The 288,358-nt window shown below is 29.0% G+C and overlaps 3 protein-coding genes across 3 annotated transcripts; 1 reads left to right on the top strand and 2 right to left on the bottom strand.

Moving 5' to 3' along the window:
• Positions 1–67,331: 67,331 nt before the first annotated feature.
• On the bottom strand, positions 67,332–67,796 carry LOC129971964 (uncharacterized). The gene has a single exon (XM_056085944.1). It carries the CDS (start codon positions 67,794–67,796, stop codon positions 67,332–67,334), a length of 465 nt encoding a protein of 154 aa, XP_055941919.1.
• Positions 67,797–71,054: 3,258 nt separating this feature from the next.
• Positions 71,055–241,809, top strand: LOC129972381 (uncharacterized). The gene is made up of 5 exons (XM_056086505.1): positions 71,055–71,219; positions 224,927–225,059; positions 228,779–228,924; positions 233,049–233,178; positions 239,241–241,809. Exons 1-5 carry the CDS (start codon positions 71,171–71,173, stop codon positions 239,533–239,535), a joined length of 753 nt encoding a protein of 250 aa, XP_055942480.1. The 5' UTR covers positions 71,055–71,170; the 3' UTR covers positions 239,536–241,809.
• A 26,849-nt stretch (positions 241,810–268,658) lies between these two features.
• On the bottom strand, positions 268,659–270,191 carry LOC129971963 (zinc finger protein 271-like). The gene has a single exon (XM_056085943.1). The coding sequence runs from the start codon at positions 270,189–270,191 to the stop codon at positions 268,659–268,661; it is 1,533 nt and encodes a 510-aa protein (XP_055941918.1).
• Between the last annotated feature and the right edge of the window lie 18,167 nt (positions 270,192–288,358).

The raw sequence follows: 288,358 nt of genomic DNA, 5'->3' as shown, positions 1-288,358 counted from the left end.
GGTCCATTCACCATTTTGACGTTTCAAGGTATGCATGGGATAATGGTGAGATATCCTCTGTTCTCATTGTAATTCCTTCCAAATCCAAAATATCAATGTTATAGAACAGTACTGTTCCAACCACACATCTGAACCACATACGTGCACCAGTAACACCAAGACAGAAACAGCATCCATCTGAAATCACAACTCCAGCTAACTATGTACTCTACTTTAGCGATATTGAAGATGCAAATGGTGGTGATTTTGAGTTAGGGACATGGAAAAAAACCCGACTCAGAGCTTTTCTCACTCGACTTTCTTTGCCTTGTCATTCAGATACAAACAGAAATTCTAACTCCTGCTGTAGATGCAGTACGATGTGCTACAATCATGTGGCGAATACGTCTGCCTTTGCTTTTAACAGTGCTTCCGTATGATCCTCAATTCTCTTGGGACAATACATCCTATGACAAACCTTACTAAAAATCATGCATAATGGATAAAATTTCGTTAAGTCTTTCTGGAATCTAACGAAAAGAAAATCCATCTTTTCTCAGTAGGTTGTTGGTATAGCTTTCTTCATCTCCATAGGTAAATTCTTGTCTCTAATCTAGCTCACAATGCTCAGTCGAGAAGATAAAAGATGCTCACGGAGTTTATATTTTTATTTAAAACAAATGGGATATGTATTTTAATATAGGCATTAATGGAGCCATTCCTATTTATCTCGTATTTAAGGGAGCTCACAAGACCCGATGAGGAAGATAAAAGATGTTCACAAAGTTTTATATTTAAAGCAAACGGAATTTGAAAATCCATAATGGCACTACTTAAAATCTATTTTCATCAGCAAACCAAATAAATCATTTACAAAACGTTGAGAATGCCGGTTCTCACATGTGCTACTGTGATATGGCAATGACTAAGAAAGCTGAAGAGCCATATTTGAAAGAGGAATTTTAAAAAGCATTTGTTGGAATTAAATTTGGTAATTATTGGTAAAGAGAAACCAACCTGGAAATTTACAAACTATTTAAAGAGTCAGATATTATTAAATTTATAGCAATACAGAGGATTAAATAGGCAGGACATCTAACAAGACAGAAGGTGTGGATGGATTTCTGAATTCTAGTACACTGCTGCCATCAAAGTTTTAAATCCTATTTTAAGACCTCTGTATAGACATTTTTCACATATAAATGAACTGCATCTGCTTATTCATAAAATTGATACGCATGATTCATTTTGAAAGATTATACATGATAAAATATTTCACTGAAGGAGCAATTTTTACATCTCATAAGAGAAAAACAGGCAAAGTTTAAACAAACTGAAATCAATAAATAATGGTTATTACAGTTATTTTTCATTTAAATTTAGCTTGATTAAAACAAAACACAATTATGTTTTTAATGTTTCTAATGCATACACTGTTTGTTTATTTTTAACTAGTCATAACCCCATGAGTAATGAAATTCTTTTATAAACTATGAATATGGGAGGTATATAATACGATATTTCCATCCTTTTCAATTCCCAATTTTTTCAAAAGATGAATGGTTGTGAAAAGATTTCAGAATGTGCATTAATGACCGATGAAGAGCATCGTCTCCTAAATATTTGACCATTTCTTTGACTTGATGGAGCAGTTTCACCTTTGGAATTCAAACTCTAAAATAAGATCCGAGACTTGGTGCGATCAAAAATTATTTTGGCGAGAACCTATTGCATGCCAACTGAATCGCAATCATATGTATTTTTATCGATGATTTTTGGAAAAATGGTGAGGAATCGGATGTTTCCTTGTCATCTGACCTTGGAGACCATTCAAAAACAGCTTTTTTTTGCAGAATATTAAAATTATAAAAAATCGAGGTATTAAGGCAAATGAATTAAAAATTAAAATTCCTAGATATGAAACTGGATTACGTTGTCGAGATGGAAATATATCATTTACATCTAAGCGATGGTGCATCCCATTTGTGCATCAAAATAAGTGTGAGTGGATTACCTTTTTCGCATACTCTCTAATCTTTTCCCTGCGTTTCTACATAAAATTGTAGAACTTGCGTGAAGCTTCGAATACCTTTCAAAGCACTAGTGAACAACAGTAACGAAATATAGATATTTGACTTGAATCTTAATGTTTACTGATCCTATCGCAAGAATATATATTTTAGAAACCTTTTCACCAGCCAATTGACATAAAAATTTGTTATGTTCTAACTACTACTGAAACTATTGTTCTAATCACAACGTAACATATCGGATTTTATTGATTTCAGTCATTGTATATGAATTATTGCGTTTTTAAGCATTAGAAAGTACAGACCGATAGACAGTCAACTGTTTGACGGATTTAGTTCAAAATTTGAAAATATCTGTATTTTTGAATGCTAAAACCGTGTACAAAATATTATAAACCTAGCTCTTTGAGGTTTTTTTAGTTATAGAGCTTATTTTCCTCAAAGACCCTGATAGACTAGATTTCCTGTGAACAGATTTCGTTCAAAATATGATAGCATTCTACAGAAGGCGTCTTGGTCTAGGGGTAGCACGTCTTCCCCATCATATGGGCGTTCCGGGTTCAGGCATGGCTGCTTTTCTCCTTGTGTTTTATCTGTAATTTGTTTGAAAGTGCCCCATTGTAAAAAGAGGTTGTGCAAGCGAGTGTGTGATTGTCATCTTCATATGAGTTAGAAGTCAGACTTCCGTACTCGGGGGCTCAGGGGTCTTTATCATCAGAAGCTACTGCAACCCTCTTTCCGCTGTAACGCGGACTCAACATCATCACAGCAATCTACAATTTTAGTCGTCACTTCATGCATCAAATTTCAGCTACGTAACTTAAAGCATTTTTGATTTATTGTGTTCACAGACAGACATAATACCAACAATGGGTTTTTGGACTCAAGGAAGTCTGGAACGTGAAGAATTGTTGAAATCTCGAGTTCCAATTTTTTGGCCATTACGATACTTCGTCATACGAGGAAGTGAAAAATATAAATAAATTACTCAATTAAATGTACCAGTAAGAAACAACAAAGAGGTTACGTCGAGAAGCGTTCGTCTATCCAGCTAATGGTTGCAAAGCAATTTATTAATTGTCCAGGATGGCCGAGTGGTTATGGTATCAGACTTCAACACCTAGATGACGACACGCACCGCTCTCAGGGACTCAGTAGAGGGAAATCAATTGTTCTTAAACATAAAATGAAAAAAAAAGTTATATGGGGTTTTGCGAAAGATCGTAATTCGAGCGACAATTGTCTAACCCACCTCATGATGGTAATCTTCATTAGGTTAAAAATGGCGGTTGTCTGAAAGGCTTGTGGTTATCTGATTCGCTGTTGCGATTGCAGGTTCAAATCCTGCTCCTGGACTTTTTATTTAACCTCTTATTATTTGTTTTATATAAGAGCTGTAAAACGTTTAAGCATTTGTCAATTATAATACATAAATGCAATTTATGGATATTACTGTTCTATTGTATTTAATTATAAGACAAAAGTTTTCAAAGAACTATCATGTAAATGTTTATACATTTTTATTACAATAATCTGTTGGGTTTTTTTTGTTAATATGGAAGTGTACAATTGACTTTTCCTTAATTTCCTGTTGTAATAGGGTTTTTGAAGAAATATGAAGAAAATCACCTCCTACTTATAATAGAATCGTACTTTGATATGGAAAAAAATACATAACATCAATTTTATTGGCTCAAATTATTAAGTAGACTATCCAAAAGAAATATTTAAGTTATTACCCAAAAATATTGGTGAATAAGGGATGGAAGTCTAAACATAGTTTCTTCGTGTTTAAATAAAAATCTATTAATCGGAGAGGAAAAATGCAAATTAAAACATTTTAAGTCTTAGAACCAGCTATAAAATAACTGTCGAACAATATGATAGATTAATTACTAGGATTTACCTTTACTCCTGGCTTAATTTTCCAATTATGACAATAGTAAATTTTTAAAAAGTGCAATTTTAGAAAATATTTATTATATTTAAAAAAAATTAAGTGAAATTTCTGTATTTTTTAAAAGTATATATTATATAAAAAAGGGAATTACTGAGGAAAATTTCCTACCGATACCTGCAATAATTTCTGCAAAATTCTATTTTGTGAAATGGAAACTGGGTCGACAAAACATCCGTTTTATGCATCAACCCGAGAATCGAAAAATAATACTATTCTAAAATAATCATAAATAATTACAAACGTTAAAACGATTTCAAATGATATCAAAATGGCCGATTCTTTAAAATGTCTAAAAATTAAATCCGAAGACATTTTTTCTTAATTATTAAGCCTAAACACATTTTTTAACGACTACTATGCTCACGGACGCTTTAAACAAAACAAAAGAAAAATCTTCCTAGAAACAGTCGCTACGAAGAGACTCATAAAACTACAGTGAGGATCTAAATGTTTACTCATGATACCTAGTATTGTACTATTTAGTGGTTTTAGTTAAAGAATCAAATAGGAAATGTTAGTTTGAAATACGGTTATATTTAATTAGCAAATAATTTCATTACTTTGAATAATGTAATTAAGTTATTATCTTTTGTAACTAGCTATAGTAAAATTTCTACTATGAAAATTATTAATCTTATTTAACATATACATTTTCATTCATTTGGTTAAAAATAAAATAAAAAAGGAATTAATTTTGCATATTTGTTTCAATTTTGCTATGATCTAAGACAACTTAAATTATCACAATGACAGTACAAGAAGAATTACTCGATTTTCATTACGACTAGTTAAATATTCAAGAACATTGTTTATTCGAAATTATCTAATACAGTTTTATAGAATTTATTGTTAAGTACCAAAATTTTGTTTAATAAGACTCCATTTTTAAAATCAAATTCATAGATTCAATTTCATAGAACACTTTTTAGAATTTAGGACACTTATAGGCTGACCTTATGTTATTCGCTGATAAAAAAAAACTCTATATATATCACATTTTCAGTGAGTGGTTCCTAATGCCATATATTAAAATGATAAATATATTCTATATGAATTATTTGTTTATTTTTAAAACTTTTTTCTGTTCAAAATTTGTAGTTCTAAATATCTCTTTTTGAATATGTTCATTTTGCATTTGTTTTTAATAACACATAAATATTAATGTAAGCATGGAATATTTTTGTGATGAATGTAATGTTTCAATACAATTTTTGTTAAGAAATTGGAAAATCCCAATATAGATTCCAAAAGGGTGCAAGCTGCATTGTTTATACATTTTGTCCTCCCGTCATTTATCAAATGGAGATATCGCTGCAAAAAATATGAATAAACAAACACTATCTTTTTACAGATGACATTTATTTTTTTCGTCGGTAGATGGCGCTCAAAGAGAGTTATTTCATTTTTAAGGAATGATTAAGAGGAAGTTTATCAATGGATGGCGCCACTGAAACTTAAATCATAATCTTCGGAATGCTTCAGAGATTCTAAAGAAATCTTTTTCCGATATTTTTAAAATGCTATAATAATGATTAAAAAATGTTATAAAAGATTGATTTTTAAATATTTTTCGATGAAACTTCTTCAGAGTTCCTGTAAAGGTTTAATATTATGGCCATAGGACAAATAAAAGAAGGATAAGCATTTTTTGTTGATATATAGTTGCTAAAATCTTTAAAATATGTGTAGAAAAAGAGAAGATTTGTAACAATTTTTTTTTGATAAAAAAGAATAATGTTACTGAGAATTGCAATGACGTTAAATTCATGTCATTCCATTTTGATCTGAATCATCAGTTCATTTGATTTTCATCAATAATATGTTTTATATTTAAAATTCAATAATATCTTTTCTAAATAAACACTTGTTTTTCTCGTCAGATATTTACTTTGTTCCAGACTAATGAGGAAATAAGTTAAATTGTTTTAATTATCGGTGATAAAATTTTTTGAAATACCAATTGTAAAACTAAGGAACTCATTGAATTAAACGAAATGAATGTTTTTTTATGTAATGGAATACGTTGTTGACATTAAAACACGATGCGAAAGCATATCATTGTTATAGAAAACAATAAATTTTGAACATATTCAAAATTAAATGTGAATTAAATTTGTGTTTGAAACGAGAGGCCGTATGGTATGTATCGTTTTCTGGAAGGATCCAGAGAAATTGTCCAGCAGAAGAGGGAAAAATTCAGAATTATTGATCATTCAAAAAGTTTTTTCGTACATGGAAACTTTATATAAGAACTTTATTGGTGAATGAATAATGATGATTTTTTGAAATCATCTGTTTTGAATTTTGACAGAATGATAAATAATAGAATTTTCTAAAACACTGAGACATATTTTGATGCAAGAAATAAAATAAAAATGATAAATAAATAAAAATGAAAAAAAAAATATTAGAAAGCATGAAAGATTATAAGCATGTGTCGAGATGCAAGAGATGCAAGATATTTAATGAGCTCAGTATGTCTAATCTAAAAGAAACTAGAGACATTTTAAAAGAGCTGTAAATTTTTGGAAGAAGTGAAACAAAATGAGCGAATTTTAAAAGCTATTTTATAATTAAAAAAAAAAGATTTTTGTAACGAGAAATTCGCACTACCTTAAAAAATTGAAATTATTTAGCACTATGGTTAGTAAAAGATTGATGAAACACTAAATTTACAGTATTCTGCTTATTGAAACTCAGAAAATAGTTTGAATATTGGGTAGAATAGAGTTTACTAGATGTTTACAATAAAGTCTTTGCTCATATTTTTAGAAATTCTATTTAAATAAATGAGTGTGTAAAAATGGCAGCAAAACTTCGATAAACAATGTTGTAAATGTTGCTATTTTAAAATTTTTATAAAGAAAAATTTCTGAGATAAATTAAGAATAAAAAAATGTGTAATTTTCATTCTTTAGAACGAACACACACACACACACACACACACACACACACACACACACACACACACACACACACACACACACACACACACACACACACACACACACACACACACACGTATATAGAGAATGTTAAACATAATAAACTGGATGTAAAATTATTGGTGATTATTCATAAGACAACAAATTATCTTCAAAAATGAATGCTTTCTTTTCATTCGTTACTGCAACATATGCAATATTTTGGAGACAGTTTTATTTCACCAAGAAACAATGAATATCATTAACAATGAATTGCACAGATTCATTTTCCATGCATTGATTAAGAAATTCATCTTAGTTTTGGATAAAATTTTTTATTATTATTTCAAAATAAATTCGAGCTGGAAGCTGAAAAGAAGGTGAAAGAAATATCAGAAAGATATTTTAATAAAGAGTTTTATTATATGGAGATTTGTCTCTTTGGAATGTGAACGTTTTGATCTACGAGCAATTAAGAATAACGACTTTTCTCAACTGATTAAATTAGTTGATGAATTGATGAAGGATTCTAAAGTTGCAGCTTACAAAATGTTGACTCGATAATATAAAATTGTACCTGAGCAGCTTTCTCAGTATGATGGAGAAAAATAATTAGGCACAAAGTTAAGTTTTTTCCGCTATAAGTTTAATTCCATCATCACAAAAATTATTTATTGCATTTTTACTTGATATCCCAGAAAAAAAATTAAGGTTTGTCTGAAATACCAAAAATTGGCTGACTGCCGTTTCAAAAAAAAGAAAAAAAAATTAAAAGACACAAAACAATGAATCCTTTATATTTTTATTTATTTATTTACTTAAATAATATTTGAAGATTGTTTATTTGATTGACAAAAAGTTGCATATATTGTTTCCAAATATCGGCCATTTATCACATTTTAAGTCTGTACATTTTTATTAATGCTCTGCAAGGCGTTGTCTGGGATAATACCTTTATTAAAGAGCATGCGAGAAAGTTTTGGGGAAACCACTTCCACTGATTTTTCTTCCAGAAATTTGCTAATATGTTGTGGAAATAGTAATTTCTATGCATTCTTGCTCTTTAGCAATAAAAAATATTGTTACATAGAGTGTTTAAAATCAATTTTGAAAAATTCCTTAATTTGATAGAAACAAATTTATGGAACTCAAAACTATATTGCTTCAAAACCAAATTAAAAAAAAATTAATATGCCACATTTAATATTTACGATCTATATCGTGCCTGAAACCTTGTTAAATTTTTAATTAACTGAAATTTTTAGATGTCAGGAGATTTTACAGTAATAATTTTTAATTAATCAATTTGAGAATTCATTAAAAACAATAAAAACACAATGTCAAAAAGTATTTAAAAATAAATGAGAACTATTAAAAAAAATAAGGGTAGAGGGATCAAAATCTTACTGTTGCCTGATTACGAAGTATCTATTATTTTCTCATTTAATGAAATATTATATTTATTTAGATTTATTAATAGTTACAAAATGCGTTCAAAATGGATTTTGAAGCATTGTTTGAAAACAGAGGGAAAAAGTGCTCCTCAATTAAGGTCATGAAAAAGATAATTTGTTGCTTTTTAAGATGGCATAAAAATTATTTTTGTGTAATAAATAATTTTGAAATTATAGCCACAAACCACTAAGGTGACATTACTTTCCATTATTTAATTAAAATTGACAAAAATTAATTAATTTAGAAACTTGTAAATAGCACAGTTGATCTAGAAATAAGGGCAGAAGGTTCAAAGTCTCATCCTTGCTTAACAACGAAGTATCTATTATTTTCTCATTTACTGAAATAATATATTTGTTTAAATTTAATTATTACAAAATAGTTCAAAATGAATTTTGAAGGATTTTTTTTATAAGCAGATAATTTTTTAGCAACTAAATTAGAATCATAAAAAAATAATTTATTGCTTTTTAAGATGGCATAAAAATCATTTTTGCACAATAAATAATTTTGAAGTTATGGTGACAAACAGCTAAAGTAATATTACTTCCCGTGAGTTAATTTAATATTTCAAAAAATAATTAATTTTGAAATTCGTAAATAGCAAAATGGATCTAGAAATATTCCCCTCAATATGATGTATAAATATCAGGTTTCTATATGTCACCATTTTTTAGATTTTGAGATTGGCAGCAGACACATGCGTGCATTCTTCTGCTTTTTACTAAACAATGACTCCTCAAAAAGAAAATTTCTTGTCGCATTCGATTATTTCTATCGTGTTTTATTATATTATTGTAATACAATCAATAATGCTGCATTGACTTTATGAATATGACAGTTTATTCTCATTTTTAATACAATAAAAAGTTTCGAAATGTATCACAGACATTGACTTGAAGAATTCAAACCTTTATTCTACAATACCACTTTTAATAAATCTAAAAGTTTCAAATCCATGCCAACCATTCCTTTTGAAATTTTTTAATTAAACAAACGAAATATTGGAAAATATGTTCAGCAGTCCAAAGAAAAATTCTTTGAAGTATGTATCCATTAGTTTTACGGTTCAGTACGATTTTCGGAATTCTCAAATATTCCCCGATAAAACACACTTTTGAATGAAAACCGTCTTTTCAACCCCTTTTCAATAGTATCAAAGGGAAAGTAAACAGAATTTTTTTCTGCAAACCTTTCAAAGCTTTTGGATTGAAAGAAGCATTTTGTTCGAAGCCTTCGGGATATTTCTATCTGAATACATCAAGAATTTTGATTATATAACGACTCGCACATAATACATTGTCTGGTTTTCAATTTATGTTAATATAAAGTTTTTGAATAATAATATTCAATCTTTTAAAAAGCATTAATTTTTTTTATTTACTTCCATGTCATTTCAAGGATTATTCATTTGTGAGACGATTGTCTGTCATTTGTTCTTTTAAATATCGTTCAGTTTTGAACACGGTTAGTGAAAAAAAAATTTTTTTTTTATTTAATGTGGCTTATAATGATATATAAGCCACATTAAATATGTCTTAGAGAATTAATATTTTTTTACATGTAAATGGCTCTCGTGCCGTTAGTAGATTTTTGTCGCTTTTGGAAATTAAAAATTTCTCGAACAAAATCTTAAAAATGTATTTAGCTCATTTCATTGAAAATATTATTAGGAATCTGTAATATTGCTTCCAAGCACAGTTAGTTCTATCGTAAGAAAGACAGTTTTACGTAGACTATTGGATGCTGAATGGATGTCGGATCAATAATCTCCGGGCTTCGCGACAAACTTGGCGACTTAGCGAAATATATGGATACAAAATAGATGATGCTAGACTCTTCAGAAAGTTTAGCAATAGGACCAATAGAAGGCAGATTCTTCGAGGAGCTTCTGTGCCCTGCTCCAGAAGCAATAAAAGGCCGGCAGACAGAGCTGGAGTCAGCGTGTAATGAGTCGCATAGATAGACAGCGACGAATAGTTGGATGAGTAAAGCGGAACTCAAGAGCTGAATGGAGCTCTAGCAATTAGTGAATTGAGGACTGAGCCATGTGCTGAGTCTTGGAGTCTAGTATTGAAGCAGCATTGAATTGTGCACCGAGTAACCAGTCGTATAGTAGTAAGTCAGAAGTTGAGAACAGCTAAAAAGAAGAGAGTAGAGAATAGCAGACGTTTGGAGAGGTCTTAGTGAATAGCTATGTGAACTCTCTCTTCCTGCTGAGTTCTTTTAGGTTGCTTTGTGTGATGCTATGGTTGTACTACCGATTTGTACTTGTCATTTTTTTTTGTTCTAAATGCTGCTATATATTGATTGTGTACGTCTTGGTTGTATTTCGTGGTCTACCAGACTTTGCCATTTCTCTCCATTCCCTACATAATATATCGTTCAGGATATGTCAGAAGGCCGACAACAACAAAAAGGTGTCATATTAGTTTAATTATATTTTTAATAAATCTGGATAATACTTTACTTAAAAGTTAATTATTTCTTTTAATTAAATGAACCATTTTGAGTCAATCGTATTAAAAGTTCATATGAATTTCAAGTTTTACAAAACATTATTTTTAATAATCTGCATGAAATCAAGATATGAAATAGATCAAATAAGTTTTGATGAATAGCAAGAGTCTCTATGTATTAATTTATGCAATTTCCTCAAAAATTAAAAAAAAGTATGGTGTGCTTCAAAAACACATAAAAATATTTTGAAGAAAAAAATGATATAAAATTTATGAGGCCTCTTAACCATTCATCAAGTATTGTTTCCCTATTAACTATTTATTATATTTAGCAACTCCTAGTTTTATGCTACTTTAGTTAACCAAGTCTCATCAGACCACCATCCCAAAAATATCTCCCTTCTTTTAATGTTTGGAAGCGTTTTTCTACGTACATTTTACAGTATTGATAAACTGTCTCTTAACTACTTTCGGAAAGAGTTTTATTTTTTATTATGAGTGAAAAACAAATAAGACATTTATCATATTTTCTATCACAATATTCAAGTCATTGTTTACTTGCTTAATTTATGTCATTTGTTATCATTTCTTCAAAAAATTATTCTTATGATTCACTTTTTTAAGAAAGAGAAAGAAATTAAAGATTTTGCTGCTAAACCAGTGATTATGCATTCTGATAGATTAAAAACCAATTAATCCAAGAATGAAAACATTCTTTACTTTCTTCATGCAAATTTTCTTAATCTAAATTTTAAAAACTATAAAAGCTTTATAAAAATACTTTTTTTTGTAGTCGGAAAAAATCAATCAATAAACGTCTTCATTCACCGAAAGACATTAAAAAATAGTCTTATCTTTTATTTCAGGAGAAGATTTATTATCCGAAAACAAGATTTATTAATGCAGTGAAATAATTTCTTATCTAAGTGTTTTTTTATAAACTTCTGCAATGAATTACCATAAATAAATGAAAAAAACACCTCAATTTTTGTTTCATGTCTCAATTATTCTCCGCTTAAATCAGAATTTTTCTTTGATCAATATTTCATTTTATTTCCAAAGCTTTGTTATTTTAATCGAAAGCTCTAGAAGTTTAATTCAGATTTAAACAAATCAGATAGGTTTGTAGAGATTGTAGTTTTGAATGATAAATAATAGGAACTCAATTATTCAATGTTATTCATTACTATTCATTTAACCTCTTCTTCAATTAATATATTTATGAATAGATTAAGGGACATAAAAACATTATGAATTTAATTTGCGATGAAAATGCGAGTAATCTGAGTAAAAGAAAAATATGGATAGTGAAAGAAATTTCAAAACAAACATGAATCTAATGATTTTGAAAATTTTGCTATTATGAATTCGAAAGGATTTCGGATTCGAGTTCATTTGATTACTTTAATATCAGCAATGTTCAATACTGATTTTATTGCCAATGGTATATTTCAGAGTTTCTAAAGGCTATTGATGTTATCAGTATTTGATAAAATATTGTTACAGAAAGAATCCAAATCTCTCTGATGGGTAAATGATGAAAAAGGTCCAAATAGCTCAATAACAAATAAAGCCGGCGTTCTGGCATAGGGGTAGCGCGTCTTCCCTGAGATCTGGGTGTCCCGGTTTGAGCATGGTTGTTCTATCTGTGAGATGTGTGAATGTGCCTACCTGTAAAAAGGGGTTGTGCAAGCGAATGTGTGATGCGTGAGTAGCAAAGTCGTACTCTTGGCCCTAATTGGTGCTACTATAAAAACAAGAGACACTCCCCCACTGGCTTAAATCGCTCTCTTCGTAACAGAGGGCTTGTCCAAATGGCAAGTGCCATAAGGAACAACAACATAGCAAATAAAGACGCTTTATTTCATACGAAAACACGATACAAATGAAGCGTACAGAAAGCAGCACTTGCAGTAAATAGCAGCACACTAGCAACAAATCAGTAATAAAAACTGTAACAGAACAAAGTGTTTAGAACTTATAAGAGACAAATGCTGTAAAGGGACACTTGACTCAATTACTTGTTTGCATTCAATTCATCTCTCTCTCTCTGCTCCATTAACTGATCCTTCAATTCTGTCTTTTCATAGTTTCCATAATAGATCAAGAAACTTCTAGAACAAACGTTAAAATTCGATTCTTAACAGAGATATCCCCAGCATTTTAGAATATTCTGAGTTCTTTAGTTTTGTCATCAAAATCTTCAAATTTGCCGCCAAATGGTGTTTAAGGCGGAGGATCGTTGACTCGGAATTCAAACAGTATCCTTTATTGATATCTGCAAATCCCTTTTTCTTTATCATGTGACTTTCTGCACGTGGTCCGAAATCGTCATAATAAATACAGTCATAGAATAAAATCAAACTTCATGAAAAAGTAAAAATGCTTGGAAAAAATTAATGGATAATATAAACATATATTTCTTGGATGAAACAGCAAAATATTTCAAACAAGGCAATGGAAATGGTATATCCATAGAATGGTTTGTTCTCAATCTCGACGACAGTATTTTTTCTTTTACTGGCCATCCTTTTTCAAATTCTGAAAAGGTTTCTACTAAGAGTAAAAATGGATAAACAAAACTCCTGAACCTTGTATAATACAAAAGGAAGGCTTTCAACGGTTCCATGTAGTCATCCCTGCATTTTTACACAGGCTTTTCACCTTTTGCTTTATACTATTAGTATTTCCAACACAGTGAGAAAAAGCTCGGATTCTCTTCATTCCGAAAAGCAATCAATCAATCAAAGGTGCCACATGTTGACAATATAAGATGCATTAGTTTACTGAGCACTCTAGAAAACTGCCTCGAGGGATTATTCATCAACAGAATAAACTGGTTCCTTAGAAAACAGGCTTTTTATAGTGATTAATATGGGTTTGCTCTCTAAAACTCTAGACGAGATATTCTAATTAAATTTTACGTTGTTTTTAATCTCATAATATAGAAAGATCTTGCAACAACTCTCAACTTTTTTTAAATATTAAGGGAGCCTTTAATAACTCTTCATGAATATATATTTTGAGAATATTCAGATAAACTATCATTTTTGAAAATATGCATAATTTGATGAAAAATTTATTGTTTTTAAAAAATCAACAGCAGCAAAATTTGAGTTAGGGGCTTCCAATCAAACACTCTCGCTGGAGAAACGCTATTCACAAGGAGCGATTTCCTGCCTTCTCCGTGAAATATTATATTAATCATAAACTGAAGACTCCGACCCGCCCGAAGGTACATGGATGAAAGTGAATGACAGGACCACCACGACAGCAACATTAACAGGAACTATGGTTGAGCCCTAAGGCTATCACCAACCCTTCCCTTAGGAAGCACGTCTCATCATTGACGGGAGGTAGTTGACCCCCACCTCTTTCTGCACCCACCAGAGCGGTAAGAACCAACCACCATACCGAAAACGTTTCATCTTCATTTTTGAAGTGCCCCCAGTGGGAGGGAATATTATATTAAAGTCTTTATTCTCATATTAGAAGTTAAAAATTGATTCTGTGAATGACATTCATATTATTCCCTTGGCAAGAAAAAAATTGCTTACACAATGATGTACATCTCATTTTCTCAACTTTCTTGGACAATGGGTTGAATGTCGCAAACTTTCTTTCACTTCAGCAATGAGCAAGGTGAAGGTACTTACTGGCTTACCTTATTGGCCTGTAGAGCTTTAGTTTTGAGCAAAATGTCACCTTTTATATTTGATTTGGTCACTGAATATAAATAATTAGGAGTAATTATTGATCAAAGAATAAAATAGAAAGGCTAAACCAATTATATGTCCCCAAAATGTGACGGAAGTTTCCTTGTCTATGCTTTATGTCAAAAAAAAAAATCTTCAAGCTAATCTGTAAATAAGGATTGGGCCATACATCAGTTTTAGGTCTTAATTTGAGATACACCAATAATTGTAACGAGAGATAATTGAGAAAAATATTGAAAATGCTTCGTACATTTAAAAGGTAGATATTAAACTGCTTTCATTTTTGGTGGCGCTGCACTCATCTATATAGTGTTCAGTACAAGAACGATGCCAGCTTTTATTCCTGCATTTCAACCAACAAGACCAATGGGCGATTATCACTCTAAAATATTCTCTATTCTTCTTTCCAATTCAGATCAAAATATGCGATACTCACACCTAAAAATATTTCTAAAAAACTTTCTTTAAAAATGGAAATGAAACGAATTCCAAAGTTGGCTTAGCTTTAGTTGTCTTTGGGCAGAAGCAATAAATCAGAGTAGACATCATGCAGTCTGACATTAGCATTGTTTTTTAAGCAGGATTTCTGTACCTTAATCACGCAAATAAGTGATTTCAAGTATATAAAGCAGATTAATGCAATTATTTAATCTGTTCTGATTCTTTTACTTCTCTGTTTTCACCAAAACATTAAGAGTAAAGAAAAGGATGCTGTGATAATCTTCTCAATTCTTCGAACTTTCTAAAAAAATCGTTTCATTCATGAGAGAATAACACTGTGATGTCTTTGGAAAGTAAAGAGTAGACCTCTTTGGAGAACAATCATGGAGAATGAAGGGGATTCCAGTGTCTATATCATAATTGATAGAAGTAAGAATTCCCGATGTGAGAGTCACTGGAGCCAGCGGGTGTGGTCTTCCCGAAACTTTTTCGCTTTCTCTCCAATAATCCCTTTCCTCAGAATAAAATTGGGGAACTTGGGTAACCTGCGAGTAAATTGTATAGTATTTGCGAAAGGTAGTAATGAAAAACAGATCTTTGGCATAAATCTAGCATGTTTACTGAGTCTATCGAGACAATACATAATATTTTGGATGTTTTTTTTCCAGTCGCCAAATTGTGATACCAAAATTGAAAATTCGGCATATTATCTTGTGACTACAAGTATAGTTTAGTAACTATACTTGTAGTCACAAGATAACATGCCGAATTTTATTGATTGAAGTCATTGCTTTTATGAGTTACAGAAATTAGACGTATGCGAAAATCATCCGTTTGATAGATATGATTCAAAATCTGATATCTATATTGTAAATGCAGAACATGTGTACCAAATTTTATCGAACTCATTCTTTGATTTTTAAATTTATGTAATTAACTTGTGCTCGTACAGCCAGACAAAAAGAATTTTAGTGAATGAATTTAATTTAAGATTTGACAAAAATCTGCAAATGTGGCTGCAATTTTATATACAAAATTTCAGCTATTTAGCTTAAAGCATTAGACTGAAAGATAAAAGGTCGAATTTCTGACTCATATAGCTTTGGAGAGAGAAGTGGAGATTCTTCAAAATTTCGATTGCTAATTTTTGAATATCATAAATTTCTATCTCTATTTCTATTTCTATCTCTATAAATTTCGATTTCTAATTTTTGATAATTAGAATACTTTCTCTGTACTTCGTACATGAGAAAATGAAAAAGTCAGTTACTAAATGTTCTTTAGCCGGTGGGAAGAAGAGTATGACTCTAAATCGCAAAATAATGATTCAAAAATGTTCCCCTAGTCAGAGATATACTGGCTTGATCGAAAATCATTCACTTTTTAGCTCTTTTAAAGTTACTTAATTTCGTACTGATCTTAATGAATTTGAAGAATATTTAAAGAAGTATCCTCATCGGAGCTGTAAAATGCGTTACTTTCTCTTAAATGAAATTCAGGATATCAAGTACTATATTTGGATTCCTGCATGCACGCTATTGGCGAAAAATTCATCAACAAAGACTTAGAATTTTCTTAAAGAACTTATTAGTCGTTTTATTCCTTAATATTAAATCCTTTTTCTTATCTTTTTTCAGAATTCGCTAAATTTTGTAAATATAAAGACAGCCATTTCTAAATTATAATCTAAAAATTAAAAAAAAAACTTAATACAAAATTGTTTTGTTCAGTATTAGTATTACTTTCACCTTACTATTTTTGTTTGCTTCTACCTTTTTTCTTTATATTTCGGTATGCAAAGTATACAAAAGAAAAATATTGTAATCACTCAAACAGCTCTAATTCGAAATTTAAACGAATCTTAGAGTTTCAGGTTTCCATGAGGAAGAAACGCAAATTTTTGATTTGTCTGCCTGTTATGCGAACGAAATGAATCAAAACGTTTTGAATGAAATTTGATATATAGAAATTTCACCCCATTCGTAGGCTTCTATGAAATGTTCATCTAAATTCGTTTTGAAGGAGTCTGTCCATCCGGCTGTCTTAATGTACAAAAGCATGATAATAAAAAAATGGCAAAACGTAAGTTTTGTCAAAGATTGACCTTCTGTATTGTCTTGTGCATGTGAAAACAATAACAAAAAACCGAAATGGATTAAATGTATGAAATTTGTTATTTGATCATATGATTACAATTGTAGTTCTTTGCCTAATTTTAGCTATAACCAGAAAGGAGGTGTCTAAAATACAAATTAGAATTTCGGGTACCTGTGTATTTACTGCGTACCAGAGATTAATCGCCAAAGAACGCACGATAGATTGAGTAAAAGTATTAAATTTCGTGCCAAAAGTCATGAATTTTATTCGCAGATGCCTAAAAGGCATTGAAACCTTACTTAAGACCCACAATTCTGTGTTGTGAGAGGGCCATAACACTATATAATAGTGCATATTATATAAGGGAATTTGCTATATAATATGCGAGAAAGTTTTAATGATTATATTCTATTTTCTTTTCTATTATTCTCGCTGATTATTTTATTAATTTTCTTCCTCTATTCATATGCATACATCTTTATGCTACTCTTTTTACATTATAAGATTTTTTTCTCTCTTACATCGAAATTTACACATGTATAATGTTTATGTTAAAATGGAAGATTTTGCTTGATCAAACTTCGTTATGTAGAAGTTCATGTGTATATTTTCTATGGATAAATACGCGTCCATATATCTATAGATCTGTTTATGTACATATATGTGCATATATATATATAATTCATTCTGCTTTACACTTTTACAATTATTATTATTATTATTTTACTTTTTTCACTTTTTTAGGAATTGTTTTGTGCAAAGATTGAGCAGCATAATATACTTACTGCATTGCTGCTCGATGAGCAAGAGCAGTTAATGTTGAATTATAAATAATGGCAATTCAATTATTTTTTGGGTAATTTGGTGATGCTCTTTCCGAATCTGGTGTTACTTGTATCTTTAATCCCCTTTTTTGAGATGAAATAAAAATTAAATTTCTTTTCTGACATTTAGGCAGTATTTAAATCTCTCCGAAACTATCTCAAATGTATACAAATGACATGATTGCATTAATGCAATTAATCAATTTAATCCTGTGTAATTAGTATATATACCAGTAGATGAATTAATACGAAATTGTAGAAAATCTGTGTCAAATATAAATCAAAGAATACAATTTCAAATAATATTAATAAATGAAAGTAAGAAATAAATTTCGTTAAAACTAAATATATCAATAATACTATAATACTAAAATGAAAATAAATCAATAATTAAATAAAGAGTAATGGTATGTTAGAAATATATCATGAAGTTGTATTTATTCTAATAAAATAAAAAAAAGTTGATTAAGTTAATTAATATAAAAGTAGTTACCTTATCTCACGGGGACCTACTTTAGAATTGGAATGGAAGTTGCTGTATAAGTAAGCCGGTTCTCGCTTTCCTGAAGGGTTCAGTAATAATGAGGGGTGGAACTGCTTCCATACCGATGCCGATCATACGTTTTAGTGGACGTATGGGTTGCACTATAATGGGGGCTATTTTGAGTTCATCTCAGTATCTGACAATGTGGTCGCTGTTGCTTGATCATTTGTTATTCCCCAGATGACTCAGCAGGGCTGAAATGGTTTCGCTTGTGTTTATGTTATTACAGTTTACGCGCAATAGAATTGCCACATTCGAGGCTGCAGTATTAATTTATCATCATGTGTGTTTAACTTATTTAGATTGATGCGAAGTTAAAAAATTATTTCAGAATAGAATTAGTAATTTTGAATCATGTTCAGATGGCAAGCATGATAACCAGGTGCTGTCTCTATTCCAAATTTCTGCGCCACACCAACGCGAATGCGTTTGACCTCTAACGAACTTAATAAGCTCCAGTTCCAAATACAGATTGGATTTTCCTCGAAGTCAGGCCTCAAATTTATAGAAAGGAAAAGGCTAATAGTGAAGAATTTGACGCTATTCCTAGTTCTTGAAAAATGTAGCTAAATGAAAGAATTACATCTTTTGTTCTATTTTCATCTGTTTTGCATAAGCGTTTAACAAGTTGAAAGGAATCGATTACATTTAGTTGTTTTATTTGATTCACTTTCAGTTTTCGTGTTTTCCGTTTCATTTGCAAAGAAAACTATTTCCTGCATGATTGAGGTTAATTGAACCACAAGTGATATTTTTACTTGAGGATTTTTTAGAGAGCAGTTTCCGGCTAGTAAATGTTGTTTCTCACGATTGACTCTATATTTCTCTTAAGTACGCGTGTGATTCATTTCCTTACTACTGAACTTGAACTCATTCTAATGTTATTTTCGGAAGCACGAATGATTAATTCTAAAATTTTTTTTTACGATAGGTGTGTTCCTATTTTTACATGCATTATTTTAGTGCGTTTAATCCAATTAGAAAAGCCCCACATTTGTGTAAATAGAACTTTTTAAACCATTTTCCACTTTTCAGATTTTTCGGAAATCCCAATTTGTATATTATTATAATGCTATTATTTTTCAATTATAACATAAAAATAGAATTTGACAGAAAAAATATCAGTTGATAGACAATTTTTAATTTTTAAATCTTTAGCAAAGGCATCACCTGGTAGCGAATTTGAGAAAGATAAAATGGATTGGATGATTCAATAACATTTATGGTATTGAATTATAGGATGTATTAAACTATAGCTAGTGGAAAAAAGTCTAAAATATTCTTGTGAATAAAAACAAACTTTGTAATAAAAGTACCATTTCTTCCCCAGCATAAATCTGTGAACTTATGGTAAAATCGCGAAGGCATTTAGCAAACGATAGTTAAAAAAATCCATTTAAGCCATTATGTTTTTGAGATATTTCGTTTAGTTGTATGTGAAAATACCGATTGACAGACGATAAATCTTCTGAAAGACTTAAATAAAAAATTTGAAAATCTGCATTTTAGGTACTAAATTTCTTTTACTAAATCTTCTTCCTAATAAAGGTACTTCTAATACAGGCTTTTTCATTTTAAGAGTTTATTATTCTTTAACCATTTCTTAAATTGTTCTTGACTAGTTCCAACAAGTAACTTCAGAGTTTGAGCAGTATGTTTAAACACTTAATCACCATATCTATGCTTCAAATTTATAATCTGAATTTAAATCATTTAAATTTTATTTCATCATGCAATTTGATAAAAAAATATAATACGCATTCCAAAAAAACACCTCACGTATTTTATGGATTTTTAAATAAATCAATAAGAGAGTATATTACCAAAATGGGGCGGGTGATTTAATTATATTTTGAAAAAGTAAAACAGTTAAGAAACAAAGTGGTCATTTAGAATTCAATGACAATTTTGTCTCACTTGGAGTCTATTCATATACGGGTATGAGATGTTTATGGCATGGCAGTTGGTTTTCTTTAATGAGAACAATAAAGATGCAATGTCGAATAGCTTTCATATACATACGTCGCGCCATAATGGGGGCTCTAATGTTTTCGCTATATTTCCCGCTTGAATTTTCGCTTCGATTTGTTAATTTCGATTACCTGGAATGCTAAGAAGGCAACTTCTTTGTAGTTATTCTAGCATTTTGTATTTTGTAGTTAAAAATTAATGAAAACCAGCTTTGTGATCACAAATTAACATGTTAATTAGAATCATTTTGGCGTATTAATTAGAATTATTTTCCAATTTTTATTCTTAAAATGAATTTCTTACCGATTTTTTTTAACAAATAGCGTTAATACGGAACGAAAATTTATATGTATAACACGTTAAAGCATGTAGCTCAGAAACTGCTTTTATTACTTATATTATCGAATGGCAAAAGTTAAATGTAAACAAACCATCTTAAGAAATTCAGACTGTTTCATTCAATAATTTTACAAATGCAGTGATTTGATAGTGCAGTACAAACGATTAGTTTAACTAATTAATGGAGCTGCAAAAATATTATTAAATACTCTGGAGAGGAATGTCGTGTCATCAAAAATTCCATCCAATAGTGAAAGGAGATCTAAAATAAGTAGATAATTGAATTAAGAGTCAAACAAAAGGTTGCATCAAGTGCGAAAATAAGTTTAGACGTCGTCGACTGGATAAACGTTGCGAAAACCGACTTGCTATTGGGAACTTTCAAAAACTCGTATCGCTTAAAAAGGTAGTTAAGTTATCTTTAAACTGGAAAACTTATTATTTTAATGAAATCAGTTTCATTTCTCTGCATTTTTTCTTTATATTTAATAATTAAAAAAACCTTTTTTGATATACAATCTATAATAATGTTTTAAATGTTACGGTGAAATTCAAACTCGACCATCAAAATATTCAATCATATTCTTTTTTCAATCATGAACTATAAAATAGGATCTCAACTTAATATTTTATTTTGTATTATACAAGTATTATTTTTGTATTATATTTTGAAATTGTACACACTGTAATTTGTAACAGGTTGATTAAATTAAATTCAAGGTTTTCTGTCCTATGAAATATCAAGTTAAAATTTTTTAAATAACAAAATGCATTGGAAATCGATCGTTTAACAAGTTAAAAAGTCATCAAGATTAATAAACTGGCCATTAAAGGGGGCTTGTTCAATTTTGCTTATTATTAATTTATAATTATGTTCTGAAAATATTAATGTAATGAGTTGTTCCTGAGAAAGACAATTGTTAAAAACTTCGTAATTATTCCCAAGAAATCTGTTAAGATTTTGTTACTAAAAATACCTTCTTTACCAACATTAAATATGTCAAATTATATAATACACGGAATATAACACACTAAATTGAACTAAATAGGTAGCTTCAATGATTGAATTTGGCTAATTGGGATATTTTTAATTCGAATTAAAACGAGGGACACTCTGTAAACGAATTACAACGCCGCTAATATAATTATTTTATCATATTTTATCTTTATCATAATTATATTATCTTTTAATAAGAAAATAACATTTGCATCTTATACAACAATTCCGGTAATATTCAAGCTTTCGAAAATCTAATAACTGACTAGAGGAATTTGAGAAGGCAGGCAGAAGATTTAGTTCAGATAGAATCGTAATGGCTGCCAAACAGCGAATTCCGATTAAGATATCGATCTCCAGCAAGACATATGATGAATTGTGGCTCCGGTGACAACCTAATCTCTTCTAATCATCGATTAATGCACCGCCTCAGCTATTTAAACATCACCGAAAAGCAACTATTCGGGTTATCCATCTGACATCTACCTTTTGTCTCGTTATCGTCTTGTTACACGTTATTTGATAGCGTGGGATTATGGATTGTGTTAGCGAGTTACTGGAATTTACTTCCATAATCAATAAAAGAGTTAAGGGACGATTAGATATTAATGAAGTCTTTCGAATTCACGGAACGGAATTAATAGAAATTGTTTCTTTTTTATTTGATCACGAACACATTAGTTTATAGAATATTCATACAGTTTCTGAATACGTTTGAGAATTTCGGGACTTTTTTTTCATTTTCATTATATACTTTCTCCGAATTATCGTAACAGTGTTTGAAGTTATTTTTATTAATTAGGATAGAAAATTTATTTCTATTAGTAATGAAAGAATTAAGGATCGATTAGATATAAAGGAATTCTTTCGAATTCGTAGAACAGAATTAATAGAAATTGTTTCTTTTTCATTTGATCACGATCACATCAGTTTATAGAATTCTTGCAGTTTCTAAATGTATTCTGAGATATTAGTGAATTCTTTCCAATTCATGGAATAAAATTAACAGAAATGGTTTTTTCTCCATTTGATCACGAACACATTAGTTTATAGAATATTTATACAGTTTCTGAATACGTATGAGAATTTCAAGCTTTTTTTTCATTTTTATTACATACTTTCTCCGAATTATCTTAAAAATTTTTGAAGTTATTTTATTAATTAGAATAGAAAATTTATTTCCATTAGTAATAAAAGAATTAAGGAGCGATTAGATATAAAGGAGTTCTTTCGAATTCGTAGAAAAGAATTAATTGAAACTGATTCTATTCCATTTGATTACGATCACATTAGATTCTAGAATTCATACAGTCTGTGAATATGTAAGGAATTATGGAACCTTTTTTTTTATTTTCATTATATACTTTCTACGAATTATCGTGAAAGCATTTGAAGTTATTGAACTCTTTCGAATTTACGGAACAGAATTAATACAAATTGTTTCTTTTCCATTTGATCACGAACACATATAATTTATAGAATTCATACAGTTTCTTAATATGTATGGGAATTTCGAAATTTTTTCTTTTCATTTTCATTATATACTTTCTCCGAATTATCATAAAAATATTTCAAATATTTGAAGTTATTGTATTAATTGGGATACGAAATATATTTCCTCAATCAATAAAAGAGTTAAGGAACGATTAGATATTAATGAACTCTTTCGAATTTACGGAACAGAGTTAATAGAAATGGTTTCTTTTTCCATTTGATCACGAACACATTAATCTATAGAATTCAAATAGATTCTGAATATATATGAGAATTTTGAAACAACTTTTTTTAATTTCCATTATATACTTTCTCCGAATTATGGTAAAAATATTTCAAATGTTTGAAGTTATTGTACTAATTAGAATAGAAAATTTATTTACACAATCAATAAAAGAGTTAATGTACGATTAGATATTCAGGAACTCTTTCGAATTCATGGATGAGAAATTGCTTTTTTTATTTGATCAAAAACACAATAATTTATTTAATTCATATAGTTTCTGAAAATGTGCAAGAATTTCAGATTTTTTTTCTTTTCATTTTCATTATATACTTTCTCCGAATTATTGTAAAAATATTCGAAATATTTGAAGTTATTGTACTAATTAGAATATAAATTTGAATCTCATATGTAAAGCTTTTAATTTTTTTATTTGTGAAACTTGATATTGACATATTGTTATCAATTGTCTTAAAATAATCCAGATGATCAAATTATTGGCATTATTGGAATAATTGCGCATTAATGAGTTTATATGAATTCATGGAAAAGAATTACCGGGTATTGCTTCTTTTCTGTTTGATCAAGAATATATCAAATTGCTCACTGTATTACTTATTTATTAGTGTCTGAAAATCTGTATTTTCATTTGGTTGGAATATAATAAACACTCTTTTTGAAATACTTAATGTTTTATTATTGAGGTAATTTGGATAGGAAAAATCATTCCCTAACGGAAGTTTATAAATTTAGATATTTTCTTAGAAGTTCTTGAAATTTTATATAATTATAAAGCCATCTAAAAATATGTAATCAAATTTTTTATAATAATTCAGTTGCAAAAACTGATTGCAAATATGATTGCCTTTTACTTTCTCAAATATGAAGTACATTAAGACAAATGATTGTAATTGTCAAACAATTTGAACCCGAGATTTTGTCGGATCTCCATATTTCAGACATCCTTGAGTTCGAAAAATACATTTTTGGAATTGTATCTGTCTGTGAATTAGACAGCTAAAAAACGTTTTGAATTAAATGGATGAAATTCTTTAATGGACTTACTACCAAATTTGTAATTTTCTATCAAATTTTGAATAAATCCATTCAGAAAAAGTCTCTCGGTTCGTCTAACTAAATAAAAGTTAACACAATAAAGTTTGGTACACAAGTTTAGCATTGAAAATGTAGATTTTTATTGACTTTCGAACAAAACATGTTAAAAGGTGAATCGATTGCCAATCTATACTTCCGTATATATGTAATTGCGATGATTTAAATCAATGAAATTTGGTACGTGATCTTGTGACTACAACTGTAGCTCTTTTTCAAATGATGGTTTTAATTAATCGGAAGAAATGTATCGAAAATACATATTCTATTTTGTGCACTATAGATGTAGACTTGTGCAGAGAATAATCATATAAAAATTTTCCAAAGATTGCACTTCTAATTGGTTTTTTCGTAATTATTGTTCGTTAGTGGCATATGATTAATAGTACTCAAATTTCTATTAGAGAGTACGTGAGAATGTTTCAGGAGACCAATGTCTCCGATTATCTGAAAGATTTTAAACCTTGAAGTAGGAATACAATTTTATCCGCGAATTTCAGCTACATTCCTTTCTAATAATTCTAATGCATTCATGTTTTACTTATGAAATTTTAACAAATTAATATTATATGTTTTATCTATGCCCTTTATATTCCTTATTTTTGAAAAACAACTTTTTATACTAAAAAAATACATTAATTTTTTTCGTTTGGTTTCAGTGTTTAATACTTTACTTCATCGAATGTTTTGTTTTAAAATGTTCCTTTTTTTGTATAAGCAGTTTTGATAAAAATTATTTTTGAAGACTTGGAAAAAAAAGAATTTTTATTTAAATTCTATTTTTAATTGATATAAAAATTATAATATTTTAAAATCATTTTATTTTTAATTTAACTATTAGGTGGCACCACTGTTATAATAGCAAAATTTAATTAAATGGATAATATCTTACCATTAAATTATGAAAATATTGAAATAATGTAAATATAAAAGTAAAATTGATTTTTATACACCTGAAATGTGTTAAATAAAAGAGTGTAGTAAAAGATAATTATATTTCCCGATTTATTGCATTTTCTGGGCATGTTCTTCCCGTGATATGCTCAACTATGGGATAAGAAATCGTTTGAGAAGTAAGCCGGTTATAGTTTCTGTAAAGAGTACAACAATGATGGTGTGAATATGTTGGCCACATTTCTGCTGACGGGGCATACCTCCTTCTAATTAGATTAACAAATCGATGATTGCTATTTTTTTAAGTAGCCACAGTACTAATACTAGTATCTATTTTCAATTTGAATGTTCATAGGTATTAGGATGAAGGGATATGATTTATATTTATTTTCTTTACCCAGAGAGTTACAGCCCTCAACTCATTTGAAATTCCTTAAAAAGAAATTTAAATTTACTATTTTTTTCAATTATGAGTTAATTTTGAAAAGTGCCCAAAATACTGCGGGAAGCTTCATTTAAAATATACATATGCTAATAAAGAAATATTATTTGGAATCATTTCTTATTTTCATCATTTCCATTTTACAAATTTATTCTTATAATCTTTTTAAAAGCCCCGAATACCTTTTAGCACACTTGCATAGTTTAAAAGCTTTCAACAAAAGGAATATACTATGCAATACATTGTATGAATACTGTAGAAAATAGCACTTCTGTGAGTAAAAGCAATACATCTTCATTCTTTTAAAAATAATGAGACCGAGCGTGTCATTTCATCCAAAACAATCCATCTACGTCAAGAATAGCAGTCTGCAAGCGCGTTTACAGATTAGAAGTGACGTCATATAATGAATGTATTCTTGTTCCCCAGCATGCAGAGCATATCTTTTGGGACTTTATTTCGTAACTGAATTAATTTGAATACAAAGAAACGGAATGGTCTTAAGATTCTTGTTAATCATAGTTTGAAAAAGGGACGAGATTTGCTAACTTTCCATGCAGTATTACTCCTTATTGAAAGCCTTATCTGGTTTGGATTCGCAAAAGAATTTTTAAATGCATCAAATTGAATTTTATATTTATTCTCTTTATATGAAAAAATAAAGAGAAAATTTTGTAATTATCAAAAAATTGAAATTCGAGATTTTGGCAAATTTGGATTTTGGAATAATGTCTATTTGTGAACGCGATAATTCAAAAACGACTTTTAGCTAGACTGATGAAATTTGGTTTATAGTCTTTGCATCAAATTTGTAGATTTCCACTAAATTCTGAACGAAATCCATTCAAGGGAAGTCTGTCCATTTGTCTGAATATAAGTTAAATGGATAATTTCAAAGAAGAGAAAGTAATATGGATAATATTTGACACACAGATTGAATAGAAGAATTTATCTAAATGATGGATTGAATAGAATCCGTAGAATTCTTATCAAATTTCAGACCAAATTTGGCCAAGGGAACCAAATTTGACCCTTTGACAGTATGTGCTTTCACAAGAATTCAAATGCGATAGTTTAAAAACGCAGTGACATAAGTATCTAAAATTTGGTATGGGATCTTACGATTAAAACTGTAGTTCTATGCAAAGTATGGTTTCAGTTCAATCAGAAGAAAGGGGTTCAAAATGTACATTTTTCTTCCTTTGTATTAACCGCATCCCAGAGATTAATCTTTTCAAAAATAATTGCTAAAAATTTCATACTGTAGAGCTCTTTCTTAACGATTGGAAAAATGCAATTCGCTTTGTCAGTGGCAAGCGGTTAATATTACACTTTTATTGGAGCATATGCGAGAAATTTTCGGATAGACCACAACCGTTGGTTTTATTTTATTGTCACTATGTATTTGAATTTATAATTTTTTTACTATAATATCGTTATTATTATATTTTTACTTCTTTGTAGGGATGGTAGATAAGCTGATTAAAATTGCTAAATTCAATGAAATAAAAATGCCAAATCTATTAAAATATCTCACGAATTAAAAACCCGGAAAGCATGCAAATGGGTCAAGTTGTTTAAAACTGGCAGTTTAAACTTGAAAATTAGAGAGGTTTTTCATTCTTATCTTTGAAGATATAGCGCCAAATTGACACATAAGATTTAAAAGCATCCAATTATTCATTTAGAAAATAAAATCTCAAAATCATAGTAAAGTGGGCAATACAAATTTAAAATGCAAATAAAAAGTTTAGACGAACAGAATAAAATATCTATGAAATTATTTTGTAGCAGAAGATTTTAATTTAATTTCAATTAGAGATAAAAATAGGTTGCATAAATACATCTCAGAGATAAATAGGTTTTGTATGTATTGGCGAGAATTTGGTGTTTGGAAAGGTTCTCATTACTGAGAGAGTATTATGTACATCGATTTTCTTCCCGAAAGACGGACTCTTGCACCTCTTTGGAGAAGATTAAAGCAACGTAGATACAAAAATGTTCCATTCTAATTCGTAACTCTTTTCTTTAGGGCAATACAAAACCTCCCATAAGTGGTGCAACAAAAGGGTTAAAAAAAGTGCTTTCTTGGAACAACGATTATATTACTTATGAAACAGATTTAGCACCATCGAATTAACTGTTATTTGTTCTGACTTCTCCACCATTTGTTCTATCAGGAGGAAAAAGATTTTCATTGGAAAAAGAAATAATAACTTATGGATTATATTTCTTTTTGTTATCCAGGAATAAAATAAAAAAAGCATGCATTAGAGTAAGCATGAAAGCATGTCTTTGGTAAAAGAAGGTACTTACAAAAATTACATTGGAATTATTTTAGTAAATAATATTTCAGACAGCAACTTTTCAATAGATATATATTTGGTTCACCTCATATTCCTAAATAATAAAGATATCTTCAGGAACGACTGATAAGGGTGAAACAATCAGTTTATTATATTTATAGTAACGGATAGAGATAATGCCTCCTAAACGATCCTTTTAAGGACGTAAATCATGGCCTAGATTCGAGGAAAGTGCCTATAAACAAGATTTTCTTGAGTGGAAATGACTATAATAGAAAAAAAATCGATATGTCATTATCTGTGGAAAACATAACATTGATTTTAGTGTTGTTATCTTTTTTATTTAAAAAAAAGAAACTTGCATCTCTTTAAAAATAATATATCTTTCTTCAGCTTAGCATCAACTTTAATCTCGTTTAATTATGCTTTAACTTACATCAAGTGTGTTTGCTCTACAGACACACACACACAAAAGCTTTTTACTTCGTTTAAAAAAATACTTTAGATTATTTTTTTTATTTGTAGTATTCTTAAAAGTTTGATAAAAAGAATTCCGAAGAAAAGCGAAACAACCATTGTTGACGTTTAATTGACGCTTCACTTTTTCTCCGCTGCTATATTTCCTGATCCTATTTTTCTTCTTTCTTTTTAATGAATCGGAGCTTAATAATCTAGCTTCTAGAAATAAATAGCGCTGAATTAGAATTATAAGTGACTGAATTATAGGTACTCAGATAAAGGCCTTTTTGGCTTGAACTTATTAAAATTCTTATTTTATTCCATTACAGAGTAGCATAATAATTATATGTTAAATTTTCAAGATTTTAGTTCAATACGGCCATTATTATAAACACATCAATTAGAAAATTAACACACAAAAGATAATGGCAACCATTAATGTTTCATACTAAAATTAATAAATGCAAATTTTTAAAATTTTATCGAATATTCCAAAATAATATTTGTTTTTACCCAATAGCTATTGTTATTCTCAATGCAATCACTCTGCGTCTGTTCTAAGCTAATCTATTATATTATCCAAATCACTAGTCAGATGGCATCACAAAAAGAAAATCGTGAGGTGTGAGATCTAGTAAACGTAGAAATATTCAATATTTTGGTCTACTTTCATTAATAAGTCTTTATTTAATTTATAAATCAAATTAACTGAGCATTAATTATATAAATGATTATTATATAAATAAATATTAGTTATGAAAGCTTTGAGATTTTTTATTAATTATTTATGAAACAGTAATTTGGAAAGTATGCTATCTATGCTTTTAGAAAATATTTTAAATGCAAAGTCCTGTTTATATTTTAAGTATATGCAGGGGGCTTTAAATATAATAAGTATTTACAGTATATATTTTTGTATGCAACTTAATTGCCCGAAACGGAAATAAGATGCAGTTCTATTTTTTTTTGCTGTTGTACTTGAAATAATGTACTACGTCTCGTTCATACATATCCAATTAAAAATGTAATCAGTGATATCTTCATTCCGGACATTGAATAGTGAATTACTTTATTAAAGTAATTCAGAACATAATTGCAGAACTAAAAATAAAATCAACTAATATGTAAAAAAAAAAAGGTGGAAATTATTTTTCATGAAACTTGCAACGAAATAATTAAAAAAAGTTGAGTGAAGGAAAACATTTTAAGAATCAAAGACGGTAAGAAAGGCGAAAAAAATAATTGGCTTCACGCCAGTTTGTGATTTTCCCTGTAATGAATTTCTCTCTCTCTCTCTCTCTCTCTCTCTATATATATATATATATATATATATATATATAATAGTGAATAGGGCCGTTTTATATTTATAAGGAATTAATTAAGAATTTTAAATGACTTTTGAAAGATTCTAAAACCAATTTCATTAATTATTTGAAGCAATAAAAGTTTATATACACAAAAAATGGTGAAATTTATTTTATGGTGAAATTTATTTATGATAAAACTATTGACTTCCACAAAGTGTTAACAGATTTATCTTTCTGGATTCTTTTGAATGTTTTAATTCAACCGTGATTACTTCCAATTTCCAACATGAAGTCTTTTGCATTACATTCTTAGTTCCCAAACCATTTCCGTACCGTTTATTCTACATAAAGTATTTTATTCTTTTTATTTTCTACCAAGAACAGTTCTGAACATGATGGAATGCTGCCAGAAATAAAAAAGATTCTTCTTAATTGAGATAAATTCCTCTTCTTTAACATAATGAAAATAACCGATTTCTTGTGTTTAAGAGGTTAAAGAATTCAAAACAAAAGAACCAAGAATTTGAACAATAAAACAAACTTCTATTTCTTTGACCACAGAAGTTAACGCTTGTCTTCGAAATGAGTTAGCTTTTACCAGCTATTACACAAAAAATCCGTTTTATTGAAAAGTTAATTTCACATTTGCAATTAAAATTCTTTAAGAGTTTAACAAATCTAATTCAATTTATTTCAGAAACTTATGTCACCACTTACTTCTGATTAATTTGTTTGCCCCCAAGACTGACTTTCATCAATGATTTCTTTAAATTGAATTTCGGATTGAATTTTCAATTTGGTGCAGTTTCTCCAATAATTGAAATTCATTATCCTAGGTTGATATCGAATTAATAATATTTTTTTATATCCTTACTTAGAATTGTCAGTTTCATATGTTTATTAAAGTACTTTCAGAATTTTTGAATAGATGAAATGAAAAAAAATTAAGTATAAAATGAGAAAAAAATATTTAAATAGTGTTTTAAAACTGCTAAGCAAAAGTTGTTTTTCTCCAAAATAGAGAATCAGAACTTTCATATTGTTTATTCATGATGATTTCGAATTAAATCTGTAAGTGGAGATATAGGATATCTTCATTTGAAGAACATTTATAAAAATAATTTATAGAAACGTATTTCGATTTAGTACAGAAAGAAGAAAATATTTTTTTTTTTCAATAATTTTGTACCTTTTATTCTTTGATTCGTAATATTCTCTTTAATATAGTCAATAGCATTTTTCTTTATGGCAAGGATGATAGAAATCCTTTTTATTACTTTGTATGTGAAAATTAAAAAGTTTTTAGAACTTCAATTTGAAGCAATGCTTTTTTGTTTTGTTTCGGATCTTAAAAATAGAAAAATGTAGAAATTTGAAATCGCTGATTTGTTAATGAAGTATAAAAATATAAAAAACATAAAAATTGTGGATATATCGTTTGCTGAGAATTATTATAGTGAAAATTATGAATTTCATAATTTGGAAAGGTAATATTTGTGAGATAATATTTTTTTATATTGAAAACGATTAGAAAAATTCTTTCGCTTCTTTTGCTCGCAGAAAATTATCCACTTATGTGTTATTTGATTGTCTTGACTCGAATATGAATAATTAAAGAGTAAATAATTAGTATTTGATTCATAATAAATTCTATAATATTGTAATTACCATGGAATATTGAAATTAAATTTTTTATGAAAATAGATGAAATGAAAATTAAATTACTTTTCAGTTAAATTCTGAAAATATTTTTTAAACAATGGAAAAGGCACAATTCGAAAAAAAAAACACTCTTCGAAAAGACACAATTGTGCAAAATTTCAAAACTACAGCATCAAACTCTACAGCATCAGAAATTGAGTGAAAAAAAATATCCGCCTTTACAAGTCTGACTTTATATTTATACTTTTTCTATAAATAACCCAAAACATTTTATTGTAGTTTTAATGTGTATAATGTTACTAATCTGTGATATTATTTCCCAGAATAGTTATCTCCATCGTAAGAAACATATTTTTGCGAACCGCTATGATAGTTGCCGAATGGACGCCGGATCAATGAACAATGGACTTGACGGCGAAATAGAAGGTGGCAAAATGGAAGATAATGGAGTTTTCAGGAATTTTGGCGATAGTACTAATAAGAGGCAAATTATGCTGATCCTTTGAGAACTCTCTGCGTCCTATCTCGGAAGCTATAAAAGGCCGCCAGACCAAGCTGAAGTCAGTCGTAGAGTTAGTCAGACCAGTCTAGTGAAGTGCAGGCAGAGCTTGGAGTTCAAGCGATTAGACAATTGAGGCGTGCGCCGAGGCTTAGAATTTATTGTAGTAACATCGAGTTGTGTGTTGAGTGGATAGTCGTATAATAGTGATTCGACAGTTAAATGCAACTTGTTTTTTTGTTGCAAGTGTTGCTGTTTATTGCTTGCTCATGTACACCTTGGCTATATTTTTTTTTGTCTGTGTATTCGTGTTAATTAACATCAATATTTGTTATCATGGACTGTTGACTGTATCACCATACAGCCACTACAGCCGAACCCATTGATTCTGTGAGAAATTTTCCGTAGCAATTTGATGTCAGAATTGGGATAGCGAATTTTTGCAGGCGGTATTCTGTAACAAAATTTAATTTGCATTGTAATGCCTATTTAACTTGTACATTTAATTAGATATCTGGTTAAAATATCCCAATTCACTTCTCTGTAGTGTACATATTAAAACCCTATACTTTTGCTTGAAACGGCGCAGGCGTTAATTTAGAAAGTTTATCGCATTTATCTAATATCTTAACTACTGCAATTCCGTTACTTGTTCACATTCATTTCTCATGTATCTTGTAATTTTATAAACATGAAATGTATCGAATGAAATAAAAAATCATAGTAAAAATTAATAAAAATAAATAAGATATTACATTTTAAATATTTCTTGAATATGAAGTATACACGAAGAGAAAATATTACAATCATCGAAAAATTTCTCAGAAAAGCACATGTTTTGAATTATTTTGTCTGTTTGTCATTTTGCCTGCCTATAAACAGAATAACTTAGAAACACATTGAATTAGAAAGATGTAACATGGTGTGCGGTTCCAATACCAAATTTGTATTTCTCTAAAAGATGGAATCAATCAAGTCTGCCTCTTTGACCAAATGCATGTGAATATGATAAATGAGAAATGCATAGAGTACAAAAATTTAGTACACAATTGTTTTTTTCTAATGGCACTTGTCATAGGTAATCCCACTGACTTTAGAAGTCAGTGATTTTAAGCCAAGGGTGCGTTTCTTGTTTTTTCAGTACCACCATCTAGGGCCAAGAGTACGAATTAGCTACACACACGTCACAACGCTTTTTACAGGGAGGACTTCATCGTGCAATTCATTCATTCAACCACATATCGTAGTTCAGACCTGAATCAGAGAACGATCACCTCTGATCCAATACCCCAAGTGGTATTACCCTCGACATGGAGGACTTTGTGACAACGACAGACTTTTACGTGCGTCAGCCACCACACACACACACACGGAGAATCTTCGGCCGTCGGGTTCAAACTCGCATGTCAAGGGACGGGAATCCAGTGCCCTACCAACCAACGCTATCCCGGCCCATGCCTCTTGTAATTGATATTTCTTATATTGTCTTAATGTTTATCTAAAAGGAGAAATATGCGGAAAAAAAATTAACATCAGAAAATTCAGAGGATATTTCAGATTGAACTAAATTAATTTTCATGCAAAATTGAACATAATTCCAAGAATTGCAATAGCTTCATAATTATTTTTGAAATATCATTTTTTACACCTTTTAGGTAACTTACTATATAATATAACTATTTCAGAATGTCATTGAAAACCTTTTATCGAATTAGAAAATCTGAAATTTCATATTTATTCCATTTTATACAGACACGTGCTCACACTCTTCTAGAGTTAATTTGCAACTATAGTTAACTTATATTTTTAATTTGAGCTCTTGTCAATGTAATGGCAACACGTTGATAAAAGATAATGTTTTTTCATGCACGCGTAACGTGCTCGTGCAGGTTAAATTTTATTTTGATTTTGCGAGAAATAAATTGTTGAAAAATATGGCTAAAACTTTAAAAAAATCATTAAAAATAGGAGCTTAATTTATAGGTTAAAAAATTTGGAATCATTATAAAGATAATTTTTTAAACTTAATGTAAAAATCAATTTTGTGTTGTAATATTTTTTGAAGTTGTCGGAAGTTTGACGAAAAATAGCCAAAATTTCGCTTAATTTTTAATTAATTGAAATTCTAATCAAAAATTCTCCTAGGTGCACATTTTCGACTCCCAAGGTATACATATGTGAAATTTGGTTGCTGTAGGTCAAACAATTTGGCCTATAGAGCGACAACACGCAAGCATGCACACACACACGCACGAACACGCACACACATTCAGCTTTATTATAAGAAGAGATAGATCATATTTGTTATACGTATTATATTTTTGTATATTTTAAAATATATTTAGCTTTGTTAAATTTTAAACCCTTCAAAATCTGCTTTCCTTAACTTCCATTCAGAAACTTTATTATGCTTTCAATATTGTAAATTTATCATTGTATTTCAATTTTAAACTTCGGTGTTTCTTCTGATCTTCTTCGTGCCAAAGTATTTTTCTCCTGGAAGACGAATGAATGCTTTAAACTCGAAAATTGAGCTTGATCTCTGAGTGTTGAATAAATGCATCCATTTTTAATTGAAAAGGAATTTTATTTTATCCACCTTTAAGGGAAGCGGATTTAATTTATTTACTCCTGTATTATCAGAACTCCACTTTGTGCGGAAGATAATTTCCATGCAAAAATTATTTTTTTCTACATTTCCGTGAATAAAATTTAAGAAAACGGTTTTAACAAAATAATTCTGTTTATTTTTAAAGGTAAAAGAAAAGGGGAAAACAGAAAGAAACTCTTATAATGTCGCTTTTAGAACAAGCTTAAATATAAGCTTCATGAAACTTCTTCAATCTCTACATGGTATTGCAAATGAAAGTTATTGTTTCTTTTTTGTTCATTCATCCGACCACCTTTTTAGCTTCAGGCATTATAGCTCAGTCCCTATGCGTTTAATAATTTTTGAAATAATAAGTTATATAATTTATTTCGTAGAAGTTCCATTATTGACTGAAAGTTTAAATACAATATTAGAATTTAAGTTTTCGCGGTCCTTGTCAGTACACCTCTTCTTTTATCAATTTAGTTCGCGTTTCAACTCATTTTTAAGTGAATTAAAATTCAATAATTTATTTTTTGTTATTTTTTATTTTAATAACTTTACGAACATACATATGCTTTATTTAATTACTAGTCGTCTTTAGTGCTAGTTGATTTGCCTTGGATATTAGTTATATTTAATTTCAGTTAAATCATTTAGAAATAAATTCATATCTATGATACCTTAAATTGTTAGACATTAAGTTGTATTAGTTAAATTGTCTTACTTTTTCTCCGCTCACTGTACACATGAATCTTTCTAATGAAGACCAGTCCCATGACATCAAGGCGCTATTAAACTATAAATGCATGGTTTTTATATTCCATGAATTTTATAATAATGAAATTTTACTTTTGTATTTATTACACAGTATTTATTTTGTACAAATTACACAGATATTAAACAGAATCCTTATTTTTTAGCTTTCAACAGTTGAATAAAATCACAAACCTAAGTTTTTCATGAAACAAGGAAAACGGTTTGTAACGGCAAAGATGTAATCTTTCGTTTGTAATATGGAAAAAAAAATCGCACGACTATTAAATTGTTTGTGAATTTTTTTAAATTCATTTTTTTCGATTGTTATCTTTAAAAATAAGTTTTAAAATGGTATAAAATTTATTTTTGTGTCATAATGTTTTGGTGGTTATTGTGGGAAAATGCCAAGGTTCAGATGAATTTTTAATTAGTAAAATTCTAATGAAATTTTTAAAAAATCACTCAGATGTGCAAATTTTTACTCACCAAGTATATATGTGCCAAATTTGGTAGCCGCAGGTCAAACTGACCTGTATAACGCCGAACGAACACACACACATACACAAATGCAGCGCGAGGGCACACACACGCACACGCACATCTTTATTATTAATGAAGATTATGATTCATGGCACCCACATTTTTTACCCAGTATTATTTAAGCATATGATATTCTACATTAAATGCTGTCCTAAGTGAACGAAATAAAATAGTCTGATACCTTGCTAATTATGTAAAGCTGATATTATGCTTTACGATTCATAGAATTTATATTCCTAAAGTTTTGTGAATTTTACAAATTTATTTATTTGGTCAGTATGTTAATTTTTTAAAATCGAACGGCATGTAGCCCCCCTTCCCCATCAACAAAGGGCCTTAGGCAGTTGTCTAGTCTGCTTTGATGAAAATCTGACATTGAAAAACATACATTTCAAATTTTTCTTATAAAAATATAGAACTTTCTCTGAAATATTTGTAAAAGTTCGAAGTCGAAATATTCTGAATCCGCTAAAGTAAAAATTCCTCTAGTATTTTTTGAGAAAAAATTACATCAGCATTGAAAGCAGAGAAAATGTGATATTTCTAAGAAGGTTGGACTTTATAGGAAATTTATAAGAAACACGGTTTGAATTTTTCAAAAAAGACATTTTTCACTGGGAAGGAGTTCCCTTTTCGGCACTCCTACTACATATTCTCATGAAGAAATATTTACTTCAAATGTGTTATTTTAGTACTGCAAGTAGCAAAATAACATGTCTAAAATCTGAAGGAGATTTATAGAACATATACTTCTGTTTTTATATCACGACTGTGTTATATTTTTGGAAAAAACTTATGAACTTTTTCATCTAAAGGAAAGGAAACTAGTAGTATAATTTTTATGATTCTATTTCTCTTTTTTGCTTTATTTTAAAATGTTTTATTTCCTCTGATTAATTAAAGAGCTTAACATTTAATAACAATGTACATTCCTGTATTTTTGATCTTATGCAGTAAAAGAACTTTTATTCGAAATTGTAGCAAATGAAGTATGTATTCGGCAATTTAAAGTTGCGCCAAAATCGCTTGCTGAGAATCATTGTAACTGAAGTTAGGAATTTCATCATCTGAGAAATTCGAAACTTTTGCTATTTCTTAATTTTCCCACTGGGATTATAGAAATTCTTTCTTCTTTTTCTCAAGTGGGAAAGTATTAATTTAGGTGCTATTTGATGGTTTTAACTCAAAAATTTATTTTTTTTGTAGTTTTTCTTTTACGAATCTTAACGATTGATATGTCAATAAAATTACAGATTTAGTGAATTAACACATATTTACATTATACTTTAAAAGATTAAAAATCCTTCTTTATCGATTAAATAATTGATTATAAAGTCATAGAAATAGATCTTTCCGTAATATATTTATATTATATCATTCTTGGATCTATCATATTTATTTCATTTATATTGGCTACGAATCCGGATGTAATTATACGATATTTATGCGGATATTTTTTTCATTTATGTTTGCTAATTATTATCACATTTAAATTCAGCATTATTATTTTAAGCTTCCACAAGGTTTTTTTCTCCTTTCTATTATAGTGGCTGAAAATGAACTATAAAAAGATTAATTGATAGGTACAATAAAACATACTTTAGAATTACAATATTTAACGATCAAACATAAAGTAATGTTTCTACATTAAGCAAGGAATAAATGGAGTAAGAAAAATTATTTTCCATACCTGTATGCTACCAGATTTGTGACATTAATAGTTCTCTTCAGAAATGTATACATGACTAATTACTTTTCAGAAATTTGTGCATTTGTACATGTTATGTTACTGATCAAACATAAAGTAATGACGTTTCAACATAAAACAAGAAATAAATAAAGGAAGAAAATTTATTTTTTCATACGTATATATATTACCCGATTTGGTTGGATTAATAACTCTTTTCAGAAATTTGTACATGAACTATAATTACATGAATTATAGTGTACATGTTATGTTACTGATCAAACATAAAGTAATGACGTTTCAACATAAAACAAGAAATAAATAAAGGAAGAAAATTTATTTTTTCATACGTATATATATTACCCGATATGGTTACATTAATAGCTCTTTTCAGAAATTTGTACATGAATTATAATTGCATGAAATATAATGTACATGTTATGTTACTGATCAAACATAAAATAATGTCATTTCAACATAAAAAAAAGAATAAATACAGCGCGAAAAATTATTTTTTCATACGTATGTATTACCATAATTGGCGACATTGACAGTTCTTGTCAGAAATTTTTGCAGGAATAATATATCTGAATGAATAATATTTTCTATATATAACATGAATAATATTTTCGAAAAACGAAATATCAAGGTTTTACTACAATTACTTTCAAATCACATTTCAAATTTTATCGATGAAATTTATAAGGACAAAATGTATGACGATGAGTTTAAAACTGTGAGTACCTGCATCTGTTCATGAAAAGAAAATTTAAAAAGAAACTGGAATCAAGATCATATTAATTAATCACATCCTTAGTAGTTTTAGAGAAACAAGCTCTCATGAATTGCAGTACTCACAAGTTAAGTGATTAGATTCCGACATTAAATGACATTAAATTTATCATTGTGAACCAGACATTCTCACAATGATGATAAACATAAATATTTCCAATCTCGTCGTCATTTTATCAGAGATTTTATCAACGATCTTCCTTCGGAAAGAGCCCTCATGTAACTCCATAAAACAGGATAATCCAACTAAGCTATTGCAAAGTAATCCGACTATTAGAAATACCGATACTGGTCCAACAAATACTCTGAATGAGCTGGTTTATGTGAAAGAAAGGCTAAAGTATTATTTCCTTTATAAAAATGTCCTTTTACTTCAGAATAATATTTTAGTTAGTTCTCAAAGAACAAATTATAAAATGCATCAGAAAACAATTTACTTGCTTTACAAATTTTTATATTGTTATTGAAGGCAAATAAGATATATATACTATGCACTTATGCATTGAAGATATATATCCTATGCATTGAGGAATAAGACTTTCTGTTCGCAATTACGGGAGAGTGCAAGACCACGCCTACTGCAGCACTTCAGGTTCTCCTTGGTTTACCTCCACTTCATCTGCAGTTTCAGATGATGGCAGGAATGACTGAACTGTACAGACTCCGTGGAATTGTGCATGATATGCCATATATCAACCATATGAGTATGAATACAGAGCTTCGGACTGGACGTCATATCCTTCGAAACATCTCCAGACATCAAATTTGGTTGGAAGACGGTGGGTCTCAGAATTTAGGACTCAGGATCTATACAGATGGATCAAAATCCTCAGCAGGAGTTGGGGCAGCATTTTGTGTCATGCAGGATGCAATCATTATACACCAGTGGTCAACCAGCCTATTGAAAGAAAACACGGTCTTCCAAGCTGAATTACTAGCACTCAATAGAGCAGTCAAATGCGCAACCTCTCTTCCTACATCAGATCCGGTCACTATTTATGTCGACAATAAAGCAAGTATACAAGCCTCAAGTTCTCCAAAATCCAGTAGCCAATTAGCAAGAGATACATTCATCTTTCTTCTTGTAAACCCTCACATTAAAATTTCATGGATCAAGGCACATGTAGGCTATGATGGGAATGAAGCGGCGGACAAACTAGCCAAAATAACGGCTAGTACTAATCAAGATCTTAATGTAATGAAGCTTCCAAGATCTTCTGAAGAACATCCTCCAAACCGATTAGATGGCAGTCGGAATGGGATGAAGGCGAAACAGGCCGATCCACATTCAACATAATACCGAAAGTTTCTCTCTACGCTGCCAACTGGAACAGAGCGGATGTTCTTTCTTCACTGGACACGGCCCATTCCCGACATACTTACATAGATTCCATCTGGCCAACTCTCCTTGCTGTAGCTGTGGGGAGATAGGATCCCCAATTCACTATGCCACCGAATGCCTACTGACTCTCTCATGGCACTTGAGAAACTCAGAAACAAGTCTCGAGAATACCCTTTCACGCGGCAAGATCCACTCCATAGTAAACCATATTCATAAATACCAAGACCTCTTCAAGACTACACAATAGCTGAGACCACTTCTTCAAAAGTGTTCAAAAGTCCCTCAAAAGTGCAGTTTTCTCACAAAGGAAATCAAATCCACAGGATACAGACGGACACTACAGATTTCTGATTCTGCAGTGATTGTTTAGACATGGCATACAGATGTACTCAATGTCATTTATCATTTTTTTCCTTTGCAGTTAGTAGTCTCATTTTCCTGTAAGTTCAACTCATAGTCATCATTTGTTTAAGTATTCTTGTCTCCTCCATCTAGTTATTATTTCACCAAAAAAATTGAATATAGCCGTGTCGGATTTGACACCGATAGGATTCTCTCTGGAGAACCCTGGATGGTCTGCCGTCTCTTTCTTTCTTTTAGCAATTTTTCTTTCGTTCTTTGTTTCTTTTTTTTTCTTCCTTCCATCTTGTGCTCATCCAACTGGTTATATAACTTAGTGTTATAAGCACCGGGGTCACAGGATGGCGTTATGTTATGCATTGAGGAATTTCCATTTTCTGTCTATTAATATAACTTTTTGAATCAAATAATGCAAAAATCGCACATTTCAAAATAAAGATTACTATTATCTGCCTCACGTTTCCTTTCTTAGTAGAGTTTTTCACATCTGTTCTTTAGAGAAATTACAGGTATCGTGGGATGAAATCATGTATAGTTCTTAAATGTATCCTGGGATAGAATTAAGAATATATATATAAAGAATATATCTATATAAATAATATATATATATAAAGAATATATCTATATAAATAATATATATATATAAAGAATATATCTATATAAATAATATATATATATAAAGAATATATATATATAAGAATGTATTTATATATCAATATATAAAGAAATAAAATCATCTAAAATAATAAAAACGTTACATTGGTTTCATATAAAATTTTAATAGTGTAATATGAAATTCTATAAAGCCCATTTTTATCATCGAAAAATCCCTATCACGATTTTAAATTAAGATAGCAATCCTCAAATAATTTTATACAGCTTCCAAATGTGAAAGCACTGTAATTTAGTCTAATTTTACAACACGGTGAAATTTCTGACAAAAACTGTAGCAATTTTAAGTCATATTAAAATAATTAAAGATAACCTTTGTTAGAAAGATTTCAACTGTCAAATATTAAAATGAATCCAAGAGATATTCACTGACGCTTTTATTATTTCACTCATTTTCTATTTGTTTGACTTCTGTTTCTACATTTTTGTTATAGACACTTTGCACTTTTTAAACTGTTTTATTAGTCACTAAAATAGTTGATTTGCATTTTGGACGATGTATTGCTTATAGATTATCTTTTTTAGTTGTACTTTGAAGTGGTGTACCGACTTATAATGATGTAATGCAAAGAATTACTCTCTGCGATTGGATTAAATGATATTTTGATATTTTGCTGATTGATATTTAATAATGATTATTATGATATTAATTTGACTGATATATTTATAATGATTGATATTTTTTTATTAACTGTTTATCAGTTTCTCCGGAAACTTTTACAGAAAAATCAATCTGTTTACTATATAATCGATAATCCAGATTGATTTCTCAAATGTTATCCAAGTGATCCAACATTTTTTTTGACCAACGGAATGTACCAGATAACTTTTTCACTCATCGATTTAACCAAACAGGCGTGAGCTCTTCAGATTAAAGCTGCCATCATTATGTATACTTTTATGATTATAGTGCGTGGGTATTAAAGATTGCAATATCGGACCAAAATTTCAATACTGGTATTCGGTATTTTTTAGATCGTAATACCGGGATACCGGTTTTAATACCGGTATTAAAAATTTTAGAAAAGGATAGAAAACACAGGAGTTTCTTTGTTTTATTTGCCAGTTTTATTAGCGAGTGTAAATATCACAAAAAATAATTCGTAACCTATAAATTGTAACAGTATATAAAGAATCACAAAAAAAAAAAAAAATAAAGGAACATCTTATTTATTTAAATCACAAAAAAAGTATATATATCACTATTCAGTCTGCTGTAGTATTACAAATTTTTGAAAAGTGGTCTTAAAAATCATAATGCATCAATTGTACTGTCATTAAGCCTGAAAAGTAATTTTGTGCAAAAATTACCAGCTGTCGAAAACGCTCTTTCGGCATCAACGCTAGTGGGTGGTACTATTAGCAGTACTTACTTGTAAATCCTTCATCTTCAAGTAAATCGATTTCTCGTCGGATGGCTTTGGATATAGCTGATTTCTGTATTGTATTTTGGCTCGTTGAGGTTTTTTTATTTATTGCGAATTCTATTTTTTGTTCAAGAGACAATTCATTTTCACTATCGACAGGAGTGACATCATAATCTTCGATAACTGAACCGAATTCTTCCGATGGTTTCTGTGGATAGGTTTGTAGGTAAAAAATTGTAAGAAAATTTACTATAAACTTAATCAGATTTGAATTGGTTATTTTCTTTTCTTCTTTTTCATTTTCATTTTTAAAATCATTATAATTATGTAAAAACCATAATACATTTTCTATTTTGGTATGCCTTTCTTCTGTGCTATTTTTCATTGTAATATATAATTCTTCAGAGTGTGATGTGTGCTGCTATTTCAATGACTGCAACATGAAATTTATTGTTGCATTAGTTGTTAATAAATTAGAATCTCTCCGATATAATGCCTGAATAGTCAGTTTTATTGGAAGTAGAGCTGATACGGTTCTGGATATTAAGTCGAATTCAATATCTGAAAAATTAATTTACAGATTTAAGTCGATTATTGCTTTTTGGATTGGATTTCTCAGTTTCAAAAATCGTTCCATCATTAGGAGTAAACTGTTACAACGGGTTTTAGAATCTAATATTAACACATATTCTATTTTATTTTCAGGTAGTATATATTTTAGTAATATGTCATTTTTTATAGGGGAACGTTTAAATGTCTTAACAATTTTTCGAACTTTATAAATTATAGGAACCAATTCTTGATGGGTTAATATTTCATCCTCATTAGCAATATCTTCTTCAACAATTATATTGTCATAATCTTCATTGTCAATATCATTCACATTTTTGCTCTCTTCAAAGTTGGAATCCGAAGTTTCTATATCCACTGTATTTGTATTCTTCTGTTCTTTATTTTTTTGGTATAATGCATCTATTACTCCTAATTGAATTCCATAAGTACAGCACAATTGCTGATTTGCACCAATCAACTTTCCAACTTTTTTCATAACTGTTGCTCCGTCAGTCGCTATGGATACAATATCTTTCAGGGATAATACATGTTTTGCTAATTTATATTTAAGCAATTAATTAAGCCATTAATTAGCTAATTAATTTCGCCCGTTAGGGAGACATAAAAACAAAAACGAATAGTATTTTGCTATGTTGGGATCCATCAACATATAGTGGGGACAATGTTAAAAAAATTCTAGTAAATACCGGAAAAACGGTATTTAAACTTGTGAATACCGGTATTACAAAATTGTACAAATGGCTGAAATACCGGTATCCCGGTATTGCAATCCCTAGTGGGTACAGTATGATCTTCTGAAAGGAAGTTTAGTTTTCCTTTATTGATAGTCATTCAAATGGAAATTAAATTTAGGTAAGGATCTATATAGTAACAAAGCAATATGAAGTCAAAGATTTGTGGAAACAAAAATTATGATTATATTCTTTTATATTTTTCTTTATATTCTTTTATGTTTTGCTTAATTTGTAGTCTTTTATTAAATAGATTTAGAAAATTTTATAAAGAAAAGGATAGTGATGCATGCAGTATTATGTTATGGCTTATAGAATTAATCAAAAAGATTTTAAAACTTATTTTATTACGGAAGTATGAGAATACATTAAATCGCTTTATTGGGTTTTTTTCTTGGAAGTAACTATCTTACATAAATAGGCATTTTAGTTACGTTTCATACAAAGATGCAAATAATGTTTGCACATTTCTTTCTGGCACTTTATCCAAAGTCTTTTGTCGGTACTTGCTGCACTTCTTTAGAACTTGAGAAACGTTGGCAAATTTAGAAAATTCTTCCTGAGAGGAAAGCAAAAGACATAGAAATGTCTAGAATGTGACGTTTCTATGGCAAGTTGATATCAGCTGCATTTCAATAATGGAACTCTCTGAAATGGCGTTCTAAGGATTTAGTCTCTTACGTCTAACGGTATCTTGAAAACTTTTAACGATATAAGCTCTACAATCATTCGATAGTTTTTAGCGGACATTTTTCGTAATGTATTTGACAATACTATTTATTCATCCATTGAGAATACTGATGATTACTCTATTTTTTGATCATTTTCGATTCAATTTAGACCTCTTTTAAACAACAAGGTTCACTCATAAACTATAATTTGGTCCTTTATTACTTCATGATGAATTTATTGAATAATTTTATAAATTTTAATAAAGATTTTAGTCATAACACACAAGCTATGACACTTCATTAATGTTCGATATTTGACTTATTTTACTGCAATGGGAAGTTTTGAATGTCAAAACCACTAATTACCTAAATGCTGCTTATTTAATTTGTATGAAATCATATTTAAATAATTGAGCAGATGATATCTTTCTCTTTTCAGTGAGAGAAAATAAAATTCATTAATAATTCAAAAATATTTAAATAATTACCCAAATTAGAACTAATTTGTTATTTTATAATAATTCACGAATGCGATAAGATATGAATATCTTGGGAGTCTTAAAATAATCATAAAATAAAATAATATTCCTCCCTAAAGGAGAGAATTCTTTCAAAAATTTGAAATTTAATATAATTTACAATGCTTTCTATATTCCTGAAAACGCGAAATATGAGGCCGTCTCTTAGGTAAAACCTTTTACCTTAGTGTCCCTGGAAAAAACTAATTCTTTTTCTTAATCCCTAAGAACATAATCGGATCTAAGTTTGTCTTTCCTTTTCGCGAAAGACGTTTTTTGTCTTGTTTGCAGGTTCTGTTTCGCTTGTCTCTTTTCCGCGACATTACTTTTTTTTTTTGCGTCCTGTTTCTTTATCAGTCTGGTTTATTTATTTTCTTCTGGGCTTTCAAAGCTCAAAAAATGTGTTAGAAATATTATTTAATGAAACAGGGTTACCACTACAAACATAAATATAAAATATTCGCTAACATTGTTTTATTCTAATTCTTTGCTACGTGGTTTTCTTATTAGCTTAAGCCATCGCGTATTTGGTTTTAATATTTATTTATTAATAGAATAGAAATAGTTCTATTTTAAAAATATGTACATACAGTCACAAATATAAAAATAATTTAATTTTCTTCAATTCTGAAGTTGTTAACCATGCGAATTTGAGAGATATATTAGAGAAGAATTCCGTTTCCTAACTTTTTACTACAGGGCGTTCATAAAACATGACTTTGGCTATTTTTGTCTCTTCTCTTGACGAACCTTTTTGAGGTTTGATATAATTTTACGAATTCCCTATTTATATTTTTGAAGTATGTGCGATCGTTGAGGTAAGAGTTTGTCGTATCTTCTTTTCTTTGCTGTTTTAAAAAATAATGAAACTGCAGTCAAAAGCAACATTATTGATTTCCTAAAATCAAAAAAATAATGTATCTGCAATTAACAACTATATTATTGATATCTCAACAACAAAATAATAATATATCTGCAGTCATTAGCTACATTATTGATACTACTACAACAAAAAATAATGTATCTGAAATCAACAGTTGCATTATTCATTCTACAAACAACAACAACAACAACAAAAATCGCTACTTCGAATAAAAATATGTACAACAACTGCAAATGCTTTTATGAAAGAAATATTGAGTGAATAGTATTTACCTCTTTACAAAACAAACTAAAAGTGTTGAAAAGAAAAGAATAACAAGATTTTAAAGAAATGAGTGACATGTCTATCATTAGGTATAAAAAGATGCAAATCTTCCAAAATAACAAGAATTGTAGAATTACAAGGCTTTGTCGAGACAATTTATATGTCTGGAACATTTTAAGCATATTTGCTCAGAATGAGACGATTCAAAGAAGTGAATAAGAAACTGACTGGACTTTTATATCATAATTTAAATTGTTTTTTTTATTTCCATAATGTTTATACAATTTCGTTTTACAAACTTAAATACTTTAATTGAAATAATACAATTTCATTCATTTTACTTTCAGTCATTTAGCAAAGTCCGCGGTCTTTTTATATTTCTTTAGTGTTTTAGAATTACATTATTTTCATCCTTTATTAAATAAAATTTGTTTGAAATAAATGCACTTATTAAGCTTTATCCGATCAGCAATTTATAATTTTACTAATTAAATCGTAAAAAAATTGTTTTTTATAGTGTTTTATCTCAGAAATATGCGTGATCTTTCATGTTGGTGATGAGGTCATGAGGGCGCATTCGCTGTAAAGTTATTACCTGATCAATAAACCATCAGATAAGAGCAATTGTTTATCTTATGTTTTTGAGTTTAATAATTAATTTTTGATTGGATAGAGGCACTTCGTTTGATGATTTTGAACTCACCAATTAATACTGCTGTTCGGTTCTATTTATCATGCGAATTTCTCCCATCAGGGGTCACCTCCGATATGAGGATAGAAGCTTTCAGTATAGTGGTTGGTCTCGCCACCCGGGTAGGTACAGAAATGGTAGGGGTCGGCTACTTCTTACCGATGACGGAATGTTCTTCACACGGGAAGGGTTGTACCGTGGCCGGTGATGGCCCTTAGGACTCAACCTTCGTTCGCGCCAGTGTTGATGTCGTGGTTATCTAGTCATTCAAAAATATCCATATACTTCAAAGCGGGCCGGAATAGTCAATTTGTGATTATCATGAGAATTTAACATTCGAATCAACACAAAATCGGAACATTAAATTCTATCTCCAGAAGCCAATATTCGCCATTTTTCAGAAAAATATTATGTCTAGAGATGAATAAGAATTATTTTAATAGAATAAACCGAACTTGGCATAAAAAATAATGCTATAAATTACTAAATATTATTCAAAAGGACAAATACTACTTCATAAACTGCTTATGAATACTGGAATTGTGAAAAATACTGAAATAATAAAATTCAATGACGAATATTAATTTATTTTTTATTGTTTTAATATTTTTTACTTTGGTTATTCACTTTTTGTTTTATGCATTATCTAAAAAAAAAACAAAAGAAAAGTCTATAGAAATCCTATAGAATTTCAATCTTTATATCTCGCAAGATAGTCAAATATGTAACACTTTTTTTTAAATTTAAATGATAAATATCGAAGTGAAACAATCTTTTATAGGATTTCTATCTAATATAGGCCAAAATGGTTCTATAGGGAATCCTAAAATTAATGCAATATATGAATTTGTTATTATACGTGCAGTAAAGTGTTGGCAACCCAATTAAAAAAACATTTGACATCTGATAGTTTAGAGTTAGTAAAAATTTAGCGTAACATTCTAGAACAATATGTTTTCATTGTTGAACAATATTTCAAAAATAAGGAAAGTTTGGTGGCCACTATTCGAAAATTTGAGAATTGGCCCACTAAGTCGTGAGATTTAACATCACCACCTTTCTATGGGGTTATTTGAAGTCAAAGGTTTATCCAAAAAGCCCACAAGCAAGAGTGCATTGAAGGAATAAATTCATAGCTTCATCGACGAAATTCAGCCACATCTATGCAAACTGGTCATGGAAAAGAAGGCGTATGTGCCAGCAAAGCCGTGGATGCCATTTGCCCTATTTGTTATTCCATACATAACCCGTATTCTGTGAATTTTACAATTCAATAAAAATATAACAAATTAAAGGATAAAAACTGTGTTTTTTATTTAATTTTAATCTTGTGTTAACACATTTTTCTATCCTGTAATGTTCAATTTTTACTAACCCTAAACTATCAGCTGTCAAATAGTTTTTTAATAGGACTGCCAACACTTTATTACACGAATGGTGACAAATTTAAATTTTGCGTTAATTTTGGGACACCCTTTATATATTTCAATATAAAAGTAACATTTTATTATATCTAAAGTTATTGTTTTCCTCTATTTGCCAAAAATCAAATATATATCTAAACAAAAAAAAAAAAATCAAGTATATTTTAATCATCTTAAACTTAATAAAACTTACTCTCTTCTCAAGTCACATATTCGTAAGATATTGTTTAAAATGTAAATATGCTATATAACAATGTTAAAAAAAAGTGTAATGTATTGTATGACGTATCACAATTCTCGGGTAAAAACATATATGTGAATTCCAGAAAATCGTAGAAAGAACCTGAGCTTTCTTCGATACATTATCGAAAAAGTATCTCGAGCAGAAAGATCGGAGAAAAAAACCAAAGACCAAAGAACCGAATAAACATTCGAAATAAATACAATTCTTTCCAAGAGACAGCTCAGAAGTTTAATTTTGGAAAGAGGTTGCCATGTATTGAGTTTTTATCGATTCTTCGTATTTCTTTATTATTATTCTTCGTATTATAATGCCACTTTTTATACACCATGCATAAGGTTTTTTTAAATATCTTTTCATATTTTTTTTGCATAGGAAGTATACAAAAATAAGTTTTGAAATCTTCAAAAAATTCACATCAGGATTTCGAGGAATTTTGAGACTTAGAACTGTATGTGTAAGAAGAAAGAGAGATTTTTTTGAGACTTAATATTTTAGAATTTTGCTTTCTTTTCATGTGTTTGGGAACATGATAGTTCAGAGAGTGGAACTCTTCCCCCCTTGACATTTTACATATTTCAACAATATACAGGGATTTGAATTTCATTTCTTCACATTGTAAAAAAAATTCATTGAGTATGCAATTCAGTTTGAAACTTCAGTCTTTCCAGAAGACCTATTTGTTCTAGACCAGGGATGGGCAAACTTTTTCGGTCGCGACGAAAAAACGAAAAAAAAAAAAAAAATGGTGGGTCAAGATAAATTTTTGAAAATGAGAAAAACAATATACAAATACTACAATTTAAATATGTTAATGAGATGAATGAAATTGTGATCGCATTTTTAAAAGTTCCTTATATTGAAGTTCGAAGTGAGATGTACTGATTCTAAGGAACGAGGCTAAATGCTCATTTGTCAGTCTACTTCTGAATTATTCTTTCTAAGGTTCATAGATGAAAACACTTGTTCACATATGTAAGATGAAGCAAACTTAGCACTGATTTTCTTGGCGTGAGACATTAAATTTGGAAAACTTACTTTCGATAAACATTTGTAAAACTCTAACTTTTGAATATTTAGAAACAACTGCTTGAGATGATTGTTAGATTTCAATTCAATTAATTCCAGCTGCAAAGCTGAGCTCACTGCTTCACAATTTATGTTAAAAGACATGGTAAAAATATCCAATTCTGTTTGAATGGCACTGAAATCTTGAAATCTGCGTTCGAACTAAAAATGCAGTTTTTTTAAAGTAATCTTCATAATTCTTAAGCTCCTCTTTATTTACTGAGGGTATTGAATTTAACCTTGAGAAATAATAAAAGTCGTTCTTAGCTAGTTGCCCAGCAAACAGATTAAGTTTTAGTTTAAAAGCTTTGATATGGGCCCAGATATCGTCGATAAATTGATTTTCCCTTGCATCTTGACATTGAAGTTGTTCATATGACAAAGAAGATCTGTGAAAAATGCAAAGTCCGAAAGCCATTCTGTATCTTCTGACATTTTGTACTCCGCAGAACACTGTTTCTCATGGAAGAACGATACAATTTCGTCTTTCAGCTGCCAAACTCACTCGGAAACACGTCCTGCACTAAGAAACCTTACTTTCGTGTAATACAATACATCAGAGTATTCAGATTGCACGGACTGAAGAAAATCTCGAAATTGCCTGTGAGTAAGCCCACGAGATCGAATATTGTTCGACTCGTGGAATACTTCACGACTGCATCAAGCACTGGTTTCATATTCAATGCAGATTTACACAGAGCATCTTGATGTATAACACAATGGAGAAAAACAACATTGTTCCCGGGATAGTTTTGATTAAAAAGTCCAAGAAATCCAGATTTTCCCCCTGTTATATTTGGTGCCCCATCGGTCTTAATATTACCTATATTTGTTATAGGCACTTTCAAAGTTAAAAGCCCTTCCTGAAATTCACGAAAAATGTCACGTACCGTTGTAGTTCCCTTTAAAGAACGCATGCGCGCCAGTTCCTCGGTAATTTCAAAGTTCTCATCAATACCTCTTATAAACAATACTAATTGAGCCGTATCATTTATATCAGTACTTTCAACCATAGCCATAGATCAAATTTTAAAATAGTCAATCTTTGACTCTAATTGCGATGTCAAATTTTTATCGATGGCTTCGATTCTAGAAGTCACCGTTTTTCGAGATAAGCTTACAGTCTCAAAATTATTTTTCTTGTCTGGACATAAAACATCATAAACTTGGAGCATGTATTGTTTAACAAACTCTCTATCACTCAGAACTTTATTATTTTTAGCAATATTGTATGCTACAATATAATTTGCATGTGTAGCTGCTTCTTGGATAGTGTTTACCTTCTTGAAAACATTTTGTTGGCCTGATAATCTTTTACAAAGACTTTCTACATTTTTTTCTTTCTGATTCGGACATTTCATCGTAAATATAATTTTTATGCTTAGATGTAAAATGACGGATGCAAAAATGTTTTTCCTGGGATTACAATAATAACCGATGAGTGGCGTGTTTATAGAAGCGCTTTCTCTAATAACGAAGATTTTGGTCACCAACAAATTAACCATTCCAAAAATTTTGTAAGCCCAAACGATGTAAATATTCATACGCATAATATCGAGGGTTTTCGGTCCTTAACAAAAAGGTTTCTGCGTAACAAACAAGGAATACATCAGGATCAGCATTTTGACTACTTGATGCAATTTATTTGGGAATTTAGGATAAGTAAAAACGAAAGATTTAATATGTTACTTAATTTGCTAAAAATAAATCGTTAATGTTTGTGCACTGTTTCTTGCTATGTCGTTTTTTAACACATTTTTTGGGCAAATTTTTTTCCCAATGCGGGCTTAAAACGGCCACATACCAATTAAAATTCTATCCGCGGGCCGGATAAAACCTTCTGGCGGGCCGTAGTTTGCTCATTCCTGTTCTAGACCTATAATATTTCTATAAATCTGCTTACGAAATTTTATCTATTTAGCTTATTGTATTTTTGAATTATCATGTTCACATACATAAGAATTGAGATAGAGAACACGTGACGATTTTATAATAGCATTTGAATGATCCTTTCCGTTTACCAATAAGACTCAAATTATTTGACAAATATAAAATTTTCCATATTTGTCCTAAATTGAAAAATGTTCCAGGGATTCATGTTAAGAATTCCTTGTGAAATTTCATTTTTCTAATCCGTTCTGTTTTTAAGTAGTAATATCTTCATGTAGGTACTGTTCGTTCTCCCATTCGATTTGGGCGTTTACGTATGCATCAGCATGTGTTTGTTTAGTAAAAATAGATGTAAGAAGGAAAAATGAAAGGAGAAGATATTTACATTTAACAGTAAAGTGAACTCAGATTATTCCTGGATTTAGGAGCCTTAAAAACAACGGTTAACGGGTAATATTGTCGATAAAAAATATTATTCCCAATAAAGAGCATTATTCGCAGTAAGGGGCTTAAACATTAAATTATGAAGAATAAAAGGAATATTTCATTTCATTTCCTTTTGCATAATAATAATTTTTTTAATTATTTTAAAACATTTTTTATTTGTTATTTAAACATTTTTAAATTAACATCGGTAGATGATTTCTGCTGCATTTAGTGATATTATATAAAATATTCTTCGAGCTAATCCCGAAAGCGACTTGAACTACCCTTTAAAGTGCAATCAAATCGGAAAGTTTGAATTAAAATAAAGTAGCATTGTCAGAAACGACACAACATTAACGTGTAGGAAAAAAAATCAACAAAAAAAGTATTTTAAGAGGCGAAAATTAAGGTCAATGAATAACGAAGAATTCTTTGTATTATTTTGGATTCTCACTTCTTTCAAATGACCTATCAAATAGTATTCTATCTGATGATGAATTTGGTCAAAATTTGATAGAGATTTAAAATTCTAGTGTCCAAACCATTTTCAGATTGTATTAATCTAATGTTATGCTTTTTGATTTATAATAATCATATACATACTTCCCTTTATGATTCGTTATCAGAAACTTGATATAAATATATTGTTTCGGTAAAAAACATAAATAACAAGTTTATATCGACTAGCTCATTCTTTTCCTTAATAATAGCATTCATAAACAAACAGAAAACCAGATACACAAAGTGAGTAAAAAATTCTCGGGTCTGAAAATGTATAAACATTAAGATTCTGCAAAATTTCAAATCTTGACTGTAACAACAATTATATGTCTCGTTATATCCTGACTGTAAAAATAATTATCAATGTCGATATATCCTGACTGTAACAATAATTATCTATCTCGATATATCCTGACTGTAACAATAATTATCCATCTCGATATATCCTGACTGTAACAATAATTATCTATCTCGATATATCCTGACTGTAACAATAATTATCCATCTCGATATATCCTGACTGTAACAACATATTTTTTCTTTATACATGAAAATAAGGAAAAAATAATCGAAAATCTCCAAGTAAGTGCTAGTGATCCATTTATTAGAAAAATAAAGGACACCAATTTCGGACTCTTTTCCATATTTTTAACACCCATTGTATTCATAACACTAGAGACTGACACCGCTTTTCATAGAAATGCTGTATTTTGTGGTCGACAGTTTGGTGCATAAAGGATTTTCCTTAATAAAGGTTTTTAACGGCTCACTGCTCACAACTCGTGACACCTCATTCGGCGAGAGTGAAAAACGAGGCCTTTTGTGTCCCGATGATCAGCCAGGTGGCGCAATGACACGTGAACACATGGTCGTGGAGGTAACAGATGCTAGCCAGCTTTAATCACTATCTTAAACGCCGAGCTAAACAATGGTTTAGTACACATTCGATGCTAAGTCTCGTAGAGAGTGCATCTGATAAAATAATTCGGAGTTAAACGAAATACAGTATAGATTGTTCAATTGTACGTTTTAATTTTCCATCTTGTTCTTTGAAGTTCTCAGTAAAATAATTTTAAAATATTTTAATTTATTATAATAGGATATTCACTTTCTCAAAAATTTATCAGAAATTCTTTTCTTGTGTTTGTATTAAATTTTTTTATTTGTTCCTTATATATATTGAGAATGAAAAAGAATAATTTCGTAAGGATTTAATTTCAATCAATGAATTTGTTTTATAATGTACTACAACCTCTCGGGGGGGGGTCCCTCGAAATGAGGATGACATGCTTCCAGCATGGTGGTTGGATCTCGCCATCTTGGAGGGTACATGGAAAGGTGGGGTCTGTCTATTTCCATCGATGACGGGACGTGTTTCCGTAGTGAAGGGTTGTACCGTGGCCGGTGATAGCCCTTAGCTTACAACCTCTCGCCAGTGTTGCTGTTGCGGCGGTCTGGTCATTCAAGTGTTCCCGTGTGCTTTCGGGCAGGTTGGAGTAGTAAGTTGTGTATAATGTACTATAAACTTTTCAAAAATTTCTTTAAAATATTTCAATATATCAGATTTGAATAATTCAGTTTATTTTGAAGTTTTAATTATACAGTAGTGTTATATTTAACCTTATACATAATATTTTTTCATTAAAATGATTAGAATGTTGATATTATTATTTATTAAATAATTATATTTTTTATGATAATTGCTAATTTTTCTTGTTACATTAAATTTATTTATTTTTTTGCTTAAACTATGCAGTATATCTCATAAAAGATAAGCCTTTAGTGCCATTTTTGGATCTAGCAATTTAAATTTTTCTTTTAAAATTTTCTTTTGTTCTACCAACATTTAGACCTTTTTTTATTTGTATTTTCCGAAAAATCGAATTTTCATTGCGACCCTAACAACTTCAAATTTACTAATTCCTACTGTAATATACTTTTTTTTTTAAATTTTTAAGCTAAATGTAATGATCCCTTTCATTAGGAATTTGTACTTGTTCTGAATTCGTGTTAGTATAATAATTCAAATTTTAATTTACTAATTCCTACTGTAATATACTTTTTTTAATTTTGGTTCCAATCATACCAAATGTAAAGATTTCTTTCTTAGGAAATTTTATTAGTTATGAATTCATATTGGGATAATAATTCAAATTTCTGGTCGTTTCGAAACTTATTAAGTATTTAGAAAATCATATTTGAAATTTAAAAAAGAATATTTCGCAGACATGAATTGATTGAAATTGCTTTTCATGTTCCCATTCTCCGGTTTGAAAAACTAATAAAGCAGAACTTGATGATTTTATTGATTATTTCCCAAAACAAGAAAATCCAATATTTAAAAAAAAAGACTATTCCTAGGAAAATACAAATAAATCTCAGCATCATTTAATTGAAAAAGTACCCCCCCCCCCGAGCAGAATCATGGTTTTTGAGAAGGAAATCAAGAAACTAAATTTAAATTTAATAACCACTTTTTTTGAAACTAAATCATTGAAATTCCAATACAATATAAATGGTAAATTAATACGTATATCTCTTTGAAATAAAATAAATGTTTTGATTTTTGTAGGACTTAATTGAAAATCAGATTACAAAAAAAAGTGAGTGCAAATAGTCGATTAACCGTTTCCCTCTTTCGAAAATACCAATCGTTTTTACATTAGCTAAAACCTTAACTGTTACGAGTAAATAAACTTACAATCGAAATCCAATTAGCATCGGAAACTGGAGAACGAAATTTTCACGTCTTTCAGAAACTCATTTCCCATTTTCCTCCCACTTGTGACGTAGAGTGCGAAGCTTCCATTAGAACAACTCATTTCAGTTTATTTGTACAATTCTCAGAAAAGGTAATTGCTTTTCTTTACTTTTCCCCAGAAATCTAGCTAATTGATTTTAAACATATTTAAAGTGATTTGTAATTGTTTCTCTTGCAGTCAGTTTAACCTTTACATTTCATTTCTATTTATATAAATAAAACTTTATTATTTTTTTACAGCATCTATGCCAAATGACAAAGGAAATTTTTATGTATCTTGGTATACATGCATGCATACTATAAGGTTAAATCAATCTTAGTTCTCCCTCTCTCCCTTCTGAGTAGGGGGATTCAACTCATCGAGATAATAATGCGGTGTGATAAGATTTTCTGTAATTTCTCTCTCTCTCTCTCTCTCCCCCTTCATTTTGCCATATACAGGGTGTTTATTAATTATTGTCGGGGTTTCCGTACCTCATAACTTTCGAATAAAAAATATTACGCAAAAACCGATTACGTATTCGTGAATTACAACTCAAAGAATTTTATTAATGATATTAAAGTGTAAAGCGTGCACAATTTGCACTTTGTAGGCATTCAGCTGAAGGCGATTATGTATTCGTAAATTCGCTGAACAAATTTTGACTTTTGATAATCGTGCGGGTTCTCCGAGCCCCATATTCTACGGTTATGTTTATTCACTTTTTCTGACACATGAAAAGTGGATTCGTCACTGAAGAACCATTTCCGAAGGTAATTTTCATCATTCTCAATTCGAGTCGTAAATTACAACTCAAAGAATTATGTATTCGTAAATTACAACTCAAAGAATTATGTATTCGTAAAGTACAACTCAAAGAATCGCCTTCAGCTGAATGCCTACAAAGTGCAAATTGTGCAAGCTTTACACTTTAATATCATTAATAAAATTCTTTGAGTTGTAATTTACGAATACGTAATCGGTTTTTGCATAATATTTTTTATTCGAAAGTTATGAGGTACTGAAACCCCGACAATAATTAATGAACACCTGTATATATATGCTAAAATGTTCTCTTAATTCTTGATCCAATTCCTACAATTTTTTTTTAAATTTATGCTGCATGCACTCTATAAAAATGTTTATTTCTACATTTTCTCACTCTCTGAGTGAAGAATAAAAATCCTTAATGCTTAGCACATTTAACAAATAAACGAATAAATATAAACACGTTTTTCAATGACCGATATAAGCAAAAATATATCTTTTTTACAAAGTTTAAAAAGGAGTTAATTTGTAAACAAATTTAATCAATATTCACAAAATATTACATCATTAAATAAATACTAATAAAACACCATGTCATTTTATTTAAAAATTTATTTTATTAGTCTTTTATACAAAATTTTGATAAAAAAAAGACGGCAATTCTGAGAACTTTAATAAATATATATAAATTTCAAAATCGTTTTTTAATATATGAATTGCTCGGATATTACGCTTTTTAATAACAGCATCATCAGACCTTATTTAAATAACTAAAGACTCGAGAAAAAGCGTCTAATGAAGTTGTTAAATTGTTTAATATTGCCGCATTGAAGAAAGACTGTCGAATCCCCATGGCCGAATGGTCATGGCATTGGTCTCATGATCAAGAGACTTGGGTTTGAATCCCGCTAGAGGCAATGCGATTAATAGTATATGTAAATACTTAATTCCTCGATTTTATGTTTTCCTTTATTTCATGTACCAGAAGATACTGGGCATTTCTTTAGTTTACCAGACAAGTGTTCTGGACTTTTCTTACTGTCTCCAGAAGAGTATTCTGGAACTTTCTCTGCTTGTATAAAAGCAGAAGATTTGTCAGTCACTGTATTCTGAGTTCAGTTAATAAATTGGTTTATCTCTACCTCTTGTATGTGTCATTGAGTTCTATACTATAGTTCTACGTGACAATATTACAAATATCAAATTTTATAATATTTCTATCAAAATATTAATAATTCAGTAAATTTATGAAATTTGTGAATTTTTGAATTCTTGCGTCATTACTTTATTGGCTTTTATTAAATATATTTTTCTAATTATTTTATAAGAGAAATATCAATTTTATTTCGAACAAATTTATTTGTATATTTGTTACAACCTTTCAACTATCTATTTACCTTTCATATGTTCAAATTTTATTTATTAAATTGTTCTAAACATGGAGACACTAAAAGTTTTATTTCACTTAAATTACTCTCTTTGTTTATATGTTGTTTTCATACGTTCCATGTATTTTTATATGTTAAAGCATGTGATTATGTTCGGATTGAATTTTTTAGGCCTTATAAAATAGTGATATTTTCAATTTTTAGCACAAAGCAGATTTGAAAAACTGATATGAGTTTAAAATATATAAGATAAAAGTCAAAAGCGTTCTGAAGATTGGAAAAATTATGCTTTTGATTATAAAGATATATAAAGAAAAGATCTTTTAACTCGAAAATTAACAAAAAAAAAAAAAAAAAAAGGTTTGTTTAAATTTTTACAGATAATTTACAAAAATCTTTTAAACAGTCCAGAAATAAATAAATAGGCAACATTTTTATACAACATTCAAATATTGAGATTTGATGGATAAACAACATGGAATTTTAAATATTTTTAATATTATGAAGAATTAAAAGAATTGTAAAATCTCTTTAAATCAATAGATTCTGTAGTTCAGAACATACTGGGAAATAATTATAAGAAATTTAAAGACAAATTATAGATTATAGACTGCATTTAAGTTTGTAAAATTTTTTCCTAGAAAATTGTACTAAAATTTATAATTTGAAAAAAAATGACTTTTTTAAAATGTAAATATAGCATTAAAATGTTACTTATGAAAACATAAAAATTAGTATAACTTCTCAGAGATTGAATGCAGAAACAAAACGCAAACGATTTTATAACGAAAGCTTTTCAGACAAATATGGCGACTGAATAAAAATATCTTCGATATCTTCATCAAAATTTTATTTTTCAACATAATCATCTACCTTTAATGAAAGAACTATATTTTCTGCATTTGATTCGCAACTTTGTAATGTTTTATTTCAGTATATTTTCGATTTTATTTTGATTTTGCCTTTTCCTGAATTCAAGATTTATTGCTAAATTTAAAAGAAAACTATTTATCTGGCTTGAAAATAGTGTAAAAATTGTTTTTGAGTAACATTTTTTTTAGGATTTATAGAGAGAGAAATTAAAAATTTTATCCAATTTTCATCTTATTAAAAAGCAAATTAAAAGCTTAATAATTTTTATTGAGAAGAATATTTTCTCCCTCTCTATTTATTATGATTGCACTGAACTTGATGGTTTTTGGATCAATAAATTGCTATATTAAAGATAAGAATTATTGATCTTGAAAACTTTTCTAGTTAAAATTAATGCAATTTCATGACTGTCGGCGCTGCCAAGCTTTTTCAATTTTTATTTCTCATCAGAAAAATTAATAAGGCAAAGACTGCCATTTTAGTAAGTAAATGTAAACGAAAATAATTGATATGACACCATATTTAAATTTTTTTTGACAACATTTAATTGACGTAGGACGAAACATAACATACAAGAACACTATAACCAAATTTAGTACGAGAACATCATCATTTAGTACGAGAGCTCCGAACATCCATCTTTATTCTCTCGGCACCGTCTTTCTCGCGGTTCTACTCCTCCACACTCTTGCCTTCAGTTCGTTTTCTGATTCTAATCATCAGCAGCGCCCTCACAATGACGAAATTTAATCTTTAATTTCTTGTAAATGTAAAAAACTCAAAAATTTTAAATTCTGTGGTTCTGTTCATTTAGATCGATGAATCATAGAATGTACATAGTTTTATTTTTCATTTAACAAACAGAATTTCTTATACAAACATATTATCAAACGATTTTTTAATTCCCAACAATTTATTATTTTTGTATAAGAAATTATATAACTGCTATTTTGATAATAAAAAAAAAATATCATCTTTACATTCTTATGAAAAATTTGAGGGGAAAAAAACATACCAATGGTACTGACGAACAGAATAGCCATTTTAAAGAACAAAAAAATCATGAAATTCGGAATAGAATTTTACTCGGCAGTTTCTTTACTCTGTTGTACAATTTTCTATAAACATATTTAAACACTAATTGTTAACCCAGGAACTATTTATTGTACGTTAAAAAAATTCTTTCGTTTTAGAAAAATGAGCTTTAAAAGTGGATGTCATTTAAGTTTATACAGTGATCCTTTTCATAATCTTCCATTAATTTTAATTTTTCAAATGGCAATATTCAATTTCGAATCCAATTTAGCTGATTAAATGAACTCGAACTCATGTAAAATTGTGTCAATTAAAAGAAATGATTAATTAATCATGAATGGTTCTTTCTAATATCTTCAAGTATTTAATGAAAATTGCCGCTTTTCCACCATATATGTCAATATAATGAATCGATAACAATAATTCTTTCTTTACATTAAATTGACATCAAAGCAAAACTAATCATTTTCCCCAATTTAACACAGTATCACATCCCTTCAAATAATTATTTTTAATTAACTAAAGGGTTTGTTTAATTATTTTCAATTAATTTAATTAAACAATGCTAAATAGAAAGGCAAGGAATAGAAAATTTGAAGTTTCTCATTGAACGTGATAACTGAAATATTACAGCGCCAAATTTCAGCCATTTCTGTTTTATAGTTCCAAAGATACACTGCAAAATTTACAGCGTTCTAAATAATGCAATTTTCACTCATTTCGGAAATCGCCACAATTTAACAATTTAATTATTTGGGAGAAAACGATTGCTTAAATGACACAGAAAATAAAGAAGATCTTTCTGTTTCATTTTTAATTAATAATTGGATTAATTAAACATTTTTTCAAAGATAATTATCATGCTAAAAGCGGAAAAAAAGTTCGGATAATTACTTTTGTAATAAAAGTCTGTTTAAATAGAATTCAAATGAACTTTTTCCTTGCTCATAACAAAGATGAAAAAAAATAAAAATAATAATAATTCATTAGGATTTTGAAAATTCTTGTGAAATCCTTGATGTATAAAATAATATTAGAAATTGATTTAATGAACACTTGAGAACAAGTGCAATGGATGTAGTTAGAAAAATGTTTTAAAAATATATTTTAAGTAGATTATTCTTTTTTTTTATTCATGATTCTTCCGAGAAAAACAGCAAGGAAATGTAAATATCATATCAAAACTTTCAGAATAAATCTGAATTAAATATTATTTATACTGAAATTTATGCCATTGTACAAATAATATTTGCATTTACCAAATACCATTTATTAAACATAATTAATGCCATATCAAAACATTTAAACAAAACAATCAAATTTCATAGTTGAAGGAGTTTTCAAATAATGCATAACTTTCGTCAAAGTTTCAATAAGAGTTTCCAAACAATATCTATCAATTATTTCAAAAAAAGTAATTATTAGCTGAGGAACTTTGCTCTCTCCGTCCCCGCCCCGAAATTTTAGACTTTTTCCTTTAAAAAATGATTGCTCTTTCATGATTAAAGCTATTACTTTCCCCCATCTTTTTAGCAATTGCCGGATACCATTTCGAATAAACGATGTGCCTTTAGAGGCTTTTTAGACTTCTTCATAAAAGCAGAAGTGCTGATCACTCAGACAATGTGCCATCGATCTAAATAAATGGTAGTTGGAAGGAGCAATGTCTGGAGGGTACAGTGAGTGGAGTAGACCTCCCATTTTAGCATTTCTAAATATATCTTGGCTGATCTTGAGACATGTGACCAATCACTGTTATGTTCGAGGAGAAGTTTGTTAAGTTTGTTATACCTCTGTTGGTATTGCCGCCTTTTCTCCTTGAATCCTCTGCTTAAATGCATAAATCGTTTTGCATGCTGGTCTCCTGTGATGGTTTCACTCGGTGTTAGATATCATAATATGTGATATCGAGCTGGTTTCACAAAATTCAGAGCATAAATTTATCGATATGAACAGTCGATCTGAAGCATTAAAATCATTCACGTCGTGTTGTGCCATTAAGTGCAGACTCAGAGTAAGTACAGAGAGCATTCGATGAAGCTCAGCCGCAGTTTTATTAAAATAGAAGAAAAAAATATATAAAAATTCCCGTAAATGGCGGGAATTTGGCATGAAAATCGATATTTTCGATCAAAAATAAATTTATGATATAAGCACAAATTCAAATGTGGTACTGTCGTTATGTCGACAGATGTCAAAGTTTATTGTATGATAATTTCGATATGCTTATTTTAACCAATATTTACTGTTATAATCATCTATTGAAAAACGGCGGAAGCAAAGTTGCACACGTAATACAAAGAATTATTTAAAAAAAATGCAAGATGTTCGATAATTTTTATAATCTGAGCATTATATTGAGAACGAATTATTATATATTGCATTTGTTATATATTGTAATGAGAATCTTAGTATAAGTTATGGATTACAATATAAAAATTTAAATTGCAACATGTAAAATTAATGAACTCCGAAAAACAATGCGCACTTAACAAATAATGTAATTTGATGCATGATAGTTAACTTTAATTGACTAGAAGAAAATAAAAAATTAGAACTTTAAATGTATAAAAAGAAAGGAAGAAATTTCTTTTGTCAATATATTAAAAATAAAAAAAATTAAATGTTATAAAAAATCTTGTGGAAACAAAAACACTTAATCGACATGATGCTAGTTAATTTGATTTGCATTTCAATTCCTTCGAGATAATGTTAGAATTTTTTTCCTTATTATTCATTTTGTGTTTCTATAAGCTCTGTAATTATTTTTTATGGTTTTATAGTTTTTGAATTTTGGACCTCTAGATTCATTATGAAAATAAGATGTCTTATTAGATACCTTAGAGTTTTATGATTTTTGCTTTGACCTCCAAATTTTCGATATTCCATATTTGATTTATAATAAATAATGATGAAATTCACCTTTTTCGAGATACCTGCTGGCAGAAATCGAACGCTTACGCTTAATAAACACTCAAATCAAAATTTCACAGTTTAGTTATTTTTATAAAAATTCACTTGCATTTTTTCAAGTAACAGAAACTTTAATCTTACTTTAATCTCTTAATAATTAATCTTTTTTTATTATTATACACAAATCAATCTTTTCGTTCTTAGAAAACCATTCGATTAGAATAAAAGTAAGCGAAACAATGATTGTTAGATTTAACCTGTTATTTATAAAAATGTTTAAAAATTTATTTTTTTAGTGAACATTTCACTTTTGTTTTTCACAAAATAATTGAATCAAATTTACTAAATAAAGATGATGGTTAAATTCCAATGCAATAAAGCTATAAATTTATCATCAGAGCTTTTGAATTCCATTTTGTCATTCGACAGCATAGCTTTTAAAAGATAATAAAAACGCTAATAGTATCTTTTATCTGCTATTTTTAATGCTATAAATTTTTCATTACTATAAACAAATCTTTCGAATCGTTTTCATAAAATCAATCTTTAATATAATCAACCGTGCATTAATTAATTTTCCAAAAAATAAGAGAAATGATGATTATTAGATTTAATCCGTTATTTGTTAAATCTTTAAGAAAGTTTTTACTTTTAGCGATCGTTTCAGTATCCCTTTTAGCAAATTAATTGAATCAATTGTTGCTAAATAATGATCATGGATGTATTCCAGTGCATTAAAATCATAAATTTATAATCATAGCCTTTGAATTCGATTTTGTCATTCGATAGCTTAGCTTTTAAAAGATAATAAAAACATCAATCATATCTTTAATCTTTTAATTTTAATGCATCTTTCCATTACTACAAAAAAATTTTCGATTCATTTTCATAAAATCATCGAATCAGTCTTTAATATAACCAATAGTACATGAATTAATTTTTCGAACAACAAGAGAAATGACTATTATAAAAATTAATTAATTATTTATAAAAACGTCAAGAAAGTTATTTATTTTTAATGGCCATTTCCTTTTCGTTTTTCGCAAAATAATTGAATCAACTGTTGCTAAATAATGATCATGGATGTATTCCAATGCATTAAAGTCATAAATTTATAATCATAGCCTTTGAATTCGATTTTGTCATTCGATAGCTTAGTTTTTAAAAGATAATAAAAACACCAATCATATCTTCTTAATAATCTGTTATTTTTAATGCATCTTTTCATTACTATAAACAAATTTTTCGATTCGTTTTCAGAAAATCATCGATATTATTCCGTCTTCAATATAACGAACCGTGCATGAACTAATTTTCTGAAAGTTCATGCACGGTTAAGCATATTATTAAAATTAAGCCGTTATTTACGAAAACGTTAAGATACTTAATTCTTTTTAAAGATCGTTTCATTTTCGTTTTTTTAACAAATAAGTGAATCAATCATCACTACAAAAGGATCATGGATAATTTACAGTGCTCTAGAGCTATAAATTTATCAACGCATTATTAGAATTCCGTTTTGTCATTTGATAGCTTATCCTTTCAAAGAACTTCTCTCTCTCTCAATATGACAGAATATTTTGCGAGAAATTTATTCATTTCACGTTCACGGAAATTCTGGGCACACTTTTATCGATCGTTACCCGCGAAGAAGTCATTTTAAATTCAAAACAGTTTTTGCTATGCAAATATTCATATTGGTATAATGTCAGATTTAAAGACGAAACATTTTAATCTTACGTTATGCGTTATATTATAAAATACTCTCCGTTTTCAGCTTAAATGGATTGATCCCCACGTTTGGAAAAGATACTGACGGAATTTTTTTCTTAATAGAAGTAAAGGAATTTATTTTATAAAAATCTAATTTCATATCTATTTTTAGAGACTTTTATGGAAAGGAAATAACATTTGTAATTTTATCCTTCGAATTTATTAACAAGTTGCCGACGTTTTTAAAATCAAATTTTAAATAGTAGAAAAATGCGTAGATGAAACTTTTTAGTTAATGAAGTAAATAATTGTTAATAATTTTTCTTACGAATATTCTACTATACGCAGTGAATCCAATCTACTTTAAAAAGGAATTGTGAGCCAACAATTTATTGGGAATGTATCCTGATAAGTTTTTTTTTTATTTGAAAAAGAAAAAAAAAATAATTCAAGAAATTTCCAGAAAATAAAATAATTTTTTTTGAATTCATAAGAAATTCTTTAAAAAAATGGTATTCATCTTAAATATTTTTTTAAATGTCAAAAATAGAACCAATTTTTGAATTGAAATTTCAGTATTTAATTCAGTTTTAAAAATGGAACTAAGAATTATAATAAAAAATATTCCATTTGCTAAATAAAATTTAACTTTTGAACCTTTATGCCAATAATTTATTCCCAAATATGTTTTTATGAATTTCTGCATGCTTTATTGTTTAAATCTCAGAGATTTAAGTAAATTACTTGAAAAATTGCCCCAAGAAAATGCAATATATTTTTTTGAAGTTAATTCTTGGCACTTTAGCAATATAGTTACAATTTTAGAAGATGTTTAGAACTTGAATATTTGTCGCATGATTAAAAAAAATATTCTATTTTTATTTATTCCAGAAACATCATTTTTATGCTAATACGTTTTAACAAGATTTTAAACTGATAAATCATTTAAAACTTAGCTAATTGAATTCTTAAAATAAGTGAGAAAATGTGCTTTAAATTAAAATGACAGTTTGATGGCATTTTTGAAACTGACAAAGATAATTCATTTTAAATAAGTTTATGGCAATCGAAAATCGTTTTCCTTTTTTTCGTAAATAAATTTTCATGTACTCAACTTTTATTAATATCTCATTTAATTTTAAATAAGCAGAACGGAGCATTTGAAAATAAAATCAATTGTTTATAATGTTGCAAGCCTGTAAAGTACTTCCCAGCAAGGTTAGTTCTATCACCAGAAAGACTGATTTACAATCATCTGTATTGGATGCTGCTCGGGTGCCGAGCCAGTGATCCCAGAGTTTGGCGACTTGACCACGAATTTGGCGATTTTGGCTACAAAATAGATAATGCTGGAAAATTCGAGAATTTTAACAATCCGTCCATTAGGAACCGTTGTCATTAATTAGCCGGTATCAAATTTAAATATATTTGATATAGTCTCATTTCCTACATCCTACCCACCCTGTTCAACCTCTAGAGGGATGACCAGCGATACCGGGAGGGTTACTTTTCGATCATTAGCTCTCAATTCGCAGGATCTGGATCATTCTGGCCTTCTTCCACATGTGCTGTGGTCGGACGTCTTCTTGCAGGAGCACGACATCGCTAACTCGGACGTTAACGAGATTGTCCTGGTTACGAACTTGATGGAAAGATCGCAGTTGAAGTAAATATTCCTTTGACCATTTTTTCCAAAAACAGTCAAGTAAGTCCTGCTGCAGTTTGTAGTTCTCTTAAGCCTTGTGTCATTATCCGGGCTGGATGGAATAGCCATTAGTTTTCATCCTGCCAAGAAGCTGGTGTTAAGGCTGCGGAGCTGTCATCTTTTCCCTCTTCGTAGACTAATGGTCGGCTGTTGAGAGCTGCTTCCATTCCAATAAGGGCAGTTGCCAGACTTTCTTCGTCTAAAAGTGCTCTTCCGAGTACCTTTCGCAGACATTCCTATCAGGCGTTCCCACCAGCCTCCCCACCAAGCCGCTCGTGGGGCGATAAATTTCCAAGTTGAACCATTTTGGCCATAATATTGTTGAATCTTAGCTGATGACAAAGCTTGCAATAACAGGACCAGTTCCTTATTTGTTTCATGAAAATTAGTAGCGTTGTTAGTATAGATTGTATGTGGCAGTCCTCTGCGGCCAACAAATCGTTGAAGAACTAGGAGAAATTTGTCAGTGGTAAGATCTGACACGAGTTCAATGTGTAATGCACGTGTTTTTGCACAAGTAAATAGTCCTATGTAGGCTGTGTCTCTTGATTTCAAACAGCGGATATTCACAGGTCCAGCAAAATCAATTCCTGTGGTAGTAAATGGAGCAGACGGCACAACTCTTTCAGAAGGCAGAGGAGGTTCAATTTGTTTTGTTTATTTCGCCTTGGACAGCTTGCAAGGTAGGCATTTGTGAACAACCTGCTTTATAGCTTGACGCCCTTTTAGTATCCAAAAGGTAGAGCGTAACTCGGAGAGGACTATAAGTACACCTAAAAGGGTGGAGACGTATGTGGGTATGCTGGATCAAAAGATGGATAAAGGGGTGGTTTCCATCAAATAATAAAGGGTGTTGAGTATCAGAAGGAATGTCAGAAAATTGAAGTCTTCCTCCAAGGCTCAAGTAGCCATCTTTGAGAAAGGGATTGAAACAGGAAATTTTTGATTTTGTTGGCAAGGGGCGTCCACCTTTTAAGGCATCTATTTCAGCTGGGAAGCATTGATACTGTGCAGTTTGAATGCAATATTCCTTTGCTTTTTCTATTTCATTACAATTCAATTCCTGAGTAATATGTGGCTGTCACTTGCAGTTTCGTACAAAACGTACAATCCAGGCAACCATACGAAGAAGTTTTGTGTAAGAACTATAACGAGATATTTCTAGAATGGGTTTTAAAGTTGCAACGTAGAAAAATTGAAACTCGGTTTTTTGTAATTCCACTTCGACTAACGGCTGTGTATATAATGACAAATCGTTGGTAGGCCGAATTTCCGGATTCTGTGTCAGCCATTTCAGGCAGTGCCACCAAGACTCCGAAGCCGATAGTTGCGATGGGAAATTAACACGGGTTAGATGATCCGCAGGATTGTCTGTACCGGGGCAGTGGCTCCACTGTCCTGCAGTAGTGTATTGAACAACTTCCATTGTTCTGTTGCGAACGAATGTTTTCCAACGGTTGGGATCTCCCTTTATTCAGCTTAAAGCTACAGTAGAGTCACTCCATAGTATGGCTTTGTTAGAATTCATGTTCTTTTCTCTGCAAAAGTATTGAAGTAAGCAAGCTCCTAGTAGTGCTTGTAAATCCTAGTAGTAATTCATGTCGCGGAAGAGTGACCTTTTCGACTGGAGCCAATTTATTTCGACTACAAATGAGATTGATCTCTGTAGAGTTGTCAACTGTGTGACGAGCGTACAAACAAGCACCATATGCATGGACAGAAGTGCCGCAAAACACATGTATAGTAACGGCATGTGAAGGACTAATCCATCTTAGGATGTGTATATCATTTAGACATTGTAACTCATTTTGCTACCTGTGCCACTGTTGTGCTACAGCTGGCGGTAATAATTCCACGTAACCACTAAGCCACGTATCTTGGAATAATATCTTCACAATAACTGTAACGGGAGCGAATATGCCTAGAGGATTATAAAACTTTGAAATTAACTTCAGTAGTAAACGATTTGTTACTGGTTCTTTAGATGCTCGAACAATCTTTTCCTGCAGATCAATTCCAAAAATATCTCTGTCAATATCCAATTTAACCCCTAAGACCTGCGTAATATTTTTAAATGGACCGTTTTCTTGTTTCACAACTCTTGCAAAATCTATAATTTGAAGTCCATTTGGCTAATGGTAGGCTAATTTGTGATGTAAGTTGCTGCATTTCTTGATATAGAATTGTAGCTTCAGTATCTGTAGATGCTCCCATGACAAAGTAATCCATATAGATGGTATTCTTAATGTGTTTAGTTGCAGTAGGATACGCTTGCTCGTACATTGTAGCCAATTCACAAAGAGAAGCTGATAATAAAAAGGGACTTGAAGTGAGTCCGAAGAGAAGACGCTTGAAACGGTAAATTACAATTTCATCTTCTATGCAGAGTTTTCCATCAGGAGTATACTTTGTCTTGTACCAAATAAATCGTGTTGCGTCTCTGCCTTTGTCTGATAGTATCAGCTGTAGAAATGCTTGGCTTCCGCCACAAGCAATTGCTACTTTTGAAAGGCGAAATCTCAATAACGTAGCCATGATATTGGGAAGTAGATTTGATCCATTTCAAGAACATCGTTTAAAGATGGATGACCTGGTGAATGGGAAGATGGGTCGAAAACTATACGACATTTGGTTCCTTCATTTGTAATTTTCTTTACTGTATGATGGGGTAACTAAAATAAACAGAAGAGACGAAACGACATTGACTTGCACCATCCAAAATGCAACATGTAAGTTTTTGTAATCCCAGTTAGACCTGTTATGAAAACTCGCGCAGTTTACAAATGAACAAAATTGGTATGATATATCTCTTTTGTATATATCGTTTGTTGATATTGGTTTGATATAGTCTCGTTTCCTACACGCCTGATTGACCTAGAAGATTCTCGGCCCGTCTCCTGGGAGCTATAAAAGGCCGACAATCTCAAGCTGATAGTGAAGCAACGGCGGAGTGCCAGCGTTGTGTGGAGCCCAAGTTATTGCTGAACTGCTTACCGAGTCTTGTTATCTATTGTGAAAGCAGCATTAAGTTGTGTGTGGAGTAGCCAGTCATGTGATAATGAGTCGGCAGTTGGATACAGCTAAAACGAGAAGAGACAGCGAGAAGTTCAGCCGTTGGAGAGACCGTAGAGCGAAGCTCCGAGGATCCCCTCTCCTGCTGGATTCTTATGACCGCTTTGTGTGCTGCGGTCGATTACTACTTGTGGACCACTGTCTGCTGTAGAGTGCTGCCGTGTGCTGTCCTGTGTGTTCGTCTGGGCTGTATATAGTTGTCGTCTTTGTATTTGTTTTGTCTGTGTACTCGTGTTCTTTGTTTAAATAAACGTCGTCATTGATTTCTACTGTGGCCTGCTGATTGTGTTTTCACACTATATACCCACCACAAACGAACTCGGTGAAATCCGTAACAATAATCTAATATAAAAATGCATTGAAAATGCTTTCCAGAAATTAGGGAAACTACTTGAAATTGCTTCTTTTTCACATATATTGATGTTTATGTAATAAAGCTTATTTTTCATAAATTAAATTAAGCATTTAAATTTAAACTCTTAGTATAATTAATTATTTTTATACCGCTATTACTGTTATTTTGTTGAATGTCTTAAAAAATCAATTAAAACATTCTTCATAATTGAAGATATTATTACAAACGTTTATCCACAAATGTTTATTTTTATTTTTCTATAAAATAAAGGAGAAATAAATGAATATAACCAAAACTAATCTATTTCGCTGTGCATAATCATACAATGAGAAATTATTATAATTTTCCAATGTAAGCCATCAATACTTAGTATCTTCGTCAAATGATTTCATAGAATGACAAAGCTGAAACTTCTTATTACATCTGAAGTGTGGTTTTCTGTTTTTTAAAAACTTTTCAAATGTTATTCTTAGTAAATAAATCTGCCCACTGTAAAAAAAGAATCAAGCAAATTATTTATTTCACACTAAACATTTTCAGAAATTTTTAGTAAGTTTTGTTCAGTTGTAATAATATCCAATTTTGAAGTAATACTAGGACGGATCTTGTAATTTCGAAAACGAGGGTATCTTCTTTTTTTTTCCAAATTTCTACCCCAAATTAGAAGCGGATTAAAAATGAGATGAGTTAAGAACTCTGAGCAGAGATCTAAGATTGATAAAAGGATAAAGAAAAGAGAAAAATTTTAAAAATAAAAAGTACTTAAATTCATTAATTTTCTTAATTATCGCAAGGAATTTCAAATTCCCTAACTTCTCTATGCAATTTTAAGTTCCATCAGTTGTCTATAAATTCAAATGAACGGGGCAATACCAAACTAGCCCCTTTCCATATCTTTAGCAGGAATTTCAACCACTTACTAAATAATCGCATTGCCATGCCATTATTCTATTCACCTGTTATGTCCGGAGGTTAAGAACTTTTATCTCAAGCACTCTTTGATACTCTCCTCAAATTAGCCATTAGCAAGAATATTTCTCAATAAAAATATTTTCTTATGAAATTGTAATATTATAGCTCAGGGTGGATGATGGGCTTCCACCTTCAATGTATCATTCAATTCAAAATTCTTAACAATAATATATAAATTCATTATTATACTAACTTATATGCAAATAGACTCTGCGCATTCAATTACCTATTTCGTATAATCGCGATTTCAGGAATGGGAAGTCATCCACTCGAGATTTCTATTTTTTTTTCTTCCTAAAACTCGATTGAAAGACTCGTTTGAAAGTGCCATTTGAGAATACTTTTCGACATTGTTTCATATTTTTTGTAATCATAATTAGTTTATCAAAGAAAAACATGATAAATTATAGTCTAAAGAAATTTCTTAATTTTTTTCGATTGTGTGAAAGTAGAAAAGTTTACAATTCTTATCAATCATTCGATCTCGAAGAAGTGTCATTACTTTAGGACAAAGATATATTTTCTTGAAAAATATTTACATTTTACATTTAATTTTTTAAAATAAAATTACTAAATGAAATTAAAAAATATTGAAGAAAAATCCTTAATTAAAATATTTTTTTCCTTAAGAGAAAATTGTAATAAATAAGGAATTTCTATAATTAATTCAGAAATTACTCACAATTAATAGAAAAAAATACAAATATGATAGCAAAGCAAATATGAATCATTGACCAACAATTAGCTAATAAAAAGCCGTATTAAACATTTTACTTAAAAAATTTGTACATTACTAGTAATACACATCATATACTAGAATGAATTTATTCAAAACTATTCTCACTAACTTAACTGTAACAGCTTAAATTAGAATGACCAAAATTCAGGAGTTGGGTAAATCCATAATGAACACCGGGAAAACCACCGGCCTGTTCGGAAAGGTCAACTTTCAGAAATTGAAACTTATTTCGAGAGGGCGGACCGCATCTCTTAGCACTGTCAAAAGAGGTAGCGGGTGCTTAAAAAATTTGTACATTACTAGTAATATACATATACTAGAATGAATTTATTCAAAACTATTCTCACTAACTTAACTGTAACAGCTTAAATTAGAATGACCAAAATTCAGGAGTTGGGTAAATCCATAATGAACACCGGGAAAACCACCGGCCTGTTCGGAAAGGTCAACTTTCAGAAATTGAAACTTATTTCGAGAGGGCGGACCGCATCTCTTAGCACTGTCAAAAGAGGTAGCGGGTGCGTCGTCATGCGGCGATTTCGTCCCGTTCGGATTCGCCCACACCCCCTAACCGTTACGTCACGCGATCGATCGTTTGCATCCTCCCTTTCGCTAGAGAGCATCGTTTGCTCAGATCAGATATCGTCTGCCCAAGCGAAAACGCGCGTGCGGGAGAAGAGTTTAGTTATTTCAGTGCTGGAGATGAGAATATTGTTGTGCTCTTTCTGTTTCTGATTTCTCTGCGCGCTTTGTATCTTGAACTACGACGTGATGCACCGGTGGATTATCTTTATCATCTGTGGGGTGGCAGCGGTGGAAGGTGAGGGAATTATCGTTTGTGTATTTTCTTATGTCAATTTTATGAAAAAGATGGTCTTTTTTTTCTTCTTTTTGTACCGAGAAAGTGTTGGTAAAAGTAGCCAATAATTTTACTACTACGTAAGATTTATGAAAAATACTTATTTTTGAAAATGAATTTAATTACGTAAGATTTATGAAAAATACTTATTTTTGAAAATGAATTTAATCACGCAGTTTTAAATTACGTAAGATTTATAAAAAAATACTTATTTTTGAAAATGAATTATTCTCTTCAAATTAATGGATAAACTTAAACTTCTTCGCAGACAGGATAAAGCTTTGGCCATTTTATTGAAGTTACATTTTTTCTATCTATTTTAAAATAAAATAAAATTTAAATATACTTACAAAATAGTTGTATAATTCTTGAAAAAAGATGATTTATTAATTTCAAACTTTTCTTTGTAATGTTATTAACCATATGTTTGTTAAACTATTCTATAATTTATTTCTTTATTCCTATTTGTAGTAATAAAATAAGCCTATTATCATAATAAAAAGAAATTTTCTACATGAAGTTATTTTATATTACATAATTAGGGCTATAATATAATTTAAATTCAATATTTAAGAATATGATAATACTGTAATTCAAAATATTTGGTTTGGAAATTTAAATTTCGGAAAAAATAATTTATTTGACTTTAAGAAAATTCATTCCTTTTTCTCTACCAAATAATTATGAAAATATTAAAAAAAATTATTTTTGTTTGAAGGAATTGTTTATTTTATTATAATATGTAAGGAATTTTGAATAAATTAAATTTTATTTCTAAATTCACGATGAAAACATAAAAATCGCTCGGTAATACTTGAAGATGGGAAGACAAAGTTCTTAATAGTATTATTTACAAATTTTGGTAAATTTGTATAAAGCAAACAACTGCAATTATAAACAGAAAGAAAAATAATGTTTATAATTAACTATTTTAAATAAATGGACTAATTTAAAGAAAATAGATCAATACATAAATAAATTGATATTATTTTATGTATTCATGTCACAGAAAATAAAATATATGATTTTATTTCTAAATATATTGAATAATGCATCAATATTAACTTCAGGTAGTTTAATTACATATTTAAAGAAACCTTAAATATATAATTAAAATATATAAAATGTTTGAAGAATTAGTTTTAATTAAGTTTGGAGAAAATTAAATTATAACACCATGGAATTAAGTATAAAATCATACATCATTATGTTATCAATTTATATAATTTTGCATTTTATTTATGATTTTCGTAATTAGTTATTGTAATGTTGCAAAAGTAATTGAACAAATTAGTTATATTTTTGCTGTAATAAAGTATTTTTGTATTTCATTTCACAATAAGTGTCAAAACTTAAAAAAAAAAAACTAATTGCTTCCTTTTGTCAAATTGCTATTAATTATCAACAATTGCATTATCATTCAATTCTGAAAAAAAGTTTTTAGAAATAAATTCATATTAATAAATTTTTTTAAAGGATATGGTAATATTTCTCTCAGTTCACAGTAGATACTTCAAATTCATCATGAAGGAAACAAATGTCATGTTAATTAATACATATTTTTTATATAAAGAGTAGCAAATATATTCAAACTAAAAATTTATGTTCTTTCTCTTAAAAATAAAAATTTGAAAACTGAAAATTGACTGTACATTTTGATTTCCCTTATGATTAGATTTTTTTTATCTTAAGATAAAAACTTTACAATTTTACTTATTACCTATACTATATATTTTTTAAAAATATGCTTTTATTTATCTGATTTTTCATTGTTTGCAAAGATAACATTTTGAACTTAATTTTCACTCACTTTCCTAAATTCTAAAATTATAAAACTATTTTCATTTATATGTATTTGGTGGCAATGCACAGTTTTTATATTTTCATAACTTATTTATTAAATGATCGTCTTATTTTCATTAAATTTTAATTATATACCATTGAGAATATGTCATTGAATTTGATTCCATAGTAATTATTATAATATTTTTTAAAAGTAACAGTAATCATAAATTTAGTGATTAAAGCAATAGTAAACCATAGTAATTGTAATATTTTTTTAAACTCCTTTCTAAAAGGAAGAAAAATTATTAATTTTTTAATTAGAAATCTAGAGATGAAAATAAAAGTATAATACTGTGGGCAACTGAAGACAATTTTATGAGCCATTAAACCACGTTGAAAATAAAAAAATAATAATAAAACTCCGAAACATTTATTAAAAATAAAAATGTATCCGAATTTGGTCAATATTCCAATTTTATAAAACATTTCTGTTAATACTTTACTTTTTGTTTTAAAGGCAAGATTTTTCGATAAAAAATGTTATTATGCTTTTTATATTGAGAACGCTAAAAAAAAATAAAATAAAGGAGTGAAATAAAAGCATGTGTTTTTAAAAAAGTATTTTTTTCTTTCTTTTCAAATTTAACTACAATCATCAGGGGCAAGTTTTCATTCAAAGTTGTTTTTATTTGAAAGTAATGAACTGAAAACCGCATAATCGAGATCATTAATAATAATAAAAAGAAGAAGAAAAAATAGCACCTTGCTTTGCGCTTGAGTGAGCACACGTGGTTATTCGACAGTGGCCGTTTACGCTTTTTTTAATATTTAATAACACGAAAAGTGTGTCAATGTGCCTCCTTCGTTTGTTATTTATAGATATTCATCAGAATATTTTGTTTAGCTGAAAGCAATTAACATCGGAAAAATCATATATTAACGTTGTGTATTAATAGATTGCTGTGATTAACAGTTATTGGAAATGATTCATTCAAAACACGCAGATGTTTTGAATGGAAAGTTTTGCAGAAGTTGGGACGACCTTCATTGGCATCTGGCAACAATCCGTATTTTCAATTTGCCATAATCGTTTTTCGAATGAATTAATTTTTAATGAGTAGAGAAGTTTATTTCTGGCGATTTCCCAAAATGGAGTAATTTTTCGGGTTGAGAATTGTGTTTTAATGTTTAGATTTGGAATTAATTTATACTGCAAAATCGTCAGAAATATTGCTAGAAAACTTTTAATGAAAGAAATATTGCGAGAAGCTATTTGAATTTAAATGTGGAATTTAAGAATCAAGATATTCAGAAATTTTTAAAGCTTGTAATAAAGAATATTCTATTTTCTAATTTCTCCATGTGCGAGTGGATATTAAATGACTTTTTATGACGAAATGAAACATACTTTCCTTCCAAAATGGTATGACTTCATTCATGTTATTAGATATTGCCTCATATGCTTATGGCGTCGTAACTATTTTTAAATTTTTATTTTATCGTCTTTGAAGTAAAGAGAAAGTATTGTAATCGCCAAGAAATTCGAACTCGAGATTTTGACAAATCACCACGTTTCAGGCTTCTTCGAAAAATACATTTTTTGCATTATGTCTGTTTATGTATGACAAATATGACTAGAAAAGGTTTTGAGCTAGACGGATAATATTTGTCACACGGGTTTTACACCAAATTCGTAGACATTTATCAAATTTTGTTAAAAATCAGTTCAGAGGAAGCCTATCTGTCCGGCTGTTCGAATATAAGTTAACACGATAGCTACACAAAGAAAAGAGCTAGATTTAACTGTAGATAGATTTAACAGTTTTTGTATAAACACATATTAAAATTTGATTTGAATCCAATAAGGGGTTGATCTTCTATTTTACTGTACTTTCAAAAACATGTAAAAACGATAGTTCAATGATTTAAATATATTGAATTTAGAGTGGCATTTTGGTGAATACAAGTGTTGTTTCGTATTAATTTTTTCCAATCTCTTGATAAAAACGTGTCTAAAACATTAATTCAATTTTCGGATACTATTAACCGCATTTCAGGTATTAATCGCCAAATAACTCGCCAATGATGGCACAATAGATTCAGTAAAAATGCTAATTTCTGACAAAGGTTAATTTTTCGTGACTATTGTACAACTCCATGCAAGGCATTCTCTGGGATAAAACCTTTATCAGAGAATTGCGAGAAAGTTTTTCGGAGCCCACTTCTAAATTTTTTTTTCAATATTTATCTCAACATCAATTTTGCTTATTCAATATTAGATGTATACTAAAAAAGAAAATTGATGTAGAAATATACATTGCTTAGATTTTAGTTTTATATTGCATTTTTATTTACAGACAAGAGTTTGGAAATGGATAAGTATTTATTGCAGGACATTTTCAACCAGTCAATGGAGATGTATTTAGAAACAATTTTCCAAAGAATTCAAACACATTTTTCTAAAGCTTTAATTTTTTAAATATAGAAATAACGATTCCGTGAATAGCAAAATATTTTTAATTATATTTCATAACTCAGCATTAAAATGGAAAAATATTCAACGAAATGCTTTAAATTTATGTAATTTAAAATTGCTCTTTAGGTTGATTGTGTGGTTTATTAGTGCAAGAAAAGATTATTCTTTAAAAATTAGTTCTGCTGTACCAATTTTACAAATTTTTTTAAATGTTTGTTTTATACCAAATTTTTAAAAGTAATTAAAAATTAATTTGAAAATTAAAGTAATTCTTTCCCCTAACAGATTTTAGTTTCCTCACCAATATCCTAATCGAAATATGTATCGATAACGTCCCAAGTTGTCGGTATTTTTTATTAACTGAGCAAACATTTTTCTGTTGTTTGACAACGGATTCTAAAACTTTTGCACAGGCTTTAAAATTAGTTTAATTCGTCAAAATAGGGATGACAGAAAAAATGAAAGGAGGGGATGTTTACATTTAACAATAAAATAAACTCAAATTACTCGCAGACTGCATTAAAATAGTGCGATCAGAAACGACATGATACTCGTAAACACGTGAAAAAAAATCTTGCAAACGGCAAAAATCAAGGTCAAAGAATGACGAAGAGTTCCGGAAATGCATTCATCCTCCCGCGTCTCTCCCCTCAATGAGATAGAATCGTTTAAAAGTGAACTCAGAATATTGAAACGAACAGTATTCAGATTTTTCTAGTAATAAATATCTATGAAACTTGAAAACTTTGTTGCTAATTTAAGATTTTCTATAAACAGATAAAATATAATTAATCTCCTCAATATAACTAATTAACTGATTATATATATGATATTATGGAGAATTATTTTGTTATCCAAGTATTGGTAAAATTTTATATTAATAAATGATTTCTATATATTTTAAACAGCGATTTATTAAAACTATTAAAAGTAATAATATCATTCTATAGTCATAAAGTCAAACGTTTTATATTTACCTTCAGCTAATCAAAAGCTACCGGCAGCAGATATCTTAATAAGCCATTGAATGATATTTGCCAATGATTAAGTAATAATCTCATACCCTTAGTTTATTTAAGATATTCCCAATTATACGAAACCTTTAATCAAATTTCAATGGAATTACTTTAAATCAAGCATACTTTGCAACAGTTTAATATTTGTTTGGATTCAGTTTTATAATCCAATCAAATCAACAGTTTAATAATTGATTGGAGAAAGATTTACAAATTTTATATAGCTAGAAAACCAGCTTATTTTCTTGACAAACAAAATATTTTTATGAATTCCATTCCAGATTGAATGATTGAAATTCTATTTGAAGACAGGATTTTACAAAGCTCGATTATAAGCGGAAGACAGGATTGCGTGAATTATACAAATATTTGCCATCATCGATGGAAACGCTCAATTATTCGTATAGGAAATTATTCTTCTAGTTTAGAATGCTCACCGCTACAAGATATTGCCCTCACTTGTATGATATAATATTGACTCTCATCTTGGACGAATGTTTAAAGTCGATGCAGCAGCCATGTTTACGAAATAACGAAGTCAATCGCAGGGGTTTTGTTTTTAGTGTATTAGAGCGTTCTTTTATCTTATTAAATTATGTTTAGGGATGAATTTACATTTGTTTAAATTAAAATTGAAACAAAATGATTGAGAAAATTTAAAAGATTAGTCGGAAATAACCAAGAAATCGAATGGTATATGAAGTAAATTCATGGGAAATGTGTGCGAAAGTTTTTTAAATTAGAGATAAAAGCTACGAATTTTAAAAATTTGTTTGTGGTTTATTTTACCCTTAATGAGTTTAATATAAATGTGGTTTATTTTACCCTTAATGAGTTTGATTTAAATGTGGTTTATTTTATTTTTCAGAACTCTGATGCATTTTTTAGTTTCATTGTCCTATGTTATATATATATATATATATATATATATATATATATATATATATATATATATATATATATATATATATATATATATATATATATATATATATATATATATATAATTTCCTAATTTTAAATTTTAATATTAATGTAGCCTGTAGTAATTTTATTCTAAAATGTTTTCTTATTTCCCTGATCCAATTCCCACTTTTGTATTTAATTAATTCTACATTCGCCCTATAAAACTGTTGATTTCAACATTTTCTCACCCTCCAAGCGAAGGGATAAAAATCCTTAATATTTGCAACATTCTTTTAAAGATGCCTAAGATTCCCTTTCCTAAATGGATACATGGCAAAGAAATCACTATTAAATTCTCATATTAAAAACACTGAAGGGAAATTTTTTTGCCTCTTTTGGTCTTGTGTCACGATGTTGACTGGCACATCTTTTATGATCACTTATTCTTTGTAGATAAATTATGCCTCCCGTGGTCAAATAAAGAGAGTTTAAAATTTAAAAAGTTTCTTTTATTTTGCCATGTAACTGCAAATCTATATATATATCTATCTATCTATACATATACATTAAAAACACATGTAAAGGAAGAATGCTACAAGACTTTACCAAATCATTAACCAATTGATATTTCTTAAACGGTACACTTCTAAACAAGCCTACTTTCTATAAAAAGAATTATTCTTCCTTTGAAGTATCAAAAATTTCAGAGCTAATATACATACTTTTGTTCTTATTCACTGTTGAAAATTTAAGTTTAATAGGGTAGCACTCAAAGATTTCACAATCCTCTTGTACTGAAAGCTGTAAAGCCCAATTCCTTCAAACTTTGCGTGCAAAGACGAGAAAAAGAGGTCAGAAAACGGTTCAATTATCTTCCTGTGGTGCGGTCCTTTACTCGCCTAAGTGTGTTGAAGGCCCCCCCCCCCCCTCACATCTCTTGCAGCCCAATCCGTTGCACAACACTTCACGCTATCTCGCGTGCCGGTTGTTCGTCACATTCCGCTTTCCGCAAATTTGTACAATTCCTGTATTTCGTCTCTTAATGGTAGAGTGATACTTTGCCGTCTATCTGTTTACTAAGAGGCGCTATCTATTACCATGCTGGTTGCTGTCTATTATTCCCGTGCCAAAGTCAGTGACCTGTCTGTGGCCTTATATCTTGTTTAAATCCTCTTAGCAAATAAAGAAGGGAACATGCTTCCATCTAGTAATTAGTAAAAGGGGATTTAGAACTAAGCTAATGTACCCGCAGTTAATTTAAAAAGCATTTGCGGGCGTCCATGAATTCCCCGCTTTCTCGTTTCTGTCGCAGTTAAATATCTTTAAATCTTTACGTTACAGCAGACTTTAAGCTTTCGTTTATAGATTTAGGTAAATAGGAATTATCTTCTTAGAGAAAATTTGAAAAGCACTTTTCAATATTTCAATCCATTAAAAGATCAGTTTGCTTCTTTCTTTTATTTTTTCGGATATGGAGCTTAGCGAAAGTATTGTAAATCGACAAAAAATTCGAAGATAAAATTTTGACGAATATTCATGTTTCAGGTCTCTTTGTGTCTGAAAAACACGTTTTTAGCTTTATGTCTGTCTGTCTGTTTGTCTGTTAGTCTGTCTTTCTGTAAACACAATAACTTAAATTCAATTTGAGCTAGACAGCTGAAATTTGATACATGGACATAGGACAGAATTTGCAGATTTTTTTGAGATTTTGAGCAAAGTCTGTCTGTCCGGCCCTTCAATTGCAAATGAACTCGATAACTGCAAAACGGAAGGAACTAGGTATATAAAATTCAATGGACTGATTTATCGTCTTAAATACTGATATCAACTTTTGAACCAAATCTGTCAAACTGTTGACTGTCAATCGGTCTGTTCTTTCACATGCATGTGGAAGCGATAGCTCATCAATACAATGACTTAAATCGATGAAATATAGTATATTAGCTTGTGACTTCAATTATAGTGTTATGGTAAATTTTGGGGGCAATAGGCCCACATTCGCTATGCACAAAATTCACGGTCTTATCCAAGTTCCATGATATACGAAGGAAGGCAGTAAGACTTTTATTTTAAAGCATATGAGAATGTTTCAAAGAAATAATTTCCGTTGCTTATTTCGTTGTATACGAAATAAAAAAAAGGAAAGATATGTCTGTTTATTAATAAATCTTCCATTCAATTTCCATGTAAAAGAGAAACTAAAAAACTGCCAATAAAAACTAGATAGATGAAATCTATCACATAGTTTCATTACCAGAATTGTAGATTTGTATCAGATTTTAAATTAATTCCATTTCAGAATTGTATGCTTGTTGGTATGTATATTGTTACAGAAAAATCCTCTAGGTGGGTGTTCTTAAGGAATATGACTTTTTATTCAACTACAACAGCAACCCCACGGACAAGCAACAAAGCACAGATGAAGCGTATGTAAAACAAATTATATACAACGTCAAATCCGTAATAGACAAAGCGTCCAAAGAGAACTCGCTAAAGATGAACGCCCCAAACAGTATAGTTTAGTTATATTAACGTCCCGTTGTAAAGCAACACTAGGGCTATTTTGGGACTGACCTTGTAATTTTGAACAGCTATCAGATGACAAGGGCGACACCTGAGCTGCCATCCCCCAATCCACACCGCACCACACCAGCACGAGGACGTTTGACCCTGACAGATTTAACGTGCAACAGGCCCCCTTACACGATGGTTCTTCTGTGGAATCGGGTCTGAAACCCTACAGCTCACGAGCCGAGACCTTACCACCAGGCCTCCACGGCCCTCACCCCAAAGAGGGACTTTGCTGGAATACTCATATTTATTGACTCAACAGATGACTCCTAAATCGACTAGATTATAGTTCCTATGATTGAATGTTCTAAAACACAGCGCTGTAATTCGAATCTTAAGGCAGCTATTGAAAAATTCTCGAATATTTTGGATTCATCATTTTTATTGCCGAAGTTGAGAATCTCTAATCCTATATTCTTTTAGCAAATATTAGAGGTATCTGTAAAACTCTCTTCCTTATCAAGAAGAGGCCAAGGAACCAATATTAATAATTTATAACATGCACGAAGTCTGATAACTGAAAAAACCCATGATCAAAAGAAATGTTTTGTCAGTAAAATTGTAGATTCATATCGAACATTACACTCAATCAATGGAATGGGAGGCATCCAAAATATATACTGTATGTTCTTTACTATATTATGAAGCAGAAAAGGCACTGTATTGTGTTAGTGGATGAAAAAGGCGAGAGGAGATGACTCGCTGATTAATGTCTCGCATAAAAAAAATCTAAAATTAAAATACTAAAATTGCAAAACAAAAAATAAAAATAAATAAATGAATAAAATTTAAAAAAAATCGTCATTCAGTTTTGGAAATCATTAAAATCAGCAATTCAACTGCCGATTTTAATGAATATCCATGCTCAGATTACCTTCATTCTGAGAAAAGAAATTAAAATCATATCTAGAATTCAGAGAAAATGATAATTAAAAAAATAAGTGCGAAAGTATTTGATTTGAAATATCTCTGCATAAATCTACAGTAATTTTTTTTTATTTCTGTGTCATTTTGTTCTCTTTTTTTATGCTTTTTAATTTTCCATTTAATTAAAACTCCATCCTTTCAAAGTATAAAAAAATAGTTAAAATGAAAATTCTAAGAACCGTTTTTTCACCGAATAATCACTCAGAATACTATGTATCAAATAAAAATGTAGTTGTTATTTACTCGCTTATTTTAGAAATCAATTGTTCTCAAAACAAATTAATAAATAACAAATTAAAAAATAATTTAAAAATAATAAAATTTGAATCGAATGTTTAAAAAAAGAAGTTTAAGAAATTCGTGGAATATTTTTTGTAAAAAATATATGTTAAAATAGCAATTTAAATTCTTTTTATCTGAAGGGCAATTCATTTCTTTAAGGAATATAAAACCCTCATTTTAAACACTGTAGAATCAAATTTTATTCTTTATTTTCTCATTAAATGAAGAGAAATTAAAACGGAAGAAGTTCTTTTAAGCTGATAGGTAAATAGGACCCAGTTAAAAATTAAAAAAAAACATTTCAGGTAACAAAAGGATCTGATAAAATGAGCTAAACAACTTAAAGAGAAGATCTACTGTATTTTTAAAGATGAAAATAAAACTGGTATAAGCAGTGTCATTGATAGACTGGTATACAAATGTAGCCATTAAAAATTTATAGAATCCTGTATTTGAAATTGATGAAGCGTAAATTTAATTGAAAGCGAAATTGATGTGCTTAGATTTGAATATTTCCAATTTTCTAAGAAAAATCCCATATTGGTTAAAATGACAAATGATAATAGAAATCAGTTTTTAAATTGATATATATGCCACATAAGTGAATAGTATTCATTTCTATTTGTCTTAAATAAAAGATGAGTTTTTCTGTTATTTAACATTCACAAAGATTCTAAACTTTCAGTACCCGTTTCCTACTGTGTGTCGTTTATTTCATTCAAAAATTTATCAAGGAAAGAACAGTTTTTTTTGTTTGTTCTGAGGATAGTTTTTGATTGGGCTTCATCTCTGCAAGCGATTTTTAAAATGCTAATAAATTACACATTCCTATTTATCTTTGCTAATAATAAAAGGGAATGTATGTGTGCTGATGCTATACAGGACATACCGTTAGAACTAGAAAAACGAAGCTTGGCACAAATATATTTATGAAAGTGGGAATGTGCATTTTGGAGCAATAGTTATGAAATTTAAGTGAAGATTTTTAATTATAAGTAAAATGAAAGGCTAACATTTTTTCACAATAACTTCCGAAAATTTTGCAGTACAAAAATAATTTTTATATCATCTTAAAATTTAAAAAAATGAATGATATTAATTTCTGTAGCCAATTTTTTAATTTTAATTTTAATTAATGTTTATAAAATATATCGGATTTATATTTCAAAAATATATTTCATTGTTGAAATGAAAATAAAATCGTTTTTATTAATCCTGATAATAATTCCTCCTGGCTTTTATACAATTGTTATTGATAAGAAGAATCGGTTTATTTTTCGAATTTTAATAAATTTCAGCAAACAGTATACTTTTAATAATTTTTTAAAATTTTTTGTTGTTGTTCTTGCAAATTTTGTTTAGCTTTAGAGTCAAACGTTAATGGAAAATTTTTGCTAAGAAAGTCCTTAAGAGCAAATTATTGAAATTGTTTGTTCTTATTAATACTAATAAGTCAATTATTTATCAAACTGACTAGAAGATAATAATTTGTAATAAATCATAAATAAATTTGTAATAAAATTCCCTTAGTTATTTGTATTCACTTCCCACTCCATTGTTTTAATTGTAAAAAAGAGGAAAAAAAGTGCTCAATGAGTTCATTATAATAAAGTCAACTTCAAAACTTTTCCGAGTTGGCAAGTTTCCATCAAAAGGCTTTGAGTGAAGTGTGAGTGCAAATGGAGTCATTTGACATTCCTTTAACGTAGTTCTAAATCAATAGCGCTCATTTCATTGTAGTATAAGAGGGTTTAGAAACTTTTGCTAGAGTATTTCAGCCCTTTTATGCCTTTAAAGTAAAATTAGTCTTTTATTTTTAAAAAAATAAGGCATTGAGAGTCATTGAAACAGGAATGCTTCCTTTTGAGATTTGTAATAAGAGCGCCAAAAAGATGTGACGTCATTATAATTAGATAATTAAAAGAAAAAAATGATTATAAACTATTATTTTTGGAACTGTTTTTTATGTCCTATTAGTATGATCAATAAACGAAAAACTGATTTCTACACTAATTAGTTGAAAATTATTTATCTTCATAAAGCACTTTTAACACAAAATAGATTTGCTATTTTGAGTGAACTAAATTTAGTAATTTCCTTTACGCAAACTGATTATTTGCAAATTTTAAAAAACCATAAGAAATCGTTTTGTAATGTAATATATTATATATTCAAAATATGCTAATATTTTAGCATTTAAAATTGATTTTATAAAAACCAAAATCTATTGATAAATAAAGTCAAACTTTGGAAATTAGAATTTCAATATTTTCAGTATGTGATATTATTAATATAAATAATTTCGAATTTTTAACGATTTTCTTTAATATTATGAAATCGAACATATTTAAAGCTTCAGCGTTGATATTTTGCTGTTTCCAAAGTCCAAAATATGTTAAAATAAAAAAAAAAAACTATTAAATGATCATTTCAAATTTTCATCATTTGGAAAAAAAAATTTTAATAAATTTCTGTCATATTCTATATGGATCGTTTCAGAAAAACAGGTATAAACATTTGGAAAACATAGATTGCTCAAACAGTTATCGGAATCACATAGAAAATATTAGAATCACATAGAAATAGTAAAGAAATATTTTCACACAACATATAGCAATAATGGAATATGGAAAACTCTACATACTGCAATGCCCTTTACTCACCGATATTAGTTCGACATTTAAGGCGCTTATACAAAGTGCCTGTTCATCTACAAAAAGAGGATTGCTGAATACTGATAGAAGCTTTGCAACAGTTTTTATTAAATGACAGAACCGGCTCTTTCTCTGCTTATGAAGTACGACTATGTGAGATCATTCGTACTTTGTGGCAAATTTTAAACCGTCATTTATGAACAAGGGTGAAAGGATGCTGATGCTGTCATACATCAATTCACAAAGACATTTCACCTATTCTATCTTAATTACTGTTTCGGGATCATCCAAGACTGTGAGGTACGAAACTTTACGGACATAGATGAACTTCTTGTTTTTCTCTCCATAGCTGTCATAAATTTTAGTAAACGATAGATCTGGCATTATTTGTACTAAAAATGTTATAGTTGGAACATGGGGACTGTCCCATTTCAGCTATACCTTTCAAGATCTCTAAATATCAATTGGCATTAATAAGCTTATATATCAATTGGCATTAATAAGCTTATATATCAATTGCCATTAATAAGCTTATATATCAATTGGCATTAATAAGCTTATATATCAATTGGCATTAATAAGCTTATATATCAATTGGCATTAATAAGCTTATATATCAATTGGCATTAATAAGCTTATATATCAATTGGCATTAATAAGCTTATATATCAATTGACAAAATCATTGTAACAATTCTGCCTTGATTATTTTTCTGGAATTATCTGAAGTTTTCCCAAATGTTCCTGGTTGCCTAAGACAAGGACAGGTATCCAAAATTACCCGAATAATTTAGAATATTTCATGAGCTTTCTACTCATATTACTAAAGATTTATTGCCATTAATAAAATGCATTTTTTTAATTCCACACATTTCTTCCAATTTCTTTTTTTAATGTGTTTTCTGCATTTTAACACTCTTTAAATCCTATTTTTTGCATATAATGCTGATAAATAATTGAACATCTTAGAAGATTATAAGAGTGAGTATCGATGAATAACGCATATAATTTTGAATTTATTAATTAAAATGTCATAAAGGACAGTATGAAACGGAAATGGAAGTATCATCAATTTACTGTTTTACGACATTACTGTCATTCGGGTTGAGGCATTTGCAGTAACGCTGGATCAGTTTGAAAATCCAGATCTTATAGATACGTCATCTGTTGCTTATCTGTTTCATGTCTCTTTTGAGATCGGCGTCAGAGTCGAGCTTCTCACCATCCAGGAACTATATCATTGGCCCAAACAGATGAAAGCCAAGAGTTCCCTGTTCTGAAGGCTTTCTATCAAAATTCGGGAATAGTCCCCCCTCCCCATTCTCGCAAAATTGCGAAGAGTCGGTTTGGAGCACCCACCATACAGACTAGACCTGCAATCCTCCGGTTTTCTATTTGGAATTGACATCAATGACGGTTAGGTACTTAAATCTGATGATGACTTTTAGCCGGCTCTGTTTAACGACTGATCTCTAACAGCGTCTTTTTCTTGTGCACAGTAGATTACTCCTCCATCACTGAACATAGCAGCATTGACAGGATTTGTTGCGGCGGATTGCTATCTTTAACATAATGCGTCCATAACACTGACCGATTCATAAAACTGACAATTGATCCCTAGCCTCTAGTCACTCCAATGGCATTCTATGAGATATGGATTTTCAAACTGATCCAGAGGAGAAAAAAATATCACAACACTCATTGAATGACAGTTCTGCCAAAAAATAGCAAACTGATTTATTTCAGTTTAGTTATATTTACGTCCTGTTTGAAAGCAACACTAGGGCTACTTTGGGACGGACCTCGTAATTTTGAGCCACTACCAGATAACGAGGACGGCACCTACTCTGGCATCTCCTATCCAAACTTCTAACGGATTTAGCGTGCACCGGACCCGCTTGCACGATGGTTCATCGGTAGAATCAGGTCTGGAACCTGAAGATCTCCGTCTCCGAGGCCCACGCCTTACCACCAGGTCACCACGGCCCCAGAGAAAATTGGCAGTACTTTCATTTCCATTTCATATTATCACTCGATGCATTTTTATTATTATCATGCTCACCATTATGTGCGTTATTTACTGATACACTTTCGTACACATTATTTTGCAACACCCAGCCTGTACGGTTAAATAAACACTCCCATAATTGGATTCTCTTCGTATCTCTTCACTCCATTTTGTCTTTATGCTTCAGAAATGCTGAAAACATTTAATATTTGTTTTATCAGCGATTTCATTTAAGTACCTTTAAAACAGCGAGTTTTCTAACAATTCACAAGCGCATTTTTCACCTATCTTCTGCTTCCTAAACAAATTCTAATCTTCGCTTGGAAAAAGATAAAGGTTTCAATGAGATATTAATAAATTATTTATAAAAAGGGAAAAAAAAAACTGGCATCTCTTTTGCGGATGTCGCGATAATACAGAGATGGCTCATAAAATTTTTATGAGATTCATTTATCAATTTTATCAGCTGTAATAGTGCGCTGAGATTTATTTATTCATTTTTAGGAGCCAGTTTATATTTTTAGCGCTTTATCATTGCATTATGAATTAAATAAGTTAGGGAAAGGAAACAATCTATTAACTTTTCATTCTTTTTACATTCAATATACAGGGTGTTTATTAATTATTGTCGGGGTTTCCGTACCTCATAACTTTCGAATAAAAAATATTACGCAAAAACCGATTACGTATTCGTAAATTACAACTCAAAGAATTTTATTAATGATATTAAAGTGTAAAACTTGCACAATTTGCACTTTGTAGGCATTCAGCTGAAGGCGATTCTTTGAGTTGTACTTTACGAATACATAATTCTTTGAGTTGTAATTTACGAATACATAATTCTTTGAGTTGTAATTTACGTATTCATAATTCTTTGAGTTGTAATTTACAAATACATAATTCTTTGAGTTGTAATTTACGAATACATCATCACCTTCAGCTGAATGCCTACAAAGTGTAAGCTTTACACTTTAATATCATTAATAAAATTCTTTGAGTTGTAATTTACGAATACGTAATCGGTTTTTGCTTAATACTTTTTATTCGAAAGTTATGAGGTATGCAAACCCCGACAATAATTAATGAACACCCTGTATATTATTTATATTTTACGCAATCTTTTTACTTTTATTTATTTAATTTAAATAAACATTCATTAGATTTATCAGTTTTTATTTCAGGAGGTTTCAAAAGTTTGGGATCTACTGAGCTAGTGAACCGCACTTCATATGCATCTCAAAGTCATATTTTTAAAAATTATTATAGATACTCCAATTTAAATAAACGAGGAAGAAAAAAATAACAAATTATTTCCAACTTCTGTTGTAAATAATTTGTTTATTTCTCGGGATTTTAAAGTTTTGGATGTTTTTTTAGGTACGATCTAATTAATTCGGTTATTAATTAAAGTATTAATAGAGAATATGAAATACAAGATTTCTGTTATAGGGATCTAGTAATAGCGGAATTTTGGACTGAATAATTGGACATATAAAACTAGATATCACTATATATATATATTTATCTGATACATGTTAAATTTGTCATTTCCGATCAAGCATGACCTTGTTGGTGCGGCATAGAAGTTAGGAAAGTAGGGAGCTTACACAGGCGAATTGGTTTGTTAATAAGGAATAGACAAACACAGCAACCTGCCAACCTTATTAGATAATTTAAAATAATGAAATTTATTTTATCATAATTATTCATTACCTTCAAAATAAATTGGGAATTTTAAACTATTTTTCCTGCAATTTGTAATTTTAATCTCAAATTCAATAAGGCATTATATAAGATAAATTAGTATATATTTCTTGCATATAAGCACGGTGTTTTGTATTTCTAATCGGAAAATAAAAGACGTCTGAAAAAACTAACTATTTCAAGTACTAATCTTGGTTTTTTTTTCTCTATTTACTTGAATCGCATTAAAACAATTGGATAAATAGGTTCTTATTTTTCAATAACTAACTAAGAAGAAAATTCTATTAAAAAACTATTCACAAGATGGCTATTTAGTAAAAAATATATTTACCTTGTAAAAAAAAGAAAAAGCAACATGAATGCGTATACTTTCCTACAAAACTTAGGTAAAAAGAAATTTAATTTTCCTTTCTTTTTACTTCAAAGATATGGCTTCATTCCCTTTTTTTCATATTGATGCATAGCGAAGCCATAAAAGCAGCTCCTGTGAATTTGTTAATGGATCTTTATGTCAGAAGATTCTTCTCTGTAAGAAACCATAGAAATTTAAGCTGAGATCTGGTATTTTGAATTAATTGTAGATAAATATTTCAAAATATATATTATCTCAGAATATTTATCTAGAATTTCAAAAAATTCTAGAATAAGATTATTGGTGTCAAGTTTTTTGTTCTCTTGTCTTGTAGTTAATTATTTTACTTCCTTAATATCATTAATACAATGACTTTTACGATTCTTTGTATTTTCTTGACATTATTCGAGCAACATATATATATTATTATTATCATTTTATTTATATAGTTGCTAAAATTTTCTGAAATCTGTGTTTGGGTTGTAAGTCGAAAAATTTATCAGTTGCAATAACAAATAACTAAAATCAGCATTTGTAGTAAATACAAGTATATACAAGCAGTAAATCGTAGCAAATAACCGTAATAGCATAAAGCTCTGAGATAGAACTTGCAGGAAAGAGACTTCGCACGACTATTCAGACATCTGGACTTTTCTGCTACTCTCTCTGATTCAGTATTCCCTTCTTCAGCTCTGTCTTTCAACTTTTTAGTTTTTGATATGAGACACAGAAGATTCTTGAACAAACGGCATGATTCGAGTATTATTAAATCTATCGCCAAGATTCTGGTGATTCCTGAAATCTTTGTCGCCAAATAGTTGCCAAGTTTGTCATTAAGACCAAGAGCATTGACTTAGCAATAAATTAGCGCCTATCCAGAAATAAATTCATAACTACCTTTTAAATTAAGAGCACTTACTTCATTGAGAAGCAGTACTACAAATTCATAATAGTATAAACATTTTAAAATCTATTATGGCTTTCTTCTTTGTGCTTTATTCTCTTTTAATGTGCTTTATGACTCTATGCTCTTTTGATACGAGTAGTTTCAAGCTAAAAAAAAGGATTCCTATATTATATTAAGTTCCACCAATCTTGTCTCTGTAATAATATATGTAAGTAATGTAAGAATATGTAAATAATGTAAGAATATGTAATATGTAAGTAATATAAGTAATGTAAGAATATGTAAGTAAAATATGTTCATATTTCCCCTTAGTGATATAAACTTTGCTTTAGAACTTTTGCATTTAATACAAAATTTTAAAAATTACTAAGCATTATTTTATTGGTCCCATTTCATGAGGGATAACTCGATGAATTTTGTTTATTAAAATAACTCACTTTTTATTATTGACATAATTTAGATCTTAATCCTTTATAATCAGAAAAAAATAAATAAACGCATCTTTTGATATCAAAATAATAATTCAGAAAACCTATCATTTTTATCCTTAGATCTATGTTTCTCGATTTGTTGATCATATATCTTTAACATGGCATTAAGAAAATAAAAATATTTGAAAAAATTTATTACTGGAAATAAATTTATTAAAAGAAAAATGAACGTGATTTTCCCAAAATTATAGATATTTAGAAACAAATTGTACTTGTGTTAACCAAAAGTAACATCAAACTTTTTTCTGACATCAGTCTTCCTGAAATTTCATAATTCAATGGCTGAAATTTAAAATTCATTTGAAAATGAATAGAATATACGAAGAACTTGAAAACTAATGATTCCAATGCATTACAAAAATTAATGTTCTTCATGAAATCAATCGGATTTTCTTTAAAAAAAATGATCCGTCAAATTTCGTTGTTACCCTCTAATTATTATTCAACTAATTTTTTCGTGTACCTAATGACTATTAGTGATACTATCTGTAACTTGTTAATATTCTATCTACCCAATTTTCCTATTCGCTAAATTAGTAGTTGATTTGAGTAAAAGGGAAATTGTTAAAAATATTGTTTATGTAGACTTATAACCTATTATCGATGCACATTTAAGTCCTGCAGGTAACAAGGCATTCATGGATTTTTGTGCTAATTTTGTTGGATGTTGTATAGTTTATTTTTTCGTACACTGTTAGATTCTTATTCATGCTTTAAGAAATTTTACAAATGAATTTAATTTTACCATTTTTAGAAGATATATATATAAATTCTATTAAAAATTTAATATGATCTTAAGATAGAATTTTTTGACTAATTCTTGGGTACTATTAGCACAAGATATCTCGCAACGTTGTTTGATAATGTAAAAGCCGTATGTGAAGATATCGAAACAGAAATCACAAACTAGCTACTTCCGTCCCATCGTTTGACATACAGAATATTTGAAAGATCCGACTGCTACTATATCATAGGCGCAAAATGACATCGTGATATTTTGAATATTTACAATATAATAAAGGTACCATACAATATATTTGTGTTAATTCAGCTTTGAAGATAAGTTTAAGCTTATGTTGAAAATGATATCAAAGCAAGTATCCACATAGCATCAGTCAAATACTAGAAAGCAGAGATAAAAGACAATAGAAAGACAAAGACAAAAAACAATTACAATAAAATTAATTTATTAAAGTGAATCACGTATCTGATTGATGAAATTCAAAAGCATCTGCAAAGTCACTGAGAAAGCAGAATTTTCTCACAGATAGAGAGAGAATTGATCCAAGATATTTAAGTAATTTTTGATAAAAGTAAATTGAAAGAAACCAAATGTATTCTTCAAAAATGATGCATCAATCATACTGCATTATTATTAAAGTTAATAAACTTATTAAATAAATAAATACAATAATAATAACATTCCATCGAAGACTATTCAATTTTGATAATGAGTTCGGAGAGCGTGAATTTTGTGCACACCTAAGCTGATAAAAGGAAAGATAAATTATCGATTATCGATTCTGGGATAAACTTTCTCTATATTAAATCTGCAAGCATTCAAGGGAATCGTGTTTTCGGATTTTGGGATGGCACAGGAATTCTAATGAATGTTTGTCTGTTTTCGTTAGAATCATTAGAATATTTTAAAGGAATCGGTATTGCTCTTAGGCCGATTCTAAACAGGATTAACGTATGTTATAAAATTTTTGAAAGAGAAAATATAAGGATTATTTTCAAATATTCAATCGGTTTATTTATCACAAGGTAACAAATTGTGTCTTTTCTTTACGGCTAATATATTACTATTATTACTTTTGATTAAGATTTCAAAAAAGATAATAACTCTCTCTTAGTCGGATTTTTATGCACTTATTGATACAAAAATAAGGTATTTTTAGACTAAAAAGGAAATTCAATATTGAGAATTAAAATTTTATATATATATATATATATATATATATATATATATATATATATATATATATATATATATATATATATATATATATATATATATAACCCCATTTGGTATAAAGGCCAAAAAATATTTCTTTTAAATACAAGTTAAAAATTATAGAAACGCTTTACAAGATCCATTAACATTAATTTGAAACATCTTCAAACATCTACTTGTTTCAATTCTCCCCAATAGCATGAAGAATAAAATATTTAATATAAATCTCAAATTAAAAACGAAGAATTTAATAAAAATACGCTGAATAATCTGCAGTTATAAAAACTGGAATAGAGATTGGAAATTCTGTACTTATCGATAAAATATAGAATATTTTAATATTATATTTATTAATAAAAAATTAATTAATTTTGATGAATTTATACAAATTTATTGCTGCATTTATTTATTTATAGATATTTAATTGTATTATATTTATTTATTAGACATTTACATTAATGAAAAAAAAATACTAGTACAATTAAATTGTTTTATTCATGATATGAAACATTAATTTAATTAAACTGTTTTTGTTTTTGAGATTTTATATTTATTTATTAAATGTATAATTGAATTTGAAGAACTTTTACTGAAAATTGCCAATGAATTGCAAATTATGAGTGTAATTTTCAGATAATTTCAAGATAATAAGTTGCACATTTACTCTAGTATAGTATTTTTAATCTGAACTAAGTCAGCTGAAAAATTATAATCTTTATACTAATACAAGGCATTAAGAAAGATTTTATTTTATTTATTGACTCATAAACAAATAATTCAGGATTCATTAATAAAAATTATTTAATTTTTATTGAATTATTCTTTGGAGTGCGAAATTCCAATCCAATTTAGTAATCATTTCTCTGATCCATTCAAAATTTTATTTGATTAACATAATTGAACTTTATCTTTAATTGAAAAAAATATTAATACCTCCCGTAAGCTCCTTTACCAAAGATTAATTTCGGTGCTAAGAAATTTTCTCCAATTAGATAAAAAGCAATTTCGCAAAAGTAGTTGCGCTTTTAAAATTCTTTTTTTTTTTTTTTAATTTTCTGTTTGGTTTCCGACTTGCATTAAAAAAGAAAACTCTGCTTTCTTTGCAATCTTTGCCGAGACTAGAAAGTCCCTCAGGGATATTTGCTTAATTCACGCTTAAATCTCATCAACATGGTCTGAAAATTCCGTTTTTCGATTGCGGAATTTCGTTTCTGAAAGAAGAAGTTATTTCGTTTTATTCCTAAATTACACAGCTTTAACCTGCAGATGTATAGGTCAAATTGCACGAGGTTTTTTTTCTTGGCTGTATTTTTTATTGGCATATTAAATAGGAGATAAATAGGAGAAGGAGTTTAAAGAGATATTTATACATACTAAAATCTATTTTAATCTCCTATTTTAGAAAAGATATCATCTGCTTTTTTAAGTGGACAAAAGCAGCTTAGAAAAGTATTTTTAAGTACTGAAGGCTATTATATGCTCCCATTTTTGCAAATTTTGATATGCTCTTTTTATTCTTTTCGGTAGCATGTGGTGGATAAAGAAATATTCGCTACAATTATGCAAATTTTGAATAAATCATTCTTTGAATTTTAAATAAATCATTCTTTCTCGGTATCATATCTATTTTAATCTCCCATTTTAGAAAAGATAACATTTGCTTTTTTAAGTGAAAGAAAAGTAGCTTATGAAGGTATTTATAAGTACTGATGGCTATTTTTGTAAATGCTACTATCCTCTTTTTTCCCCTTTCGAATGCATGTGGTGGGTAAAGAAAAATATTAAATACAATTATGCAAATTTCGAATAAATTTTCTTTGATTTTCTGGAATAATTTCCCTGCGAGACAGTGTTTGATATTTTAACTTTTCAAAACCTGCTTAAGTTAATAAAGGTTATTTTTTGCTTTAGTGCATTAGCTTATTAAAAAAACTCAAAACCGCTGAAAAAAAAACCACGTAAAAGAATTAAAAAAAAAAAAAATCAATTTCGCTAAAAAAGCTTTTGGAATCTAACCATAGCTTTATTTTGATGCTTAAAAACTTTCTTAAGACTGAATTTCATTCAAACGATTTATTTGGAATCTTACAAATTAATTTAAAAGTTTTAGCCGCTGATAAATTTTGTTTTTAATAAGTTGGAAATGTTTAAAATTACATTGTATAGCGAAGTGCTGATGTGCGTTTCGTTCGAAGATTCTCAGAAATCGTCAAAAATGAAACGTGAATTGTTTAAATCATTAAAAATTTATTTAACTAAATCAAAGAAGGAAAAAAAAAGTTCGCCAAAAAAGCTTTTGGAATCTAATCGTAGGTTCAATTTGACGCTTAAATAATATCTTAAGAGATTTTTATACAAGAGAATTATGTGTAATTTTAAAATTTTATTTAAATGTTTTTGTCGCTGATAAAGTTCGATTTCAATAAGTGGAAATCCGTGAACTACATATTATAAGGAGATGTCAATTTGCGTTTTATTCAAAACTTTCCAGAAATCGTCAAAAATTAGAAGTGTACTGTTCAAAACATCAGCATTTCTTTAATGGCTAAAAGAATCAGTAGTAGAAAGTATAAGATAAATCTTTTGATTTCTTTTCAGTAACAAACATTTTGATAGCTATACAACAATATGCTATAATAACTTCATACAGATTCGTTATCATTAATTAAACGCATAGAAAAGCGGGATAGGCACATAAGGTGTTTTTTTTTTAATTTGCAATAACAGAAAAATAATTTTAATAAAAGAAAAATATCGCATTTTTTTGGGGGGGGGGGATTTAATTATCTGTAAATCATTGATACTATCTTTCGAAGAAATCATTTTGAAGTAAAAAAAAAAAAGAATAAAGGCATTCATACCTCTAATTAAAGAAAATGTTTTCCTAAATTAAACCAAGAATTTCCTTACGCAAATTTTTTGCTTCTAAAATTACATACTGTCTAAGTATATGAAGTATATAAAATTAGTATGTCTAAAATTAATACTAAAATCATTACATACTGTATGAAACCGTGAATTATATCTCAAATGCACTTTATTATTCATTTCTCTTCTTTTGTTGTAATGGTATATGATACAAAAATCTCGTAGTAGTATCTTCTTTATGAATCCCCATTTAATGCCTTTAATATTCCTTTTTTTGGCTGATTTCACTTCGTATTGATAGGAACTGCTTTTTGTTATACTCTCATATTTATTTTGTTGTTTGTAATTTGAGCAATATTTGCAAAACAGATAAAACTTAATTAACCTTATATTTAATTTATTTCATAAAAAATATTTGAATAAATTGAAGTAAAAAAATTTGTTTCTGAGGATATAACAAAGTATTGAATTAATAATATCTGTGTATAAATATTTGATCGTTTACCACTATGCCAAAGAAGCCGCCAAAAATTTTTTTATAGGTTTTTCTGATTTTTGATTGGTTGTGTGATATTTATTGGCGCCATGTAAGTTTTTCAGGGAATTCTGCTCTTTTTATTTTCTCATATACGAATTATAGAGAAAGTATAGTAATTATAAAAAAATATCTCGAAAAAAATATCTGTCAATATCTCGAACTCGAGATATTGACAGATCTTCCTGCTTTAGACTTTCCTAAGTTCGAAGAACACATTTTCGGAAAATGTCCATCTGTCTGTGGCTGTGTCTTTGAGCTAGGTGGTTGAAATTTGGGGCATGATCTTTATACCCTATTAGCAGATTTCTATCAAATTTTGAGTGAAATCTGCTCAGAGGAAGTCCGGTTATTCAAATATAAATTAACATGACAATTAATAAACAAAGAGAGTATGATAAATAAAATTCCGTACTCACATTTAACAACTATATTGTAGACACCTGCCAAATTTTGAGCCAAATCCAAATAAAGTTGACTGTCTGTCGGTATGTAGTTTCAAAAACATGTAAATGAGGTAATTCTAAAACGAAATGACTTAAATATATGAAATTTGGTATGGCATTTTTTGATCACAAGTGCAGTTTTGCGTCAAATTCTTGTTTTAATCGATTGAGATTACTTGTCTAAAACACAAATTAGATTTTTGGAAACTATTAACGAATGTCAGGGATTAATCACCAAATAACTCGCCAAGGAGACATGTCAGATTAAGTAAAAATACTAAATTCACGCCAAAAGTTATTATTTTGTAAATATTGTAACCGGACGCCATGTAAGACGTTCTCTGGCATAACAAATTTATTAGAGAGTAAGCGAGAAAGTTTTGGGATGATCACTAGGGTGGAACGAACGAATCAATTTTTGATTTTTAATTTGTAATAGTACGGAAAAGTTGCATTTTGTTGTAGATAAAACAAATTATAGATATGAAAAATATTTGAGTAGGTCTTGAGGTGCCGCAAGGACGTTAAAGTTTCATAAAATTGTAATTTTTGTTATAATTTGAAGTTTTTACCAAATAATCAACTTTTGTTTTTTAATTTGTAATAGAGCGGAAAAGTGCCTTTTGGTATAGATAAGATAAATAAAAATTATAAAAAATATCAGAGTACATCTTGAGGTGCCGCAAGGACGTTAAAGTTTCATAAAGGCACACTTTTTCAATTTTTTAAGGATTTTTGCGTGTTTCGATTATGAAATAAAAAGCTTTCCTTAGGCATTGTCATATGAATAAAAGTACAAAAACAGTTTTACTATTGCACTAGCATTGCACTGAGTTGTCTCCGGAGAGGTTGTTATTGAGGCAAGGCAGAGATTTGTCTGCATCTTGTGACAAGGACATAGCTGGTTTTAAATCAGTAGCTTTGCAGAGTTCAGTTGAGTTGGCATCTCTCCTCCGTCTATTGTGTAACTGATTAACGTAACTGATTTGTTATTTTGTGCTTTTGTGCTTTGCTGTGAGTAAAAATGGCTCAGTCTAAATTAGTGAAGACAAGATAAATATCGGAGTGTTATATGTTGGGGAAATTTAGTGATTTGCTTGAAGTTGAACACACACTACTGACGAATCTAGTGCTACTGTTCTATTAAACATAACCTCAAAATTGTTTCAGAGAAGGATCCTTCTGTAAGCGAAATACGTGACTCTTTAGTTCCCAAAATAGAACAAATATGGCCAAGAGCTTCTATTCCTGTTGCTTTTAGCAAAAGAATTTCACAAATGATTAAACTTATCACGCTAAATACAGGAATTTATTAAAGTCTAAAAGAAGAAGATGTTCAGATAAGTTTAATTTCAACCTCACAGAATTTAGTGAAGAAGCTTGATGTTTATTTAATATTGCTGACTTGTTTAAAAGACGTTCCATTAATGGAATAAAAGGTTCTAAACATGCTCTAACAGGAAAATTGTTATAGGTAATATTGATATTGCTACCACAAGCGCTTTGTGGAAGAAAGAAGCAAGAAAGAGTACAGAACTACAGAGAATAGTTAAGTTTAATTAAGAAAGGGCAAAACAATATTAGTGCATCAGAAACGATTTCTGGCGACAATGGCAATGTTGAAGAGCAACAGTGTTATTTAAATAATGAGGCAAGCAAACCAGATCCATCAAATAGACAAGAAGCGGTAAAATTATCAAGTGCCTGTGTGGTTTAATATTAAGTTAAAACTTTATACAGAAGGCATCTGAAGCTGATCCAAATAGTATAGGGAACTCGGTTATCGACTTTCCCTGGCTTTTTTGCCACATGCAAGCAGTGGTAAGAGTTGTAAGACTGGTGGCCGAATCGGTTCAAAATGTCTGTGGTTCAATTGCAAGAGAAGGATACCTAAGAGCAAAAAATTGACTCACATGTGAATTTGCCAAAATTTAATTTAAAAAAACTGTTTAATGTGGCAATGAAGTAGAAAAAAACATTTTGCAGCTGTAACATTTGTAATGATTAAGGATACAGAAGTAAAAAACGTAATATTGGACATAAAAATATTTTTTTATTATTATACTTTGTAATTAATAATTTTTTTCTATTTGTAATGCTTATATATGTATTTAAAATCATCTTTTGTAACATTATATGAAGAAAAATTCATAAAAATATTTTATCAAAGTTTTTTTCAATTTTTTTATAAACTTTAAGTTTTTTTCGGCACCTTGAAATATGGTTGCAATGCAACCAGAATTTTTAAAAATTCTTTTTGAACCTAAAAGCTAACTTTTCACCACTATTGCCAAACTAAAATCTAAGAAAAATTTTAAAGGCCCTCTTTAAAAATTTTCATTTTTTTCACTTTTTTTTTTACAAATTTTAAGCTCTTTGGAGCAGCTCAAGATTATGTAATATTGCAACCAAGTTTGTAAATATTGTTTTTGAACCTAAAAGGCAACGTTTCCACATTACCAAATCTAAAAAAATGTTTTAAAAGCCCTTTCTAAGAAATTTCCATTTTTTCATTTTTTTACCAATTTCAAGCTTTTTGCGGCACCACAAGATAATGTAATATTGCAATCAAATTTTTTAATATTGTTTTTGACCCTAAAAGGCAACTTTTCCGCTCTATTATCAAATTAAAATCTAAAAAAAAAAATTAAGGCCATTTTCGTTCTATCCTAATGATCACCCCTGCTGGTTTGCTCCTGCTTTTTCTGAAGGATAGAATTACAGGAGCTCCATGGCTACTTTCACGTCTCAAGATAAAGGTGGCTTATCTTAGGGCTGTGGTTGATTGATCCTACGGTTGCCAAATAAGTGCTGTATTCTAAGTACATTGTAGGTTAAAGGCATCGCCGTTGATGAGGTGTATAAATTTTGAGATGAACTGCTGTCCTAGATATCATGTTTAGCTGTATTAGTTTAGAATGAAGAGGTTCGTACCAAAATAACCCTATTGTTGCATTTCAACTTGTATCCTTAAAGTACGTAAATTAAATAACTATATATAAAGAGAATATACAGATTAATTCTATTTCATTTTAAACCACACTCAGATGTGTCCTATAAAATAAATCTGGCTATTTTTGTTGTTTATCTCAGAGTATTAGGATGATTTATCTTAACTTTTATTTATACTGGTGCATAAATCAGATTGAAAAGCTGAAGTGTTCCTGAAATCAGCATCGTCCAACTCATCCATCTCTTTCAATTGTTGCGATGCTCATCAAGATAAATCCTGTTTGAGATAATTTATCTCACAAGTTGTAATCTAATTAAATTAACTGAACGTAGACAGCTTAAATACGTTACCAGACGTATATCACTGAAACTGTTTTTCACCCTTCCCGAAAACGAATGATATCTATGAATGACTGGTTAGAGTTGTGATTATTTCTTTTTGTAGATTTTAACACTTCATTATCGTTAGAAACAAACAATAGTGTCCTTTTGCATACATTTATTCTTTCTTGAATATTTGTATAATACAATGCAGCGAGTTTTCTGTTTCATATTAAAGTGGGGAAATTAAAACAACTATAACTTTTGGATATTTTACTTTATATTGATTGGATAGAAAATTTGTTATATATCTGCACTTTTCATTTTTCTTCTTTTTCGCCGTTGTTTTTTGAGGTCATCACATTCATAGACGAATTATACACACAGTCAATCCTTTGATTGTATTGGTATATAATTTAATATAGATTTACAATTTTAAAGATAAATTTCTTATTTGCATAACATTTACATTCTAATTTCTTATTTACATAACAATTAACATTTTTTAATCATACGGAAGTAAGGATAGGCAGATCTGTATCCCACTGGTGGATCGTTCGAAATTTGATAAACATACACAATTTTTTATGCATAATTTTATTGTTATTTTTCAAATTTCCATACTTGTATCTTGATACATTTTTAAGACAAAGCTATAGGAAAGACAAGACACAGGAAAACCGACACACAGACATAACTTCAGAAATGCGTTTTCCAAAATGGGAGAAGTTGAACCCTTGGAGATTCATCAAAATTTGTAAGATTTAATTTTTCCATTTTTTAAATAAATTTTTCTTTATCTATTTAAATACAAAATAATGCTGCCTATTTTACTCAGATGATGTTTTTGTAAATATATTTATATGATGTTTATTGATATCAAGGTAATATGGAGCCCAAGAGCAGGACACCAAAGCGTTGATTTTTGTTAGAGACCAAAAGCAGGGATTTTCGGATTTTTTTTTAATTTGAAAAAATGTAAAAAAAAAATCGGCAGTTTTTGCATTATAATTATTTATTTCATCATCGAGTTCTTCCTTTTTGAGTAATGTCGTTCAAAGGTTTTGAAAAAAAAAGCATTTTTCTTAGTATTAGTAATAACAGACAAAAAAGTTACCAATCCCAGAAAAAGTTAAAAGAATTTTGAGACACGATAATTAGCTTAATTATTAAATTACATATTCTGAGGTAAAACTTATAGGGCTGCGTTGGCCTGGTGGTACGGTCTTGGCTCGTGAGCTGTTAGGTTTCAGGTTCGAGACCCGATTCCACCGAAGAACCATCGTCTAAGGGGGTCTATTGCACGTTAAATCCGCTAGAGCTAAACGTCCTCACGCTGGTGTGGAGAGGGGGGTGGTAGCTCAGGTGTCGTCCTCGTCATCTGACCGCGGTTCAAAATTACGATGTCCGTCCCTAAATAGCCCTAGTGTTGCTTTACAACGGGACGTTAATATAACTAAACAAGCGATAAAACTATATTATAGTTGTTTTTTTTAAAACTTGCTTTGTTCCAAATGGAACGAACAAGTTCTTAATTTTCTGTTTAATTTTAGTAAGTAATTCTTTTATTTTCTCTAATTATGGAAGAAGTATAGAAAAAAAAGTATGAAGGAGATTTTAATAAAACGTAGGATTCAACACTGAGTTTTCAAAAACTATTTTTGGGATAATGTTTGGTAGTAATGAACTCTATAACTTGAAAATGGAGAGGATAAAATTTGTAAATAAGAATTTAAAGAGAAATAAAATTAGAACTTGAGACATAAAATTTGGGACTTGGATTTTCCAGCAATATTGTGCCTTATCATTAAGCACGAAATCCAAAAGTGTCCATGTATTGAATTGAGTGAATAACTAAACGATATTCAAAATGTTCGAAGCAGATAATTAAAATGTGGCATTCTGTTTTTTTTATTTTTAGTTTTTTATTTAGAACTCTTATTAGACACTTTTATATTTAGAATTATAGATGTGCATAAGACAATGGTTAAATGCCTTTATCGGGCCATCAGTTTATTTCTGAGTATGCAAACGAAATAACTACAAAGTATATCTAATGAATGGACTGAATTTCAGTATCGTAATCTTACACGAAAATTGTAGAACAGTTTAGAAATTAATTGGATTGAGAAAACTTTACAAAATGCATATTCTATTCGCTTTAATACGACGAAAATAACACAAAACAGAGGGAGTTGTTTCTCCGAAATTTTCTCACAGTATTGTCCACTAAATGTCTTCTTCTTCTTCTTCTGCTTAAAATTTTGAATGTTGGGTAAAGCTGCAAATATCTTGTATGACAGTGGTGAACGATAGTTACGAAATAAATATCTTTGGTGCAATTTACTGAATCTACCAAGATAATATGTATTTTGAACGTCTGTTTGCCTACCAATTGTCAATAAAATTCGATCCAAAATTACATTGTGGACATAAGATAACATATAGAATTTTTAAGTCATTGCAATTACGAATTGTTGATTTTATATGCATGCGAACGTTCAGACCACGTGACTATCAACCATTTGCCGGATTTGGTTCAAAATTGGGTAATTATCTGTGGGTACCAATTTTAGCTCTAGCTCTTTGCTGTTTATAATTATCGAGTTCGCCTGCACTTAAGAAGATAGGCAGACGGATTTTTCAGAATGGTGTCCTTTCAAAATTTGGTAGAAGTTTATCAATTTGGTTGTTATTCCATACACCAAATTTTAGAAGTCTAGTTCAAAGCATTTTTGAGTTATATTGTGAATATTGTGAACGTAACGGAAAATTATTCCAGCTGGATAATATACGCCCGATGACATTATTCATGCCATATATAATTAGCACTTATTCTTTAAACGTATCAGTCAACTCTCATTCGGGTCCAAAATACAGATCAATTATGCATGCCGTTAGGAGACGATTAAAGTTAATCACATTTCCTAATAGCTAATTTTTAAATAAGTAGAAACAGACAAGTACTTTCAATTAGGAAACGACTTACACATATCAAAGAATTTTATTTTATATTGTTTCGGTCGATAAATAAACTTCAGAAAAAAATATGCAATCAAAACTTTTGTGAAGTGCCTGGTCCATTTCTTCATATCAAGTAAAATATTTTTGACACATTAATATTACCAACAAAGAAAGTTTCATTTACGATGAAAACTAATTGAGTTATGAAGCTTTGTATATCATTGCTTTTGAACAATCAACGAACTCCGACCAGACGTTCCTTTATTGGTTTAAACAATGAAATTCAAGGTTTCATAACTCAATCATTTTTTTGTTTAGAATGTCAATATGTCTGAGATATTATAAGAAATTTAAATAATAAGAGTAGGGAAGATTTGATCATTTTTTCAACAATACATTAATTGAAATATAAATAATATGAAATAAAACATAATGTTTCACATCATTAGAGCATTTTTTGCCGGTGTGCTGGCATAGGGGTAGCGTGATCTGGGTGTCCTGGGTTCGAGTCCCGGTTCGGGCATGGTTGTTCTTCATCTGTTCTATCTGTGAGATGTGTGAATGTGCCCCCCTGTAAAAAGGGGTTGTGCAAGCGAATGTGATGAGTGAGTAGCTAAGGCGTGCTCTCGGCCCAAGTTGGCGCTACTAAAACAAGAGACGCTCACTTGGCTTAAAATCACTGACTTCGTCAGCGAGCTTGTCCATGACAAGTGCCATTATAAACAACAACAGAGCATTTTTTTTCAAGTGAGATGATATGAATACTTAACGAATTAGATACTTTACATCGATTAGAGTGGACCCCTTGCTTATATTCATAAGAAGGTTCTCATGAATTCGAATTTGTGGTAGATGCATTTTTATGAGATTCTTCGTAACTCCCACTCTTATTTCAAGATACCTCACTACCTCAATAGATGCATTTTTACATGATGCTTCATAGTTGCGAAACGATCCCATAAACCCCGTGACAGACATTGCGAAAAAGGTGTCTGAAAATATGAAAAGCCACACGTGTTATGTATTCCAATCAACCAAATTATCTCATCTATTCCACCCAGAACTTAACAACTTTATTATGTTCGCGAGAGCGTTGGCACAAAGTGGAAGTAACTTCCTACTCATGAGCATCCTATAGAGGGAAGCTCATATACATATTTGAAGAGCCCATATCCGTATGTGTCAGAAACGCGTCCCATGGGTTTAAATTTACCTGAAGATTAAACGTTTGCTTTCACTCCATCTCATTAATTACTCTCTTCGGCGCTTCCAACAAATTCTTTTTTTCTAGAAACCCGCAGCCTTTTCGAAATTGCATTATTTTTGCATGAAGTGTGAGTTGGGTATTATGAATAAATGCAATTTCATAGTGTAACAGGAGATGGTAGTTATATTCTATTAGTATGGTAAACACTTCATTTGTTTCCAATATGATGGTGTTTGCATTTTCATTGTACAAGAAATTCAATTTGGTGTTTGTAGGATCGATACATCGGTAGATAGGAAACTTTCTTAGGTAAGTTGATTTTTTTTAGTCATAATTTGTATTGATTTGCTCTGAAATCGTGTTGATAAATTATATCTATTTAGGTGAGAATTTTAATTCATAGGTTTCTTATCATGTTGACAGTACCGACAGTTTCAGCAAACTATTCTCAAAATGTATTGATAAATTATATTTATTAGATGATTGCTTTAATTCGCGGATTCATCCCAAAAATAAAGCACTAATATCTTCAATAAACTTTTCTGAAAATGTATTGTTAAATTATGTGTATTAGGTGATTACTTTAACCCTTTCTAGGGCCGTGGGAAGTATGCTTCCACCAAATTTATCAATCTTTGTATGAAATTATGCAGGTTGACATACGTTCTGACAAATTTTCTTAGTAAGTCAGAAACTTAGATGCTTCAGTTCTTTATCTCAGACAAAATGATGTATCTTGATTTGTTACTTACTTATTAATTTACCAAATTGATTAATTAATCAAATTAAGTTTATTTAATAAGTAAATGAATCACTTTTCTTATTCTAATTTCAAGCCTAAAAATATTTTAACATAATATGACTAGAAAAAAAATGGCCCTTTAAAGGGTTAATTCCCATAAACACAGTACTGACATTTTCAGTAAACTATATTAAAATAGCATTGATAATTTACATATATTAGATGATTGCTTTCATTCGTAGGTTTTTTTCCCTTTTACGAACGATACTGACTTTTTTGACTAACTGTTCTTAAAATGTGCAGACAATTTATATCTTTAGGTGATTGCTTCAGTGTAGGATTCTTTACAACTAAATATATGCTGACAGTTTCAGGAAACTCTTCTGAAAATGTGTAGATAAATGATACTCATAGGTGATTGCTTCAGCTTAGAATCTTTCCAGCTCAATATATACTGACAGTTTTTGGAAGCTGTTTTGAAAATGTGTAGATAAATTATACTTGTAGGTGATTGCTTTTGTAAGGATTCTTTCCATTATGATTTGTGCTGGCATTTTCAATAAACTATTCTTAAAACATATTGATAAATTATATCTCTTAAGGTGATTGCTTTCATTCGCAGGTTTTTCTTCCATTATGATCAACGTCAACATTTTCGCGAAACTATTCTGTAAATGCGAAAACAATCTATATTTCTTAGACGGCTGCTTCAGTGTAGGATCATTTCCATCTTAATGTATGCTGACATTTTCAGGGAATTGTTCTGGAAATGTGCATATAAATTATATAAATTGATGATTTCTTTAGCGTAAGATTATTTATGCTATGATTTGTGCTGGTATTTTCAGCAAACTATTCTTAAAACACATTGTTAAATTATATCTATTAAATGATTGCTTACATTCGTCAGTTTTTCCCCTATTATGACCAATGCAACATTTTCGACAAACTTTTATGAAATGTGTAGATAAATTATATCTTTCTAGGTGATTGTCTTAGCGTGGGATCTTTCTATCATAATATGTACTGACATTTTCAGGAAACTATTCTGAAAACTTGTAGATCAATTATACTCTGAATTGATTGCTTTAGCGTAAGATTCTTTCCATCATAATATACGCTTAGATTTTCAGGAAACTGTTCTGAAATCGTGAAGGTCAGTTGTATGTATAAAGTATATGATATAGCGTAGCATTCTTCCCACTATAACAAGTGCTGACGTTTTCAAGAAACTATTTTGAAAACATAAAGATAAACTGTATTTTTGATCAGATTTTTTTTGTTCGTAAATTTCTTTCTATCATGAGATGTGTTGACAGTTTCAGCAAACAGTTTTGAAAACGTATTAGCAAACTATGTTTTTAAAAGGATTACATATTCTGGAGGTTTCATCCTATTACTTACTATCTGTGCTAATCTTTACTGCAGAAAATTTTCAAATACATACTCTAAATTATATTTAAATTATTAAATTAAACAATTTAATTTAATTTTTTATAAAATTAATTATTTTTTAAATTAAATTAATTTAAATAAATTAAATTAATTTAAATAAATTAAATTATTGCTTTATCCTGCAGGTTTCTTTCTAAGAAAATTGGTGTTTAGAGTTTCTAAGGTTATTCACAATATATATATATATATATATATATATATATATATATATATATATATATATATATATATATATATATATATATATATATATATATATATATATATATATATATATATATTACGTTGTGTTTTAACAAAATTAAGATTAAATGTTGACCTGCGTAAGTAGACCGAAATATGATTTCGATTTGTAATTTCAGAGCGAAATAAAAAGTTATTAATATAGAATATGATAAGGTGCTATGAAATTCATATTATTACATGTTGATAAAAAATCGTAATGAAAAAACTTTTCAATATTTTGATTCTAAGTTGTCATTAAATTAATAAAAGCAAAGTTTTTTTTATTAATATTTGTTTGATATTTTTTATGAAAAGAATGGCAAATCTAATTTCTCAACTCTTTAGGTAATAAATTGCTGTATTAAAACTTCAAGTTGTATTTTTCCCATTGCTATTTCTAGCATTTTGCTTGGATTCTTTTTAAAAATTAAAAACAATTTACTTGAAGACAATTTTCATTTATTCAAGATATTAGACTTAATTAACAATATTTATTATTATAAGTAGTAGAAAGAGAGGATATTAGAATAATCAAACTCCTAAATCTGCTGAAAAAAATTAATTCTAAATATATATTCTTTCAAAATATTCGTAAAACTACTTGAAATATTTAAAGAAATACTCTTATCTCAAGCAGTAAAATTTTCCATATATATTATAGAATAAATTATCATACCATTCCAGAATTACCATCAAACCATCTTATCGAAATGAAATACGAAGAAGAATCTATTTTTTTTTTCGTTCCGTGGTGACAGATAAGAGGTAATAAACAAAAATTGTCTCTTCGGCAAACAGAGAAGGAAAGAAGATGAAACAAAGAAGGCGCAAGGCTGTCATTAAAGGTAACTGCATTGTCTGAAGACCTTAGGCAACAAACAAAAGAAGTTTTCGGCGAAAAACTGGAGCAGAAGAACGGAAACGTCGATGAAATGAACAAAATGGCCGGAAATAAGAAAGAAGCGAAATGAGATTGGAGATTTTCCCTGAGCGAGGGAAAAAAGAAATCTGTTTAGGAAAACGGAGTGAAAAATCATCCGTAGCAACAAACCTTTCACTAGAAGATTCAGTTACGACATTTCTAGAGGAGATTTTTCCGAAGAGTTTCGCTGTTTATGAAACTTGCAAATTGCGTTTACTCTGTTTTTTCCAGCTAAACTCCGATGCATCGTGCCAAAATCGTAAAAGGGCAAATCTCTTTTCAAATAGACTTCCCAAACATATAAAATTTTCAATAAAATAATAGAAATAAGCTTTCTGTAAGCAGAACTACGTGATTTGAATTGGCAATGTATTTCTTGGATGGAATATATATAATTGGATATTGAAATATATATAAGTAACGTTTTTCCCAGACATCAAGCCGACAAGAAGAGGATTTTAGATTTAACTTCAATTTATTTTTCAACGGGAGGGCATGATTTATACAGGAGTATGACCGGTGACAATAGAAAAAAGTGTGAAATGATTTTTTTCCCTCAGAGAGTTTTACTGAGAGAGTCTCATAGGGACTTCTGTGATATTTGTCGATTCAGGAAATGGAATCTTGGATTATCTTTCGAAGGAATACTGTGGCCGATAGGGACATTTATCCCTTCACTTTCAGTGTGAGAACTGCATTGTTAACAATTTTTTCATGCATGCATGTTATAAATAATAAAAAAAGGGGAGTTACATTAGAAAATAAGAGAAGATTGAAGATTTTAGAATAAATTAATATTGTAGCGGTTACTACCTTCTGCCTGCTTTTTTGATACAATAGAGGGTGTTGCCTTATTAATATCAAGGTTTATCTCCCATAATCCTTCTTCGGGTCATTATTGTATTGTATTCTATTGAATATCGTGTATTTTTCATCTTCGTGTTTGTTGTGTCTTATAAACTGCAGAAATTAGAAAATAATTAAATATCTAGAACTCGTTATTACTTTCATCTACCTCATTATGAAGTTATAAAGAGTCTCCTTCCTCTACAATATGAAATATTAAGATAAAAAATAGGGTTTTAATTAAGATTTAAATTAAATTAGAATATATCATTATATGAATTAGGGCCCCTCAGTGGATTTCTGTCTAGGCAGACTATCAAGAGCAGTTTAGATTTTGGGGTTGGGCGTAAGTGGGTCGATTGAAATGTTTGTTTGCCAAATTGCCAAATAAATTTGCAAAAATTACAAATTCTGTGAATTTTAATATATTAGGTTAATACATTACTTTGTCAAGTAAAATTGGACAGTTTCTTGCATCAGTTTTACCGAGAAGAGGTGTATTTCAGCTTTGGAAATGAGAAGCTAGAGATGTGGTGCTGTTTTCTAGCCTTCCTTCTGGATGCAATAGTAGGGGTACTGTTCTCCGGGTGCATGACTGATGATGCTATATTTCTGTATGAAGGATCTATGTATTCTCGGTTCGTAATGAGAATTATTATGGGTTGAGCCCAAAGGCAGATGAATTTTTTGGTGGCAGTTCGTCTTCTAGTTTATTCTGGATGATAAAACAGGCCACGATGTGTATCTTATTTGTTTCATTATGGGCATTTAATTATCGCAATATTTATAAATACCAAAACAAGTATTCAAATAATATTGTAATAATTACATTTGATGCTATAAAGGACAATATTTTCCTGTATTAGTCATTTGATCATGATATTTGATACTAATTAAATTTCTGTGAGTCATATTATTTTCATGAAAATGAGTGGAATGTTGATTTTGATGAGTGGAATGAGAACTTAAGTTCATCATAGACTATATTCTGCTTCATATCCACTCGTAACTCGTAGCAATGTATGAAATGTTCTACTCCGGCAATATATAGAAAAAAGTATATCCCAAACGGGTGTATAAGAACAGTAGGAATAATTTTAAAACTATATATATATATATATGTGTGTGTGTGTGTGTGTGTGTGTGTGTGTGTGTGTGTCTGTATATATATTATATGTATATATATATATATATATATATATATATATATATATATATATATATATATATATATATATATATATATAATTTTGAAAAGAAGCTTGCATTTTACATGTTGCTAGCTATTTGTTATAACACCAAAATTTTCCACAGAATAATTAACATGTATATGTTAAAAATTATTTTTAAGCTAACTTTAATATTTAAATTTATATTCTTAATTCATTCTTATTGGTTTGGTTGATTTTATTTCAATATTTTTAAAGCTAAAATTACTATGTATTACAAATAAAAGCTATTTATGAAAATCAAAAATTCTTTTCAGAAGATTAAAACGGTTATATTGTTATTTCTGAAAATATAAATTTATTATTACTCTATCAGATTAAGGCTCAGATAAGGCTCCGAAACAATTTTTTAAAAACACGAAAATACTTCCAGGCAAATGAATGCTAGTAATTTCAGTAAAATGATATATATATATATATATATATATATATATATATATATATATATTTATAATTTCAATGTCTTAAAAATAATATATTGAAATATATCTTCTAAAGCGCATTACTATAATACTATAAGTCATGTATCGAAATAAATTTCGTTTCAGCTTATCAAATAGTATGTATCAATATTTTATTATTATTATAGCGACAATTATTAGAATTTCAAGTTAAAATGTAAGTTGACCAAGGAATTTTGAACAATTAAAAAAACAATATTTACTTTGAAATTGAGTTTTTTGAATTTTTAATCATTATAAATATTATAATTTCTGTAATAATTAATTACAAATCCATAAATTAATTTGATTTCTGTTTTTCGTAATTTAACTGCAAGAAGTAATATTTTATATAACTTTTTAATTCTTGAATAAAAGTAATAAATGATTTGAGCTATTATTAGAAAAAAATTAGTCTAGATTTTTTTCAGAAAAAATCATAACCAGCATGATTTTTATTGGTCAAAATAAGGAATTAAAAATTCATCAACTGTCTATTGCAATCGGTTCGCCATTTTTGTATTATTTTATGTTCTAGACAAAATATAATGTCGCTCCATAAACTCTTTTAAATTATAATATCATCGAAAACGACATCCTATTTCTTTCTGCCTGAATAAAATATGACCGAGTATACCGAATAGGGTTCAATTTCCATTACTTTCATTTTTCCCCTGCCAAACGTTAGGAGAAACTCGTGGCCTCAATTTTTCTCGTTCGTGTCTTCACCATACACACATCATTTCCTGCCCATAGAAAATGCTTGAACACGATTTGTTTGGAATGAAGAGCAAGACATGTGTACTGGCTTTCAGATCGAATCGTATATATACCGACAAAATGGAATTTTATACGAATCTTCCGTTATTGACTCTTTGCATAAAACCGAGGCAAAGAGAAAACAGCGGAAAGTGAATGTTTTTTTTTCAGAATTTATGACTTTTTTTCACCAATCGACATGACTGTCCCAAAACAACTGTCAATGACTTTCGTATTTCCGGAAAATGTTTATGAATAAAAATTGAAATACTTAGAATACAGTATGAAATGTTAGGTCATAGAAACATTCTGACTTCTGTATACACAGTATAAACTATATACACAGTATAAGCAGTATTAAATTATATTCTGTATTAAGCTGTATACAAAGTCTTAATAAATTCTTTACAGTAGGTCCGTCTACTAGCAGAAGGTCAAAGTTGTCAATATGGACAATGATAATGTCAAAGAAGTAAACTTACTCGTTGTATAAATGGATTTAGTTAAATTTATGTTCTTTTATTCAGACTTTTATTGCTTACCAAAATCACTTCTTAGCCCCTTTGATCATTAACTAATGAGTTAAATTTCTCTCGTATTTCCTTTTCAGTTTATCAGATAGCTTTGCTCGGTGATAAGAAGGTCAATGGCAATTGTTTTGAGATAGCTATGCCATTTACAAAAACACTAACTTGTTTAGTATACTATTAGCATGAACTTATTCATTGGAAAAATGTACTTTTAATCATAACTGATATTTTGAATTGATGACATTATATTGGTTTTTAAGGGGACAGTGGGCATTGATATAGGCAAAATGGAAGCAAGCATGAAATTTTATTTCAATTTTTCGTCAACAAAGTATATGTTTTTATTCAACTAAAATAGCGTTATGAAATGGCTCAATAAAATGAATAGCGTCAATAAAAAGAATATTTGAAAGGCCTAGAGAAAAAAGTACATTTTAATAGTTTTCTTAAAATTATATTGTAATTAGATTTAATTGTTTTTGAAATGTTTCTGATGTCTTACTTTTTGAAGGAATTAAAAAAAATTGATAGTAAAGATTTCAGTTGAACTTTAAAAGAAAATAGGAAAGGCATTTTAGATTTCGAATTTTTTTTAACAGTGAAAAGTTAATTTTAGTTTAAAAAAAACCTAAAATTCTTATGAAAATTTAGTACTTGAGCATAAAAATATTTTAAAAAAAATTGGAATTTAATTGGAATTACAAAATCATACGCAGTTTTGTTCCGAATAAATTTATAGTGGGTGACAAGGAAAAAAATAATTAAAAAAATTAAAAATTATGTGACCTGGAATATTTTCAAATTTTTAAAAGTTATATATCTTTTAATATTTTAAAAAAATAATATATTTTGTTTAAATGTTTATTTGATAATTTGAAATATTTCTGTTGTTATGCATATGCACTAAGTGAATAAAAATTCGTAATAAAATCCACCGTCCTTTTCAATTCATGAAGAATTGAAACATTCGAATATGATTTTTGTATTGAGTTTGCCAAAATTTAGCAGTAAAATTACTTCTTATTCAATCAAAACGAATAACATGTTTCCAAATGACAACTTGTTGCTCAATGTACCTGAGAATCCTTGTAGAAAAAAACTTCATAAAATTCAAGAAGTGATAAATGGAATCAAAGCACGAACGAATATAATTTAGATAATAGAGAGATAGTAATCAAAATAAATTCATATCCTTATATTCCGAATATCAATATAATATTACGTTATTCTTAATTAAAACAAATTACAAAAAATTTAAGTAAAAAAAAGCGAAACGTGAAAAGAAGATAACGAATCCGAAATTAGAATTTTGTAATTAATGCATAACTTCAAACTGAATTTATGTATAAACATTTTATTGGTATTTTTTCACATTGACGCTAAATTTCAGTATAACTTTGTCAATGAGCGCACTAAAATTTATCAGGTAAATTTCTTCCTTGCAAAGGAGTTATACATTTTGAAATCACAGCTTTTTTTCAATTTCTAAAAGTCCTTGGCACAAAAATCTTCTTAAAATTCAAAAAATAAACTCTGGCACAAAGAAATCCAAATATACTTTTAATGACTAGCAAACTAAGCAATCAGGGAAGAAAACCTCTATCCTCGGAATGCATTCGCTGAAGATACGATAAACTAGTTATCGATTTTCGATACATTTCACATTAACCCTTCTGTTCTTTCAGCCGAAAAGAAAGACCGTCTTGACTTTGAAACATTTTGCTTCTATTTTATTTCTGAGAGTTGAATAAGTGAGTTGAATTGACTATTGATAATGTAAAGCATAGTTACTCGGTTTGTTCCAACGTTTTTTGAAAACATGTTTTCATGAAGCAGAATTTGTTCAAATCAAATATTTTTGTGTCAGAAAAGTACATTATTAAAAATGTATTATTTAATTTCGTTTTATTTAGGAAGATATTTTATTATTATTACAAAAAAAATCGGCGTGAAATTGTAAGCTAATCTCAAACGCGCTTCTTGTAGATTTTATATAAGTAGAAGCGATAAAGAAAGCAAGTTAAAGCTCTTGTCCGAGACATTGTAGATTGATACTAATTAAGATTTGATATGTCTGTCTTGCCTTCTTCTGGATTGATTGCATTAGTTGCTACAATATTTGCGTAGATGCTTTTATATCACTCAATTAACAAACAGAATGCTTGTCTAAAAATGTTATTATGTTAAAACATATCTTCATTTTATCGTCTACATTTTTATAATATTATTTCGCAGTCATTCCTAAATGAAGTTTATTTGATTAAAATTAAAACAGGAGTAACAAAGTAAAAAGCGTAAATCAAATATTTCTGTGAAATATAAATTTAGGAATTAGAAGTTATATTTTGTTATAATTTTTTGGAATTAGAAGTTATATTTTGTTATAATTTTTTGGAATTAGAAGTTATATTTTGTTATAATTTTTTGGAATTAGAAGTTATATTTTGAAATCAGACACCATAATAAAGCAGATAATTGAATTTTTCCAATACCGAATGAGTGGAAAATCATTGTATTGTGTCAGACGTCATATAGCAATTTTTTAAATTTTCGTTTGAAATAGAAAGAAATTGCATACAAATAAAATCGATACATATATCATGAAAGCTTATTTTTTACTTTCAATCGGATTTTATGCAATAATATACACTGAACTTTTTAAAGAGATTAAAATAACCTTCATGCAATAAAATAATTGGAAATTATTGTTTACAAAAAAATGTCTTTTAATTTTAATTTATTAATATTCTAAATATAATTTCAAAAACTGCATTCGAAAAAATTCCATTTTCCCTCCTCTAGATTGGATTTATCTGAAATTTAGTTAATATATACAAAACAGACTGGAATGTAATGCGCCAATAGACATACAAACATCCTCCTTTATTATTATTAGACCACTGTCTATAGTTTAATTTATACTGGAAATAAATACGGAATTCATGAAGAATGCTTTAATGCACTGATTGTTAGTATATCTGAAATCATGACAGGCCAAATTAATGAGTAACTCGAGAAAATTCCAGATTTATCGTTCATTATATAGTTTGTTCATTATGCCTCTCGTAATAACATTCAAATATTCCATTAAACATTATTAAGTTTCAGCCATCCTTCACCGAAATCCAATCTTCAGCTAAAATTGTGAAAAGGGAAATATCGATTGGCGATTTTCAGATTTTATTTAGGTGGCACGACATCAGTCTTTGCCGCCGCCTTTTATAAACTACAAGCACCAATGAGGTTCGAGTTTTCTGATTTTTGTGTGACGTAGGAACTTTAAGGAAGGTTCGCCTAGTACTGAAAACGATCATAACCACTTGCGGTGGCCGTTTGTGGTTCTTAAACAATCTTTTAATACGATTAACAAGAGCTGTTTGCAGGAGAAATACTCGGCATACAAAAAACTTATTGATTGATATTTAGTATCACCGTTAGAAGATATCTTATATTCAATGGAAGTGTAGTACAACAAATATTTTTATTTGTGTGAATTTGTCAAATAATGTTCGTGTAATTATTTTTTAATGTGTATCAGACGAAATATTGAATTTTGAATTTAAAAATGTTCTCTATACTGGTGCCCATAATATTCCACATAAAGTATCTGTGAACCAGCTTAATTTCCGAAGTAGGTGAAATACAACTAATATTTGTACAATTTTATAGTCAACATCATTTTGGATATATTGATTTTAATACAAGGCAATATTTATTTATCGAGTAATAAAAAATATGCTTTTTCTGTCGATTAACAAAAGTATTCGAATTTTCTGGTACTTCGCAGATAAAAGCTTGTGAACTGGCAAAGTGATGTATGTGTTTCATATGTATGAAATTTCCATAACAAAAATCGTAAGATCGATTGATTTCTTTAAAATATGCCCTTCTTACTCTTAAGGCTGTGGAATGAAATAGAAGTCATTTCCTCATTAAAACAGATTATGTCAAGTGGATATCAAGAGAATTTTTTTTCTCTTAGTTGTCGTATTAATGGAAATTGTATCTTTTCCTTTGAGCCAGTGTAACGCTGTACGTGTAATAATATAACTTTTCTCTATTCACTTGATTGATCGTTTTACGCTCTCGATTTATCTAATTGCATTAAATGTAATGAATAATTGTTAAATTTACGAATGAGTAACATTTGAGAAGTCTCGCAAATGCCCAATGAAAAAGTTACAAAATAGAATTCTAATGTGAAAAAACAAGAATGGCAACTAAACCAGTTCATCGTTTAATTACTTTAAAAGAGAAGATAAGAGATTATTCTACATTTTTCATTAAATACCGGTAAGAAGATCTGAGCTTTCTTTTTCCGCAATAGGAAGTTTAAAGGCCATTCGAGTGTCGGTATCAAATTATAGCATCAATTTGAATAATGTGTGCCTTTACGAGGAAATCTGGTCAAAAAATGCTTAAGATGTAACGAAACACAACGAATGAACAAGTCCTTCCTTACGACACGTAGTTCAGTGATAAAAATCACGAAATTTAAATATCAAACCCTTCTTTTTGTCTTATTCATTGACATTATTAATGAGTTGAATTCATTTCTTTCAGAATTTCTTGATTATTATTCCTTTTGAAAGATTCATCTGACAAAACTGTCATTTCTCTAACAAATTGGAACAATAAGCTGGAACCTTTTCGACTGAAAGAAATATTAATAAGACAGATGCATTGCATTAAGCAATCACATATTTCTGTATAACCTCTTATCACATTGCAAATTTTATAATTCTCTGAGATTCGGTGGCTTAGTCAGTAGCGCATATGTGATGATCTGTAAGTTTTCCCCCATTTTAAAGCTGTGCCATCAAGGAGATTTTAGGTATCATGTTTTTGTTTCATTTGAATTCCAAAAACAATATTTTTATATTTTAGTACTGGGCATCTTGTATGAGTCTATAAAATCATCTGATTACCGATAATCAATCTCACTTGAAGATTTTACATGTTTTATGTTTATAGCCTTTACTAGAGCCTATAGTACATAGATATTAAATAAGTTTGGAATTTAATTTTTTATGTAAGCGTATTTAATTTTAATATTTAATACCGTCCATCAATTTAAAGTTGATTCCACAATGACGAAAGAACTGATGACATTTATAAAATGTTGTTGGATAGTTTTTAAAATTACGAAATATCCATCAGCATATTAGACAAATAATAATAAAGTATTTAAAATATTTTTAGAGAATATGACCCTACTTCAGGTAAACATGTTCTAAATTTTTGTAAAAAAAATAACTTTTTAAATGAATGAAATGTCAAAAACTTATTTATAATTATTTCTATGAAATTGCAATTTTAATTGATTTACTTCACTTAGGAAATCTAATTCAGATATTGGATTGACATAATTTAACTGAAATTGTTTCACTGCATTTCTATTTGGATTAAATTGGTTCGAAAAGGAATTTTTTCACTACCTATATTTGATTAATACTTTTTTCAAAATCTATCTATTTTTAAAGTTTTTATGAAATTTAAGTTTGAGAACTGGATTCTGAATCGAGTTCGAGAAAAAAAGGTGAAAAGGGTATATATATATATATAGTGACGAAAAATATAAGCATTATGAAATTAAAACCTATTATTGAAAAAATTTAAAATTGAAATTATTTCGGAATCGGAACCTAAAAAATTATTTCGGAATCAAACTAAAAACTAAAAAAAAGTAAAAAACAGAAAAAGCACCATTGTATTTAGAGACTGCAATTGCATCTACTACTAAAACACAGATGAATCTAGACAATCAGTAATAAAAATCAAGTTAATGGGAAAATAGAATCAAAATTAAACCAATAAAATACGAATCCGGTTTGAAGGCTTTCTCAAGGGTCACCCTCAGGCAGGGATTCAAAATAAAGGATTTTTTTTCTGTGAGGAATTCAGACTTTTGTCTAACAGCATTGATCCTTCGTGACCCGAAAATCCCCTGAGATTTAGGCCTAAAAGATACGCCATTAATACAGAAAAGAAAAACACAATAAATTAAGAAAATACGACCACCCATAAGCAAAAATACAATAACATAAAGTAACCTAAATAATAACTCTCATAACCAATTATGAAATCAAGAAGAAAAGCACATACCAGCAACAGGTAATTTTTTGTAATTATAATTACTATAGCAAAAATTTAGATAAAATAAATAAAACAGATTGTAACTGTAACAAAGAAAGCTATAAAGATTTTATAGATGTGGATAAAGGTCATATTATTATCATATGGTTGCTAAACATTTTAATTAGATATTTAAAATAACTAGATTTTAATGAATTTCTCAACAAAATATTTTTAAATTTCAAATGTCGATAGATATATCACTCCTACTATTTTAACTCTATACTATTTTATTCATTGAGTATAGACTGATAAATTAGGGAAATGCATATTTTTATACATTATAATTACGTCACAGGAAAGTGCAACAATATTTAATAATGGACGAACTTTAATAATTGCGTAATTTGGAAATTAAATCTTAATTGCAAGCACAATAAATATAGAATTTTTTTTGAAAAGTATGTCTTATACCAAAACCTACTCAGAATAGTAAAATGAGCCCAATCTTCATATCCTGATCGTTAATGAATGGAAAAAAAGTAATGATAGTGGAAATGATTTATACAACAATGAAATGAATAATATAACAATGAAATATATTGTTGTAAGATATATTTAAAGATTTGTTTATTTGAAATAAAATAAAGAAATAAATTATATGTCAAAAATTTGATGTAGTTTAAACGATCGTTTTTAAATTTAAAAAGATACAAAAATTATTTTTGTTTTGTAATATTTTCTGCAGTTATAGAGGGGAAATGCCACAATGTCCGATATATATGAATTTTTTCAACTCTAGATCAGACGGTTTGGCTTATAACAGAAATACACACATACGCGCGCTAAGGCATACGCACATTAATTTTTATTATTTGTAGAAATATGTAGAAAATTGGAATTTTGTTGGATACATTTTAAAATTCCAAATTATATTTGAAAATGAATCGTTAGCAATTCATAGCCTTATAAAAATCTGGGAACGGCTATTGTAATTGAATTATTCATCTTTTCATTACTTCTTTGGCAACACTGAGTCATTCTCTGAAACAATTTATTCGATTAGTGGAATTTTATTATTCATCTCCTGAGGAATATTTTACGGAAAAATTCTTTTAAAGTTTCTCATCCAAAGATAGATTTTGATGTTTGTGAAAAATCCTTTTATCCAATAGAAATCAATATACTCTAAATTCACCAGTTTCTTTAAAATATTCCTTTCATTTTCTGTTTCCATCTTAAACTTCGATGGAAAATGTTAAGAAAAGTGCTTCTTCTGTAAATAGATCTAAAGCATGCAAACCCTCTAGGGTATTTACTTAATTAACGCTTAAATCTCATCAGCGCTTTCTGAAACGACTTCTTCCGAGTTTTGAGTTTAACTTTTGTAGGAAAGAGTAGCTTTACTCCAACTCAAAAGGTCTCTTTCAGCATGCAGAGTTAAATTAAGCAATAAATTCTTGAATTTATTTGCGCTATCAAGTGCTAGGTAAATATGTTTATGCATAATTTAAGCATTGAAATAATTTTTTTCAACTTTAGCTCTTTACAATAAGATTTTATATTTCAGGCTCCTATTTTGAACAACGTTATTGTTCATTTTTGATATTTCCTAGATTTAAAATACCTGAATCGTTATTTTGAGTTTTAAGTAGTTTGATATGAAGAATTATGTAACGACATTTTATAGTTTGGTGATTTAATTTTTACTTACTATAATTTTCTAGATACATTTCATGTCAAATTTATTTTATACTAGCCGCCTTTGGCGACCAGCCGGTTCGCCAATCTTAATGTTCGTTAAAATTTTAATAATTAAATATTTTATGCAATTTCTACTTTAATAGCTTCTTCATCAAAATATTTTAAAACTTCAAATTTTGATTATCATATAATTCATTCATAATATTATAAAGGCCTTCAGTCATAACGTAATATGTATCTCTCTCATTTTCTGTTAGCACCCGTAGAATTTATGCTTTAAATTAAAGTGGAAAGAATTTATCTTCAATTAATATAATAATATTTTTTACTGAAACAAAGCCTTTTTTTATAATCTGATTACTGAAAATAGAGTCACTCAGCGTTTAAACTTTATGGGCACTAAAGAATATCTTTTTAAATTTATGTAATATCTCAAGAGTTGTTCAACAAAATTTTCTTAGATTCATTATGAGCAGATCGATTCATTAACAATGTTTAAATTTAAATGCATCAAACACTAAGAAAATAAAACGAATCGTTTAAAATAAACGGTTGAAAATGGTAGAATTTATGCTTTAAATTAAAGTGGAAAGAATTTATCTTCAATTAATATAATAATATTTTTTACTGAAACAAAGCATTTTTTTATAATCTGATTACTGAAAATAGAGTCACTCAGCGTTTAAACTTTATGGGCACTAAAGAAAATCTTTTTTAATTTATGTAATATCTCAAGAGTTGGTCAACAAAATTTTCTTAGATTCATTATGAGCAGATCGATTCATTAACAATGTTTAAATTTAAATGCATCAAACACTAAGAAAATAAAACGAATCGTTTAAAATAAACGGTTGAAAATGGTAGAATTTATGCTTTAAATTAAAGTGGAAAGAATTTATCTTCAATTAATATAATAATATTTTTTACTGAAACAAAGCATTTTTTTATAATCTGATTACTGAAAATAGAGTCACTCAGCGTTTAAACTTTATGGGCACTAAAGAAAATCTTTTTTAATTTATGTAATATCTCAAGAGTTGGTCAACAAAATTTTCTTAGATTCATTATGAGCAGATCGATTCATTAACAATGTTTAAATTTAAATGCATCAAACACTAAGAAAATAAAACGAATCGTTTAAAATAAACGGTTGAAAATGGTAGAATTTATGCTTTAAATTAAAGTGGAAAGAATTTATCTTCAATTAATATAATAATATTTTTTACTGAAACAAAGCCTTTTTTTATAATCTGATTACTGAAAATAGAGTCACTCAGCGTTTAAACTTTATGGGCACTAAAGAATATCTTTTTAAATTTATGTAATATCTCAAGAGTTGTTCAACAAAATTTTCTTAGATTCATTATGAGCAGATCGATTCATTAACAATGTTTAAATTTAAATGCATCAAACACTAAGAAAATAAAACGAATCGTTTAAAATAAACGGTTGAAAATGGTAGAATTTATGCTTTAAATTAAAGTGGAAAGAATTAATCTTCAATTAATATAATAATATTTTTTACTGAAACAAAGCATTTTTTTTATAATCTGATTACTGAAAATAGAGTCACTCAGCGTTTAAACTTTATGGGCACTAAAGAATATCTTTTTTAATTTATGTAATATCTCAAGAGTTGGTCAACAAAATTTTCTTAGATTCATTATGAGCAGATCGATTCATTAACAATGTTTAAATTTAAATGCATCAAACACTAAGAAAATAAAACGAATCGTTTAAAATAAACGGTTGAAAACGGTAGAATTTATGCTTTAAATTAAAGTGGAAAGAATTTATCTTCAAATAATATAATAATATTTTTTTACTGAAACAAAGCATTTTTTTATAATCTGATTACTGAAAATAGAGTCACTCAGCGTTTAAACTTTATGGGCTCTAAAGAATATCTTTTTTAATTTATGTAATATCTCAAGAGTTGGTCAACAAAATTTTCTTAGATTCATTATGAGCAGATCGATTCATTAACAATGTTTAAATTTAAATGCATCAAACACTGAGAAAATAAAACGAATCGTTTAAAATAAACGGTTGAAAACGGTAGAATTTATGCTTTAAATTAAAGTGGAAAGAATTTATCTTCAATTAATATAATAATATTTTTTTACTGAAACAAAGCATTTTTTTATAATCTGATTACTGAAAATAGAGTCACTCAGCGTTTAAACTTTATGGGCTCTAAAGAATATCTTTTTTAATTTATGTAATATCTCAAGAGTTGGTCAACAAAATTTTCTTAGATTCATTATGAGCAGATCGATTCATTAACAATGTTTAAATTTAAATGCATCAAACACTAAGAAAATAAAACGAATCGTTTAAAATAAACGGTTGAAAACAGGTTTTAAAAAAAGCTACTTAAAAAACGATGTACTTAAAACTATAAGCATATACAAAAAATATATAACTAACATAAATACAATTTACTTACAAAAGCATGCAACTAACCCAAAAATAATTTAAATCATCCATTGATAACGTTGTCATGACAACAATCAGAACAGAATGCGCATGCGTGAATTTTCTTCGCCGGTTACTTAACGCAAATACGTGATTTTTTCTACGCCAGTTGGGGTAACGCTATGCGGATTAGAAATTTTTAATTTCTTTTATTCTGTTTTATTTTAATTCAAAAGTACTTCAGAATGAATCTGAAAGATTGATTCATTAACAATGTTTAATTTTAAATGCATCAAACATTAAGAAAATAAACAGAACCGATTGAAATAATCCGCCGAAAAATTTTAACCCTAGCCTCATTACTGTTGGGAGAAAAAAAAACTGAAGCCTTTCTCATTTGGCGCTGGGGATAATGGAAGATTTTTTTGGCGGAAAAGTTGGCGGTGGGGAAAATGGAAGATTTTTTTGGCGGGAAAGTTAGTTTTTAATTAATAATTAAAATTCTAATTAAAAATTCGAAAAAAGAAACCCCAGGTGCACATTCCCAACCTCCAAGGTATACATGTACCAAATTTGGTAGCTGTATGTCAAACGGTCTGGCCTGTAGAGCGCCAACACACACACACACACATTGAGCTTTATTATAAGTATAGATATAGATTTTAATTACTTAATATACTCAAGGTTGATTGAGACGATATATACGTTCATTATTAAATATTTTTGATTTTGATTTAATTTTTAATAAATATTTTTAATTTTTTAAAAAAAATATTTTTATATGAAATATTAAATAACTTAAAAATTTGAAAGCATTTCTAAGTAAAAGGAGAATGTCAGTTGAACCAAACGGTTTTTAAAACTACCTAAAGAGAATTAATTCATTAATTAATAATTAAAGAATGATACATATTTTAATTAAAAATTACAAGTGGAAACTTGGCAGCAATAAATTAAACGGTTTAAGAACTTAATAATATTTTCCTTCAATAAAAATGGAATCACTAAAATAATTATTTTGATAAAGGGAAGTTTACTTTCTATCTAATTAATTGTCTTAAATCAATCAATAAAACGTTTCTTTTGCTTCATTTATAAATTCAGACTTTATTGTCAGCAAAAGCTGAAGAAGATTCATTCGATAATTTGAAATTTTATATCATACAAACATTTTAGGAATTTTGAGATTTTATTTACATTTTTGTAATATTGCTATGAAGGCAGCAGAACTTCTTTCATATCATTATTTTATTATTACCCGAAGTACCGGTATTTTCGTTATGGTTTTTGTGTGCCTGACAGGAAAGACATCACACAATGTTTCTTCTTTTTCTTTCTATGCTCAGTACGAACTGGAATCAATAACTTTCAGTGTCCCCATAAGCCCCACTTTTTATTTTTGAAAGTTAAATGATATACAGGAAAATACAAGTTATTATTTTTTCTTAAAAGAAGAATATATAAAATTTGTAGCTTTGATTATTTCGGAATTTATTAGTAGAAGTATACAACAAAGAACAAAGACGTATAAATTTGGCTTAATTTTTAATATCTGATTAAAAATCTTAACAAATAATGAATTTTGCAAGTTTAAAATACCACAGTAAATAAAGACTTATATTTCAGAATGGCAATTACAAATTTCATGATACCTATATTCGCCAGTTAAGGGGAGGCTTTGTGGCAAACAGACACCTATAGTTTCTACTTTCTACTATAAATTAAACGAAATTCTAAAATAAAATATATCAATAGTGGGATTATCTAAAAATCAAGTAACATTTTTATATTTTTCTGCTATGAAACGCTCTTAATTTGGAGATAACAACGTCTCGTGATAAACAATATGAGGACAATTTTGTTATGGACTGTAAAGAAAAAAAAACTTAAACCAGAATTTTGCACATCATTACTCCGTAAAGAGTGAAATTTAATTCTTTTTTTAAATCCAAACTGCATATTTAGGAGAGAATAGGTAATTTTTGCACGAAAGATTCTTAACTTATCATTTCAATACAAATCACCATGTATAATAAAAGACAAAAAATTCAGCTTAAATGCATTTGCTTATCAGATTCTTCAATTTTTTTTATCATTTTCATTTTTTGTACGAAGTAAACAAAGAGTGCATTATGTAATCTATGAGAAATTCGATCCTGTGATTTATGTCTGAGAAATCGACAATCCCCAAACATAAATAGCTTGACTAATAGCAACTAGCCTATGGTTTCAGTAACCGAAGAGTGGATTGATTTACTTTATACAGAATGAGTCATGTTCTTCTGTATGCATATATGTGATAATAAAAAAAAGATAAAATAAACTAGAGAGATCAGTTTTAATATATAATCTTTTGCGCATTTTATAGGGGATAGATAGTTTACAACAATTCAGTAAACTCTTGGACAAGATCTTTATATCAACTCCAATTCTATTAACCCTTTGCGGATCACTGTCCAGTACTCTTGGACATAAAATTCCTAATTTAGTTCTTTAAAATTGATTTTCTATTTTGTTATTTATTCAAATTAACTTATTTCATTCTATGATTACTTGGAACGGGCTACCAGCACTCTAATAAAATCAATGGGCAGCAAAAGGTTAAGAATTAACATATATCTTTTAACCACCACTCAATTTGACATCTTTAGTATCTTGTTTTACCCCATTCTAAAAGCATATATCTACTTTTTTCGCGTTCTAATAATTCCAAAATTTTTCTCTGAAACGTTCTGAATAAAGGATGTTTTAAATATAACCTTTTGGCATAATTTGGCATCTTTAGTATCTTGTTTTATTCCATGTTCTAAAACGTATATATCCTTCTTTGGCATTCTAATAATTGCAAAAGTTTTCTCCGAAACGTTCTGAATAAAGGGCATTTTAAATATACCCAGTATTCCTGGCATCATTCATTTAATTTCCGAGACACAAATGATATTTTTAGTTCGTCTGAACCAAAGAACTGACAGGCCTGAATATGGCAGAGGTAAATGCTCTCCTAAGTCAGAGTAATCCGTGGGGACATTTGATGCCAACGTACCCATTTACTTCCGTTCCTGACTTATTAGCGAAATTCCCTGATGAGACGTCCCCCGTCTTCGGGGAAGTACAACTCATAACCTAATCAATGCTGGAAACATAACACTGTTTCACGAAAGGCATGCTGCCAGTGTTCTTCCCCCTTCCCCCACTACGAGGGTTCTGAATGTCGAATCGAATTATTTAACGGCACCCTCCGAGTTTTGCAGATTTATATTTCTTTGTCACGGCACTCATCCCTACTTGTTTGCAGGGATGAGTATCCATCAGAGCGTAGCAAATGTTGATAATATAAATCAAAATCAATATTGCGCATTTTTATTGATGCCCGTTTTTCCGACGCACATTTTACTCAAGCGTATGTCTAAATCATTTAATAAAACGAATGTGTTTATAGTTTTTTTAACAAATTAATTATTTTTTACATTTCGAACAATTTGTTTTAGTAGAAAAATGCGTTATCATTCTTCTTTGGATATTTAAATGAAAAAAAAATGTTACACGGATATTTTTTTCAGATATTTACAAAAGAAAGAACTGAAAATTAATAGGGACTTATGTTACTTGCATTTTTTGCATCAAATATCCAAATTATGTACTGTATACTATTAGGCCACATATGAATAATGTTAACTCACACAAAAACGAAAATTCTAAAAATGGAAGTAATCCAATATATAACTTAAGTAAATGAACTAAATATAAATATAAAAAACCCAACTTTGCATTAAAATTACTGAAGCTAAAAGAAACGATTTCGATATTTAATAGAAAATGGCATTAAATAATTTGTATTATGGTTAAGAAATAATAAAATAAATCAAAAATCTTAGTTCTAATACAAGAATTAGAATTATAACATAGAAAAAATATAATGAAAACTATGCACAATTATTTCAACCAGTTTAAGAATCATAATTATTCTTACTATTCTTGTGAGCAACTAATGCATTATTCGCAATGAAATTACAACTAACTTGCTATTACCATTACAGTTCTATTTTTGTCATTACAATTATGTACTAAAATTTCCTTTATATATATATATATATATATATATATATATATATATATATATATATATATATATATATATATATATATATATATATATATATATATATATATATATATATATATATATTTTTATATATATATATATATATATATATATATATATATATATATATATATATATATATATATATATATATATATATATATATATATTTATATATATTTAAACAAGTCTAATAAATTATACTCAGCAAAAGCAAAGCGAATGATTTTATGTGCTATAAAACTTACATGCTAATTTTGGAACTATCAAATCAATGCAGTTAATAAGAAAAAAACAAACTCTACAAATAATTCATGGAATTAGAAATAATAGCGCCAGTGTAGAAGAGAAAAAAAAATTCTAAACCTATTATAGACATAAGAAGGTTCAAGAAGAATATTTACTTGATGTAATTGAAATCGCATCATGTATTTGAAATGCTTTGATAGTAAACAAACCGTCGCAAGGCTGTTCTACTATTTACTAAAGGAAATGGAATTGTTGTAGCTTTATTAGCATTATACATGCCTTTAGCTAATGTTATTATTTTTACATGAGGATATTTGACAAGCGCATTTCTTTGTTTTCTTTAGCCTTTGAAATAATTGTAAAAAAGAATAAAGAAAATTGCGAAATAAATAAATTCGTTTTAAAAGTATGTTGAGTTTGTTTGGTTTGCGTATTCAATAGATTTTATCTGGTTATATCTATATTTTCTATAAGATTTCGGAAATAAGTAAGCATTTTGATCATCGCTTCTTTCCCAATTTTATTTAACTTCTATAATAAAACGGTTTGAATATTAAAGTGATTCTATTTGTGCATAAAAATTTGTTATGTGATGAACTAAATAAGTTCTTTTATCTCCTTTAAACTAACCTTCATATCATTTAAAAGGGTAATTCATATTTGTAGCGACGGCAAGTGTGTGATTGGTTTATTAAATAGATTTCCTAACGCAATATTTGTTTATGGAAAAGAAAGATTTTTCCTACTACAAAAGAAAGGAAGTCGTATTAAATTATAAGAAGTTTCATATAATATTCTAATATGAAAAATTTTACACTTTTATCTCATCGATGAAAATAATGTCAGGTATATATTAAAATACAGGGTGGTTATAATTAAAATTCCACTTTGAAATGGTCATAAAAGAAAAACTATTGGACCAAATGTCGTCAAATTTGATAATTGTTTAAAGAACGTCTTTGGAATTTCTCTTCTACCAAAGAAAGTTCAAAAACTCAACAGCAGGTGTAAAATATCGTTGTATACATTATTGTTAAGCAAAATAGGACATGGAGACATCGGTTTAAAATGCGTTTAATCGTTTCTGAAACTTATTACAAAGCATATTTAGTGTGTGTTTTCTCAAACGCACTGTTTATGGTAATAATCTAAATAATTTTAGGGAACTGATACACCTACATGTGCGTAACTTGCCTCCTGATATGCTAAGAGCTATTGTTGAGAATGCAGAAATGCGATTTAATTTGTTTTCAGAAAATGGTGAATGCCACAATGAACATGCTTTGCAACATGTTTCAGAAACGATTAAACACATTTTAAACCGATGTCTTCACGCCCTATTTTGCTTAAAAATATTTCATAAAGCGCCATTTCTTCCGTGGTGTTGAGTTTTTGGTAGAAAAGAAACTTCCATATTATCCTTTAAACTATTACCAAGTTTGATAATATTTGATCCATTAGTTTTCCTTTTATGACCATTTCAATTATAACCACCCTATATATTCTCGATTCAGAAATGGAATTCATGTTGAAACACAAATGATTATTCAGAATGATTTTTTATAAAAGAAAGGCAGAAATTCATGCACTACGCAACTCACGTATTTTATCTCTATAGATATTGACTGGATTGATGTAGTTAGCTTTATATTATTATTCTATTCCTAAAGTTCAATTATAGGTCCTTGTTATAAATATTCTTTTATGTTGCCACTACTGTAAGGTTATTGAGCAATTATAATTATTATTTTGTATTCGTATCAATACAAAAAACATGAATACCAGAAAAAGAAATTATAACATAGCAACAAAGGATACAAATGTGTAATTGCAAGGGGAATTGTTATGAAAGTAAAATGTTATATATCTGTAATTTTATTTGCCTGAGCAGTTAGTCTTAGAGTAAGGAAGATAGATTTACAGACAATTTTAATGGATACGAGATAATGACCCTGACTATGGGGTCATTGTCTAATTTGGCAACTATTTGTGATAAGAATACAGATTCTCAAAAATGCAGGGATTTTGGCGATATTTTTTTAGAAATCGAGATCCATAGATTCTTTTAGAAAATTTTATTCCCTGTTAAAAACAAATCGATATAAACACGAGAGAACTTAGCGACTCAGTCAAGTGAATTCTCTCTCTGAATTTTTGATCAGGAAGAAAGCTTTCTAGTTGCATTCGAAGCTCTATTGTGTTATTTCGGCTGTCAATAATGAATTGCTCTTTGCCTATGTGTTTACAATTGTGGTCTTTGTATTCGCTTTCGCTATTTTTTTGCTATTTTTGTATACTGTTTTTTTATGGAATAAGACATATTTATAATTCTTTTGGATTGTTATAATACATATTGGACTTCTTGTGCCTTACACACATCGAGCGATTTTCGTAGTGGTTCCAACAGACAGATGTTCCAGCTTGAAATTTTCCTCAAGAAAAAAAAATTATAAAAGACGACGTGGTCCTTCCGCATATTTGGTTTCTGTAATATTTGAAAACTCACAATCGACTAAACAATAAAATTTCAGCATTAAGATTTGAAGTGGCATTTGGGTTGTTAGTTTGCTCTGACAATGTATGCAATTAAAAATGATTGATAAGACATTCTATGCAATTATAGGGATGGCTACATCCTAGGTGGTGATTGCTGAAAGTCAGCATTCTGTTTTTTTGTTATTTCACCATCATTGCAGTTATACATTGAGTAATGCAATCGTATATTTCTGTTATTTATGTTAGTTTGATTTATTTTTCAAATTATTGCATAATTACTCTGAATCGGTTTATATCTTAGCGATTGTTCAATCTCATTTGAATTTTAAAAATGTTATGCGCGTATGCAGAAACGCTATTAACGTTCCTTTGTGCCCTGGTCTATCTTTTCCTTCACTTGAGACATATGCAACTTAAAACTATTCTCATTTTCGAAATAGATTTCAAATTTTAAAATTAAAAGTCATTTTAGACACTAGTTTTGTTTACTGTACTTACAAAGGTGTAGATATAGCATCATTTCGTCATTGTTTGCCACGTTTTATGCCTCTGATTCAGATATCTATCTAGTCGCCCTCTATTTTTCTATCTCTTAAATGTAGTAAAAAAAAGGTAATCTAGTTAAATAGTATTCATGAACTAAGTAGAAAAAGATGGGAATCATAGTGGATCAAGTGACAACTAGTGTGTCTCCATTTTATGCACAATTTTTATAAATTCTCTGACTGAAAATGTTGCAAAATATAAATTGCCACAACTGCAACTCAAAGAGACTTTATACTTGCTACAAAAGTACAGCGCTGAAAATTCAGCATTAATGAGCCTATAAACACAGCTAGACTCAGACCTGTCACTAAGGCATGCAGAAATCTGAAAAATCGGACCGCTGAGACAGCATTGGCGGAAACTATGATTGATTCCTAAGGGCCATCACGGGCTTTTTGTGGGGAGTAAGTCCCGTTAACGTAAAAGATAGGCAACTCCCACCAGAACTGTACCCATCCGGGTACAGTACAGTACAATCCTCATTTTTGAGGCAGTTAATACATCTATAAAATAAAATCAATACGTTGATCACCGCAACATGAAAAGTTGTTTAGGCGCGTTAAGACTTCAAAAAAAAAAAAAAAAACTGACACATTACCCGTGCAAAATCTTAAAATAATTGACAACATTATTTTTTGATAAAAGTGTCAAAAATAATGTTTTTGGATGTGAATCAAATGTGTCTCATGCGGTCTCCTAAATCAAAACTGCTAAACAGACCTGTGAAGAGTATGAGATTCAAACCATGAACATGCTTAATCTTGCTATTTATTCGCAGTTATATTTTATTAATAACGCAGTTGACAGCAAATTAATATGGCATGGAATTGTTCATACAACTGATTTTAGTTCAATAAACATCTTATATTTTTTTTTCAAGAGAAATTACAACAGACAGGTAGTTACAAGTACGAAAAGCAATAGCTCCAATTATATTATCCGAGGACGATCAATTCCAGGGCTTCTTGAAAAATGCTTTCTAAATTCAGAGATTCGAAGTCAAATAACTCAGCAAATAGAGGTAAATCATTGATAATAATTACAAAGTGTCAGAAATATAAGACCGATTAGCTTATTTTGTTCGTTACAAATCGTTTTAACAATTATTTTGAATTCATATGGTCAATGTGAACAAATGCTAAACTACGAATAAAAAAAGTAAAATAAATAAATAAATAAAATAAATGTGAGACTTGTGTGATTCATACGGTATGAACAACTAAATTATCTGTAAGTACCGTAGAAATGTATTGATTCTTATTTTCTGGTTAATTAAAATATTATAATTTCATTATTTAACTATAAATAATTAGATTATTTATAGTTAAGTTTAGATTACATTGTAATTTGTTAACAATTATTTTGCATTTATATGGCCAATATGAACCAATGCTAAACTAAGACTTAAAAAAAATTAATTAGAATTTCCATGAGGCATGTGTGATTCATACGGCGTCTCACTTTATCTGTGAGACGCATTAGCTTCACATTGCAATTAACGTATAAAATTAAAAAAAAATATTTTATTGAATGGAAAAATATAGGACAGTATTGCGTGACCGGAAAAATAGAGATGAGGTAATAAATAAAAGTTGCCTCTTCGACAAAAGAACAAGTAGGAACGAAAAAAGTGAATAAATGAGAACTAGTGCTCTAGATTGTCATTAAAAATAACTTCATTGTCCAGATACAGTCGAAACAAAAATAGTTTTCGCAGAAGGGGGAAAAAATCGTGAGGCAAATGTGATCCATACGGTACGAATAAATATATTATCTGTGACGCGCATTTGCTTCATATAACGATTAACTTATTAAACTAAAAATATTTTATCGAATGAAAAAGTATAGGACAATATAGCGTGACCGGAAAAAGCAGATTGTGATAATAAATAAAAATTGCCTCTTCGGCAAAAAGAGCAAGTAGAAACGAAAAAAGTGAACAAACGGAAACAAGGGCACAATGTTGTCATTAAAAGTAACTTTATAGTCCAGATGCATTCGGAAACAAAAGTAGTTTTCGCAGGAGAGAGAGAGAGAAGAGTGGAATAGCGGAAACGCCGATGAAATGAACAAAATGGCCGGAAATAAGAAAGTAACGGAATGCGATTGGCGATTTTGCCTGGGAGAGGAAAATAAAAGAAATTTGATTAGGAAAACGGAGTGAAAAATCATCCGTAGCAACAAACATTTCACTGGAAGATTCGGTTAGGGTATTACTAGAAAGATTTTTTGATGTTTATTTCTATTCATACGAACTTGCAAATTACATTTACTCAATTTCTGCTGTTAAGTTCCGATGTATCACACGAAAATCGTAAAAGGGCAATTCTTTTTCAATTGGACTTTCCAAACAGATCAAAGTTTTTCTTTTATTAAGTTCTCGATTTCACAGTAAATCATTTTGTATTTCTCAAAAGAATTCTTGAGAAAGAACGCATGAAAAAAGAGGCATATAAACATTAGAGAATGCAGTGCAATTCTAAAAGGTAATACCAAACGCAAAATAAAGCATTTATACGAACTTCCAAGCTACATTGCGAAAGTTTTTTTCTATTAAACCCCGGACTTCAGAGTAAATGATTTCGCCTTTCTCCAGAGCATTCGACAAAGAACACATGAAAAAAAGAAGCTTTCTAGATATTAAATACAGTGAAATTCGAGAATGTAGAACCAGACGTAAAGAAAACATTTACAAGAATTTGCAAATTAAATTACTAGTGTTTCTTCGCTTAAGTTTCGAATTTCACAGTTCAGCATTTTATCATCCTCCAAAACATACGACATCGAATTCAAAGGGAAAAAAGAGCTATCTAAACTTCATAATACAATGTAATCCGAAAATGTAAAAACTCAAACGTTAAAAATTGCAATATAGAAATTTGCAAACAAAATTACGAGAGGGTTTTTTTTTCTTTTTTATTATTATTATTAGGCTTCGAATTTCGCAAGAAATTATCTTGCCTTTTTCTAGAGTATTTGACAGAAGACTCTTCAAAAGAAAAAATAATTGAGTTACTGTTCATTCTTGGATTCTAAAACCCTCTCCGCTTTTGCCCATGCGTCAGGATGCATTTATTTAGATAAAATAGGGGTGAAAGGAAAAATAAAAAGAGGAGATGTTTACATGTAACAGTAGGATGAACGAAGATTATCCGCGGACTTTGGAGGCATAAAAACTTCGGATAAGTAATAATATTGTTCGAAAAAGTACTAATTCACTATAAAATCCTTTAGAGTACTTTTTCATTACTGTGAGAAGCAGAGCCATTAAATAATGATTAAAAAATGGAAGGTTTCTGTTCTTAAAATTCGGTAATTAGCCTTTTACAAAATAATAATTATTTTTCATGTTAAACACTTTGTTCTCATTGTATTTTTTAAAACATTTTGATATTAGTAACATCAGATATTCTCGGTCTCATTTAATGATATTATTTCAAAGAAATCAATGCATATACAATATATACAATCAATATAAACAATACATATACAATATAAGCAATCAATGCATATACAATATATACAATCAATATAAACAATATATATACAATATAGGCAATCAATGCACAATTTTGAGTTAAAATTAGATAGTACGGTAAGAAACGACTCTTCACGCCTATTCACGTGGCGAAAAAATTGAACTAAAAAGTATCTAATTTAGCGGAAATCAGGGTCGAAGAATTCCGGAAAAGCGCTCATCAATTTGCATCTCATCCTTTAGGGAAGTAGAATCATTGAAAAGTGGTAGTCTTTGGATATTGTAACGAACAATATTTAAAATTTTTGAATACTATGTAATTTGAAACATATAGGTCAAACGTGGAGAGATAGTAATACACATTAAACTAAGAAAATTTAAAAAATATTGGCGGGACGTAGAAAAAAGATACACATAATAGAGGTGGGTAATTTTCATCGTGATAACTCAAACAAAGAATAATTCAGGAATTTTTTTCTATTGTTTAAATATACTTACTAGTCGTGCAGCGATAAATCTTTTTTAGAATCGCTAGAATAGAAGAATGAAACAGAAGAATTCCTGAGAATCGCTTACTTCAAGACACTACATTAGAATAAATACACCTTCGGCAAGCTACGAAAAACAAAACTTAAACTCATATTGCAATGATTTCATTTAAGATTAAGTCTATTGACTTTTTATTTCTGAGAAATAGAAGATGTCAAACATTTTTAGTGCAGAAATTGTTTATTATAATAGAACAAATCCACCTATGATATAAGGATGAGAAGCTTCCGGTATGGTAATTCGTTCTCACCGCCCTATTGGGTACAGGAATGGTGTGGGGTCGGCCTTTCTCCCCTTACTAATGACGGGAACGTATCTCCCAAAGGAGGGGTGTGTGCCGGGGCTGATGATGGCCCTTACGACTCAAACTTAATTCCCGCCAATGTTGTCACGGCTGTCCGTTCATTCAGATTTTTTTGTGCGACTCAGGTGATTGGAATTGTCAATTAGTGATTTTAATTGAAGAATTATTTGTCTAATTTGAACATTCTTTCCATTTTCTTTAGTCAAAGAATTGTAAGGAAACAAAAGTTTCAAGGCATCTTCCAGTTTGTAACCCCTTGTAATGGATGATCTACCTATGAATTCTTTGGAGGTCTTTACCTTCCCTACAATATATCTTTCATCAGTTCAAATTTCATCTACATTATTCTAGTTTTCGTATTTTCAGAATTTCAGGATAACTATTTCTATAAAAAAACCTTACTTGGAAAGAATCTACCTAAAAATAACGCAGGAGTAATGATTCCATACCTGATACTCTTTTTGTGGGTTTACCTCGAGTGTATCGTGGATGATATTACCTTGGAATCGGCAATGAGGCTCACTGCCATAATTTGGCGGCTATTCCTGATGCATATTGATTTCTGATACATGTTTGAGATCATTTGTGAATCTCCTCATCGTCGCTGCCAACAGAATAATTTATAAACACTGTGGGGGCCACGGAATGTCTGAAACAATGCCAGATTTGGATGCAATGGTACATTATTCTAAGAATTCCTTGCACAGTTCCGTAACGAATACCATTATTTGGTATCTCTTCTTTATCGGAGATAATATCAAATCATTAAATAAAACCATTTTTTTGCATTTTGATTGATGGTTTAGGAACTAAACAGTATCTATGACAGTGCAATTTTTTTCGCACACAGTGCTCCTTTCAAAAAAAAAATGAGTTTCACTCTAGTATGATACATTATTAGTGCGCAGATTTAGATATCTGAGAAATGCACGTTGTTTTTACTATGCATTATAGAGCCTGCTCTTGGATTTGGACGGACTAGCCCATTTATTGGTGGGTGGGATTTGACTAAAATTAATGTGTTCGATTTTTTTTACTCTATGTAGGCGAAGAATTTTATATAATTAAATTTCATGTTTGTAAAAATGTGTCTGTATGTCTTTTTATGCAAATCTACAGTTTTTTGTCCAATCCTGAAATTTAACTTACATGCTCATCCAGAGAAGAAGGAGTTCGCTGCCAAAATTTTAAAGATCAAAAGTTAGTGAAAAATTAAAATTGATTCCAGTTATATCATCCGAAACATTTTCTCACGGAAATAATTTTTTACTATCTTAAAACTCAAAACACTAACATTTTAATGATAACAATTTCATTAATGTACCTTTATTGTCTAACTTTATTAGCCTTTTAGTTTTTAATTTGATATTGTATCTGTAATAAAGGTTTTATTATTATGATTAATTTCAAATCAATTTTACTTTTCTAGCAAACTATTTAATTACGCTCTTTTTTCAATACTAAAATTTAGTTAAAAAAATTGCGCTTAGCCTTTGACTCTAATTTAAGATTTTCACTTCTGCTTTTACTTTTTATTACATATGAGACAGTAAATTTGATTAATCCGGTGATTATTCATAATAACCATTAAATTTATCGGTGATTATGAATAATCAACGGTAATCACCATTTTATTACATTTACCATAACACATATAATTCAATGCCATGGTATTTCCATTAAAATGATTTCCATTTATTTCACATTTTCCAGTTTTATTAAATAGTTAGGTGAAATTTTAATCAAATGTAATAGTTTAATAGGCAGAAAATTCTACATTAAAGGTGAACAATTATATATGTTGCGGTAAATGCAATTAAACCTATAATTATTCATAATCACCACTAAATTTATTGATAATTAGGAATAATCAAAGGTGATCACCAATTTATTACATTTAAACATTATGATAATTCCATTAAAGTGATTACATTTGTTGCACATCTTCCAATTTTATCAAATAGGTAGGGGGAATTTTAATTAAATGTAATCACTTTAATGAAAATATGAATAGATTAACAGCCAATAAAGTCTACATTCAGAATGAATAACTGTATATACTACGGTAAATGTGATTAATCCGATGATTATTCATATTCGCCTCTAAATTTATTGGTGATTATAAATAATCAATGGTAACACCAGTTTTTACATTTAGGGTGAACAATTACATATGTTACGGTAAATGCTATTAATCCGATGATTATTCATAATCACCACTAAATTTATTCGTGATTATGAATAATCAATGGTAAGCACCAATTTATTACATTTACCTTAACATATATAATTTTTTAATCCCATTCCATTTTATTATAGTATTTTCATTAACGCGATTCCATTTATTTCACATTTTTCAATTTTATAAAATGGCTAAGTAAAATTTTAATTAAATGTATACAATATAAATGGTTTAATAAAAGTCTGCATTTGAGATGAACAATAACATATGCTACGGTAAATGTGATTAATTCGATGATTATCCATAACCAATAATAATTTTATTGGTGATTAAGAATAATCACCAGATTAATCACCAATTTCCACATTTAGGATGAACAATTTCATATGTTAATGTGATTAAACCGATGATTATTCATATTCACCGCTAAAGTTTTGGTGATGGTGAATAATTAATGGTAATCACCAATTACAATTATTACATCATTACTACCAAAGGTACACTTACAGTAACATATATAACTTTTATTTCTTTGAATTTCATTTAAATGAGTCATTCAGTCCATTAAAGCGATTCTATTCATTTCACATTTTTCAATTTTATCAAATAATTAAATGAACTTTTAATTAATTGTATACCATACAAATAGTTAAATAGCCAGAAATTACATTTAGGGTTAACAAAGTAGTCTCTAAAGGTAAATATATGATCAAAATTAGCCAAAAATCATACACAAGCACAAAGGTGGGCCTATTTTCTGCTAAATAGAAAAAAATCACCTTACACATTTTCGATAGAGATGAGAATCATTTATCTCCCAAACACATAAATTTCACTTCAACTCCTCCTTAAGTTTTTTTTCTCCGACGTAAATTCAAAATGATTTATGGAATTTGCATCCGCAATCAAAGCGAGAGGAGGAGTTATTTAAAGAAGAGAATCGATATTCGCTTCTAAAATCGATGCCTTCATGAACTTCATTCTCATTTTCTTTGCTCGTTTTCCTGTGAAGACTGAATGTCTCTAAAAATTCTTCGAACGGAAAATTCTTGAATTAAATTATTATATTCTTCTTTTTTCAGTGAGTTTCTTCTATTCTTTGGCGAAGTTGAGTACCTCAAATTAAATTTCATTTGCTAGAAGAATTCCAAACTCGCTTTCAGCTTCTGGTTTCTTTGAGGCTTTCGTAATAAATGGAGTCCATTATGTTTTCATGTGAAATTTAAAAAAAGAACGGCCATTTTATAGCATAATGACGGATGGAATATGTTAAAAGGATTAGAATGAATAATTTATTTAGAACATTATTCAATTATTTTAAATTTTATTTTTACAAATTGAAATTAAAGCAATTTATTTCCCATTTTTGTCTGACCTCACTTTGCCATTCTTGTGTTCCAATAATTTGAATTCTTTCCATGAATCTTCAAAACCCTTTGAACTTATAAAAGTAATTCAATGTGTAATTATTCACCTAATACAAGGAATTATTTATTGCTCTGAAAAATAAATATACACAAATGTTTAAAGTTGAATTCCCCGAAAAATTAATCTACATCTTCCTACCACTCTGTAGATACTTTTAAAAATCAAAATAAATAAATAAATAAAACGACAAAATGATGCACCGTCTTCAATGGTACCTGAAAGGAGTCATTTGAGTGAAAAGTGTAAATCTTTTTACCCATTTGAGTACTGAAAGTGCGCATTATGCCTCTTTTTCATAAGGAGGCGCCATTAATGGACTTTTAATTAATTAGATATCCTCTTGAGTCTCCGCATCTGAGTTTTAATTACTCTTTTTATTATTTTAATTGAATTAATTTATGTAAAAATTTATTTTGATCACACTTAAAATAATTATTATTAAAATTCATTAAAAAAATTTTATAGAGAAAAGTATCGTTTGAAAATATGGAAAAATCTGGAAAATTTTATTGCTTTTTATAGAAAACGAAATATAGTTTTTGTAGAGCTTAGTTCGTTCTGAGAATATTAAAAATATACTTTCAACAAACAATGGACTACAATCCTTTATAAAATGTAAATCTCTCATCTCAAGGGTTTAAAGTTAGTCAAAATGAGCATAACTTCGCATTACATTAATTTTAACTTCAGAATCACATCAATTCTGCTTGAACTGTAATGTCACGAAAAACGCTATTTAGTATAGTTTTAAAGGTTTTTCTATCGAGATCGGAACTGGTATTTAGTATTTTGTTTCTGGTGATAGATTCAAAATTTGTTTTATAAGTATTGTTTTTTATGTATATACTACGCTCATTTTATTTTCAACCATCATCAGTCAATCTGCAAATGAGAATCTTCTTTCAAACTGATTCGCCACAGCAGCAAAGGGAAAAGTAACCGAAATTAATAATAAAACCTACACAAGGGGAAAAAAACTTTAAACAGATCATAAGAAATGAAAAACTTAAATTTAATACCATATAAAATGCTTAGTCATTGATACATGAAAATAAATTCGGAAACAGAGGATATATCAGTAAAAAGTTTAACAATAAAATGAGAACATTAACTGAGGTTTATATCTCCTTTGGACTGTGTTTATTGACTACAATCTGCAGTCCAACCAAACAAAAAAAATGCACTTTCTAATAAAAAAGTGTCAACAGTGTTTCTGAAAATTATAGTAGTTAATTGCTGAAAGATAAAAATGAAAGTCAAAAAAAATAATCCAGTACACTTAACGTTTTCTTATTATTTAAAAAAACATTCTTCTATTTTTCATATTTTCGAGGCTTAAACCATTTTAATTGCAAAGAGGAAAGCAGATTTTAACAAGATTTTTAATAAAAGTTTTTCACATATTTACTTCATTCTCATATTTTTTTTTTATTTTTCTTAATTATATGAATAAAAATGCATAAATTCACTTAGTTTAAAAATTTTTAATCTGAGTTCAAATGAAAATACAATAAATAAGCACACATTTTTAAATATTTGGGAAATGAAATGAGATTATTTTGCTCAATTTTGAGCATAAATATATAGAAAGTGAAATAATAAAGAATTAAATTTCGATTTGAAGAAAGAATTTCTAAAATTTTGTCTTCTACAATTTCGACTTGAGTTCTTAAAAGTCTTAATGCAAGTAGATAGAAAAAATCATTTAATTTTTATAAATATAAGCACTTAACTTTGCAGTGAGTTACCGATTCTTTTGAAAAGAAATTCCTGAAATAGTAACCTTCGACTCAAGTCGGATTTAAAAACAGTCATCGGAAACAAAATCTTTTCAAACGTAGAAATATGATGGCAAAGAAGTCGAGTAAATGTCAAAAGAGATTTTCTTTTGTGCTTTTCTGCCTCTATCAAATCAATAAACAAGTTTCTTCAGCATTGGGAAATAAATGACTACATTTTTTTGATATTTCAAACTTTTAGAAAAGGGAAGGGCGAAAAGCAATATTTAGTATTTTGTTGAAGATGATATAAAATGTCCAAATTGGCAAAATATTTCTAGCACCTGTAATATGATTAAATAATAAGTGAAATCGTCATTTTACATCTTCACATAGTTAGAAGAAAAAAAACTGATAGAATTAGATGTTTTTTCTTTAGTTTTTCCGGATACTTGTATAGATAAATATATATTTTTATTTAGTACTAGTGGATGTATCCAGCATTGTTTGGAATAACATTTTCATGTTTTTGTCTAATAAATGATTAATTGTTTAATTAATTGCCAAGGAAACTTCCTTTAAATCTTGTTAATATTTCAGATTCTTTTTAGAAAAAGAAATTTATATATCATAAATATGAATACTAAATTAAAGCTTTGGAAGGAATTAAAGCTAAGGAATGATTATTTATTCACTGCATAAAAAATGAAGGCAGGAATTTTTGGCAGTGAATTTCAATCTATTTCGAGCATTAAAACTGTGATAAAGTTTTTAATCAACTCGAAGGAACTGAAAAATTCAAATAACTTTCAGTTAAAAGAAGCATTTTTCTGCATCAATAGGTCAAAGCGAATTAAATTTCATCTTCTTAAAAAACCCTGAAAATTACCGCGATATTTATTGAGCAAAGAACATATAGATTTTTAATATTGAAAAATAACTTTTAATAATATCTATTTAATTAATTTTCATGAAAGCCTCGCTAAGAGTTTTTCTTATGCTTCACAGAAAATAAAATAAAATAAAAAATATATATATTTAGTGGTTTAAATTATTATACAGAATAAAAGTAACAATTGATTTTGTTTTCAATTTATTATTTAAGGCAAAATGAATTATCAAAGATTAAAACAGATTCTGATTTTTAAATACTTGTAATTTAAAAGTATACGAATTTTTAAGAATTATTTAGAAGTTAGAAAGAATTGATAGATAATAATAATGCTAGTTTTCTCACCAGCTTGTATTGTAAAAACACTTCATTTGTTTCTTTGACGAAATCACATCATCATTTTTCTTTAATTTTTCTCTTCCTCTAAACATGAGAACATCTCGAGAATGATAAAGACTCTATTTGAATGCTTTTACGCAGGATTTTCAGAAATTTTTAATAAATATTTTATTATGAAATATTCATAATTTTAGAATTGGTTTCATTTGATTTTTTATTTACTTTAGATTCTATGAAATATATTTTATGTTGTTTTGTTCTTATATATAATTTAATACAGTACGTTTTCAAAAAAGGTTGTCTGTTAATTTGATTAACTTTAGATTTTTTGATGCTATAATAGAATAAATGATGTAATTAGTCATTAAAATAATCAATTTAGTTAAATAAAATAAATTCATAAAATGTTTAACATCTCAGGCTGAGGTGGCATTTTATATGCTGCAGTAGAAATGTGCCGATATTTATTTTCTAGATATTTCGAATATTATAATTTAATTATTTAAATATAAATAATTTATTTAATTGCATATTGTAATTTGTTAACATTTCTATGCGAAAAATATTATACATTTTATTTATAAATTTAATAATTTCTTAATTTAATTCAAAATACAATATATTCCAGAAATTTAAAATTTCAAAAAACTACTATAACTTTTAAATATTGTTAATAATAAAAAATTTAATTTCACAGTAATATTTTTATTTATTACATTAGTACGAAGAATGAGCTTCCATTTTCAGAAAATTCAATTAAATTCAAAATATATAGCACTCAAATTCTATGTATGACTGCTCCATTGATTTTCAAATTATATTTGGCATCGTCTCAAAAAGAAATATAAATCCATCTACTTCAAGATATAATTTAATTTTCAAAGCGATTAAGGAAAAAAAGCAATAATTTGAAAATGGCTGCATGAATTTAGCTCAGTTACGATCAGCGAAATGATTAAATAAAATTAGCTTTTAAGGTAGGAAAAAAAATTCTATCAGCATATTTTCACCATTCTCAATTAGGAATTTCAGTTTTGTACATTAAAGTCTTACACAAAGTAGCAATTTTTTTATTTCGTATCTTCTTATTATAACTCAGAAATGCTGTTTAAACTGAGCTGCTGAAATACTGTATTTCATCTCTAATTTTAAAGACAAGTAATTAAATAAGATTTGTCTACTATGGATAAAGTTAGAAATTTTAATAAATTTCAGAAACAAACAAATTTCTGTCTATTTAAATAAATTTATACATAAGGAATATAATACCTTATATACCACATTGTATACATAAGGAATGTAATACCTTATATACCACATTGTATACATAAGGAATGTAATACCTTATTTACCACATTGCATACAATCAGGTATGTATACAGTTATATACCACATGTGGTATGTAATTGAATGTGTGGCAAAAATGCAAGATAGCGGTTTAAATAAGTTTTTTTAAAGAAATGAGTTGAAGAAAGGTTGGTTATTTTCTTATGAATAAATAAGTCGGACGACATTACATTCAGTACATATTTATGAAAAATAAAAATACTAAAATAAATTTGCAATTCAATTTTTTAAATTATTGCACATAAAGATGAATAAAAGATTTTGGAACAATATCCAAAAGAAATTGTGAAAAAAATGAATAAATAGTATGAAAAAGGCTCAATTATTTACATTCCTTTGCTTTATTTATTTACAAAAAAATTTAATAAATTAAATTAAAATAAATAGGTGTTTTATCTACCTATGCACATATGATAATGTTTCTTCTATTATAGATTATATTTCTGAACATTTTTCTACTAAAGCTAATTTTTCATGACATTTATTTCATATTATATTTCTGAAGATTAATAATTATCACCATTAATGAAGATAAATTTATTGTAGTAAAAATCGTTTGCTGTACAACAATCGTTTGCGCGTCATAAATTCATCTAGTTTCTATCGTACTTTTAATGTAGAAATATTTTGATTTCCAACAACTTATGCATATCTATTGAAAAAAATAGTGGGAGTGTTTTTTAAGGGAATGGCGGACTTTATAAGGCATATTTGGGAGTTATTCATCTAGATTTATGAAAACCTTTATGCATACGAATTAAAGTATAATTATGTCAAATTTCTTTTTAAAAAACTTTTTAAAACAAGATGTTAATTTTTAAAAAATAAAAATTTATAAAATTTTAAAAAATTTTAAAATATTCCAGGTGACTCAGTTTTTAATTTTTTTCTATTATTTTTTCCTTTTTACCAAATATAAATTTATTTGGAATAAAACTGTTTAAGATTTTGTAATTCCAATTAAATGCTAATCTTTTAGAAATATTTTTATGCACACTTGCGGAATTTTCCTAAGAATTTATGTTTTTCGTAATTAAATTCTTTTACCTAACTAAAAACCACAAAAATTAAAATGCCTACTCTATTTTCTTTAAATCTTTAACCGAAATCTTAATGATCAATTGTATTTAATTTCTTCAAAAATTAAGACACCTGGAAAATTTCAAAGAAATTTAAATTTAATTACAATATTATTTTGAGGAAATTAATTAAAACGTGTTTTTTTCCCTAGGTCTTCGAAATATTCATTTTATTGAACAATATATCTTATAACACTATTTTATTTGAATATAAATGTATATTTTTGTGAGGAAACGGAAAAAAAAATTAATGTTTCTGCCCATATTTTCCTTATTTCAAAGTCAACTGTCCTCTTAAATGGCGTAGTATTTTAATAATTTGAAGATTTATTATAATATTCTAAATTAACAGAACAACTTAACATCTCCCACGGTGAAAGTTCCATAGTTTGTCTATCTTTTATTTTAAATAAAATAATTTGCTTCGAATCTGATAAATAAATATTTGGTTGAATGAACTTTAGACAAAGTATTATTCTCTTAGAGATACGAAAACAAATACTTCAATAAAACAATTGTTGCGAAAGCTAACGTAAAAACAAACCATCCCATTTCGGGAATCTAATTTTTCAATTTGTAATAAAACTGTCACAAGATGGCATTGTTCAACACATGAAACATTATCTGCTTAAAATTTAATCTACTTCAAAATTAACATTTTACGACTATTTTTTAGTTCAAAAAAATTTATCCTGTTCAACTTTCACATCAGATAATTTCCATTGTTATTGTATAATAAAAAGAAAGTAAATAAGATTCCAAAGTTTTTACAATCAAAAATACCTTCTTTTCGAGGGTGAAGAATTTCATTCCTGTTAATGTGAAATCTGGCATTTCAAACTGTTTTATATTTAGCTGTGCGTTTTAAAAATTACTCGCACAAATAATTTCTTAAAGAGTTCTGTTTTCATAGCTTTTACTTGGTTGAGAAATTGTTGAAATTCCCCCCCCCCAAATGTACAAATTAACTAAAGAATTAAATGAAAAGAAGTGTAATTATACTTTCAACAAAATGGATAAGGTTAAATAGATTCACATAATAGAGGTTATCAAATAACGTCAAGAATGAGAAAAAGCTTAATACTGTGAGAAAAGATGACTTGGAAAAAATATCGTTCATGTTATTCAGTATATCTTCAATTATTAGATTTTGTCTCGGAATATTGATTTGTACAGAAGTTTCTAATGTTACTAAAATCATTTCAGTTACCCCTCTGGTTAATCTAATAAATAATGAGCAAAATTAGTGGTAAAAGTAAACATAAAATAGCCTTTATACATTTGTGAAAGTTGGATGACCCACTAGGCAAGTAAAACTATTGCCAGTTGTAAACACGTTAAAAAGTTATTCGAAATTAATTTCCAAAAATAAATATAAATATAAATAAATATCATATAAATCATATCATCAAGAATAAATAAATATCGTATTTAATTCATATTTAACTAGGAAAGTAATTGCGAAAGCTGTATTTGTGAAACACATAAATATTTTGATTTAGGAGTTGATAAGCATTTTGAATTAAAGAAAAATAGCGCTGAGTTTTTCATGGTGTCTGCCACTTTCTTTCTCTTATAAAGCAGCTTATATTATGCAATTATTATAAATAGATATCTCAAGAACTTCAACAACTGAATTACATTGTGTAATTAAAAAATTAAAAATAAAATTTTTGCCATGAACAATAAAAAGAAAAATGTAGAATATGAGCATTGCAATCCAATATAATATTCCTTATTTTAGAAAATTAACATAACCGGAAAGTTTGGACTGCGACGATGCGAATCTAGAATCGAAGGACAAAAGCTTTGCATTTGCGAATTATGAAATCTTGATTTCATGTTTAACACTTTGCACTCAGATGGTGTCTCTCATTCACCATTCTAAACAAAGCATTATTTTGACGTTTTATTTATTCCATTTCAATTTTGATTATTAAAAATCCCTAAAGTATGTCAAGAAGATGTAGATTAATTTTTCGGGAAAATTCAACTTAAAGCAATTGTGTGTATTTATTTTTGGTATAATAAATATGCATCTAATCACTTTTTCGAATGTAAAGGGTAAAATTTTGCTTTCACTTATTACACAATTACACTTTTCTTATTCTGAAGGTTTCTTGGAACGGCATATGGAATAAAGCAGGTAAAGTAAGTTTATTTATGAATTTGATCTATGGAACAAATACTTCTAAATTTAACTAATTTATTGGATATTGCATAATGAAAATTATATTTAAAAAGATCATAGTTGTTATTGGTACTGAATTCATCAAATTTTCTTTTAACAGCAAGCAATCTAGTGAATTTAGATTAAAAGATCAATCAGTGTTACTCGTCTGAATATCAGTGATGATGTTTTCGCTTAAAATGGTTATTGTGGATATGAGATCACAGCTCGATCTTTTGATGAATAACGAACAATATTTTTCTCTTTTTATATTCATTTCTCGACTAACTTAATTTTTTTTTTGTATTTATTGTAAAGTGTAGAACATAAAAGATGAAACTTTTGCGTGAATTAAATTTCCTCAGCAACATAGCATTGTCAAATTAATGGATATATATTTCTAAAGCTAACCAATACTCAGCCGTGTTGTATTATAAACAATGTTATTTTCAAGTGAAAAGTCATTATGAATATTGACTATCAGATCAATAATTTTCCTTTACATCAAAGAAGATTATTTTTTTTGTTTTTTTTTCACTGATTTTCGCATGGATTTATATTTTATTTTTTAAAATTCGTTTTATCACATTGGTTGCTGCTTGACTTGCATGTGATTCATTTCTCCTATCTAATTAGATGATCCATTCTTTACTACATTTAAGATATAACAAAGAAGGCAAAGAAAGGATAATCTAATTGGATAAATGATCTGAATCATAGCAGCGAACAATTTAAAATCATAGAAAATTTCATATTTCAAAAATTTGATTTGTGCTGTCCTTGCTCAGGAAATATAAAAGGTTATAAAAACATTTTTCTAAAAATAAAATTACACAAAACACAAAAAAAAATCACATTTAAATTTCGCTCTTTTCCATATGATTAGTTTAATTTAAATTCCGTTAACTTAAAGAACTTTGGCAACAGCTGTGTTATATGTTAAACAGATGAAGCGTTGTTTTTATTTAATAAAATTGGACTATTTAAGGAAATGCTGCACTAAATATTTTTTTATGCTTAAAAGTATTTCCATAAACATTTGAAGGAAATATTTATTAAAAAAGTGTGCTTTTCCATAGAGAGTATAAACATTGGCATTTTAGAATTATTTATACAGATTACAGACCAATATATTTAAAAAAATTAATAAAGATTCGGATTTTTAAATGCCTAAAATTTAATAGTACTTACACTTTTAAGAACTATTTAGAAATTAGGAAAAGAATAGTCTGCAACTAATACTAATTTGTATACTACTTCTATTCTCTCTCTCTCTCTTTTTGGCAAAATAGCTTCATAATTTTTTTCTTTACCCTTTTTCTTTTTCTCTATCCTTAAGACAAACATGATTATTTTCTATAAATTGTAAAGGAAAAATTAATAATGTTTTAATGTTTTTATTCGGGAATTTCAAAAATATATCATAATAAAAAGAATTATAACTAAATTAAAAATATATTATAACATTATTATATCAGGAGTTATAATAAATATATTATTACAAAGATTTCAAGATTAAAAAAATACTGTTACTTTTTACTATAAATTATTCAATAAAAGATAACTTACACTTCTAAGATGCTTTATATAATTTTCTACTAATACATCAATAAAAAGGTAAATTGTTAATTTGATTAAATTTAGATTCTTAATTGTTGAGTAAAACAGCTTATAATCACTTAATTTAATAAGTCTACTAAAAGAAATAATTTTATAAAAAGAAAACATACGTACATAAAATGTTTCACATCCAAAACTAAGTTAAAATTTTTCATATTATGTAGTAGTAATGTTCTGCAATAAATAATATATTTTTCAGTTATATAATATAATTTTATTATTTAATTTAGTTTTAATAAATAAATTGCAATCGTCTTACTAAAAACTATAACATACACTTCATTTATAAATTTAATAATGTTGAATACAATGAAAGAAACTAATGCATTTTAACAGTTTAAAATTGAAAAAAAAAATTAATCATGTTTAGTAAGATTTAAGAATTATAATAAAAAAAACTTTTCATTTCACAATGATATTTCCATTTATTGCATTAACTCGAGAGAATAAGTTTTCATTTTCGAAAAAAATGCGTTAATTTAATTAAATTAGAAATATAGAACACTCCAATCAATGCATGACTGCTTCATAGATTATTTACTTAAATTTGGCATCGTATCAAAAAGGAATATGCACACATCTACGTCTAGATATAATTCAATTTTTAAAACGATTAGGGAAAAAAAGGGAATAATTTGAAAATGGCTGCATGAATTTAGCTGAGTTAGTATCGGCGAAATGGGAGAAAGAAATTGGCTTAGAAAGTTGGCGGGGGGAGGGGGAGAAGCTCATCAGCAAAGGTATCGGCGAAATGACAGAATGAAATTAGCTTGGAAAGTAAGAAAAAAGAAGAAGTACATCAGCAAAAATTCTCGCCATTTTCAATTAAAAATTTCAGTTCTGCTTAATAAGGTGTAATACGAAGTGGTAAAATCTCTTCTTTTTTCTTACCTCGTCATAATTCGGAAACGCTATTTAAATTGAGTTGTTATAAAATAAGTCTTGATCCTTAATTTTAAAGACAACTAATTAAATCAGACCTTTGTACGATGATAAAATTTGAAACCGTGGTTAACTTTAGATTTAAAAAAAATCCTGTTGTCTATTTTAATAAATCTTCACTTGGAAAAACAGTAAATATTACGAAAAATGCAATAAAATGGCTTAAAGAAGATCGTTTGAAAGGAATGAATAGGATAAAACTTTATATTTACTTTTAGGATAATAACATAGAAGACATCATATTTATTATATACTAGCCGCCTTTGGCGACCAGCCGGTTCGCCAATCTTAATGTTCGTTAAAATTTTAATAATTAAATATTTTATGCAATTTCAACTTTAATAGATTCTTCAGCAAAATATTTTAAAACTTCAAATTTTGATAGTCATATAATTCACTCATAATATTATAAAGGCCTTCAGTCATAACGTGATATGTATCTCTCTAATTTTCTGTTACCCCTCGTAGAATTTATGCTTTAAATTAAAGTGTAAATGATTAATCTGCAATTAATCTAATAATATTTTTTACTGAAACAAAGCATTTTTTTTAATAATATGATTACTGATAATAGAGTCACTGAGCGTTTAAACTTTATGGGCACTAAAGAATATCTTTCTTAATTTATGTAATATCTCAAGAATTTGTCAACAAAATTTCTCAGATTCATCATGAACAGATCGATTAATTAACAATGTTTAATTTTAAATGCATCAAGCACTAAGAAAATAAAATGAATCGTTTAAAATAATCGGTCTAAAACAGGTTTAAAAAAACTACTTAAAAAACGACGTACTTAAAACTATAAGCACATACAAAAAAATATATAACTAACATAAATACAATTTAATTACAAAAGCATACAACTAACCTAAAAATAATTTAAATAATTGAAAACAGGTTAAAAAAAAAACTACTTAAAAAAGGTATACTTAAAACTATAAGCATATACAAAAAATATATAACTAACATAAATACAATTTACTTACAAAAGCATGCAACTAACCTAAAAATAATTTAAATCATCCGTTGATAGTGGTTGTCATGACAACAAGCAGAACAATGCGCATGCGTGAATTTTTATCGCCAGTTGGGTAACGTAAATGCGTGAATTTTTCTACGCCAGTTGGGGTAACGCTATGCAGATTATACATTTTTAATTTCCTTTATTCTGTGTTATTTTAATTCAAAAGTACTTCAGACTGAATCTGAAACTTGGATTAATTAACAATGTTTAATTTTAAATGCATCAAACATTAAGAAAATAAACAGAATCATTTGAAATAATCCGCCGAAAAATATTAACCCTAGCCTCATTACTGTTGGGAGAAAAAAGAAACTGAAGCCTTACTCATTTGGCGGTGGGGAAAATGGAAGATTATTTTGGCGGAAAATTTGGCGGTGGGGAAAATGAAAGATTTTTTTGGCGGGAAAGTTAGTTTTTAATTAATAATTAAAATTTCAAAAAAAGGTACCCCAGGTGCACATTCCCGACCTCTAAGGTATACATGTACCAAATTTGATAGCTGTATGTCAAATGACCTGGCCTGTAGAGCGCCAACACACACACACACACACACACACACACACACACACACACACACACACACACACACACACACACACACACATTGAGCTTTATTATAAGTATAGATTTATGAAAAAGGCTTGATTTATTTAAATAAATTCTTTTGAAGATAAATAAATGAAACAATAATCAGAAGAAATTGTGCAAAAAAGCCTTTATTTATATTCCTTTGGAGCCATATTTATTAACATTTGCGAAGGAAAACATACGTCTTTTATATATCAATGCATACATTCATAATGAAACTTTTATTATAAATATTGATAGCTGTTAACCTTTTTCTTCTAAATTGATTTTTTAAAGATATTTATTTTATATTATTTCTAAGTATAAAAATATAAAAAAACAAAGAAGATATATTTAGCATAAAGGAAGAAGGTAAATAAAAAAACAATATCCAGAAGAAACTGAGCAAAAAACATTTATTTACATTCTTTTTCTACTTTACTGAAGCCATATTTATTAACATTTACAAAGGAAAAAACAAGTCTTTTGTCCATCCATGCATACATTCATAATGAAACTTTTATTATAAATATTGATATATATCAGGGGTGGTGAATCTTTATGGATCAACGTGCCATTTTTTTCTAAAGAAATGTTTAATGAGGTATAGACGTGCCGACAAATACTTTTTACTGATAATTGGGATAATAATAAAACTAAATACTAACAATCAAAACTCTTTATTTACTACGAAAAATACATTTTGCATTGTATAGAAATAAAGGTTTTGGTTATACGAGTGATTCAAATTAAAGTAACTTTAGTGTGACTTTTGTGGTTGCAGATTATATGACAAATAACTTATATTAGGATTGTAAGATGTTTCTTTTAGCAGAATGCATGCTGAATTCGAGTCATCTGCCAAACAGTTTCTAAGAGAGTCTTTAATATTACTCATCTCTGACAATAATGACTCGCAGGTATAGGTAGATGAAAATATTGTTAAAATAGCATGAGCCAGTTTCTCAAAACAGTTAAATGTGTCTGGAATAGAATTCCATGTTTCCAAAATTTCGTTACTGGCATTTTTACCTATATTGCATGTTAATCTTTTTCTTTCGGTCAATTCCAACTTCTTCATTGTTTCAATAAATTTTTGAATCTATATTGAACTAGACTGGAAATCAATCAGTTGCATCTCAAACTCTTTAATTTCGAACTTTTCGAATTGGAACTCATTCATTTTATCAAATGAATCTGTAAACGATAATTGTTTTATTTGTGCCATGAAGCTTTATTTTCAATTCAGTGAAATGGTGGTATGTATCTGTAAAAACATCAATTTTGAGAAGAGAATTGGAACTCATTCAGTTTATCAAATGAAATCACATCAAAGTATATAATAAACTTGAGCGTTTACAATAATTCTTTGAACTGTGAAAATATCGCTGAAAATTCCTTGATTGAAGAATAAATTACGGAAATACATTCTTCAATAACGTTTCCTTCGTTTGGTTTCTCATGTACATCTAAATCTTATATATGTACTTGTTAGTTTCTTGTAATAATACCGTTCCTGAAAACATGCAGTTTAACATCAAAAGGGCGAATAAGATCCACCATGAAGATAATTGTTTTATTTGTTTTCATGAAGCTTTACTTTCAATTCATTAAAATGCTGGCATTGTCTGTAAAAACATCAATTTTGAGAGCCACATACCATCCAACAACTGTGTGTATTGTTCAACTTCCTCCTCATTTTGCAGAAGTCTGATTTCTTCCAAGCAGTCAACAAATCTTTGAAGTACGTTCCCGCGGTTGAACTAGCGAACATTATATATTAGTAAGCCATTATACACCGAGTTGACTTCAAACACAAAGCTCCATTAAAGTCTTTCCACTTACTTTAAACTTATTCAATTATTATTTCTTTCGCTTATTTAAAGCCTGCGACGATACGGGGTTGACTATTTTTGTGACTAACGCTATTATATTATCAAGAGATGTTAAATCATTCTTAGAATACAAGGCTTGTTGGTGAATAATGCAGTGGAATTCAAGAATCGAATGTCCTACGACTGTTTAAAATAAACTAATGAAAACATTTTTTTTACCACTAAATTTGGAGCACCATCAGTTATTGAAACAATTCTTATCAAAACAATTTCTTTCGCAGCAAGCGAATTTTTAACAGCCGTACAAATATATGCGTTTTTTTTAATGGAATGGGAACAATCGCGTTAGTTCGTAATACTTTATAGTGAACTTTGTTATTTTGAAATGAAATGCAAACCGTTTTGATCGGCGGCGTGCCAAAAATATTGTGTCGCGTGCCATCAATGGCACGCTTGCCACTGGTTCGCCATCCCTGATATATATGAACATTTTTCTTCTGGGTTAATTTTTTAAATTATATTTATTTTATATAATTGCTTAAAAAAGAATAAAAACAAACAAACAAAGAAAACATATTAAACATAGAGGAATTTTATTTGCAGTTAAACTGTGCTCTATAAATTTAGCCGATTTCTATTCTACCATTCAAGTAAAAGTATCTTAATTAATTAGATATTTTGGAAAATCTGTTGAAAGAAAAATGTTGGGGAGTGTTTTAAATGGTGTTGTAGTTTCATAAGTAATAAGTAAAATTAATTAATTTTTTTTTTAAACCAGCGATGGACTAATTTAGATAATAACGGCAGTAAAATTTTTCTATCATTTATTTTATTTAAAATAATGCTCTTAAATCTTCTGATAAATAAGTATCGTGTCAAACAAACTTTCGTCAAAAATATTTATAATTCTGAAAAAAATACTAGAATAGTACAAATTCTGGAAAAATCTTCCATTTAAGGGATATAATCTTTGAGAAACTGTGTGGTAAATGTTTTACAGTTGTGCATTATATTATAAATCCCTATCTACTTAAAATCTAATTTATTTGCCAAATTATCATTTTAGTGTTATTTTTCAGTATCTAATATGTTGGGAAAAAACATCTTAAGAAATCTTTTCCAATTATTCAGCTTTTATGGAAAAATCTATTGAAAGAAAAATGTAGGAGAATGTTTAAAATAGTATTGTTATTTCATAAATAATTAATAAAATTAATCGAATTTTTAAAAATTAACGATAGACTAATTTAATATTTTGGATGATAAAAGTTATTTACTTTTTCTGCCATTTATTTTAATTAAAATAATGCGTTTTAAAATTTTCTGATAAATAAATATCTATTCAAATAAAGTTTAATAAAAAATAAAAATCTTTTAGAATTACGAAAAATATATATTAGAATTGAACAAATTCTCAGAAAAATCCTCCATTTAAAGGAAGAAATCTTCAAGAAACTATGTAGTAAAATTTTCATAGCTGTACATTATATATCACTATCTACAAAAAATCTTATCTATTTTAAAATCAACACTTAAGTGTTATCTTTTTTAGTTTCTATTTGTTAGATACTTATTTTTTATTACTAAACATAAGAATAAAAATATCGAAGAAGACATATTTAGCATAGAGGAATTTTATTTGCAGTAAAATTGTGCACTATAAATTTAGTTTATTTCTTTCCACCTATTCGAGAAGACATATCATAATTATTTAGTACTTTTGGAAAATCTATTGAAATGTTGGAGAATGTTTTTAACGGTGTTGTAATTCCATAAATAAATAATAAATTTAATCAATTTTTAAATGAATCACAGATTAATTTAACTATTTCCGATGATAAGAGTTTATTAATTTTTCTACCATTTTTTTTGTTAAAGTAATGAGTTTTAAATCTTCTGATAAATAAATATCTAGTCAAATAGACTTTCATCAAAAATGTTAATCTTTTAAAATTATGAAAAAATATACTAGAATAGAACAAATGCCGAGAAAATTCCTCTATTTAATGGGATAAAATCCTTGAGAAACTATGTAGTACATTTTTCACAGCAGTGCGTTATATTTTAAATCACTATCTACATAAAATCTAAACTAATTTCAAAATCCACATTTTAGTGTTATTTTTCAATTTCTAATATGCTGAAAAAAAGCATCTTATTGAAATCTCTTCCAATCATTCTATCCTAAAAGAAAAAATGTGATTACAATATTTATCACAATCAAAAACGTGATCAGCTTGTAAGTGAAGAATCTCATTCGAGTAAATGGAAAATCTGGCTTTTCAAACAATTTAATATTTAGACTTGCTGCTTCAAAATTCTGTTTGAGGATTACTCTCATTCTTAATTTCTTTAAGAATTCAGTTTTTAGTGTCTTCAATTTGGTTGACAAATCTCTCGAAATCCAGTGAAGGATGCATAGATTGCCTAAGGAACTGAAAGCAAAAAATATAACTGGATAAAAATATTCTTCCGTCAAGTTGAATCGAAGAGCATAGTAGAAGTTGGCAATTGACGTCAGGAGCAATAGAAAACTCCCTGATTTTATGAGAAAAGATGGCCCGGAGAAAATATCGTTCATGTTCTCCAGGATATCGTCAATCATTGCTTTTTGTTTGAGGACATTGATTTGTGCAGAGACCTCGAATCCTTCAGGAGCCATTTGAGATATCTGCCTGATTAATCTGTTCAATAATGAGCAACACTGATAACAAAGGTAAAAGTAAAATAAAACTAAGGTGTTTGCAAAAACTGGATACTCCACAAAGGATGTAAACACGCGATCTGTTAAATGATACATAATCTTTAATAACATGTTTAATGCAAGGTCTTTATCCTTAAATATGCTGTAATATTTTATTTTCAAAGCACTTGTAAAAGCCACATTTACTATGTACATTAGGCATATTAGGAAATTGGTGAAAAACTTGCATTTAAAAGAACTTTCATTGAGTCTTTTTACAATATCTGTAGCTTTTTTCCTCCTATGTAGCAGTTTATAATATGCAACTACTATAAATAGATCACTCAAAAAATTTATCAACTGAATTACAATTAGAATTATATATTGTAATATATATCCCACAATTGTGATTGTGTTAAAGGATAAAAATGCATGAAATAGAAATTTTACACTAACCAATAAAATCAAAATGTTGAATATGAATGTAGTTATCCAAAACACAATTCGTTTTTTAGAACTTTCTATGATTCCAATAACGCGAAGTAAAGTTAGCAAAACAATTGGAAAGTTTGGATTACGACGTTGCGAATCTAAATTTGAAGGATGAGAACCTTGTATTTGAGGATTCCGATTTCCTGTATTCATGTTTAAATTGAAAACTACACGTTTACAGTTTTTGTTCAAAAGATTTTTTAGAATATCGGATTGATATAAACTAAGAAGAAGAGTTGAAATAATGAAACAAATATATATGATTTCAAGCAATTGATAGGAGTATTGAATGCAAATTATAAGTTGCTTACCCATAACGAATATTTGGTGAAGTTTAGCCAGAATATTCTTCTTGTGCCACTAACTATACAATGATTACTATCCAGAACGATCACATTTGATAATGGCAGTGAATCAAATAAATTTTCTTGCAAATGCATGAATTTTTGAATTTAGAGGACAAATTATTATGAGAACAAATAATATCTATTACCTTGATTCATATAAAAGATGGTCTTAAAAATCATAATAATTAGTTTGGATATCGAATCATAGCTGGATAAATTTTCTTTTTAAATTTTAACACTGTTCCTCAACTAAAATTTTCTGGGAACAACGAATTATATAAACAGAGTAAAATAAGTTTATTCATGAAAAACTACGAAAAAATTATTTCCGAACTTAACTAATTAATTGTAATTTTCCATATGAAAAATAGACTTTTTACTCAAAATAATCACAGCTGTTATTGGGCTCATCAAATTTTCTTTTAACAAAACACAACCTTGTGAATCTAAGATTAGAAGATCAGTGTTGCTCTACTGAATACCAGTCATGATGCTTTCATTTAAAAATGATTATTGTGGAAATCAGACCACCGCTCGATCCATTGTTGAATGACGAATAATATTTTTCCCTTTTTATATTGATTTTTTGATTAACTTAACTTTATTTTTTGAATTTATTGTAAACTGTTAGTATATAAATGATGAAATGCTTCCGTGAAATTAATTTCCTCAGCAACATAGCATTGTCAAATTAATGGATACATATCCCTAAAGCTAAACAATATGCTGCCGTATTGTACAATGTATAAACAATGCTATTCTCAACTGGAAAAGTCATTATGATAATTGACTCTTAGTTCAATAATTTTTCTCTAATTCAAAGAAGATTACTTTTTTTGATATTGTACTAATTTTCATATGATAAATATTTTATTTTTTAAATTCGTTTTATCAAATTGGTTGATACATGACATGCATGTGATTCATACCTGCTACCTAATTAGATGACCCATTCATTATTACAATAAAGAGATAACAAAGAAGAGATACTCTAGTTAGATAAATGGTCTGAATTACAGCAGCGGACAATTAAAAATTGATGAAAATTTCCTATTTCAAAAATTTGATTTTTGCTACCCTTTTGTTGCTAAGGAAATATAAAAGGCTAAAAACAATATTTTTCTAAAAATAATATTACACAAGTTTTTAAAAATTATATTTAATTTCTCCTCTTTTTCCATATTTTTAATTTATTTTAAATTCCGTTTACTTAAAGACCTTTGGCAGCCGCTACGTTATATGCTAAACACAGGATTTGTTGCTTTTATTTAATAAAAATGAATTATTTAATAAAATGCTACACTAAATTTTTTTATGTTTTTTTATGCTTTTTTAAAATTTTTTTAATGTTTTTTTATGTTTATGTATTTCTAGAGACAATATAAAAATTGACAGTTCAGAATTGTTTATTCAGATCACAGATCAATATATTTTGAAAAATTGCTATAGATAATATTTTTAAATGTCGATAATTCCAGAGTAGTTACACTTTTAAGTACTGTTTAGAAGTTAGGTAAAGAATAGTCTAGAACTGATACTAATTTGCATTTCAACTTTTATTCTAAAGGCGATGTATATCTCTTGCTCTCTCTTTTAGTGAAATTTTGCCTTCTTTTATTTTTATTATTATTATTATTCCTTTTAGACAAACACGATAACACTTACTATAAATATAAATCAAAAATTAATAATATTTTAATATTATTAATATTCAGAAATTGTAAAAACATATCGTAATAAAAGGAATTATCACTAAATGAAAAATGTATTATAACGTTATTATATCAGGAGTTATAATAAATACATTGTAACAAATATTTCAAGATTAAAAAATTATTTTTATTTTTTTACTATAAATCATTCAATAAAAGATAACTAACACTTCAAAGATGCTTTATATAATTTTCTACTAACACATCAATAAAAAGGTAAATTGTGATTAATTTAGATTTGTAATTGTTGATTAAAACAGCTTATAATCACTTGATTTAATAAGTCTAATAAAAGTAATAAATTAAAAAAAAAGAAAAGTGGCACATAAAATGTTTCAGATCCAAGACTAAGATGAAATTTTTCATTTGATGTAATAGTAATGTGCTGAAAATTATATGTTTTTAGTTATATAATATAAATTTATTATTTAATTTCCTTAATATAATTAATTTTATTTTAATAAGTAAATTGTAATCATTTTACTAAAAACTATAACAAACAAGTTATTTATAAATTTAAAAATCTCTCAATATAATGAAAGAAACTAATAAATTTTAACAGTTTAAAATTTCAAATAATTAATTTTTCTTAATAAGATTTAAGATTTATAGTAAAAAAAAAAACGTTTCATTTCACAATGATATTTTCATTGATTGCATTTACTAGAAAGAATAAGTTTTCATTTTCGGGAAAATGAGTTAATTCGATTAAATTCGAAATATAGAACACCCGGATCAATGTATAATTGCGCCATAGATTTTTTAGTTAAATTTGGCATCCTATCAAAAGGGAATATAAACCCATCTATTTCAAGATATAATTTAATTTTCAATGTAATTTAGGGGGGAAAAAGGAATAATTTGAAAATGACTGCAGGAATTTAGCTGAGTTAGTATCGGCGAAATGGGAGAAAGAAATTAGTTTGTAAAGTAGGGGAAAGAAAAAGCAGTTCATCAGCAAAAATTCTCACCTTTCTCAATTAGGAATTTCAGTTCTGCTTAATAAAGTGTTATATGATGTGGTAATTTTTTTTTTTTTTTTTTTTTGTATCTCGTCATAATTTAGAAAAGCTATTTAATTTAAATTGCTAGAAAATAATTCTTGATCCTTAATTTTTAAGACAACTAATTAAATCAGACCTGTATACAATGATAAAATTTGAAACCTTAGTTAATTTTAGATTTAAAAACTCCTGTTGTCCATTTTAATAAATTTTCCCGTAAAAAATAGTATTTCGGAAAATGCAATAAAATGTTTTAAAAGGGATGAATAGGAGAAAACTTTATACTTACTTTTAAGATAATAACATAGAAGACGTCATTATTTACGTCTTCTATGACGTATGAAAAAATAAGAACAATAGTTTGAAGCTCTATTTATTTAAATAAATTTTTTTGAAGATAAATAAAAGAAACAATATTCAGAAGAAATTGTGCAAAAAGCCTTTACTTACACTCCTTTGAAGCCATATTTATTAAAATTCCTATTGGAAAAAACACGTCTTTTATCTATCCATGCATAAATTCATAATGAAACTTTATTATAAATGCTGATAGCTATGAACACTTTTCTTCTAAACTATTTTTTTAAAAGTATTTAGTTTATATTATATCTAAACATAAGAATATAAAAAAACAAAGTAGACATATTTAACATAGACTAGGAAGTTAAATAAAAAAAAAATAAAAACAATATCCAGAAGAAACTATGCAAAAAAACAACATTATTTGCACTCTTTTTCTATTCAACTGAAGAAATTTTTATTAACATTTACAAATTAAGAAACACGTCCTTTTTCCGTCCATGTATACATTCATAATGAAACATTTATCATAAATGTTTATAACAAGGAACGGTTTTCTTCTAAACTGATTTTTTTTAAATATTTGTTTTATATTATATATAAACATAAAAATATAAAAAACAACAACAAAGAAGATATATTTAGCATAAAGGAAGAAGGGAAATAAAAGAAACAATATCCAAAAGAAACGTTGAAAAAAACATTTATTTACATTCTTTTTCTGCTTTATTTAAGTCATATTTATTAACATTTGTAAAGGAAGAAACACGTCCTTTATCCGTCCGTGCATACATTCATAATGAAACATTTAACATAAATATTGATAGCAATGAGCATTTTTCTTCTAAACTAATTTTTTTTTTAAAAAATTTGTTTTATATTATATGTGAACATTTTTAAAAAACAAAGAAGATATATTTAGCATACAGTAAGAATGTAAATTAAATTAACAATATCCAAAAGAAACTTCGAAAAACAACAACAAAAACATTTATTTACACTCTTTTTCTACTTAACTGAAACCCTATTTATTAACATTTACAAAGGAAAAACATCCTTTATTCATCCATGCATACATTCATAATGAAACATTTATCATAAATGTTCAAAGCTTTGAACATTTTTCTTCTAAACTGATTTTTTAAAGATATTTTTTTTATATTATCTTTAAACACAAGGATAAAAACAAATAAAGGAAGAAGACATATTTAGCATAGAGGAATTTTATTTGCAATAAAACTTTGCAGTATAAATTTAGTCGATTTCTATTCTTTCGTTGAAGTAAGAGTATCATAATTATTTTCAGCTGTTTTGGATAATCTATTGAAAGAAAAATGTTGGTGAATTCTTTAAATTGTCCTGTTGTTTCATAAGTAAATAATAATTAATTTTTAGATCAATAATAGATTAATTTGAATATTTCCGGTAATAAAAGTTGTTTAATTTTTCTATCATTTATTGTAGTTAATACAATGCATTTTAAATATTCTGATAAATAAATGTCTATTCAAATAAAATTTCCTCAAAACTAATAATATTTTATAATTACGAAAAAATACATGAATATAATAAATGCTAAGAAAATTCCTCCATTTTATGGGATAAAATCTTTGAGAAACTATGTAGTAAATTTTCACAGATGTGAATTATATTTTAAATCACTATCTACATAAAATCTAATCTGCTTTAAAATAACCATTTTAGTATTAATTTTCAGTTTCTATTTTTTAGATATTTATTTTTTATTATTACTAAACATAAGAATAAAAAAACCCCAATGCTGTCATATTTAGCATAGAGGAATTTTATATGAGGAAAAATTGTACACTATAAATTTAATTGATTTCTTTCCTCTTATTGAAAAAGAAATTATTTAGTACTTTTGGAAAATATATTGAAGTGTTGGAGAATGTTTTAAAGTGTATTATAGTTTCATAAATAAATAATAAACTTAATCGATTTTTTTATTCAACAATAAACTAATTAAAATATTTCCGATGATAAAAGTTGTTAAATTTTTCTACCATTTATTTTTATGAAAATAATGAGGTTTAAATATTCTGACAAATAAATATTTGATAAAAAAAAAACCTTCCTTAAAATTTTAGTTATTTTAAAATTACGAAACCAATTATACTAGAATAGAACAAATGCAGAGAAAATCCTCCATTTAAGGGATAAAATCTTCGAGAAAATATGTAGTACATTTTTCACAGCTGTGCGTTATAAATCACTATATACTTAAAATGTAATCCATTTAGCAAATCAACATTTCAGTGCTATATTTTAGTTTCTAATATGTTGAGAGAAAAAATATATTTTTGAATCTCTTCCAATAATTACATCATAAAAGAAAAAAACATGATTGCAATAAATATTGCAACCAAAAACGTGTTCAGCTTGTAAGTGAAGACTCTCATTCGAGTAAATGAAAAATCTGGCTTTTCAAACAATTTTATATTTAGCCGTGCTTCTTCAAAATTCTGTTTGAGGATTACTCTCTTTCTTAGTTTCTTAAAGAACACAGTCTTTAGTGTCTTCAACTTGGTTGACAAATCACTCGAAATCCAGTGAAAGATGCATAAATTGCTTAAAGAACTGAAAGCAAAAAATATATTCTGATAAAAAAATTCTTCAGGAAGGTTAAATCGAAGAGCATAGCAGAAGTCGGCAATCGACGTGAAAAGCAATAGAAAACTCCCTGATTTTATGAGAAAAGATGGCCCGTAGAAAATATTGTTCATGTTCTCCAGGGTATCGTCAATCATTGCTTTTTGATTGAGGACATTGATTTGTGCAGAGACCTCGAATCCTTCAGGATCCATTTGAGACATCTGTCCGATTAATCTGTTCAATAATGAGCAACAATGATAACAAAGGTAAAAGTAAAATAAAACTAAGATATTTGTAAAAACTGGATACTCCACAAAGGATATAAAGACTCGATCTGTTAAAAGATACATGCTCCTTAATAACATATTTAATGCAAGGTCTTTATCATTAAATATGCTGTAATATTTTATTTTCAAAACACTTGTAAAAGTCACGTTTACTATGTACATTAAGCATATTAAGAAATTTATGAAAAACTTGCATTTGAAAGAACTTTCATTGAGTCTTTTTACAATATCTATAGCTTTTTTCCTCCTATGTAGCAGTTTATAATATGCAACTACTATAAATAGATAACTCAAAAAATTTATCAACTGAATTACAATTGGAATTATATATTGTAATTTATATCCCACAATTGTGATTGCGTTAAGGGATAAAAATGCATGAAATAGAAATTTTGCAATAAGCAATAAAATCAAAATGTTGAATATAAATATTGTAATCCAATACACAATTCGTTTTTTAGAACTTCCTACGATTCCAATAATGCGAAGTAAAGTTAGCAAAACAATCGGAAAGTTTGGATTACGACGTTGCGGATTTAAATTTGAAGGATGAATACCTTGTATATGAGGATTTCGATATCTTGAAATCATGTTTAAGTTAAAAACTACACCTTTACCGCTTTTGTTCTAAACAATCTTCGAATATCGAATTTATATAAATTAAGAAAAATGTTTCAAATATCCAAACAAATTTTTCTGAGTTCAAGAAATCAATAGGAGTGTTGAATGTGAATTATAAACTGCTTACCCATAACGAATGTTTGGCGAAGTTTAGCCAGAAAACTCTTTTTGGGCCACTAAATCTACAACAACTGCAACCCAAAACGATCACAAATGTTAATGGCACTGAATAAAATATATTTCCTTGTAAACAGCTTGACCTTGTGAATTTAGAGGACATTATTATGAGAACAAGTAATGTCTGTTACCTTGATTCATATAAAAGATGATCTTTAAAATCTTAATGATTAGTTTGGATATTGAATCGCAGCTCGATAAATTTTCTTTTTAAATTTTAACACTGTTCTTTAACTACAAAATTCTAGGATCAATGAGTTTTATAACTCAATTAAATAAGTTTACTTATTAACTTAAACTACAAAAAAATTTCTGAATTAATTGAAATGCTTCATATGAAAAATAGACTTTTTACTTAAAATAATTACAGTTGTTATTGGTACTGAGTTAATCAAATTTTCTTTTAACAAACACAGTCTAGTGAATTTAGATTAAAAGATCAATCATTGTTGCTCTTCTGAATACCAGTGAAGATGTTTTTATTTCAAAATTATTATTATGGAAATCAGACCGCAGCTGGATCCTTTGTTGAATGATGAATTATATTGATCTCTTTTTATATTCATTTCTTGATTAACTTAACTTTATTTTTTGAATTTATTGTAAACTGTAGAATATAAATAATGAAATGCTTGCGTGAAATAAATTTCCTCAGCAACATAGCATTGTCAAATTAATGGATATATATTTCTAAATCTAACCAATATACTGCCGTGTTGTACAATGTATAAACAATGTTATTGTCAACTGGAAAAGTCATTATGAATATTGACTCTGTCCAATAATTTTTCTCTAAATCAAAGTAGATTATTTTTTTGATTTTGTACTGATTTTCATATGATTAATATTTTATTTTTTGAATTCGTTTTATCACATTGGTTGGACGTGACTTGCATGTGATTCATACCTGCTATCTAATTAGATGACCTATTGTTTATTACAATTAAGAGATAACAAAGACGGATTTATATAATTAAATAAATGGTCTGAATTATAGCAGCGGACAATTAAAAATTGATGAAAATTTCCTTTTGCAAAAATTTGATTTATGCTACTGTTTAGTCGCTTAGGAAATGTGAAAGGTTAAAACAAATATTTTCCTAAAAATAAAATTACACAAGTTTCTAAAAATTACATTTAATTTCCCCTCTCCTTCCATATGTTTAATCTATTTTAAATTCCATTTACTTAAAGAACTTAGGCAACCGTTGTGTTATATGGTAAACACAGGAAACGTTGCTTTTATTTAATAAAAATGAATTATTTAATGAAATGCTACTCTAAAATTTTTTATGCTTAACAGTATTTCTATAAAACATTTAAAGGATATATATATTTAAAAAGTGTGTTTTTCCATTGAGAGCAAAAAAATTGACAGTTCAGAATTGGTTATTGAGATTACAGACCAATATCTTTAAAAAAATTAATAAAGATTCGGATTTTTAAATGCCGATAATTTCAGAATACTTACACTTTTAAGTAATGTTTAGAAATTTGGTAAAGAATAGTCTGCAACTAATACTAACTAGCATTCTAACTTTAATTCTAAAGGTGATGCATCTCTCACTTTCTCCCTTTTAGTGAAATTTTGCTAACTTCTTTAATTATTATTATTATTCCTTTTAGACAAACATGATAATACTATAAATGTAAAGAAAAAATTAATAATATTTTAATGTTTTTATTCAGGAATTTTAAAAATGTATCATAATAAAAGGAATTATAACTAAATTAAAAATATATTATAACAATATTATATTACAATAAATATATTATAAGAATTGTTGTTATATTTTTTGCTATAAGTGATTCAATAAAAGATATCTTGCACTTCAATGATGCTTTATATAATTTTCCAGTAATGTATCAACCAAAAGGTCAATTGTTAATTTTATTAAATTTATATTCTTAATTGTTAATTAGAATACTTTATTATCACTTGATTTAATAAGTTTAGTAAAAGTAATAATTTTTTTAAAAAAAGAAAATATACATGGAATGTTTCAAATTCAAAACTATAACGAAATTTTTCATATAATGTAATAATAATATAATGAAAATTCAAATATTTTTAATTACGTAATATAATTTTATTATTTAATTTATTTAGTACAATTAATTTTGTTTTACTACGCAAACTGTAATTATTTTATTAAAAACTATAACATACACTTTATTTATAAATTTAAAAATCTCTGAATACAATGAAAGAAACTAATGCATTTTAACAATTTAAAATTGGAAAAAAATTAATCATGCCTAATGAGATTTAAGAATTATAATAAAAAAAAAACTTTTCATTTCGCAATGATATTTCCATTGAATACTTTAACTCCAAAGAATAAGTTTTCATATTCCGAAAAATATGTTAATTCGATTAAATTCGAAACATAGAACATTCTAATCAATGCATGACTGCTTCATGGATTATTTAGTTAAATCTGGCATCGTATCAAAAATGAATACACACCCATCTAAGTCTAGATATAATTTAATTTTCAAAGCGATTAAGGAAAAAAAAGGAATAATTTGAAAATGGCTGCATGAATTTAGCTCAGTTAGTATCGGCGAAATGGCAGAATGAAATGAGCTTGGAAAGTTGAGATAAAAAAAGAAGTTCATCAGAAAAACTCTCGCCTTTCGCAATTAGGAAATTCAGTTCTGCTTAATAAGGTGTTATAGAAGTGGTAATACTTTTTTTTTCTCTCTCTCTCTTCATAATTCAGAAAAGCTATTTAAATTGAGTTGCTAGAAAATAATTCTTTATCTTTAGTTTTATAGACAACTAATTAAATTACATCTGTGCCCGATAATAAAATTTGAAACCTTTGTTTATTTTAGATTTAAAAAATCTTGTTGTCCATTTTAATAAATTTTCATGTGAAAAATAGTAAGTATTCCGAAAAAAGCAATAACATGGTATAAATAAAAAAAGGAATGAATAATAGAAAAACTTATATTTACTTTTAGGATAATAACATAAAAGAAATTATATTTAATATATATTTATGAAAAAATTGCAACAACAGTGTGAAACTCTATTTATTTAAAAGAATCTTTTGAAGATAAATAAAAGAAACAATATTCAGAAGAAATTGGGCAAAAAAGGCTTTATTTACACTCCTTTGAAGCCATATTTATTAACATTTGCAAAGCAAAACATATATCTTTTATCTATCTATGCTATCTATCTATCTATCTAAACTATCTGCTATCTATCTTTCTATTTTTATCTATCTATTTCATTAAGCATACATAATGAAACTTTTATTATAAATATTGCTAGCTATGAACATTTTTTTCTGGTCTAATTTTTTTAAAGATATTTATTTTATATTATTTCGAAGCATAAAAATATAAGAAAAAAAGAAAACATATTTAGCATAGTGGAAGAAGGTAAATAAATGAAATAATATCCAGATAAAACTGTGAAAAAATCGCATTTATTTACACTCTTTTGAAGCCACATTTATTAACATTTACAAAGGAAAAAAAAAGTGTTTTATCCATCCAGGCGTACATTCATATTGGAACTTTTATTACAAATGTTGATAGCTATGAACACTTTTCTACTGGACTAGTTTTTTTAACTATATTTATTTTATATTATTGATAAACACAAGAATAAAAACAAACAAAGAAAGACAAATATTTAGCATAAAGGAATTTTATTTGTAGTAAAATTGTGCATTAAAAATTTAGCCGATTTCTATCCTACTATTGAAGTAAAAGTATCATAATTATTCAGATATTTTGGAGAATTTCTTGAAAGAAAAATGTAGGAGAATGTTTTTAATGGTGTTGTAGTTTCCTAAGTAATTAGTAAACTTAATTAATTTTTTTAAATCAACGACGGACTAATTTAGAAAATTCCGGAAGTAAAATTTTTCTACCATTTATTTTATTTAAAATAATGCGCTTAAATCTTCTGAGAAATAAATATCGTGTCAAACAATTTTTCGTCAAAAATATTAATATTTTAAAATTATGAAAAAAAAGTACTAGAATAATACAAATGCTGAGACAAATCTTCCATTTAAGGGATAAAATCTTTGAGAAACTATGTAGTAAATGTTTCACAGTTGGGCATTTATATTATAAGTCACTATCTACTTAATATCTGCAAATTAACATTTTAGTGTTATTTTTCAGTATCTAATATGTTGGGAATAAAAGCATTTTATGAAATCTCTTCCAATTGTTCAGCTTTTACGGAAAATCTATTGAATGAAAAATGTTGGAGAATGTTTAAAATAATGTTTTTTTTTAAGTAATTAATTAACTTAATCGATTTTTTTAAAATCAACGATAGACTAACTTAAATATTTCCGATGATAAAAGTTTTTAATTTTTCTGCCATTTAGTTTAGTTAAAATGATGCGTTTTAAATTTTCTGAAAAATAAATATCTAATCAAATAAACTTTTATTAAAAATGTTAATCTTTTAAAATTACGAAAAAAAATATACTAGAATCGAACCATTTAAAGGAAAAAAACTTCAAGAAACTATGTAGTAAAATTTTCACAGCTGTGCATTATATGTCATTATCTAGAAAAAATATAATCTTTTTTAAAATTAATATTTTAATGTTATTTTTCAGTTTCCATTTTTTAGATACTGATTTTCTATTATTTCTAAACATAAGAATAAAAATACAGAAGATGACATATTTAGCATAGAGGAATTTTATTTGCAATAAAATTGTGCACTATAAATTTAGTTGATTTCTTTCATCCTATTGAAGAAGAAGTATCATAATTATTTTGTATTTTTAAAAAAATCGATTCAAATGTTGGAGAATATTTTAAATTGTATTGTATTTCATAAATAAATAATAAACTTAATCCATTTTTTTAAAATTCAACTGAATATTAATTTAAATATTTAAGATGATAAAAGATGTTTAATTTTTCTACCATTTATTTTTGTTAAAACAATGAGTTTTAAATATTCTGAGAAATAAATAATAAAATAAAACTTTCCTTAAAAATTTTAATCTTTTAAAATTACGAAAAAATGAACTAGGATGGAACCAATGCCGAGAAAAATCCTCCATTTAAGGGATAAAATCATCGGGAAACTGTAGTAATTTTTACACAGCTGTGCGTTATAAATCACCATATACTTAAAATGTAATCCATTTAGCAAATCAACATTTCAGTGCTATTTTTCAGTAATATGTTATGAAAAAAACATCTTTTTGAACGTCTTCCAATAATTCTATCATAAAAGGAAAAAAAACATGATTGCAATAAATATTGCAATCAAAAACGTATTCAGATTGTAAGCGAAGAATCTCATTCGAGTAAATGGAAAATCTGGCTTTTCAAACAATTTTATATTTAGCCGTGCTGCTTCAAAATTCTGTTCGAGGATTACTCTGTTTCTTAATTTCTTTAAGAACTCAGTTTTTAGTGTCTTCAATTTGGTTGACAAATCACTCGAAATCCAGTGAAGGATGCATAGATTGCTTAAAGAACTGAAAGCAAAAAATATAACTGGATAAAAATATTCTTCCGTCAAGTTGAATCGAAGAGCATAGCAGAAGTCGGCAATCGACGTGAAAAGCAATAGAAAACTCCCTGATTTTATGAGAAAAGATGACCCGTAGAAAATATTGTTCATGTTTTCCAGGGTATCGTCAATCATTGCTTTTTGATTGAGGACGTTGATTTGTGCAGAGACCTCGAATCCTTCAGGATCCATTTGAAATATCTGTCTGATTAATCTGTTCAATAATGAGCAACAATGATAACAAAGGTAAAAGTAAAATAAAACTAAGATATTTGCAAAAACCGGATACTCCACAAAGGATATAAAGACGCGATCTGTTAAAAGATACATGCCCTTTAATAACATATTTAATGCAAGGTCTTTATCCTTAAATATGCTGTAATATTTTATTTTCAAAACACTTGTAAAAGTCACGTTTACTATGTACATGAAGCATATTAAGAAATTTATGAAAAACTTGCATTTGAAAGAACTTTCATTGAGTCTTTTTACAGTATCTGTAGCTTTTTTACTCCTATGTAGCAGTTTATAATATGCAACTACTATAAATAAATAACTCAAAAAATTTATCAACTGAATTACAATTGGAATTATATATTTTAATTTATATCCCACAACTGTGATTGCGTTAAGGGATAAAAATGCATGAAATAGAAATTTTACAATAAGTAATAAAATCAAAATATTGAATATAAATATTGTAATCCAATACACAATTCGTTTTTTAGAACTTCCTACGATTCCAATAATGCGAAGTAAAGTTAGCAAAACAATCGGAAAGTTTGGATTACGACGTTGCGGATTTAAATTTGAAGGATGAATACCTTGTATTTGAGGATTTCGATATCTTGAAATCATGTTTAAGTTAAAAACTACACCTTTACCGATTTTGTTCTAAAGAATCTTGGAATATCGAATTTATATAAATTAAGAAAAATATTTCAAATATCGAAACAAATGTTTCTGAGTTCAAGCAATCAATAGGAGTGTTGAATGCGAATTATAAACTGCTTGCCCATATGAATGTTTGGCGAAGTTTAGCCAGAAAACTCTTTTTGTGCCACTAAATCTACAACAACTGCAACTTAAAACGATCACAAATGATAATGGCACTGAATCAAATAAACTTTCTTGCAAACAGCACAACCTTGCAAATTTAGTGGACAAATTATTATGAGAACAAGTAATGTCTGTCAACTTGATTCATATAACAGATGATCTTTAAAATCTCAATGATTAGTTTGGATATTGAATCGCAGCTCGATAAATTTTCTTTTTAAATTTTAACACTGTTCTTTAACTACAAAATTCTAGGATCAATGAGTTTTATAACTCAATTAAATAAGTTTATTTACGAACTTAAACTACGAAATTTTTTTTATGAACTTAACTAATTAATTGAAATGTTTCATATAAAAAATAGACTTGTTACTTAAAATAATTACAGTTGTTACTGGTACTTAGTTTAATCAAATTTTCTTTCAACAAACACAATCTAGTGAATTTAAATTAAAAGATCAATCAGTGTTGCTCTTCTGAATACCAGTGAAGATGTTTTTATTTCAAAATTATTATTATGGAAATCAGACCGCAGCTGGATCCTTTGTTGAATGATGAATTATATTGATCTCTTTTTATATTCATTTCTTGATTAACTTAACTTTATTTTTTGAATTTATTGTAAATTGTAGAATATAAATAATGAAATGCTTGCTTGAAATAAATTTCCTCAGCAACATAGCATTGTCTAATTAATGGATATATATTTCTAAAGCTAAATAATATAATGCCGTGTTGTACAATGTATAAACAATGTTATTGTCAACTGGAAAAGTCATTATGAATATTGACTCTTAGTGCAATAATTTTTCTCTAGATCAAAGAAGATTACTTTTTTGATTTTGTACTGATTTTCATATGATTAATATTTTATTTCTTGAATTCGTTTTATCACATTGGTTGGACGTGACATGCATGTGATTCATACCTGCTATCTAATTAGATGACCCATTCTTTATTACAATTAAGAGATAGCAAAGAAGGGTTAATATAATTAGATAAATGTTCTGAATTATAGCAGCGGACAATTTGAAATGATGAAAATTTCCTATTGCAAAAATTTGATTTGTGCTACTCTTAATTACTTAGGAAATATAAAAGGTTAAAAGAAATATTTTTCTAAAAATAAAATTACACAAGTTTTTAAAAATTACATTTAATTTCCCCTCTCTTTCCATATGTTTATTCTATTTTAAATTCCATTTACTTAAAGAACTAGTGTTATATGCTAAACACAACCGCTGTGTTATATGCTAAACACAACCGCTGTGTTATATGCTAAATACAGGAAACGTTGCTTTTATTTTATAAAAATGAATTATTTAATCAAATGCTACACTAAATTTTTTTATGCTTAACAATATTTTTATAAAATGTTTAAAGGAAAAATATATTTAAAAAGTTTGTTTTTCCATAGAGAGTATAAAAATTTGCAGTTCAGAATTGTTTATTCAGATTACAGACCAATATATTTTTAAAAATTAATAAAGATTTGGATTTTTAAAAGCCGATAATTTCAGAGTACGTACACTTTTAAGAACTGTTAAGAAGTTAGATAAAGAATAGTCTAGAACTGATACTAATTTGCATTTCAACTTTTATTCTAAAGACGATGCATTTCTCTTTCTCTCTCTCTCTCTCTTATAGTAAAATTTTGTTAACTTCTTTTATTATTATTATTATTCCTTATAGACAAACATAATAACACTTACTATAAATTTAAATCAAAAATTAATAATATTTTAATGTTTTTATTCAGAAATTTAAAAAATATATCATAATAAAATTAATTAAAACTAAATTAATAATATGTAATAACATTATTATATTATAATAAATATATTATAAGAAATATTTCTTGATTAAAACTGATTGTTATGTTTTTTGCTATAAGTGATTCAATAAAAGATAACTTGCACTTCAATGATGCTTTATATAATTTTCCAGTAATGTTTAAAAGGTATGAATAGGAGAAAACATTATACTTACTTTTAGAATAATAACATAAAAGACGCCATTATTTAATATATATTTATGAAAAAAATAGTAACAATAGTTTGAAGCTCTATTTATTTAATTGAATTCTTTTGAAGATAAATAAAAGAAACAATATTCATATGAAATTGCGCAAAAAGCCTTTATTTACACTACAGTGAAGCCATATTTATTAACATTTGCAAAGGAAAACATGTCTTTTATCTATACATGCATACATTCATTATGAAACTTTTATTATAAATGTTGATAGCTATGAACATTTTTCTTCTAAATTGATTTTTTAAAGATATTTAGTTTATATTATATCTAAACATAAAAATATTAGAAACAAAGAAGATATATTCAGCATAGCGGAAGAAGGTAAATAAAAGAAACAACATCCAGAAGAAACTGTGAAAAAAACATTTATTTACACTCTTTTACTACTTAACTGAAGCCATATTTATTAACATTTACAAAGGAAAAAAACACGTCTTTTATCCGTCCATGCATACATTCATAATGAAACATTTATCATAAATGTTTATAACAAGGAACGGTTTTCTTCTAAACTGATTTTTTTAAAATATTTGTTTTATATTATATGTAAACATAAAGATATTTTTTTAAAAACGAAGAAGATATATATAGCATAGAGTAAGAAGGTAAATAATAGAAACAATATCCAGAAGAAACATTGCGAAAAAACATGTATTTACACTCTTTTTCTTCTTAAATGAAGCCATATTTATTAACATTTACGAAGGATAAAACACTCTTTTATCCTTCCATGTATACATTCATAATGAAACTTTTATTATAAATGTTGATAGATATGAACATTTTTCTTCTAAACTAATTTTTTAAATGTATTTATTTTATATTATATATAAACATAAAAATATAAAAAACAAAGAAATATTTAGCATAGAGGAAGAAGGTAAATAGAAATAATATTCCAGAAGAAACTGTGAAGAAATCCCATTTATTTACACTCTTTTTCTACTTAACTGAAGATATATTTAAGATATTTATTTTATATTAATGTTAAACATAAGAAAAAACTAAAGAAGACATACTTGTCACAGAGGAATTTAATTTGCAGTAAAATTGTGCACTATAAATTTTGTCGATTTCTATCCTGGCATTGAAATAGTAGTATCATAACATTCAACTATTTTAGAAAATCTATTGAACAAAATTTTGGTGTGTGTTTTAAATGGTGTTGTAGTTTCATAAATAATAACTTAATCAATTTTTTAAAATCAAAAATAGATTCGTCTAAATATTTCCAGTAATAAAGGTTATTTCTTTATTTTGTTGTTTAAGTTAAAATAAAGCGATTAAATCTTCTGGTAAATAAATATCTAATAAAAAAAATATTAATCTTTTAAATCTTAAAAAAAATTGAATAGAAGAAATGCTGAGAAAAATCCCCCATAGAAGGGATAAAATCTTCAAGAAACAAATAACAAGTATATTTTTCAAAGTTGTGCATTATATTATAATCTATTTAAAATCTAATCTACTTAGCAAATCAACATTTTAGTGTTATTTGTTCAAATTCTAATATAATGGGAGGAAAGCATCTTAATGAAATCTATTCCAATAGCTGATTTCATCCTATTCTAAAAGAAAAAAAAACATGATTAAAATATTTATTACCATCAAAAACGTGTTCAGCTTGTAAGTGAAGAATCTCATTGAAATAAATGGAAAATCTGTCTTTTCAAACAATTTAATATTTGGCCGTGCTTCTTTAAAATTCTGTTTGAGGATTACTCTCTTTCTTAATTTCTTTAAGAACACAGTCTTTAGTGTCTTCAACTTGGTTGACAAATCACTCGAAATCCAGTGAAAGATGCATAAATTGCTTAAAGAACTGAAAGCAAAAAATGTATTCTTATAAAAAAATTCTTCAGGAAGGTTAAATCGAAGAGCATAGCAGAAGTCGGCAATCGACGTGAAAAGCAATAGAAAACTCCCTGATTTTATGAGAAAAGATGGCCCGTAGAAAATATTGTTCATGTTCTCCAGGGTATCGTCAATCATTGCTTTTTGATTGAGGACATTGATTTGTGCAGAGACCTCGAATCCTTCAGGATCCATTTGAGACATCTGTCCGATTAATCTGTTCAATAATGAGCAACAATGATAACAAAGGTAAAAGTAAAATAAAACTAAGATATTTGTAAAAACTGGATACTCCACAAAGGATATAAAGACTCGATCTGTTAAAAGATACATGCTCCTTAATAACATATTTAATGCAAGGTCTTTATCATTAAATATGCTGTAATATTTTATTTTCAAAACACTTGTAAAAGTCACGTTTACTATGTACATTAAGCATATTAAGAAATTTATGAAAAACTTGCATTTGAAAGAACTTTCATTGAGTCTTTTTACAATATCTGTAGCTTTTTTCCTCCTATGTAGCAGTTTATAATATGCAACTACTATAAATAGATAACTCAAAAAATTTATCAACTGAATTACAATTGGAATTATACATTGTAATTTATATCCCACAATTGTGATTGCGTTAAGGGATAAAAATGCATGAAATAGAAATTTTGCAATAAGCAATAAAATCAAAATGTTGAATATAAATATTGTAATCCAATACACAATTCGTTTTTTAGAACTTCCTACGATTCCAATAATGCGAAGTAAAGTTAGCAAAACAATCGGAAAGTTTGGATTAAGGCATTGCGGATTTAAATTTGAAGAATGAAAACCTTGTATTTGAGGATTTCGATATCTAGAAATCATGTTTAAGTTGAAAGCTCCCCTTTTACCGCTTTTGTTCTAAAGAATCCTGGAATATCGAATATATATAAATTAAGAAAAATATTTCAAATAACGAAACAAATGTTCATGAGTTCAAGCAATTTATAGGAGTATTGAATTCAAATTATAAGTTGCTTACCCATAACGTATGTTTGGCGCAATTTAGCCAGAAATTTGTGCCACTAAATCTACTGCAACTCCTACACAAAACGATCAGAAATGTTGATGGCACTGAATAAAATAAATTTCCTTGTAAACAGTTTGACCTTGTGAATTTAGAGGACATTATTGTGAGAGCAAGTAATGTCTATTACCTTGATTCATATGAAAGGTGATCTTTAAAATTTTAATGATTAGTTTGGATATCGAATCACAGCTCGATAAATTTTTTTGATGAATATTTTTCTTTTATTTGTATTGATTTATTGAATCCTTTAACCTTATTTTTTAATTTATTTGAAAGTGTAAGATGTTATCGATGACATATTTGAATGAAACGAAAGAATTGGATAATAATTTTTTATTCACAAGCCTTTCACAAGTATTTGTTCAATGATTTGACAATTAACATATTGTCAAATCATTGAACAAATACTTGTGAAAACAAGAACGTTTTGCTAGTTTGTACAATAAGTGGTGATCTTATCAACTAAAAAGGCTGTCATTTATATTAACTCTCAGTTCAATAATTTTTTCTTTATATGTATGAATAATAATTTCTCTTCGGTTTTTATGCTGCTTTTGTTATTGATTAATAATTTATAATTTGAATTCATTTTAACATGTTTCCTGCAGCAACACTCGCTTCTGGTTCACATCTTTTATCAGATTAGATGACAATACGCTACAAGTACATATATCATCTAATTAGATTGATGGTTCGAATCGTACATGAAGGTCATGTTACCGAATGAATTAAAGTAGAAGTAAATGTTCTATTATAATTTTTTTGTGTTACTCTTTGATTTCTTAGACAAAGCAAAAAGGAGCAGTATAGATTTCATATACAATTTTGTTGCAAAACTTAACATATTTATTTAGGTAAATATTTTTGTAAAGAAATACTCGTGTGTCTGCCCTGCTTTTAATCAATTCGCATTCAGCTGATTTTTAAGAGTGCGCTTTTATAGTTTCTTTATTAAAAATGGCCTTATAGAATTATTATATCTTTGCAAAGTGGACAAAGCGAATTATAAAGTTACAAGATGGAGATATTATCTTTACAATCGTTTCAACAAATATTCTCGGAAACTCATTAACAAATCATAGTTTTATCACTTTGTATCAAAGATAAGATTTAGATATAGTTATCTTTCCGAATCGAATGATTTTACAAATTAAATGTCTAATATCAAAATAAAAAGGGTTGGGTTTTCCTTCAAATTTCAGTCAAACTGAAAATTATATTTCTGTTAAGAAATTGAAACGTTGATTTGCCAAAAAAATTATTATTAGAAACTAAGATTATAATGTTCAGATCAGTTTATACAAAATTTCGCCAGATTAACTATTTCTCTACTACTAATAAAGAAGAACGAATGCGTGCGCATCTGTGTTCGTGATTTACAGAAAAAACTATTTCGCCTAGAGCTACCAAATTTTGAAACTCTTGAGACCAGTCAAACTTTGAAGAATGGGAATGTACACTTTTTAGTAGTTTTTGAAAATTTATTTAATTATAAATAAAGGCAGATTTTAGTGTTTTTCTACCATTATTACTGAAATAATTGTAATAAAAATAAATTTTACATGACTTTAAATTATAAAAGATTACCAACTTAACAAAATTTAAATTTTTTAAAATTTTTTTATCAATTTTTAATTTTTTTTCTTAGACAGATTTTAAATTTTGTTCAAAAATAGAAATTCAAAAAGCTTTTGTTGTTTCATTAATTATTTTTTGATTAGGTCTATTGTTTCCGTAAATTATATAAACAACCAAAGAGTAAAATCTCTCTCACGCAAATTACATTAAGTTGTTCTTCGGCTTTTATGTTGCTTTTGTTATTGATTAATATTTTATTATTTGAATTCATTTTAACACGTTTCCTGCAGCGGGACTCACTTTTGGTTCACATCTTTTATCAAATTAGATGACAATTCGCTACAAGTAAATATATCATCTGATTAGATTGATGGTTCGAATCGTACACAATTAATATGCTTAAAAGTTGAAGTATTATTATTCGAAAAATTGCGATTATTTATTAATTTCATATAATAATTATCAGAATAAAATATTTCAGTTTTTATTTATTGACAAATTTGGAAAAATAATAAGCAGAACATAAATAAAAACTGACAATATTTGAAATCTAATGCTATTTATTAATTTTCAAAAAAATATATATAAAACAATTTTTCCTTTGTAATTATTCGGAATACTCTTTTATACATTTTGCCGCTTAACACGTAAAAACCATTTTGCTGACAACTCTTCGTATTAAAAAGCGTAGTTTTTTGTTGACAAAATATCTATTTTTCACTTGCATGATTTTCGATGTTTTCTCCTAATCTATTTCGCACTCGAACGAATTTATCCAAATATTAATTAAATTCTTAAAAAATGTGACTTTTTTTCTAGAATCAATACTTTCCCCTCTAAACTAATGCCTCATGGCTAGGTATTTTCAGAATATTTATCGTTTCATTCAATACTTTCGAACTATACTTGATGCCCAGTTCTTTAAATTTTTTAATGTTATTATGATGTTATAGGACTCAGCGTATATATAAAAGGTTCATGTTCACAATAAACTGAACAGTTGTAAAAACTCTTCTATCATTACTATATAAACTTTTAAAATAACAAGAATTTTATATCCGAAACTTTTTATAACTTCTCTTTTGTTTACTTCATACCGAATGCATAACTCCAATTTCTATTTTGGCAGAAAATAACTAAAACATGTTTTTTTTTCCTTCTTATTTTTAAATTGATTAAATTAGCGGTATTCGAATAAAATTATACATGGATGAAATGAGTGGTGACATCGTAAATTTCACATTTCATTTACATTATTTTAAACTGGTTTGTAGCAAAAATAGATGAAATGAAGTCTGCAATTTTCTTCATTTTATATTCAAATCGACTTTAGTGATAATAGTTTTGATTTGAGCGTTCATGATCTTTATCGATGGAAAAGATCCCAAAGCACGTAAACAAAATTTGTAATGTTGCTATTTACATTTGAAGTCTACCACAAAAATATATTTTTAGTTTTATTTCTAAAGCGTTCTGACAACATGTTCTGACAACATGTGCGGTTGTATCTAGGAAAATCATATTCGAGATATTGTTAAAAGAATTATTGCCAGTCAAGATATACAAGTAAGTGACTATTACTTGTAATTGATATTTTCCAAATGTGACAAATTTTCAAAATACCTCATCTCGGTTTTTTTTAGTTATATTTTAACAAACTTCCGTAAATCTAAAATTTGGAAATTTATCAAATCTGAAAGTTAAGCAATTTGACAATACTTGTCGCGTTTATTATTTCATGTACGGAAGAGGGAAAAAACTAGACTTAGAAATATCTCTTAGAAAAACAGAAAAAGTCTGACTCGAAATAAAAATAATCCTTTTTATTCTTTTTGTTGTTTGAACTGCTTTTATCACTTGTGCCTGAAATATTTTTAGAAATGGAATCCATAGAAACACACAATTTTCAAGCCATAAAATTTATAACACAGAAAGTATGGAAAAAATTGTGAGTTGGATTCATTTTCAATGAAATCTTATATAAAAAAAAGTCTACAAGCATTTGCTTTTAAATCTCTTGAGAAAATTTTTTCTTTCCAATTCCTTTGCTTGACTCTATGAAACACTTTTTTCATCTAGTACTTTACTCTAGTGCAGTTTTTTCCTTCTCCAGTACTACTCAACTTCTTGCCTGCGTATAACTCTTCAGAAAAAATTATTTTTATTAAAATTTTGTTTTCAATGTACAACCTATGCAACATCTGAAAAATCCAAAGTTGTAATTCAGTTTTTTTTCTTTGTAATTCTAGGACTTTTCGAAAAACAAAATAAGATAAAGAGTGCAAATTAACTATCTAATCTCAGATGATCATGCATTTTTAGTAAAATGTCATTAAATAGAAATGGGAGAATTTAACTCTTATAAACTTCTTGCGAATTATTTTATAATTGAAAGCGCAGTCAGAAATGATGATTTTTCATGCTAAAATTGCTATTATCTTTTATAGAAAGAAATTTTACATTTCACTACATAAAATGCATTTGAATTTTTAAATAATGGATTAATAATTTCTAAATAACTTGGAAGAAACTTTATCAACTTAACGCGTCACTTATAACTTTATGTGATACGACGAATGTGAACATAAAATGAATCATTTTGTGTATATAATCTTTTATGTGAATTAACAAATACTTAAATAAAAGAATGTTCTCGATATAAGAAACTAATGTATGTTACCTTAAATTTCTAAAGCCAATGATGGATACACTATTCAATTAATTGGGTCAAAAAAAGAGTTGTCTGCAAAATCATTTTCACGTGTTAAGCGGCAAAATGTATAACAGCGTATTCCGAATAATTAGAAAGGAAAAATTGTTTTATATATATTTTGAAAATAAATAAATGGCATTAGATTTCAACTATTGTCAGTTTTTATTTATTTTCTGCTTATTATTTTTCCAAATTTGTCAATAAATAAAAACTAAAAACTGAAATATTTTATTCTGATAATTATTATATTAAATTAATAAATAATCGCTTTTTTCGATTAATAATACTTTAATTTTAATATCCACCCCTCCCAAAAAAACAGAGTAATTAATATTACTCGATTATTTGTGTAAATATTAATTTAATCTTAAAAAACATTGTTTTTTGTTGACAAAATATCTATTTTTCCCTTGGATGATTTTCGATATTTTTCTCTTAATCTATTTCGCACTAGAACGAATTTATCTTAATATTAATTAAATTCAACAAAAATTTGATTTTTTCCCCGAGCATCGATATTTTCCCCTCTAAACAAATGCTTCATGGCTTCAGAAAATCTTCAAAATCAACAAATTAAAGTAATTTTCTGAATTTAACGGATAGGTTAGTGAGTATACAGATTATTTTGAGAAGCAGCACATTATTAATGAAGAAAGATTCTAAAGATTTATTTTTAATATTTAACAGTTTTAATAAATTATATGCAGTTAATAAATAAGAAGTTCACATCTAATGTAAAAAATAGCTTTTTTAAAATATAAAGATTTTCTATTACTTTTTTTAAATTAAATAATGTAATGAAGAACTGTAAACCATCTGAGTTTACCAAGAGTTTCAAAAAATATTCATTTATATTACCATTGATGACATAATTCAGAGATATACTTTATTATCAATAATTGTAATTTTTCTTAATTTTTATAGAAGCTGTGATTTTGATTTTTAATTAACCAAAATAAATTCAAATTGCAGAAATATTTTCATAATATGTTAGGAAGAAATTAAAGATATCAGAGAAAAATTTGAATTAACGATGAATTTGGATATTTTTTGGTGATTCGTATTAATACGAACATGATGATGTATTTTTGCATAGTTTAGAAACACACATTTTGTGCATTGAAATTTTTTTTTCAAATTATTTCCTTCCTTTTAATCAGTTAATTCATTATTATAAATATTTTAGAATCTTGCGATTATCATGGTTTTGGCAGTCACCGTCAGATGATGCCATAGACACAGATTCAAAATTTTAATGAAATTATAGATAAAATTATAATTAATTTAGAATATATCAAAAGAAGTAAAGGGATCAATAAAAAATTTGAATTACGAAAAAATTCGGAATTTTTGGTGATTCGAATTAAAAAGAACATGATGGTGTAATTCTTTTTAAGCTTTTATCAAAGTATCTTTTAAAAAGATACTTTTGGTGTACTGAAAGAAGGAAGTATTTTTATTTTAATTATTTTCTCCCTTTTAATCATTTAAAATCATTAATCATTATAAATATTTTTGAATTTTGCAATTATCATGTTTCTCCCAGTCAGCACCGGACAGTGCCATGGATAATGAATAAAAATTTTAATGAAATTATAGATAAAATTATAATTAATTTAGAATATATCAAAAGAAGTAAAGGGATCAATAAAAAATTTGAATTACGGAAAAATTCGGAATTTTTGGTGATTCGAATAAAAAAGAACATGATGGTGTAATTCTTTTTAAGCTTTTATCAAAGTATCTTTTAAAAAGATACTTTTGGTGTACTGAAAGAAGGAAGTATTTTTATTTTAATTATTTTCTCCCTTTTAATCATTTAAAATCATTAATAATTATAAATATTTTTGAATTTTGCAATTATCATGTTTCTCTCAGTCACCAACGGACAGTGGCATGGATAATGAATCAAAATTTGAATGAAATTATAGATAAAATTAAAATTAATTTAGAAAATATTAAAAGAATAAACTCTTATTAAGGATAAATAAATGTCCAAAATTTCCAAGCTGTAGCACAGCAGGATTTGAGAAAAAAAATCGTTTGCGAAATTCCTTTCTCAAACATGAAATAGAACATTTCAAATAAAAATGTATACAAACATTCGAATTACCAGATTTTATAATAATAATAATTGCTTGCTTTAATAAGAATTTAGAAAAAAAATTGCCTGCAACATGTTTGTAGTAAAAAGAAAAAAAAATAAATAAATAAAGCAACAGGCAGCGATAAGAAATTGAGTCGACAAATGACGTGAGCTGATGTCGTAAAGACCATACATAATAAAAATCGATTTTTACGAAAATGGGGACCCAGAGGAGGGGAGCCGCTGCGCTATAGAATCGGAAAGCGATCGTTTCGGTGTCTAAATCGGAAATGTGATTTATCATGCACCTCTGGCACCTTTGGAAGTGTTAGGGCGGCTAAAAATTTCAAAAATTAAGCACCTAAGCCTTTTACATCGTTGGTTGGCTACAACTGAGTGAAAAAGATTCATTGAAGCATGTTTTTGAGAGTAGCTTTATAGTTACCTTAATTGTGATTTTTGGACTTTTCGTAGATGCACTTAGAGCAGATTGTATTCTTCAATGGATTAAGTATTTGGTTATTTAGAGTTTAAAGTCGTAATTTTCAAAGTATTGAGCTTTATCTGATATACCAAAAAGAAAGAAGAGAAAAATATTACTGAAAATAACCTATAATTGAAAGAAAACCGATTTTTTTTATTTCGAACAATGATAATTTAATTTTTTTTTTAATTTGTAAAAGCAGATCATGTGTTTCGTCAAGAAGTATTTAAAATTCCAAAACTCATTGTACAATATGAATATACACCAGAAAATATTTTAATATTTTAAGATGAACATAATTGTAATTAGAAATAAAAATCCATAATTAGAATTAGAATTAGAATTAGGATAAAATCCTGGATTATAAGAAACCATTCATTAACAAATATTGCACATATATTCGGATGATTGACATAAAAAATTTCTATCATTTAAAGAAAAACAGGATTTTTCTCGGCTATTTTCAGACTATTGGAAATCTTGGTGATTATTGAATATAACTACAGACATGCACGTCTAGAGGGCCTATCCTGCTAACAGTATATCAGATTCGATTTTCACGGACAAACTAATGAAAATTGTTATAGAAACTCTCTCGGATATTCATAGAATTTTTAAGAAATAAAAAAAACATACATAATTCATTAATGCATTCATATTGCAACATTAAATATAAACATTAAAGTCTTGGTATTATATGAACTAAAAATCTACATGAATTTTCATCAAAACTAACCATAAAAAGGAATCGAATGTTCCTCTCTATTAATACTACATCATGCCACATTATGAGTAAAAAGGGAAGATAAAAAGGGATTTTTTTATTATTCTTATTTCTTAGGTTTATAAATGAAGAATGAGAAAGGTTTAAAGTTTTTAAGGTTGGAATAGTTTTTACAGCATATGAATTCTAAAATTTTCAACAGCAAAATTGTCACTGGACTGCATTTCTCATCACTCTTTTCCTTTGAGGAACTGCTACTTTGTAAATGGAGAAGAGTAATCATTGTACTTTTAATTGAGATCTTACGCACAATGCACAGAATTGGAGGAAGTGTGAAATCAAATAAACATAAACAAATACAAATACAAATGCAAATAATTTGAATACTGGCATAGAGTGTTATTTGAATTATCTTGACATAAAATGAACAATCAAATTTCAAAAACTAATGATATATTTTAATTTAATTTATATCCTAATTAATTTCCTAATTTTTTAAAAATTTGCCCATATTACTTTATTCTAAAATTTTCCATTATTTCCTGATTATAATTCTCCTTTTTGATTTAATTACTTCTAACACAAGCTCTAAAAAATTGCCGATACTTTAATTCTCACTTTACAAGTGAAAGGATAAAAATCTCAAATTCCCACGACTTAACTTCTATAGATACCTGGAATTCCCTTTTCTGAATCGACACGAGCGAAAGAAATGAAGCACAAAATGAGTGATAAATGAAGCACAAAAGTGGAACAATAAATGGAATTTTGTTCTAACAATTTAATATAAATAATATATTAAAACCTTTCTTAAGAGAACAGTAGACTCTATTAGTGCTTTTTGTGAATTATTCATTTAGAGTTATTAAATATTATATATATATATATATATATATATATATATATATATATATATATATATATATATATATATATATATATATATACACTCATGTCCAAAATTAAGGTCACAAAAGTGTTTTTCAAAGTAATTCTAAATAGCTACCAGTAAAATTTAAACAAATTATATTTTATATATTGTGAAGGACCAGCAACATGATATTAACTTTTGTTGTGCGAAAAAATGTTGTTTAGAATTAGTTTTTGAGGATCTACTGAAATTAGACCGTTTAGGCATCTGGGATTTTTGTCTGCAATTTTGTGAAGAATTAAAACAAAAAATTTAACATGTTTCCAATGAGAATGAGTTCTCATAATCGTTTAGACGAGTAATTGAGATGGAGAGCCGTTGGCAGGCTTGAAGCTGGGCAGTCTTAAGTGGAGGTGGCTCGATGGTTACAAGTAGCACCGAAAGTGGTAGCCAGGTTGTGGAATCAATTCCAAACAAGTGGTACTGTAACCAGAAAGGCCGACCAAGGCCGTCACAGAAAAAAGATGCCTGCACAGGATCCCTATTTGGCACTAGGCGCACGACGACATAGGCTGGCAACGGCTCTTCAACTTGCTATTGGCCTTGCTTCTGCGTCTGGAATAAGAATTTTCAGACAAACAGTATACAGACGTCTAGCAGAGAGGGCCCTTTACGCCCGGCGACCAGTTGAGTGCGTCCCTTTGACTGCATCCAAGAGAAAAGCCCGGTTCTTGTGGTGCCTAACACAGCAGTCTTGGGCACGGCAAGAAGGGGGGCGTGTTCTTTTCAATGATGAGTCGAGATTTACCACACAGAGTGACACTCGTCGAATCTTCACCTGGAGAGAGGGAGGAGCTCGCTATCATCCCTCCTACGTAAAAGAAATCGACAGATTTGATGGCAGAGAAATCCTTGTCTGGGGTGGCATAATGTTGGGCAGTCGTGCACCACTGCAAGTCTTCGATGCGGGTACTGTCAATGCACATATCTATAGCGATGAGATCCTTGAAGCCTATATAAGGTTGTACCGGGGTGCGTTTGGCCCAGACTTCATATTTATGGATGAAAACGCGCGTCCACACAAAGCCCAGATCGTTGACGATTTTCCTGAGGAAGAGGATATTCGACGTATGGACTGGCTCTCGAGGTCTCCGAATCATAATCCTATTGAACATGTTTGGGATGGTCTCGGAAGAGCCATTGCACTGCGTAACTCCCCTCCGAATACCCTCCAAGAGTTAAAAGCCGCGCTTTTGGAAGAATGGGCTTTGTTGCCCCAAGCATTTATTCACACCCTCATAAACAGTATGAAAGCTCGTTCTGGAGCCTGTATAGCAGTGCACGGTGGTCATACTCCATATTAGACAGGCTTTTCCCGAGATAAATGCTTTATCTCTGTTTCATAATGTAACACTTTTTAATATACCTTGTTTCTTAAATCCCAATTAAAATATTTTCCACGTTGTTATGTGTCTATATTCTTTCTTCCATTGTAGTGTACCTCTGTGCCATATTTCGGGGCAACACAGTGAATAGTTTTTCATTTTTCTCAGATTTTATGTTTGTGACCTTAATTTTGGACATGAGTGTATATACATTTCAATGTAAAGATATTAAATATATAAAATAATAAATATATAATGTAAAGATGTAAAATATATTATTTAAAAAAATAATACATATTTTTAAAAAACTGCAAAATGCTTCAGGTAAGGCAATTCATAAATTTTTCTATTATTTTTTCTACTATTTTAATTTTTTTATTCTATAAAACATTATTTATAACATTAAAATATATGAATTTGGAGTTAAAAGTTAATTTATTAGAAATAATTTGATGCAAACACCTGAAATTGCCATAAGAAGTTTATATTTTCCTGAACTAAAATTGACTTTCAACTATCTAAAAGAACTTGAAACATTAAATGCATTCTTGATTTTCTTTTAAATTTAACCGAACTCTTTATCATCTATTTTATGTAATTTCTTCAAAATTTAAAACATCTGGAATATTTCAAAGTAATTAAAACTATATTTTTAGAAAAAATTATTAAAATATATTTATTTTTCTAAGTACATCAAATATTCATATAATAATCAAATCAAATAATTTTTCAAATATATAATAATAATATATGTATATACATATTTTAGAAGACCATATCTAGAAAGTACAATATGCGGAGTTCTTAGGTCATATTATTCAATAGGCGTTAGATAAACACTGTAAAAAATCATAAAGTAGATTAAATATTCGTCATGAGTTAGAGGAAGATTATTTCAGTCCCAAGCCCATGATACAACGTCATAAAATACAGTTCCCACATTGTTAGCTCAGTGCATATTTTTTATATATATATTCCATAAGGATAGAACTTATCTTTGCTTCTTTGAGCTTTCGCATTTAGATTTATATCATCAAGAATATCATTATTTTGATATTGCCAATAAGCTGGGATCAAGTTACAAAAGATTTCATTTTGTTGCAGTTGTGGCCAGCTGGTAACTACCTGACATTTAGCTCGGCAAATTTTTTGTTTCAAAATTCTTTTCCTCTTTATCACTTCCAGAAAGCAGATGGAACATAAATTCAACTGACTGAAGTCTCAAAGAACTGTATCTTTTCTAATCAACAATTCATTCTCTTTTTTTTAATAGAGTTTATGGATTCGCACAATCATTTCTGCTGCCATTTTGACATATGTATGGCGAAAGGACCACGAACTGTTAATTATTTTTCAATTCAAATGAACCATTACTTCCTCAGAGAACTCGAATCGAAAATAGAAAAAAGCTTTATAAGGCCAAATAAATCCAGTTGTGTATTTCCATTCAGCCATGCTAAGCAGCTAGCTCCCGAGAGACGCTGTGCTGAAAGAGGGTCGTTATTCGTCGATTAAAAATACCTTATTAGTCTAGTTGAGAATTCATAAAAAAACATTATTATTAATTATATTAATATATTAGGATAATATTTATGTTTCATAAATCATCTGATTAATTTAACTACAGCATTTGTCAAATACAAATGATTAAATTACTATCTAATTCATTACTTTTACTTAATTATTAAAATATTTGCAAACAAAGAGTGTCTGTTTGGATTTTAAAGCTTAGAAATATGGATACCGTGCAATTGTTAGTCAGCTTTAGTAAATAAAACAATATCACAAATTTATAAAAATAAAAAAAATAACCTAAAATAAATTATGTACAAATAACAAGTTTAAAATGTTTTGAAATGTAAAACTATCTCGACTAATTTGTGAAGTTTTGTACTGTGTACTTTCTCAGGGACGTTAAATTCACAAATCATCTGTTCGCTCGTTAAGTAAATCATCATTATCTAAGTGAAAATCCAGATTCTAAATACAAAATCCAACTAACACCAAGTACTCTGCTGTTACAATATATCCATAATGTTATAGAATAGGGTATCCAATGCACAACAAACTTTAAAATGTTGTACAGTTTTATTGGGCTACTAAACAAAGATTATGAATACATGAATAATTAAAATCATGTACTCTTACGCTTTTTATTCTACAACGCTATCTTAAGTCGTTGATTTACAATTCAGATATCACAAATCTCTGATTTTTTGCAGTGCATAAGAAATGAGAATAGCTTCATTTTCTGCATTATATCATAAAATATCTGAATATATCTGGCTTTCCAAAAAATCATTAAGATTAACTTCCTATTTTCACCGAAGAACATCCGTTTAAGCTGGTTTAAGGTGCGTTAAATCTGTCGATGATAAACGCCCTCTCGCTGATCTGGAAGAAGAGATGCAAGCTTGTGTATCACCAGATATCTGACAGATGTTCGGTGATTGAAGTTTGTCCCGAAACGGTCCTTGTTTTGCTTCAAAATGGAATGTTATTATAACTAAATTAAATTAAACTTATTTTTTAATATGGTTTTGAGAAATTTCTGCTGCACAAAGGTAACCGAAAAATGGAAATATTCGATGAAGATCTCGCATGTGAATGAAAAAATATAAAGTATTCCATGATACTCATATATTAAACAAAATAGTTTTATTCAATATTTGCAATATCTTACAATATTTGCTTAATATCGAGCAATGTTGTAAAATGTTGTACAATATTTTGTTCTACTTAATTACTAAAAGACTGACAACCACTGGGCTGCATAAAACGAAAGTTTATGGATTTATACTCCTTAAATCGTTTTTTTTTTCACTACGAAAATTATCTGCTGTAATTGTATCTATATCTCCTGTTTGATGTAGGGAATTAGTATAACACAGTGGAAACCATTCAACATTTGTGAAGCACTCTTTCCTCCCAGCGTGTATTACTTCCAACTTCTAAACTATAAAAGGGGAAAAGAAAAAGAGTTGGCGTGTGAAGGGAGGTGGAACACCCTAACTGACTGACAACGGGGAAATAATCGTTCCCAGACCGGCACACGCCTTGCCTACCCCCAGCCCCTAATATCCTTCACGCTGAATGGCATTTCGCGGGAAAGTCCGCCATGGATCGATTCCGCCGTCACTTCCAGAGCTCCTGAGGACCTCCTCGGGCTAACATCTTGTCATTTCATTCCTCCTCCCCATGTCCAACTTCCTGAATATAGCTCTGGGTAACTTTTTATTAGCGGCATTCGCCTACGTGTGGTATTGTTCCGTTTCTTTTTCTGGGCCACTGCTGGAAAGAAGTTGCTCAGCTTCCTGATAAGGCAGAATTGATGTATTTTTGCTTTTCTTCGGCGAGGATGGGTCTTCCTGTATATCGATTTGCTAGTGCATGTTAGTGGCCAAAAAGTTTTGGGTGGATGGCGGTGAAATAAACGATAATTACCCAGGTATTATGAGTTAATAGTCTAGCCTTTATAACTTTGTAAGCTGCAATACAGTTTGAGTACCTTTGGACCTAGCTCAATGAATCAGTTTGGGGGGTTATAGGTGACTAGATCAACTAACAAAGAAACTTTCAAATATACAGTTTTCATTGATATTCAGTTGCATTATAGTTAATAGTCTATCCTTTATAACGTTGTAAGCTGTAATATGTTTTTGATACCTTTGGACCTGGCTCATTAGGTCAGCTTAGGAGTGATGTGTGACCGGATTAACTAACAAATACACCTTTCATAATTATTCAGTTGCTTGGTATGAAATAATGGCTATTTGCTTACACTTTGCTGAAAATAATTCTTGTTATAACTTGCTAAAGCGCGCATTTTCGATTTATGTAGTTTTTTTTAAATATCATGCTGGAATTACTAACAAACTGAAGTTCAGAGAGTATTGAAGGTAATAATTTTAAACGTAAAGTAAAATATTATTGATAAGATAAAAAAAGATCAAATATATATTGAAACCTTACAATCCTAAATTTCATTAGTATTTCCAAGTGTTAAAAAATAAGCTTAATAGCTAAAATAAGCTTTTAATTTCATGAATGATACTAGGTGTAAAATATTAATACAGACGTTAAGCAGGAACATTTTGTTTTTAACAAATATGAGATTATTTTGAATATCTAAACTACAATAATCTTTCAATTGAAATATTTTTTATTTGAAAACATAATAGAGGGGGTTTTTTTTTGGGAGGGGGGGTTCTTAAGAACTGCCAAAATAATTTGAACATTTATAATACTAAGTATGCCATCTTACAGAAAATATCGGCTCTTTATTATATTTGAGAAGGATATTTTAAATCTCAAGGAAAAAAAATTATAACACATCGTCAAAGAAAAAATATCGGTGGTTTAAGTACTCAATATAGATTAATTTTTTTTATATATATTTGTATTCAAATTTCTTATTGCTCGATTTTAACAATATTAAAAAAAAAAATAACTTTACACTTTTTTTATGAAATTTCTGTTAAGAGTTCTGTGTAAGAATTATGGACCTTGCTTAATGAAATTCTACAAATCAACTAACAAGCAAAAAACTTTCCCCAAGAATATTTGGTGCACAAAATTGATTTATTTTCTCGAAGCTTAAAATTAAGGACGTATTCTAAAGAGAAGAAGGTGAAGAATGATCATTAATATAATTTGGGTGAGAAAATAAAGTTAAAAAGTATAAGCCATATTTTGTAAATCATATTGTTTTGTCTTTGTATTAAGGCGTTATTCCAACCAGAGAGGAAAAGTTCTTGACGATAGATTGTAATCACCTGAAAAAAAACAACACAAGAATTATTAAAAAATTTAATTCTTCTATCGCAAATTTCAAGTTATCATGTGAGAACGTTATTTCTTTTTAAATCGCATGGTATCAATCTGACAGAAAAATATCTCATATTATTCTTATTTCGAAACTCATATTCATCACTCATGACTCATATTCACCACCTATTCAGAAAAGCGATGTTTTTGACTATCTCAAAAATCAATGGATTTCTAAAAAAATTTTTCTAGAGGCGAAAATTTCTTCTCGCGAAAAACCTGTTTAAACCGGTTTTAAACAATTACGTATGCCTTAATATTTAGAAAACGGTGGACTTTTTTTTTCATCTCAAAATCATTCGAGCATGTTTTTTTTTTTTTTTTTTTTTGCCAGCTAGAAAAATGGAAATTTTTTTTAAAAAAATCATATGTAACTTTTTACGACCCTTCCCTTTATGGGACAGGCAGGAGTATCGGGGTACATGACGAACATTCGCGCCCATTTGTAACCTTTTGTCGCTCTTAAGTAGCCAAATGTGACAACATTCTTTATCATCTATCTATCTATCTATCTATACTTATAATAAAGCTCAATGTGTGTGTGTGTGTGTGTTGGCGCTCTACAGGCCAGGTCATTTGACATAAAGCTACCAAATTTGGTACATGTATACCTTAGAGGTCGGGAATGTGCACCTGGGGTCCCTTTTTTTGAAATTTTAATTAGAATTTTAATTATTAATTAAAAACTAACTTTCCCGCCAAAAAAATCTTCCATTTTCCCCACCGCCAACTTTTCCGCCAAAAAAATCCTCCATTTTTCCCACCGCCAACTTTCAGTTATTTTTTTCTCCCAACAGAATTGAGGCTAGGGTTAACATTTTTCGGCGGATTATTTCAAACGATTCTGTTTATTTTCTTAATGTTTTATGCATTTAAAATTAAACATTGTTAATTAATCCATGTTTCAGATTCATTCTGAAGTACTTTTGAATTAAAATAACACAGAATAAAGGAAATTAAAAATGTATAATCTGCATAGCGTCACCCCAACTGGCGTAGAAAAATTCACGCATTTGCGTTATCGTAAAAGGCGAAGAAAATTCACGCATGCGCACTATTTTCTGACTGTTGGCATGGCAACCATTATCAACGGACGATTTAAATTACTTTTTGGTTAGTTGCATGCTTTTGTAAGTAAATTGTATTTATGTTAGTTATATATTTTTTTGTATATGCTTATAGTTTTAAGTACATCGTTTTTTAAGTAGTTTTTTTTAACCTGTTTTCAATGATTTTAATTATTTTTAGGTTAGTTGCATGCTTTTGTAATTAAATTGTATTTATGTTAGTTATAAATTTTTTTATATATGCTTATAGTTTTAAGTACATCGTTTTTTAAGTAGTTTTTTTAAACCTGTTTTCGACCGATTATTTTAAACGATTCATTTTATTTTCTTAGTGTTTGATGCATTTAAAATTAAACATTGTTAATGAATCGATCCGTTCATGATGAATCTGAGAAAATTTTGTTGACAAATTCTTGAGATATTATATAAATTAAGAAAGATATTCTTTAGTGCCCATAAAGTTTAAACGCTCAGTGACTCTATTATCAGTAATGATATTATTAAAAAAATGCTTTGTTTCAGTAAAAAATATTATTATTTCAATTCCAGATTAATCATTTACACTTTAATTTAAAGCATAAATTCTACGAGGGGTAACAGAAAATTAGAGAGATACATATCACGTTATGACTGAAGGCCTTTATAATATTATGAGTGAATTATATGACTATCAAAATTTGAAGTTTTAAAATATTTTGCTGAAGAATCTATTAAAGATGGAATAGATTCTTATTAAAATTTTAACGAACATTAAGATTGGCGAACCGGCTGGTCGCCAAAGGAGGCTAGTACTTATAATAAAGCTCAATGTGTGTGTGTGTGTGTGTGTGTTGGCGCTCTACAGGCCAGACCGTTTGACATACAGCTACCAAATTTGGCACATGTATACCTTGGAGGTTGAGAATGTGCACCTGGGGTTTCTTTTTTCGAATTTTTAATCAGAATTTTAATTATTAATTAAAAACTAACTTTCCAGCTAAAAAAATCTTCCATTTTTCCCACCGCCAACTTTTCCGCCAAAAAAATCTTCCATTATCCCCAGCGCCAAACGAGAAAGGCTTTAGTTTTTTTTCTCCCAACAGTAATGAGGCTAGGGTTAAAATTTTTCGGCGGATTATTTCAATCGGTTCTGTTTATTTTCTTAATGTTTGATGCATTTAAAATTAAACATTGTTAATGAATCAATCTTTCAGATTCATTCTGAAGTACTTTTGAATTAAAATAAAACAGAATAAAGGAAATTAAAAATTTCTAATCCGCATAGCGTTACCCCAACTGGCGTAGAAAAAATCACGTATTTGCGTTACGTAACCGGCGAAGAAAATTCACGCATGCGCATTCTGTTCTGATTGTTGCCATGACAACGTTATCAATGGATGATTTAAATTATTTTTGGGTTCGTTGCATGCTTTTGTAAGTAAATTGTATTTATGTTAGTTATATATATATTATTTTGTATATGCTTATAGTTTTAAGTACATCGTTTTTTAATTAGTTTTTTTAAAACCTGTTTTCAACCTTTTATTTTAAACGATTCGTTTTATTTTCTTAGTGTTTGATGCATTTAAATTTAAACATTGTTAATGAATCGATCTGCTCATTATGAATCTAAGAAAATTTTGTTGACCAACTCTTGAGATTTTACATAAATTAAAAAAGATATTCTTTAGTGCCCATAAAGTTTAAACGCTGAATGACTCTATTTTCAGTAATCAGATTATAAAAAAATGCTTTGTTTCAGTAAAAAATATTATTATATTAATTGAAGGTAAATTCTTTCCACTTTAATTTAAAGCATAAATTCTACCGTTTTCAACCGTTTATTTTAAACGATTCGTTTTATTTTCTTAGTGTTTGATGCATTTAAATTTAAACATTGTTAATTAATCGATCTGCTCATAATGAATCTAAGAAAATTTTGTTGACTAACTCTTGAGATATTACATAAATTTAAAAAGATATTCTTTAATGCCCATAAAGTTTAAACGCTGAGTGACTCTATTTTCAGTAATCAGATTATAAAAAAATGCTTTGTTTCAGTAAAAAATATTATTATATTAATTGAAGATAAATTCTTTCCACTTTAATTTAAAGCATAAATTCTACGGGTGCTAACAGAAAATGAGAGAGATACATATTACGTTATGACTGAAGGCCTTTATAATATTATGAATAAATCATATGATAATCAAAATTTGAAGTTTTAAAATATTTTGATGAAGAAGCTATTAAAGTAGAAATTGCATAAAATATTTAATTATTAAAATTTTAACGAACATTAAGATTGGCTAACCGGCTGGTCGCTAAAGGCGGCTAGTACTTATAATAAAGCTCAATGTGTGTGTGTGTGTGTGTGTGTGTGTTGGCGCTCTACAGGCCAGACCGCTTGACATACAGCTACCAAATTTGGTACATGTATACCTTGGAGGTTGGGAATGTGCACCTGGGGTTCCTTTTTTCGAATTTTTAATTCGAATTTTAATTATTAATTAAAAACTAACTTTCCCGCCAAAAAAATCTTCCATTTTCCCCACCGCCAACTTTTCCGCCAAAAAAAATCTTCCATTTTCCCCACCGCCAAACGAGAAAGGCTTCAGTTTTTTTTTTCTCCCAACAGTAATGAGGCTAGGGTTAAAATTTTTCGGCGGATTATTTCAATCGGTTCTGTTTATTTTCTTAATGTTTGATGCATTTAAAATTAAACATTGTTAATGAATCGATCTTTCAGATTCATTCTGAAGTACTTTTGAATTAAAATAAAACAGAATAAAGGAAATTAAAAATTTCTAATCCGCATAGCGTTACCCCAACTGGCGTAGAAAAAAATCCCGTATTTGCGTTACGTAACCGGCGAAGAAAATTCACGCATGCGCATTCTGTTCGGATTGTTGCCATGACAACGTTATCAATGGATGATTTAAATTATTTTTGGGTTAGTTGCATGCTTTTGTAAGTAAATTGTATTTATGTTAGTTATATATTTTTTGTATATAGTACATCGTTTATTAAGTAGTTTTTTTAAAGCCTGTTTTCAACCGTTTATTTTAAACGATTCGTTTTATTTTCTTAGTGTTTGATGCATTTAAATTTAAACATTGTTAATTAATCGACCTGCTCATAATGAATCTAAGAAAATTTTGTTGACCAACTCTTGAGATATTACATAAATTAAAAAAGATATTCTTTAGTGCCCATAAAGTTTAAACGCTGAATGACTCTATTTTCAGTAATCAGATTATAAAAAAATGTTTTGTTTCAGTAAAAAATATTATTATATTAATTGAAGATTAATTCTTTCCACTTTAATTTAAAGCATAAATTCTACGGGTGCTAACAGAAAATGAGAGAGATACATATTACGTTATGACTGAAGGCCTTTATAATATTATGAATGAATTATATGATAATCAAAATTTAAAGTTTTAAAATATTTTGATAAAGAAACTATTAAAGTAGAAATTGCATAAAATATTTAATTATTAAAATTTTAACGAACATTAAGATTGGCGAACCGGCTGGTCGGCAAAGGCGGCTAGTTTTCTAATAATGCCAAAAGCGAAAAATGGATATATCAAAAGCGATAAATAGCTAATTTTTTTGCCCGATAAGCGATACATCGCTGATTTAATTTTGAGGCTTCAAAATCCCCTAACCAAACCACCTTCATGTTCTCATATGATAATATAGTGAAAAATTTAACTTGAATGATTATTAAATCTTGTTATTTCGAATACTCATTTAAACTGAAATGTTATTAAGAGAAATATTCACTTTTTTCTAAAAACATTTGTTACCCTTTTATATAATTATATATAAATGATATCAAATATCATATGCCACATTTAATTTATAATCATATCAAAAGATACAAATTTGCTAATTAATTATTCCAAGGTTTCATTAAAATATTGCACATTACATTCCCATGACATTCAGGTACAAATGATTATTCTTTTCTCTATTAAGTCTCGATTGAATTTCTAAGAAATTTCTGTATTCAGAATAATAACGTTTCTCAAGTTTCCAATTATTTAAATCTAATTAATCACTATAACACTCGAGTGAATATTCGGGTATTAAAGAATCTTAGCAAAGTATTAGAATTTTAAATGCATTGTGAATATTAAGTAATGCACATGAGATAAATTTAATTCTTTCATTTAAATATAATATTTATCAAACTTTAGATAAAGCAGTTCCGTGATTATACAATTAGTCATGCAATTTCAGTTACCTTTTCCGTTTTTGTTTCATTTTAAAAAATTAGGCTTCTTAAAATAATTATAAATGGCTTGAGCAATCGTAATTTTAAATTTAGCATTTTATTTAAAATATAATGAACAATTTATAACCAATATATACATTTTTATTATGTTTATTTTATTTAAACTTAAATGGAAAATTATGGTTGTCTTTTAAAACTTCAATGTGACATTAAAGTTTTGTAACATTTCATTAAATTAAACTTTAATTAAATAAAATATAAAACTTTAATGAAATGATTTTTAATTAAATATTTCCTTAATTAAGATAGTTTTGTATCAATTTTATATAAATTGAGTGTATTTATATACAATATTTCAAATACGAAATACATTTTAGAGTTACTACATTTGTTATCATCATCCAGGCATGTAATGTTACAATACCATTATCATTTCAGATATATATGTTATCAATAATGTAACTCCGTTGCCTACCACAACATATTAGTTGCTAAGGGTATATATATCATCATTAATATCTATTATGTACATGTCATGAAAAGTATACACGGGAATATCAAATTTAAATTCGCTTAATATATGATAAGCAATTTCTTTCTCAAAATTAGCATACACGGCTGTAAGACCGGAATAATGAAAGTGTGCAACATTTAACTTTTTAAAATTGCTACTTAAAATTATGATGAACTAGTATACAGTATTTTATTACGGGTTTAAATTTTTATGCATACTATTGTTATTCTCTGGTATCAGTTCTTCTTTTACTTCAAGACTTTCCTCTTTAATATGCTACATCCAGTATTAAAATAACTTTTAGGTAAAAAGTTTTAGGTTATTTATTACAATAAAAGTTCCAACCACACTCCACAAAAACACTGAAAATTAAAATTGTAAAACAAACAGTAAGAAATTGTAATATATTTATCTAAATTAACATTACCGTAGAAAACCCCTACAGTACACTTTAAAGAAAAATTGTCCTATATTCCAGGAGTAAAATTTCAGTTTGACTTCATCTCATTCAGTCTGAGTTCATCTCTGACGGTACTATATGAGAGTGTTTACTTTATTATCTCTTACGATATTTTAATTCAATGATTTTCTCAGTTTTTAATACTTATCTTTCTATTCCTTACATGATAACAAGCGCTAGTTAAAATATTCTTCCTGTTTTTATGCAATAATGCTACTAATTATTCTTTTCGTTGAGCTAGGCAAATGTTATACAAGCAACGTTTTTGTCTTTACTCATGAGCTGGTCCAACTGATATATCAGTAACTATAATATCAAACAGAACTAATCTGCCTCTTCCTTCATCAATAGAGTAAACTTTTCATTCCCATTTGTACATTTCTTTTTTTTCTTTTTTTTTTATTCTCTCCGTTTTTATGCGTCAATGCCACTTGTAACTCTTTTCGTTCAGTTCGATAAATGCTGTACAAGCAATAACTTTGCGTTTACACAGGAGTTGGATCAAAATTCAATATCAGAAAGCAATTTTAGTTTCATTTTCGTCTCTTCTGTCATCATCAGATTAATTTTTTCATCTCCTTGTGCATCTCTTTCTGTTCTTCATACGATATCAGATGCCAGTCTAAATATTCTCTCCATTCTCATGCATCAATGCCATTTGTTATTCGTCAGAAAATGTGGTATAAGCAGCATTCTTGCGTTTACTCATGAACTGGTTGAATTGCGAAATCAGCGAACAACTATACTTTCCTTCTGAACTAATCTGTCCCTTATTTTATATTTAGAAATTATCCCTTATTTCATATTTATCAATTATTTTCATTTTCTTTTAATATTCAAGCACTTTATGCGGAAAGATTATATTGAAAGATAATGATTTTTTTCTTATTAATTTTTAAAAAGCCCATTAATATCAAAAAGAATAATCAAACGCTGGAGAGGGTCAAATGAAAACAGAGAATTCACCTTTCAAACACTTGAAATGAAAAGAAAGAATTTTCTTTATTCTGAGCCAAGATTTCCATGTTAAAAATGTGTTTGGAGTTTCTGTAGTCCGTAATAATTTAGATGAGCGGAAAATGAACTATCGCATCGAAATGAAGAATTTAGGATTCCTGAACGCATCGTTGTGGATCGGTATTCGGATCCAAAGAAGATCCACCATAATATGTAGTCCTGGTGTAGGTTATATCAACTAAGCATTCTTTCTTTATTTTAGTGTTAAGTTGCGGAGATGAAAAACTGTTTCAGATGTCTTCCTCGTAAATGACTTAAATTGCACAGTTCGTATCAAAATGCATTCGCATGGCTTCAAATTAGAACATTAATAAAAATAAAGAAAATAAAACTAAGCTAAATATAAACGACCCAGATAATAATTAACCAGTTTTACAAAGGAAAAAAGAATATTTATATTTTAGGAAAATCTTTTCAATATAAAATTTACAAGAATATCCAAAGCTTGATTTCTAACTCATCAATATTATATCTTTAGAAATTTAAAATAAAACTTTGTCGTCCAGACGAAACATTCCTAATGTCATGGGTAACAAATAACTATTCGCATTAAATATTTCATTTCATAAAAATGAAAAACATTTGAATGCTCAGTTGTAGCATGATATTACTTCAGAATCTTATTCCTATCGACAATTTCAAGCCGGAAAGTTCTTCAAGAACAGATTGAGAACTTTGAGACTTCGAAATGTCAAAGATTGAAGTTTGGGAATATTTGAATGGCATTTCATTCTTCTGTTGGCATTTCTATTTTGAAGTTTCTTTGGTCAAAAGTGGCAGTTTCAAGCGGAAGAAAGAGCGGTGGTTGCAAAAACTGGAAAATTTCCTGGCATGATTAATGTGCTGGAGGGCAGAGAAATAAGGGCGTGGCTTAACTGCGTATAATGAGCTACAAACACGCAGTTTCGCAACCGTAACGTTGGATTAAAATATTAGCCTGTGTAGGTCTAAAAGTAATATTCATTTAGCTGTTTCAATTCATTTTACCGAAACATTATGGTTTCCGAAAAGCTGTAAAAAAAACTTGCGTGAAATGATTATTCAATGAAAATTGAATTTTTACAAGAGTTTTGTTCGTAGTACACGCAAAAAAGGTTTATTGACCTGTAAGGAGGTATATATTCAATAAATTATTTTTGAAAGATGGTAGAATACTACTCCTTATAAGTTTTTATTTCTAATAGATTTGATTTCATTTGTTTTTACCATTATTTACAAACTAAGCTCTTCCTCAATTAGAAAAAAAAATTAGTAGTTTCTGTTTTAAATGTACTTTATTCCCTTGCTGTATTCATCTTTTGAAATGTATTGTTATTATTGTATAGAAAGACATAGTTTTCACGGTATCAGTGTATATTGAATATTATTATATTCATTAATTCCGTGAAATAGATATTTTTAGAATAACGAATACAGAATTATATGTATTTTTGCATTGACTATTCTGTGGAATAGAAAAATTTTCATTAATTCTTGCAATTTTCGTTATCGTTTTAAAGTGTCTTGACAGAGTTTCTCCAGTTGAAAAAGATTTAATTGGATCAGAATGAAAAGTTTTTCCATTACAATTCAACATTTTGAATTTCCCTTTAGCATTTAGATGGCTGCTATCAGGCACCATTCAAAGCAATGTATAATTTTGACGTTTTATTATTATTTTTTTAATTTGGTTGTTAAAAATATCTACAGAGTGGTAAGAAGATATAGATTAATTTATTTCAATTTAAAACAATTTTGCACATTTATTTTTCAGAACAAAAACAAGTCCTTGTATTAGAATTACACATCGACTTTCTTTCTCGAGTACAAAGGGTTAAAAATCTATAAATTCAGTGTCTTATATAATTACACTTTTACTACTCTAACCCGCCCTGAGCCACACGGCTAAATCTGAATGACCGGATCACCGCGGTAACATTGACGAGAACTGATGTTGAATCCTAAAGGCTACCACCAGCCACAGTATAACCCTCCCCTTGGCGATCACGTCTCCTCATTGGTGTGGGTAGTCGATCCCACACCATTTCTGTGTCCATACGGATGGCGAGAACCAACCACCATGCCGGGAGATTCTCATCCTCAAATATAATATGCTTGCTGGTGGGATTGCAATACCCTATATAATCTTACAGTGTGCGCCAATGAATTTTAGATACTGTGATGAAGAAAATATCTCGAAAACATTACAGATTTGAAAATTTTCCTCCCAATTAAATAGTGTATATAAAGAAAGATAATAAAAAAATTATTTATAAAAAGTTGTAGTTTTAACATTAAAAGAAATGAGCGTATACAAAGGATGAAAATAAAAATTATTCATGTTTTACTTTCATAAAGACTTAAATTTATGTTTAAGCCACATCAATTATATCAACTCATCAATTCGATGTATGTGTCATCTTTTAAGAGAGAGATCTCGAAATACTTGTCTAGCTTCAACCAAAATTTGAAAACTTTCAAGGGTCCAAAAAATAATTTTTGAACTTTGTATGTCTGTTGGTTGGTAGGGGGTCCTGAAGATTCATAAAAAGAAGCAGTTAAAAGGAATGAAATTTTTTGTCTGGTTTACATACTAAAATTAAAATTTCCTTCAAATTTTAGGCGTAATTCATGGCTAAAAAATCAGTCTCTCTAACAAATCGTGTGGATAGAAAATTAAGGAAAAACGTGGAATTATTATTCTCTTCTATATAAAGTATATAAAGGGAAATTATTGCAATCACCAGAAAATTAGAATACAAGATTTTGACGATACTTCCTGTTTCAGGAATTCTTGAACTCGAAAACGCATTTTTTGAACTATATCTGCCTGTCTAAAAGAGCGATAACTCAAAAATGCTTTTATCTAAACGTATAAAACATGGTAGGTGAAATTGTGACCATATTTGTAGATTTCTTCCGAATTTTAAATGAAATTCCTTCATAAAAGTCCGCTTGTCCACCTATTTTTGCTTTAATTAATGTTATAATCACAAAATGAATACAGTTAGATGGATAAAATGTAATATACATATTTACATTTACTATCTAAAATGTAGTACCGTATCATATTTTGACAACATCTATCAAAGGAATGACTGTCTGTCGGTCTGCATTTTCAAATACTGAATGCTCAAAGTAAACTGAATGACTTAAATAAATGAAATTTGGTTCATGATTCTAACTCGATATCAAATTTTGATTCGAATCAGTCGAAAAAAAAAGCTTCCAAAATAGAAATTCGGTTTTCTGGTGTTTGTGTTTGAACCACATTGCAGAAATGAATCGTCAGATTGCGTGTTAATAGGCTCTTTCGTAACTTTTATTCGTCAATGTTATTCAGTTATTAATACACAAGTACTGAATTTTTTTTTACTATATTACAAAGCACGTATTTCTCATTAGCGAAACTTTGAAAGGACCACAATTTTATGCATTCGCAAGGAAAATATCTTTACTAGAGGGAATGTTAAAGTTTCGCTATTCTGCTGTCTCTTTTCTAATTAACTGAATTTTTGATATATATTTTAATAAAATATTGTCACGTAGGTACTCTAGTGTGGAACTCAATGACACACACAAGAAGTAGAGCTAAACCAATTTATTAACTCAACTCTGAACTGAGAACACAGTGACTGACAGATCTTCTGCTTTTATACTAGCGGGGAAAGTTCCAGAATACTTTTCTGGAGACAGTAAGAAAAGTCCAGAACACTTGTCTGGTAAACTAAAGAAAGGTCCAGAATCTTCTGGAACATGAAATAAAGGAAAACATAAAATCAAGGAAATCAATATTTACACAGACTGTGAAGCGTATTGTCTCTCGCGGGATTCGAACTTGCGGTCTCTTAATCAATAGACCAATGCTATGACCATTCAGCCATGGAGAGCCGACTGCCGCTTTTCAATGCGGCAATATTCAAGGATAATTTTAGGAAATCTTGAAATCAAAAGCTGTTCACTCGCTCTTCATATTTGATTTAAATATTTCAGAATAGGCAAATATTCTTTACAATCTGAAACAAGATAACCATTCAGATAGTGAACTAACTGTATTGTCGAGTCTATATGGTATTATTCATGAATTTCAATGCACAGTTTCTATATAAAATAATTTCATATTTAACTTATAAAGCTCATGTACAATTTTGTAATGATGTCTCTTACCCCATTTGGTCTTTCTAACGTAGTCCATCAATCACAAACTCTTGATCAAGGAGAGGAATAGCATCTTTTGTAGGTCAAAATGACTCAGAACATCAAAAGTAGAAGTAGTACGTAGTTCCAGTACATTGGCTTTCCAAATGAATTTTCAGGGAAAGCTCATTCATATTTCTTGCAGGAAAATTAGAAAAACACCTTACTAATACTCTAAATTTATCGATTGTTTCATTTCTAAAATACATATAAGTGTATTTTTATTTTCTCTTATAAGAAGTATTGAGAAAATATTGTAATAGTCAAAAAATTCGAACTCAAGTTTTTGACGAATCTCTATGTTTCAGATCTCCTTAAATTCGAAAAACACATTTTTGTAAGTATGTCTATCTGTCTATCTATGGACACGATCAATTAAAAACGTTTTCAGTTAAGAGGGTGAAGTTTGGTACATATACATAATTCTAAATTTGTAGATTTCCCTCAAATTTTGAATCAAATCCTTTCAGAGGAAGTTTGTCTGTATGTCTTTTCGAGTACAAAACTCGATAACTACAAAACGTTAGAGTTCGATAGACAAAATAAAGTACACAGGTTTAGCATCCAAATTGAAAGTTAGAAAATTTTAAGTCAAATTTGTCGATATGTTCATTGACATACATGTAAACGCAATGGCTTATCAATGTAATGACTTAAAATCAATGAAATTTAGTATGTGGTCTTGTGGCCATAATTACAGTTCTGCATCAATAGTTTGGAAAGATGGAAATAATAATTCATAAATAATTCTTGTTTTAATAAATACCCTAGGTTCACAGCAAAGATTTATATTCCAAAACTATTGTTCGTCAATGTTCATGCAAGACATTCGCTGCCTTACCCAAGATCTACAATTTTACGTGAGTAAAGGAGGTGGAGGAAGTGGATTCTTTTTTGGAAAGTATGCGAGAATGTTTCAGGGCTAACATTCCCCTGGTTTATTTTATTAATGCTGGCTTACAGCATAACTATAACATTTCCCTACCATTTCACGTTTTTTGGTTATCCTAAAGAACAGAAGGGAATTGTTATTAATTGTATTTTATCTTATCAGGTACAATTAATAACATAAAATCTGCAATGTTATACCTTATTTTGTTGGGATTAGGTTATTGGTGAACTGCATTTTAAGTAATTTTGGATAAACATAAATCAAGTTTCTAAAAGTTATTTTAAAAAAGAAAAGAAGTAAAAAGGCAAGAATAAAATTAAAATAGAAAGTATGCAATTCTAAATTTATCTTTTTAAAGCAGATTTTAAAAAATTAACATTTTAAAAACAAACATTTTTTTTGAAACACAGGAAAATTCATGCAAAATAGCATGCGCATCCTTAAAAATTTTTATAAAATTATCAAAAGTTCTGCTTTTGTAAAACTGTACAGCATTCTCTTTTTAATCTTTAAACAGCTGTAATAAAAAAAATCGACAAATTTAATCCACTTATACCAGACCAAAACAATATCTAAACAACTTAACATCTCACCTTACTTTCATTTCACATCAAAACCAATTCTTCTCTTCCCTTTTCTAAACAAAAGAACAAAAACCTTGCCCGAATCGATCCCCAAACTTCATTCTTTTGTTTCCTTTCTTGGATCAATTTCCCGAGCTATTCAATTCGCTCCTCCCAAGCTCTTTTCGCAACCATTGATTGTACCATCTGGAGCTGCAAAAATAAAGCACTCAGCAATATTCTATTCCTTTCGCCGAAAATTCATGATCCGAAAACGAACGAAAAATCCTCTAATGGAATCTATTTCATGATATACATTTATGACCAACGCATATTAGATGGCAGAGCTATTTTCCCGCTCTTTTTTTATTTCTTCTGTTCCACGGCTACATCTGGCAGAGCGAAGAGACGGAAAAGACGGCTTATCGGCCTTTTTCCGTTAATTTCCGTTTATTTACGCTGGAGGAATGGAAAAGTGGGTAGAGAAAAGAAGCCTTATCAGAAAATTGGATTTAAATGGATTCCTTTGGCTAATGTATGTTCTGGAAGCATACATTTTAACAGAGTGACTGCTGGAATGTGTTTGTGTAGCAGAAAGTCGTACTGAGATTCAAATTTACTGCTCTGGAGTGGGAAACTGTGTTTGGCTATCTTTTATTCACTTTGGCAGCTTTCTGACTTCATTCTTCAAAAGGAAATAGAATGGAAATGTTAGAATAGTAATTTGGTAACGTCTTTGAGGCACATAATGGGAATTAATTTCTAACAGAATTGGATTCTAAAACGAAGCATTATTTAAATTAAAATATCTTTCGGTAACATTGTAGGAAATGACGCAGCATTCTTTGTTGTTGGATGAGTATTACAGATGCTATATTATTAGAAATTTGGTATGTTTGTAAAGTATATTACATATGTTGTATATTTAAACAATTAGGATTTAATATTCTCCAATGAGCTAATTTATTTTATGCTTAATCAACATTTTCTTACGAATTTGTAATCTTACTTCCCTGCGCAATTAGTTTCTTGACAAAGAAAAAAAAATTAAATATAACGATGGGTCAATGACCTCAAACTTAGTGACAAAAACAAAGAACATAGAATATTCGAGAATCTTACAGGTAGCTCGAATAGGATTTCAGTTCCAATGTTCATTCTAGAAGCTTCTTTGCCCTCTCATGAAAACTATATACAAGCTGAGAGACAAAGCTGAAGATAGTCTGTCAAAGTTGAGGTTGTAGAGAAAATAACTAAGCGAATTATCTTTTGAGTACTTTCTGAGCTATTTGTGCTGTTCATGTTTTTTACCAATTTGCTGCTTGTGTGCTGCTGTTTATTCCAAGCGCTGTTTTTGTACACGTTTCGTTGTGCTTTGTTATTATGTATTTGTAGATTCGGGTAGAATAAAGCGGTTATATGTTATCGAGCCAATTGGCTTTTTCACCGTACAGAACAATGGATTTGAGATTTTCCCTAACAATATAGATAACATTAATTTCCAACCCTATTATATCACGATGTTCATTTACGATTTAATTTACTTCTAAATGTTAAGAAGGAATTGTTGGACAACACTGATGATTTAAAAAACTCCTTAGGAGCCCAAAAAATCTCACAAAAAGGTTACCAATAAAGGAAAAATCGGAAAAAAAAAACTTTCTTTCTATTGTAATACTGAAGTTTCGCTGTCACGTATTTTATAGCGTATTGAGAAAAATAATTAAAATTTATTTTAATTAAGTTTTTGTAAAATATATTTGTATGATTTTGGTAGATTTTTATTTTATGTATCTTAAGATTAGTAACTTGATTGTAACAATTATGTAATTACAGTTGATACATCACTAGTATTTAAAAACGTTCATACTCCTTTGATGCAATTACCAGCATAATGTGCATCTTGATTTCGGGGAAATGGATATCACAGAATATTTAAAGTAGTAGCTTTCATAATGATTCGGATACAGCTAGCTGCCAACCGCTTAAAGAAAATCTATAACCATTCGATAGCGAATATAATGAATTGGTTATGATTACAGGAGACTTGTATATGGAAAGAGCAACTTCAAAGAAACAATCATCGGTTGCTGCAAATTTTTTTTCTCTATGCAGTTAAAACAATGAGCCATTTTAATCTGAATTATTCATAATGAAGCTGTATCGAATATTCTACGATTTCTGTATACATTGAAGCACGAAAATATGTGCAAAGATATTGATAACTTCGAAAGGCAAAAATGTTTCAAGCAGTTACCTATATCCTATTAGCGGAAATCACATGTTTTTCCTATTGAATTTCAAGGCCTTATGAAAAAAAAAAAAAAAAACTTGTACAGAAAGGGGAAAAATATACAATATACCTTGATTAAAGTTGCAAATGCAAAATTACATGTATGCAATAGAAAATATCTTTACAATATTTGAGTGTCTTTTTCTTCAAGCTCAGATGGGTCACTAAAAAAGGAAAAGTGTAGAGAACAAAATAAAATTATAACCAAACGTGAAGTACATGTATGGGGACTTTTCAACACAATTGCCGTCAAGATACAGATATTTGCCATCTCGGTGGACCAAGTTTTCGATCCTCTTTCGAAGAACGTTGAGTCTACATGAGCCTCAACTCTCCTTTGAAGCTTCTCATCAGTTTGAAAGTTCTTTGTTTTCTTTTAAGAAAAATAAACGAAGCAATAATGAGTAAACATACACATCACGAAAGGCGTAATTTTGGTATCCTGGTCGACCAGCTCGTTGTCTGAGAAGCCAGTATTCTTTTTTTCTTTCGAATCAAATGGTCTGGCTGAAGTTGGCAGACCAATGAAAAGCTTCAAAGGAATGTTAAATCCCTTTCACATCACTAGCGGCAACATTCTTTACAGAAAACCTGGTCTACAAATACAACAAATGTCTGAATTTTTGCGGCCACTGTGTCGAAAAGTTAACCGTGTTTGTAAATAAGTAAATTTATTTTGTTTTCTATCCTTGATTATTTTATAGTCCATAGGATCTTGAAAAATGGCTCTAGCATAATATTGAACAAATCAAGAATTTTTAGGACGTTGCATATTCTTTTTCTCATAAAATTAGAAAATTTTTCATTAGAAATGGCCCCCAGGTGGTTTGTTTTAAAAGCATCAATTTGTCGCTTTTTTACTTTCACGTATACGAAATATGTAGAACATATTGTAATCGTCAAAAAAATTCGAACTCAAGAATTTGATGAACCTCCCCTCTTTAAACCTTCCTGAGTTCGAAAAACGCTTTTTTCGACAATTCTGTGAAGAAGATAATTCAAAAAGCTTTGAGCTACACACATGAAATTTCCTACTGCTCGAGTATAAGTTAATACAGTAACTACAAAATGAAGGTAATTAAATGAATAAAATTTGGTAAACAAATTTAACATCTCTAGAGTAGTTAATAAATTTTCAAATATTCTACCAAATCTAACGAGGGGATGATCGTCTGTCGTTCTCTACTTTCAAAAATATGTAAACACGATAATTCAGATTTGTACTGTCGAATCTGGTATGTAATTTTGTGGTTACAAGTATAGTTTTGCGCCAAATTTTTGTTCTAATCAGTTGGGGGAAACGCGCCTAAAGCATAAATTAAATTTTCTGATACTACTAATCGCATGCCAGGGATTAATCAGCAAAATTCTTGCCAAGGATCACATGGTAGATTCAGGAAAAGTTTAGTTTAGTTATATTAACGTCCCGTTTTAAAGCACCACTAGGACTATTTTGGTACGGACCTCGTGATTTTGAACCGTAGCCAGATGATGAGGACGGCACCTGAACTGGCACCACCCTTCTCCACACCACGCCCCACCAGCGGGCGGACGTTTGGCCCGGACGTTTAACGTGCACCTGACCCGCTTACACGATGGTTCTTCGGTGGAATCGGGTCTCGAATCTGAAACCCTCCAGTTCCGAAGCCGAGACCTTACCATAAGGCCACCGTCGCTAGATGCAGGAAGTAGGCCGAATTCTCGACAAAGGTTTTTATTCGTTATAATAATGCAGTTCGTTAATTCGTTTCGAATAATAACGTAATTCGTTTCGTTATAACTATAATTAATATTATAAGGTGATATCATAATAATAAGTTAATTAATATATTATTATTATATAATTAATTGTATTAAGAAGTTTATTTTAATGTACCACCAGTGCAAGTCATTCTCTGGGATAACACCTTTATCAGAGAGTATGCGAAAAAGTTATGAAAAAACAATTCCCATTGGTTAGCAAATTAAAACTATCGAGCCTTTAATGAAAAGATTTTAATATCTCTACTTGAATTATCGTTGAGGAAAATTTGTTTGGATAATTAATTCTTCATGTAAGAAATAAGCGGGAGTGGTCTGCGCCAAATTTTTCTCTTTCTAATAAAGGTTTTATCCTTTTTCCTCTGCATAGAATTGGGGAACTTGTATAAGCCCACGAATATCTTAAATTATGCAAAATAGAGATCTTTGTAAGAATTTTGACTGAATTTATCGCGATAATATGTATTTTTGTCGACCGAGTGGCATCAAAATTTGACACGACACTATAGTTTGCAGTCAAAAATGGAGGTGCAGACCAACAGAAGGTCAACCTTATGACGGATCTGATTCAAAATTTGATAAATATCTATATGTTAGATGCTATACTTGTTTACTAAGTTTTATCCACCTAACTCTTTGGCGCTTTGTTTTTTATGTTAATTAATTCACTGGAAGCCAGACGGACTTCCTTTGAACGGATTTCGTTCAAATGTCTACAGAAGTCATCAAATTTCAACGTAATTCAATATATCGAATTCCAAACGTCTAGTTCAAAGTATTTTTGAGTTACTGTGTTCACAGACAGATAGAAAGGCAATGGCAATATGGATGCCAAGATATATTGTCTGACACAAGAAAATGGGAAAAATAGAGATTAGAAAAAAAAAAATTCTAGTTCGAATTCTTTGACGATTATAATATTTTTTCTATACTTCGTATGTGAAAAAATGGAAAGAATGCTCTTATTCATATTTCTAGTCAAATATCCATATATATATATATATATATATATATATATATATATATATATATATGGATATGACAGGGACAGAAGAAATAATAGAAGAATACTAAACTAGACTTTACTTTTTTTTTGAATAAATTTTACAATAGATTTTCATGTAAGATTTCTTTCAGAAAAGCAATAAAGTTATACGGAAAAAACCATGTTTTTACGTGAGAGATTTCTCTGCCATATTAAAAGGAATATTCTTATTCACAATTTAACAATACGAGACATATTCCATAAGAATTTTTCTGATATCTTTCAAAATATAGAATTCAAAAAAGACAGCCATTTCCCAAGCCAGTTTTGAAATGACTTAAATAAATGAGATCAGAAGCCATATCAATATTCGAACTCTGAAATATTTTCTACAGATATAAGGTTTCTTCACCAGAAGTTAATACAGAGACGAAAAAAAAGATTCTTCAAGATTTTGCAAGATATCTTTATGCTACGTTAACATTATCGATTCTCTACATAAGCGAGGGCAGGACAGCAAACCCCGTCACAGAGAAATAAAGAATGTCTACACATTTATATGAGATCTATATGATCGGATTTCTGGGTTTGATGATGATGTCCCTGGATGTTGCCATTTTTATCATACGCAATAGTGTCTCAAATCTTCCGTGGCAGTGCGTTGTTCACTCGTGCAAGGAAGGCTGAGTTGCAACTAGATACTCTGGAAAATAAATGGAAATGTAATACTGCTTTTATGCGACGTGATTCTTTTATTTTACGATAAATCACAATCTATTGTTTGCATAATATAGTAAATATTATAATTGATAAAAATAATTGACCTCGAGAATTTTGAAGAACATTTCTCTTTTATCTTTTTCAGATGAATATGTTGCAATAAAAGTAATAAATTGATGATAATGTATAATTACCGGAGATAATTATTTATGGCCACCAATGGTGGTTATTCGTAATCACTAGTAAGTTTAGTGCTGATTATTCATTATCACCAGTAAGTTTAGTGCTGATTATTCATTATCACCAGTAAGTTTAGTACTGATTATTCATTATCACCATTGAGCTTAATGGTGATTATTCATTATCACTATTGAGCTTAGTGGTGATTATGAATAATCACCGGTAATTTTATAAAACCCCCAGATTATTCTTATTTACTTTCACAAATATAAATCGTTCTTATATGTATTTCTTTCTGTATGGGGACATGGAAATTAGAAAATTGAATAAGATGGATGAAGTTTGGGGCAGTGTATAATCAGATTTGCATATCTTCCTTCAACGTTAATTATACGATGGTTGTCAATAAAGTAATGCCAACATACCTAGGAAACATATTTTTAATATAAGTACAAGTAAAATTATATTACTTTTTACAATTTAATCACCAACAAAGTCTTGTACCTTTTGCCAGATGTCAGGAAGTTGTAGGATATCATCAGCAAATTCAGCACTATCAGCACCCTCCTGCTCTGTTCACTGGAGGAAATCGGATACCTCGAAGAGATCATTTCAACTTTAGAAAGGGTCATAGCCACATGGACTCATGTTAGATGAGTCCGGACAGTGTTCCAATGCCTTCCAAGACTACCGTCGCAAAAATTAATCTACATCTTTATTCAACATGACAACGAGCATTATCATACGACGCAATACAGTAATTGTTTGTATGTTACTGAATCAACTTAGAACACAGCAAAAATTGATTTTCCTCGTATTAAGACGTTTCTTCAACATGTGCCACACGTTTTGATAATTGAGCCCGGTTTCAATAGATAACCCCCGGGCAGACCAACGACGGTTTACGGAAAACAAGCCACTCATGATGTCAACGTCACATTGAGGAATGAACGACAAACTTTCGCAGTGAAAATCCGCAGTCTCAATCCGGTTTGCATTAATATTTTGAACCAATTTTCAACCGTTTGCATTCTTTCCAGAGGTTTCTGAAAATCCTTTATAATATCGCCATGCATTTTTGCCACGAAGAAACTCAATTTTAATGCACGATCACTGATCACTTTCTACAAACATGATTTAGGGCGGTCGAAACGATATTTTCCAATTCAATGCCATGCATCACCTACTACTTTTACTGAATTGAGGGTTTTATGTATTCTATATATTGACAATAGCGGCATCTCATTGCTTCGATATTCTTCTTGCGCATGCTCGATGTTTTGTGACTCTCTGGGTTACGTTGCAACTACTTTATTTACAGCCCTCGTATATAATATCTTATGTTATTTGTATATGGCATGGTATTTTTTTTTAATTTTTTAAATGAGGCATTAACATAAAAATCGGTTTGAAATCGTGATATGTTTGAGAATCTGTCGGTCTGCGCGTATATGAATGCGATAAATCAAAATAGCAATCGGTAAATAAAAAATAATATAAACTTAATAAAAAATATAATAAATGAAAAATTCTACAAATTTTGCCAAAATTCATTTAAAGTTTAACTATGTGTTTATTTCTCTGTCTGTGTGCATATCAAAAAGGTAATCAATAAATTCTACAGCTTAGGTAAAGGACATTTTACATATCGTCTTGTTTCTCAAATGATATATTCATGCCAAATTTTCTACTATTAACAGAAAAAAGTATAAAATTCAGTTTCAATTCTTTTTTTCACTCATGTTATGAAGCTAATTCGATTCTCCAATTCGATTTGAACGAATCCAATTCCAATTCGATTTTTTCACTCATGATAGAAGCTAGATCTATATTAACTTAATTTTACCAGAAAACCGAGATGATAATTTAGATTCTGGTTTGGAAAAATAAATTGATAATCTAAAGAACAGAATTTATTTCTAGTTTGGGTGTGGATGGGACAGATGAAATGGAATTTTCTGCTTACGAATCAGGAAATCAACTAATTCTCTCTACTGATATAATCTGTGATTTCGAAGATGTGATCTATGGATCCACTATTTACAAAAACTGGTTCGCAGTAAGGTTAAATGAGATACAGATGAGTTCCATGCTCTTATAAAACTTAATCTCTCATCCCACAATAAAACCTTAAATATTAAGTTGGACAAAGAAAATTTAATAAGCCCATGCTCGAAGAAAATAACCTTTAAAGGATATCATTTGAATTTTCTATGGAGAAAAGACAAAGAATTTATTATTTTGGAGGAAAGTATTGGATCCTCATAGAGGAAAGTATGACTGAAAAAACTGAAAAAAGAACTAAAACACACACACACACACACACACACACACACACACACACACACACACACACACACACACACACACACACACACACACACACACACACACACACACACACACACACACACACACACACACACACACACACACACACACACACACACAACAATATATAAAACATAGATTTTAAACTTCAAATTTCGTTTCTTCACTTTTTACATCTGTTTGTGACATGAATGTCAGAAAGTCTGAACATTCATTGATGCCATTCATCGTTTCTTATTTTAAAAAAACTGCGCAAGGAATGTACTTACGCATGGTGGATACCGAGACTGCTAATTATTATTTATCAAAACTCAAAAGAACATATAATCCTCATCCTCTTTATAGCCCCAATTCAGATCTATGCGATTTTATTTCTTATCCTGAATTTGAAGGAATTTCTGGGTTAAACATTTTTCATCATCTGATGCACCAGTAAAAACTACATAGGATATTTTAACTTGACCATCAAAAAATTGCTTCCAACGTTTGTTGAAGACTGGGGAAAAAAAGTGAGATAATTGCATTGCTGGTATTGAAGAGCATTGTGAAAAATGCCACCAAAATTCGAAGAGTAAATACCGGTAATGTTTTTAATAAATTTAAAAGCATTTTCTTATTGAACAGCCTATATAGATGACAACTGACGATGTAGGTAACACCTGATTAATAGTTGTATAAGAAAATAAAAGAACAGTTCAGGATTAAAACACGAGAAACATATGTAAAAATTTGATTTATAATGTCAAAATTATTTTTAAAAAATGAAAGATATCTTATGAAGTTACAGGATTATTACCCTAATGTTAAATCCTGTATATTGAAAATATAAATGCTGTACATTTTTAGATTATTTAATAAAGTGAAGAATATAAAATTGAATGAAAAGAAAAAGAATATAAAACTGAATGGAGAGAAAAAGAATATAAAATGTTTCAGCCCCATACATTAAAAAAAAAATTCTTTTCAAATTAATAATAAAAAAGAAGAAAAGTGTCATCGATTTTACAATCTAGTTTTGTTTTGCTCTGTATTAGAAATAAAGTATTTTTAGAGCCGAAACTTTTTTATCCACCGAAAAAAAAACAAGAATGTAAGTAACTTTTTTCGTGTTTTTTCACTTGAATGTGTTTTTTGAACCGAAACCTTTTAAGACTGAATAAAGAAGCAAGTTAGGGGGTGTAAGCAAATATTTTGATGTCCGAGTTATTTGCCAAAGAAGATCTATTTATCAGAGAGTAGCTGAAGCGACCGCAGGCAAGTGAGAATCCATCATCATTAAGTGTGTTCTTCCAGATTTCTGTCCCCCCAATCTGCCCTTGAACTTATTTTTCTGTAGGGCCTTTCTATTTTCACTCACGCCCTTTTCTACGAGAGCGTGTCTACACCTACGCCACAAGTTTCGCGGTGAAATAGTCAACTTTAGTTATTGATTTTGGCACTATGCTAAAAGGTACTCAGGATCGTCTGCTGGGAATTTAGGAAAAAACTGAAAATATAAATAAAACCTTACTTTTTTCAAAGGTCAAAATTTAAGTAAATATTTGTTAATTCTCTGATTGGAAGTAAACTCTTAATGAAAAGTCCTTTTGTGAGCAGATAAGATATCGTAGTTCCTCAATATACTGTTTTTAAAATGCACAGATGTTTTTGACAAAATTAAGGACTAAAAAATTAACTTTTGAAACAAATAAACTGTTTTTTTTATTTAATTATATTTCCAAATACTTAAGAATAAATTTAGCTGCTCTACTGATTAACTTAAAAAAATATTCGAAGTTTAAGTAAATGCTTGTTTATTCATTGAGTAAATATTCTTTATGAAAAGATCCCTCTGTATGCAGACATAAAATTATATTTTCTCAAAATCTTTTTTTAAAAATGCTCAGATATTTTCTATTAACAAAATTAAGGGCTAACAAAATTAACTTTTGAAACAAATAAACTACTTTTTTTATTTAATTATATCTCTTAATACTAAAGAATAAATTTAACTTACTTACTGATTAACTTTTAAAGAAAATATTGTTTTTTAGAATGCCCAAATATTTTCTGTTAACTAACTTAAAGGCTAAAAAAATTAGCTTTTTAAACAAATAAATTGTTTTGTATTTGATTATATCTCTGAAAGTTTAAGAATAAATTTAACTGATCAATTTTTTTTCGGGGGGGGGAGGGGAATATACAGATAAAGAAAAATTAGTTTCTTTTAAAATGAAAATTAAACGCTGGTTCAAATGCTTAGAAATTTGAAAAAAAATGAAGTAAACTAAAAAAAGATATTCGATAATTCGTTGATTAGGAGCAGATATCCAGAGCGGAAAAAGATATTTATGCGAAAATTGTAATTAAAAATAAACGCATTTCATTGTTTAAACAATGCATGACTAATTTTGTATTAGACAATAAAATACTCCTAAATCATTGTTAGAGAGTCTTAATAATAAGATAAGGAATATATTTTCTTCTAATGAAAGCTGTTATTACTTTCATATGAATATTATATATTTCCTTATTCTGAGCTTACGATTGAATGTCAATTAAAAGATAGAATGCTACTTCGAAATATTTACTTCCTGCATTTCCTTGTAATAAACATAACAGTAACTTATAAAGCTTGGTATTGTTTTATAAAACATAATATTGAAATTTAAGATGCAGATGCGTATGTTTTTTATGAAATTATTTCCATAAGAAGAAGCACAAAAGGTAAGAACATAAAAATCTAGGAAAAGAACAAAAGGATGAAACAAATCGCAAATCATATGAGAAGAGCAAAAGTTGTTACCAGCAAACTAAACTTTCCAGCAGAAAACCAAAAGAGCAATTTCGAAGAAGAAAATATAGTCGTTATAAAATGCAAAATAATAAAAAATTTATAAAAAATGAAAAAATTCAGTTTGGTACTAGTATTTATCATTCTTTTACTAATTATTAATCTTGGAGAAATTCCCTAACCAGATTTATCGATTTACTGAAATTATTCAAAACGACTGATTCAAAATGTCAGGATTGAATTATTGAAACTACACTATTTAAATACGAAATTATTTATTTCATATTATATTGAATATAAAAAAGGAAAGTTTTTGAAATGATATTTAATAACTTTAAATTTTAATAAATTGAATTTTTTGAAAATATTTTTGAATTATATTAAACTTTGATGTTTAAGATAATTAAAAAAAAGAAATACATGTACAAAAATTAAATCATAAAAGTTCATAAAACCCGAATTTTTTTTCTTATATTTCCAAATAAACCTTGTTTTTTTATTTTCCTTGATTAAACTTACGTTTTTTCATTAAGAAGCATTTTTGATATAAGACTCATTTAATGCATCCGCCCTTAAAAATGTATTAAAAAGACTTTAAATTCTTCAGCGATATTATCCTAAATATATCTTTTTCTTTAACTTTTCTTTTCGTTAGATGCCGCTATGTCCCTAAAATGCTTTATTTTAAGAACATGGGGGAAAACGCACATAAATGAGCATAAGACATTAAAGCAGAGACCACAAAAATAAAAAAGGAAAGAAATAACTTTTACATAATAAAGATAAGCGGTGCGTTTTCAAGTACTTTTTCTACAATTTTACCAAAATGCTGCCAGCTAAGCTCCATTATGGTTAATTAACTGCGACTGTAGCTGTACGGAATAAAAACTGAAATGGCTGCACCATTTTTTTCCGACTGATTCTTTCTCTGTATAGAAAACGAAAAATTGCTTTTAGCTTATCATGCATTCCTTTCCATTGCGTTTGAATGTCGTTCGATTTATATTTCGTTCGAGGCAGAATCCGATAAAAGAAAGTTTTAATCAGAAAAATCACGATAAAAAAATTGGAAAAACTCTTTTTCTTCTTCTTTTTTTTACCGAAGAAAAAAAGTATAAAAGAAGCATTCTCAAAGAAAAAAATTATTTGTATGACTGTCAAATAAAGAGTAGGCTATGCATTTGAATTTCTCATTAAATTTATTTGCTCGCCTTCAAATAATTGAAGAATTTTTTTTCTTTAATTATTTTATAAAATCGTTTGCTATTTTATAAAATTATTGATGACGTTTGAAAAAGAGTTTCACTTGTTATCAGCAATGAATGAAATTCCGGCATTCCATAGGATGCCAATTTGAAATGTGACATGTTTTTATTAGTTGTAATAATTCAGTAAAATAAATAAAATTAAAAATGTGCAGATGTTAGGAAATTATAATAATTGAATTTTATATTAGTCCTTCTGAAGTAAAGCTGTCTTATGTAAAAAATAAAATATCCTTAATAATAATGAAATGCGCTATTTTTTAAAGATAAAAGGTAAAACTATAAAATAATAAATATTGTGATAAATATAATAATAAAATATAAATAAATACATAATTAAAAAAATTCTTTCAATTTTGACCACATTCTTTATTGATTAAAAAGGCACGAATATAGTTCAAAAGAGTAGATATATTAAAAACAATAGATATATTCGAAATCAGTGAAGAAATACTGATGAAAGTTTCAGTTTTACGTTTCGTGTAGTAAAATGCATTAAATTCATAATTCTAATATTTATGTGTATTATCTTCTAATATTTGTGCGTATTATCTATCAAATTTGTCTTCAACTGAGTTATTTTTGACTAAGAGAAAACAAAATCTATTTTTTCTTGTATTATGTTTTTAGATTTCTTGATACATTTTGAAAACAATTTCAACTGAATTTTAAATTTAGATGAAGTTAGAATACGGATTTTTTAAATGGCACATTATATCCCTCTACCAACAACAACAAAATCAAATAATTCACATAACTTTTGTGCACTTTAAAGGAAGGCAATGAAATGGCAAATATATATAATAAAGAAATGTTTGAAGATTTATATATTCATTAAAAACATTCGCACCGTCGATAACAGCTTATATTCTCGTTTAATTTAATTTTTTAATATCGATTTCATTCAATTTTTGATGCTCGAATTTTGCATTCTGGAAACTGATTTTATATGTAAATATAAAATATAATGTATTAATCTAATGTAATTTATGTATTAATATAAAAAAATTTCGTGTATAGAATTTAAAATTTAAAAATGTGTAAAAATAAAATTTTCCTCACAAAAATGGATAATTTAATGTCAAAACAATGGTGGTAATTCGTTTAACTGGAGGATATATTTAAAAAAAAATATTAAAATTACCAATATATGGAATTAAGAGCTTTTGAAAAAAAAACATTCATATCACTGGAAAAATATACGTATTTTAGATTAATAATTTAAAAAATCGAATTCTTTTCTATTAATCCTCGATTTCTCGACTATGCATAAAGTTTAATCACTGCTTTACCACATTGATTCTGAACCGATTTGACAAAAGAAAAAAACACACTTTATGTAAAATTTGACTTTTTTATTTTGTTTGTTTCTTTCTTTTTCTCTGTTCTCTCTCTGTCTCTCTCTCTTCTTCACTTGAAATATTGTTTTAATAAATATAATGTTCCTTGAAAGAATAATCACATATGAACAAACAATTACTAGGTAATCTCAATATCATGTCAGAACCTATACATTCGGAGGTTAAGATCTTCAAGTTCAAGATCTCCGTATATCGGCCTCCTTCATATCGGCAAATCGATACTAATTAATCAATTTTTATCAAAGAATAGATTTTCACTAACATAAATTTGAAAAAAACTTTAAAAAAACCAGTGATAAAATAGTCTCCTCAGAACTTTATCGCGTACTCTCTGATAAAGGTATTATCCAAGAGGACACGTTGCATAGTAATTTTTGACGTGATTTTAGCATTTTTATTGAATCTACAGTGTCATCCTTGGCGAATAATTGGCGATTAATCCTGGCATGCGATTAATAATATCCAAAAACAAAATTTGGGTTTTAAATGCATTTCTTCCAACCGAATGAAATAAAAATTTCACAAAAAATTACATTTGTATTTACAAAATCCCGTACCAAATTTGATATATTTAATTCATTATATTTTTTAATTATTTCGTTAATTCTTTCTGAAAATACAAACTGACAAACCATTGTTGGATTTAGCTCAAAATTTGAGAGGTGCCTAGACTATGAATGGTAATTCTGTGTGTCGAATTTTATCTTTCAATGTCACTTCGTTTCGCAGTTATCGTGTTAAATTATATTCGAACAGCTGGACAAATAGACTTTCTTTGATTAAAATTTGATAGAAATCTATAAATTTGGAGTAAAGAAAGTATACCTCATTTCAACCGTTTAGCTCTAAGCGTTTTTGAGTTATCTTTGTCACAGACAGACGGACATTTTTTAAAATGCGTTTTTTGAACTCAGAGAGTTCTAAATTGTGGAGATTCATTAAGATCTCGAGTTCGAATCTTTTGACCATTAGTATACTTTTTCCATACTACGCATACCAGAAACGTACGAATTCTCTTCTACGTGCTATGAAACAACATAAAATGTCTTGTGTCACATAAACATAGTATTTAAGTAAATGAGGGCAAAGACTCCGGGTGGTTTAACTCACATTAACCACTTAACTGTTTTGCCCGAGTGCCATACGTGCATCGATTTATCGAATTTTGATAGTTGCAAGCAAAAAAATAAGCCATTCATGATGATTATAATTCAATATTTAAATTACTTCAAATACATAGATAAGTCAAGTATGCAATGGATTTCTATTTGAATCAAAATAAGAAAATATTCCCAAAATAGAAGGTGTCATCTTATTAGATAGTAAAGAAAATGAAACAGTTAAGGGGTTAACAGTCATATCAAAAATTTTTTTATCTTTTCATTGCTTATCATTGTCATAAGTATACACTAACACTGCTGATGTAACTACAAATAAATAGTTAGCCCATCTCTTCAGCTAATATGAATTGTTAAAGCAACAAAATAACTCGTAGCCAAAATTCCTGAAAAACGATTTAAATAATTCTTCCTAACATAGAAATATTTGTTTAACATATCATTAACACTGCTATCTGTTTTTCAGTGTCAATGCACCGAAAGATTTATTTATTTTGAGAGTCTGAAAATACTTTTCGGAACCCATTAACAAGAATAAATAACAATATTTTTGGTAGTTGTCTCAATTTGCATTTGTTTGCGGTTTTATTCCTTGACTAAATGCGTACATAAACAACTTCAAAAGTGAATAATATCACAACAAACTAAATAAAAATATTACTTTACAAACACTTCCAAACAACCTTGAATCACTATAGCTACAGAAACCAGACCTCAGACACCCATACGTTCACACATTCTCGCAAACCGAAAGAAAAAGAAGATCGAAGTTAAAGGTTATTAAACTTCAGCGCGGGGATAGAATACCCTTCGCGTGATATGAACTTCCAAGAACTTTTTATTTGTACTGTTTGCGTGCTCCAAAACCGAAATTAAATATCTAGCTTCAGTTTGCTCGTAAAATTTACACATAGTAAAAATTGAAAGCAAGACCTTGTGGTGGTAATGACCGTTGAAATCAGAGTATTCGAATTTTTTCATGACTTTCGTTCAAAATGGAATCATTAGTTAGTTTACGATGAAGTGTTTACGCACGCGAGGTGCTCTCGAACATTTATTTATTGTCTTCAGTCAGATCGTTAAGGTTAGTTTATTTAGGATCGTGAGAAAACAATGTTTGAAATGATTTGGGAAAGGTTCGCCTCGTCTAAAGAGGATTAAGGCGTGGCATTATTGGATTTGGCAACGAGGCTTTTTGTACTTTGCTACTTGGATATAATGTGGGAGTTCTAGATGGACATTTATTAATGGATTTAAGATGAGAGTTGATGGTTGTGTTTTTGAGAAGTCCCAGATAATAACGAGTGGTCAAGTTTTTTTTTTTTTTTTTTTTGTTATTCCGAAAAAAAAATATTTTTTAAAAAAATTTCTATTTCTTTTATTGAAGGGAAAAGAAAATTAAAAATCTTTTTGAGCGTAAAACGGATTTTTTATTTATGATTTATTTATCCAAACTGTGAATTTAAAAGCGTTAAACTGACCTATTCATTTATTGTTTTTAAGCACGAAATAATTATTAATAAGCTATACATCAAACACTAAAGAAAATTAAGTAACATGTCCAGAATACGAATTAAATTCTATTTGAATAATATTATGAAATTATCTTTACAATGTTAGATTCAACAGTGCCTAGTTAAATTTGAAGCCTATTTTAAATTTTAAATTATTCAGTTTTATTTTTTGATTAATATTCTAACTGTAAACACAGATAAAAATATATCGCTCAGTTTTCATTGTATTTTAATTGTTTTAGTTTTATCACAAAACTATTTTTTACTATTTTTTAAATTTCAAAAACAAAAACAAATTCTTTTTATCTTGTTCCATACTGAGTACGAATCATTGATTGGTACTTCGCTCAAATATACGATATTCCGGCTAAAGATTCTTATAATTTCAAGAAACTAAAGACATTCAGCGAGTTTTATTTTCTGGTATTTTTAACAATACCTTTGAAACAACAATACTTTTAAGTTAAATCTAAAACATTATCTTCTTTATGAAGGATCACAAAGATTCGAAATTATGTCTCAAATACCTATGCAAGGAAAGGATTGAATAACATGCATTTCCTCCAACGAGTTGCTATTCATAAGTGGAAACCTAAATTTGTAATTTATGTGACTAATATTCGAACAAATTATGATAGAGCATTGGAACTCTGCAGATGATGTTAATAATTTTGAAATCTTGTTTCATCATCATAATAAAATTATCACTCGAATTTTGTATAAGATTTTTCTTTTCTTTCATGTATTTTTTTATATGATTATTTAGTTCATCTTCGCTATTCTTAAAAATTCTAGAGTGCATAAAAATAAGTGCAATTAGTTCATTATTATTTTTACTGCAGAATTTTACAGTTTTTTTTACGTATGCATGCATTTTTCACGAGATACTATTATTTTTATATCTTTTTCAAGAAACTGTTTTTTTACTTTGAGCTGATACTGTAGTGGCTCAAACTTCCTTTTATTTTCCTTAATATATTTTTGATTTCTTGTTTTCCATTTGAATTAATTGATTGAAATTTGATTTTCCATTTTTACATGTCACATTATTCTAGAAAACATATTGAACCAAAGTCAGAAATTTTTGAAATTGTATGTATTTATATATCTTGATTCCTTCCTTTATACTTTGTGTGTAAGATTCCATCTATATGCTCAAATATAATTCTTTTCCATCTACTAAGTGGAAATCCATCAAAACGATAATGATGATGTAAAATGCTAAATCAGTAATAATTTTATTGCTGACATTTTCAAAACTTTTATAAAAAATAATTCTACTCGTCTATATTTTATTTCATATAAAATTTTAAGCACTCAACCTATTTTGTACACACACACACACACACACATATATATATGTAATGATAGTTCAAACGCTTAATTTAATCCAAATTAATTTCCAAAACTTTATTTTAATTTAGCCCATCGTAACTTCATTCTAAAATATTCTCTTATTTCGGGATCCAATTCCACTTTCGGTTTAATTAATCCGTTTATAACAATAATGAGCCATCAGTACTACGTATCAAATGAACGTGATATCTTCGGTTCTTTTGAAAAGGTGTCAAAGGTCACCACGTGTAATGAATTGGAACATGGCCAGAAATCCAAACTTATATAAGACTAGTGATCATTTGTTCGTCCCTTTTTTGCCTTCTGTTTTTGTGCCGCGCTGCGACTTCTTATAAATAATCATGTTTGCCTCTCGAAAGAGAATAAAACGAAATTAAAACTAGAAAGTATCTTCACTGCTTCGAACCTGCATTCTGCTTCAACCAAAATAACATTGCACATATATATATGCAAACTGATCATAAACGACCTACTCTATAGGAAAGAGGAATATAACATGGTGCAGTAGTAACAAAATTAACGAGAATAGAATAGAATTGGTACTCATAGAATGTTTAATAAGCAACAAAGTCCTCGGCTTAAAACGCGGTTCAGTGTGTACTACCCATCTCAATAATCCGGGTACAGCTAAGAGGGAGTGAAAAAAAAAAGATCCATGTTTTGAATGCAATTAATTTTTTAGTTTGTAGTTGAATATGAGCTTTTCGACTCTGTAACCAATCTCATTTTAGCATTAAAAGTTTTCTTAATTTTACATACTTCTATTGCATCATGTGAGAAGAATTTTTCGAAACTGGAACTAATTAAGAACTATCTCAAATCTTCAGTGAATGAAGCATGGCTCTCAGTCTTAGCCATTTTGTCATTTGAATGCAGTGTAGCTAAAGGTATTCATTTTGATGATGTAACTTTAAACTCTGAAGAGGAAAATGTTTGAAAGCAAAGATTCTAAGTATCTTGTTAAAGCCTAATTTTTTTGAATAGAACATGAATGGATCTTGTAGACAATTAAGTTTTCATTAAATTGTATTATAATAACAATAATGTTAAGTGCTAAGTACTATAATCATAAAAAAGATTTTACATTAAACTGGCTTATTAATAAAAAGTCATTTTACTTTTTTTTTTATTCACAAAAAAAAAAAAATATATATATATATTAGATATGTATCTACAATTGTAGTCCCAGAAACACATACAGAATTTGTTGTTTCGTATGGCACTTGCCATGGACAAGTCCGCTGTTCGAAGACAGCCTGTTTAAGCCTGAGGGGCAGCGCCTCTTGTTCCTATAATAGCGCCATCTAGGGCCAAGAGAACGACTTAGCTACACACACGTCACAACTCTTCATTCACGCATTTCATTCACTCAACCACAGATCGTAATTTAAACCTGAATCAGAGAACGATCACCCCTGATACAGTACCCCAGTAGTATTACTCTCGACAGGGAGGACTTTGTGACCACGACAGATTTAACGCGCATCAGCCACCAAGCATGCGGGGAATCTTCGGCCGGCGGGGTTCGAATTCGCAACCTAAGGGACGCGAATCCGACGCTCTACCAACCAGTCTATCCCGGCCTTCACATACAAAATTTAATATATTTAAGCCACTGCGTTTTTAAATGATCTTTTAAGTTATCGAACAAACGAATGTAATGCCAAAAATATGGTTTTCGAACTCAAGGTGGTTTAAAACGTGAATATTTTCTTAACCAGTTTAATAAAAAAATTATTTTCTCTATAAATTTTATATTTTGTTGAAAGTGACAAATTGAAATTCAGCACAATATGTCATCAGACCTTGCTTTTGACCAGACTATTCTTGGCATCTAAAGAAAGCACTAACATTGTAATAATGGACCAATTAGATGGACTTGGATCTAAAGAAAGCACTAACATTCGATAAATTATTGAATTGGGCATCTGTGGCTATACCGAAATACATCACGATTAATTTTTCTGCCAAATTAAATAATTTCTATTCGGAAAATCCTTGTTATAAAAAATATCACGCTGTATTATTCTTGATGTGAAATTACACAAAGAATTACTTCATCTACGTAAAGATAGGTGAACTGTACGCTAACAGGACATTGAGTTGAATAGCATTTTCTTATAGTGCATTTTCGATTAAATAGATTATATTGAGTGCATTTTCGATTAATACAAAATATTGAGATAATGTATGAAGGAAGACATTTAACTGAGAAACTATATAGCACTATTCCTGTCATTTCTAGGAACTAAATCAAATCGATCACTTTGGAAACCCGACATTGTCACTTTCGAAATAACTTGTCATAATATATCGACCTGTCTGTCGTCTCCCGAGAGAAATACTGCACAAGAGAAATGATGTTCACTGTGCTATTTCCTCTGCAAATAGAACAGATAAAAACGCAGGAGCTAATGCAGAAGCTCTTCAAGAAGTGCATAAAGCCTATTTCCGTTATTTTGTCTCTTTTACTAAGAAAAACACATCTTTATTAAGCAAGCTCACAATTATTTCATATAGCACTATAATTCAGCTTTTCGATGACTCTATATAACATCCCCTTCAAAATAACGATCATTTATCAATGGCAATTGTCAGCGTTTTGAACATGTATCGAAACATATTTTAAAATCGATTTTGATTGTCTTTTTCGAATTTAACATGAATTTTCGACTGTTGCGTCAACAGCGAATCACGATGGATAGAAGTGACAATTTTAAGAAATTATCAAAATTTTCACCTCTATCCACCTGTTACTTCTTGTACCATGGTGGTTTGGTGGCATTGTCTCGTCTTCGGGAGCGGAGGGTTTGAGTCCCGATTCCACTGAAGAACCGTCGAGTAAGCGGGTCTGGTGTTCTTTAAATCCGTCCACATTTCCTCTCGCTGGCGTTATGTGGAAGTTTGGGGAGGGGGTTCCAGCTGTGATGTCGTCCTCGTCATCTGACCGCGGTTCAAAATTGCTAGTTCCAACCCTAATGTGGCTTTAAAAGCTGGAGGTTTATATAACTAAACCAAATTAACTAAAAAATCTGCTACTTTTCATTGCGAAGAAGTTATGAAACCCTCTCACAGTTTTCAATAAATGCTTTAAAAATTACTTTTTGTAAACAAATTTCAAAACTGTCATATTATTTTCTAATATTACATGAAATATTTCAACTACTTTGAGTAGTAAAAGCAATTTTAATTCAAATGTTATTAATCCACTTTTTCTCACATTCCTCAAAACAAGTTTCTAGGAATCATTCTCTGAATTCGCCATAAAAAAATTATGTTATTTCATAAATAACATATTAGTGGATAGTTCAATAATGAGAAAAATCATATAAGAAAGCAGGTATTTGACTCCTTTGTACTGCTCATTTTGTTCATGTGCGACATCACCGACTCTAATGGGACTCTCCTGTTTGTGAGAGTTTCAATTACAAGTGATTCGGATTAAGGGTTATCTTACATAATCATCTATCTTGTCTTGTTGGCTTTCGCTATATATTTTTACAGTGTGCTTAAAAGAATGGTGTTACTTTTTCTGATTTTTACTATAGAATTGAGACAGAAATAGCAATTTTAGAAAGCCATAAAGCGAAAAAATAATTTTCAGAATTCTTGGAAGAGTTTTAAAGTCAATTTTGCAATATTATTGAGGCAATGAATTCAAAAATAAAGAGTATAAGTAATCTTCTTATAAAAATGTTGTCATACCAGCTTTCCTCTCAATCCTTAAAGGGCGCTTTATAGTCGTGTTCTTAAATCTTTGTCGGGTTAAACATAGAACTTTCTATTACCTTCGAGCGTGTCATCAAAAACATCAGTTTTAGTAAGCCACAAAGCAAATATGCCATTTCCACAATTCTTGAAAGTGTTTTAAAGTAACATGTTTTTGCGATATTATTAGGGTAATGGATTCAGAAACATAGAGTGGAAATAATCGTCTGATAAAATGTTGTTACACCAGCTTTCCCCTCAATCCTAGAAGATCGCTTTATTCCTTTTCCTAAATCTTTCTCAGCATAAACATAGAATTTTCTATTACTTTCGAGCATGATAATCATAAATATCAGTTTTAGTAAGCCACAAAGCAAATAGACCACTTTTCACAATTTTTGGGAGGATCAATTTTGCAATATTATTTCATCAATATATTCAAAAACAACGAGTAGAATTCTGTGCTTAAATAGAATTTTCTATTACTTTTAGAGTGATGACTAAAAGTAGTGATTTTAAGCCTAACACTAAAGGAGAGCCACATTGGATGAAAACAAAGCTTGCAACTCTTTAATTGTTGAATCATCGAACAATTCATGAGCAATATGATCGGAGGGAGAAAGATTATTTTATGCAAATTATTTCAATAAAACATCTTGAAATATTAAAAGTACTTTCTTCTGATTAAGAATTTTGTCAAATGAGAGTGATTATGCTTCACAGCACTAAGACGATATAAGAAATAAATCTTAATCTTTTCCTTTTATTTTATTCAAAAACTGTTGTTTTCCTTACAATGTTATATTTTAAAAAATCTTTTTGTGAAAAGATACTGTATACAAAATTTATATAAAAATATTTTGTTGTATGAATAATTATTTTTTTAAATATTTGAAAAATGAATGAAAAATGTAAAGCTAAAAATATATTTTTCATCAATTGCATTAGTTTTTAATGGGATTTCATCAAAATACTATTTGTGAAACAATGTCTTACTTGTTAACGCTAAAAATTGAATGCAAATGCTGAAAAATTAAAATGAATGATATAAAAATCTGAAGAGATATGAATGTTGGTACAATAACAACTACGTATTTTAAATAAACTGTTTTTATTACTTTTGATAACAACAATATATTTGATCATAGATTTATATTCAATCCCATTATTTAAATTTCTAGATATTATCTACCGAAAACTGTATATTTCATGAGCAACCTTCCACGATCTAAAACTTGCAGAAAACCAATAACTCTTTCACTATAATCCCAAAGAAAATATTTGAGAAATAAAGGACTAAATCAACATTAGAAGTTTTATTTTTCAAGTTGATTCCATTATTTAAAAACTTTCAAGGAGAATAATTTTTCTAGTACATATAATCCAAGTTTAAGAGGCTTATACGCAATCTGACCCTCTTGAAAGAGCTATTTACAGAAAAAACGATAACTAAAAAGAGGGAAAAAATATTTCGGTAAGCGCGATTATGATATAGGATTTACCTACACGAAGTTTGCTTGAATTAGTTTTCAGCAACTCAGTGTGCTCGGGGGAGGGGGGGGGATTGTAAGTTCAAATAAAACAAAACTTGAGCAACAAGTATTTCAAATATCGCGGGATAAGTGTTTCAAAAAAAAAAAAAAAAAGAACAATGCAAAAAATCAAAAGAATAAAATCCAGTGACACAAAAGATAGAAAAGAGAGACACGAGTTTCATAATACGCCTGGTTCCTTGAGACTGCCAAATGCAAACGGCATCCATTTGATTTCTTGTATGTATATGTGTGAATATACGGCGTTCACTCGATGAGCTGTATGTGCGATTGTCGAATCTACCTATATGGTATCTACTTTGATTATCTGTATATACGAGCTCTTGCTTTAGTCAACATCAGAGCAATACCGCTTGACGGCCGACCCCGCGATATTTCAAGATTTTTCGTTTGTATGTGTCCACGTCTTATATATTGTTGATGATCGTTATTGTTTGTTTTACTCCCTAAAATAGACCCAGACAACAGTTTCTCTAGCCCTGTGTTTTTTATTCCATAAAACAAGCGCATGCAATGGTTTCGAAGTGAACACATTTCGCATCATTCGACAAAAAACACTATCAAACAGTGAACTCAATATTGTGTTAGACATTCAAAGTTTCAATAATAAATATTTAACCTAAGTGCAATGTGCACAATTTTGGAGAGGTACAACGTTCAGTGGCGGTACTCCAGCAGAGCAAATTCCATAATTAAAAGGTTAAGCAGGAACATTGGAAATAATATGGTGTGAACCAAGGTTGCGAAGAGGCCAAGTTCATGTTCAACTGTTATTTGACATGAAAATTTGATATAACAAGCAACGAATATATCGATTTTATAAAGAAATGTACTATTTTGTGTGAATATTTTTTCTGAATATGTCAACCTTTTTGAAGTTCTATGATCATAATACTTATTTTCATGTTATACTGGTTTTTGTAGTTGTGGATAAATTTGAATTCCTGTAGAAATTAATTTTTTAAAAAAGAAAATAAGGAATGATGATTTTTTAAGCTTTTGTAAAAAGTTCTATGCTATTTTACACCTTAAATAATACAATCCTTTTTTTTAAATAATTTGATAAGCCTTAACAGTAAGATTAGATATTTTATTTGAATTTTTTAAAATTTCTTACAATACAACTCCATCTATCAGCGAAGAATTGTGCTATTTTCCTTTCTTGTATACGAAACATAAAAAAAATATTGTAATCGTCAAAAAATTTGAACTCAAGATTATCAGGAATCTCTACGTTTCAGACATTTCAGTTTACAATGCAAAACATAAGTTTAAGGTTTATTTTACATCATGTTACATGCTTTGTATAAAATGAAAGCCATCTGTAGGATATCTGCTTTATTGAAATGCTTCAGATGTACATTCCTTATATTAAATAGATTATCTCATGCTATTATGGGAAGATTTTAGAAACAATTCCATTGCGATTGGCTGTGTTTTAAACACACCCGCATATTTCGTCTCCATGGATAACTAACCAATTATAGTTATATTTATCTTTAAATATATACAATATTGCAGGACAATCAATGAAAATATCATTTTCTATTAGAAAATGATATTCTATATGATATAATATGAAATATAAATTATATAGCTTGAAATAAAATAGAGAAATGAAACATGGTATTTTCAAGAGAAAAATTGAAGCTGTGTCTTAGGAATACTTGCATACCTTATTTTTTCAAATATGTCAACAACTGTCGTTTTATCCGCGACTATAACCGTTAATAAAGCAAATGCACTGATACAATGAGATTTCTATCTTTATTGAGCACCATTCATATTATTATATTCATCCTCACTTTAAATAATTTTATTAATTTTAATTATTTATCCGCGACTGTAACGTTAATAAAACAAATAGAATGATACAATGAGAATTCTATCTTTATTGACCGGCATGCATATTATTATATTCATCCTCACTTTAAATTATTTCATTTTATAAATATTATTATCAATTTTATTATATAAATATTTTCTGTTATAATTATTTCTGTGCTAAATTATGCCTCAATTTAAAAGGAAAATAAGACTGATTGTGCTTTAGATTATATGTTTTACTCTATAATCTAAAGCACAATCAGTCTTATTTTCCTTTAAGGAACAGGATGATATCAAATGGGTGTCTAGTTTCAAAAGGGCTCTTTGCAATAGGCAGTTGATGTATTAATTTGAAACTGATAAATTTCAGAATATAATATATTCAAGTTTTGAATACAAGCACCACATAAGATTAATTTGTACCCATTTTTCTACACTTCCTTTTACAATTTTAAAATGCAATTCTTAAAAAACTTTCAGAGGTTATCTCTATCGATGCTAAAATAGCAGTTGTAACTATAGTTGTTAAATATGGAGAAATTATCTCAAAAACATGTAATCACATCTGTGGATATATCTCTCAGTTGACAGAGATAAAGAACTGTTACCTTGACAACCACTATACCAAAACGCATCAAATTGAGACTAATCATTCAGCTGTCAGAGATAGAGAACTATTACCTCGATCAAATTGAAATTCATATGGTTTAAGTTTGAGGGAAATTGGAAGAAAATCCTATGTATGTGTTCCATGATAAAAAATTCTCATTGATATGAAAATACATACTTAGTTTCTCTTTTCATTATTGATAAACATGAAATTGAAGGCTCAACAAGAATTGTGTAACAAACTTGATGTATGTCATGTAGTAAAACCAGAGCCTTTTGAACATTTAAGAGGCTTGCATTCAAAGACTAAATATTTGTCGTTAGACTGAATGGTTGCTATCAAGAACTAATATATTTCACTCATAACTTTTTCATGTATAGTAAATGCTCATTAAGGAATAGATTTTCAAAATCTTAATTTCACCTTTTATGAAAAATTATTAAAAGTTTTAAAGTTTTTCCGGAATAACTTTGGGACATTTTCTTGCACAAAAGCCATTTTTGTACTCCTTTATAATTAAAAAAAGACTTTTTGATGATACTAATTTTGTTTCTATACAGCTTTTCTGTAGTTTCATTAAACGTTTGGAAATTACATTATAATTTAATATATTTTTAATAAATATTTTATAGCAATAATTTTCTTCGTTTCGGTTACAGAATTTATATTTTCTATATTAACCCTTTATTTATTGAATTATTTTACTATAAATTTTTTTTCAATTTGCATCATTAGACACATTTTGGTGTAGAATAAAATCAAGAAATGGGTACAAACTTTTAAAATTAATTAAAATAACTTAATTACTGTAGTTAGTAATTTCTGTCTTTAATTATATTTAATGCTTGTTCCCACTATTTTCTTTTGAATACCGTCAAAAATTAGTCATAATACGAAAATATCAGCATAATTTAAATGATATTTTTAAATACCGTCGAGATATAAAGCGTAAAATAGATTTTGTTTGTGCGTATACAGAAACCGCTGTTATGATATTATTCGTAAATTTTAAAAATAAATTTAAGATAGACGAATCAAATCATAAACGTTTTTATACTACAATGTTTCGAAATAGACATTTAAATTTCTATATATTTTTTATAAATAATTCTATTAACTTTACTTATTAAGTAAGTATCAAGTATTTTTTTTATTTATATTGGAAAAACAAAATAAAAAATAAGTTTTAAAAATGTGCTTCTAAATTTAAAAAATTCCCGATTAGGTTGCAGTAACTTTAAAGAATAAATACTTAAAGAATTCGTGAATCTTGTTTTGCTTCTGTCATATTATGTTGACCATCTTTTTAATCTTAACCTTTCACAGCTTATTAAAACCTTATATATAGTTTATAAAATATGAAATTATTTGTCAATCATATTTTCGATGCGGTTCTGATGCTTAATTTCTTTGTTTTGTAGGTACAGTCCAAGCTAATGAACCAAAATGCGAATCTCACGAAGTCATGAAATGCCTCTCGAAGCAAAACCAAGCAGTGAACGAAGGACGACTCTTCTTTCCTGATACACAGCAAAAGCTCAGAGAATACTGCAAGTAAGTTACGCTCTGACAACGCATCAATTAGAAGAAAAAAACATTATGCATTATCTATTTTAATCTACTCCTGAATGTTTCATTGTTTTAAGTATATGTCATGTGGAAACTGCTTTATTTTTTATTTTAAATTGATGCATTTGAATTAATAAATAGTATAAAAATAACTGTTAAGTTCGATTTCTAGATCATTATCTTTTTCATACGATGGCATATTTCAATTCCTCAGCAAGGCTGAATGATGCTTTCATACCATATAAAGTACAGACATTCATTTTTCAGTTCCTACTATTAGTTCACACTCTCCCTATTTATATTTATACATCTTGTTCAAATTCTCAATCGCTAATAAAATACTTTTTATTCATCCACTCAAGTTCAAATATATTTTTTTAAAACTTGTAGTGAATAATACTTGATGTTAATACAGTTTTTTTCAAATATTAATTCATTAATTATTAAATTTAATTACTTTTTAATACTTTAAATAGCGTTTTAGCAGTTTGTATTGAAAATTGAAATCAACAGGCAGTAACTCAATCGGTAAAATGCAATCATTTCGGTATTTTTCACGTAAAGAATGCGAGTTGAATTCTTGCGAAAGTAGAAACTGACTTTGAAAAAAAAAATTATATTATTTGTTAATAATTTGTTCACCGAAGGACATCGGTCTCAGCAACTGTTCTGGTGCGCTTAAAAAGATTCGACCAAAAAAATACAACAAATAATCATCACTTTTGTTGTTTATGATGCGTTGCATAATTGAAAGCAACAAATAAGTTATAGCTAGTAATTTGATCGCAAGTTAGCTATTGATGGAATATTCCTGAAGTCATTATTTGTACGGCACGATCCAATGAATATAATGCAGCTTGATTTTACAATTATATTCTAATATTTATTACATATTAATTGATTTTTTTTGAGAAACACAATTTGTATGAGTGCGGTTATAAATATATACAAAAAGTCGTTAAAAGAATAAGCAGAAGCTAGGTATTACAAGAGCGTGATAATTAAAACGAAAAAAGTTTTATAAACGCCAAACGATATTCTTGAAATTCTTTGTGGTGCGAGATTGATTATTTAAAAGTAAGAAGCCAAACGATAAAGTAGTAGCACCATCTGAATGTGACGTCAGTTCATAGAGACGCCGAACAACTTCAGACCAAATTTTCATTAGTATAAATGAAGCGACTTAGTGCGCGCATGTACATACAATAACTAAAATTACCAACTATTCAGAATTTATAAAAAGCAAATAAATAAACTATTATAGATAGCAAGTTCAACCACGTTGACGAAAATTACAGTCTATAGGAATCAATATTCTCACTTATTTCACATCCCTTTATTATTATATTTTTTTGTGCCGCCATATTTGAAAAACAAGAAGAAAGACATAGCTCAAAAACGGTTATTTAAAGGATATTTTTATGCCTGAAAATGGCAAAATGTTTACTGCAAAAATGGCCATTTTAGATTGGTTGTGTCATTATATTGCCTTCACAAAGCCATTTGATCTAAATTTTTCTAAGCCCTTCTTCTAGAAAGTCATTATTTTTGAGTTGTGCCCATCTTTTTGTATTCTGACAATATGTAGTTTTCTTTTTGCTTTACTCGTGTAAGCATAACGAGACTTTAAATCAACTCATATTTTAAATTGATATCTATATATTTCTGTTAATAAAAACAGCACCGAATGAATGCTCTTCTTTTCAATATCAACTCCTCTGCGGTAGAGCTAGGAAAATCCATCAGAGAATGTTTTATTTGTCGCTATAAATTTCACATTCCTTTCGAATTTATGTATATAATTTTTTTGATTATCGATACATGTAAACATGGAAAAATTATGAATTTATAACTTTATTGTTTTGCAATAATTATACAGGTTTCCACTGAAAAGACCACGAACTATCTTATTATTAAAAGAAAGATTTTTAAAAATGGAATTTCAGTTTTGAAATTTTAAACTTCAAAGTCCATGCTTTTGTATGAAAAATTAATTTCAAAATATATGTTGTTAATTTAAATAGTAAATAAACACTGAGGTTCAATACAAAAAAAATCATGTTTTGAATTATTTGTTCTCAAAATGATTTTTTTCATAACTGCTTATTTCTTCAAATGTTTCACGTGTCTTAAATGTTGAGGAAGATTACATAAACTTAATAAAAATATCTTGCTTAAGCTTAACAATAATTTAGGAAAATTGCAATAAATCTAATAATAATTGAGAAAGATTGCATAAATTTAATAATAATTGAGGAAGTCTGCATGCATTTAATAATAATTTCGGCCATAAATTAAATAAATATTTGTATTTATGTTAGCTTCGAATTGATTCAAAAAATCATTCAAGGTTTGTTTTTAAATACAAGGAATTTCAATAAAATATCTGCATGTATGCATAAAATTACTTTCTGATATTAACTTTGTAAGAAAAATAATGAAATAATACCCATGTTTGTTTAAAATACATTTTTAATGATAATAATTCAAAAAATTCGAAAAAAAATATATTACTTAAACATTTTTTAAATTTTATTAAAATTTTTGGGAAGATATTTATTGAAAAAAATTAAATTAAAAGTTATATTTCAATGTATATTTATACAAATTTTCAAAATTCTAAATTAATTTTACAAAATGTCTTAAAGTGTCCATCATTCCTCTGAATTGAATGACAATAATTTGTTTCAAAGTTGGAGATAAAAATAATAACTCCACAAACAATAGAAATGCACGTGAAACCGATATTAGAATAATTTAAATGGAAGAAAATATATTTTTTAGTCTGTTTAGTTCCTCCGAGTAAACCTGTGTTTAGTATGAAATAAACTTTGGTTTAGTTTAATTATATTAACGTCCCGTTTTAAAGCAACACTAGGGCTATTTTGGGATGGGCCTCGTAATTTTGAACCGCGGTCAGATGAAGAGGACGATATCTGAGCTGGCACCCCCCCCCCCCTCTCCACACCGCACCACACCAGTGGGAGGACTTTTGATCTGACGGATTTAACGTGCAACAGACCCCCTTACACGACGGTTCTTCGGTGGAATGGGGTCACGAACCTGAAACCCTACGGTCACAAGCCGAGACCTTACCACCAGGCCACCGCGGCCTTGAAGTAAACTTTGGTGATAGTAAAGTAAAACAAAACAAATTTTAGTTTAGTTATATTAACGTCCCATTCTGAAGCATCACTAGTGCTATTTTTGGAACTGACCTAGTAACTTTGAGCCTTTGTCAGATGACGACGACGACTCCTGAAATGGCACTGGCCTCTAGAAATTTCACGCCACACTAACGGGAAGACGTTTAGCCGCGATGGATTTAATGTGCACCAGAACCCTTATACGGCGTTTCTTCTATAGAATCGAATCTCGAACCAAGACATTCAGATTGCGCAGCTGAAATCTTACCACCAGGCTACTGTGGTCTTCCCCCTCAACCACAAAAAAAAATGTAATTAACGGATAATCCGGCAACAAGTATACAAGCATGCGCATACTTCTGTCGCATTAAACAATGAGACTGGTAACAATAGCTTATTCAGTTGCCTCTTTTTCCTTTTATGCGCATTTTTTGTGATTTTGATCCAAGCGATTGTCCCTTAGTAAATGGGATTTAAGATAATGTTTGCTATTTCTTGTATTTGATGATCTAAAAGTTAAAAATATTGATTGATTGGCATTACTTTTCCTTTCTGCAGGCATTTGATGGACGGTTTAGACTGCGCTCGGAGGTTCATCGATGAATGCTTCACAGAAGAGGACAAGCAAATCTATCAGAATCTGACACACGACATGGTGGGCATGAATGTTGAACTCTGCACAACTGGCTCTCCTCTAAGCATCAGTAAGTAATATTTGTCGATGAATTCATTCACCTATCAATGTGTGTGTGCATCGGTTCGGTTGTTTGGAAAAGCAAATGCTCTAAATGAACAAAATGAATACCATCATTTCAACTGAATAACATCATCAACATAATATTTCAACTGAATCACATCTTCAATGCAGCATTTCAACTGGATAGCATCATCAATAAAACATTTCAATTGAATAACAACATCTTTTCATGAATAGCTTCAACACCATCATTTCAACATCTTTTCATGAATAGCTTCAACACCATCATTTCAACATCTTTTCATGAATAGCTTCAACATCATTTCATTTTCATTCATCAATATCATTCCTCAGTTTAATTCATACCATGGAATTCAATGTATGTATTATACATTCGCTATTCTTTCATCATGAACGAATAAAACGAATGGGGAAAGGGTTATTACATATTAATTACGGTATTATGACTATCTGTTATGAAATATTTCTAACTTCTTTCCATGTAATCTTTCGGAGATCTAACAAGGGGAGGGCACGGGGTTAAAATCTGAGATCGGGATGAGATTTAGTATAATGATAGTATATATTTAGAATGTTCATTCTTGAAAATATTAAAACTCAATGGCGAGTCAATTTCGAGAAAGTGGTCCTCAAACTTTTGGTAAAACTTATATACTGATAACTTGACTCCCGACCCGAGGATCCCGATGGCATGGTTGTCTAGGTAACTGTCTCGTGTGCGGAAGGTCAGGGTTCGAACCTTCCTAGGATTTTTTTTTCTTTTTTTAATAACTTTTATTCACTGTTATTCATTTTATTTTTTAATAACTTTTATTTCTTTTTTAATAACTTTATTTAAAAAATTATAAATACAGATGCATTTTTTAAACAAAATAAACTTATTTAAATTTAATTAACTATTTACAGATAGTTTTAATTAATATACTATTTATTTTTATGCAATGATGAATGTTTATTCCTTTAACACTTAAGCTATAATTTAATGTTTAACGGAAAAAATAATTAAAAACGGCTACAGATAATTTAACTTACTCGCATCATTTTCAATCAATTAACTTTCAAATTCTTGCATTTTAATAATAATAAATTATCAATTCTAACTCAACGAAGCTGTATTTACATCAAAAATTGAAGGGAGCAGCTGATATTTGTTAAATATCTAAGCAAACATCCCCAACTGCAGTAATCAAAAGAAATAATAGAGAGCAGGTGTTAATTTATTGAATGCGTAGGTAGATGGTTCAAAGCGTATTAAGCGTATACAAAATTCTTGCGAGAATACTGCAAAAATTGAATCAACTGTACACCATCTATTGTCGTCACCAATTTTTAATAAGATGATAAGGTATGCTTGGTACGCTGCCAACTTTCTGATGGAAGAGAAATATTTTTAAATGCAAATGAAGTTTGTATTCCCATAGATCTCTTAAATAAACCTTGCTCTAATGGACAATCATCATTTATCAGTTGTGCAAGATGTCGAAATATATTTTGTTTCGAATGTTTTTACTATAGTTACCATTCTGGTTATTGCATATAATCGATAATAAATGTATGTAGGATAATTTTTTAGAAATATTGAATATTTTTTTTACGATGTAAGTATTTATAATTAATAATTATACTATTTATGTTACATTTATTAATATTCTTTAAATATTAAATTACAATTTAAGTATTAGAATAATAAACATTTATCCTAGATTCTATTACAAAATAAATAGCATATTAATTAAAACTATCTGTAAATAGTGAAATGAATTTAAATAATTTTATTTTATTTAAAAAAAATGCATCTGTATTTATAATTTTTTCTTTTAAAATTTTTATTTAATGAATATTTATTTTTGATGAAAAAAAATTTAAAATAGATTAATTAAGAGTACTTGTAAATTTTTAATTTAATAAAAGTTATTAAAAAAGAAAACAAATCCTACCCAGGCTCGTACCCTGACCTTCTGCATAGCAGAGGGTTACCTAGACAACCATGCCATCGGGGTCCTAGGGACAACGGTCAAGTTATCAGTATATATGCTTTACCAAAAGTTTGAGAACCATTTTCTCGAAATTGACTGGCCATTGCGTTTTAATATTTTCATGAATGAACATTTTAAATGTATACCATCATTATACTAAATCTCATCCCGATCTCGGATTTCAACCCTGTGCTCTCCCCTTGTAAGTCAATTTTATTATAAAGCTCTCCTTTTTGTTTTTGTTGTCTAAAAATATATAAAAAATTACTTTTTTTTTGCAATTCTATGTGATTATACACACAGAAAAATAAATAATTAAATAAGTATTAATAAGTAAATACACGAAAGTTTCGTTAAAGTCAGTTAAATGGTGGTCAGTTTTTAACTATTAAGGTAATCTGTGAGTAATGACTGAGCAATTCATAACAGATTGTAGATAAACTATATTTATTAGAAAAAATTTCTCGGTGGCTAATTTTATTGCTTAAATTACAACGTCTTTCGCTGACTTGTTATATGGGGACTTTACTACAACAATTCTCAGCTAATTTGATTAAAACCAACAATCCTTTTCAGTCATAGCAAAAAAATGCAAAGTAAAGTTATCGCACAAGCCTGGAAATAGTAACATATTTAGTCCATTCGATAATTTTGGTTTTCTTATAAAGTATTGCAATTTTCAAAAAATTTGAAGTCGAAGATTTTGATGAATCTTCACATTTCAAACTTCCGTGAGTCTGAAAAACATATTTCTGGAAAAAGACTGGCCCTGATAAAAGTAACTCAAAATCGCTTTGAATTAAAGGAATTGAATTTGGTATACGGTCTTTATACCAAATCTGTAGATTCTTTTATTAAATTTTCAGCCAAATCTGCTCACAGGAAGTCTGTATTTCCAGTTGTACGATTATACGTTAACTCGATAACTGCAAAACGAAAAGAGCTAAGTAGATAAAATTCGGTACACAGATTTAACATCTATAGTGAAAACACTTATCAAGTATTTAAGTATTCACTTGACAGATAGGTTTAGAAAATAGATTCAATTTTTTAAAAGTTGTTGAGAGAAAAATATATTTAATACTGTTAACATGCGATTATATATCGGTAAATAAAACATTGAAAAGGATTAATATTAAATAAACTTTAAAATATTTTGAAACTTTTATTAAAATTGGAGAGAAACAACAATGAAACGGAAATGGTATCCCTAAAAAAGCCAATTTTTTAAATAATAAATTCATATAAAAAATACTTTTTGTGTAATGATATTTTCTGGAGTTATATAAGAAAATTCACAAAATTTTAATAATTTTTAATTAAAAATTTTATAAGAAGCCTTTTTTTTTATTTATCCCTTACTCAAGAAGTAAGTACGTGCCATATCTAGTTCTAAGTTCAATGTTCTGCCATATAATGTGCTTGAGCAAATTTGCATCATATGTGTCTGGTGATGAATATGTCATATGATGATGACATATTACGAATACATCACATGAATATTTTCTATCATGAACACATATTCATATATAGCTTATAATACTTAAGTCTATAAATGTATCTAGCCTATAAGCATTGCAGGGGTATGGTATGATTCCTCCACTTAAAATGTTCAGAGCTTCAAGAAAGTCTACCTCATTTTTAACAAGAACAAGAGAATATTTTATTTTATACAACAAGAACAAAAAAAAAAAAAAAAAAAAAAAAAAAAACGATTAACTGAAGAATTAGCTCTTTCGAGCTGTGAAAGAAATATTAAGTTCTTACTGGCCAGATTACATAGTGGCTAGTGAAACAGCAGTACCCACTGCATCACTATATTAACAAAAAATGTTATGGTTCACAAAATCTATTTCCTAAAATAATACAATTTAAAATTTAAATGCTGGAACTTAAATTTAACAAGAAAAATCAAAAACTCAAATTTCCACAGTAGTCATAGATAAAAAGATGATGTTGCTTGAAACATTCCTCAAACCTCGCCACTTCAAATATCGGTTAAGATGAAATATTCTTTCGTCGATATTCTAAAATAGAACTTCGCGAAGGCGAAAGATTTGCACGGAAAGAACGAACCGATAAGCATCCCATTACTTGTTGTCTCAATTTTCTTTCCCTTTTTCTATTTCCTCAGGATTCCTGAAGCACGTGAACTGCTACAAGAATCTTTCTGATCGCTTCAGGATTTGCTCGGATCGATATATTGGGAACATTGTCGTCGTCCAAAAGCAATCGCAGGAGGAACAGATCAAAATGACTTGCTGGTAAGTCTCCTTTCTGTCCTAGAAAAACTAATCTGTCAACATCGGAATAGTTCTGACAATTCTATTCGATGATTCGAAAAATAAAATATTTATTACATATACATGCTTAGTTTCTAACATATGGTAAGCGATTATTCGAAAAATTAAATATTTATTACATATACGTGCTTAGTTCCCAATATACGGTAAGCGATGATTCGGAAAATAAAATATTTATTACATATACGCGCTTAGTTCTCAATTTATGATTAGCGATGATTCAAAAATAAAACATTTATTATATATATACGCTTAGATCCCAACATATGGTAAGCAATGATTCGAAAAATAAAATATTTATTACATATACGCACTTAGTTCTCAATTTATGATTAGCGATGATTCAAAAATAAAACATTTATTATATATATACGCTTAGATCCCAACATATGGTAAGCAATGATTCGAAAAATAAACTATTTATTGCATGTATGCTCTCAATTCTCAACATATGGCAAGCGATGAGTCGAAAAATAAAATATTTATTACATATACGCTCTCAGTTTCCTTTATATGGTAAACGATGATTTGAAAAATAAAATATTAATTATATATACTCTCTTAGTTCTTAACATATGGTAAGCCATGATTCATAACATAAAATATCTATTATATATATTCTCTTAGTGATCCATACATGTTTTAAATGGAAAGCGTATATAGTAAGCTTGAATAAATTCATAAGAAATCATAATGACACAACATTTGAATTTCAATTCCAATTCAATTACAAGAATGCGAACAGTGAATTTTATGCAGATATAATATTTTAAAAAATTAGAAATTTATTTCTGATTACGTTCTACTAAATTCGTTTTTTTTAGATATCAGAATTAAGTTAATTGAATTTTTTTATCTTAAACATTATTCCATCCGAGGGATACCTTAAATATAGGGATGAGAAATTTCCGATATGATGATTTATTTTCGCCGCTCTAGTGAATACAGAAATGGTGTGGGGGTGACTATTCCACACTGATAACAGGACTTCCTCCTGCGAGAGAGATTGTACCTTGGTTGATGATAGCTCTAAGCCCCGTTCCGACGGCCCATTACCTTTATGGATTTGTTAATATGCCACCCGAGCCGTTGTAGGACCACTCTCGTCTGTGGACGTCGATCGGGAGCTTCCCGCAAACTGCCGATAAAATGAACAAGCATCAAAGAGCCTCCGAAAACCATAAATGAGGAAAAGGAGGGAAAAATGTGTCTAAAGACTACTAAAGTCTAAAGACGCTCACTGGCCGTCGGAACTGGCCCTTTAGGATTTTATGTCATTCAAGTTTTTCCTGTGTGCGGTAGTAATTAATTATGATTACCTTAAATATTGGGAATATATATAGAGATATATGAATTTTATACATTCTATTAACTTTTATTGTGAAATCTAGGCAGCGCGGTCATAAAATTTTTCCAGATATATGAAATCCTAGTGGTATCCTCTCTACTAATTAGAGCTTTTTAATGCATGCCTTCATTTAACAATATATAAATTTTCTTTCTATCTGTTGAACAGACAGATCTCAAAGTTTTTTTTTTTTTTATATTCCGTACTTTTTTTAGAACCCTAGTATTATTGTAAATTATGAAAAAAAAAAAAAATCAAAAGCTATAAAAGAAACATAGATATAAAATAAAATCTCGTCATGTTATATTCCCTTTTAATCTACATCGATTATGGAATAATTAAAAAATTTTAATCAGAATTTACTAGAAAGCCAAGCTGAAACGAAGTGCTAGAGGATCCACCTCGTATAAGTATTCCATTTTATTTGTATGTGCTCTATACAGTTATTTTGTCATAATATCTAAAAAGATAATTCAAAGGACCTGTTTCAAGAGCAGACATAAAATATAATAATAATAAAAGGACTCATAAGGTTTCACTAAATGCTACAAAATCAGGCTTCAAATAGTTTCTATAAAGTAAAGAAGCCTGATGTGTAGATATGATGCCTCAACATGAGGCAACATATATAACAGTTAGAAAATAACGATTCACAGAAAAGCAGATCTCCGTCTCAAATATATTATGAAAAGAATTTTCTTCTCTTTTTAGATTTATTCTGATGTTACTTAATTATACTCGTTTAAAATTTTCAATCTGACTTGTTTCGTGCAGGCAAAGGTGGAATTTTATAGTTGATTTTTTTTTTTTTTTTTTTACTTTCTTGATTATTAAAAACATTGAAATTTTGTTCAGTTGTCTATTCTTAGTTACTGTACACCATATTGAGATCACCAAAATTTAAATATTAGTTATTTGATTTTTATTTTATTCAAGGGGAGATGTTGGGTTGTAATTAAGATTCCAAAATATTTCTGATAATGAATTATAAAATGTATTAAATATAAACAATAGAGAGTAATAAAAGCATTTTTTAAAACTATTGGAAGGTTAAAAAAGTTTTTTAACCAAAAATAAGTACTGCAAAATTATAAAAATGCGAAGTGCTACAAACAATAGCAAGAACCTCAACCGCAGCGAATGTCTTAAGAATGAAAATTTCTAGATATATATCAAAGTTAAAGGGATGGAAATTGAAATTTCTTATAGCATAGTCATGTCTCGTTTAACTCACACCTTCGATACCTATTTATTTGCTCAACGAGGTGGGAAATGACTCATTTAATGAACAAAGTTTTTCAGAATGAGTGACCGGAAGACATCATGGCATCGTGTGCAGGACTGCCTTGTGTCTTTGGTATCAGTCAGTGTTGAACATTTATATGAGCAGAAACCTTATTTCTGCTTTAAAGAAGGTTTGGCCAGAAAGCGTTGTCGAATGCTACTTCGAGAAGTTTGAACAAGTGACTCTAGCGTCTTTATCGACAAGCGCCTTTTGCCAAGATTATGAGGTTAGGGATAAATAACAACAACATCGATGAGTTGGTAAAAGAACTCAGATGAGCTAATGCAGCTGAAGTCTGTATCGCAGCAAAATGTAGCGGATTTGGCCAGAAAAAAATGGAAATCATAAGATCAGCAGAGCAATAATTTTCCAGTGTGATAAGGAGGAAGCTGAAAGCATGGAAAACCATTGTATCGTTCATTGGGAAACATCTGCTTAATTAATAATGCTGTGTCCCATTTTAGCCAAATTTTGAAGCATAAATAAAAACACATGTCTAGACAATTTTCTTGCAAAAAATGTGTTATAAATTATAAATTACAGAATTATAAATTTGTTTTTGTTTGAACATTTTCTTCGGAATAAAATGCATTGTCCTATTTTATATGGATTCCGTCGGAAAAATTGTTTCATACACGAGTATTTCGCATTACAAATAAGATTCAAAAATAAATTATGTTCATTTAGCAAAGTTTCATTGTGTTTCTATAAATTCTGCGCGTTTTTAAACTTTATTTTTTATATCTATAGTTTCGACAAAACAATTACTTACTACATTTTTGTTCATTAATAAAAAGCATTCCTTAACATTTTTTAAATTTTTCTTTTTCTTGTTTGCAAGTTTAGAATACTAGTTAGTTTGCAATATAATTTTTTTAACATTCTAAAGAAATTGAACGCATACCACATTTTAATAATGACTGAGGAAAAGATACGGTATTTTAGATAAGAAGTACCATTTGTTTTTCTTGTTATTCGACATTTTCATTTGTTTGAGCTCCACAATCTCGCTCATGATGGATACCCGGAAATAAATTTTACTATTAAAAAAGGAATAAATGGGAAATCGTTATATTAGTAAAGGCAGATAAAAAAGTTTGTAAATAAAGATAAATGTTCATGTTAATTAAAAAATAATGTTTATTTAATTACCAAATGAAAGTAAAAACGTGCCCCCTTTTAAAAAAAATATTATTAACTTTTATATAGGTTTGTTAAAATTATGAGATATTCATTTTGAAAGAAAACGTAGTTTCCAATTAAACAATTGCAATTTAAACAGAATTTTTGGGTTATAAACCTGCTGGTTGAATTGAAATTCAAGTGTATATATAGTAAAAAGAACACAAACATGGGAAAGAGGTAACAATCTGTATGCAGCTTTTTCGATTTTCGGAGATTAATCATTAAATTTTACTACCTATTAAAATTTACTTTATAATTTAGATAAATTTTGAACTCAAAATACAGATTCTTATTTCCTTAATTTTAAAAGAAATAATAACAAATAAAATGGCAATTTAAAAAAATGATAGATATTATTTATCAAACTTAAAATATAAAAATATTTGTATAGGTGAATATTGCTTATAATATGAATTTAAGGCAGCTTTAAGTGATATGAATTCGATAAGAATGAAATAAATTTGAGAACTGAATATCTATTTTTCTAAGTACAGTACAATTAATTATTTCTATTTGTTTTTGTTAGCTAATGATTGTAATAATTATTATGGACCATGAAAGTTGTTTTAGATTGTACATATGCAGTAGATTCAGATTTTGAAAAGAAGAAATAGAAATAGGATATAAGTGTAAATTTCTCTATACGAATCAGTAATTCTAATCCAAAGAAAAATATTGCAAAATATTGTCTCCTATTTCGATTCCATCTCATCCGTATTCCATGACACTTATTACATCCTGTTGATCATTTTTGGCACTTAAAAAACTTTCATTCTGACTAGAATGTGGTATGAAAAAACTCTTAGCAATCCATCACCAAGAAAAGAATCATAAACATGTCAAAATTCATAATAGACAAAATTATGCCCATCAAGTTAGATTTTTTTCCCTAGCAATAAATATAATTACCTCCTCTTATTCATAAGACATCCTTAATTCTTCTTCGTTATCTCATCTTTATATCATTGCATTCTTCTAAACTTTTGAATTCATCATATAACGAAAGCTGCGTTTCTCATTTATATCTTGTTAAAAAGATTATGCAATGTTCCACATTTAAATTTTCAATGTGCTTAACTATATTTATTCATTTAGTAATTTTTACTAAAGACAGTATTTAAATTCTCCTGTAAGAATATAATTAAATACATTCTCGTTTAAGTAATATAGAGAAAGTATAATAATCATCGAAAAATACGAACTCGAGATTTTGACGAATCTTTACGTTTCGAAAAACGCATTTTTAGAAAATGTCCCTCCGTTTTAGAAATGTCCTTGTCACAAAGATAATTCAAAAATGCTTTGAACTATGCGGTTGAAATTCGGTATACAGTCTTTACACCATATTTTCAGATACCTACCAATTTCGAGTAAACTCTGTTTAGAGGAAGTCTGTCTGTACGGCTGTTTGAATGCAACTTAACACGATAATTATAAAATAAAGAGAGCTGATTAAATGAAATTCGGTACCCGAAATGAACAATTACAGACAATTGTACACAACCATCAAATTTTGAGCCAAATCCAACTATGGATTGACTGTCTGTCAGTCTGTACTTTCAAAAGCATGTAAACACGATAATTCACAAACCTAATGATTTAAATGTATCAAAATTTCATGTGGGAATTTCTGACTGCAAGTGCAGTTTTGTGTCCAATTTTTGATTTAATCGGTTGAGAAAAACATATCTAAAACACTAATTTGATTTTTGGGTACTATTAACGCATGTCAGAGATTAATCGCCAAATAACTCGCCAAGGATGACACGATAGATTCAGTAGAAATACTAAATTCACACCAAAAAATATTTCATAATAAACATATGCCACTGCCATGCAAGGCGTTTTTTTAGAATGACAAATTTATTAAACAGTATGCGAAAAAGTTTTGAGGATAACCACTCCCGCTGGTTACATTAGTGTCAGTTTGATATTTATAATGTCTTTCTAATTTACCATGTACTTTGTCATGCTCGTTCATTCAACATTATCACGCACAAAATATGACTTTATCAAAAAAAAAAAAATTATCATTGTTTTCAAGGTCACTGTCAATTTCTTCCTTTTTAAAAATAAAGTCTTCTACATTTATTTCAATCAAATCGAATTGGATCCACGTAAGATCTAGAAACTGGTATGTCCTGTATTGTTAAAGATATTGCAACTCAAATTTTAAATACAAACTTTCTGATTCTTTCTCTCTAGCACTGTGAACGAGTACAGCAGATGCATGCGAAATGCCATCGAAGGTCGATGCGAAGAGGACGCACAGAAGTTAGTCGAAGATACAGTGATCACAGGCTTGAAACAAACATTTGGCTTCTGCAAACAACAGGGCAACGTCCCCACCCAGAACTGTCTCCGCTCCTTTTCCGCTAGCAAGGGCCACGCCACTGGTGGATTGCCCGATAATGGCGGTTCTGGCAGCAGCAGCAATGTGGTCATCCACTCATCTTGGTTAATATACATGTTGCTATTGGTCATCCTTTTCATGTCTTGACGATTCATTGAATCCTAAAGAATCTGCAGCAACTTATCGAATGGTGCTCGACAATGAGACTGGCAATCGAGACTTTCAAAAGTCAACCAAGATGGACGAGTATCATATTTATTGCTATTCTTACCTCTTCTTGTCGATGGTAAGAGAGCAGATAGAGTTTCTGAAAAAAAATGTCATCATTTTGCTAATCTGTGTTTGATAGAAACTGTGCTTAAAATCACGTACATACGTGGTTACGTGCCTTAACCAAGCATATTGAAAGGTATTCTTTGTTTAGTGATAACTAAGGTTGGATTCTTTGATCGTCTTCGCTGTGTCAATTCACTTTTATGATATTGTTCTAGAATAGAGGAGAAAATGCCTTAACGTAAGTGGATCTAAAATATGCACTTAATTTTGTATAAGGACAGAGTTTTTTATTTACGCTGTGCTCGCAAATTAATATGAAAATATTTCGAAGAATTTTTTTTTTTGTACACATAGATTAATAGATCCGTCTATTTTTCTTTTGCATATTTTGTGTCCTAAAGGTATTTATATCATTTTTAAAAACTAATATTCTATCTGCTAAAGTAATATTAATTTTCTGAAAACTCATAAGAGCAAAGAGCCCGTATATTAAGTTTTTTATTTTTATTTTTGACATTTCAAGCTGTTGGATTTCCTTATAGTTACGCGATTTTACTTTTCAGGAATATGACATATGACAATGACAAAGAATTGAATAAATTGAAGAATTCACTAGATAATGGACTTTCTTAAGAATTGAAAATTTTGAATGAAATAAAATTAAACTATCGAATTTAGATGTATTTGTAAATGATATTTATAAAAAAATATAGATGGATGATAATGGTTAAAAACCCTATATCATTTTGAAGCAACTTGATAAAGATATGTCATTGAATAGTTGCTTTCATTAAGGCATGTCTTCATCTCAGTATATATTTTTTTTCTAATGCACAGGAAGACAATCTGGAAACACCTTTTAATTCCAGGAGATTTCATGTGACTGTACATCATCAACAAACACATGAACTTTCCAATAGGAAAAAGATAAATGTTTTGTATTGAATGTGATATATTAACTGACAAATGTGCTATCACTATGTCTGATTGTCAGTTTATGTAAAAGCCGTTTCTTTTTCTCCTAGTGTTTATTTTGTTGTAATACATGTAAAAGTTGTAAGAGATTTTCTGTCATATTTGTTAGTGTTGCAATCTATAATTTCGTGAATTAGTTCAGTTATGATAGCAGAAATACCGGGGAAAGTAAGCATTGAATACAATCATCATATTTAGCTTACAGTTTTTAACAAATTTTCTGGCAATTGATATTAACTGAACAGAAAGAAGTTGATTATAATATATCATTATATTTTTAAGCACAGAGGCAAACCAAATAACAGAAGTTGATAATATTAAATTAAAAGTTTCAGTATCTTATTTAATGTAAGTGTTCAGAGTTTTAGTTTAATAATGAACTAGTGACAGGCTTTTCTAATAGTCCCTACATAATACTTTTTCACCTTTCTACTCTTTACCATTTAAACTATTTAAGAACCACGCCCTTAATTGTGCCTCTTTACCATTACAATTGTAGAATTTAAGTATTCCTCACGTTTAATGCTTCTGTATCATGAAAGGTCATCAATATTTTAATGTCAAATCTTTATCAAATGAATAAAAATTATAGTTATCCTTCAAATCACCAATGAGCAATCGCCAGGCTGTAATTATAAAATCACTCAAACTCACATCATCAGCATTTGAAAAAAAGAATGGAAATTAGATAAATATTGAGGAATGAGCTGTTTCATCTTGGCAACAGAGATAATATCCTCCTCTTTTCAATTAAAACCGATCTCTTTTTTCTCTGACAAATCCAGAAAGTAACATTAAATATACCAAATGACAATATTAATTTCTTAATGAACAATGCTAGGAAAACTATTTAATGAACACTTATGCACTTATGGATCGATACAACAACAATTCTTCCCATTTGAATTATTTTTCTATACTGGCAATACAATGTTGATAAACAATCACAAGACCGTAATTTTAAAATCAATTTTATCCAAAATATGATTTAAAAAAATGACTCATGATTAAAAAAGGATTGAGTAATGGGCCGTTTAATCTTTACTACAAATATGCCTGCCTCTTTTTCATCAAAACCTATCTTTACTTATTCAAACAAGTAAAGAATCTAATACTGAATGCATAATCAAATATCAACACTGATTTTTTTTAATGAATACTTTTTAAGAAATAAACAGATACGTTAATTTTTTTTTTTCTATTCCATATCGATTATTTTTTTTTATTTTCGGAAATGGAGTAGAATTTTTTTCTAATTACGAAAATATTTATTTTTTATATATTAGAAGATTACAAATTTAATATAAACTATCAATTAAAGTTTAATTTCACTAACGTCTAATTTCAAAGATATGTTGGTGTTGAGACGAACTTCGAAATTTCGAGCCCGTCAGATAGAGATGACGACATATAAGAAGGCATCCTAATACTCAAAATTCCACCGTACATCGGCATGAGGACTTTTGATCCTTGAAATCAAACTTGATATGTATATGGAATTCGTCAGATTTTCTGGGGAATTCAAATTCCAGTCCATTGTCCTCTAATCAAGAGGCAAAGATCTTATCGCCAGACCATCGCGCCATCTATTGACTAGAAAAGAAAATATCTTTTAAAATCTTCTTTTCAAGAAGTCTTTTAAAATCTTACACTGATCAGTAATTAATATTTGTGTAGCTGCAAATTCCTCGTTTTTGAATTAATTTTGAATAATTCAATAACTTTTCAATTAAATTATTTTCTTAATCTACTTAAATTATTTTCTGACTATTTTATGCTGTAATTCTTTGACTTTTTTTCTCTTTAATTTTTTATTTTCCTTCAATTTGATCTTGAAGAAAACGTTTGTCAGTTTATCATTAAACGTTTAATTTTTCTCGCCAATTAACTTTAATTAAAAATTAATTTTTATTTTTCATGCTTTTATATCTTTTTTTATATAGAATTGAAAAAGTCATATTGATAATACAAAATAGATGTGATTATTTATCTGAGCTTAGTATAATTTCTGAGCTTATCTGTTAAAAATTCCAAATTATGGTATTTTTTTCCAGTATTGAAAGGCTGTATATGCTTAAATAATGCTTTATTTAATTTCAAATATTTTATTTATTACTTATGCTTTGCTTATTTTCAATATTAATGTGATATTTAAGTCCAAATCAAATTCTTTGCTGCACCATATTTGCCACAGTCTAAACTGTCAAAAATTGGAAATATTATTATTGTAGGCGATTTTACATATAGTGTAAAGAAATAATTTTAGCAAAATCATTTTTTTAAATATTCAAGCAAGAAACGCAGTGTTATAAATTTTAATTGAAATTTATAAAATAAAGTTGTACATAATTTTACTACAGTACCATCTCGAGTATCCGGCTAGCGACTCTCCGGCTTTCGTACTATTCGAACAAGATTTCTTTAATCATAATTAAATGAGGAAGGCAAGAAGGCATCACATTCATAGCATTGAACAAGGCTTCTGCTACGATCGTCCTGCGTATCGTGTGCAAAATACAAGTTGTGACAGGAAAAGAGCAATGTTCTGCTCGTTGTCCATTGTTTCGTCAGGTGTAAAGGACCTTAATTGTTGCTGCTGTCCTTGATTATAACTGCACAATACATACAGTATTCGTAAATTGTTCTTGGGGTATGCTTAATGTTTTTTTTTAATGTACCACAGTGAAAATTTCGAAATGGAAGATAAACGAAAAATAAGTTGTAGTGACTATGGAGGAGAAATTAAGCTCTATATAGGGACTAGACTCTGGTGCAACAGTTGAAAATATAACTTCGGAATTGGGAAAAGTACAAATGAGGGCTGGTAAAAAATTCAGCAGAAATTGAAAAGTGGCGTGTTGCACAAGTGGAAGTGGAATAAAAGTAAGAAAAACCATTCACATTCTACATGGCTTGAGAATAAATGGAGGGCTTAGTACTTAATAAGAAGTGAGGAAATACGTATTATAACACTGTATTTTGGAATAAAAAGTTTGTGGTGGACGAAGAAATGAGTTCAGAGAACTCCGGCCTATCCAGCATTTTGGTTACCCGGCCTACACTTCAGCCACACTAAGCCGGATACTCGAGAGTGTACTGAACTTTCAAACTGAAATTATGTCTGAGATTATTGCTTCATATTTAAAACAAAGTATTAAAATTTTCATTCATCCTACATTTAAATGCAATTCAAAAAAGTCTGGTTTGTGACAAAACAAATCATCAATGCATTCTTCTTCATTTTTTTCATACGTTTTAAGTTATTTCTTGTAGCCAAAATGTATCTGTGTGTATAAATTAAATTGTATATTTATCAAGCAAATTAAAAGTTTTAGCAATCGTTTCTTTCATTACAAATATTTATTTACGCTAACAAAATCCACCAACTTGTTTATCTCCAACTTGTTAGACAAATTCATGTCTCCTTTATTTCTCCATAACTGGAGGCATGAATTTCTTGAGGAGGCCAGACACATGGAATCAAGATGTCTCAATTATTCTTTTTCATTTTTTTTTTCTTTTGTAAACAACTTTGGAACTTATTTTGGAAACACAATACATTCTTAAAATCATATAATTACCAAAAATATTAAAAATATTAATATTTGAAATATTAAATGTCATAATATTAAATGTGGAAAAATGTTATGATAAAAACCTAAACAATTTTTTAATGAATACTTACTTCGTTTAGATATAACGGAATTACAGTAATGTTGATAATTGTCAGAATTTAACAAGCAAATATCAAGAATACAATATTTTAAAATATTATTTTAAGAATATTTCTTTATTATTTTTGCATTTTTCAATTTAAAAGTAGTTTCAGAGATATAGAGTCAATGACTCTATATCTTGAAAAAGAATAATTCGGTTATGCGCACGTGTTCATACTTGGACTTCTGCAACCATACTGCTGAAAGAACAACTTGAAGATACTAAGGAAATGATTGTATTCAAGGACAAAATGCCACGTGATAATCAGAGCTAATGAACAACGTGGAATCATTTTGACCTCAGTCTGCAGTGACGGGTTAATACAGTTCAATAGAGTTAATGTTCACTCATAAATTGTTAGAATAACGTCTCTACAAATTACATGAAAAATATTTATAAATAAAAATGGTTCCTAACTTGAATTTATTTTGTGAATATAGTTAACCGATTTTTAAATAATATTTCTATAGGAATGGAAAAAAAAGGAAATTAAAGTATACTCCGTAAACGAATTGAAGCTCTCCCCTAAAGTCATGCATTGCTGCCTCATCGCGGCGGGGGAGTGTTCCTAGTCGGAATGGGTGAAGTACGTCGGGAGAGTATTCTCCTGGTAGGGTCACCCAAGGCGTGAAGGCCATTCCATTATGCTCAGCTAAATGCAATGCAGACATGAGGCAAAGTCAGACTTCAGCCTTTGGGGCCTCTGAGTCCTTGACCTATTGAAGCTGTATTTTAAGCCTTTTTATCCTGACTCGTCGATTAGGAGACAATGAGCACACTGCGAGGCCGTGCTACATTGTTTGAAGGTGTTCTGGCTCATGGACCTGGTTTGATGTTACAGTCGACCAGGTGGGATAAGCCACAACACAACAACAACAACACGGATTGAAGCTAGACTTCCAGTATAACTCGTAGTAATTTCTTACAAACTACCTATAATTATTTAAGTAATGTTTTTTTTATAATGTTAAATCATTAAACACATTTTACAATAATGTGAAGCATTTTAGCCCCGTTGAATGATTTTCAAAAAGAAAACTACAATAGATTTTCACTTGGAAATGAATATGGAATAAATAAACATCGACAAATGCCCTACATCGCTTTTTTTTCCCTTTGACAATTGTATTTTTCAAAACTGTTTTTTATTCTACGGAAAATAAATCTCAAGACTCTTCTTTATTTTATAAAAAATATTGTATTACTTTCATGTAACTTCAATTCATATTTCAACTCCTAATTTTAATTATTCATAAGAACAATTTATGTGCACTTACTATAAAAAAAGGGAATACCAAGGAGAATTACTCAAATAAAGTTAATTTTCATTTTTCAATTTATGAGAAAAGAAATATAATTACAAAGCAAATAAAATTCAAAGATCTTTAAAAATTTCTTGCCATTTATTGTAAAATTATTGTTAACTCGTATCTTTCTTATTTAAGTTTAAAATTTAATTTGAATGAAGCAGCCGATATAATTTGAAAATTTTATCAGGATCTCATTCGGCATTGTGGTGTTTTAATGCTTTCAATGAATTTTTTATACACAATTATTTGTAAATGAAATAAAAGAAACCAATATTTTAAATAATTGTTTTCTATGAGACAACAAAAAAATTTCAAAAATTTTCATTAGGCATTCAAAATATAATCAATAATTCTTTTACATGAGATCATATTGAATTCATTTAGGAAAACAAAATTTAAGATTATTTCATGAAGGTGATAACCACTATAATATAAAGTTTTGACTTACTATTAACGGTCATCATATCCCCAGCTTCAAAACATTAATACCATCAAATAACATAAAAATGAATCCACCGAGTTTCCCAAAAATGACTGATGGATATGGATTAACACAAAAAAGGGGCTGTTAAAGAAGTGTATCGTGAAAGAAGTGTATTTGCGGCCCTACACTTGAGAAATCAGGGAATTTTATCTCACCGCATTCTAAATTTACGGCCGTATTCACCAAACCGGCTGCTAAACAACGGATCGTTCAATCAATGACCAATGACAGATCATCAACCAAAGATCATAGGTATACACAAACGTTAGTTTTACGATCAAGCATCAAGTCAACAGGTTGTGCTGATGTAGCCAGCTTTTCCTGCGGTTTCGTCCCATAGTGGATTTTTATTGGCCCAAATATGTCACATGATTATCACCTGAAAGTTGGTGCCTTAAAATGTTATTGTTATTGCTATTTTTATCGTTCATCGATTCTATTCACAAGAAATCAAATTTCCATTTACAATGAATTAATTGCACTTATGACTAGTGACAATCCTATAGAAATGCTTGTACGATATCAACTCGGCTGTTTTTGGGGATTGTTTTTCTGACTTGATTTATTTAGCAGGTAGGCTGTAAATTTTGACAGCATTATGTTTTTTATATTAATATCAATAGTTTCCTAAGGAAATTAAATTTTTGTCTGACTATTTAATTTCTGAAAGAAGTGTATTTTATTAATTTAAAGTAATTTATGCCCTTTGTTTATGAGAAAATCCAAATAAGATGTTGCAACTATAAAAAGTATAATTTAAATTCAGTCAAAACCGCTGAGCAGGGCTTAATCATCAGCTGATGTTTAATTACGATTGGTGAATACAGCCGTTAGTTAGCATTACTACTGAAATGTAGCGCTGCATGTGAACTTCAACAGGTGTAGTTAACACGAAATACTTGAAATCGCCATTCTGTAACTCATTTTTGACCCAAACTGTGCCAAGTTATTTCTGCAGATGGGGATAACATTGAAAACAATATTGCTTAATTTTTTAGATAGTACCTGCAACATTTTCATACCAGTTTTCATTTTTCCTATTTTGCAGGGCCACCTGTCGGTGACAATATTAACTAAATTTGCAATTTGGTGGGATAAAATTTGTTGATTTCCCAAACGTAAGGTCTCAAACGATACATTTATGTCGCCTTTCGTCTTTTTTTTTAAATTGATTTTCAAATTCACCATTCATCTTTGGTACACCCGGTATAGTAAAAATAACGCCATTGTACTTTATTTAGAATTTAAACGCGTCTAATATCATCGTATTTGATTATAAAAGTACTTATGGAAATTATATTAGACACTTTTACCCTAAATAACTTGGTTAATGTGAGAATTCCACAATCCCAAACTCTGGGGTAATTTTTCATGCACGAAAACAGAATTTAAATTGCGACTTCCAGATGAACGGCTAACAGCGAATTACTTTTTTACTTCTAGATTTGAACTATGCTGGTTTCCCAATTCATTGGGCTGAGTCCGGCATGATTAATCAGCATGATAAAAATTGTTAATTTCAAAAACAGATTACATTTTTATTCATAAATTGAGAAACAACCCAAATGAACATTCAAAAAATTGTTGCTTAGAATAATCCGAAAATATTGAAAATAATAAAAATGCCTCCAACCAAGGAAAGAAAAGAAATTGATTAAACAGAAGACACATTCCAAATTAATTGCTTATATTTTATCTATTCACACTTTTGCGTCTTACATTTTAATGCAAATTGTCAAAAAAAAAAAAAAAATCGAGCTAAGTTGAAAGCATACACCAAACTTTAAAAAAATATTCTAGCACCTAGTTCAAAAAAATTTATTAAAATTCCAAAATTTTCTGTGTCCTGAAATATGTTTTTCAATACCAATTTCATACAAATTAATATAAGAGCTTTCTTGCAACTAATTGCATAAAAGTGATATTAAGACAAAAAAAAAAGAATTATATACAGATTTTTGTACGTTTTTCATTATACATTTTTTTTTAATAACTCGAGAACAAATTCTGGATAGTAGAAAATCAGAATCTGGGAATCAGATATCTGCAGTTTGATAGAATAACTGTTATTTCTTTATATATGATGACATTTAAAAAGGTTTTAAAAATATGTTTAAATAAGATATATGGAAAACATTATTATTATATGCATGGTTGGTATAACAAATATAGTTTTATTCTTTAAAATTAACTTTTTTTTTCTCCTATGCCGACATTTGTCACAAAAGTACTCTTTCAGTTTCAAATTATGAATCAATTATTGGATCATTAGTGACTTTTATCCCAATAAATAATTTTGCTACTGCCTATTCAAAATTCAAAATAACAATAATTTCGGCAACTTTTAATTTTTAAAAACGATTTATTAAATCTGTTACGATTTTTTTTATAAAAAATAATCTTAAAACTGTCATTTTGTTTTGTTTTAATGTTTTATTTAGCTAAATAAATGTACCTTTAGTTCTTTATAGCATAGATAACGTCACAATCATTTTGAAAACAAGCAAATGAATATCTTTGCATGAATGGAAGAACTAAAAGAAGGAGCGGAGAAACTAAAAGAATGAAATTCGTCACTTTTTCGTCCTTTTAGTATTGTGGAGTGTTTTTTTTTATTATATTATAATTTTCGATAGTAAATAAACCAATTATGCATTTCAGGTTTTGAATTCTGGAAGCATCTTAATCAATACTGCCCTAAGTGCGAAGAATTGTGGCGCCATCTAGTTTGCTTTAACATAGAATATAACTTCGCAGACTTTAATTTCCAATGCAAAATATAAAACGCATAAAATGCATACAACGTATATTTGCAGTACGTACATACTATTAAGATATATTATAAGCATATGTTGTATGCATTGCACATATCCTATATCTTTGTTGTCATGTCACCTAATAAAAGCAGTGTCACAGTTTACATTTACCCTGTTATCAACGGAATTACATAAACTTTTTGAAAGCAATCAATATTCGAAATACAAGTTCCAAAAAATTGTTAGTGATATTTTTGAATTTCTTATAGTATAACCATAAGTGACAAGTTGTAGGTTATCAAATAAAGCTTGCACATTAGGGAGGAACGAAAAAACAAACTTTTGATTTTTAATTAGGAATAGCCCGTAAAAGTTGCTTTTTATTGTAGATAAAATAAATTATAAATATGAGCAAAATTAGAGTACGTCTTGAGGTGCCGCAAGGGCATTAAAGTTTCATAAAATTGAAATTTTTGTTACATTTAAAAGTTTTTTTTACTAAATAATCAACTTTTGATTTTTAATTTGGAATAGAGTGGGAAAGATGTCTTTTTGTATAGATAAGATAAATAAAAATTATAAAAATATTAGAGTACATCTTGTGGTGCCACAAGGACGTTAAATTTTCATAAAAACACACTTTTTGCAACTTTTTAAAGATTTTTGCCAGCCTCGATTAGGAAATAAAAAGCTTTAAATAGGCGTTATAATATGAATAGAAAATTCAAACAATTTTACTCTTACATTGGTATGGCATCCAAGAAGCTGAGTCATCACTGAAGTATATGTTATTGAGGGGAGGCGGAATTATGTCTGCGTTCGGTGATGAGATCAAAGCTGGTGCCGAGTTCAGTTGAGTTTGAGTCTCCGTTCCATCTGTTGTGTAATGATTAAAGTAACTGATTTGTGAATTTATGCGCTTGTGTACTTTGTAGTTAGTAAAAATGACTCAAGTTAAGTTAGTGAAGACAAGACACATGTCAAAATGTCCTAGTTTTATTAAATTTAGAGATTTGCTTGAAGTTGAACTGCCTACTTACGATTCTGTTATGAAGTGCTATTGTTATATTAGACATAATCTCAAATTTGCTTCAGAGAAGGATCCTTCTGTAACTGAAATATGCGACACTTTAGTTCGCACAATTGAACTAATATGGTCAGGCTTCTATTACCGTTATTTTTAGAAAAAGAATTTTACAAATGATAAAAGCTTATCATGCAAAATACAGGAATTTATTAATGTCTAAAAACAGAAAAGGTTCAAATAAGTTTGATTCCAACCTCAGAAAATTTAGAGAAAAAGCCAAATGTTTATTTGATATTACTGCCTGTAAATGTGCAAATTTTAACCTTTAAAAAGGCGCGCCCAAAATATAACGTCGATGGGCGCGCTGTATCTCACAGATACATGTTATATAGAGTATTATTAAATAAAAACTAAATAAATCTTTAAAATATTAGTTGAATCTATTGACGTAGAAACAAAATCAGTCAGTTTATTTAAATCATCAGTGGCATAAAGTCCAATTTAATACTCATATTCTGTATTAAAATAATATATATATATACATACCTTATTTCAAAAAGTAATAAATGGTTTAGAATTAAAATACCTTCTTTTTTATCTCAATATACTTGGAAACTGTTCCATCATTCTTATCTTGATATAGATAAAAGTATAATTTCAAATGAATTCATTATTAAAATTTTTCTTCTTAAAGAATGTGTAAAAATAAGTGTTATTTGCTCATGTATAACAAAATAAAAGTTGGAATTAATTGTATAAACATTTAAATACTATGCATAAAAATTAATAATTTTATCTTCTGCTTTTTAGATGTAAAATACCTAAGATACATACCAATAACAGATATTATTCTATACTGGTATGCAAAACTTAAACAATGTAAGCTTTAAGCAGGTAGCCATGAAATTGCAGGAAAGGAGGTTATTGCGATCAATACAATGAACACACAATTCAGTAGAAAGGTGATGCATATGCAAATGTCAGGAACAAAACGTAATAGGCGACGCGCAATTACGTTTGTAAGCAATACGCGTATAGTCGGTGCGCGCACCTCAAGGACTAGGGATGACGAATATTTTACGATCAGTTATTACGTAACCAATATCAAAAAGTCACAAATACAAGTGATCAATACTTTTCAAAGAGGGGTGTGATTCAAATACTTGATACGATCTTACTGGTGATATTTCGATTACAGATTTTGGATCACGATAGGAAGTAACAATCGATACGATATCACTGAAATTTACCGGAGCGGTGACTTCACTGGAAAGTAACAATCGATACGATCTGTCCAATGGAAGCTCTTGAACATAACAGAAAAGGAGAAATCTGTGAATAGATTGAAAAGTGAACGGACCGGTTATTGGAATCATCGTATCACTGAATTGCATATCACTGAAATTTATCGGAGCGGTGACTTCATTGGAAAGTGTGAAGTCGCCGCTCCACTTCATGAGAGTAACCGGTCTTACTGGTGTTCGTATGTGTTGATGCACTGTTCCATACAAATCGTTCTTAATTGCTTGTGATTTGACTTTGCATATATTCCATTTACTGCTGGCCCCATCTATTGGTAGAATATAGAACTAAAGTAAACAATTTAAAGAAATGACATTTATATTTAATTCAAATTTTTCAGAAAATGGTTTACTCCAATACAAAAATTAAATAAATAGTTTTGAAAAAAATCAAATTTAAGAAGTAAGCTGAAATAGATAAATTAATTCAATCACGCGTTACTTAAATTAGTAAATTAAGTATTAATTACAATTAATAAATTTTATATTTAATATTAAATAATAATTTTAAATTAATAATATGATTGAAATAACAGATATTTGGAACAAATATTTAAAAATAACAATAGCAAAATTATTTGTTATTCAAAAAATCGTGGATTATGAATCTCTATCAAGGACTGACTACAAGGAAAGAAAGAACAGAGGCGCAATTAAAAGACATTCGCTGCAACTACAAGTGAATTCTTTCGTGAAATATGGCTAAAAGAAATCACCTGGAGCACAAAAACTGGACATTTCATCAATGGAGTCGTGTCTTCTTTACGGATGAGAGTAGTTTTAGTGCTGCAAGTGATTCTTGACGCCAGCTGATTTAGACAGAGGCCGGGCCACGGTTTTATCCCAGTAACATCACGGAAAGAGACTGCTACGGTTGTCTTGTTGTTATGATGAACGGGTGGACTGAGCTCCAAGTTTTCGACAGAGGTTTTGTAGCCTCAGATCGCTATTGTAAAGATGTGATCCTTCCCCGTGTGTGTTTTGGTTCCGAGGGGTTATTGAACCAGACTTCGTTTCTGTGGATGACAATGCAACGCCACACCATAATTCTTCAGCAGCTACTGGAAAGTGAAGATATCACTCGAATAACACTCGAATCAGCATTCTCTTCTGATTTAAATCCCATGGAACATGTGTGGGATGCTTGAGTAGACGCTCCGCCGAACAATTACATTGTTCAGTGAACATTCAACAATTGAAACAGATGCTGATTGAGGAATGAGCTTTCTTATCTCAAGAACTGTTGGAAAATCTGCTGCTGGTTATGGAGAGACGATGCGAAGCAATTATTGTAGTAAGGGGAGGGCATACCCCATACTAAGGAATATCTGTTTGTTGTTCTTTTTCGACAGACAATCATTTGTAGCGATACTATGAGTTCAATAAAGCCTTTTTTTTAATTTCATACTGTATGCATTGTATTCATTTTTGAGCAATTATTCTTTCGTCATCATTTAAGTACAAAATGCTGTCTTCCATTTCTGAATTTCATGTCTCTCAGATAATTTCTTGTGGAGTTATGGCAAAAAAAGCACCTGTTGTTTAAGTTTTGCACACTAGTGTATGTTTTGAGGTGTAAACGCTGCATTCAGACTATTTGTTATTATCATAAATGCATATATTAATTCCATCGTTTAAATTTATTTCTAAACTTATATCTAAAATATCCATCAATTTAATATTTCATGTATGCCAAAAAATAACAGTTAATTAATAAACACTACTACAATCCAATTTAACCATGGTTATTTTAACCTAAATCACAATTTTTGAAATTACGTATATTCAGAATAAAACCATTTATTTAATTTATTCATTAAGGTAAAGTATTTAAAAAATTGATTTTAAAAAAATTGCAATTAAAACTATTCTTTAAAGTTTTCATTCTAGTTCTACAGTATTTCAATAGATGGCGCCATGATATGGAATGATCTTTTATTCTTTCCCTCAGCTGCTTTTGATGATTTCAAGCTCTACAGTGACGCGTTTGCAATTTCTCTACAATACTTATGCCAAATTTCTAAAAACAATTGTTACTATTCATTTAAAATGCACAATATTTTATAATTGTCATATGATCGTGAATTCACCTTATATAATTTAAATAAGCGTTAGTTTCAATAATTATAAAAAAATATTTCATTTATTTAAGATTTTTATTTTCTTTTTATACATAAATTTGTAATCATATTTTGGTAACGAATTAAAAATATACCCTTATCAGTTGAAACTTACATTAACTCATCAGTTGTGACTTATATGTTTATGTTATTTATCAGTTTATGACACATCATTATTTAAAAAAAATCTTGTAAAGTCATCGGCTATAACGTATATAATTATTCGATTTGCTTTTTTTATACATTATAATTATATTGAACATTATATACACGTTATGATGAACATTATATATGAACATTATATATACTGCCAACAGTTTTATTACGTAGATTCTAAATCTATTTATCAGGTAGAATCTATTGCAGTCCAAGCTCCTAACTATTTTTTTTTAATTCCTTATATACATATATGGAACGATGTTTAAAGCCACAAATATTAAAATTTAACCAACATTTATCGTGTTTACCGATCTAATGTATTGGCGAATTCTGTCGAGTCTTGTATATAAAAAAAATTATGAAGTTTGTTAAAAGATACCCATCACTCGTCGAACAAAAAAGATTTACTCCAGAAAAAACACGACTTTTTTACAAGGAAGCTCAAGAAGTTCTATTGAATCAAGGCAGTTTAACTTCACGTTCATGTGGAAAAATACATTTATGCGACAATACGTGTTTGGGAAATGATGCATAATAGCTATGCTAGATATTATTAGAGCAAGTTCGAGTTTGGAACTTTGCCAAATGAGGGTACTAAATAAACTCGATCATTTATTTGGACAACATGTACTCGGGAATCGAATGATATTTTTACAAGTCGAAAATATCATCAATTTACTAATAACAAAAACGTGGGAACATGATTGCTTTGGATTACCTCTTGAAGTTTTGGAATCTTTATATGCAGATTTTGATAGTTGTGAAATTAATGCATGAATTTTCGATTATCTTCAATAGCAAGCAGAATGCACGTTTTTACACTCATGTCCATAAATTAAAGATAATCCAAGTTCAGGAAAAGAAAGAGTCAGATGCCAAACAAATGTGACTTATTTGTAAAGCCTATTTATTAAACAAAAGGTAAAGAGCAAAAAAGATGCTATATGTTTGATATCATTAATAAAAATTGCGATTCTTTGCTCCGTGGAGCAAATTACAAAAAAAAGAAGCTATTTACAAAAACCAATATTACATGGTTGGTATGATGGTTAATACATAGCATGTCACCCGTACTATTCAGTCCTACAATGCCTAGGCATGCTGAGTATCAAATTATCGATCTGATCTTGGGGAATATTACACCACTCATCAAGTAATGCTCTCCGAAGTTCCGGTAGACATGTAGGAGGTGGTTGACGGACTGCAACTCGTCGGCCAAGCATGCCCCACACATGCTATACTGGATTCAAGTCAGGTGAGAATGCTGGCCATACGAGTGATATCCTCCGATCGAAGGCATTCGTTCATGATGTTTGCAAGGCGAGGAAGGGCGTTGTCATCCATAAACACGATTTCTGCGTACATGTTGTTCCAGAATAACGTCCCGATAGATTTGGCTTGTCATGGTTCCAATTTGAACATACATGTTGGATCTGGAACCCAAAATAATTCCTCCCCAAACCAGCAATCCTGTTCAATGATGTTCTCTTGGTGGTAATGGGTACCTGGCGCTAACCTTATGAAAGTCCGGCGAGAATCAGACTGCAAGCTAAACCTGGACTCGTCCGAAAACATCACACAAGCCCACTGTTGCGGTGTCCACAATGCATGCTCTCTACTCCAGGCTAACCGAAGACGACAGTGAGTTGCAGTAAGTGAAACCCATCTGACAGGCTTACGAGCATATAGACTAATCTGCCCTAAGCGTCTGTACACGGTCTGCCTTGAAACTGTCGTACCAGTGACTGAAGAGAGCTGACGAGACATGTCTTAAGCTGCGCGTCATCTGTTTCTTTTGGCAGTAACTGCCAAATACCGGTCCTCATTCGGCGTTGCAACTCGGGGCGAGATGTGCTGTAACGTCTACTCACATTACCATCACCTTGGAATCGTTGCCAAAGCCTGGAGATGACACTCTGGACGATTCCAAGTTCCTCGGATACTTCCAGCTGGGTACGCCCACATTCCAGACGGCTGATAATTCTACCACGTAAAAAAATATTCAAATGCGTCCTTTGTGTCATAACTATGCGGTTGTTGCACTGAAAGGCTTATAAAGCGCTTGCGAACAATTTTACTTCTTTGCCTGTATTCCTTATACATCACTCTCTTACACTCTCGTCATTGTGACGTTCTATCGGTGTCATCTGTTGGCTTTCTGCAATTCGCATGTGAGTTTGAAGATGTATGTAATCATTTTACGAGTGATATATGCATTTTAGAGTTCAATTTCTGCGTGACTCTGAATTATCCTTAATTTATGGACATGAGTGTATTAAACTCTAAAAGGGAAATGGGAAGTTAAACAATAGGTTTTAAACTAGCTCCTTGTCAGTATATGATCATCGTATTTTATGACAATTTTGATAAAATTAATTTTTTACCGTACACAAATTTTTATAAAAATTTTGAAAAAAAAACTTTAAATTTAATTATGATTTATATGCAAAATATATGACTCTACCAATACCATGAGTAAATATTATTTAGAAGTAATGAAAATTAAATGATAATTTCCAGCATTTTGGTTAGCTTAGTAGTGAGTTTATGTTGCATATTTTTCCGTTTGTTCGAATCTGATTCATTTGATGTTTTTTCTAAACTAGTATAAACATCGTCTGGACTGTTACTGGACATTTAACAATGACTTCGTTCTATTATTCTGCTGCGGAACTATAAGTTGTGCTATAGAAGGTACATTGCATCATTATATTTTCATTCTTTTCTGAAACACTGGGATTTGATTACTGACATTGGTTAATTCCTCAGCACCTTATAAATAATTCTGTCCGGATCATCATCCTGTAATATCACGAGGCAGTGTTGAGAGGGCGTGTTCTTCAACAAAAGTAATAAAATGAAGTGACGCACCTGACACAGTATTAGAAACTCTCCAAACTTCAGCATGGTTTTTGTACGGTATTTAGTTTTACGCTATACCTATTCCCGGAGTTCACAGTTATATTTGTTCCACTTACAATTATAATTTCTCATAGAATATATTTCACGTACATGGTCATGATCCGAAAGATGTTCTTTTCTGTTGAACCACCTGTTTGTTGTCTTCATTTAATGCCTTTCTTATTAGCAAGTGGGATTTTATTAAAGGAATGTATTACTTATTTTGTGATAATAATATGAAGAGTCTCTTTTAGTGGAGATTGAGGACTAAAGCATGGTATAACCCTATCCACTTACAATTATATACTTATTTTGTGCGATGTTTGAATATTTGCTTTTTAATATGTAACATTTGGTTATCAATTGGTCCTTTTATTCGTTTAATTACCTATTATCTCAGGATCTATACTTCCAATCTGTTTGTAGTTATTTGGTTATTAGATGTAATAATGGCGTATTTATTTCTCGTATCATTAAATTGAAACTTATTTACTTTCCATTTCAAATCCTCTCTAAAAATACACTTTGTTTTTGCAAATTCAAGCATCTTCCAAATCAGTAGTGCTAACGTTTTCAGGGTTTTTAGTTGGATGTAGAAAATTTATTTTTCATTCTTATTATCCAAGTATTGGCTTTTCAATTTATTATCAAATCCTGAATTTATTATTAGCAAGAATATCTAACTTCTCTTTTGTAAGAATATCCGATGTAATTTAATTTTTTTATTGTTTAGAAATATAGAAAGTTAAAATCGGTTTTTATTTCGAAATTTATATCACACCCTTCCGATTTTCATCTTTTGTGCCAAGAAGTATAACGAATATCTAAAAAATTTTATTTACCTAATATTTGCCGGAAAGTGAATAATTTTCACTTCCGTATTAGCGCAGTAGGAATTCAATTTTCGAAATTCTTTTTTATCTTCTTTTGATTGAATCGGATATTTTAGAGAAACTTTACACGCAAGAATTATTCCTAGATTTGACTTTTTGTGAAATAAAATATGTATCTTACAGCCTTTTTATTTCTTTTGAAAGCTTTAATTTTTAAAGGAACAGAAAAATCGACAAACTCGGTTTTAAAAAAATCATATAGAATGCAATAGTTTTTGTTACTCTTTATTATTTTAACAATATTTACCTTTATAAACATATTTTTGTGTTTTATATCATAGGAAGGCAAAATATTCAGTTGAGTTTTATGCATTTATATTGGTAATATACATCTAAAAGAGAGAAATAGCATGATCTATCTTGAACTGAAATTTATAATTTTAAAGATTTTATAATCATTAAAATACTGAAACCACCTTAAGATTCTACCAAATTATGAAATTTCGAATATTACGGCTTTAGAATAATCAGCATTTTCTTAACCTTAGAGAAACTGAAAGCGCTGATTGTTGTAGCTGCTTTGCAACGGTCTATGGGAAGATTTAAAATCAACAGTGGTTTTCATAAGAGTTATTTTTAGTGGTTTAGTGGGTTAGTTTCTAAAACCCACTAAACCACTAAAAATAACTATTAAAGGGGTTTTTACAGGACTAATGCTACTTTTAAATTTGGTTTTTAAGTGCGACTAAAATTCGTGCAGTTTTAGTCGCAATACAGTATATATTTCTTTTTCCCTTTTTTTTAAAACCTATTTCCTCTTCGTGACCAGCTGGTCAAATCTTGTAGATATAACACCATGTCTATGATTCCGCCAAGTTATTCGACATTAAAGCTGTGTTATTTTAATTGCCGCTCGCATATTCTTTGTTTATTGTGTACGTCAACCTTTCTAATCGAGATCAGTTTCTGATAGGACGGAAATAAAAACGTATAAATCAGATTGACCTATCTTTGATATTTCGCGATATTGTGAATTCATTTCTTTATACGTCTTATATTTTCCATAAAAATTATATACTTTCTCCGTTAATTCCAAATAACTGAAACAACAACATACTATTACATATTAGATGAAGCAATAAAAACGGTTGGAGCTTCTGGGCAAAAATGTAAATCAGGTGAAATGTGGGAATCCAGGCAAATTTATATATATTTAAAAAAATTTCTAAAATTTAGCACAAACCAGATGACTAGAACAGAAAAAAATGATGTAAGTAAAAGGAACGAAGCTTTTTTTTCCTGACTTTTTATAAATTTACTTTTATAAATATCAGTTAAGTTGGAACTGACATTTTTCGAAATCTTTGGATAACTGACAGATTTACCATTTTTCTTTGTAATACGCTTGTTCTGATATATAATTTCAAAACGTAAAAATTCAGTTCAAACTGTATTATTTTAACTTCATCAATAATGAAAGGCTCCAAAAGCCAATTGCATGAAATCACGGATGAATGCATGATATGACTGGATATCACTACGATATTTCATCGACTTTCCTTAAGTGAGATTGATTGAAATCAGCGGCATGTATTCTTTTCCTTTAGACTCAATTGCCCAGGGATGCTTTCGGGCCGCTGTTGCCTGGTGCTAAGGTCTCGGCTTTGGAACCTGGGAGCCCCAGGCTCGTGACCCGATTGCACAGAAGAGCCGTCACGCGTTAGAGGAATCATAGACATTAAGTTATATCTAAAAAAATCATCTGAAATCAATTACAATCATATTCAATGCAAGCTAGATAGTCGTCTGAGGTGACTCGCATAAAATAATGATATATTAGATGATATTCTAATGTACTACTCTACATTATTCTTGAAGTTAAAAGCAAATTTTTATATTTTAATGCATATTGAATACGAAACAATTCTAAACAAATACTTCAAAGTGAGTAAAATAATCAATTAAACATTTCAATGACTTTGTATTCATCATCGTCAAAGGAATAAAATGTAAAACATTAACTTCTTTAAAATATCAGTAAAAACCTAAATTGACACTTGGAGGTTATTCAAATGTAATTGGTGGAGTAAAAAGATTAGAAAAATAAATCGCAAATTTCTCTGAAAACGTCCGCAATATTTTTCTTCCTTGTTTGATGTTCAGTGTATCAATGATATTTTCCAAGATTCTTCTTTTACTCCTGTTGATGAATCTTCTCATGATTTTTCATACTTCTTTTATACAATAATTTCTTTCCGCAGATGACACATTCTTACGGTGAGTCATCTGTGTGTTTGTGAGCATGCATCTTTAAAGAATACATTCGAGAAAATGATTTTGCACATATTTCACATGGAAATCTGGTTTCTGTATGTCTATTAATGTGTCTGTTCAAAGTACTTTTTCTCTTATATCCTTTCCCGCAAACGTCGCAAGTGAATGGTTTCTCATCCGTATGGCTCAAACGATGCATCTTTAAAGAAATCTTCTGCATGTATGATTTATCACAAATGTCACATCTGTATAGTTTCTCTCCTTTATGGGTTCGGATATGCGATTTCAAATGATTATTCTTCTGAATCGCTTCCCGCAAACTGCACAAGGAAAGGGTTTCTCTCCTGTATGAATCAATGTATGCGCCTTTACTTCATGCTGTCGCAGAAATGATTTTCCACATACGTTACATCTGTTTTTTTTTCTTCTTCTCCCCCATGGATTAGCATATGACTTTTAAAACGGCATATTCTTTTGAATTCTTTTTTGCAAAATTTGCATATCCACCATTTTACATTAGTGGTATATTTTGTGCATGAATTCTTCCTGCACATACTTCCTTTGCTTTCATTGAAGGGCAATCTGGAAGGACCAGGAACTGCATGGACATCACTCACGAAGCGAAACTTTTTCGAATCAGATTTTTCCGAACATAAACGGTGCTGGAACCCGTTTGTTGATTAGTCACGAAAGTCACATCTTTCGATAAACTGGAATCATTGTAAGGATCGGAAGTTCTGCCGAATACTTCAGCACAGACCGATGATAATTCAGGTAACTGCTCGTTAGCCAAAGTAATAAACTCATTTTCGTCAAATCTACTTCTTCCTCAATATTCCGCAATATTGTATTTGCATCCTCAGTTCTATGCATCCAACGGCTATTTAAGCAGCGATGTCCTTGTTGACCGCCAAACAGTTACAGTTTAGACACCTCAGCTCCATCAATCTTTAATCAAGACTATCTTCAATTTTTATGTTTCATTATTAGAGATAAATACGTGATTCTTATTATTTTCCTTTCACTTCATTTTAAAATAAATTTTATTATACAAATGTCTGAGTATTCTTGTGACAGACGTGTAACGCAAAAATTGATATGCCTTTAAGGCGTATTTTTAGCATATATTTAGAAAATATAATTTAGCAATTTAAATTTTCGATTTTTTTGTAAAAAATAATTTGAAATAAAAATATCGATAAATTTTCTGAGTTACACAAATAATAATTTTTAACATACTAAAAAAAACTATTATAAAAAATTTGAAAAATGTAAAATTTTTTGCTTCGTTGTTAAAGATAAATAATTGATTCTTATTATTTTCTTTTCACTTCACTTTACAATAAGTTCTGTTACAAAAATGTCTGAATATTCTTGTGACAGAGGTGTTACGCGAAGTTTGATGAGATTTTAAGGCGTACTTGTTAGCATATATTTAGGAATTATAATCTGGCAACTTAAATTTCGGAATTTTTGCAATAGGTAATTTAAAATAACATCATTGGTAAACTTTCTGAGTTAGACTAATAATGATTCTTAACGTACTAAAAAAATGTATTACGAAAAAAATTAATAAAAAGAATAAATTGCTCCAGCCATTGTTTGATGAAAATATTTTCAGTGAAAGAAAGGATTGAAATTTTAAAAGTATCACATATTTGAATTATATTTTAAAGATTCAAATGAATATATTCTTGAATGGCCACCAAGACTGGTCTTAGAAAATACACTATAACATTAGGAAATAACCATTTTTGAATTTCTTTCGAAATGATTTTCATTCCCATTTAATTCGCATATTTCTTTAGGGTTTATTTCAGTAAAAATTTTAGACATTATTTCAGTAAAAAAAATATTACAAACTATTGTAAAACAGTTTATTTTCTTATGCAGAGAAAGTTGTAAATATTGAGAAAAAAGCGTTGTCCACATTATTTGAATCCGTGCAAAAAGAAATATAAAGTTCTTCCTGCTTTATCTTCTAGAGATTCAAGCTAATTTTTTTCTACGTTTAGAAATGAAATCACGAAAAACAAGATATAGTGAAATTCTTAATATACGAGATTTTTGAAAGTGGTTCCAGAATGGATGTCCAAATACTGTTGAAGAATAGATTTTACAGTAATCCAGATACTGTTCAAAATTATCTGAACCTGTGCAAAAAGAAATAAAAACATCCTTTCTATTTAAATTTCTGGCCGCTCATAAAGCAAATTTCTTAAGCATTCAGAAATCAAATAAAGGAAGCAAGATTAAAAGATTTGAATTCACTCATAAAAGTACAATATATATATATATATATCGAAATTACTTACCCTTTTAAATCACACCATATATATTTTGCTATTTAAACTCTCAAAACTGCAAATTTGGCAGTTTTCAACTTTTATTTGATTTCGTTACATTGCATGTGCTCCCAAATCTAAATATATCATTCATTGTATTAGAAATGAAACTTATTTATTCTTTTATAAATCTTCTGTAATAAGTTCGAATCCAGTAATCTATTTGTTTCAATCAATTCCAACTTTTTCCTTGTTTTAATAAACTTTTGAATCTATACGGACTGGAAATCAATCAGTTGCATTTCAAATTCTTTAATTTCCAACTAATAGAATTGGGACTAATTCAATTTATCAAATGAGATTAAATCGGGGTACATAATAAACTTCCGATAGTTATTTGAAATGAGAAAATCTTACTGAAAATTCCTTGATTGAAGAATCAATTACGGAAATAAATTCTTCAATAACGTTTTCTTCGTCTGGTTTCTCATATACATCTAAATTTGATATATAATATTGATATGGTTTTCAAGTTCGGGAAGTCATATTTTTGATATTTTTTTCCAAGTTTGTAGTTTTTTTGTAATAATATCGTTTCTGAAAACACGCAGTTTAGCGACAAAAGTACGAATGAGATCCATCATGATGATAATTGTTTTATTTGTGCCTTGAAATTTTATGTTCAATTCATTGAAATGGTGGTACATGTCTCTAAAAAACATCCATTTTGAAAGCCACATAATATCCAACAACTGTAGGCATTGTTCAATTTCCCCTCATTTTACAGAAATAGTCTGATTTCTTTCAAGCCTTCAACAAACCTTTGAAGTACGTTCCCGCGGCTCAACCAGCGAACATTATTATACATTAGTAAGCCATTATACACCTAGTTGACTTCATCCAACAACAAAGCATCAAATTTTCGTTTATTTAAAGTCTGTGACGATATAAAATTGACTATTTTTGTGACTAACACCATTACATTATCAAAAGATGTTAAACCATTTTTAGCACACAATGCTTTTTAGTGAATAATACAGTGAAATTACAAAATTGAATGTCCTACATCTGTTTGACATAAACTAAGGAAACAATCTGTTTTTTTGTGCCTACCCTATTTGGAGCTCTATCATTTGTTACTGAAACAATTCTTTTCAAATCGGTTTCTTTCTCAGCTCGCAATTTTTTAACATCCTTATCTGTATCCTTTGTAGTTGTTAGCAACGATTGTTATTGCAATTAATTCTTCCCTAATGACGTTTCCTACAAAATGTCAAGCAAAAATAGCTAAACGTGCAGATTTAGTGACGTCATTAAGACATAGCGATATAAAAGGGGCGGAGTTAATGTCATATGTTACATTTCCGGCCAGTTTTAAGATTCTTTCTTTTATTGTGTTTCTTGTAAGAGGAATATCTTTAACGTGCTGAATTATCCTACCTTTATTATCAAAATCCTCAAAAAGTGAGGACACGCATGCTAACCAGACTTCCTACAAAAACTCGACCTCTTGAAAAGACTTACTATGCCGATCAGTGATATTTGCAGCCAATCAACTTGCGACGCTCATATGACAATTTTTGCTAACATATTTAATCATAGACGTCTATTGTTTATTTCTGTGTTTTATTGCACTTGCAGGGAATGGGAATATGTACCTCGCACACCACGACCGATGACTCGCGTTTGTTCGAATTACTTCATAGTAAACTTTGTTATTTTCAACTAAAAGGCAAATCGTTTTGAACGCTGACGTGCCTAAAATATTGCGTTGCGTGCCATCAATGGCATGCGTGCCACTGGTTCACCATCCTTGATTTAGAATATGCAAAGTGATCACAAATTCACGATATAAATTTTTAGGTTTGGCATGGGATACTATAACGCTCATTTACTATATAGGAACTAGTGCGCGCAATTGACGGAGTAAAGTGCAAACACAAGAAACAGAAAAAAGTATTAAAAGAGTGTTTATTGCCAGGTTTTTTTTGACAGTTGCTTAGGAATGAGAAAGCTAAACTTGGATTAATACTTAAAAGATAATTTACAAATAATTAAATGCAAATATTCAACTTAACTTATTCTACTGATTTTTATAAAATTGTAGCAAAGCTTCATTTATATTTTCACTTCTAGGAATAGAAAATATTTTATACAAGGCAGGGAACAAAAGGAAGGAATCGCTAGTTCATTTGATTAAAAGTTACCACGCTTCAAATCTATAAAATTTGTATATAAATCAAGAAGGTGATTTTGTATTTTGGAATATGTTAAGAAAAGCCACCTTTTTGATTCCTTATACTTTATATATTTTTAAAAACATAAACTGATTATTCCATACACATTTCAGCACTTTTTGCTCAGAGAAATAGACACAGAATCATGATAATATTTTACATTGCTGATTCTATTAGTTGCTTATAAGATGCACCGATTATTATAAGGAATAAATAAATAGACAATTTGAAGTTTTTTTATTTCGTATGCTCAACTAAAATAACATTAATGTGAGGAATATACTATCGTTTATTTCTGATGATCGTAGAGTATTTTAAGCAATCGTGTTGTTTCGTGTTGCACTTTTCATAGACGAGCCCGCGCGAGCGATTTTAAACCGAGAGATTTAGCCTCTCATGTTTCAGCAGCGCCATCTAGGGTCAAGAGTACGACTTAGCTCTTATAAGTCATATCCCTTTTTACGGGGAGGACTTCATTCATTTGATTCACGGTCGTATTCACCGAAACAGTTGCTAAACAACGGATTTAAACAACGGATTAGTAAGAATATTTTCTTTTGAAATTAATTCCTGGATGAAGATCGTATATAATTTAATATATTTTATGTCACTGAATGGAAATTTCTACTTAATCACAAAAAGTTTAATGAAATAAGGAGTACAAGAAAAACGATCGTAAGACACAGTGTTAGTTATAAGTATATTTTTATATTTTTGTCTTCTCTATTCTATAAAAGACAGATTTCAAGCAAATCAACATTTTTTTAAATTTATAAATAAACTGTTATATTATAAATAAATTATTAACATTTATTTAATTTATATTTTAAATTTCTGATGGATATCAATCCCTTGTAATCCTGATGTTAAAAACGAATATATACCCAATTTATTTGTTTCCGAAATTTTGCAATATTTCAATTTGCAATTTCGTTCTTTTATAGGTTTTAATAAAGTACACAGATATAAAATAGAAATCTTGTTCCTTACATTTCAAAAATTGCATTATAAAAAAAGAAAAAATTTTTAAATTTGGAAATGTTGCCAAATTTAGTTTTTTAGGACAATATTTTCGGAAATAATGCCAGAAAATGAGCTCAAAATTAACTTAATTTTTAATGAGTCACAACTTTGAGTAAAATTTGAAAAAAAAAAAAAAATCGCTGCAAAACTTACAATCCTATCTTTCAAAGATGCACATGTACACACATACAAAGAGTCTTATTTATTATTAATTTAACATAGTTTCAAAGAAATGAAAAACGGAACACCAAAACAGCAAAAAATGAATACACAAAAAATAGTTTTTTTGTCTATTTCTATAAATTTATTTTGTTAAATATCACTTAAATTGGAATTGCAGTTATTCCCAGCAGTTTTAACTGATTCATCTTAGTAATTCACTATAATGTAAATATAAAATTTCAATTCTTACTACATTATTTGAACTCTATCAGTATTGAAAGGCCCTAAACGTCAGTTCAACGAATTACGGAAGGTGAATCTGACGACTGGATGTCATTACCGAATTTCTTCTTCTTTCCTTAAATGTGATTATTGAATACCGCGGCATATACTCTGTTCCTTAGAGATGCTCTCGCAGGGATGTTCTCTTTTTAATCTGAAAGGATGTCCGAGCATACATTTGCTTTATAACGATCAGCTAAGCGGAACTCTCTTTTATATAGAAACACTCTTAAGGCCGATAATTGGCAAAGTAATTCTAGAAGGGGTAGGCAATTTTTCTTTTTTATAAAAGAGAAACTCAGGTGGCTCTATCTTATGAAGTATATGAAAGTAGAAATGAAATATCTAAACTTGTATTAAATCCGCAAATATAAATAGCAAATAATTAAATGCAAATTTTGAACTCCACTTTTCTAATGAATTTCACAAAGTGTAAGCAAAATTTGGTTTACCTTTTTATTTATAGGAATAGGTAAGATTTGATATCGGGCAGGGAACGAAACACGATCTTCGTTAGGTAGGAGACTTGCATTAATTAATAAGGCCAAAAATTGCTACTCTTCAAACAGTATAAAATTTATATTCATCAAGAAGTTTTTTTTTTTTTTCGAATTTGGAGAATACTTGTTATTTTTCACGATACACTCAATATTTCCTGTAACACCTTTTGTTGAGTGGTAAAGAATGGCACCTTAAAATATGTCACAGCTTTGTTTCTTTTGCCCTTAGCTTGCTTATTAGATGCATTATCATTAGGAATAAATGAGTGAAAAAAGGTGAATTTGTGTTTTTTTTAATTTTATATACACGATTAAAATAGCGTTAATGTGATGAACAATTTATGATTAAGGTTGTTTATTTCTGATGATCAGGGAATATTTTAATTAATCTCTGAGTAAAAATATATAATTTTATATTATATTCCCTTTGAACGTTATACATGTTTGAATATATTCTATGTCAATAAATAAAAATTTAAAGTATCTCTGCTTTAATCTTTGATGCGCTCTATTTTAAAGAAAATAAAAGTTCTAATTGCTGATAAGTTTTTTAGTATAAAAACACGGAGGAAACTTTTTTTAAAAGATTATTTAGCCTAAGTTATTACTGAAAAAAAAATAATAACATTTCAATAAATTTATTTTTTACCTAGTAGGTCATACATAATCCCTCCACTTCATAGCTTCAAAATTATTGTGAAATATCAAATAATGTGTTTCATTTTATAAAAAATCAATTCAATCACTCGTAATAAAATAACGCATACAGAAAAAATTAATTGCATTACACAAATCGGTAAATTTAACCACAGAAGTACCTACAACTCATGAATACGTTTTTATCTGTATAAATTATTTTTTTCACATATTTATGTTTTTACAGTTTATGCATAGAATTTTGAATTGCGAAAGCAACTACATTCTGCTCCAAATATTCTGCTAAAGGATTCAAGATAAATTACACTTACAAAGCAAGATAAATTATCACATTCAAAAGTAATAATAAAATGGGTCTCAAAAGTGAAGGAATTGAACTAATTCCAACAACGATACTTGAAATTGATCAGTCCTTTATTTCCGTGATTAAGGTTTTAAACTAACGTTGTTTACAAACATTATTCTGTCAAAAATTAATGTGTGCATACGTGCGTGCGTGAGGGGTTGTACGTGTCTTTTCACTTTCTATACGCGAGACGGTTTGGCCTACAACTATGAAAGGTTTCATGTTTATAATCTGGAAGATGAGAAGGGGTAATATTTTAAAAATTTTAATTAAATAATTAAACTGAATTCCAGCATTTTTCCATGTCAACAACAAAAAAAAACAACCCTATAGTAAAAAATAAATGTTATACCATATCAAAAACTATATATATATATATATATATATATATATATAATTATCAAAAAAAATTCTTTATTTTGGAAATTTTTTAACAGCTATTTCCCTTAATTGCGAAAATTCTAATATATTGTTAAACTGAAATTCGGAAAGACTTTCTTGCGTTAAGTATTTGAGCTCGTTATTTTTAATTCTAGAGAAGAATTCTGATTAATATCTATGCAGTTTACAGGACAAATAAAAAAAAAGATAGATAAACCAGACTTACGATTTTGATAGCGCTATGATTTCATCAGAATAATTCGAATGATTCGTCTATATAATAAAAAGAACTTTATTAAAATGATTAAAGCAATACAGCTTTAATGTCAACGAGTTTAGATTAATCATAGATATGAAATTATACATAAACACTACATATGAAATCAAACACAATTCCCTAAAATCAGATAGTCGTCTAAGATAACTTGCATAAAAAAATTATAACTGTCGAAGACATTCTAAAATACAAATCTACATTATTCTTGAAGTTAAAAGAAATTTTAATCATTTTATAAATACATACAAAATTCAAAATGGCAACTCTATGTAAATACCTCAAAGAATTGAGTCAAACAATCAATACAATATTTCAATGACCTTGTATTCATATTCATCATTTGCAGTAATATAGAAAAAAAATCACCCTCTTTAAAATGTGAATATAAAGCTAAAATGACTCTATAAATGACGAAAATCAAATACAATCATTTTCTCTAAAACTCAGATAATCGCCTGAAGTGACTCGTAGGAAAAAATAATATATTTGATAATATTCTGATATACAATTCTACATTATTCTTGGAGTTAAATGCCAATTTTTATCTCTTTTGAAAAAATATAGAATTCGTTTCTAGTCAAATACCCTAAGGAATTGAGTCAAATATTCAATAAAGCATTTACAAACTTTGAAATCATTTTCGTCACACGCAACAAAATAAAAAAAAAGAAACACTGTATTCTTTAAAATGTAAATAAGAAAACAAGATTGACTCTTGAAGGTTATTCAAATGAAATTGATTTAGGAAAAATATATCACATTTATACTGTTCGTTGCCTGTATGTTTGCGAGCATGTATCTTTAAAGAACGCATTTGTGTAAATGACTTTCCACATATTTCACATGGAAATTTATTTCCATCATGTCTATTCATGTGTTCCTCCAAAAGAAATTTTTGTTTATATCCTTTCCGCAATCTTTGCAAGTGAATGGTTTCTCACCGGTATGGCTCACACCATGCATCTTTAAAGAATTGTTATGTTTGCATTATTTACCACAAATCCTCGTGTGCTTCTTTAAATCCAGTTGTCGCAGAAAGGATTTTTCACAAACGTCACATTTGTGTTTTTTTTCTCCCCCATGGATTAGCATATGACTTTTTAAATCATATTCATCTTTGTATACTTTTTGGCAATCGTTGCAAATGAACACTTTTTCATGAGCAGGCTCTGCTTTCAATAGTGTGGGTTGAAATTCTTCCTGACACACACTTCCATTGCTGTCATTGAAGGGCAAACGGGAAGGACCAGGAACTGCATGGACGTCACTTATGGTGAGTTCTCTGTGAATATTCATATGAATCTTCAATTTACTTTTTCGTCTATAGCTTTTATCGCAAACATCGCATTTGAACGGCTTCTCACCTGTATGAACCAGTGAGTGTCTCTGTAAATGATGGTTTCCTTTGAATCGTTTCCCGCAATCCAAACAAGAAAACGGTCTCTCTCCTGTATGAATCCTTGTGTGCATCTTTAAATGAGCCTGTCGCAGAAACGTTTTTTCACAAACGTTACATCTGTGTTTTTTTTCTCCCGAATGGATTAGCAAATGCTTTCTCAAACTGTCTTTTCGTTTGAATACCTTTTTGCAATCGTTGCAAGTGAACACTTTTTCATGAGCAGGCTCTGATTTCAATAGTTTGGGTTGAACGTCTTCCTGACACACACTTAAATTGCTGTCATTGAAGGGCAATCGGGAAGGACCGGGAACTGCATTGTCGTCACTTATGATGCGTTCTCTGTGAATATTCATATGATTCTTCAAATTACTTTTTTGTGTAAAGCTTTTATCGCAAACATCGCATGTGAACGGTTTCTTACCTGTATGAACCAGTGAGTGTCTCATTAAATGATGTCTTCTTTTGAATCGCTTCCCGCAATCCAAACAAGAAAACGGTTTCTCTCCTGTATGAATCCTTGTGTGCTTCTTTAAATCAGGCTGTCGCAGAAACGATTCTCCACAAACGTTACATCTGTGTTTTTTTTCTCCCGAATGGATTAGCAAATGCTTTCTCAATCTGTCTTTTCGTTTGAATACCTTTTTGCAATCGTTGCAAGTGAACACTTTTTCACGAGCAGGCTCTGCTTTCAATAGTTTGGGTTGAAATTCTTCCTGACACACACTTCCATTGCTGTCATTGAAGGGCAATCGGGAAGGACCGGGAACTGCATTGTCGTCACTTCTGAAGCTTTTCTCAGAAGCCTCAGATTTTTCGGAAAATGACACCGTGCTTGAAAGACTATGTTGATCAGCCCCAAGAGTCACTTGTTGATATAAACTGGAATCTGTGTACGGTTCTTGATTTCTATTGAATATTTCAGCGCAGACCGATAATAATTCAGGTAATTGCTCGGTATCCAAAGAGATAAACTCATTTTCATCAAGACCTAGTTCATCGTCAATATCCTGCAATATTGTGTTTGCATCACCAGGTTCCAGCATCCAACGGCTCTTTAAGCAGCGATGTCCTTGTTCACGCTCAAACGACTCATCGCAGTTTAGACACCTTAGCTCCTTCATTCTTTAACCGATGCTAACTTCAAATTTTTTGCTTCGTTGTTAAAGATAAATAATTGATTCTTATTATTTTCTTTTCACTTCACTTTACAATAAGTTCTGTTACAAAAATGTCTGAATATTCTTGTGACAGAGGTGTTACGCGAAGTTTGATGAGATTTTAAGGCGTACTTGTTAGCATATATTTAGGAATTATAATCTGGCAACTTAAATTTCGGAATTTTTGCAATAGGTAATTTAAAATAACATCATTGGTAAACTTTCTGAGTTAGACTAATAATGATTCTTAACGTACTAAAAAAATGTATTACGAAAAAAATTAATAAAAAGAATAAATTGCTCTAGCCACAGTTGAAGAAAATATTGGCTGTGAAAACCGTGAGTTAAATTTTAAAAGTATCGCATATTTAAATTATATCTTAAAGATTCAAATGAATATATTCTTTAATGGCCACCAAGTTTGATCATAAAAATATCGTAGTGTATTTGAAAATAACAATTTTTAAATTTCTTTCAACATGATTTTCGTTCGCATTTATTTCAAATATTTCTTTAGGGTTTAAATTATAAGCATTATTTTACGAAAAAAAATATTACCAAATATTGTAAAATAGTTCATTTTCTTATACTGAGAAAGTTGTGAATATTGAGAAAAGAGCGTTATTTACGTTATTTGAATCTGTTCAAAAAGAAATATAAAGTCATTCCTCCTTTATTTTCTAGAGCTTTACTGTAATTTCTGGAGGTTTTTCTATATACGGAAAAGAAATCACAAAAGTAAAATAGAGTGAAATTCTGTATATACGAGATTGTGAATTCGATTCAAGAATGGATGTCCAGATACTGTTCAAGAATGGATTTTATACTGATTATTTGAACCTGTGCAAAAAGACATACAAAACTCTTTCCCACTTAATTCTCTTTCCGTTAATCAAGCATGTTTCATCAGCATTCCGAAATGAAATGAAATGACGGAAGCAAGATTAAAAAATTTAAAATCACATATGAAAGTACGAATAATTCGAAATCAATTGTCCATTTAAATCACAAAAAGTTCATTTTGCTTGATTTGTTATTTTATTTCTTCAAAACTTCAAATTACGAGGTTTTCAACTTTTATTTAATTTCGTTTGCACGTGTTTCCGAAACAAAATATATAATTCATTATTTTATAAATTAATGTTAGTTATTAGTTTTTTAAATCTCTCTTTTCTGATAAAGTCGTATTTCTAATACATTAACATTTATTTAATTTATCAGTAAAGTATTATAATTTTGATAAAATTTGTTTTAAACCAACTATGCATTCCTCGAAATCATGGAAAAATAGAATTCCCTTGTGGAGTCTATGATAAAGAGAAATTGTTTCCTTGAATTAGGAGGAATTATACTACTCATAGATTATATAGATTTCGCTTTAAAGACCTTTCTCGTAAAAATGCCATTCCATTATTATAATAAATTTAATTGTATTTTCTTCCAATAGAAAGTTTAATGATATGAAAATATATCAGAAATACCACAGCAATATATTTCATGTTGGAATATTGTATGAAAGTGTAAATTATTAACAATTATTTTCTTAAATTATATTTGTTCTTTTTACTAAAAAATAAAATGCATTGCAAAGAAATATCACTCGTTTATTATACTAGACAGAAAAGTACTTCTTGGGACAAAATTGTAATACGAAAGAAAAAAGTGTGGAAAATTCTATTCATCATTAAATGAAAAATAAAATTCTTTAACACTTTAAATATGCAATGAAATAAATATTCTAAATAAAATACTTTAAATCTTTTAATCACATGATATCTTATTAGACAAAACAGTCAATGCGATGTTATATTTATCAAAAAATTAAAAATAAAAACTAAAATTTCTCATTTTAAAATACTGATTGACATCGGAAATGCTGCGTAATTGTCCCCCTTTGTCAGCTCTTATTAACAGTAAGTTGTGCATATAAAAGTTCAAAAGAGGTTTGCAAAAGAAAATTGGTTTTCGAATATATTTTTATAATAAAATACTTTATCTTTGTATAGAAATAAATATTACATGTTCGAAGGAGATTTACAGAAAATTTTCTCGGGGGGGGGCACCTCGAAATGAGGATGAGATGCTTCCGGCATGGTGGTTGGATCTCGCCACCCTGGAGGGTACACTAATAGGTGGGGGATCTGGCTCCTCCCATCGATGACGGGACGTACTTCCTTCGGGGAGGGTTGTACCATGGCCGGTGACGGCCCTTAGGACTCAACCACAGTTCCTGCCAATTGCTGTTGCGGCGGTCCGGTCACTCAGTTTTATGGTTTAAATCCGTGCGCCTTAGGGCGGGTCGGAGAGTTAGATGGTTGACTTACAGAAAATTTTCTGCTTCTTTGGATGTCTTGAAAATGTACACAAAATGCATCTAAGTACAGCAAGCATTTTTGTAATCTATTCTAGATGGATGGCTCACCTGGCTGTAAAGAATCTTGGAGCTAAAAGAAGGGTATCACACCATGGATGTAGTGACTGCGTTTAGTTTTGGGGAATTTTCTGCTTCTTTGGATGTCTTGAAAATGAAAAGATTTTCTTGAATTTTTTAAATAATCATAAATAATCAAAGATTTTCCCGGTATTTCTGATGGTAAGACAGAATTTCTCTACGTCTGAATTTTTAATTATATATCAGTGACAATGTAAAATATGACAATATATACCTTGAAAACGATGCCTGATGTAATTGTCGGATTTTTTAATCATGTTTCTGTGATTCAAATCTATAGAGTTTTCATTGGACATTTTAATGGACTTTGCCTTCAAAGCAATATTCTTTATGGCAATACCGTCTTTAGTAAAATCAAATCCAGATGGAACTTCTAATGTATATGTTAATGTAACACTGTGTATTTATTTAGGTGTAAATGTTAATAAATATTCATCATTCTCTCGAATTTCGTAAACAAATTATCCTTATTATATAATATCTAGCACTTTATTCCTGCGAATATTATTGGCAAAAATAGAATACTATTTAATCATATTGCGAAAGCTTATGATTAAGAAATTTGATATCGGAAATTTGAGATCCAAATCTAATCTCATTCCCATTTCTTATCAACTGAATGTCAAAAATTTACAATGATAAGAATTTATATAATATTTTTCAAACATACACTTCATTTTTCGGCAAAGTTTTCAACTCAGTTTGTCTAGTGGCGGTTTGTTTTTTTATTGTTTTATGAATGTCATTGCATTGTTTTGCTTATATCATCACATATAAACACAAGCTTGCACATCATTGATTTAGCCCTTTCTATTTTGAGTCGCCAGTTTTTCTCAAAAATACGATACATTGTATATTTAATATGATGCTTTTTAATGGACACCATAAAATATATTTATTAATTCGTAGCATTTCATGGCATTGGGCAATATGACACATAATTTATACATTTCAATTAAAAAAAAACCTTGAATTAACTAAAATATCCACAGTGATCTCGAATTCATCACAGAAATTTTCAAGTTTGGCATGTGACATTGTAACTATCATTCACTCTATAGGAATAAATAGGCACACGTGACGGAATGAATTGGAAACACAAGAAATGTATGAAAGGATTAAAAGAATATTTATTGACAGCGTTTTAGAGATGTGCGTAGGAATGAGAGAATTAAACTTAAAAAAATATTGAAAAGATAAATAGAAAATAATTAAACTGAAATGTTGAACTAAACTCATTATAATTTTTTCATAAATTTAAAGCAAAATTTAATTTATCTCTTTACTTTTAGAAATCGATAATATTTGGCATAGGGCAAGGAATGAAAACACTAAACGACTTTCATCAGGTTTGTTATTTGTGTTGGTTAATTTGATAAAAAGTTGCCATGCTTCAAATCATATAAAATTTCTATTAATCAAGACATTTTTCTTACTATTTTGAAATGTACCATTAAATTTCACCGCTTCCACTCATAATACAGGACTTTTTTTTCTAAACTGAGGGTACTGAGAGACCTCTGTAGCTCGAACTATCAGCCACAAAGCCACAAAATTTTGAACGGAGACTATTAACGACATGGAAAGAAAGAATCCGCGAAAAAAAAACAACTTAGTTCCAAAAGTTGCCAATAGGGGGAAATGTGGCGCTTTACACTTTAAGATAGCTAAAATGTTGCATAAAACACTGGGAAAAATTGCAAATTGCAAAATACCGATTACGTAGTCGACACCAGCGCCAGTATTTTGAGTTATAAAAAGGAAGAGGGCATTGGAAATCATTTCAAGTATCAGTTGATTTGTAAAATGCGTCTCACTTTAGCACTGTGTGCATTACTTGTTAAGCTCTTTTATCTTAATCAATCCAATGCAGCGGCCGCTCTTCGTGAATTAAGAAGTCATAATAATAAAGGACCTCTATTATTTAATGCAGTGAAAGCAATGATTTAAAAATTTGAAAAGACTGGTAGAAGACTGAAACGGTATCGGAGGATACGATCACAGATGTTGCGATTGCAATCGTTAAAGAAATCAAACGAGCACTGCTAGTAATAGCAGTATACCTGGAGTTGTCCGACTACTGGATGTTAGTGCTTCAACAGTATGGAAAGTTTTAAGAAAAATTCTTCAAATTCATCCATATAAAATTAGCCTTTTCATGAATTAAAACCTACAGATTATGATATTCGATTAACCTTTGATTTGACATTTCTTTCCAGGATGGAGGTCGAAGAGACTTGGCCTTGGACAATCCTCTGGAGTGATTTGGGCATCTGAACCACCCCATGCATTTCAAGAAATCCCACTCCACTCTCAAAAAGTGACTGTTTGGTGTAGTTTTACAGCAGATTTTATCATGAAATATACTTTTTTGAGACTTTTACCCAAGCAGGACCGTAGGCCAGTTCCGTAAACGCTCAAAGATATCATGATATGCTGAGTAGTTGTCTTATCCCACAACTTCAGCAAAGGCAATGCTTAGATAAAATTGTCTTTATGCAGGATGGAGCGCCACCGAATATTGGTACATCCGTACATTAAATGTGGCACCACTTTACAGAAGAAAGAGTCATTAATCGCTGTTTTCGTGTTGCATGGCCAGCTTGCTCCCCAGATCTAACCCCATGTGACTTTTTCCGTCAAGTTATTTAAAATTGCAGGTTTATCTTGGTGAGTCCCGAACTTATCAGTTTTAAAAGAAAATATAACACGGACTGTTATGAATATGCCTCCTGAAATGTTGCAGTCAGCTGTAGAGAGTACTGAGTACAGAATGCAATGCTTAGTCCAAGAAAAGGGAGGTCATATTGGAAATAGCCGATGTCTTCCCCGGGAAAGCGGTTCTACTGAATAAAAAGAAAAGAACAAAGCATAAAAAGAAAATCCTCATTTTTAATTTTTTTTTATTTGTAACCATTTACAAAGTTATTTTTTAGAATAAAGCACATTTTTGGAAAAATTAATTCTTTGTTATTCATTTATCTGTTTACTGTATCTGTTTAAAATTTTATCGTGCAGTTGAACTTAAAATTTTGATCAAAAGTGCCACATCCCTCCTATCGGCAACTTTTCGAACTAATTTTTTTTCCCACGTCGTCAATAGTCCTCGTACAAAATTAGGTGGCTTTGCGGCTAATAGTTCGAGCTGAAGAGGTCTTTCAGTACGGTCAGTTAAAAAAAACCCCGTTTAATTCGAATTATTTTTTACAATGCATTGAATATTTCCTGCTCATTTTTATACTTTCTTTCTGGGAGGAGTAGACAAAACATCCTGAAAATATTTTATAGCCGTTTCTTTTGCAGTTAACTTTCTTATAAGATGCACTGATTATTATCAGGAATAAATGAGTTGAGAATTTGAAATTTTTAATCCGTATACACAACTAAAAGAACATTAACGTGAAAAATAAATTATCATTGATTTCTGATGATCTTTGAGTATTTGAAGGAGCCGTTGAGTAACAATATACTGTTCGAATTCTATTTTCTGTACGATTATTGTATAAGTGTTTATATATTCTGTGTCAATAAATTAAAATTTGAAGAACATCTGCATAGTCACTAAAAGGTTAATGAAATGAGGAAAGTATTAAGAACGAACGAAAGATGAAAAGATGTTAAGAAATTCTAGGGAACGAAATTAATATAAAAATAATAAACGTCTAGATACAAATCTTCAACTATAAATACAAATACATTATATTCACTCTAAAATTTACATAATGTTTAAAAGCTGTATATTCAAATTCTTTAATTATCAAAAATTCTACTAAAAATGCAAACTATACTGAGATAGTAATCCAAAGTTATTACAAAAATGGATCTCAAAAGCGCTAGAGATTAACTAATTCCAACTTTGATACTTGAGTGTCTTCTTTCTATGATTAACGATTTTTAACTAACGCAATATACAAAAAAGAACAACAGTCTCAAGTTTTATTCTGCCAAAAATTAATATAATTTATTATAATGAAATTAAAATATAGCCAGGAAAGAATCTTCTTTTTAATTTTTTTTTATTACGTCGTCATTTTATTATATTTCTAACAGAATGTAGTAATTACTTTTAATGAGAGATGACTTATTTTCAACTTTATTCAAATCCTTTTCCTTTTATACAAAGATATTCTATCACTCAAATGGATTGAAATAAATTCCTATTGCGGTGAAACCCCTAATAAATAGATGATTCGAAACTTCGAAGGAATGAAAATGAATCTTATTATGATAACAAAAAAATCTCCAATGTAAAAATAATATCTAAATCTTACTCTGAATACAAAATGGTGGTTTGGATTATGTGGAAATTTTCGATTCTAACTCGCAATTAAGAAATTTTACAGATGCAGCATTTTACAGCAGAAAATATTCGAGATCTGATTGAAATCGAAGGAGATTCAGTATTCATGTTCTAGGAATTATTTAAATAATCGGGAAAGTGTAGATATAGATGTAGTTTTAGGAAACTGATTTTTGTCAAACAATGAAGTAGAAAGTAAATTGCCTAATTTTCATGGGAATTCAATAATTCACAGGCGTGTCCTTTTCATCGTCAAATTTTATATAAGAAAAAAAAAAGGAAAATCTTCAAAATTCTGAATTGCTTATTCATAAAATCATATCCTGAACTATTATTTATCTTAAAATAATATTTAAATTTTGGTAATAAAAATAAAATAGTAATTTAATATATAGCTAGGTAGAAGTTGAAAGCAGTAATTCAAAAAGGGTTAGTTCTTTTTCAGTTTCATTCTTAAATCGTAATTTCTTGTGTAGAAATCTTTTCTGGTATAAATTAGAGATTAAAAGTACAGTTTAAAGGCCAAAATCTCAAATATACTATCCTTTTCCTTATCCATAAATTAGCACTTTTTGACTATTGTACTTCAGGAATCGGTTATACGGAAAATGATAAGCTTTCCAATTACGAGAAGAAAATGAATTTCAATCTATTTCTTAATTTTAATATCTACTTTTATCTTTCTCTCACACGTTTCTGCGAAATAAACGCTGCCTGACGCATGCGCAAAAGGTTCCCGAATCTAAGAATGATCAATATATTTTAAAGGTAGTATTCAAATATATTTGTACTTTCCTTGAATGTTCGAAAAAAGCACTGTCTAAAACTACTCTAATTACCAAATAATTCGTTGCAAAAAGATCAACATATAAATACAGAAAATAAAAAAAGTAATAACGCATATATAGATGAAAAATATAAATCATATTAATATATAGAAATATCTTTCTTCCTATCTTTGCTCTAATAGAACTGAAACATTGAGCTAATATTTCGAACTTTATGGGAAATACCAAATACTTCATTTGTACGAATTATAGAGGTGTTCTATGTTTCCTTGGATAGAAGATTTGTTTTATGAAGTTTTAATTAATAAATAAACAATCTGAATTTTGGCGTTTTTTCATTTTTCCATACTTTATAAAATATTTTATTCCATCTGATATTTAGAAGAAAATTATTTTTTAATAATATCAATCTCATTCTCATACAAATTTTTTTCTGAATTTCGGCATATACTTAAAAGTTTTCCTACATTAATTTCCAAAATTATATTATATTGTTGCCCTGAAATCCGAACAATTTTTCTTTCTTGAAATATTTAATCAAGTTATTTTCTTCCATTCAAAACTGTAGAAAAATTCTGTTTTCCAACTAAGTAGTTTAAAAGATAAATCAATTAAGAAAGAAGAAAGATGTATCAGATATTGAAGTTTTTGCTCGCACTCTTATGTCATGAGAATGGACTAAACTAGAATGATTCATGTACATAACAAAAGATACAAAATTATAATAATTAGGCTTTAATGTAATCTTTAATGCATCTATTTTTAAAAACGCGACGAATTCAAAATAACAATTCTGCTCAAATGCTTTAAAGAATTCAATCAAATAATCAATAAAACATTTCAATGACTTTGAATTCAAATTCGTGATATGCAATAAAATATAAAAAATTATTTCCTTTAAAATGTCAATCTATACTTATAATAAAGCTCAATCTGTGTGTGTGTGTGTTGGCGCTCTACAGGCCAGACCGTTTGACCTACAGCTACCAAATTTGGTACATGTATACCTTGAAGGTTGGGAATGTGCACCTGGGGTTTCTTTTTTCGAATTTTTAATTAGAATTTTAATTATTAATTAAAAACTAACTTTCCCGCCAAAAAAATCTTCCATTTTCCCCACCGCCAACTTTTCCGCCAAAAAAATCTTCCATTATCCCCAGCGCCAAACGAGAAAGGCTTCCGTTTCTTTTTTCTCCCAGCAGTAATGAGGCTAGGGTTAAAATTTTTCGGCGGATTATTTCAATCGGTTCTGTTTATTTTCTTAATGTTTGATGCATTTAAAATGAAACATTGTTAATGAATCAATCTTTCAGATTCATTCTGAAGTACTTTTGAATTAAAATAAAACAGAATAAAGGAAATTAAAAATTTCTAATCCGCATAGCGTCACCCCAACTGGCGTAGAAAAAATCACGTATTTGCGTTACGTAACCGGCGAAGAAAATTCACGCATGCGCATTCTATTCCGATTGTTGCCATGACAACGTTATTAATGGATGATTTAAATTATTTGTGGGTTAGTTGCATGCTTTTGTAAGTAAATTGTATTTATGTTAGTTATATATTTTTTGTATATTCTTATAACTACATCGTTTTTTAAGTAGTTTTTTTAAAACCTGTTTTCAACCGTTTATTTTAAACGATTCGTTTTATTTTCTTAGTGTTTGATGCATTTAAATTTAAACATTGTTAATGAATCGATCTGCTCATAATGAATCTAAGAAAATTTTGTTGACCAACTCTTGAGATATTACATAAATTGAAAAAGATATTCTTTAGTGCTCATAAAGTTTAAACGCTGAGTGACTCTATTTTCAGTAATCAGATTATAAAAAAATGCTTTGTTGAAGTAAAAAATATTATTATATTAATTGAAGATAAATTCTTTCCACTTTAATTTAAAGCATAAATTCTACGGGTGCTAACAGAAAATGAGAGAGATACATATTACGTTATGCCTGAAGGCCTTTATAATATTATGAATGAATTATAGGATAATCAAAATTTGAAGTTTTAAAATATTTTGATGAAGAAGCTATTAAAGTAGAAATTGCATAAAATATTTCATTATTAAAATTTTAACGAACATTAAGATTGGCGAACCGGCTGGTCGCCAAAGGCGGCTAGTAAAAAATAAAAAAGAGTCTTGGAGTTCAGTCAGATAACACTGGTGGTGGAAAGAAGTTAGATAAATAAATATAGCGCATATATCTATAAAAACGTTCGCAATGGTGTGTGTTTCGCATGATACTTGGTAATGTATTACGGCACTTTACTTGATCCTTCTTTTACTTATGGAACCTCTCATTTTTTGCAAATATGCTTTATACGACAGTTTTCCTTCGCAGATGCTGTATTCGTATTGTTTGTCTTTTGTGTGTTTACAAGCATGCATCTTTTCAATATTTGGTTTTCCAAAAACTTCAGATCAAAGTGTATTGCCAGTGTGATTCTTCAAATGACCTTTTTGTCTAAACCTTTTCTCGTAAACATCGCAAGTGAAAGGTTTCTCACCCGTGTGCGTCCGCAAATGTGATCGTAAATTAGACTTTCCATGAAACAATTTTCCACAAACGTCACATTTGTGTTTATTTTCTCCCCCATGGATTAACATATGCTTTTTAAAACTATCTTTTTATTTAGAATACTTTTTCGCAAACGTTGCATGTGGATAATTTTGCATGAGTAGGCACAGCTTGGTAGAGTTTGGGTTGAAATACTTCCTGACAAACTTCCCTGAATGGCAGTTGGGAAGGACCAGGAACTGCATGGACATCTCTTACGGATAAATTGTCGACTTACTCAGATTTTTCCGAAATTGAAACATTGCTTGAATGAATACGTGGTCACACATTGAATATTTCAGTATTCAGTGTGTGACATTCAGTCCCAAGAGTCAAGAGACGGTAAACTGGAATCAGCATAAGGATCGGAACTTCCACTAAATATTTCAGTACAGACTGATGATAATCTAGACAATTGCTCATGCGGACAACTTCTCTGCGGCTGGAGATATATTCTCATGTTTTTCCACTTCTAGTCCATTCGCAACACTCAGCATCCAACGGCTATTTAAGCAGAGATGTCCTTGTTGAGGATGAAACGGTTCATTGCAGTCCAAACACCTCATTCTTTATTTGGATTTAATTCAGATTTATCAGCGTTACTAACCGCTAATTAATTAAGAGTTTGTGAACGCTCTATTATTATTTGATTTAAAAATAGTTTATTCATTATCTGCTAACTAATTAAAATTTACTTTCCAGTTCATATAGTCATTCAAAATACTTTCTGACTGACAAATTCGAATCCTTTTTCATCGAATTTAGAAGTGGTAAGTAAGTTTTTGGACATTTTAATTTTGGGGGGAGGGAGAATATAGGAAAAAGACTCCAAATACTTATTATCGAACCCCCCCCCCCTTTTTGTCCGTAACTTTTTTCAATGCGGCAATATTTTTGTATCATTTACTTTGGGCTCTTATTTTATGCGGCATATCAATTCCGACAATTTTCACATTATGACATCGTTGTTATATTATCCATCAGTGCACATAGGAATTCTAACACAATGTGTAAGGTATAGAATGAATGTTACATAACGTCAACTAATTCAAATATTTCAAAAAATAATATATTCTAAAAACAAATCAAATCTAATATCTTCAAGTGATGAAAGTGAATTTTAACCAGTTCACTGCAAAAAGATGCGCATTTTAAAATATGACGAATAGTATTGAATTATGTGCACCTTGAAAATTTCCCCTTATTAAAAATGGAAAATTTAAATAAATATATATTTCCATTTATTTTATGTAATTAAATAGTTTATTTTATTTCGAAAGCGCTTTCTCATTAATCTGATTCTTGGACAGATTTTCTAAGTGAGACTTTTTTTACCCTTTCATCGCATAACGTTATACAATTAAACGGTAAGAAATTTTCATTACGTTGTTGAAAATTATTTTTATAGATCTGTATGAATTTTTGGAATATTCATTGTGCGGTTTCTTTTATTTACTAACCAAAAACCGATTTGACTATTGATATCAGATGTTGACTGTTCATTATCAGAGCCTGGATTTATTAATAGTAAGAATATTAGATGCAACTTAAATTTTTTCGACTACAAACATTCGGAAATTTGACTTCAGTTCTTTTTATGAATTATATACTACATCCTTCCAATTTCCCTCTTTTATGTCAGGAAGTGGAATGAATATCTCAAAAGGGATTCTATAGAATTTTCTAATTTCAATTCATACTTTGCGATTAGCTGATGTCTTGATAAAAATATATCATTGAAGCAAACTTGATTTTTACATGTAATATTGTATATACCAACTTTAATATAAGAAGGTTGAAAAAGCATTTGTATATATCTGTTTACCAGTCATTAACTGTTAAATGTATACAGAAATTAAAACACAATGAAATAAAAAAAAATCCAAAGCAATAAATATCTGCATTAGACCATTGCAAATTTCTTGAGACAGAAATCTGTTTTTCCTTCTGATCTTCCAGTCAGACTAAAATGAAATACTTGGTTCTGCAGAGAAATTTTCGTTTCCTTTGAAAGATAAAAATTAGAATTTTTGCTGATTTGCTTTTCTTTTTTAATAGAAATTAATTCACAGTAAATTTTACTTTAAAACATTTTTAGAAGTAATTTTCTTTGCAGTTGCAATAAAAAAATTTGCTATCTTAATGTGTTTTTGTTATCTTTTGCCAGCAGTAAGCAATATAGCGGGCAGATTTTATTTCGTTTCAGTTATTCGTTTCCCATAGTTTTCTTTTCTCATTCCAACTGAGAGGGCAAATAAGGTACTAGAGCAATCCTATATTTCAAAATTTCCTTGCCACAAACAATATTTTTAAGTGAATATTGTCTCTAGTTTGATATCTTTAGGGGACGCTTTAGAGTGAATTTTGTCTCTATGTCGGCGTCTTTGTTAGATATCTTTGAGATAATTTTTTTTTAACATTTTGCTTACAGGAATCGACATTTTCTTTTTAGTTTTAATACAGGTGAGGGGACGAAAAAAATATGTTCGTTAGATTTGAGATTTTTGTTAATTCATAATAGCAAAAATTTCAATTCTTCAATCGTAAAATGTGTATTCATCAAGAAAGATTTTTTTTTTTTTTTGTATCTGGAAAATACTTGTAATTTTTTAAAATACACCTGGATATTTTATACTGCAAGTTTTTTGGTGATGAGTAAATATAGAAGCCTGAAAATATCTTAGTTTTATTTAATTTGCTGTTAAAATGCTTATTGAATGCACTAAATATTATGAGGAATAAATGTGCATAAAATATAATTTTTTTTTTACTTTCCTGTTTCTGATGATCATAGAATATTTTGAGAAACAGCTAAGTTGAGTAAGAGTATATAATTATTGCTACTATATCCTGGATGAACATTAAATATGTCTTAATATATTCTATGCGGCTGAATTAAAATTTTAAGAATTTCTTCTTAACTCTTTAAACTCCTTAACAATATTTTATAGAAAGTATTGTTAAGTAATTGAGTAACTGATAAGTTTTATTATAAAAACACGAGGAAAATATTTTTTTTAATTAGTTAACATAATTTATTATTGAAAAAAAGAGAGAAATGAAATTTAAATAAATAAATTTTTTTACATCGTATATCATACGTAATTACTCCACTTCATAGATTCAAAATTAGAATAAAACATCATATAAAGTGTTTAGTTTCATAAAAAAAATAAAAAAATTCATTCTTGATAAAACTATGCATACCGTTTTCAACAAACAAATTCAATTTCTCATATAATGCGGCAATTTTAAATACAACAGTGCCCACAACTCAATGATTCCTTTTTGATCTGTGTAAATTCCTTTTTCACTTATTTATGTTTTTTCCGTCTGTGCATGGTACTGATAATTGAAGAGATACTTCTAGTAAGATATTACACCATATTCTGTTTCAAATATTCTGCTAAAAGATACAAAATAAATTTTACTGATATAGAGATTAAAAGTGATTTTGCATATTATTCTGTCAAAAATTAAAGTGTGTGGGTGTGCGAATGCTGACGTTCTATTGCCAAGACAGTTTTCCCTGCAGCTACCAAATTTTTCATATCTATACCTAGGAAGATGAAGATGGGCAACTTGGATTTATAAATTTTAATTAATTTAAAAATAAGCTGAATTTAGATCTTTTTCCGTGATAACTTAAAAATATTATTGCACAAAAATGAATATTATACCATATCAAAATTTAAAAAAATCTTTATTTAATATTATCATTCTAATATCGAAGATATAATTTTCTTTAATTTGGAAATTTATAAACAGCATTTTTTCACTAATTTCTAAAAAAAATATTTCATATTGGCCCTGAAATTCGGACGATTTTTCTTTCATCAAATATTTTTTCACCTGAATTTCTTACTTTATTCAAAACTACAAAAGAATTCTAATTAATAAATGTAGTAGTTTACAGGATAAATACAAAACGATAGCTGAGCAAGAGATTTACGTTTTTGAACCTTATATGATAGTATGAAAATGGCCTTAATTAGAATGATTCATGTACAAAATAAACAAAACTTAATTTAGATTATCAAAATAACACATACTTTAATAACAAATATTTTAGCGTAATTATGGATATGAGATATAAATGATTCATCTGAAATTAAGTACAATCATTGTTTCTGGTGAAACAAATAATCGTCTGAGCTGATATGTATAAAATAATGAGGACAATAGATGACAGTCTAATATAAAAATTCATATTATTATTGAAATTAAATGCAAAATACCATCATTTTTTAATTACATATACATTTAAGAATAACAATTCTGAGTAAAAACTTCAAAGAATTGAGTCAAATATTCAAAAAAAAAAAAAATTTCAATGACTTTGAATTCATATTCGTCAAATCAATAAAATATAAAATGTCAGTAAAAAATAAAATGACTGAAATTATTAATTAATATTGATGGTGGAAAGAGGTTGGATAAGTAAAGCATATATCTCCAGAAAAATTTCCACAGTGGTGCTATTTTTTTCTTTTTTAGTTTGATGTTCGGTCTATTAACGATATTTTCTAGATTCTTCTTTTACTTATATTGATAAATCTTCTCATGATTTGAAGGCTTCTTTTATACAAAACTTTCTTTCCATTTTTAATGTTTGTCTTCTATGTGCTTGTCCTCATGATTCTTTAAAGAACACCTTTGAGTATATGATTTTCCGCAGATTTTACACGAAAATTTGATTCCAGCGTGGATATTCATATGTTTATTCAAATCAGATTTTTGTCTAAATCCTTTCCTGCAAATAACGCAAGTGAACGGTTTCTCACCTGTATGATGCATAACATGCATCTTCAAAGAATACTGGTGTGTGAATGATTTGCCACAAAAGTCACATTGGTGAGGTTTTTCTCCTCCATGGATAAGCATATGAGATTTTAGATAATATTTTTTTCTGAATTGCTTCCTGCAAACAAAACAAGAGAATGGTTTCTCACCTGTATGAATCTCTATGTGCGACTTTAATCCATACTTTCTCAGAAACGATTTACCACAAACGTCACATCTGTGTCTTTTCTCTCCCACATGGATTTGGATATGCGATTTTAGATAATATTTTTTTCTGAATTGCTTCCTGCAAACAAAACAAGAGAATGGTTTCTCACCTGTATGAATCTCTATGTGCGACTTTAATCCATACTTTCTCAGAAACGATTTACCACAAACGTCACATCTGTGTCTTTTCTCTCCCACATGGATTTGCATATGGCGTTTTAAGTGATATACTTTTTTGTATACTTTTCGGCAAATGTTGCATGTCCACCGTTTCACATGAGCAGGCTCTGCATGGTATGGTTTAGGTTGAAATACTTCTTGAGACACACTTCCTTTGCTTTCATTGAAGGGCAAATGGGAAGGACCAGGAACTGCATCGACATCACTCACGGAGCGTGTGGCGTAAGCCTCAGATTTTTCTGGAAATGAAACAGGACTTGAACCGATTTGTTGATGATTTTCAGAAGTCACATCTTTCGATAGACTGGAATCGGCTTTAGGATCGGAAATTTTGTTGAATATTTCACTACAGACGGATGATAAGTCAGGTAAATGCTTGCGAGCCAATGAGATAAACTCATTTTAAATTAGTCCATCAACAATATCCTCCGATATTTTGTTTCTATCCTCAGTTACTAGTATCCAACGGCTATTTAAGCAGCGATGTCCTTGTTGACGGTCAAAAGGCTGATTGCAGTTCAAACACTTGAGCTCCTTCATTCTTTATCCGAGATTCTCTTCAATCTTTATGTTTCGTTTTTAAAGATAAATAAGTGATTCTTCTTATTTTTTTTCCAATTCACTTCATAAAAAAATTCTTTAACACAAATGATGGAATATTCTTCTGACAGAGGTTTAACGCCAAATTTGATAATCCTAGAAGGCTTATTTAGCACATATTAAGAAAATATTATTTAATAATTTAAATTTTTGATGTTTTGCAATAGATAATTTAAGATATCAACATAGGTAAATTTTCTGAGTTATGATAATAACTGAGTTCTAATAATAATCATTATCGTCCTAATCACTACCACACGTCACTATCGTCCTCAAAATTCTTTAGGAAAAAGTTTACAACAATATGAATAAATCTGTCTAATCACTGCTTCAAGAAAATATTTGCAGTGTAAGAAAGCATTGAACTTTTAAAAATATCGTATGCTTAAAATATACATATCTTAAACATTGAAATGAATATATTATTCAATGGACGCCAGGACTGGTCTTTAAATTACCCTAGGGCATTTGGAAATAACCATTTTTAATTTTATTTCAAAATGATTTTCATTCGCATTTGACTCGAAAATTTTCTTTAGGGTTGAAATCGCAGACATTACTTCAGGAAAAAAATATTGTATACATATATTTTTTATATAAAATATTGTAAAATACCTCATATTTTAATGCTGAGAAAGTTCTGAATATTGAGTAAAAAGCCTTCTTCACATTATTTGAATCCGTTCAAAAAGAAATTTAAAGTCTTTCCCTCTTTATTTTGTGGAGCTTCAAGTCAGTTTTATTTCTGCATTCAGAAATGAAATCACAAAAGCAAGATAGAGTGAAATTTTGAATACGCGAGATTACGAATGCGGTTCAAGTATTTATATACAATTACTATTCAAGAATACACATTATCCAGATTATTTGAACCCGTGCAAAAAGAAATACTTTAATAAAGAAGTCTTTCCTACTTAATTTTCTGGCCGTTCATCAAGCAAGCTTCTTCAGCCAGCATTCAAAAATGAAATGACGAAAGGAAGATATTGCGGTATCTATGATAAGAAGAAGTTTTTCTACATTAGGAATAATAATACTAGTAATAGATTATATAGATTGCTGTTTAGAAAACTTCTTATAAATCAAAAACCCTCAATACAATATTATGTTGAACAATAAAGTAAAAAAAAAAAAAAAGAAAATTTCTCATTTCAAAATGCTAATGGAAAGCTGAGATACTACGGAATCATTAACTGTGAGTTGCGTATATAAGAGTTCAGAAGAAGTTCGAGAAGGTAAATTTGATTCCGAATACATTTTTATAATAAAAAAATCAGATCTTTGTTTAGAAATCAAAATAGCATGAGCATAGGGCATTTAGAGAAATTTTTATGCTCCTTTGGATGTTTTGAAAATAGTACAAAAAATGCATTTAAGTACATCAAGCATTTGTTTAACCCTTTTGAGATGGATTCACACCTGTCTAAAGAATTTCAGAGCTAAAACGAATTGCCCCACACCATGAATGCAGTGTCTGCAATTTAGTACTATTAGTTTCTGAGAATGGTCTTCAAAAATTGAGTAGTCTCGAATTTGTTAAGTAATCATGAATAGTTAAAGCCATTTTCCAAAATTCTATCGGTAAGACAGAATTGATCTATTTCTTAATTCACTGATCATTGACACTTTAAAATGTCTATCGCATTATTTTCAATAATAATCAAATTAACAGATTATTTCATTACGTTTTTCTGTTTCAAACTCTATCACTTCTTCAATACTTATTGTAGTAGATTTTTCCCTTTACTCTCTTGCCGCATCATAAGGTGTCTCAATACATGCATCGTTTTATTGATTTTTTAGTATTTATATCTGAAATTAAATGTAAGTGATACGGCATTTAACTTGCAAAAATCCCTAGGTAAATCCATCATTCTTGGTTATCCATCTAGTTTTCTTGTCTTGTTGCTAAGCAATGGTCACATGGAACCAACTATTGCGGGCAATCGAAGGACCCGCCTACTTCAGAGAGATCATGTGACCGCATGGAACAATGGCAAATAATTGCCCCAATGAAATAATCCATTGCCCCATTGGGTTCACGTGATATTACTGAGTTGGCTTGCAATAATTTCCTACTCTGTGAACGATGTTTTATAGTATTCACTTATATGGAACAACCGGACAAACTTTCTTTCTATGAATTTATTTTACTCAAAATTCGATAGAGATCTACAAATTTGTTGATAGGTTATATCAAATTTCATCCATTAAGTTCAAAGAAATTTGATTAAGAA

The sequence above is a fragment of the Argiope bruennichi genome, chromosome 6 (genome assembly GCF_947563725.1).
Source record: "Argiope bruennichi chromosome 6, qqArgBrue1.1, whole genome shotgun sequence".
Taxonomy (NCBI): Eukaryota; Metazoa; Arthropoda; class Arachnida; order Araneae; family Araneidae; genus Argiope; species Argiope bruennichi.
This window is presented reverse-complemented; position numbering and strand designations above follow the sequence as displayed.

Coding starts and splice junctions, on each gene's coding strand:
- LOC129971964 (XM_056085944.1), bottom strand. CDS start 67,796: ATGGCTACGTTATTGAGATTTCGCCTTTCAAAAGTAGCAATTGCTTGT.
- LOC129972381 (XM_056086505.1), top strand. CDS start 71,171: ATGCACCGGTGGATTATCTTTATCATCTGTGGGGTGGCAGCGGTGGAA. Junction 71,220..224,926: donor TGGGGTGGCAGCGGTGGAAG/GTGAGGGAATTA, acceptor TTTGTTTTGTAG/GTACAGTCCAAGCTAATGAA. Junction 233,179..239,240: donor CAGATCAAAATGACTTGCTG/GTAAGTCTCCTT, acceptor CTTTCTCTCTAG/CACTGTGAACGAGTACAGCA.
- LOC129971963 (XM_056085943.1), bottom strand. CDS start 270,191: ATGAAGGAGCTAAGGTGTCTAAACTGCGATGAGTCGTTTGAGCGTGAA.